The sequence below is a fragment of the Chlorocebus sabaeus genome, chromosome 9 (genome assembly GCF_047675955.1).
Source record: "Chlorocebus sabaeus isolate Y175 chromosome 9, mChlSab1.0.hap1, whole genome shotgun sequence".
NCBI classification, from domain to species: domain Eukaryota; kingdom Metazoa; phylum Chordata; class Mammalia; order Primates; family Cercopithecidae; genus Chlorocebus; species Chlorocebus sabaeus.
The window spans coordinates 51,613,015-51,833,936 of record NC_132912.1 but is presented as its reverse complement, the minus strand read 5'-3'; the positions used below and the strand labels follow the sequence as shown (position 1 = coordinate 51,833,936).

The window sequence follows — 220,922 nt, the reverse complement described above, 5'->3', positions numbered from 1 at the left end:
CATTGTTAATGTGCAATATTTAAGATTAAAATACATTAGCCTTTTTATATACTTTGAAATAGCAGGTTTGTTTTTGATGGCTTAGAGTCATGATTTCCAGCTTCCCAGCCTTTTTATCAGTCCCTTTTCTAATACAACAAGGTGCATTAATTTGATTAGACAAATTAGAGTTTTAAGACTATAACACCTCTTGAATTGTAGACAGGAAATACTGGATTCACAATTTCAGCAGAAATTTGAGAATGTGTTTATATTAATTTGACAATTAGCTGTATTTTCTGTAACGTAGATTATGTCACTTGCACTTTCACAGCAGACATGCTTTCAGAAGGTTCTCATATTTTATGCTTGATTGCTGATAAGCCATCTCTATTGATACAGATTTTGGTTAAGTAAGGAAAGCCAGGTGTCTGACTGTATCATTTGTTGTAAACGCCAGCTGCCACTTGCCAGCCATCACGTTGAGTTCAATTCAAAGAAAACAAACTCGTATTACTTAGTGTAAACTAAAATATTTAACAAATTATATCCTAAAAACAAGGTCTCTTTGTTAAATGTTGTGTGCCCTAGGTTTTAAATTACTACATCTAAATACAATTTTGCTCTTAAATTTGTTAAGCTAAATAGGTATTGGTTCTTTTTATTTTGGAATCCTTTAAGCATCTTAAACATTTCTTTTCCCAAGAGAAGTTACAAATAACATTTCTGTCAGGTAGTACTTGTGTGAAACCACCTTTCTTATTCTATAATTTTGAGTTTTCAATTTTATATACTTAATATACTCACTGTCTTACTATGAGAAAGTTATTTTGACCAAGATTTTTATTATCTTCACAGATTAAGAAAGAGATGCTAATTCTTTACCTGTGTCTTCCTGGTTACTATTCTCTTCCCTCTAATATATACTGGCCATTTGTAAAACCATTGTATTGTTGGGATCACTTAGTTATACTATACGCAAATAGAGCATCTCAGCTCTGTCATACTGCTTGCTGAACAGTTTTCAGTGTGTCATGCACCTTTGGCTGCTGGTTGTTCCTGACGTGCACTCTTCCAAGTTGGTAAAGGCACAGTGTGTTCATACCAGGTGTTCCTAAGAGAAACACCAGCCTGTTAAATGAGAAGCCTACACACAACCCCCTTAACAATCCAGAGAAGCTTGACTGTGTGCAAAGAAGCACTCTTTCCTGCCAGCCTTGTCATTGTTCTGTTCTATGCTAATCCTGCTGTGCTGTCTGAAAGATGGAGGGAAGAGGACATCAGTGTCTGATAGTGAAATCAGCAGCAGGAAAGTGAAGCTCTTTCCTTGGTTACAGATAAGATGGTTTACACTATTGGCCAGTATCTGCTACACATATGAAGACTTAACTATTCAGTGTTTGCCTAGGCACTAGCCTGCACAACATTTTGAGGTTAAAACATAGTGTATTTTCAAAAATATTATTGTAGTTTGTGAGTGTTGTTCATTAGTTACACATTAGCTATAGAGTGGATGCATGAAGCCCCATGACACCAGTAAACTCTTCTTACCAGTAGGTAAACCAAACACCACCATTCTGTCATTAGCAGCCCTTTTAAATGTTGCCTCTCCATATCCTGTTGCATTTTTTGTGTGCATTGTGTTTCTACTGATCTCTCTTAGGTTTTTCCGGAATCAAAGGAAACTAATTTTTCCTTAATAGCAAGAAAGATGAAGAGGTAAAGGGCATTGAAGCAGAAATGTATAGTTTGGGGTACAATTAGAAAACTCATAAGGAAAACAGAAATCCTAATTAATTTCGAACTGACTGCTCTTCGTTAAGTGCTCTTAAGGAGAGTCTAGTAAGAGTAACACTTTCTGGCCATTTCTAGTTTAGATTCTCTTCGTTACTGAAACTTTTGAGAAATATTACCTGTGGATTAATTTTGCACAATGTTCTATTCTCATAATGACTTACAAATTAAACTAGGCTTTTATTGAACTACCTCACACTAATTTTCTATGCTTTCCCAAGTAAGCTGTTGCCCTGTTAGATCTTTACTGAGTGAATTATAAATGTGTGTTAAATACTTTTTAGCCAATGTTGAAACAATATCAATAAGTATGTAAAGTATATACCTTACATCAGTAAGAGACACATGTAAAATCTTTCACTGTATATCTTGGAAAATTGTGTTAGATGTGCTCGTTGACATTATTACTGTTTTGTAAGTAGAAACCTGCTCGTGATATCAGTCCATTCTTTACATTTTACAAAAGGAGTAAATCTTAGTAAAATTTTACGAAGAAATAAATTACTTTTGTAGGCCCAATATTTGGTATATTTTTGAGAAGCTGTTAATCTTTTAGCTGAATAATGAAGTTAGACTGAATTACGTGTCTCCCTGGACTGTGACGTCTACTTTCTCATTACAGTTTATCCTGGCCAGCAGGGTGTCACACCTGGAAACCTGAGTATGATAACTGACATTTGCTTTTCTTCCTCTGCGATGTCATTCGTCCTCCATTCCTCTCCTTCCCTGTGTTCCGTTCCCTCTCCTTTCCTCTAGACAGAACAAAATGGGGCACTTTTTAGGGAATGCTGAGATCATTATTGTGATTTTTCATCATTCATGCCCTAGTCATTAAACATGCACCACTGGAATGTAAACAACGTTATCTAGTATGTCAATTGGTTACAATATTTTAAATAAAAAAAATGGTATGAAAATTATGAAATTAAGAGTTTTTTCATTGAAAACAAAATCTGTGGTAAAGTTTTTCTTGGCAATTTTAGGATTGCCTGTGGATTGAGAGAAAAGGGGTCTTGCTAAGGCCGGTTTCTTAGATTTGGATTTTATACAGATTGTAAAGAGCCTAAACTTTCACCCTGGTTATCTGGTTGATCTGGTCTTGGATTTCTTGTGTTTGAAATTTCTGGATAAACTTTATCTAACAAAGGAACTTTGCTTCAATGCCCTTAACCTAGTTCTTGGTAGACATATGAGAGAATAGCCATCATGACCACTTGGCAAAAATAAGTACTTAAAATTGGGGTCCGTTTCAAAACAAGAGATTTTAGCTTTGAATGTTTCCAACTTTTGCCATGCTTATTTGCTCTTTGCCTACATTGGGTGTGCTGCTGTGTGGGAATACAGGGTCCCTGCTGCATACCTTCCCAGCCGCTGTGATGACGCCACTCCATCTTGCACAGTTCCTGCTCCAAATGACCCTTGTACCGTGCTGTCTCTGCCCTCACCTGAACTCACACTGCCCTTCTCTGAGGAGCGGGGAGGAAGGGGCTGGTCTTTTAGCTGCCCGCTGCTGCTGAATCAGCTGCGTGGCTGCTGAGCTGTTTCATCACCGTCAGAGAGAGGCCTCCCAGGAGAAACCGGGTAGCAGAAGCAAGTATCAGAATGTTGAGAATAAACTTTCTACTTTTTTTCATTTTCACCAGTTGTAAAGTGGAATAATTCATCCTTGTTAATTGAGGTACTTTTTTTTTTCTTTTTTATTATTGTTCCCACAAAGGTCTATTGATCTAAGTGAAGATTGATTTGTGGTGATTTTGTGGTTTAAGAAAATTTTTTTTAGCTGTTACAGGTTGTATACCAGTATTTCTTTGGACTTCATTTGAAACCAAAAGATACTTCAAATATGCTGTGTAAATTTTAGGTTTCTAACATGTACTTAATTTCATCTATTAATGGAAGCATATAGGTGATATAGATGTGTGCCGGAAGCTGGGAGTAGGAAATAGAAAATGGATGACAGAGTCTTGAAATGGTGTATATGGAAGACCAAGGACCTGGCTACAGGGATTGATTAGAGGAAATGAGGAGTTTCACAAAGAAACTGTGTTTTGAGCCTTGGCATAAAGAAGGTTTGGAGAAGGGTATTCCAGGCTGAAGGAAAGGCAAGCAGATTTAAGTGAGTGCATAGGCAAGCAGTGAGGAACAGCCTGGCATGGGTGCGGGTACAGGGAGAAGGGAGAGAAGACTGACACGTTGGAATCTGGAATTGAAACAAGCTGAGGATCAGACCTGAAAATATCAGGAATTGCCTTTATTTTGTAGGTGATAGGAACCCATGGTAGTTTGTGAGGAGGAAAAGCAGTATTATGACCTGACGCTTGTTTTAGGATGGTCACTGCCAAGAGAAGCAAGTGCAGTTAGGCTGGAGGTGTGGAGATTGGTGACTGATGCTGAAGATACCCAGTTGAGAGAAGGGAAGAAAGGGACTCATTTAGATGTATTGCCATGGCATAGGTGAAGTCGCCAAGCTTAGCGTTTGAAGCTGGAGGAAGACTGTGAGCCCAGTGATTGGGTGGCACACAAGAGATGGTGCAAGGAAAATACATGCAGTGTGTTTTGCAATTTGTACATCTCGGTTTGAAGTGTCCATGACAGAATGCATGTCAGGTATGGCATCAACTCCAACTTACCGCTCCAGGAGTGGGAGGAAGGGAATGATTGGTTTGCTCCCTCACCTGCCTGTAGATCTCTGCTATCGTAGGTTCTTTCCTTGTGAGATCTGTGTCATTTGCTCACATGGCCCTTGCACTATTTTTGTTAGTATCATTTTGTGGACAGAGAAAGATAGTGGAAAGATTCCTGTTGGATATACCACATGTAAAACTTTAGAGTTACCTAGAGAAGTGCAAGTGGGGCCTAGTTCAAGTGAGTGGAGAAGCAGGTAGTGAAAAGGACTTGAAAACTTGGCTGGAAATGTAAAGAAATCATGACAGTGTCTTGAGAGTCAAGTGAGGGGTAGACTGAGGGATCAGAAGAGTTCAAAGGGAGAAACCAAAGGCATTTATTTTATTTTATTTATTTTGATATGGAGTCTTGCTCTGTTGCCCAGGCTGGAGTACAGTGGCACAATCTCTGCTCACTGCAAGCTCCACCTCCAAGGTTCACACCATTCTCCTGCCTCAGCCTCCCGAGTAGCGGGGACTACAGGTGCCCGCCACCACGCCTGGCTAATTTTTTTGTTTTTTTAGTAGAGACGGGGTTTCACTGTATTAGTCAGGCTGGTCTCGATTTCCTGACCTCGTGATCTGTCCACCTCGGCCTCCCAAAGTTCTGGGATTACAGGAGTGAGCCACCATGCCCGGCCAGGCACATGTGTTTTTATGAGACAAGGTCCTGGAAAGGTTGGGGTCTACTGGGTCCTGCGGGTCCAGGTAAGCTTAGTCAAGATGGAGAATTTAGATCACCTTGGACAAGTGTCAATCTGGCTGAGCCATGCCTCTTACTGTTACTTGACAGCATCCTGTGTTCTCATCTTCTCTTGATGCCTCACACTGGGATCCCCTGGATGGAAGAGCCTGTCCTACTGGAGATAATGCCTGGCAAGTAGGTGTTCCATAAATGGTGGGCTGAGTAAGCTAATGACTAGAACTTATCCTTTACACCATTTCTGTCCTCTGAAAATGCAACATTCATGGCCCTCAAAGTGTGACATAAGGACACTGCATGCAGCGCTGTGATTATAGTGATGTGAGCATGGGTTCCGGTGCCAAATACCCACATAGCATCATGACCTCACTGGCTGCCTCACTCCCTGCAAGTGCCTCCACTCGGGCTGTGCTCTGTCATCTGTCCTGTGGGAAGCCTAATGTCACCTGGCAGTGTTGCTGGGAGGATTTGGCGTGTGCATGCAGGGCAGGGGCTGGCCAGCACTCGGTGGGTGCTGGCTACCGCCATCATCCTGCCTGGCATCAGGGTCAGCTCCGCACCCTGACGTTCAGGTTCGTCAAGTCAAACATCTGTCCCTCATGTCTGTTTGAATGTGTCTCTAGGCAAACATACCCAGAAGAGTTTGATGTGAACTAAATGCTGTGTTTACTTCGATTTGATGTGTCACAAGGAAGAGAGATTCTAGAACCTGAAGCCCACCCCCCACCCGCCTCCAGTGTGCAGCTGAACCAATGAACTCACGTGCTGACCCCGAGGCTCCCCATCCGCATGGCCACGGCCACCACTAGACCTGGGCCTAGAGAAGTGAGCCCAGACTACTACTCAGTCCCCTGGGAACTGGGCCCAGACCCTGCCCCTTGTCTCCTTTTACCACAGTGGACAGACATTTATCAAAAGCTCACTGAAAGAAGGGAAAGAGGAAATAATTATAGAAAAACAGAAATTCTCTACCAGGAATTTTGGGTCAGCTGCTGCTGGTTTCCTAACCTGGTGAACTTTTTAACCAGCTGTGGGGTGAGTGCAGGGGCTTGGGATTTACGAAACCATCGGGTTAAGACCCAGTGCCCAGATAGCATAGAGATTTAGCTGTCTTGGAGTGGGGTCATCAAGCCAGCTTGTCACACGTGGCGGGGGCAGGATCTGCATCTGGGCAGGCGGGCTCCGGAGCCTTTGCTTGGAAACTGCTGTGTTCTGCTTGAGCAGCTTTATGGGAATAAAAACGTCCCCTGCACAAAAGCTTCTGGGGTATGCTATGTAAGGTAAGCATGTTTGGCATTTTTCAGGACTTCTCAAAGACCGCTGTGCATTCCTATGAACCTGCCTGCAACTCTCTCCCTGTCGTTGGGATCATGCTCAGCAGTGTACAGACATGCTCAGGAGTTCCCATCTTTCAAAAGCTCTCTCCCCTTCCACTATCAAAATGGAAGTCAATTCATGTGAGTTAATGTAAAGCTCTCAAATCCTTTCCTATCTCCCTTAGAAGAAAAACCTCTCACCATGGGCGATAGGCCCTCAGAGTATCTGGTCCCTGCTGGGCTTTTCATGACCCTGTCCTACCCTACCCCACTTCTTCACAGACTACAACACGTTGTGAGACCCCCGTGCTCAAGTGTTGCAGGGCTTGCTTTGGGAGACAGAAATAGTAGCAATGTGGCTGGTAGAAAAGGACAGCAATCCTGGCACAGGTGGGGGTTCTTGGTGGAGGCAGGAGTAAAGAGAGGCAGCAGCAGTGTGTGGCAATGTCACGGCTGCTTAGCTGGGAACTCAAGACACTCGTGAGATAATTACTTAGGATACTGGGAGGGCTCTGCAGGGGCCTGGGGTTCTGCATCCAAAGGAGAGGGAGAGAGTATGTGAAACGTTGTTACTGACTCCATTTTTACCCACAGACCAGGGAAACATGGATATATGGGTTCCATTCTGAAATTCCTTCAGGAATAAGCTGCATTCCTGGTCCATCACTCAAAAGCCAGTTGACAAGGAATCTTCCTTTTCTCTCTATTTCTGTTTCTCACACACACATACCCTTAAAATTGTATTTTAACTTTAAAGAACATGTACATTCATTTGTTATTCTTTTAACATAAGCCAACTCTTTGTTTTTTTTTTTTGGTATGAGACATTCACAATTTCCAGTATTTCTTTAAAGTCAAACACAAGTTTTACGACACTGTTGAAGTATTCTGAGAGCAGAACTCCAGATTCTTCCCATTTCTCGCTACTGCATGTTTCATTCAACCATACATTTAGCAATGTGCCTCTACTGAGTCTTTCTAAAGCATTCCAGGGTTTCGATGAATCAATTCCCTACTTTTCATGTTCATAATTCATGTAATTCATGAGTCTACTTCATATTAAATGATGTAATTACAGTAACAAGTACAATGGGAATCTGTCAGTTTGGGACCAGGTTCAGCAAACATAACTCAATTGAGAGAAGTGGGTAGTGGTGGGGATACTAGAGACCCCCCAACAGGTCAGCCTCATTCACTCAGTGTGCCTGACAGTTAAGTCAGGTGTTTTACAGATGAGATGCCCAGTGCTGGTTACATAGAGATTGGAGAACAGAACTGAATAATCACGCCAATTCATTTCGAGATAAGAATGGCATTTGCAGATCTTACTTGGCCAACAGGTGGCAGATGTGGCTCAGGCATTCATGAGCTCCTATCCCTACTGGGGACTGGGCAGGAGCCTAAGCCTTTGCCAGGATTAGTGGTTGAGACAGACAGACAAGCTTCCTTTCATCAAGGGAAACCCATTTCAGTCTCCTCTGCTCCTTCAATAGCCTGGGGGCATTTTCTCTCCAGGTAAAAATCAGCAGAATTCCATGGCTGTGGCGAGAGAACCCAACAGGGTCATCAGAACGTACTGCTGTTCCCACCCAATTTCTCCAAGCCTCAGTTTCTCCTCTGAATATGGAGAATAGGGCCAATTTTCTACTTCATTGGGTTGCTATGAGGACTCAAAGTCACCTCGTATTCTCTTCTCTCTCCTTGAATAGAGGGGAGGGCAGCATCTCAACCCCAGCGAAAAATCGCATCACCCAGACAGCTGGCTCGCCATGTCCGTGGCTGAGCAAAGACAGACGCCACTCTCCCCAGACCCTCCTGAGCTCCAGCATCCAGACCTTGATGCTGCTGAGGGCCCTGAGCAGGTGCCCGCCTCCTGGTGGACGAGCCCCTGGTAGCTGCCTGGAGACAATGGGTAGCTGGCCACAGTGTGGGAGCTGCCCTGCCTGCCTCACTCACCCTGCGGGCCTGCCTTCCTGGTAGGAAGCCGGCATTTCCTGGGAGGACTGAGCCCCTGGCATTTAAAGCATCAGGTGTGGGCACTGTTTATACCTGACTTTAGGTGGAGCTGGTTGGGCCTGAGTGACGTTTCTAGTGGCTGTGGTCAGAAACTGGGCGCTCTGGTGACCACTGCTCCCTGAACAAACCCCTGCAGGTGACTGCTCAGGGGCAGCGAGGGGTCAGTCACACATCAGGACGCCGTGAGGGGAACAGGTGAAGACAGCAGCGTGACACTGCTGGGCCCAGAGGCACTGCGTTGCTGCCTCCTGAAGCACAGCCAGGAGCTCCAGCCGGGCCTGGCCTGGGTGCCCTGTGGTTGGGAAAGGCTTTCTGGAGGGATTTGCCCTAAAGGAGCCTTCAGGTCTGTGGATGAGCCAGAGGAGGGGGGTGAACAGCAGGGAAGGAAGGACTGGAAGGGAGCTGGGCAAGGGCCCAGGGTGAGGCATGGGCACCTGAAATATGGCGAACAGACGCTTCCCATGGCCTTGGCTCAGCCCTCCTGTAGAGCGGCCACACTTGCCCACACCTCGCCCCAGCACAGCACCTGCGCTGGGTGCGCACTCAGTCTCTGGCCCTGGAGCAGAGCTGGGGCCATGGTGGAAGACCCAGGGGACCTCCCAAGACAGAACTAGCTGCAGAGGTCCAGATGGCTAGGGGGCAGGGGAGTAAAGAAAGGCATCCCACCTTGAGCACAGACAAGAGAGCTGAAAGCACAAGGCTGCTGCCCCTCGGGGGGCTTCACATCCCACTTCACAATGCCTGTGCTATTCCACCCAGGGGCATACCTCAGGGGGCTCCTAGCCCTTGGAGAAACAGGAGTGGTCACCTAAGAAGCCCTGTATCGCGCGGCATGAAAAATGAGCCAGGTAACAAGGCACCATGCTTTGTGAGCACATTTAATAAAGAAAGCTAACTGCTCCCAGTGGCTGCCTGGATCCTGTGGCAGAAATGGTGGGTGCCCTTCCTTTCTGTGGCCATGAAGGACATTTCCTGGGTAAGGGCTAAGCGCTACTCTTGGTACTGTCCCCTTCTGACCCTCACCAGGAGCTGCATGGTTGGAGCAGCATCTGATCCCACCTGGAGTGTGTGGGGTCCCAACAGTCCCCACAGAGGTATCAGGATCTCTCTCTCCAGCTGGTTCCAGAGCGCCTGGCTACTCCAGAGATACAGAGGCTTCTGACTCCGTGCATGGCTGGAGACCAGCAGACGTGGCACAGAAGTAAGCTCTGCCATTCCTTTTACTTTGGGGCCCTGGCACCTTTTGCCCCAACAGTCAAGCTTCCTAGGGTCGAAAAAAACTCTTCCATTTCCCTCTGCAACAGCTGGTTCCTCCTCTCCGCATCCTCCCGCGCCCGCTCAGAGTTCCGCAGCTTTATTTCCAGCATGATGTATTTTTTCTTTTCCTGGTCCAGTTCTTCTTCTAACCGAGACATTCGTTTTCTCAGGTCAGCACTCCCTTCTTCGATTCTGAAAGTCAAGGAGAGATGCTGTTGGAGACTCTGCGGGCAGGTTCACTGTCCCATGGGTGTACCCTGCTTGCACTCACTGTGGGTTGAAGGGTCAGGCCAGGCCATGGCAGCAGGAGGACACCCCGGCTCATCTGCTCCTCACAAGAACCCCAGTACTTCACCCGTGAGCAAACTGTCCCCTGCCATAGCTCCCCTCAGCATGCGATCCTGAAATGTCAACACAAGGATCCATGCCTTCCATGCCTCCCTGGGTCTGCATTTGCCCCTCCAGTGCAGGATGGGATTCCTGCCAGCTGGCAGGAACAGCACAGGCCCCTCCATAGGGAGGGTTGGGACTTGGACTGTCCCCTGGCCTTTGCTCCTGTGCTGTGGCCTCCCCTCCCACAGCTCCCCACACCGTCCCCACGATCCAGCCACACGTGGCGAACCACAGAAGATCCCGTGGGGTGGTCACTTCCATTCCTGCTTGTCTGTCATGTTCAGCTCAAGCGCCCCCAACATGACGCTGCTTCCTGTGATCCTCCCCAGCAGGTCCCAGTGGTGCTCCTCTGCGCCATCAGAGCCTATACCACATGCTTCCATGCAGGTTCATGCCGCAGTGTGCCAAGGTTGGCACGGCCGTCTTTTTGACCAGACGACCAGCTTCTGTCTGTTCGAAGGGACACACCTGAGCCCAGCCCCTGGGAACACATGCTGGATTTTCAGGCCAGCCTGGTGACCTGTGAGCCACATGGCTGTGGGCAGGACACAGGCCACACTGAAATGCAGAGGGTGACTGCTCCTCAGAGCAGTAACCATGGGCTGGAAGATGCCAGGGGCCCAGCACAGTGCCTGGTATGTGGTGCATGATGAACAAACACGGATTCCCCAACCCACCAAAATGAGGCCTCCATCTTCATCACTGAGTGTGCAGCATGGCCTGAGCCCTCCCCACCAGGAGCACAGGCAGCTGTCAGAGAGAAGCCACCTACCTCCCCACTGCTGCCCCTGGGCTTGGGCCTGGACCTCCCCTGTTCCTTCTCTGCCAGGCTCAAGACTCCAAGCCCCAACTACATGCTGATGACTCTGCACCATTTCATCAGCATCTCCGACTTAAAGGGTACTGACCCTCATCTGCAGACCACTCTTCCGCAGCCCTGGTGCACTCTCTTGGTGAATACCTTCCTTCAGCTGCTCAGCTGAACAATGATGTCCTCCCCTAAGTCCATTCCTTTTCTTGGTCCCATATCTGATCAGCTAGCAAAACCTTTTGGCTCTGCCTTCAAAATATGCTCAGCACCTGGCCGCTTCCTCCACCTCCACCTGCTGCCCCATAGGGCCACACCCCCCATAGGTCAGGCCTAGACCCCCACACCTCCTATCTGGCCTGTTCTGCCCTTGGCCCCTGGCAAGCTCTGCTCGGCATGGCACCTAGGTGTGCCTGTCCAAGTGCCCAATGTGCCAAGACCCTCCATCAGCTTCACACTTCATTCTCATCTCACTCTGCGAAAGACCAGAGCATTGTCCCCGCTCCACACATCTCCAGTCCCCAGCCCCTGACTCTCCCCACCTGTAGGGGTCCTGGGCTCAGTGCTGGCTACAGCTCTGGGGTCTCCTTCCCAGGGCCCTCCAACCTTCTACCCTGAGGCTCCGCTCCGCTCCCCTCCATGCTGCCCTATGTTCCCCTCCTTCATCTCCCTTCTAACACAGCGTGTATTTTTCAAAAGGTATCGTGCTTACGGTCTTTGTCTCCCTGCAACCCAAATAAGAATGCGGACAGAGATTTGGATCAGTTTTTGCCACAGCTGTGGCCACCTGCACAGCATCTGGTACTTCACAGGAAACAGGTTCTCTTTTGGGAATGCACAAAGGAAGGCTGACTCCCCAGCAGGGCCCTGGGGAGGGGCTCTGTCCAGAGTCCTGGGAGCCAGGACAAGGCCAGCCTCACCCCACCCCCCACCCGATGGCTCCATACTTCCAGAGAACAGGACACACATTCCCCAACCACCTGCTGGACGGGACAGGTGCTAATGCCCTCTCCTTCCTTCCTGTGCTCAGAGACCCTCCTCACTCTAGACCCTCCCTCTAACCAAGACAACAGCCCAGACCACTCTGCTAGTGAGGACAGGCCCTCCACAAGGGCTACCACTGCTGTCCCTTTCCCTCTGGGAACCTCATCTTACCTCCAGCCAGTAGGCAGGAGTTAACGCAAGCAGCAAAGGTTCCTGAGTGCTGCCATCCACTGTGAGTCACTTAACACTCAGGACAAATGGGTGAGGTCACTGGGGCCCAAAGATCCTGCCAGGGACAGTCAGCCAATCCCTGGTGGAGCTGGGGCTAGAATCCAGGTAGTCTGACCCGGAGTCCCACAGTCCTGCGTCTCCCTTGAGAAACCAGACCTCAGAGCAGACCAGAGGAGCTCCAGGGACTCAGCACACAACTGGCGAAGCTGGTCCAGTCCAGCCTTCTGCATGGTAAGAGTTCCCACATGCCCTGGAGTTTGGCCTGTGAGCGCATCTGCAGCAGATAGCGTCTTCTACTATATTTCTGGAGGCCCTTGGGTTCTACTGATGCTATTTCCTTTCTCGGCTCCATCCTATGGGTCCTTCCAGCCCTGGCTCAGGCACTGCCTGCTGCGACCTTCCCCATGGCAGGGGCCTCTGCCCTCAAGGTCCCCCCTCTCCTGTCTCTTCCTTTTGCAGACACGGTGCCTGCACATGCCTGGCACGCTCCAGCACCCAGAGAACAGCTGTCAGCAGAACAAAAGGGCAATGGCTGCCATTCCAGCTCCCAGTGGAAATCACAGGTTCAGAGTGGGCAACAGGAATGCCTTCCACCTCCATCCACTGCCTCTAATGGAAAAAGGAATTCCCTGCTAGTGGGTGGGACGCAGGTGAACAGGTCAGCCGACTAATGGAGACCTGCAGCGAGAGGGGCCAAGGAGTCTGCAATGCTAAGGGAAACCCCGTGCACTGGAGAACCCGGCCTCCAGGAGCTGAGGTTCCTCACTGCAGAGGGGAACCCCGGTCCTCATGGGAAGCTGGAACTCCGGCCCTCTGTTAGTGAGATTGCAAGTCTCAGAGTGCAGCACAACCATCCTGTCACAAGGGCGGGCACAAGGACTTGGTTCAGCAGGGAAACTGGATTCTGATCTCATCAAGGAAGGGGTCCTCACTTCTAGCCTGGCTGGTCTGGGGCCTGGGCACTTCCGGCGCCCAGCATCCGGGCTATGGGTCCCTGTACTGGGACAGGCCTGGGACCTGCAGGGTCCTGCCCCCTCCTCCCTGGCTGCAGACTGCACACAGACTCTGTTCCCACCTGTGTAGCAAAGGCCCCCGGTGAGCTGGGCGGGTACTCCCACTCACATGGAGTCAGCAGGCCTCTGCAGCACTGACTGCGTGCCAGACTGACTGCGTGCAAAGCCTGCCAGTCCCAGGGCTTTCCCAGAGCTAGGATTCCCCTCTCTGAGGCTGGCTTCCAGGGCCAGTGGCTGGGGAGTCAGAGGCCGACGCCCATGTGCCAAGAGCACAGCTTTCCTGCAGGCTCCACCCCGTTACAGGAGGCTCCATGGGGCAGCACGTTACCTTTTCACACTTCTCTCGTACTCAGTCCGCTGGCGGCACAACTCGGCCCTGAGCTCAGTGACCAGCCCCTGTAAGGCCTCGGAGCGGCGCGCGTGCTCCCGGGTGGGGCTGCCCGGCTCGCTTGGCTCGCTGTTGCTGGCACCCGTGCCCGCCTCGTCCAGGCTGTGGTCCAGGTCCAGGGACTTGGGGTCCTCGCTGCTGCTGGGGAGCGGGGAGGGCTCCAGGGCCCAGTCGGTGTGCAGGGAGCTGCGGGCGGACGAGTCGCTGGCGCGGCAGGCCGTGCAGCTGCTGAGCGAGCCCCCCACCGACGACTCGCTGGAGGAGGCCCCGGACCACACCATGCTGGCCACGCTGGGTATGCCGGGCACCAGGCCCGGCGCGGGCACATTGTCGTAAGTGGAGAGTCTCTGCACGGAGCCCGAGTCCTTGAGCCGGTCTCCCGATGAGGCCCGGCGGTGGCCACGCAGAGAGGACAACCCGTTCATGAACCAGTTCCCGCCGGAGGAGATGATGGGCACCTCCAGGGACGAGCCGCCCCCCTTCGGGCTTCCCGATCGGGATCCCGGCTGACGGAAGGAGGACTTCCAACTGGGCAGGGTCTGCACCTTCTTCCCAGGGCTGCACCGGCTCCCCGGTCCCGTGGGGGCTGTTCTGGAGAGCACCGCCACGGCCGCCCCGTCCAGGGAAGAGGTCCTGTGCGCGGGCAGGCCGGGGTCGCAGGGCTCTCCCTGGCTGTCTCTGGTGACCTCCTCGGAGCCCCACCCCACTGCACATTGCGGGCCCCTGCGCGGGGAGGTGGACCCTTCCGGGGCTGGTGCCGTGAAGAGCTGGCCGTGTTTGCGGATAAGGACAGTCATCAGGTGCTGGACGAGGGAAGTGCCTGCCGGAAAGAGAGGCGGAGAAGGGCCCTGCTGCCAGCCACCCGGCCCAGGGTCGCTCTGCCAGTCATGGGGACCCAGCTTCGTGGGAGCTGGCCCTGTAACCAGAGCCAGGCCGCCCCTCAAGGGAGCCTTCATCCGCCCAGAAGAAAGAACCACACACCCTTCAACTCCAGGCAGGACAGCAGGATGGGGCCGCAGAACCATCTTCCTCAGGCACAGAGCCACAAGTCGGGGAGGAAGCGCTGTGCCTGCGCTCACGGCCTCCAGCCGGGGTGGGGTGAGGAAGCAGGCACCAGGGCTGCAGGGTGAGCAGGTGGCAGGTTGGAACTGGAACCTAGGACCTGAGATGCCAGAACTCTCTCGGCTGCCCCATGTCACCCCTGTGCTGCTGACAATGGCCATGCCTGAATGTCCACACTCTGGGAGCACAGGGCTCTGGGACAGGGAATAGAGCCGTCTTTCCTGTGTGGGGGCACACACATACAATTGCACACACAGTGCACCCCGCCCACCCCTAAAATCCCCCCCACAATCACACATACAATGCACCCCATCCACCCCCAAAGTCTCACACACACATACAATTGGACAAACAATGCACCCACCCAGCCTCCCCAAATCTCCCAACACACAATTGCACATATAATGCCCACTCCCCAAAATCCCACCCACATAAATGACACACACAGTGCACTCTGCCCAGGTTCCCCAAAGCTCATACACACACAAGTGAGCATACAAATCCCCCACCCAGCCTCCCCAAATCCCCCCATACACAATCGCACAATGAACCCCACCCACTCCCCAAAATCGCCCCCACACAACTGCACACAGAATGCACCCTCCCCAAATTCCCCCATATACAATCACACACATAGTGCACCCTGCGCATCCCCCAGAATCCCACATACATATAATCTCACACACACACAATCCCCTGTCTCTAGGCCAAGGCCCCTGAGATGCAGCCCCAGTGCTGGGGACTCAGTTCCTAGGGTGGTGGGGTGGGGGCCCACAGCGGAGGTGGGCAGTGTAGGAAGGACCTTGGCATCTACCCAGTTGCCTCATTCCCTCCCACCACCCTCACCACAAAGGCCAGACGCTAGGAGGTCCCCGGGTGGGAGGGAGGGCTGAGTGCCGGGGTGGACTCTCCCACTGAAGTTGACTAGGAATCCTGGAAGAAGTCAAGGAGAGAATTCTGAGGCCAAGAACATAGGTGAGGCAGGAACTCCATGAAGCAGGCAGGGCAGGCCTCCACCTCAAGCATCTGTACCACCAGGCAGGTGGGAGCTTGTGTTTTCCTGGCCTCATGGGGCCCTGGGGTGGGAGACCAGCCAGGACAGACCAAAGTGGGGACTTCAGCAAAAGCACTCCGCCATGTCCCTCCACATGGGATAAGGGCAAGAACAACCTCAGCTGTGGGCTTCCTGTCTGAGCAGCACGCCTCTCACGCATACTCCACTGGGGACAGTGTTTCATGGGCCCTATGAGGTGGGCTCTCTCTTCTATGGCAGCCTACACCTGTGCCCTTTGCTAAGTCTGGCTAACTGGCCTCTGGTGAGTCCCCTCGCCTCTCCTGGCCTCAGTTTCCTCATCTGTAAAGAGGGGGCGATTACCACAGCACAGGCTGGTTGTAAAGCCTGAAATGAGGTGATACAAACAAGGCACTTAGTAGAAACTTACTGAAAGCAGCTGCTGTTGCTGCCTCTTTTTTTTTTTTTTTTTTTTTTTTTTTTTTTTTGAGATGGAGTCTTGCTCAGTCGCCCAGGCTGGAGTGCAGTGGCACGATCTCAGCTAACTGCAAGCTCCGCCTCCTGGGTTCATGCCATTCTCCTGCCTCAGCCTCCTGAGTAGCTGGGACTACAGGTGCCCGCCACTACGCCCGGCTAATTTTTTTTTGTATTTTTAGTAGAGACAGGGTTTCACCATGTTAGCCAGGATGGTCTCGATCTTCTGACCTCGTGATCCGCCCATCTCGGCCTCCCAAAGTGCTGGGATTACAGGCATGAGCCACCGTGCCCAGCCTGTTGCTGCTATTTTTAATCACTTATTGTTATTTATCATAAATCCTCCAGGGTTTGCAAAGCTGACATCCAGGAACCTATGACAATTGCTTAATTATAAAAGAAAAGTAAACATGTCTGTGTTCAAGGGCAAGAGTGCTGACCTCTCCCATCCCTCCAGCCTCTTCCATCCACAGAAACCACTGGCCATTCTAATTGCACCCAGTGACTTGCTGCTGCCCATCTCAGGGCAAAGTTCCTTTTTATCTTACAGCTGGACCTCATGGGGGTCGGCGGGGTGAGGTCTGCAGAAGTTCCTGCCAAGTCCCCCGAGATGGAGATGTGCCACCTGAGCCACCCCTCCTGCTGGCCTGGCCCTGGGCTGGGATAGTTCCGAGGACTTGCCCCGGACCAAGATGAGCCCAGACCCCGGCAGCACCCAGGGCCACCAGGTACACCTCCCACTTACCTTCCATGATGGTTACTGGGTCCTCTACCTGTGGCCGCAGAATGTTAGGTCCAAAAACGGTTGCCAGGTTCTGGACACTCATCTTGTTGACATTTGAGTATGCCTGAACTTCATCCAGAAACCTGCAAAGTAAGGAAGCAGCAGTCATCAAAGAAGCAAGTTCTGTCACCCAGTCTCCTGTGAGTGGCCTGGACGCCCTGCCGAGCCCTGCTGCCTATGGGCTTTTGCCCACTGGGTGCAGCCTGCCTCTGCCAGGCTCAATGAGGGCAGGCTTCCCTTGGGGCCCGAGAGGGCCATCAGAAGCAAAGCTCACTGGGACAAGGGCCCACCGCTATTTGTGTGAAAGGAGGACATGACGCTGCACATTGCAGTGTGCACAAATTCTGGGAAGTCCCAGACCTTAGTCAGCACTGCCCCTGCATGCTCCTTCTCAGTGTCTAGGATGGGGATACATGAAGGGTTGGGGGTCAAGGGGCAGATGCCTGGGGGGACAGGATGGCAAGAAGCACCCAGGAGGGACAGAGGGTATTATCTACCCAGGGCTGTTTAAAACCAGCTGCTCCCATGGGACTGTAAGCTTCATGAACTCAGGGTCTGCATTTTTCCACTCCCAGCTTCATCCATGCTGGGTGAGGTTGTGCAGGGTGGGGGAATGACCCGGGCACCCCTCTGGCAAGGAAGAGTTATGGGTCTCGCTGTGGGGCTGGGGAGTGTGGAGCCAGTGCAGGCAAGTGTAGTTCCCCTCCTGCCATGCCACTTACTTGCAGATGTATCTGAGCAGGTTGTAATTGGCCTGAGGAAGGTTGCTCACTTGTTTAGCCAACTCCAGAGTGCCCTTAGGAATGAATAACAGAATTTCAAACACCAGCAATGAGGCCCCTCGTCCTTCTCTGACTGCGAGGAGGGGTGGGCAAGGAGAAGCGAGGTGGGGGCTATGGTGGCCCAGCCCCAACAGACCAGAGGGCTCCACCACCTCCACCTCCCCTCAAGGAGTGGCCAGGGCCCAGCTGTGACCTCCTGGGAAGCTAACTTGCTTCTAAGGAGCTGGAGTGAGGGGTGAGCCTCTACGGGGCCGGTGGAGGAATGTCAGGGCCAGCACTCAGCTCACTTATCAAGACACAAATATTTGCCAGATAACGAGCCCTCAACTCCCACAGGGCCACAGGGGAGACAAACGGTCCTTCCCTGACCCTGAGCCACCTGGGGCTGCAAACCAGCACCTGCGTGGGTGGGAACGGGAGGGCTGGCTCATCGGTCCTGGGAGCCAGCTCAAATTCTTTTGGGAAGGAAGCAAGATATAAATAAAAGACCTCCCTGTTTCTGAGCCCATGACAGGCCCGAGTGGCCTGAGTCGGGTATGAGGAGTGTGAGCACCTACTGGTGTGGCAGCCAGAGCTGGGCACCCTGGACCCACCCCTCCCAGGGACCAAGGCTGCAGACAGGTATGGCTCCAGACAGACAGCAGGATGCCCCGGCCCCTCCCCGACCTGAGCAGGATGGCCTGGCCCCTCCACCAGCCGAGCAGGATGCTCCAGGCCTCCACCACACCCCCAACACAGAGCAGGCCTCCACAGGATCCATGTGCCATGAAAATTCATGAAAAGTCAGAGTCTGTGTCCGGAGTCTACAGGCCACCACCCAGCCAGCCCATCTCCCAGGAGCTATCCCAGGAGCCACTGACCTCCCCCTCGTCCTTGGTGAGCAGCTGGGCGCAGCTGAGGAAGTCCTCGTACCTGGCGAAGGGGACCACAGGCTCGGGGAGCTCCCGCAGGTAGAGCTTCAGCAGGGAGGCCACTGTGTGCACGTCTGTTGTGCTGGGGGCGGGAAGGGAAGAGGACAGGTGTGTGAGGTCTGGGATGCCAGGGGACTTCAGGGGTGACTGGTACCCCCTGATGCCAAGGGGCAGCCTCTGGTCTCAGATGCATGCTTGGGCGCACTGGGGGCTGCATCTGCGGCCAGCTGCCTTGGTCAAGGAAAGGCCAGTGCTGCTTCTGGGAGCAGTGGACAGGGCTGGGGCAGGGGCGACTAAGTATCCATGGCCAGGAGCTCCAGCTCAGGGACCACCCATCACGCCTAGGCACCTGCTCAGAACCCCTGAGTCTGTGTCAGTCCATTCAGGACCTGCTCCTGTCCTGGGTAGACTACGTAGGACTCCAGGGACTGCAAAGCCACAGGGCCCTGCAGGGCATAGCTGCTCCACCCTAGCAGCTGCCCTGGGCCGGAGGAATCAAGTGTGATGCAGGTCAGGTTGCACAGGGGAGGGCCCTGGGACATGGGCCAGGGAGCCCCTTCCACAGGCCTGGTGGCCATCCCAAGGTCCCCTGCAGGATGATGTGGGAGCTGCCTGCTCTGCAGTAGGAACAGCTATCCTGCAGGCCCTCCATAGGTGCTGCCAACCCCCAGCCTGAGCTTGCACTCTCCACTGCACTTGACCTTGGCTGGAGTGGGAGGAGCTGCATCAAAGGTGCCCACAGTGCAGGGCTGCTGGCTCCTTGTCGGGGAATCCCACTCCCCAGAATCCCAACGGCAGGAGCAGGTCGGAGGTCAGGTCCTTTCCTCTCTTCCTGTCCACCGTGGGGACACCTGGGCTTCTAAGCTCATCACCCCCTCTCCAGTGCCCCAGGAGTCCACTCCAGGCCTCAGTCTCCTGCTCTGGCTTGGAGCTGCCAACGCAGAAGTAGCCAGCTGTGGACGGTGGTGACAATGGGCCTGGTGCAGTCCTTCCCTGGGTCCTGTGTGGGGTTTGCAGTTCAGGTCCTAAACGAGAGCCTTGGCATCTCCTCTGAGCTTGCACTCCAAGCCGTATATGGGCCCCAGGTTTTTCATCTACTTGTCTAGGACCATGGACTTAAACCCTGGACTGCATTTCCCTCAAGAAAGATGAGCCCGGGGCCAGGAGACTGTGGCTGTGCCATTATGCTATCACCTGACCCCTGATGGATCCCAGGCTAGGCTCACTGAGATAAATACCTTCTGGCCCTGACACTTGGGATTCTGGGGTTCCATGTATCCATATGTACCCCAAATCCATATACCTGGGGCCCCTCCTTTCCTGAGGCTCAGTGACTCTCGGTTTGGCTGGGTCCAGTCAGCCCCCACCCTACCCTTCTTCCCTCTCCAGCAAGACATGTTGCTACCACACCCTACTCGGCCTTCTCCAGGGCCATGTTCCTGGCCAGCTGCCCTGGGGAAGGGGCAGGAGGCAGGGAAGTGTGGTTGGGAGCCAGCCCGCATGTCTTCCCCTTTCCTGCAGCTGGGGGACAGAGCGTTTCTGCCCTGGCTGAGTGGACACAGAGCCACCCCTTCTCTGCAGACCAGCCTGGCTGCATCCCTGCCCTGAAGGGTCCTGCTGCTTGGCCCTGTCTGACCCCCCCATCCGCTCGGCACCTGAGCTCTTACTTCCTTTCCTCGCCCCTCCCTCCCTTCCTCCTTCCCCACTGCAGTGCCTTTCCTCAACAGCTGTCGCCAGGCCTTTTCTTGAGACTTTTCCCTAAACTGCTGTCCCCTTCCTCCCTCCAACAAGACCCAAGGAGAATTCTATACAGCCTGCGGCCCTGTGTGTGCCTCCCTAGCCTGTGGGCCTCCCAGCGTGCGGTCACGTTAGTGCAGGCGGAGGTTGGAGGCAGGGGTGGGGCAGAGAGGGCAGCAGCTGGTCAGGGGATGGGGTGCCTGCCCTAGGGGCAAACCGGCCCTGGTGGTCAGTGCCACCCACAGCAAGGTGACCCTCCATCTGCAGGTTCCTCATCACCTCTCCGTACCCAGGGAACCCCCCTGCCCACACCAACACCAGCATCTATGCAGAACACGCCATGCCTCCAGCCTGGCCCCAACTTGCCTCACTCCCCTAGAGTCCATTTCTCATCACCCAGCCCCACTTCCTCGACCTGCCCCCAAGCCAGGCCGCCTGCTTAACCGCACCTGGGTGTCCACAGGGCTCCTCCCTGAGCAGCCCAGTCCTGCCATCTGCAGCACCCCGGCAGGTTCCCTACCAATAGGCCCAGGACTGGTGCCCCTGGTATTTACTTGTTATCTGTCAAGACCCACCCCCCTTAGAATTTCTAATGCATGTGGGTGCCCCTCCACCCCTAGGCCTCCCAGCAGTCCCTCACTCAAAGGATAGGAGCTGAGGGAGTAAGAAGAGCCATGCAGCCCTAGGCTCCAGCTCACAAGAGGCCATCCTCACAGCTCAGCAGCGGGGCGGCAGCCTGGGAGACAGACAGCCCAGTGCCCAGGGGACACCGTGCTGGGAAAGGGCAAGTATGGGCCAGCTCCAGGCACTGAGGCTTCCAGGCCTGATGAGGCTTTAGCAGAAGAGAAGCCCAGGACCTGGGGCTAAAGGGGACCTTCTTATAGAGATGAGCAGGAAGGTGAGGAGGGGCTTCGTGGGGAAGGGACCAGGCTAGCAGCCAACGCCCCGGGAGGCGGGCAGGCCATGGCCTTGAGGACAGAGCTCCATCCCGGGACTCTGTTGGAAGTGGGTGAGGAGGGGACCCTCTGTTGGGGGTGGGTAGGGAGGGGGGACCCTCTGCTGGGGTTGGGTGGGAAGGGGAGCCTCCATCGGGAGTGAGTGGGGAGGGCCCCTCCCTGGGTACCACTGCAGAGCCAGAGGAGCTGCCATGGAAATGGCGGAAAGTGGGAAGGATGGCCTCAGATACCCTAGGAGGAGTTTCCAAAGGGAGAGGAAACCAAAGCCCAGGGCCACCGTGGCAATATGGGGGCCACTGCTGAGATGGGGGTGGAGGGACAAGGCCAACATGCCCACCGTGGAGATGGCCCTCCAGACGCAATTCCAGAAGCAGGGTAGAAGCAGCCAGAGAGGGAGAAGGCAGACAGGAGAGGGCCCCCAAGACACAGGGAAGGTTGCCCAAGGCTGCTGGGACACAGAGAGTCAGGTCTGCATGGAACTCACCCTGGGGTGCCCAGTTGCCTCTCAAGGGAGCTTCAGCAGGCAGGCCAGGTGCAGAAAGGAGGCTGAGCATGCCAGGGATCCACCTTGGGAGAGCAGGTGGGCCCAGGTGGAGACCCGCCCAGCAGGATGGGAGAAGCTCGGCAGGGGAGGGGAGGTGCAGATGGCCTGCACCACTCCAGGGGGCCCCAGCAGAGTTTGAGTAGGGGAGTGGCAAGATCTGATCTGTGTCTTCAGAAGCCCCTCAGGTAGCATCAGGCACTAGGGCAGAGCATCTGATCCTGGGGAGCTTCCAAAAGTCCTGGTTCCCAGGCCTTACCCAGGTGACATTATTTGAAGCAATCTGCAACCCTAACGCTGAGACACGAGATGGAAGAGGCCTGGCTGGCTGAGGTTCAGAATGGACCACAAGCTCACTGAGCGTCTACACTAGGATGGAGCTTCACAAAGCTCCAGAGGAAGGGTCCCCCGTACCTCCCTGGGTGGAGTACTGCTAGGGAACATGGTCAATCCTGGACTCCACATCTAAGGAGAGGAACCGACACCCTCCCCTGGCTGCAGTGATGGGTCTGGGAAAGAGCTGAGGGGCTGAGTGTTCTGCCCCCAGAGGAGAAGCCCTGGGAGGCTAGGGCTGCCTGTGGGTCCTGGTGGGCCCATCCTGGGGCAGATCCAAGAAGAAAGGGCAGAAGCCCCATAGACAGTAGGTTTTCTTGATGTAAGAACTCTATGAAAAACTGCCCCATAATGGGTGGGGCACTGTCAGGGGAAACGGAGTCCCCAAACAGCCCTGGACTGGGGGTAGAGTTGGCTCCACCCAGGGGCATCCAGGGTCTGGGTAAGCCCCCATGATGGGTAGGATGGACATGGCCCCAGGACAGATGGAGGAGACTCGCTCTCCTGTCCCCAGAACCCAAAAGGAGGGGACCCGAGCTGCTGTGCCATCTTGCCATCGATAGAGCCTGGGGGTAGGTCACCGGAGGAAGCACGGCCAAGAGACAGACTCCACAGAAGGCCTGGGGTCCCGGATGCAGCTGCATGTCCTCACATGGCAGCCAGCAGAGGTCCTTTTCCTCTGGCCTGAGTCAGGTTTATTAGCATGTGCAGGGGAGGCAGGCTGTGTGGATGTGGCTGGCCTTGTGCATGGCAGGCATCCATCCTGAGAGGGGATCCCAGGCTGGCAGAGTGAGGGTGTGCCCTACACTCTGCCCACTAGGAGGGCTGGCCTACCATCCTGTTGCCAGCCCACCCCTGCCCACTGGAGCTGGTGTCCTGGGTAGGAGCCTGCAGGAGGAATAGACAAGTGGCTCCATCTTACCCCCAATCACAAGCTCACCTGTCAAACAGTGGCTTCTCCCCACAGTCGAAGGAATCCTGCAGGTCCCTCACCAGGTTGGCCTGGCCCGGCATGCGGAACAGCCCCTCCTCAGTGAGCCCGCGCTCCCGGATGAAGTCCACACACTGCTCCACCAGCAGGGGCGCCAGGCGGGGGCCATACTTCCGCTCGTGGTGGACTGTGTCCTCCAGGCGCTGCCCAAAGATCCCTGAGCACAGAGAGGAGCTAGTCACACCCTCCACCACCCAGCTCAGTGTTGGGTGCTCAGGACAATGGAGGGCAGGGGCACTGTTAGGGGCTAAAGGTAGCTCCTCTTCAGGAAGCAAATTACACACTGGGAGGATGCATACCAGGAGGCTGGGCCCTGGTCGCCTGGACACATGCTGGGAGGACACACACCAGGAGGCTGGGCCCTGGCCTGCCTGTGGACAGACAGCAGGAGGCAGTAGTGAGCTGGTGGTGTGACCTGGCCCGTGGAGCTTGCCCAAGCCAGGAGCAAATGGCCCTTGGGAGCATGTATTATGCATGTCATTGATTGGTTTTGCAGTCATTCCAAATAAGAAGCCATCCAATGCTCATCAACAGCAGATCTCCTGTGTTCTGTTCTTACCATGGAACATAGTGCAGCAAGGAGAATAAACGAGGCACAGCTCACTGGACAAGACAGATGACATAGTAATGCGAAAACCATAGTCATGACTCAGCATCAATCATCATCAGGAAAATGCAAATCCAAACCACTATCTGATACCACCTCACACCCACTAGGATGGCTACTGCCAAAAGATCAGATAGTAACAAGTGTTGGCGAAGATGTGGAGAAACTGGAACCCTTCCTCGTGCACTGCTGGCAGGATGACAAGATGGTGCAGTTGCTGTGGAAAACAGCACGGCAGTTGCTCAAAAAATTAAAACCAGAATTACCAGTAATCTCTCCCCTGGGTATATACCTAAAAGAATTAAAAGCAAGGTCTCAAAGAGATACTTGCACACCCATGTTCACAGCAGCATCATTCACAGTAGCTGAACCGCGGAAGCAAGCCATGTGTCCATCAACGAATGGAGAACCAAGATGTGGTATTTGCATACAGTAGAACTTGATTCAGCCTTAAAAAGGAGGGAAATTCAGACACGTGCTACAACATGGGTGAACCTGGAGAACATTATGTGAAGTAAAGCATTCACTGAAGTAAAGCATTCACAAAAGGACAAATACTGTGTGATTCCTCTTATATGAAGAACCTGGGGTAGTCAAATTCACAGAGACAGAAAGTAGAATGGCAGCTGCAAGGGGCTGGGGACAGGGGAGATGTCAAGTTAGAATTGCACGGGCACAGAGTCTCAGCTTTGCAAGATGGAAAGCGTTCTGGAGATGGATAGTGCTGATGGTTGCAAGACAATTCGAATGAATGTAATGCTGCTGAACTGTGTGCTTTAAAAATGATGAAGACAGGACATTTTATGCTAGGTGTATTTTATGAAATGTTTTAAAAATTAGAAAACAAAAACATCATCAGAAACAAAAGAAGCCTAAACCCCAGAGTGCACACTGCATGACTCCATTTATGTAAAGTTAAAGATAGGCCAAACCCATCTGTGCTGTTAGGCCGGGACATGGTTACCTTGGTAGGTCTGTGACTGGAAGGGATTCAAAGGCTTCTGGGGTTCTGGTAATGCTGTGACTCTCCCCTGGCACTGCTTACCCACTTATGTTCCTCTTGAGAAAATTCACTGAACTCTACACTTATGACTTGTATACTTTTCTGCATGCTACTCTTAAATAACATTAGCGAAAAGAAATCAGAGAGAGAATGATCTAAAAAAATACATGACAAGACATCAAATGAGGAATAGAGGGAGAGATGAAGGAGGCAGAGGAACTTCTGAGAAAATCTATGAAAACTAAATACATCACTAGGCATAGAGGTTCCTGGCAGCCCAGCCAAAGAAGGGAAGGAGTTGAGCTCCATAAAGCTGTCCACACCACGGCACAGTAACAGGAGAAACAGACTTCTGCCGGCCCCTAAGCTTTACAAGGTGAGTGCCTGACTCTTTGGAGTGCCTGACATTATTCACACCCACTGTGCAGAGACCTTCCCTTCAGGGTGGCTTGTGGGGTGTTCCAGGGGCAAGATGCCAAAACTCCAGGCTTGGGACTTCTCAGAGACCTGGGCACTGAGCCAGCTAAAAGTGGGGCTCTATGTGTCTTACTTAGCTCCCCACTCAGGGGCTATTTTGGAATAAGATACATCGGTCCCTGGTACAGTGCCTGGCACAGAGCAGGACACAGTAAATGCTCCTCCTCACCCTGCTTGACCCAAAAACAAAGTGTATAAAACCTGAAAGGTGAAGACTCTTCCTTTGAGAACACATGCCCATGTGGGCTGCACCTGCTGGATGCCAGCAATGCTTTAGGGAGAAGTGTGTATGCACATGTGTGCATGTACGGTGGGCTTGTGTGTGCATATGTGTGCACATGTGCTGGATGTGGGCTTGTAAATGTGTGTGCGTGTGTGTGCGTATGTGTGCATGTGGGGTGTGTGTGCATGGGCATGCACACATGGTGGGGACATGTGAGTGTGAGGAGAGTACTGAAGTAGCTACACACAGTGCTGTTCTGAGCATTTTACAAACATCAGCACATTTAATCCTACCCATCTTGATAACTTAGGGATTAGGGACTATCACTATCACTGTAACCATCATCATCATCCTGACTTTTGCCTGTTCAGTTTGCAGGATGTTTGAACTGATAGGCATGGGGTCTTAAGAATGTGCCCAAGTTCACTCAGCATGCATGAGAGGGACAAGGGTCCAACCCAGGCAGTCTGGCTCCAGGTATAGAGAATGTACTTGGCCACATGGTTGCTTGGCACCCACGTTGGTGTGGAGATACCTATGCGATGCCCCCAACCCAGCACCAGCAGTTCCTGAAAACGCGGGTCATGCGAACAGAAAACAGGCAGAGGTTGCAATACTAACACGAAGGGAAAGCTGCTCCCGCCTGGGATCTGGTGGGCAAGACCAGGCGCCCCTGCCCAGAAATGGGGCCCAAGGGGCCATTCATCAGCCTTGAGCACAGCGGGTGATCCTGCTGCAAGCTTGGCCTGCTAGCTGCCTGGGGCAGCTCTGAGAAGCCAGTCTGAGGAGGCTCCAGGGCCCACCACTGACAGTGTCCTGGACTTTCCACCACCTCAAGAGTGGCCTGGACTGGTCCAGGGACACTGAGCCCCTGCTCTCTCTCACCTCAGTCAGGGCTCAACATCTGATGCCTAACAATGAGCCACACCGGTCCACAGATGTGCCTGTTTAGCTCATATGATGTTTGAAACATTTTTAAATTAGTTATTTACAATCAAGAGATTTCACATATAAATCTGGATTCCCAGCTTCTCTTAAAAAATTCAGATGTGGTGACACCAGGCCTGAGTTCCAAAAAAAGCAACAATTGCAGAGCTCAGTGGCATCTGTGCCCTTTTGATAGGACACACACTTGCCATTTCTCTGCAGTCCCCACCGTCCCCTCTCACTTCCAACCTTGTCCATGCTCTGCTCATGTGGTTCCTGCCAGATACTCGTTCACCTCTTCTGCTTTGACCTCTGGGGCACAGACTTCCCCCAAGGACATTGGGGCCAGGGTAAGTAGGAAAGGTAGCAATGGGAAGCTCCACCTCTCGGGACCAGAGGCCTCTGCTAGGATCTCAAATGAGCAGGCAGTGGGTATCCAGGAGGAAGTGCCCATGGGCAGAGGGTCCCATAAGGGGAGGGGCTGACCTGGCAGTGCCCCTGGTGCCTGCCACCAGCCTCCTGCCTCCCTCCACAAGCACACATGTGTTGCCTTTCCTCCAGCTCTGCCCACTGCTTGAGTGGCATGAATCTGTCTGCCTTCATGGCCCTGTGAGTGGCTAGGGCCTTCTTCCTGGGTAGCGCTTTCCTCTTTGGTCTGGGCAAATTTCCTACTAGTCCTTGGAAGAAAGCTCACAAGTCCCTCCTACGTGAGCTGCCCCAAATCCTCCCTTCAGCTTTCCCTCCCCTGTCACAGCCCTGACTGCCACTACTCCAGACAGCTTGAGGACACTCCCCTCTGCTGGGTTGCTGGACTGCCCACAGCCACATGCTGGGCTTGCAGCAGAGGCCAAGGAGAGCCAGTGAAGGTGGGGACTGAGCTCTCCAGGGCCACCACCCATTCCAACTCACAGCGTTCAGCCCCACCCTCAGCTCACAGCTGACTGAAGGCCACAGTCAAGGAAGAGACACACAGGGAAAAAATTCCAAAATTCTCTCTGGAGGCCCATGGAGCATGGATAATTCCACCTAGCCATCTCTTGGCTCCAGCCCTGCCTGCTGTCCTATCTCCTACCCCTAAAACTCCTGCCGTCTGTCTGTCCATCCACCTTTCCATAACCCCTGTACTTTGTGCCTGGCCCCACTCTAGGAATTAGAGCGCTGCCCGGAAGGCTGTAAACATTATAAATCTCCCTGGGGCCTCCCCTGCTGCCTGTTCCCCCCCACACACCATCCTCAGGATAAAGCCTAAACTTGGCAGGCAGGCAAGGCCCTGCCCCACTCCCTCCACCAGCCCCTAGGGGTGCAGAGCCTGGGCCAGCCCACCGTTTGCACAGTGCCCGCACCTCCAGGCAGCTCCCAGCCCCAGCACAACCACTACCCCTCTGCTCCCCCATGGCACCTTCCTGACCACTTTCCCAGAACAAGGCTGGAAGAGTCAGGGAAGGGACATCAACAGGGTCCTGGGCACTTCTAGAGAGAAGTTCAGGGAGGAGGTGATGCTGAAACCAACATCTAAAGATGAGCAGTAGGTAGCCAGGTAGGCGGGGTGGGGTTGCAGGACATGACGGAGGACCATGGGGGTCGGAGGGCAGGGGCGAGGGAGCATGGTTGGCAGCACCCTGCCCTGGCATGGTGGGGCTGGGGTGGGGATACAGGCAAGTAGGTGATGTTCAAGGCCAAAGGTCACAGAGACAAAGATTCTGGGTCTACACCAGCACTGATCTGGTACACATCCTGGCTAACCCACTGAGGAGAGGTGTTGCCTCCCTTTCCTGGGGCTCAGTCTCTCCATCCATGAAATCTATAAAATGGGACGATCACACCTATCTTTAGGGGGTACTATGAGGGCCAGACTTCTCTGAGGCCCAGCCCCCAGGTACCACCAGGCCTCAGACTGGCTCCACATTCCCAGCTGGCCACTGGAACCCTCAGAGGGGAGCTGCCAGGAGCTGTTAGAAGGTCTCATTCCAGCTCAGCCTCCCAAGAGGCTTCCTTCCCCGCGACCCTCCTGTGGGAGGCACCTTGTGCTGGGGCTTCTGGGCTCGGCCTCCCTCATTAGGGGCCCCGCCAATCCCTCCCCTCATCAGGGTCTCTCAGGAGCCTGGCAGGGCCTGCCCCCTGCCTGGCTGAACTCCCTCAGCCCTCCTGGCACCCTTGGAGGGGAGCCTTGCCAAGAACTAGTTCCAGTAGGTTTGTCAGCTCCCTGGAAACCCAGCCATTGTGTGGGTTCCTCGAGGTCCCAGCCCATGCTCTTCACAGAGCACTGGCTCCGCCACCGCAGGGGAAACTGGCAGAGGCTGCCTCTCCTCTTGATGAACTTGCTGCCAGGCCTCTCCCGCCAGCATTTCCCTGGCAAAGCCATCCCTCACTTCCCTCCCTGGGAATACTACACAGGAGAGGAAGCCCAGGCAGAGCAGTCCGCTGGCTCGAATCCTCGTCCTCTGGTTCCAGTCCTCGTCCTCTATGACCCTGGGCACTGTCCTCAGCCTCTCTGAGCTGGGCTTGGCCACCTCCTGGGGTGTGAGCGTCCATGGGAGATCGACCACACGAGGCACCTGGGAGCAGGTGCTTTGAAATGTGGCTTTCTCCGAACCTTGCAGGGTCAATTCCTGGACAGGTTCTGCCTGCCCCTGAGTCCCACCCCCAAGGCCGCATCAGGGAAGGGAGACCTGGGATTCCCTCTTGGAGCTGATCCCGGAGCAGAATGGAGCTGTGCAGCAGGTCTGCTTCAGTCATATGCCTGCTTTTCACTCTTAGAGGAGCAGGCAATGCCACAGTCTGGGAAGAGGCACAATGAGGAAAGTAATTCTAAAATTCTCTCTAGAGACTCCCAAACTTTGGGTAATTCCACAGTTTCCCTCTTGGCTCCAGGCCTTCCTGCTCTCAGGACCCCTGTACCCCAACACCCGCCATCTTCCATGCAACCACCCCACCCTTTGTCAGTGCAGGGACTCACTAGCCGGCCAACTCTGTCACTTCCAGGCTCTGCGCTAAGTACTAGAGAGCTTCAGAATTGCCCTCAGGGCTGTAAGCGGTAAGTTCCACCAGCTAGCCGGCAAAGCTGAAAATTCTCCTGCTACCCACCCGTCCAAGCCTGCAGGAGCACAGCAGAGGCTAAGATCACCTGGAAGGGTCCTGCCCTGGGTAGTCCGCCTGAGGGCAGGAGTGATACCCTCATCCTGGGGGTGCCGGTCCCACACCCCTTCCTGTGGCCCAGGGAGGCTTGGGGTCAGAGCCCGAGGCTGGGATCTCCCTGGGTTCCCCCCCTGTAGCTGGGGTTGGGGAGGGATCCTTTGCAAGTCCCTGCGCCCCTCCCAGACTCTTAAGTCCTCATCTCTACAAGCGGGTCGCCCACACCCAGCAGGAGATTGGAGGACGCCTTCGGTCCCTGCCTTTTCCCTCGGACACTCACGACCCCCGCTCCCTGGGAACCGTCCCGCAACACCAGATCCGCGGTGACACCCAAACTCCCCCAGGCTCCCCGCCGACCCCCGCGAGACGCATGCGCGGCGCTCTCCCTCGCCCGCTGTGCGGGTCCCGGATTCGAGCGCCTCTCTGGCCCGGAGACGCCGTTTCTCTGGCGGACCCGGGGGTGCCCGCACCCCGTCCCGCCCCTACCTGGGGCGGCGGGCGCGCAGCAGGCGGGCAGGCGGCAGGGCGGCCGTGGGCAGGCGCGGCACCCGGAGTAGGCCCGCGCGGCCGGCATCAGGCCCATGGCGCGCCCAGGCGCGGCGGCGCGGCGGCGGCTGGAATGCCCGGCACGCGCGCAGGTAGCGTCTTGCCCGCCGCCCGCCCGCCCAGGCCAGCGCCGCCCCGGGCCCGGACCCTGAGGCGAAGGAGGGCCCAGGATCTGTGAGTTGCCTGGGATGCCACGCCCGAAGTCGGCTCCCGTGAGGGATCTCCGGTGTCAAACTTCACACCCTTTCCCCTAATGCCCCACGTTCCCGGGCACCGCAGGAATCCTTTCCCTCTTTGCCCAGGACCGGCTTTCGAGCGCCCGCTCAGCCCTTCGTTTGGGAGGCAGGTGTTCCAGGTGAGGCAAAGGAGGTCCAGGGAGGTTAGGTAACTGAGTCTGGGTCACCCAGCAAGGAGGAGAGTGCTGGCTTCACAGTGGGGGTCCAGGCTCCAGGTCCTCCTGGCCTCTTCCTGCCTGGGCACCCTAGTGCCAGAGATAATGGTTTGGACTTGATATACAGAATGCCCCTGAGCAGTCTGAGGGGTATTAGCTTCTCTGTATTACAGAGAATCAGAGAGGTTGTGTGATTTGCCTAAGGTCATACAGCTGGTGATGGACCTTCATTAACACCTACATGATCTTTCTGCAAAGTCCATGTTCTTCTGGCGTAAGTTTCTGAGACCAGCCCACAATCCCCATACTTCAAAGGGCAAGGGCTGGAATGGGTACACCAGGAAGGCAGGTGGACAGAGAGGCACGGCTAGGGGCAGTACAACGCCAGTAGCGGAGATGGGAGTCCCAAGGGTAGGAGGGCAGAATTCTTAAGGGAGGGATTTGCCGCCCTGGGGCTGGAAGAGGTTGGGGCCCTTCTTCAAGCTGGATGTGCAGAGCTGGGTCACGCCTCTTGCTCATTCTAGGCAGAGCCTGGCCTAGCGTGAAACAAGCCAGGCACTCACCACAGGGGCACAATTTAAGGGGCACCCAAAACTTCAGGAACTAGGATAAACACTTTATTGTAGTATTTTTAAGAATAAATATTAGGCAAAAAATCTTTGATGAACAAACGATGAAAGTTTTCAATACAGACAGGAGCAGCTACGCACTTGCACAGGCCTTGAGGGTGAGTGCCTCCCACCCCAATCCCGCCACACTCCTGCCTGTATTTCACATGTTCCCATTTGACCATGGATGTGGTTGGCTGAATAATGCCCTTCCCCACAAGATGTCCTGATCCCTGGAACCTATGACTGTGTTATCTTACACAGTACAAGAGACTTTGTAGATGTGATGAGAGCGGGAGAGGTTAACCTGGGTTATCTGAGGGGCCAGGTGCAATCATAGGGGTTCTTTTACAAGGAAGGCAGAAGGAAGTTTGACCACAGAGGAGGTGGTGGGGGCAGGACAGAGGCAGAGACTGCATGCTGAAGCCACAGCCAAGGCCTTGCCGTAGCCCCTGGAAGGTTAAAGACACAAGGAACTGCTTCTCCCTGTGTCCTACAAGAAACCAGCCCCGCTGACATCTGGATTTTAGCCTTAGAAGACTGGTTATGACTTCTGACCTACAGAACTACAAGAGAATCACGTTGTGTTGTTTTATGCTGCCACATTTCTGGCAGTTTGTTAGAGCTGCAATGGGGACCTAATATAAGGATATTTTTATATTAATGTTCATTTTTTAAAAGATTACAATAAAATATCTTGATTACTGAGTTTTTTGGCGCCCCCTTACATTTTGTGCCCCAGGCCAGTGAGGATCCCTAGTCCTGGCCCTGACACTAAGTATGGGGGCTAAGGTCCTCAAAGCCGTGGGAGTGAGGCCGCGGAGTTGTCTTCTTCCTCCCCAGAGCTCAGGTGAACATAAGGGTGCCAGGGCAGGTTGGTGCAGGGTGTCACAAACCAAGGAATGTCTGCCCTCCACCTACCAACAGAGCCTGGCATTCCCATGGCCCAGGGACCTGCCAGCTCTGTGCAGCCATGTCCATGTTAAAGAGCAGGGGCCAAGGGCTCAGCAGAAGCTCCCACCAACCAGGGACTGGCGGGCCTCTCTCAGGTGGGCAGGCAGGCTGTGGTGCTGACATGCTTTCTCTGCTCTGAGCCATGGTCTCCTCACCTGTGTGTTCACAGTCAGACTGGCCAGTTTCTGCAGAGTGCCCTCCACCCCTACCCAGGAGCCCCCCATGGCTAGAGGCCTGCAGGCGCCACCCATTAGAAGGCTCCAGGTAAAGCCCTGGCCCTGCCAATGCCCACCTCACCTCAGGGGTGCTTTTTAGCAGTGGCGCCTGTTGGGGATGGGTGTGCAGAGATAGTCATGAGACTGCCTTCTCGGGGCAGGGCTGGGAAGCTGACAACCTGAGTCTATCCTCTCACACAAGCAACCCAGTAACAGTTGGCCTCTTCACTTTGGATGGCCTTTGTCTCTGAGCTGTATGTACAACAGTTCCCTGGCTAGGGCTGAGATCCAGGACCTCAGGGACTGCCTCTTCCCTCAGTCTTAATTATGTCCCCCTCCCCCATCAAGACATCTCAGATCTAGTGGATAGAATGCACTGAGGCCTACCTGGCAAAGCATCCAGCGATGAGCTTACCCTGGAGGTGGGCTGTGCTGCCCCCAGTCCCACTGTGTGTTGTTAGGTAAGTTGCTGAACCTCTGAGTCTCTGCTGCCTCCAGATTGTACCAAACTCCTGGCAAGGGCAACCTATAGCCAGTTTGAGCTCCCTTCCTCTTCTCTCAGGGTGTGTGGGCTGAAGTCCTCCAGGGCCACTTGGAACAAGCTGAGAGACAAAGATCCCAACCCTAGGACACCCTGAGGCCTCCTGGCATCCTGCTCTCTACAGCAGGCAGCCAGCAACCCGGCTCTGCACTCCAGCAGACCTAGTCCAAATGCCAGCTTCCCGCTTACTTGTGGTCTGGACAAAATGCTGGAGCCTCCTTGATTCTGTCTCCTCACCAAAAGTGGGATATAATGGGACTGATTTCACAGGGCTATTGTCAGGCTCAGCAGGGACGCAGAGCCCAGTACAGAAAACGCTGGGGTCCCCAGGGGTACATCCCCATCTTAGCAATAATTGGGACAAACTCTTTTCTGGGTCTGTGATCTGAGGTCTGTTGAAACCAGACTGAAACCAAACTGGCCAAGCTGATGGGCATTTCTCATCAGAGCTGCTGAGAAGGAAGGGCTTAATGAACCAGCAAGGTGGTTAAAAGGGTGTTGAACGTTAGTGTCCTGACCTTTGCAGGAAGCAGTGGTGACAGCCCCCTGTAAATCACCCCAACTAGTTTGCCAGGCTCTCCCTAGATAAGGCAGCTGCTCTGGCCTTTTTTCTGGTAAATAGCTCTGTGGCTGTCCCATCAGTTGGGGGCAGGCAAGGGGGTGGGTGCTGTGGCTGGAGGTCATTTCCTCTGCCTTGGGGATCCAAGTTCTCAGGCTCCTGGGGCTCTGGCAACGGAGAAGGCTTGAGGGCTGCAGGGGAAGGAGGCCCAAGTGTGCTCTGAACACACCCTATACCCAGAAGAGGCCAGGTCTGCCCTCTATGAGCCTGGACAGGATCCAAGGCCCATAGGGACACCTTCTCCACTTGAGTACATGGACCCTCAGGGCCCACTAGAATGGACGGAGAGCACCAGAACTAGTCTCAAGTACCCCGTCTGCTGGCTTATGACCTGAGGCCTAGCCCAGGTCTGCAAGTCCTTTCTCTCCCCTTTTGGAAGGGTTGCCTGGGAAAGCCCAGGCCCACTGGCCAGGCGGGTTGACATTCACAGGAACTAGAAATAAGACTGTCTTCTTGAATCTCCCATTAGGGCTGGGGTATAGAGCAAGCAGTGCTGGGGAGAAGTGGTCCACTAGGACCTTAGGCTCTACCACTGGCAGCCTGGCCTGGGGGTAATCACCTTTCACTCTGAATCTGATTATGCCTCCAGGGCTTCCTTTTAGAGATGTCATTCCATCAAATGATGACCACTACCAGCTAACAAGGTTGCATTGTGTCCCACCAGGTTGTCCCAAGGTTGGATTTTTTTTCATGTCACGTGTCCTGCCCTAGGGCTTCAGGGAGCTGTTTCTCCCTTCTTTCTTTCACCCATGATTCCAGAGGAACCCAAGGGCAGGAGAGTTGACTCCTGGGGGTCTGAGAAAAGTCTCCAGAGGTCTGTGAGATTCCCATACAGCCAGGCCAGGGCAGTGCAGCTCCGATGACGACCACAGGCCTACTGCCTATCTCCGGGCCCTATGCCCTGCCCCAGCACCAAGCAGTCACTCTGGGCAGCGACACCTTTTCCCAGCTGGGCTCCTTGCCCCAGGACTGCCCTCTGCACTGCCACTGGTAAGGTTGGGACCAACAGCTTCAGGGCTTTGCTTGGCAGTGCCTGCTGGCCATAGTGGAACAGTTACCACAGTGCTAGTTAGCACCAGTGCCAGCCCCCAGACTTCTTAATCCAACTGCCTGCTCAGCATCTCCACTGGTTTAATGACTCATAGACACCTCAAACCTAAACGTGTCCAAACTGAGCTATGGTCTTGCCATAGCCTCCCAAACCAGCTCTGTGCTAAGTCTTCCCTTCTTAATTCATAACAACTCCAGCCTCCAGCTGCCCAACCAGACACCTTGCAGTCACCCTCCACTGCACCCTTCCTGTCATCCATAGCCAGGGGAGCTTATTGTCCTACTTGCAAAATAGATTTGGAATCTGATCACTTTCACTACCCTGACCACAGGGAGAGCACCCCCTTCTCTTGCCTGGATTATTGCAAATTAAATGATGTATTAGATCAAGACATTCCTTGGCTCAAAGCCCTCCAATGCTCCCTCCTCATTTCACTTAAGAATAACAGCAGCCAGGCCGGGCACAGTGGCTCACACCTGTAATCCCAGCACTTTGGGAGGCTGAGGCGGGTGGATCACAAGATCAGGAGTTCGAGACCAGCCCAGCCAAGATGGTGAAACCCTGTATCTACTAAAAATACAAAATTCACCGGGGATGGTGGTGGGTGCCTGTAATCCCAGCTACTTGGGAGGCTGAGGCAGGAGAATCACTTGAACTAGGGAGGCAGAGGTTGCAATGAGCCCAGATAGCCTCAAAAAAAGAAAAAAAGAAAAAAATAGAGTAACAGCGGCTGGGTGTGGTGGCTCATGCCTGTAATCCCAGCACTTTGGGAGGCCAAGGTAGGTGGATCATTTGAGGTCAGGAGTTCGAGACCAGCCTGGCCAACATGGTGAAATCCCTGCTCTACTCAAAATACAAAAATTAGCCGGGTATGGTGGTACACACCTGTAATCCCAGCTACTCGGGAGGCTGAGGCAGGAGAATTGCTTGAACCTAGGAGGCAGAGGTTGCACTGAGCCGAGATTGTGCCACTGCACTCCAGCCTGGGCAACACAGCAAGACTCCGTCTCAAAAATAAAATAAAATAAAATAAAACAAAACAATATAAAATAAAATAAAATAAAATAAAATAAAATAAAATAAAATAAAATAAAATAAAACAGCTAGAATACTGAAAGGGGCCCAGGAAGCCTCTACCTTCTGCCATCTGGCTCCCTTCCTCACTCCCTCCAGCCCATCTGCCTCTGTGCTGGTTCTAGACCACGTCAGATGTTCTGCTTTTGCCCAAGCTGTGGCCTCAGTCTAGCACACTTCCACTAGATGTCCCCTTGGCTCACTCTCTCACCTCTTTCAACACCTTATGAACAATGAGATACCACTTCATACCTGTTAGAATGGCTATTTAAAAAAAAAAAACAAAAAACAGAAAGCAAGTTCTGGTGAGGATGTGGAGGAACTAGAAACCTTGTGTACTGCCAGTGGGAATATAAAATGGGGCAGCCACTGTGGAAAATGGTCTGGAGGCTCCTCAAAATATTAAAAATAGAATTACCATATGATCTAGCAATCCCACTTCTGGGTATATACTCCAAATAATTGAAATCAGGGACTCAAAGAGATATTTGCACACTCATATTCACAGCAGCATTAGTCACAATAGTCAAAACACAGAAGCAACTCAAGTGTCTATCAATGGATGAATGGATAAACAAATGTGGTATATCCATACAATGGAATATTATTTGAGCTTAAAAAGGAGGGAAATTCCAATACATGCTACCACATAGATGAAACTTGAGAACATTATGCAAAGTGAAATAAGCCAGTCACAAAAAGACAAATACTACAGGATTCTACTTATACAACGTACTTAGAGCAGTCAAATTTATAAAGACAGAAAGTAGAATGGTGGTTGCCCAGGGCTGGAGGGAGGAAGCCAGAGTTTCAGTTTGGGAAGATGAAAAAGTTCTGGAGACGGATGGTGGTGATGGTTGTACAACAGGGTGAATACACTTAATGCCACGGAATTGTACACTGTACACTGCTTTCTTCCCTGCTGAGTCCTCTGCCTGCATGTGACAGGTATTAATAACTGCTTGATGAATGAATGAGGACTATTTGGTACTGAGAGAGTGCTGAGCACTTTATGTCCATTTTCTCTCTTAATTCTTATGACAATCCTGCAAAAAACATATTATTCTTCCTATTCTGCAAACAAGGACACAGAAGTACAGCAAGGATAAGAGGTGCCAGGTCATGCAGCAAGCAAGTGGCAGAGTCAGATCACACCTAGACCCAAGCCTGTTGCCAAAGCCTCACTCTGCCTCCTCTCACCCTTCAATGCAATGGACTTGGCTAAGTCCCTTCCTATGCGTATAAATTCCAAGCTTTAAGGGGGCTTGCAGACTCTCCAGATAACCAGGCAAGGGGCACACATGTTTAAGCACCCACCAGATGCTGAAGCAGTCCTGGGGACCCTGTGACTATTGTCTCCCTTCTCTCTCCTCTCAGAGAGAGCTGGCAAGGAGACAGCTGGCAAGGAGGTACTGCCCCATGCGTCTTTCTGGGGCTGTGTTCCCTGAACTGGGCGTGGAAGTTCAGAGATCAGTTGGAGGAGTATTGGCCTCTTAACAATATCACATATCTCATTCCTGAACATGGGATGTCTTTCTTCTTATTTAGATCTTTTTCAATTTCTTTCAACAATGCTTTGTTATTTTCAGAATATGTTTTATACTTTTTTGCTAAATTTATCCCTAAGTATTTTACTCTTTTGGATGCTCCTGTAGATGAAATTTTCTTCATTTCATTCTCAGTTTGCTCATGGCTACTGTACACAAATACAATTGATTTGTATATACTAATCTTGTATCCTTCAACCTTGCTGAATTTTTAATTAATTCTAATAGTTTCTTTTTTTGTACTTTCTGTATACAAGATCATGCCATCTGCAAACAGAGATACTTTAATGTCTTCCTTTTCAATCAAGCTTCATCTTATGTCATTTTCTTGCATAATAGTCCTGGCTAGAACCTCCAGTACAATGCTGAACAGAAGTGGTGAAGGCAAGAATCCTTGTCTTGCTCCTGATCTTGGAGGAAAAGTACCCAGTCTTCCTCGATTAAGTATGATATTATCAGTGGGCTTTTTGTAGATGCCCTTTATCATAGAAGTTCCCTTCTATTCCTAGGGATAGAGTAGAAGTTCCCTTCTATTCCTAGTTTCTGGAGTGTTTTAATCATTAAAGGGTGCTGGATTTTATAAAATGCTTTTTCTAGTCTACTAAGATGGTCATGTGTTCTTGTCCTTTATTCTGTTAATATATTACATTAATTGATTTTCAGGTGATTAAATCACCCTTCCATTCTTAGGATAAATCTCATTTGGTCATGGGGTATAATTCTTTGGATTCGGCATGTTAGTATTTGATGGATGATTTTTTATCTATATCCATAAGAAATATTGGTGTTACAGCAATAATTCTCTGTCCCTCCTGCACCATCAATGTTTTGCAATGATGCTTTGTCTTCCAGCTTAAAAAAATAAACAAACTTCCTCTTTACCTCACCTCCTCCTCCAGCTGCTGTCCACATTTCTCTCTTTCCCTTTCCTGCAAACTTTTTGAAAGAGTTGGTTATGCTGTCACTCCAATTCCCCTCCTATCATCCTTTCTCATTCCCATTATTATCAGGCACTCCACAAAAGCCCCTTTGCTCAAGTCACCAACGACTGCTCAGCTTTCACCCTCTGGCTGATTTATCAGCAGCACTTGCTGCAGCTGATCACTGCCCTTGTTCCTTCACTTGGCTCAGGGACCCTGGTGGCTTCTGACTCTCCTCCCTCTCGGGGCTTGCTCTCTTTCTCACCTTCTCTATTGTCCCTCCACCCGCTCTGTCTGTCTCATCCAGCCTCATGACTTCAAACCCCATCTATGGGCTGATGGCCCCCTAAATTCTCTCTCTAGCCCAGTCCTCTCTCCTGATTTCTAGGCTGAGATATTTACCTGCTACTTGACATCTGAACTTGAGCATCTTATAGGTATCTCAAACTAGGCCCATATCTTCCTTTCAAATAGCTGCAGTTCCTGTAGTCTATCTATCTCAGTTAATAGCTAACCCATTAGCTTCCCATTGCTTAGATCAAAACATCCCAGAATTACCCTTAACTTCTCTCCTTCATTCTCATATACCTCTCATCCATCTTAGCAGGGGAATACCACTGGCTTTACCTTCAAAATAAATCAATAATTCAATGACTTCTTATCGCCACCATCACTGGGCCAGGCCACCCTCACCTCTCACCTGCACTGTTGTATAAGGAGCTCCTAACTGGCTTTGGTCTCTTCTCAACATGACAGTCAGAAGGATCCTGGTAGAGGATGGGCCAGGCTCTGCCACTTCTCTGTTCCACGCCATGAGGTGCTAACAGCCCTACCATGATGACAAGGTCATTCATTCTGTGGTCTCTCTCCACCCCTTTGCCCACTCTGCTGTGGCCACACTGGCCTCCTTGCTGTTCTTCTGGGATGGATCCCCCACCTCTGCCTGTGCTGTCATCCACCCTTTCTTTCCTTCTACTCAAAAGTCACCAAACCCTAACCCTATCTCTTGTGTTCCCCTCCCTGCCTCTTCTGTCCCCACTGTGCCCACCACCATCTAACCTGCCACATGTCTGCTCAGCTGGTCACCCACCTCCTCTACTAGCACGTGAGCACCATGAGGCCAGTGCCTGTCCCTCCAGCTCACTGCTGTCTCCTCAGCCCCTAGAACATTTGCAAGTCCACGGCAGATTGGCTGAATGACCCAATGAATGCCCAAATGAGAGGCACTCCAGCTGGGGCCACAGCTTAGTGGGCTGGGCAGGCCACCAGCAGTGAGGCTCCCCTGACCAGTGGCCTGCTCCCACTTCTCAAGGGGATGGCTGGGCTGTGCCATCAGCAGTGGGCACGCTGCCCACTCCTGTCTGTCAGAGGTGGCCTGCCTGTGCCAGAATAAGCACCCCAGGAAGGGCTCAGGGGCTCTGTCACAAAACAGCCAAAGAAGGACGGATCCTCTAAGCCTCCTTCCCAGAGGATGCGGGCTAATAACAGCTCTGCCAGAAAACCTTCAGGGGCCGACTGAGCCCACCTGCCAGCACCATGCATGCCCAGACACGCCTAGCATCGCTGACTCCTGAGATTTCTGCATTTCCTCTGTACTCCCGGGGAAAAAGGAGATAAGCGCCTTTGATGGCAGTTCCTATTTTAATGGTTGTGAGTTCTTCAGCACACAGCCTGGGAAGGCAGATAAATGCCAGGCCTGGGGAAGGGGTCAGTCTAGGGTCTATGTGGGATTCTGCCAAAGGTCCCCAAATCTGAGCAAGCAGAGAGGGAGATGGACGTGTGGCTGGGGAGCCAGGCCTGCTGGGTGCAGGTCTTGGTGCAGCTCTTGGATGGGCTATTTGGGCCAGGACCAAGCACAGTCTTCGAGATCAGAACATCCACTTCCACTTCTCAGTTCTGCCCCCTAGCTGGCCGTGTCATCTTGGGCAAGTCATCTCACTCTTCGACCCCAAGTTTCTCCCTTTGTTTCATTTATTTTTTATATGCACACATCTAGAAAAGCTCTTAAAGCATAAATGTGCAGATAAACATGTCATTGTAAAAGGAACACCTGTGGAACTACCCAAGTCATGCTAGAGAACATTTCAGATATCTATGCCCCTCTCCCATCCCATCTTAACCTCTTCCCTCCTCCCTACTATCCTGACTTTCATGGCATTCATTGCTTTTCTTTATATTCTGTTACCTATCTATCTATAAATAACATAGTTTACTTGTGCCCTGTGTTCCAGCTTTATATAGATAGATAATACAACATGTTATGTTTTTGTTTGTTTGGGTTTAGTTCCACATTGTTTTTAAGATTCATGCATGTTTTTAGGTGGCACTGTAATAGAGTCATTCTCATTGTTGTGGAGTTTCCCACTGTAAGACTGAGTCATAGTTATTCATCCATTGTATTGTTGCTGGGCACTTGGGTTAGTGTCAGGCTATCATCAGTAAGGCTGCCATGCACATCCCATGTATCCAAGTCTCCTGGCCTCCCTGTGCACACATTTCTATGTGGGACATGCTCCATATGGAATTGCTGGGACACAGGTGTGCACAGCATCAACTTCAGCAGACACTGCTGATTTCCCTAGCAATATGTGCTAGTTTCTATAGCTTTCTATCCTCGTCACCACTTGAAACTGTCTTTTCCATTTAGTTATTTAGTCATTCTGGTGGGTGCACACAAGTATCCCATTGCGATTTAATTTGCATTTCCCTGATTACTGAAGAGGTTGTGCGCAGGAGCCTATGTTCACTGTCATGAGGATTTCTTCTTTTAGGAAATGCCTGTCCAAGTCTCTTGCCCATGCTTCTGCTGCCTTGTCTGTTTTTGCCTCATTCATTTGTAGGAGTGTGGGGAGTGAGTAATTTGATGACCATATGTGTTGCAAACACCTTCACCCAATCTATAGCTTATCTTTTCATTTTCTTAATCTACTTTTTACAAACAGATGCTCTTCATTTTATAAAATACAATTTATCAACAATTTCATAATAGATTAGTGATTTTTTTTGTACCTCATTTAAAAAATCTTTCTCTACCCCAAGATAATGATAATATTCATTCCCTGATGCTCAAAAGTGTCACCTGACATACATCAAAGTCCAACTATGTAAGATTCTGCTTCTGGGCTCTATCCTGTTCCACTGGTTCACTTTCAGCAACCTGGAACCAAAGGAAGCCATTGTGAAGCTGCAGAAATCCCTGGGTGGGCTTAGGCCTTTCCAGGCCATTAATCTGGGGCCATAAGTCAAATGTGCTGCAACCTTCAGGGATCAGGGGGACCAAGGCTGACAGAGTGATATCATTCATGAAGCCTGAGAGAACAACTTTTACTCTCAATATTGTATTGACTCTTCCTTGTAAGGGATTTATGATTCAATGAAAGGTAGTCAGGCAGACCATAGCCAGGGGTGGGAGACGATAGTGGGCAAACAGAGGAGCAAAAGAAGGGGCTCAGCCGGGGCTTGTGAAATCTGGAGATTGGCCCAGAGCCCTAAAAGGTGAGTCCCTGCCCAGACTGTGTGCTGATCAAACACCATAGGGAGAAAGAAGACGTCCATAGCTTGTGTGGTCAGAGTCCGGCCAGCTTTCAGACTCCCAGTCTCCACATTCAGCAGGGAGTTGGTGGCCCTGGCCCCAATGCCATGGTGATCCCATTATGAAACGTCTTTACATGACCACTTCATATGGACACCAACCTAGAGATAGCGACTGCATGGCTGGGAGTCACCTTTCATTTCTCTCATACCCCATGTCCAGACCATAGGCAAAGCCTGGCAGCTCCACCTTCAGGATACACCTGCAGCTGGCCACTTTGCACCGTCAGCTGCATGCCCACCCCATGGACTCTCCTGGCCTGCTGTGTCCACTCCTGTCCCTCTATGGTCCATTCCTCATGTGGTGGCCAGGGGGCCCTTTTCATAAATCCAGGTCCCGTGTGTCTCCTGTTCTGAGCCCTCCTGGTATCCCACTGTATATAGAACAAAATAAAAAATCCCCATCAGGACTCCAAGACCCTGGTGACCACTCTCACCTCAGGCCGTCCCACTCTCCTGGTCTTCACCACCTTGGAGCCCCAGCCTTCCTGGCATGGCTCGTGTTCCCATAGCTCGTCCCTACCTCGGGGCGCTTGCACATGTCCATGTCTCTGCCGTAATGCTCTTCCCCAGCATGCCCCTGGCTCCCCGTCGCTGCATTAAGTCTGCTGGGCCACTCCACCTAGCCACACCCCCGCCGCCCTCTCACTGAGCTTCACTGGCTTTGTGGCATGTCTCACCCCTGGACACCACGAGACACATGTCCTCGTCTACCATCCCTCCTGCAGAGAATGGAGTTGAGGTACAGTGGAGGTGTGGCTTATCCTCATGAATTCCTCACCCTTGGAATAGAATCCAGTACATTTAGACGTCTGATACACAGTTTTCAATAAAGGAGGAAGTGAGTACACGGCAATCGTTGGGTGACTCCCGAGGGCTGGCAGTGGAAGGGCCAGCTTGCTGTGAGAAGCACAGGATGCAGCCAGCAAGTCCCCAGTGAGCGGGGTCTTTGGGGGCTCAAGACAGGCAGGGGCCATTATTACCTGGAGGCAAGGGTTCTAGAGGGTGGGCATGCGATCTACGGGCAGTACCTCCGCCCAGCGGGGCCCAGATGACCCGGCGGATGGCCTGCACCCAGTCCTCCATGTCACGCTGGGAGCTGGCCATGAGCAGGAGCGCCTCGGGGTTGGCCGGCACCTTCTCCCGCTCCCCGGCACCACCTGCAAGACAGGGAGACACAGGCTTATGCAGGGTCCCTGTGCAATGCCGGGTCCCTGCCCGCAGCCCACTCTCCATCCCCAGCACTAGTCAGCGTTACTCCCTGTGGGATACTCTCAAAGTCCTTCCAGCAACAGCTGAGCTTTGCTTTTATCTCACAGTCCATCTCTTTCACACCTCACACCTCTTTATTTGGAGCCCTTTCCCATTTTCTCTTTTTTCCCTTAGTCTCACTTTGTTATTTTCCCATGCCAAAATAGAAATAATTTAAAGCACCCCAGGACACTATTAGAAAAAAAAAAGCATGCAGATGTTAGGCTAGCTCAGAGACTTTCAGTGCCCCAGGGTGGCCTCACTTTATGCTTTGTTACAAATCAATTTTGCCCACTCTAAGAACACAGCTGAACGTCACTATGTGCTTTTAACTTTGGCTCGGAGATTAGGGCCTCCCTTCCCCACCATGAAGACAAGAGTCTCTGTATATATGAAGGTCACAGGCTGGATGTTAAACCAGGATGCAGCACAGCGCCCCAGATTACTCCACCACACCCGTCTCATGGCTAGACAGTGGATCGGTACCTAAAGGCAGAAGGATGGGAAAACTCAAGACAGTTGCTTGTGAACTGACTTTCCCCTCTGGTTTTCAAGTTTTCATGTGTAAGCGAATTGATCTTCGGGAAATATAAAAAAACTATTTATACTGAACTTTACAGGTAATTTTAGGGTTTTCAAGAATGAGTTTGTCTTTATACACCCTACCCGCGACATCCCAGGACTATCTGCTAGTAGGGTGTGAGAGCCACAGACCTGTGTTCCCAGGGGGTGGGTAGGCCCAAGCCATGCTTTGCTGGAGCCTGTGACCCAGGGATGGAGAGCAGATAGGACCAGCGCTTACTGAGCAGCTAGTAAGTGCCTGTGACCCTTCTGGCAAGCACAGCTGCCACGCACATGCCCTCCTGGGGTTCTTTAACCTCTACAGTGACTCCGTGAGGAAGGTACTATTTCCAACCACATTTTACAGATGAGAAAACTGAAGCACAGAGGAATTAAGTAACCTGTTGAATGCACACAGCGAATGAGTGGCACAGCCAGAGATTCAAGTCCCGGCTCTGGGCTCTCAGCCATCCCACGTTCCCTCCTGCCATCTCTCCGCCAAGAACTGGGGAAACCAAGTAGGCTGCTCTGAGGGCTGAGGCAGAGGCAGAGGGCGGGGCTGTGTCCTGGCTGAGGGCACCACAGCGGGCCTGTGGGGAGGCAGGGGGAGAGGCCGTGGGGCCCAATGCTCAGGAGGGTGAGGAGCAGCCTACTTGGTTTGGCCTCTGCGATGCCCTCTGGAGCCCTTCACTACGCAGGCAAGCCCTGCTCGCCAGGGCTCAGACAGCCGCTGGGCAGCAGAGCTGTGGAGGTGGGTAGGAAGGGAGCTGGAGGCTGAGACAGCGGAGCCCAACCCCAGAGGCTGCTCGGTTGGCTGCTGTGGTCACTCACAAGAGTGTGGGCACTGCCACCTACCGAGGTTGCCACTTGGAAGCAGCTCTGCCTTGGGGACAGCAGTGCTGCACAGCATTTGCGCTACGAAGGCTGGAATGGCTGAGTGTGCGAGATGGGGAGGGGAAGCCAGATAGAAAAATATCTCAAGATAACTTGGAAAAAAAGAAAAATAAAAGAAACCTGGAGATCCACAGCTCCAGGAATTTGTGGTCACTTGGTTTTTCCTAAATATTCACTTCTGTACCTAATCTTGACTCATTTGAAAATTATTTTCCCTGCAGAGGGCCACCCAAGTCATACAAGCTTCAGGCCCCACAAAACTTGGATCTGCCCTGCCCAGAGGCTGGCAGATACCCTCATGCCCAGCTGTGCCCTGTCCTGGGTCCTGCTCCAAGGTGCTCTCAGCCTAACTTTTTAAGTATTTGTGTATATTTTTATATATGCATAACTGTTAAGGAAATGGCCACACACTGTTTTACAAAGGGACTGCTCCATTTTACTTTCCTGCCAGCTGTGTATGACAGTTCTGGGACCCCCACATCCACACCAACACTTGGTATGCTCGGTCCTTTTACTTTTAGCCATCCGAGTAGGTGTGCAGGTGTTTGAATTTGCATTTCCCAAATGACTGATGATGTTAGACATCTTTCATGTATTCAGTTGCTAACTGTGTGTCGTCTTCAGTGAAATATCTGTTCAAATCTTTTGCCCATTTTTAAAAAAGGTTATTTATTTTCCATTATTGGTGCTGACAGTTCTTGACATATTCTGGATATAAGGTCTTTACCAGATATTTGCTTTGCAAATATTTCTCCCAGTCCATGTCTGTCTCTTTTTTCATTCCATTAACAGTGTATTTTCAAGAGCAGAAGTTTTTAATTTTGCAAAGTCCAATTAATCATTTTTTTCTTTTATTGAGTGTGCTTCTGGTATTGTATCTAAGAAATCTTTACTTCACCTAAGGCCATAAAAGTTTTCTTCTAGGTTTTCTTTCAAAAGTTTCACAGCTTTAGGATTTACATGTAGGTCTATGAGTCACTTTTTGTATATGGGAGAAGGTGTAATTGAAGTTCATTCTTCTGCATATGCACGTTCCAGCCCCACTTGGTGAAAAGTCTATCCTTTACGGACACCAATGAACCTCCAGGTGCAATCGTGCTATGGGCAAATAGAGACAGTTTTACTTCTTCCTTTCCAACTGGGAATCATTTCTTTCTTCTTCTAATGACACTGAGAGAGCCTCAAATATCATATTGAATAGAAGTGGCAAGAGCAGACATTCTTGCTTGTTCCTGTATCTTATGGCCAAAGCACTTGGCTTTTCACTGTTAAGTCTATCTGCGTCGGCTTTTTGAAGATGTCCTTAATCAGGTTGAGAAAGTTCTATTTCTAATTTGCTGAGAGGTTTTTTTTTTATTGGTACATAACATTTGTACATATTTATGGAATACATGTAATATTTTCTTACATGCATAGAGTGTGTAATAATCAACTCTAGGAATCTGGGGTGTCCATCACTTCAAGTGTTTATTACTCCTATGTGTTGGGAACATTTCAAGTCCTCTCTTCTAGTTATTTTGAAATATGTAATACATTGTTGTTAACTATTTTCACTCTACCCTGCTATGGAACATTAGAATTTATTCTATTTAACTCTATGTTTGTACCCATTAACCAACCTCTCTTCATCCCCCTCTCCGCTTGACCCTTCTCAGGCTCTAGTAAACATCATTCTGCGCTCTGCCTCCATGAGACAAACTTCCTTTCAGCTCCTACATGTAAGTGAGAACATGCAATATTTGTTTTTCTGTGCCTAGCTTATTTCACTTAATATGCTGGTTCCATCCATTGCTGCAAATGACATGATTTCATTCCTTTTCTATGGCCGAATAGTATAACATTGTGTATATATACCCAGTTTCTTTATCCATTCATCCACTGATGGACACGTAGGTTGATTCCATATCTTTGCTATTGTGCATAGTGCTTCAATGAACATTGGGGTACATTAACCTATTTATGCCTAGTGTTCCATTATTGGAATGCTAAGCTTGTGGGAGTTATGCATATCCTACTGCTCAAGGTCACTGCCAAGGTCTGATTTTTCCCAAAAAAAATTTGCAACCTCCAGCATAAATGGGTTAATTCCTTTGATATACTGATTTCCTTTCCTTTGGATAAATACCAGTAGTGGAATTGCTGGATCACATGGTGGTTTTACTTTTAGGTTTTTTGAGAAATCTCCATACTGTTTTCCATAATGACTGTGTTAATTCACATTCCCACAAACAATGTATAAGAGTTTTCTTTTTTCAGTATCCTCTCCAGTGTCTATTATTTTTTGTGTTTTTATAATAGGCATTCAAACTGGGGTAAGATGATATCTCATTGTGGTTTCGTCTTGCATTTCTCTGCATTTTTTCATATACCTCTTCACCATTTGTATGTCTTCTTTTGTGAAATGTCTATGGTATCCTTTGCCTACTTTTTAATGGGTTGTTTCGCCAGTTGAGTTCCTTGTATATTCTGGATATTCGTTTCTTGTCAGATGAACAGTTTGCAAATATTTTTCTCCCATTCAACATGTTGTCTCTTCACTCTTTCAATTGTTTCCTTTGTTGTGCAGAAACTTTTTAGTTTAATATAGTCCCATTTAGCTATTTTTGTTTTTGTTGCCTGTGCTTTAGGAGCCTTAGTCATAAAGTCTTTGACTAGACCAACATCCTGGAGTCTTTCCCTCTATGTTTTCTTCCAGTAGTTTCATACTTTCATGTTTTATGTGTAAGCCTTTAACACATTTGTAGCTGGTTTCTGTACATGATGAGAGACGGGGTCTAGTCTCAGCCTTCTGCATATGGATATCCAGTTTTCCAGCACCACTTATTGAAGAGGGTGTCCTTTCCCCAATGTATGTTGTTGGTGGCTGTATTGAAAATTGGTTGGCTGCTGAGCCACGTTTTTATTGGGAATGGATGTTAGATTTTGTCAAATGTCTTTTCTGCATCTATTGTAATGACAATATAACTTTTTGGTGTGTTAATTGATGAATTACGCTAATAAATTTCCAAATGCTAAACCAATCTTACATTCCTGGGAGAAATCCCACTTGGTAATGATGTATTATCCCTTTTATATATTGTTGCATTGATTTGCTAAAATTTTGTTAAAAGTATTTTATGTATTTTCATGAGGGATATTGACCTGCAGTTTCCTTTACTTACAATGTCTTGGTCTGGTTTTGGTGGTCTCACAGAATAAGCTATTAAATATTCCCTCATTTTCCAACCTAGAAGTTTGTAGATAATTGCTATTATTTCTTCCTTAAATATTTGATATAATTCACCAATGCAGCCTTCTAGGCCTGGAGCTTACTTTGTGGAAAGGTTTGTAATAACAAATACAATTTCTTTAATATATACATCTATTTCTTCTTGAGTAAACTTTAGTAGTTTGTGTCTTTCAAATAATTTGTCAGTTTCATCTAAGTTATTGAATGAATTGGCATAAAGTTGTCCATAATGTTCCTTTATTATCCTTTTACTATCTGAAGAAGCTGTAGTGATATTACCATTGGTAATTTCTGTCTTTTTCCTTTTCTCCTTCAATCAGCCTTGCTGGAGGCTTACCAATTTTATTGATCTCAAAAAATCAGCTTTTTGCTTCATTGACTTTGTTGTTTTTGTGGTTAGCAAACTTGTTTTTAAAGGACTAGATAACAAACATTTTAGGTTTTTAGGCCATACAGTCTCTGTCACAACTACTTTACTCTGCCACTATAGTGCAAATGCAGCCAAAGACAATATGTGAACGAAAGGTCATGACTGTATCTGTGTAAACTTCATTTACAAAAACAAACAGCCAGGTTGCAGGTTGCCGACTTGGGTCATAGTTCATTGATTTCCACCGTGATCTGTATTTGTTTTTCTTCTGCTTACCTTGGGTTTAATTTGGTCTTTTTCTAGTTTCTTACAGAGTTCAGTGCTATAATTGTCCCCTGAACTACTACTTTAGAGGCAGCCCCCAGATTTTGATATGTTGTGTTTTCATTTTAATTCAGTTCAAAATACCTTCTAGTTTCCCTTTGGATTTCTTCTTTAATTTGTGAGTTATTTAGAATTGTGTTAGTTTCCAAATTTGGGGGAATTGTACTAGAATATGGTATATCTTGCTAAGTGTTCTGTGTGCACTGAGAAAAATTATTCTGCTGTGGTTGGGTGGAGTGTTCTATAAATACCAATTTGGTCTAGTTGAAAGTTTTGTTCAAATCTTCAATATCCATACTGATTTTTCTGTCTACTTCTTCTATCAATTATTGAGAGAAGGCTATTCAAATCTCCAATTATAATTTTAGATTTGTCTATTTTCTCCTTGTATTTCTATCAGTTTTTGCTTCAGGTAGTTTGAAGCTGTTATTAGGAGCATAAATATTTAGGATGTTACATCCTCTTGATGAACTGACCTCTTTATCATTATGAAATGACCATATTTATCCCTAGTCATATTTTTTACTCTGGTCTGAAATCCTTGATATAATATAGCCATCCAGTTTTCTTTTGATTAGTGTCAGTATGATGTTATCTTTTTCCATCCTTTTAACTTATTTGTGTCTTTACATTTTAAGTGCATTTTTTTGTCAGGCATATAGTTGGGTCCTGCTTTTTATCCAATCTGATAAGCTTTATTTATAATGTGATTATTGGGAAGCTTAGATTTAAGTCTGGCTTCTGTTTTCTATCTGTCCTTTTTCTCTTTTCTTGTCTTCTTTTGGATGGAGTTTTTGTTTTTTGTTTTTAATGATTTCATTCTATCTCCTTTGTTGGCTTTTTAGTAAAAATCTCACTCTCTTTCTCTTCATGATATAGGAATTGCTTTAGGGTTTATGGTATACATCTTTAACTTATTACAGTCTACATTAAGTGATATTATACCCCTTCATGTATAATATAAAGGTCTTACAAGATTATACTTCCATGTCTTCTTTCCTGACCTTTTCTGCCATGATTGTCTTACCTTTTACTGGTATACTTTGTTATACATCCCATAATATATTGTTGTTGTTATTATTATTATTATTATTTTGAGACAGGGTCTTGCTCTGTCACCCAGGCTGGAGTGGAGTGGTGCGATCTCGGCTCACTGCAATCTCCTCCGCCTCTTGGGTTCAAGCGATTCTCCTGTCTCAGCTTCTTGAGTAGCTGGGATTACAGGCATGCACCACCACGCCAGGCTAATTTTTGTATTTTTAGTAGAGACGGGGTTTCACCACATTGACCAGGCTGGTCTCGAACTCCTGACCTCAGATGATCCACCCGCCTTGGCCTCCCATGTTAGTTTTACTTTAAAACTTAACATCTTTTGAAAATATTTAAATTATAAGAGAAAAACATATATTTATCCATGTAGTTACCACAGTGCTTTTCATTTTGTTGTGCAGATTCAGATTCCCATATGGTATTATTTTACTGCTGCCTGGAGGTCTTCCTCTAACATTTCTTGGAGTATGCAGCTATTGGGTGATGAATTCTTTCAGCTGTTGAGTGTGGGAATCATTAATTCATCTTCATTTTTGAAAGATATTCTCACTGGATAAAGACTTCAAGGTTGGAAATGTTTTTCTTTCACAACTTTTAAGATGTTGCTCTACTTGCATTGTTTCTCATGAGAATTTTGCCATCATCCTCATTTTTTGATGTTTTGTGTCTTTTTACTCTTTCACTAGTTATGGGTAATTTGACTATGATGTGCCTCCGTGCAATTTTATTCAGGTTTCCTATACTTGGAACTCACTGAACTTCTTGGATTTGTGAACTTATAGTTTTCGTAACATTTGGAATATTTTGGCCATTGGTAGTTCAAATACGTGTTTCCATCCCCTGTCCCTGCTTAAGATTCCAGTTACATGGATATTACACAACTTGAGGTTATCCCACAGCTCACTGATGCTCTGTTTTTGTTAAATTATTTTTTTCTCTGTGTGTTTTATTTTTGTATAGTGTGGGAGCAGAATAACAGCCCCCAAAGACATCCACATCCCTGTCCCTGGAACCTGTGATTAGGTTAGATTACACAGCAAAGAATTAAGGTTGCAGATGGAATTAAAGTTGCTAATCAGCTGGCTTTAAACTAGGAAGATTATCTTAGATTATCCAAGTGAGCCCAAGGCAATCATAAGGATATTGAAAAGTAGAGGGGAAGACAGAAGACGAGTGTAAGAGAGAGATGTGACTACAGCAGAAGTGATAAAATGTGAGAAGAACCTGATCCATCATTTTTGGTCTTGAAGGTGGGGGAAGGAAGCCAGCTGATGAATGCAGGCAACCTCTAGAAACTGGAAAGCTCAAGAAAAATGGATTCACCCTCAGAACCTGCATAAAGGAATTCAGGCCTACTGACACCTTGATTTAAGCCCAGTGGAACCTGTGTCAGACTTCTGACCTACAGAACCATAAGGTAAATTTGCATTGTTTAAGCCACTAAGTTTGTGGTAACATGTCACAGGCCAGGCACCAGGCACAGGGGCTCATGCCAGTAATCCCAGCACTTTGGGAGGCTGAGGTGGGAGGATTGCTTGAGCCCCAGTTCAAGACCAGCCTGGGAAACATGGCAAGACCCCAACTCTATGAAAAATAATTTTAAAAAATTAGCCAGGCATGGCATGACCAAGGCTGCGCTTCCAGCTACTAAGGAGTCTGAGCCCAGGAGTTCCAATCGGCAATGAGCTATAATTATGCACTGCACTCCAGTCTGGGCCACAGAGCAAGATCCTGACTCAATAAACAAATAAATAGTAAACAATGTGTCACAACAGCAATAGAAAACTAATACAGCTAGTTGCTGTTGCTATGTCTTCACAAATCTTTTCATGTTAGTGTGTTTAATCTGCCATTAAGCATTAGCATTAGCATGCCATTAAGCATGCCACCCAGCATTAGTTTTCATCTCATACATAATAGGTTTGATCTCTAGAAGTTTAATTTAGGTCTTTTTTTTAAAAAAAAAAGTTTCATGTGTCTACTTTTTGATCATATAGAATACAGTTAGAAAAACTGTTTTAATGTCTTTGCTAATTCTAAAATCTGTGTCATTTCTGGGTTTGTCTCAATTGGTTGCTTTTTATTTTTCTCCTCATTATAGGCTACATTTTCCTGCTCCTTTGCATTCCTGATATTTCTAATTAGTTGCCGACACTGTGATTTTTATTTATTTTTTTGTATTTCTTTTTTTCATTTTTTATTATATTTTAAGTTCTAGGGTACATGTGCACGACATGCAGGTTTGTTACATATGTATACATGTGACATGTTGGTGTGCTGCACTCATTAACTCGTCATTTACATTAGGTATATCTCCTAATGCTATCCCTCCCCATCCTCCCACGCCACGACAGGCCCCAGTGTGTGATATTCCCCTTCCTGTGTCCAAGTGTTCTCATTGTTCACTTTCCACCTATGAGTGAGAACATTCGGTGTTTGGTTTTCTGTTCTTGTGATAGTTTGCTAAGAATAATGGTTACCAGCTGCATCCATGTCCCTACAAAGGACATGAACTCATCCTTTTTTATGGCTGCATAGTATTCCACGGTGTATATGTGCCACATTTTCTTAATTCAGTCTGTCACTGATGGACATTTGGGTTGGTTCCAACTCTTTGCTATTGTGAATAGTGTCACAATAAACATATGTGTGCATGTGTCTTTATAGCAGCATGATTTATAATCCTTTAGGTATATACCCAGTAATGGGATGGCTGGGTCAAATGGTATTTCTAGTTCTAGATCCTTGAGGAATCACCACACTGTCTTCCACAATGGTTGAACTAGTTTACAGTCCCACCAACAGTGTAAAAGTGTTCCTATTTCTCCACATCCTCTCCAGCACCTGTTGTTTCCTGACCTTTTAATGATCGCCATTCTAACTGGTGTGAGATGGTATCTCATTGTGGTTTTGATTTGCATTTCTCTGATGGTGAGTGATGATGAGCATTTTTTCATGTGTCTGTTGGCTGCATAAATGTCTTCTTTTGAGAAGTGTCTGTTCATATCCTTTGCCCACTTTTTGATGGGGTTGTTTTTTTCTTGTAAATTTGTTTGAGTTCTTTGTAGGTTCTGAATATTAGCTCTTTGTCAGATGAGTAGATTGCAAAAATGTTCTCCCATTCTGTAGGTTGCCTGTTCACTCTAATAGCAGTTTCTTTTGCTGTGCAGAAGCTCTTCAGTTTAATTAGATCCCATTTGTCAATTTTAGCTTTGTTACCATTGCTTTTGGTATTTTAGACATGAAGTCCTTGCCCATGCCTATGTCCTGAATGGTATTGCCTAGGTTTTCTTCTAAGGTTTTTATGGTTTTAGGTCTGAAATTTAAGTCTCTAATACATCTTGAATTAATTTTTGTATAAGGTGTAAGGAAGGGATCCAGTTTCAGCTTTCTACATAAGGCTAGCCAGTTTTCCCAGCACCGTTTATTAAATAGGGAATCCTTTCCCCATTTCTTGTTTCTCTCAGGTTTGTCAAAGATCAGATGGTTGTAGATGTGTGGTATTATTTCTGAGGGCTCTGTTCTGTTCCATTGGTCTATATCTCTTTTGGTAACAGTACCATCCTGTTTTGGTTACTGTAGCCTTGTAGTATAGTTTGAAGACAGGTAGCGTGATGCCTCCAGCTTTGTTCTTTTGGTTTAGGATTGTCTTGGAGATGCGGGCTCTTTTTTGGTTCCATATGAACTTTAAAGTAGTTTTTTCCAATTCTGTGAAGAAAATCATTGGTAGCTTAATGGGGATGGCATTGAATCTATAAATTACCTTGGGCAGTATGGCCATTTTTACGATATTGATTCTTCCTATCCATAAGCATAGAAAAACTGTTTTAATGTCTTTGCTAATTCTAAAATCTGTTTCATTTCTGGGTTTGTCTCAATTGATTGCTTTTTATTTTTCTACTCATTATGGGCTACATTTTCCTGCTTCTTTGCATTCCTGATATTTCTAATTAGTTGTCAGATACTGTGATTTTTAAATGGGTGGGTGATGAATGTTTCTGTATTTCCGTAAATATTCTTCAGTCTTTTTCTGGTATGAACTTAGATTCTTGGAAAGAGTTTGATCCTTACAGATTTTGCCTCTAAGATTTGTTAGGTGGATCCAGAGTGCTCAGTACAGAGCTAATTATTCCCCACTACTGAGGGAAAACCCTTCTGTGTATTCTGTCCTACGCCCCACAAGCCACTAGGCTTTGCGGTCTTGCAGGCGGGAACAGGTGCCATGTTTTGCCTGGTATTAGTGTGGGCACTGTTGCCTCTGATCCTTTCTGGTAGTTCTTTGCTCAACCTGGGGTAGTTTTCCTCACGTGCATATGGTGATGAGTGCACGGCTCAGTTCTCAAGGCATTTCCCTCTCTGTGCAGCTCTTTCCTCCTCAGCAGCTACCCTGCAGGATCTAGATGTTTTGGTCTCTCTGGACTTTTAGCTCTGTCTCTCCAACTCATGGAATCCAATGGGCTCCACCTGTGTCTCCCCTTCCTGCATACAGCCTGCAAACTTTCTCCAGGCAGTCAGCTGGGGCACATGTAGGTCACCTTGTTTCCCATCTCTTGGGGGTCACAGTCCTTCCCTAACGTCCAGTATCTTAAAAGCATTGTTTCAAATATTTTGTCCTTTTCTTTTCTTTCTTTTTTTTTTTTTTTTTGGTTGTTTCAGGAGGGAGGGTAAATAGGTCCCTGGTACTTTATCTTGTCCAGAAGTGAAAAACCTATTACCATGCCTAAGGTCCTACTCTATATGATAAACACCCTGCAAGGCGCTTAACAGGCACGGTCCCAGGCAGTCTTCATAGATGCCCTAGGAAGGAGCATTGATGACCCCATTTGACGGGTGGAAAAACCGAGGCTCAGAGAAGTTAAGCACTTTGCTCATGAACTGGCAAGTGGAGGTGCTGGGATTCAAACAGGTTTGTTCACCCATAAACTCATTCTGTTTTCTCAATATAAAATCTCCCTTATGGCAATGAAGGGGAGTGCGAGGAAAATGAAATGGGGGATTACAACAAACTTCGGGACTTTCTACAGTGTTCCATGGTTTATACTGACCTTCTTCTCTGTAACTTAGGAAACATTAATATTAGCTTTACTTAAATGAATAAGAATTACACTGGCAAATATTTCAGGAATAAATTCATTATGAAAGATGAAGGTCTATTATCACAGTTCCTGGTTTCTCCCTTTAACTGTCTGTGTGGCCACTGTTTCCACCTCATCCCATTACACATGGCAGACCTTTGAGGCTCTCTCTTTTTTTTTTTTTTTTTTTTTTTGAGACAGAGTCTCGCACTGTAGCCCAGGCTGGAGTGCAGTGGCGTGATCCTGGCTCACTGCAAGCTCCACTTCCCAGGTTCATACCATTCTCCTGCCTCAGCCTCCCAAATAACTGGGACTACAGGCGCCTGCCACCACACCCGGCTAATTTTTTGTATTTTTAGTAGAGATGGGGTTTTACTGTGTTAGCCAGGATGGTCTGGATCTCCTGATCTCGTGAACCACCCGCCTAGGCCTCCTAAAGTGCTGGGATTACAGGCCTAAGCCACTGTGCCCGGCGCTGAGGCTCTCTTAAACAGTGCTTAGGGTCCAACTTCTATGGGTCAAACCTCAGCTCCCTCAGTGTGGAGCACAGTAACTTAATTTCCCCAACTGTCAGACTCATGCACCCGTAGGGGGATGAAACCAAAGGCACCCATCTCATCAGGAGAATGAAATGGGACAGCCCCTTAGCTTAGCCCCTGGGAGCTAGCAAACACTCTCTAAGTGTTCTCTTTTATTATCATAATTAAATACAGGATAGAGGGGGACTTCTCGGCCTCAGCACTACTGACATGTTGGGTGAGATCATTTTTTGTGGGGTGTGGGGGCCTGTCCTGTGCAGAGCAGCATCCCTGGCCTCTGCCCACTCCCTCCCTCCCAGGATGTGACAGCCAACAGTGTCTCCACACATTGCCAAGTGCCCCTTGGGAGCCAAATGCCCCGGTTAAGAAACATTGATACAGAACAGCCAGATCTCTATTGCCTATGAATCTAAATGACTTACAATTCTATCGTCCTGTGACTTCCCACAGGCACAATGTGGCATGTCCAAAAATTCTAAGTGCCTCATCTATCAAACTAGCTCCTCCCGTGTTCCCACTTCGGTGGCCACAACTAGGTGCCCAAGTTGGGAGCCCCCTGGAGTCTTCCTCTCCCTCACCTTTACACTGACCCCAGTCTCCCTGGTGGACCCATCCGTTCTCAGGCTTTAAATGCTGTCCTCGTGCTGATGACATCCATATTCACTGCTCCCCTGATCTCCAGACTTGTGGGAAGTCCACCTCCCATCTGCCAACACCCTCCCCTTTTGGGTGAGGGCAACTCCATTTTCTGGTTACTCAAGTTGAAACCAGACACATCCTTGCTCCACTCTCTCACCTCTCCTATCCATTCCTCTCAGTAAACTCTATTAGCTTCTCCTTTAGAACATAGCTGCAATCTGGTCACTTCTCACTGCTCACCTGGTCTGGGCCACCATCACTCCTCATCTAGACTGCTGCACAGTCTCCAGGCTCCTTCCCTCACCCTGACAGTCTATTCTCAGTTGAGCAGCCATGGAGACCTAGTAGAGGCCTGAACCAGCTCCCCAACCCCTGTTCAACATCCCCCGGCAGGCCCATCTCGGCAAAGGCCTCGCAGTGAGTCTGAAGGCCCCTGACCCCTACTCCTGTGACGTCATCTCTGGCTCCCCTTCCCTTTGCTTTTGCTAGTTCTCAAGCACACCCGGCATGCTCCTGCTTCACGGTTTTTGCACCTGCTGTTCCCTTGCTCCTGCTGTAGCCCAGAAAGCTGTCCTTCCAGCACTGACCCCCTTCAGGTCTTTCCTCAGATGTTACCTTCTTGGGGAAGGTAACATCTTCTTCTGACCACCCTATTTAAGCCTCACCACGCATCACCCACCACACCCCATGCTCCTTCCTGGCCTGAATTTTTCCATAGCACTGATTGCAATCAATACACTCTGTATGTATTTTATGTGTTTACATGACATGCTTATTCATAATGTTTCTCGTTGGCCCACCCCGACTCTGTCTGTTTTATAGACAACTCCGGCACAGCCAGCAGAGCCTGGCATGGAGAGGACATGCGCTGAGCCTGAGATGAATGGGAGGTTAGTGAGGGCGGCAGCAGCAGAACAAAGGAGACAGGCACACGTGAAAACCTTGCGAAAGGCGAGCGTGACACTTACAGATTGATGAATGTGAGTAGTGGGAACACTTGTGGGATCCTGAGGGAAGCGATATCACTATTCCCATTTTAAAGAGAGGAAATTGAGCCCAGAAATGTTTAGAAACAGCCCAAGCTCTAACTATAAGCTGTGTGTGTGTATGTACCAGGGAACTATGACCCCAGGAAGTCTGGCTCCTATCCCGACCCCACTTTTCTGACTGCTTCTGCCCGTGGCTTGTTCAAGGGCACCAGCCCCAGGTGACCAGCCCTTTGTGATTCCAGCCAGGCCTTTTCCCCTCTGAGCTCCTGAACTTAAGGATTTCCTTTTGAGACCCAGGGAGACGGGGAGGCTCCAAAATGCAGGGGTCCCAGGACAAGAACTGGCTTTCAACTTTTCCATATAAACATTTTCGTAAGAAAAAGAAAAAAGAGTAACCGATATGTGTGAAAGCATTTTGTAAGCCGCTATAACCCCTGGGACTTATTCCATGATGTTCAGGTGAAAAAGTTGTCATTCTGATGTAATTGATCAAATTTTATATCTGCCTTAACCCCTCTTTACCAAGGTTTATTGAAAAATATTTTTAAAATCACCATTTAAAAGTGGCAGCAGCAATGTATGATTTGTCACAGGGCCCACTGTCACTCTCCTGGCTGCCTAGAGTGTAGAAACCCTCGGAGGGCCCTAGCAGCTGGGTGTCAGGGGTGAAGGCCAAGTGTCTAGATGCAGTCGTCTAGAACAGTGTGATCCTACAGAGATATAATGTGAGCTACATGTGCAACTTCAAATGTTTTAGCAGCTACACTAAAAAAGTAAAAAGGAACAGCTGTATTTATCTTTAATATATATAAAAATAAATTACTTTCCTTTGATTTTCGAGATGGAGTTTCACTCTTTTTGCTCCAACTGGAGTGTAGTGGCACAATCTTGGCTCACTGCAACCTCCGCTTCCCAGGTTCAAGTGATTCTCCTGTCTCAGCCTCCCGAATAGCTGGGATTATGGGTACCCACCACCACACCCAGCTAAATTTTGTATTTTTAGTAGAGATGGGGTTTCATCATGTTGACCAGGCTGGTCTCAAACTCCTGACCTCAGGTGATCCACGCACCTCGACTCCCAAAGTGCTGGGATTACAGGCCACCGCACTCAGCCAAAAATAAATTACTTTCAAGGGCAAAAACAGCAATTACCTTTGCACCAACCTAATATTTTGTTTATTCCAATATATCTACAATAGTAGCATTCATTTCAACATGTCAATTAACATTATTGAGATATCATACATATATTTGTACAAAGTCTTAAAAATCTTTAAGGCACTAACACGTATTTAGCACTAACAGCATATCTCAATTTGGACTAGCCACATTTCATATGCTTAGCAGCCACATGTGGCTGGTGGCTACAGTGAGGGAGAGTGTGGACTGGGGCCGGCGGTGTATGTTGCCTTTGGTGGGCCATTATTTTGCCAAGCACTCTCAGGCATCCTGAGACCTGCCTGTGTGTGTGGTGTCAGTCCCGGGCAATGAGCCAGCTGGATGCTCCTGCACAGGATCCCCAGTGTACCAGGCTGAACCTCCCTGCTGTCCTCCCAGTCTTCATTCATGTCTTTCAGTTCTCTTTACCTGGTTGCGGCCACCAAACACCACTTCCCTTTCAAGGGTTAATCGCCCTCCCCAGTCTCCTAGCCTGGTCCTCGCAGCCTCCCAGTGACTCCAGCTATCCACTTACCCCTGGGCAGATGCTCACTCCTCTTCAGATGCCTGATGGGCCAGAAGGGCATGGTGTGGAGCAGTGGGGCCTGCAGTGGGAGGAACAGTGGCCAGATGCACCTGTTGGGGTGCAGAAAACCACCAGGTGCACGAGGCACTCCTCCACTGCGGGACTGCGGCCACTCGGCTGCCTGTGCACTCTGCCTGTGGGCACCAGGCTGAGGCCTTTTGTCTCTCCTGGGGAACTTCTGCATTTATCAGTGCCCGAAGGCTGGGACTGTCTGGGGCGGGGCAAGGAGGACCTGCTGGGATCCCCGCCAGTGGGAGGTCAGTGTGGTTGTTCTGCATCCGCATCTGTGTCTGCCGCCCCATGCGCTTGTCCTTCTGTGTTCTTGACTCCCTGGGGGTGGGGGAGTCCTATTTATCTGGCATGTGGGAACCCCAGCTCAGTGCCACCAGCTTTATGCCTCAGGGTTCTCCTCTCCAGGTGGACCCACTCACCAGGTAGTGGAGATTAATGAATGCATGGGAGAAGCCTGATATAAGTGCTTAGTTGCCACATGGTCTTGAGCTAGTTACTTAATCTTTCTGTTTCCATTTTCTCATCAGCAAAACAAGGCCAATAACTAAACCCACCTCCCGGGACTGTGGTGAAGATGAAATGAGACCAAGAAGCCAGGGGCCGGGCACAGCACCTGCACGTGGTACTTGGTAAGCGCCCCCGTACCCTCTAAGGTAGGCATGTGGTCTGTGTCAAAGACAGAGAAGCTGACGCTCCGCGAGCTTTCAGTGGCCCAGGGCCATCACACTGGGAAATGGTACAGCCAGGATTTGAACTCAGCTGTTGTGGATTCTGTGCGCCAAGTCAGCTGCCACCCTTATGGTGCCCCCCTTGCCTCTGGGACAAAGGGAGCAGGAAGCAGCTCCCTCACTCAGCCTGGTCTCCTCTCCTCCAGCAATATTCACTCCTCCCAGGATGTGGTGTCAGGAGCCCATACTCAGGCAGCCCTGGAGGGCAGAGGCAGGCAATGGGCACCAAACTCTGCTCAGCAAGTACAGAGCAAGGGGCTGTGCCTGTGCCGAAGCCACCTGTTCATCTGCCCATCTCCCCAATTTCTCCATCCATCTGTCCACCTGTTCATCCGCCCATCTATCCATCTGCTCATTGGTCCATCCATCCATCCATCCATCCATCCACCCATCTATCCACCTCTCCAACAAGAAGCAGTCTCTTAAGGGCAAATCACAACTGCTGGAAACCCTTCAGAGGGCCTACTGTTCTTGGAATAAAACCCAACTCCGATGTGACTGTGGGCCTCCAGGTCCCTCGGACCACCTCTCCTCCCCCTGGCCCATGTCCTGCTGTCAGCCACTCCAGCACCCTCTCTCCCTCAAATTCACCTTCTTCCCACCAGAAACTTTGCATTCTCTCGGGTGCTCCAAATGCCCTCCCACCTCCTTGCATGGCTGACTCCCTCTTATTTTCCAGCCTCAGCTCAAATGTACATTACAGAATCCTTCCCTGGGTGATAGCCTTTGTCAAGGAGCTGCCCCCTCCCACCCAATTAGTCTTACACGGCTTTCTCTATAGGACTTATCCTGATTGGAAAGCAGCGTGTTTGTCTGCATATGTGTTTACTGCCTGTCTCTGTGAAAGGATTGTATGACTTATGAAGGAATGTATGACTGTTCTTCTTGGTGTCCCAGGGACTAGTCTAGTGTCTGGAAAAGGGTTGGGGTTCAGTGAATGGCAGCAGCCACTGGGTGGGGGGGATGTGGAGGGCTCTGGGAGGTAACAGGCAATCTCTCTTAAGTAAAATATCCAGCTTTGATTGAGTGTTCACCATATTGCTGGGCACCATCCTAACAGCTTTGCATGTTTTATCTCGATGTCCCACAACCACCTGATATGGTGTTACAATGATGATACCCAGTTGACAGACGAGAACACAGAGGCTACAGAAGGTTGAATACTTTGTCCAAGGTCACATGACTAGTAAGGTGTATCTTCCCAACTGCCCCCGGTCACCCAAGGGAAATTAGTTGCCAACTGGTGTCCTAAAGCACTGGCCCCTCACAGCCCACTCTTAATAGCTGAGGATCTGAATGCCCCAGGCAGTCTGGCTGCAGAGTGGGTGTTCCTGGCTTCATCCCTTGGTAGGCAGCCTCCGCAATGGCCCCCAGTGGACCTGCCTCCTGGTAGTCAGACTCTTGTGTAATTACTCCTCGTGAAGGTGGGCTGGACCCAGTAACTTGCTTTTAATGAACAGAATGTGGCAAAAATTGACAGGATGTCACTTCTGAGATTAGGTCACAAAGAGACAGTGGCTTCCGTCTCACATTCTCTCCCTTGTTCTCTGGCTTGCTGGCTGTGATGAGGCAGGCTGCCCTGTTGGGAGCTGCCCGAGGCGGGAGGCCCATGTGGTGAGAAACAGAGAAGTCTCTAGCAACAGCCAGCAAGGGACTGTGGTGGTCTGTCTAGCAGCCCTCAAGGGACTGTCCCTTACAAATAGCTGTGTGATTCAGCTTGAAGTGGATCTCCCATCAGTCAAGCCTTCAGATGAGGCCACAGTTGCAGCTAACACCGGGGTGAGCCTTTGAGAGCCCCCAAGCTACAGGATGCAGGCAAGCCACACCCAGATTCCCGACCCACAGAGCTGTGAGATAATAAATGTTTCTGTTTTAAGCCACTAGGTTTGGGGGGTAATCTATGATGCAGCAAAGGTGATGTATGCAATCCCCATTTTGTCAAAACACAGCCTGAAGCACAACCGTCCCCCTTGTGGTCTGCTGCCTTCAGAGACCTGGACAGTGGGGCACTGGTGGTATGAGGATATACAATCCTCACATCTCTTCCTGTACCGATAATGATGGGGACGGTAAGAACATTAAATAACAACAGCAGCCTACTGTGCGCCAGCCGTGTGCCACATACATGCAATCACATAGACTGTGGCATTTTATCCTCTCCATAGCTTGTGAGATAGGTGTCATGATTCTCATTTTACAGATAAAGAAACTGAGGTCGGAGAGATGGACTTTGTTGCTCATAGTCACATAGGTAAGAACTGGAAGGGCAAGAATTCTCAGCCCAGAGCTGCTGCCTCCAGGGCTGCCTGTTCTGGCTGCTCTCTTCACCTTAGCTGCTGGGACCTCCTTCTCTAGGGTCTTACCTAATCCTTGTCTCCAGGTGCCTGCTGAACAATCGCCTGGTGTCTGCCAGAGTATCTGCAGGAAGACAGCCGGTTACACTAGATAAGGAAGTCTGTGCTGCTGTGTGCCAGTTGCTACTTGATGGAGTCCCCCTCCTAGTTCAGTGCAGTAATGGAGTGGGGCTGCATCCTGCCCTAAGGAGTTCACAAGCCTGGTTGTGGAGGTGCTGCGTAGTACACCCCTGGGGAGTGGAGGGCAGGAACCAAGGTGCCCCATCTGCCACTGGACTGTGAGCTGTTCACACTCAGCTTTCTCAGGTCCTCAGAGTGAACCGGGTGCACTGGATTCCTTGGGGCTCTGTGCAGGGGGCCCAGGGCCCACTGCTCCATCCCCCAGGGCAGCACTGCAGTGGGCCCTGGGCACTGACTCTCCCAACTGCCCATGGCTGGTCAGGAGAAACTGCATGCTGCTGACCTCCTAGGGGTTGACACCTCCCACCTGCCCTTGGGGGGTGATCATGGGACCTGGACAATCTGCTACCTGCACATACAGGGCTAGGGCCTCCCACGGAAAAATTATCAGAACAGCAAGACGTGCTTGCTCAGCTGCAAAAGCAAAGCCCACTCCTGAAGGAGAGCAGGATCCTGACCTTGTCTCCTCAGGGTAGGCCTCAGGCCACAGCTTTGTCTCCTTGGCATGGGTGAAAAGTAGGTGGGGTTCTCCAAGGCAGCTGGGCTTTCTGCTGCCAGTCTCCCTGTCGGCACCACTCAGCCAGGGATAGGAGGAGGCCGACGACTCACTTCTGTTTCCAGAAAGTATTTTTATTGCCATAAATGCAGAGAGAAAAGGAGGCACAGAAGGCAGAGGGGAAGGAGGGAACAGGATGTTGAAGAAGGAGTGCTGGTGGTCAGCAGATGCTGTGTAAGGGGTCGGCTGTCTGAGGCCTTGCAATGTGCTGCAGTATAAGCTGAGCAAGCCGGGGAGGAAGGAGCCCCTTCAGGAAAACAGGTCTGGAAAGAAGAGGCAGGGCACTACTGGGGACACAGGAACAAAGCCAAGGAAACCTGGGGTCTCGCCATCCACCTGCCCCTCCTGCCAGGTCCACCTTGGCCACAATACCTCAGTCCCAGGTGCAGCTCCTGCCACTCACAGCAACTGCAAGGCCCAGGGGCTCAATAAACGGACCCCTCCCACTGTGCTTCATCCCCCAGGGCAGCACTGCAGTGGGCCCCGGGCCCTGACTCTGTTGTTGTCTGTCATGGGATAAGAGAAGGTGGCCATCCCGGGATCCTCCCAGTGGGGCTGAAGAGATGAAGGGCAGAATATCAGGAGGGGAGGCAATAGGCTGAGAGCAGCGGAAACTTCAGGTTTCCATGGTTCCTCTAGGGCTCCGCCTCTATCTATCCCTTAGAGGTGCTGTGTGTGCACTCCAGAGAAAGAGGATGCAGCGCCTCGGGCCAGTCCCCACCTTTCATAAGGCTCCCTACAGGTAACATCTACCTTGGCCTGTCATCACGAGCCCACACGCTGTATTTTCTGAGAAGGAAGATGGGATCCTGTGGTGAAAGGAGAAAGCTGGCCCGAGCAGGACAGGGCCCAGAAGAGTCCCCCATTACCCAGCCTCCCACCCCTGCAGGGACCACACCAGCCACACTGCATAGCTGCACCGGGGCACCTAGAAACCTGTTGAATCCCTCTCCTCCTTGGGATGCGCTGGCGAACAATGAAGGACCCTGAACAAAAATGCACTGGGCACCTGTTGGTCCTCAGAGCCTCCAGGTGCTCCACATCATGGCCCTTCTGGCCCCTTGCCCAAGCCAGGAGTCAGTGAAGTGAAGTCCCCCACATGTAGAGGAAGCCACCCCAACACCCCCCACCAGTCCCAGCACAAGGATTTAGAGCCCTCTGCATCCCCAAGCAGTGGCCCCGCTGCAGCCTCCCTCGCCCTGGCCCCCTGCCCTATCCTTTGTGGAGTTCTCGCACCCGCTCTGCACACAATAGCACGTCTTGATGTGCTAGAGCCAAAAGTGCAATCCTAGCTGGCCTAAGAAGGGCAGCAGCCACAGAGTCCATACGCAACATTTCAGAACCCAAAATGTCCAAACAAGCAGACAATGACAAAAGCCAATCCAATACCAGAAGCAACATCATGACCAAAGCAGAGGAATGGGACACCAGGGTACACAAAGGTGATGGAACGATGGACAGCCATTGAGAGAGGCGCATACCTATCACTCATTAAAGAAGATCTGTAAAGAAATGAAAAACAGATCTATTTCACAGGCTGCCCTAAGACTAGAGATGCAGCCACTGAGGCCCAAGGGGAACTTCTTGGAGGGACATCTGAGAAAGGCTCCCTCCTGTCTAAGAAGGACTCTACCAAGAGACCCCTCTCCATGGAAGGGGCGTGTCCTGCCTGTTGGTCACTTGGTGGTCATCTTGCAGCCACTCTGGCCAGCGAGCAGAGCCAATAGATCAAGGGGGTGAAGGGGCAGGGGGAGGCCATGTCCTTGTTGACGTTGCTGAGGCCCTGAGTCACTACCACGGGGCCGCCTACCTCTCCCTCTGGGTTTCTTGGTCTGTAAGAATAACATAGCTCCTTTGATTTTGGCAGGTTACATGGGCTTGCCTGTTTCCTGCAGCTGGAAGCAGGATGGTACTGACAGCATGAGAGCCACAGGCCGCCCACGTAGCTGCACCACCTCCTCCCCGAGCTGCCAGGCATGGGCAGGCCTCCCTGGCTTGCGGGTGCACACTGGCGGCCTGCAGTCCAGCAGTCTAAGGGGAAATTGGAAAAGACACTTGACAAAACTGAACATCCATTTTGATAAATATTCTTCGTTAAATGAGAACAGGTGGATCTTCACCTGGATATACTCAAAGCCAACACTGCATTCAGTGGAGAGACAATGGCAGCATTCCCATCAAAGCCAGGAAAAATACAGGCACGTCCACTGAAGCCCCTGGTATAGAGCATCTCCCTGGAAGGGTTCACCAACCAGACAAGAGAAAGAATGGAAAGCTATGAAAGCTGGAGAAGAGGGTGAGCTGTTATTACTCCTCCTGTTAAATTATTTTTCAGGGTACTTGTTTATATGTGTGGAAGTTCTAAGTCAATGAACTGAAAACCCATCATAATCAATAAAAGAATGTAGTAAATCAGCTGGGTGCAAAATTAATACATAAAAAGAACAACCTATTTGTAAATTAGGAGAAACAGAAATGCATACTATGTATATAAGTAGGAAAATATAGGGATGCCAGCAGCATAACAGAGATGCCAATTCTCTCTACCTTGGTCTATTAATTTAACACAATATGAATAGTATTTCTTTTTAAATGAGGTAAGTTGATTCTTAAGGTTCATAAGCAAAAATAGCAAGTGCACTTTTGAAAGAAAACATAGTGAACTCCGACCAGCCCAACCAATTATTAAAAGACAGTACAGAGGCTGGGCATGGTGGCTCACACCTGTAATCCTAATATTTTGAGAGGCCAAAGTTGGAAGATTGTTTGAGGCCAGAAGTTCCAGACCAGTCTGGGCAACATAGCAAGACCCCACCTCTATAGAAAATAATAATTAAAAAATTAGCCAAGTGTGGTGGCGTACACCTATAATCCCAGCTATGCAGGAGGCTGAGGTAGGAGAGTAACTGGAGCTCAGCAGAGCAGGAAGCTGAAATGAGCTGTGAGCTGAACTCCAAACTGGGCGAGAAAGCAAGACTCTGTCTCAAAACAAAACAAAAACTGAGTAGAGCTACTCAGTAATTAAAACAGCATCGCACTGGGTGGCATGACCAGAGAAAGACTCACACACATATGGGAGTTTGGAATGTTTAAGGAACTCTTTCAAAGGGGTGAGGACAGGATGGATTCTCTAATACATGGGATAGTATATCCCATAGTATTTCCTCACATGGGAGAGCCATGTGAGGAAAAATCAAGTTGAATCCTTATGTCACACCTTACAACCAAATAAAAATACACAATAGATTAAAGATTAAGGCCAGGCGCAATGGTTCACACCTGTAATCCCAGCACTTTGGGAGGCCGATGTGGGTGGATCACCTGAGGCCAGGAGTTTGAGACCAGCCTGGCTAACATGGTGAAAAAACCCTGTCTCTACTAAAAATACAAAAATTAGCTGGGCATGGCAGACCGCCCCTGTAGTCACAGCTACTCGGGAGGCTGAGGCAGGAGAATTCCTTGAACTCAGGAGGTGCAGGTTGCAGTGAGCCAAGACGGCGCCACTGCACTCCATCCTGGGTGACAGAGTGAGACTCCATCTCAAAAGAAAAAAAAAAAAAAGATTTAAAGATGAAAAATGAAACTATAAAAGTGTCAGGCTCAACCATGGGATAAATTTTGTATAAAATTTTGGAGAAGGCCTTTCTAAGTATGACTCAAAACAGGAGACCACAAAAGAAAATGTAACTACATAAAAGTTAAAAATAGTTGCATGGCAAAGAAAAGAAAGTGAAAAGACAAATGGCAGAAGGAGAGGGGCCACGTACATATCCATAAAATGGGATGCTTTGCAGGTCTTAAAAAATGAGGGTATACTTTATACCTAGATTTGTTTGAATGTGTACAAAGTATCTCTGGACAGAGAAAGAGAACAGTAGCGTTTTTGGAGACGAAGGTGGGTGACTGGAAGGCAGGGATACAAGGAGACTGGCTTTTGCCTTCTCATATTTGTACTATTTGTTACCTATTTTAAAAAACAAATGAAAATGAGATTTAATATAAAGTGACAGGTGAAATAAGCCTTCTTACACCACGTGTTCCAGGTGTGTGGGTGAGGCCAGTGCAGGGCCCCTGCAGCCTCCCCTTGGGAGGTGCTCTCAGCTGATTTACCCGCATCTCAAGGGAGGGATTGCAGCTGAAGGCACCCACCTGATGGGGATGGTGAGGAAAGTCGGCAGACCTTCGAGCTGTTGCTAGAAGTAGATTTTGATTTTGACAATCTCTTTGGAAGAATAATTTGAGATCTATCAAAATCATAAATGATCCAGCAATCTATTCCTAGAAATTTACTCTTCAGATACATTTGTACATGTGCATAAAAAGGTAGTAAAAATAACTGGGAATAACTTAACCCTTCATCAAATAAATAATGTATTGATTAAATTATGGGCATCAAAAAGAAAAAAAAAGAAAAGAAGGTGGTGAAACTGTGTGAAGTGATACGGGACGCTCCATTACTATGTGGAAAAAATAAATGGATGATACATACTCAGAGGTGCACAGATCTGCATGCCTATTTCTGGAAGGAGGAGCTGGATACTGGGCCCCAGGCTGGCTCCCAGAAGAGAAGGGAGGGGCTCAGGAGCAGGGGAGGAGCAGCTTCCTCTCAGGAGAGGCTCTGAAGTGCTGGCATGTGGATTCTCATGGGCACAGATGACTATCCTGAGTGAAGATTGTGCTTATTTTCATTGTTGAGAGAGGCAGGAGCTTGTGTTTGGTGCTGGAGAAGTTAAGCCAGCCCTGTGTCTTGAGTACTTTTAATTTAGGAAAATGCCCCAAATGTCCTCCAAGTGGTTTCAGCTCCAAGTTCCCCTTTTGCTAGCTTATAACCATAGCAGTTTCATTTCTTAAAACCAGCCTCTCCCTGAGAATCTTCCTTTGTGATTCTGGGGATGCTGGGGCTTTTAGGGGATCTGGGTGTGACCTTGCCCTGGGCAGTACCCCGTGGGAGAAGGAGGACTGTGATTTTTCTCCCAGGGACAATTGCAGAAGTGGAAGAGTGTGGGAACAGCTGGGGAATGCCCAGGCCCTGCCAACGGGTGGCCTCTGCAGTGCAGTCAGAACTTTCCCTTCTCCAGTGAGAATCTTACATCATGGCCTGACTCTGTTGTCTTCAGGACACATCTCAGTTTGCTGCTTCCCACTGGGCTCCTGCGTGATGAGCAGAAGCACCTTTCCAGCCCCAGTCAGTGCTCTCCATCTCACCGGACACTCCAGGTGCCCTGCCCACTTGCTTATTGCCAGGAAGCACCACATTCTTCATGCCTCCAGGTCTTTGCACATGCTGGTGCCTTTCCCACCTGGCCACCTGGCAAACTTCTACTCATTCATCAAGACCCAACTCAAATATCCCTACTTCTCCCTCACCTTTCCCAACTGTTTCCCCCTCACCCAATCCCAAGTTTCCACATCCCATTCTTCCTCCCATAAATATTTACTGATGGTCTACCATGTGCCAGACACTGTGCCATATACTGGCGACATGGCAGTGACAAAAGCAAGAGTCTCTGCCTTTCCGAGAGTGTGGCCTGGTAGTGGAGACAGGCGTCAACCAACATCATCAACAAACTCGAAGCAGCCAATGCTAGGAAGGATCCTGGGAACCTACTGGGATCAGGGATGAGGCCATAAATTCAGAACAGCATCCTCTCAGCTACCTTCACCCACAGCTTGGGCTCGCCTGGCTCTGGGGCTGACTGGATGAGGCCCCCTCGTCCCCTGACCTTGGAGAAGCCAGGACTTGTGGCCAGGCCTCAGCAGTAAGAACGCATGGCTGAGACTGGGAAACACCAAGGAACGTGGTGCCGGTGCTGACATCAAAATATTTGGAGGGAGAAGAAAATAAGTTAAAACAGTAGCATGGTAAATGGAATATGTTAACTGTCAGATGAAGACCATGTTCCGAAATGTTCAAGAGAGGGGTTGTGGGGACGAACAGGTGGCCTGGTGGTTAGACTGAAAAAAAATGTAACTGATGCTGAGTGACCTGGAGGGAATAACGGATGGTCAACTCATTATTCTAAGGAACAAAAAGGGAACTAACATTTATGAGGCACCTACTCAGGGCCAGCTTCCAGTGTCAACCTGTCCAGTGACTCTGTGGAGGGGAGGGGTATTTATTTCTACACTGGTACAAACGATGTCAGTCTCAGAGATTAACGAGGCCCCACACCTGCTGCTGCTGCTGCTGCCATCACTGGCACCACCACCCTGCTAACACCACATACATGCTTTGCGAAGCTGCTCTCCCAGCAACTCTAGAAAGTACAGGCCATTATCTTGCTGTCCTTCCCTATCATCTCATGGTGCCAGGAGAAGCCCAGGCCACTGGGTAAACCTCCCAAGCCCAGGGGGCTGGTCAGTGATGGAACTGCAATGTGCATCGATGTCCCCTCCTCAGCCCAAGTCCTGCTGGCATCTACCTGCAGTGCCCCTTCTGGGCCTCTTGGGGTATGAGTGGTGCCTGCACCTCCCCTAACTCCTGCTGGAGTGCTCTGCTATGAGTGGACACATCAACATTGGCTAAATGGGTAACTCTGAGCAATGTGGCCTAATAAGGGAGCAGATATGAACCCTGGCTGGCCTGTGCCTTTCTCTGCTTTGGGTTGCTATTGAGAATGTTTTCCCCCAACTCACAGTGTGTCTTAACCTGGGTTCCCTAAAATCAAAGCCTTAGGAAAAAGTTATTGTTCAGGAAGCTATCCCAGGGAGAAGTGCGGGATGGGGAAGGAGAGATGGGAAGGAGGGAGAGCCCCACAGGGAAGCTGGATAAGCTGCCTGCTGCCCTGGGGGCCTGGGGACTCCATCTTGCCTCATGAAATGTGTATCAGGACTGCCAGTCCTGGGACAAAAAGGGGAGGAGGGATCCCCTGGCTCCAGTCATCCACTGGCCAAGGGTGATCCCCGGAGTCTTAGCTCCTCCCTCTCCAGAGGGCTGGACCCATGCAGGAAACCTGAAGGGCAGGAAGACTGATTCTTCCAGTGAGACCACAGGTACTTCCCAAGACTCTGGTGTGCGCAGGACGCTGTGCTTGACATACAGGATGGGCTGGAGGGGGTGTGTGGGTGAACAAGGGAGACAAGGTCCCCGCTTTCCTAGAGAACCAGCCAAAGGACAGGGAGCCAACCAAGGTGGCAGGGAGAGGTCAGATGGATAGGATAACAGAGACGGGGTGGGTCAGCACAGGCCACTCTGGCGGGGGTGGGATCCTCTGGCTAAGAACTCAGGAACAGCAGCGGCTGGCTTTCTTACACAGATCTGGTCTGGGCACAAAAGGATGAACAGGGGAGGTGGCTGGCAGATAAGCAGGAGAATTGCAAAGGCCCCGAGGTAGGAAAAGTCCTGAGCTCTTCTGTAGGGCTCCGTGGGCTGAGGAGGGCAGGAGGGGGTCAGGAGGTTCCGGCAGGTGTCCAGGGGAGGGAAGCAGAGGCTGGGACCACACTGGCTGGGATGCAGGTGGTAACAGGCACCCAGGCTCAGTGCCTGTCTGGATCTGAGACTCACCAGAACTTGCTCATAAGTTGGGGGTAAGCTGAGAGAGGGGATGGGAAGAGTCCTGGTAGTGATGAATTGAGAGGAAATTTGAGAGCATGGGGTTCAAGCACCTGAGTGTGAGTAGAGCCTAGACAGGCAGAGGGCCCCAAGCAAGCGATGGGGAGAGGGGGTGCCCCAACTCCCACCACACCCTGCTTCCTCTGTCTCCAGAAACTGTACATTTTATTTTATTATTACTATTATTTTTAAAGACAAAGTTTTGCTCTATTGCCCAGGCTGGCATGCAGTGGTACAATGTCGGCTCACTGCAACCTCCGCCTCCTGGATTCAAGCGATCCTCCTGCCTCAGCCTCCTGAGTAGCTGGGATTATAGGTGCCTGCCCCCACGCCCAGCTAATTTTTGTATTTTTTAGTAGAGACGAGGTTTCACCATGTTGGCCAGGCTGGTCTCAAACTCCTGACTTCAGGTGATCTGCCCGCCTTAGGAAACTGTACGTTTTAGACTAAATATAATAAATAAATGAAAATCAGTCTGTAACTGTAAGGCATCAAACAAAATATGCTGGTGGCATCGCCCCATTCTCATCCCACTCCCCTAATCCATCTCCACCATGAGACCACGCTCAGCAGCTCCAAAAGCACAGATGGAGGAGCCCCGTGTGCGCCTGACCCTGGTCTCCTGGCTATCGGCCACTGAGCCCCATCCCCAGTACTGCATCACAAAACCTCCCAGAGCCAGGCTGGAGGTGGTTCTAGAACTCCTCCTTGTGGTTGGGGCAGGACCTGGCTGGCCATTCCCAGTTCCTTCCTGGAAACCTAGGGTGGGTGGATGGGGATCCCCTGGGAGGATTTTTGCCTCCCCAGAGGTGTGTTCGGACCGCTTCTCCTGGCTGGGATGGAGAGAGGGGTAGGCCAGCAGGGCTGCCTGGTGGAGGCATGCTGGAGATGTAGCTAAGGCCTGTAAGGAGCCTATAAGGGCTGGTTGGAGAAGCTGCAGCCCAGGGGAAAGTGGCTTGCCAAATGGCAGAGGCCGCCAGGGCCTGTGGCTCTCCACACCCCTGTTCTACCTGCCAATACCCTATACCCCAGTTCTGCCCCCTCTCTGGATGGTCACACAGACATTTGTTGAACCACAAAATCTATAATGGGCATGTGAGAAACCTCCTTAATTTGATTTGGCCACTATGTGTCTCTCACTGATGCTCCTTCCCTCTTCACGAGGGGCTCCTGTAAGATCAGGCAGCAGTGGGCCCTCCTCGGCAGCTGGGTGGGACCTCAGGGCCTCAGCTAATGTCCTTCCCACTCTTTTTCACTCAAGTTCTTTAGGTTCTTATAAAAACAACATATAGTCAGGCACCGCTTAGTGACAGGGGTACATTCTGAGAAATGTGTTATTAAGCAATTTTGCCACTATGCAAACCCTACTGAGTGTGCTCACACAAACCTAGACAGTGCAGGTACTGCACACCCAAGCTCTACAGTACAGCTCATTGCTCCTACACTACAAACCTGCACAGCATGAGCCTGTGTGGAATACTGCAGGCAATAATAACACGGTGGGAAGTATTCATGTATCTAAACACAGAGAAAAGGTACCGTGAAAATACAATACTATAATCTAATGAGATCACTGTCACATATGCAGTCTATTGACTTAAACATCATGATGTGGCACATGACTACTATTTTTATAAGCTGCCACCTTCCTGGAGGCCAGGTATAAGCAGCCAGACATGTAAGAAGTACTCTTGCTAGTGCTAGGATAGAAGTTTTACAAGTTCACTGTCATCCAGCATCATTCCCTAGCACAACACCAGGAGGCAGCCATTCACATGGTAGTCTAAGTGCATGTGTCCCCGACCAAGGCAGCCACTCTCACTGCAGTCTAAATCAATGGTGCCCTCTGGAGGCAACATGGTGCTCCCTAGAGTTACATGACATGAGGTCCTAGATATTCTCACATTCAAGCCTGTAGCCAACCTTCAGGAAGGTCTTATTTTTCCATTTTCTGCAGAAGGAAACTGCTCAAGCAAGAAGGCCAGAGCTAGGATTTTATGCTTTGTCTGCTAGACTCTTAGTTCAGCACTGTTCCCCTTGGCAAAGCTCACAGGGCTGGAGAGCAAAACCCGAACTCCTCCAGCCTCTCAGGACCTCCCACGCCCCCCACCAGACCCCCGGCAAGATAGGGTTCAGCACTAATTTTGGAAAACTCACTCAAAAATGACCTTGTTCCCAAGGGCCACCATCATCTTAGCCATCTTCATGTGAACTTGCAGAGCCAGAAAAGCTGCCAGACCCAGGGTGACACCTGTCCCTTCCATACACAGAGCATCACAGTAACACCTGGTTTATCTCGAAATCACCCATCTGTCAACCTCATCCATCTAGAGTCCAAGGACATGCAAAACAATGATTGGGAAAGGTCAAACAGGTAAAGGTCCCCTATGAGCCAAACAACTGACCTCCAAGGGCCTTACTTGGCGCTTGCTGACTCTTACTTTGCATACATTTCTAGCAAGTGCAGTTCACTGCTTCATGATATGCAGTGAATTAGAATAGGCAGTTAAAAAAGGATAGGGAGAGTGGATAGAGGCAGCCACACTGACATCAGGAGGTGATGGCTGATAGCAAGAGAAGAAACAGGAAATGCCAGGACTCAGAAAGGTTAGCCTTTTGGTGAAAGGGTGAGCAACATCAACATAAAAAAACAACTGTGCAGGCACACAAAGTGAAAAGTCAGTCTCCCTCCTGCCCCAGACCTCTGCATGTGGGGTCCTCTCCCACAAAGGGGCACCTGTGAGCAGTTTCACGCGTCCTCATGGGACAGTCATCCACCCATGTATCCATGTGCTGAGCACACCAGGATGACAAGCAGTCAATCCTGAACTCGGGGAGCTCACAACCTCAAATGGGGGTGGTCACAGGCTACAGAAATCACAAAACCTCCCATTTACTTTGTAATTCACTTAAGGATAGGATGCCACCAGTAACAGCCCCCACTCAGCAAGGCACAGTAATTACACCCTGGGCAACTGAGGCTCAGAAATGCTGGGGGGTGGGGGTGGGGGGGAATCTGAACGTAGGAATGCCAAGTCCCTTGCCTGAAGCCCTGCAGCTGCTGAGTCATGTGGACCTGCCTGTCTTGGAGGCCCCTGCTTCTCAGGGCCCTCCCTGCCTTCCACTGGGATGGTCAGACTCCAACTGTCAGGGCTCCAAGGCTGGGGTGGCCACTCTCCTTACTGAGGCGGGTTTTGTTCTTTACATGGTAATGCTTTGAGAATCTCAAAACCACCTGTGGGACTTCAACCTCTGGCCCGGCCCTCACCCCAGGCATATTTGCACTCCCAGGCAGAGCTTCCTCATCAAAGGTCACTTTTCCTGCTACAGTTGGGTGTAGCAGCCTCACCGCTGCTCAGGGAGTGGCCCTGTGTGCCTCGTGACCAGCTGTTACTGGGGACATGTTGGGGACCTGCTGACAACAAGTGGCTATACTTTCAGAAAACTCAAAACCCCTCTTCAGTGCGGCTGGCATGGCTGCCCAGGGAGGGCTGCTAGGTCCTGGCTGCCAAGCCTTTCCCACCTGGGAGGGGGTCCCATCAGCCACTCCCAGATCCCCTTGTCTTCAGGCACAGGCCAGGACCAGCAAAGTCACCTCCTTTTGGACGAATGTCTGGCTGCCTATGCAACTCATGGGTAGCTATCCATGGGAAAAGACAAAAAAATGGGAAGTCATCAAACCCTTTGCACAGATGGGCACACTGCCAGGAGCTGTAGCCACACCCGCATCCTGCAGGGCCAGGGAAGGCCAGAGCAGGCTGCCCAGCCAGGCAGCTGTGTGAGGAAGGGCCTGAGGGTAAATTGTATGGGAGGCACTGCCCAGGGCAGGGTACATTCACATAGCAAAGGCTCTGACAGGTCCAGAAGCTGGGAAAGCCCTCAAACTGCTCCACTTATCCCAGATACCACAAAATGCATTGCTAACTAACAGTGACACCTATCAACATGCCAGGAGCAAGCGTTCCTAAGGATGCCCTGTGGGTACCACTGGGGCGGGGGAGAGAGATGCAGTTGGCGAGGATGCCACTGTTATCTAACGGGAAACTGAGGTCTGCACACAGGGGAAGGCAGAGAATGCCCGCGGCTTTGAAACTGAATGCTAAAGGCTTTATTCTCCTGGGTCCCCCCTGTTATTCTTTGCTTGTTAGTACACCCAACTGTAGCTGAGCAGGCCCTGGGCTGAAGCCTGATGTCAGAGCTGGGGGTGTAGGGACAGCCATGAGAAGGGCAGCAGTTTCACTTGCAGAGTGCAGCACGCCATCCTGCACTCAGCTGGCGAGCCTGGCACAGGATGTGCTCCTGGCCAGCGTGGGGGACCAGAGTCTCTGCTGGACCCCATGGGGCCTCGCTCTGGAGCACCCAGGACAGGGAGGACACCAACATCCCCAGTCAGTGGGGCAGAGGGGACACCTCCAGCAGAGGCCAGAACGGGATGCCAGGCACAGCGGAGCTTTGTTCTGACGTCCGCCATCGATGGCTGTGCAGACGCTCCATGAATGACACTGTTGTGGTATTTTAAGAAGATTCTACAAATAGCACTAACTTGGAATGGGCCTCAGAGTCAGGCTCATGAATGCTCAAGTCGAGGGCGGGCCAGCCTGGGACCTCCAGCCAGGACAATGGGGCCTCACAGCAGAGGCAGGGCAGGATGCTGGGTGACCCTGGCCTCTTCCGGGGCTCCACAGCCTCATTTCCCCCAGACTCGCAGGGCCCTCCCCACACAGCCCCATCCTCCCCACCGTCAGTGCCTTCCCAGAAGGTTACTGGCAAGGAGAGGCTCTCTGAATAAAGGGAGGGGGCCGTGACATCCTTTCAGTGCCTGCTACTCCGGATTTCCAGAGACTTCCAGGCTCTGAAGACACCCGACGAGTCATGGAGGAGGGGGCACAGGAAGGAAGGATGTTCTCAGATTTTCATCAGAAATCACTTTATTAGGAGAAACTCAAAGACCTGTAGTCCCACATTCAAGAAGTACTAATGGAATGCTTTCCAGACAGTCCATTCTGGACACTTGGAAGACAGCCGAGGGAAGAGAAAAGAATATGAATTTTGGAGTTAGTCCGAGGTGGGTTCAAACATAGCTTGACCAGCCACATCCAGGTGGCCTGGGGCAAGTTATTTACATTTTGGAGCCTTGATATTTTCATCTCTTTAAAACCAAGGGCATCGCACCCCCTCATGGGGACAGCTGAGAACCCAGGGCACAGTGAGCCCTCAGCAAATGTTGGCCACTCTTCCTCCCTGAGTGAGAGACCACTGATTCAGCTCATGAGCATGCTCCATGCATAAAATGGTTCTGTGCTATGGCTGAAAAGCTCAGCAGGCATAGAAGGAACTCCTCTTGACCAAATGAATCTACAGACATCAGGGCAGGCAGCGGCAGCCTGGTGGGACAACAGAGAACACTGGGGCCTGCAGCAAAGTAGAGAGGCTTACATCTAAACCATTTTGTCCTGTCTGGTACTTGGAAAATGTCTTGAGACAACAGAGGAAAGATCATTTAAGAAAGGGGTGCCTGACCCCACCCCTGGCACATTCTGAACCAGGCTGCAGCCATGGAGTGGCTATGCCCTCCACCTGGCTCAGAGGTGGCATGGAAGGGTTCGGCTTCCTCCCCACACCCTCATCCCTGCCTTGAGTAACTCTTGTACGTACTGTCTCCACCTCCACCATTTCAAAGGAAGGAAGGGATAGTACTGCTTTGTAAGTGCTATTAGTGACCTTGCACAGTTTTGTGTGCAGAACTTGTGCTCAAGTCACACAGACTAAACTAAAATGAAGTGAGGCGGCCTTGCTCAGAGCCAAGAGCACAGGGATCCCCAGACTCAGGGCTTGTGGGTGGAATCCCAGCTGGCCTGCTGACATGCTGTGTGGCCTTAGTCAGGTCATTTAGTCTCTTTGGACTTAAAAAAAAAAAAAAGATCATCTGGAAAATGAGAAGGCTGAGCCAGGTGATCTCCATGGACCTCTCCTCCAACCCCTCCGAGGCTGTATGTTACATCTAAAAGTAAGCGCGATGCCATCATTAGCAAGAGGGGTTCAGGATTTGAACAGCAGATGCCCTCCTTGACTCTTCCCTGGGGGCTCTTCACTGGAATGGACCTTGCTTGTTTCTCAAACTGGACTGGAGCAGGATAGAGAGTGGCTGTTTGCAGGTGGGTGACTCCATGCATGGCATGACAGCCAGGACTTCACCAAGTTAGAAGGTGCTGGTGTCTACAAAGGACCTTGGTTGCCCTGGTCCTCATCAGGAAGATGGTGTGTGGTACTAGTGGACACATATCCTGCACAAGTCCTTCTCTCAGTGCCCTCATGGCACACAGCAGCCCTGAGATGCTGCTCACCCAGCTAGCATGAGACTGAGGCCCAGAGAGCTCAGGCACATACTCAGTGGCACAGCAATAGTCAGGATTTGAGCCCAGGGTGGCCTGACCCCAAGGCCATCCACACTGGCCCTCATTCTGCACCCTCAACTCCCAAGGAGTTGTTGCTTCCTCCACACAAGCCATGCGCCCCAGAGGGTGATGCAGGCCTCTCTCCATCTGACTCTCCCTATTGGTAAATGGAGGAAGCAGAAACAACCTAATCTCAAATATCTCTCCTTGCTCCAAGGTTCAGGGATTCTCTGCTTCCAGAAGTTGTTGATGCATACTGGGTGCTGCTGGAAATCCTCAACAATGGCTCCATAGGGCCCAGGACTCATCATAACAAAGTGGTGCGTAAGTCCCCAGCAGAGGATTGGTGCGTGCATGCTGGGCCAGGCATGAATGCACCAGATACTTGATAATGACATCATTGACTGTTCAAGTCATAATGACTAGACGAAAGCCAGGGTGGGGCTGCCTGCTCCTGCATGGCCCTGGTCTGTCAGGGTCAGCACTGAACTGGCTTGTCAAGGTGAGCACTGAGTTAAAAGTGCTCTCTGCCGCTACTGTGGGTTCCCAGGTGGATCTGACTGTGATAGACTGAAGCACAGCAGTCCCTAACCACCTCCCTCAATTAGCCCCCAGTCTCAACAACAGTCTCAGCAGACGTAGGAGGCAGGGAGGAGGTTGCTCCAGGGACAGGCTCTACCTCAAGAGGAACTCCAGTGGTGACCAGGCTCTATGCATGACTGATTTTCAGAGAGGAACCTGGCCAGGCTGAAGCCACAAAGGGGAAGTTTGTATCTGACCTTTAACTTCTTCCAAATTGGATAGACTAGGGGATGTCCCAGGCCTTTTTTTGCCAGTTTCATTGGCAAATGGCGTATGCTGCTTTTCTTATTGTCTTTTGGTGTTCTCCATTGCTATTTGTCAAAGTGCACACCGGCTTCTCAGTTGTGTAGTATGAACATGAAACAGACACAAGAGTGCAGGCTCTGGTGTCAGATAGCCCATGGGAATCCCAGCTCTGGGTGGCCTTGGGCAGGAAACTCTGCACCTCAATGTCCTCATCTCTAAAACAGGACAATTAATAACGTCCACTTGAGGATTAGTATGAGGATTAAATGAACTCTACATATAAAGTGCTTAAAACAGGCTTGACACATAATGTTTACGTGTTAAAAATGCTTTTATTTCAACAAAACAATACTGGTCTCATCACTTTTTAGTGTTTTAACCTAAGCCTCAAGCCAAATAATAATCATTTCCATTTTGGGACATTTTCTATGTGCTAACAGTCTTACACACAGAGGCCAATTTAATTCTTCCCTTAACACAACCTAGTGAGGCATCCCATTTTACAGACAAAGGTATTCCTCTTTGGCTCAGAGAAGCAATGCATCCAAAGGCTGCACAAACAGTAGGTGGCAGAGCCAGAATTCAGAACTGGGTCAGCCCAGCTCCAAACTTCCAGACCTTCCAACATTTCACACTGCTTCCTTGAGACCAAGCCCTCAGGTACCTTAACCCACCTCCATGTCACCACTTAGCATTTAGATAAAGATTAGGTAAGGGGGACAAGGCCCCATCTAGAGAAGCCTTGAGAACTTGCTCATATACCTTGATATGAATTCATTTCTCAAAGAGTCTCATTCCTAGAGCACTGTAAAAATTTGATCTGTTTTGCAACTTCATAAAAAAGCCACTTTTACAGAGCATTGCTTTTTCTCTCTTTCTCCCCCCTCCTCTTTTTTAATCCCCCATGCTTCCACAGACACTGAGAGAGCATTGTCATATTTGATCTGACTCAGAGCTCACTCTGCAGGAAAAGATCTAATTCCAGGGCATTTGTCAAAAACAGCAGCAATTCCTTAACATTATAGCTGCCTAAAGCTGTGATACCAATTGGGGCAAACAAGAGCTGGCCAAAACTTACAGATCTGGGGAAGGAGATATCCACTAGGGGCTTTGAAAACCTGTGATATAATCCTAGAGATCCAGAAAGCCATATGCATGTGCAGCGCTATGCCATTGTAGAGGAAAGACCTGAGAGGGCCTCTGTCTCCCATCTCTGACTGATTTTGAGTCCCTGCACAAGCAGGAAGGCAAGACTTTGGCAGAATCACAAACTTCCTAAGCAATGGAAGTATGCCCCAACACACACACATACATGTGCAAACACACTCTCATCAAAGGGTAGAAGACTTATTGCTTCAAGACACTTAAGTATATTTCTGACAAATCATTGGCTGACCAATAAACTAACCAAGAGACTTGGGTGACTGCATACAACAGGGAACACAGATTTAATTCAGGAAATTCACTAAACAAAATAGCTACAACAGCAACCTGAGGAGGAAGGGTAAATCTGATTTGCAGAGTTGCTACATTATATTATTTACAATGTTCAGGTTTCAACAAAAGATTATAAGATACCCAAGAAAAATAGGTAAGTATGGCTCATTCCCACACAAAATAACAGTCCATAGAAACTGTCCTTGACCTAGATGTTATACTTACTAGATAAAGTCTTCAAATCAGCTACTGTAAATATGTTCAAAGAACTAAAGGAAAGTATATCTAAATAATAAAACATAGTGTGACAATGATGTCCCACCAATTACAGAATGTCAATAAAGAAATAAAAATTATAAAAGAAACAAATATAAATTCTGGAGTTTAAAAGTACAATAACTGAAATACATAAATCACTATTCGGGCTTCAACAGCAGATTTGAGCTTATAGAAGAAAAAAAATATGTGAACTTGAAGATAGGTTAATTGAAAATAGCCAGTCTGAGGTGCAGAAACTAAAAAATAGTGAAGAAAAATGAACAGAACCTCAGAGATTGAAGGGACACCATAAAATGTACCAAAATACACAAAATGAGAGTCCTAGAAGGAGATGGGAGAGAAAAAAAGGTAGAAAGAATATGTAAAGGAATGATGGTTAAAACTTCCAAAATTTGTTGGAAAAAAAAGAGATTTACACCTAGACATATCATAGTCAAGCTGTCCAAAGACAAAGAATCTTGAAAAAAGCAAGAGAAAATACAAGAGATTCTCAATAAAACTAACAGCCGACTTCTCATTAGAAACCATGGAAACCAGAAGGCAATAGAACAACATTTTCAAAATACTGGAAGAGAAAAAAATGCCAGTCAACTAAGAATTCTACATCCAGCAAAACCATTATTCATAAATGGAGAAGACATTCTCAGAGAACTAAAAACCAAGAATATTCATTACTTTGTCCTAGCTGATCAGACCTACAAGAAATCCTAAAGGAAGCCCTTCAGGAAAAATAAAAGGGACGTTAGATGTTCATGGAAATCCTCATTAAGAAATGAAGAGCACATATATAATTAAACATAAAAGACAAAATAAATGTATTTTTATAGCTCTTCTATTTAAAAGACAACTGCATAAAACAATACTTACAAAACTCCAATAATTCATAAAGATGTAATTAGTATGACAATAATGGCACAAATGAGTCAGGCAGCAGGGAGCACAAAGTTATATTGGAACAAAGTTTCTGTAAACCAATAAAGTATTAATCTGAACTATATTTTTTTAAATTAAGAGGTTCATTGTAATCCCCAGAATAACCACTAAGAAAATAACTAAAAAAATACTGTGAAGAAACAATAAGGGAATTATATTGGCATGCTGGAAAATTTCTATTTAACACAAAAAGAAATCAGTAATGGAAAAATAGAACAAAAAAGATATAACATGTATAGAAAACAAATTCAAAGTGGCTAACATAAATCTGTATTATCAGTACTTACATTAAATATAAATGGAACAAATATTCCAACAAAAAGGCAAAGATTGGCCAATAAATTTTTAAAATAATCAAACCATGACTGCTTATAAGAGACATATTACATTTAAAAACACAAGTAGGTTGAAAGTAAAATGATGAGAAAAGATATACCATAAAAACAATACCCAAAAGAGATCTAGAGTTGGTATACAAATATCAGACAAAATTGACTTTAAAACAAAAATGTTACTGGACACAAAGAGGATGAATATTTTATAATGATAAAAGAGTAGTTGCAGAAAGAAGATAATACAATTATAAACATATATGCCCCTATAAACAGAACCCCATAATTCACACGACAAAAATAAACAGAACTGAGGAGATTTTAATAATTTTTGGAGACTTCGATATCCTACTTTCAAAAATAAAACTAGGCAGAACATCAACAAGGAAACAGAAGACTTGAACAACATAAGGAATCAAGCAGACCTAACATACAACTGTAGAATGCTCCACCTTATAACAGCAGCATGCACATTCTTCTCAAATGCACACAGAACATATTTGAGGATAGACCATTTACTGAATCATAAAGTAAGCCTTAAAAATTTTTAAGGATTAATCAAAACAAAGTTTGAAAGTCTATTCACTGACTACCAAGGAATGAAATTAGAAATCAATGAAAAAGGACATTTGAGAAATTCACAAATATGTGGAAACTGAACAACTCCCTTCTAAATACTCAAAGAAGCTGATCACAGTGGCATCTGTGCTAGCATCTTTGGGTACTTGGGGTGAGTTGGGACGTGTAGTCCTATTCAAGAGGCTGAAGCAGGAGGATCGCTTGAGCCCAGGAGTTAGATGCAGCAGTTAGCTATGCCACTGCATTCCAGCCTCCGTGACAGAGCAAGACCTTAACTCAAAAAAACAGAACAAAAAAACTAGAAAAATAGGAAAAATTAAAAAATCAATAAAAACAAAAGTTGGTTCTTTGAAAAAATTACCAAGTTTGACAAACTTTAGCTAGACTGACCAAGAAAAAAAGAAAATTATTAAGATCAGGAATGACATAGGGAACATCACTACCAAACTTACAGAATAAAAAAGATTGTAAGGGATAATATGAAAAAGAGTTTGTGGCCAGGTACCATGGCTCACACCTGTAATCCCAGCACTTTGGGAGGCCAAGACAGGAGGATTGCTTGAGGTTCGAAGTTTGAGACCAGCTTGGGCAACACAGTGAGATCCCATCTCTAAACTTTTTTAAATTAAAAATTAGCCAGGTGTGGTGGTATGTGCTTAACTCCCACCTACTTGGGAGGCTGAGGCAGGAGGATTGCTGGAGCCCAGAGGTTCGAAGCTACAGTAAGCCATGATCGTACCATTGGACTCCAGCCTGGGTGACAGAGCAAGACCCTGTCTCAAAAATGAATAAATAAATAAACAAAACCCATAACTGTTTGCCAACAAATTAGATGACTTAGATAAAGGAGACAAATTTCTAGAAAGGCACAAACTACCAAAATCAACTGAAAAAGAAATTTAAAATCTGTATTACTGAACATTTTAAGAATTAATACCAAATGTTCACAAACTCTTTCAAGAAACAGAAGAGAGGGAACAGTTCTCAATTCCTCCTATGCAGCCAGTAGTCCTCCGATATCAAAAACCAAGACCACAGACCAAAATCTCTTATAAATACAGACCGATGTCTTTTATAAATACAGATACAAGACTACAGACCAATATCTCTTATAAATACAGATGCAAAAATCCTCAAGAAAAACTAGCAAAATATAATCCAAATCTACTGATGAATGGATACACAAAATGTGGTATATTCATACTATGGAATATTAGTCTTAAAAAGGAATGAAGTAGCCATACATATATGAACCTTGAAAACATCATGCTAAGTGAAAGAAGTCAATCACAAAAATACAACATATTTATTATATGAAAATAGTTTCATGGTTGTCTAGGCTGCAGGGCTGGGGACAAGGGAATATGGAGAGGGTTGTCTCTGGAATGAGACGTGACTACTAATGGGCATGGGGTTTCTTTCCGGGGTGATGACGATGTTCTAAAATTAGATTTTGGTGATAGTTACATAACTCTGTGACTAGATTAAAAACTGCTGAATTGTATAAATTCAAATTCAATTCAATTGAACTAATTTCTATAATACACGAAATACACCTCAATACAGCTATTTAAAAGAGTCCAGTGATAGGATGTTTAGGAGAAGAGCCAGCAAAAGACAACTTAGGCAGGATGAGCATTAGCTACATAGCTGGCTGGGGGTGGGCGATAGGCAGAGATATTTTAGGGGTTCATTTCATTGAGATATTCCCCATTTTGGTTCCAGGATTCCTGAAGGAGGGTCCCCTACAGGTACAAGGACCACAGAGTAACAAGATGAGAAAACACACCTCCAAGCCTGTTCTTCCTCCTCCCTTCAGGAGTTCAGGCCTCTGAAGCTCTCCGGGAGGCTTGCTGCCCTAAGGGCCGAGGTCAGGGATTTAGGGCTTCCCCAGGATTGGTTCGTCTCTGGAGCCATAAGAGCCAACCCCCTAACCCTGGAGCCCAGCAGTGTTGACCCTGTTGAGCCCCCATCCTCCAGCTGAAAGGCCACAGGACTCATCTCCAAGCAGGTAGGAGGGGGCGCCAGGACTTCTCGTGTCCTGTTGCTCGGTGCATACAGCAGTTCTGGGTTTCCTTGGGGAAACATCAAGGTTCAAGCTACTAGGGACCTAGAGATCATCGAGTCACGCCTGTTTCCCTCTTTCCAGATAAAGAAACTAAAGAAACTGAGGTTGAGTGGCAGGGAGCTGGGACGACTGCTGGGCTTTCTGACAGTCTTGAGGCCTGCATGCCTGTCCCCATTACAGGTGGGAGGGCAGAGGCTCAGAGGGGTGAAGGGGAGGCCTGGCTAGGAAATGAAACCAAATTTCTCTGCTGGATGCTGGTTCCCTTTTTGAAAAACCCCCAGGGCTGCTGTGCAGGACACCAAGTGGAGAAGAAGTCACAAAGAGCGGCCCTTCTCAGAAATGGAGTGGGGCCAGAAGCCTTGAGGCTCAGTCTCCTGAGCATGGCCTGCAGGATGGCAAGGCTCGACCACATCCCAGCATGTGGTTCCAGGCCTCACATCTGTCCATGTCAGCCCACCACTGCCTTCAAAATCAAGTCAGACTTGAGGGCTGCCACTTCGCCTGGCCCCTGCCAGCCTTCCCAGCAGCAAGCATAAGACAGAGTCTGCCCTGGCCTTCAGGGAGCTTCTGACTCACTTAGTGAGGGAACAGATTGTGCAAAGTAATGACACATGTATATTTACACATTATGGTAAGTGTTTTAAAGGAAAAATACACAATGGCAAGTGAGCAAATAACAGGGGTCAGAAAAGGCCTCTCAGGAAATAGTGACACTTAGGCCCAGACAAACGAGGAGCAAGGTGACTTCAGGCAGAGAGAAATGAGGAAAGCAAAAGCAGGCCACGTGTGAGAGGAGGATGGGGATGTGGGGAGCTGGAGACCACAAGGCCGGCAGTGAATGGCACTGAGAATCAACTGTCACTGCTGCTGGAACCACTGAGCATGCATAAGTAGGGAGCAGTGAGACCCCGCAGGTGACCTGCACAGCCACAGTGGCTACTGGAGAAGGGACTAGAGTTGAGGAGGGTCCACGTGGGAGAGGCCACTGCAGCAGATGGGGCCGCAGGTGCTGGCACAGCATAGAGACAGCAGAAAGATTCAAGTGCACTTTGGAAATAGAACTGGCAGGACGTGGGGATGGCAAATTGGAGAAGGAAGAAATTGAGAGTTCAGTTTTAGCCTGATTAGCTTTGGCCAATCTGTAGCCCAGGAGACATCCAATGGAGGTGTCCAGGGGCCAGAGGCCTGAGCCAGGAAAATGACTGAAGATTCTGATGAGTTTGCCAGCCAGAGGGCCGAGCAAGCAAGCAAGGAACATCAGAATGTGCAGGCCCCTGGGGACAGGAGCAGAGACAGAATGGGAGAGCAGGAGGCAGCCACTGTGCTGGCCCGAGGACTGTGGTTCCCTGAATGCTGCAGCGGAACAGCAAAACTGGTCCTATCACCCAGTCAGTGACAGCCATGCCTCCTGCCCTCTTCCTCCAAGACAGAGCAGGGCACTCTGTCCACTCATCTTGCACCAGACCAGCAGCAGCATTCCTGCCCAGGCCCACTGGCCTCTGTACCCTGGCTACTGAGCACCCCAGTGAGCCCATGCCTGGCAGAGCCTATACTTTGTTCACTAGCAAAGGGCCACAGGGCCTGCAGGAACCCATGCCCAGAGCTCATCTATTACAATGCAGTGATAAACACAGTGAACTGCCACCGGGATCTGCCGGGTGTTGGGTGACCCAACAATAGGCTGGGTCGAGCCAGCAGGTGAGCTCGATGGCTTCCTGTCTCTGCCCATACTCTGCTCTTGCTAGTGTTCATAAGTACAGATTCTGTGCCAGTGTGGTGCCAGGCCACACAGGTGACAAGGTGATCACAAGCGGCAGACCCAGGCTCACCGCACCAAAGGGAATGAAATGAACTAGACCTGATGTCTGGGGCTCAGAGGTGGCAGAGGCCACCTGCCCAAGCTCGACTGCCCTCAGGCCCATTTGATGGCATCTTGAGAGGAAGCGGTGTGGTGTGGAGACCAGAGAGATCCAGGCTGCGTGGTCCGGGGAGCCTGGGAGGGGGAAGGGGGAACACAGTGCCACCAAGGCTGGGAAGCTGAGCCTTTTCTGCAGCCAGTGTGGGGCCAAAGTGGGGTTTGAGGAGGACCATAGTGTCACTAGAGCTGTGGATAGATGCTGGCTTGGGCAGTGGACTAGAAGGGGCAAGGGTGAACACAGGATGGCCAGCCAGAAGCAGTGCCATCAAGGTAATAAGTCGACGAGCGAATGCACAGGTGCTGCGGTGGCCTTGAAGGCAGGAGCACAGGAGCCAACAGCCTTTGGTTGTGAGAAATGAAGAAGAGGGCAGGGTCGAGAGCCAGGAAAGCAGGAGAAGCGGCAGTGGGAACGCAGGACTGCACCGGAGTCTGATGAGGGGCTCTGGATCTGTAGGCCACAGACAGGCTCTGCAGGGCATGGAGGGGGAATTTCGGGGACATTTGTTTAGAGGCAAGCACAGTCATCAGGGCCTCGAGGGAGACAGCTCAGAAGGTGAACAAATTGACAGCCAAAAGCCGGCAGGGCAGGGCTGCCTTCAGCCCTAGTTCTGCTGTTCCGCTGCATCATTTGGGGAGCCACAGTCCTCAGGCAGCCCTCCGCAGCCCAGGAGGGGCCTAAGGGGGAGTAGGCTCAAAGGTGCTCAGAGCGTCAGGACTGGTCACCTGGTCCAGTGCAGATGACCTCATTCAAGGCAGAGCCTGACAGCGGGGCCAGGATGAGTGGGAAGGAGGACAAAGGGGAGTCAGGGCTGGGCACGCTGTTCCCTGGTGCTGGGAATGGAGGGGAGGAACAATAGGCAGGGCTTATGGAGCATAGAAGGGGACAAGGAATTGGCCTTGTTGGTTTCATTTTTGAATTTTTGGATGACCAACTCAGACAGGTTTATGGGCTGACAGGAGTTGATGGGAGGGAGGGTGAGGATGTCGAAAAGAGCACAGGACCTCGTCATGGGCAAAATCCCGGAAGGCAAGGGACAGCTGCTACTGCTGAGAGCAGCGGGAACGATGAGGGGCGAAGAGCTCCAGAGGCAGCTGGAGATGAAGCGGTGGCAGAGAATGAGCGCGTGTCAGGATCTAAGGGCCTACCAGTCCGCTCCTGCCCCTCACCGCCCTGGAACAAAAGCTGACTCCATGTTGTGCTCCAGTACCACCTTCTTCCTCCAAATCTCCACCTTGGGTAACAATGCAAAGCTGAAGAAAATGAAATTTGCCACCAAACAGACCCATCACAGAGCTCTAAATACAGATGCATCTGGAAACATGCCCCAGAAACAATACCCTCAGAGTTCAGACAAGTACACGGGCCCTCTGCTTTTAGGGGAGGCTCATCCTCTACAAATCAGATCCTGCTCACTGACCTTTCAGCTTTTTGGGAGCACCTGGAACCCAGGAGTTCTCTATGTGTGACAACCTGTCTTGCATATGATATTAAGTGGGATTAACGCCACAGCATATCACACCCTCTCCCCCCTGAAAAAGGCACGCAACAATCCCTCCCCAGACCCACTGTGCCCACCTGCAGCTTTGCAGCCAGCAGGAGATCAAGGAGCTTCTGGATAAAGCCCAGGATTTGGGTTTTAAACACATGATAATGACACCTACTAATGTGGCTCTGGCTCTTGATATATTTTTGCTGCTCTCTTCGTGAGATTATAGAATATTTGAGCTTTTCTACTTCATCAAGTAGATTTTTACACAGGGACAAACATGCGAAAATGTTGTGTTGTAAGAGTTTGATTCAGAAACATCCAAGAATGAAATCAATAAGAACAATTGTCTTAGCTGTTGCTTTAATTGAAATGATATCAATGATTAATGGACTCTCTAAATGTACATACACATCTCTAGGCTAGAGAGTCAGATAGCTCCTTAGGTGGGTAGCAAGAGCTAAACACACACGGATACATACACAGACATACTGTGTTACTGCTATTACAACTGAACAGTTTAATGTCCAAAGCAGCGTTTCTCAAAGTGTGTCCACACATATGGGTGCCGTGAAATGTTCTATGAAAAGAAGGTTCCTCAGGCAAAGGTGTGGAGACCATACCTACAATCCACCTGACTTAGCGGGCACAACTGTGCCAGTGTGGCAAAGGCTCTGTTTGCTGTGAAAAATCCTCCAAACTTTCATAATTCCTGATGTCTAAGATTATTTGACCAAATAACCCCTCCCGTGTTTATTGCAGAACTAATTGTGAACAATGGTTCAGACTGTCCACCACCCAGCCAGCCTGGCCACAAGGGTTCAAATTTGTTAAGTGAGCCCGCAGCATTTAAACTCTTGGAGATTTTGTACACTAAGAGATCAAACATCTGTCTTCCTTGAACCACAGACTCTCCAACAATTGCATGGGTTCTCTCCTCCCTGCCAGGCAGTGGCTGGTCATCCACTCTGGCACCACAGTGCTCCCCACACACTTGGCCAGTTTGGCTAACTTCCATGGGCTGCAGAACCTTGTAGGCACTTCAGACTCAGTGCCTACTCCCAGGCTGCTGTGGCCAGCCGTCTCTCGGGTGGGTGGGAGGGTAGGGCCAAGCTAGGGAACACTCCTGGACCAGGCTTGTTCCTTACCTGGATTGGTGAAGCCAGCAGCTGGCCTTGGGGGTCCACAGCCCCAGAGGACAGACCTAAGCAAGAGGAGGTGCCCCTGGCTCTTTTCTGGGGCTGCTTAATGAGTCTATGTCCTCCCTAACCAAGGCTTTGTAAACCCACCCTTGCTTTTGGGACACCCTTTGCCATGTTTACTGAGGAGGGGTCAGGAGAGACTAAAGCTGCTTGTCCAGGCCCTGGCGGGGGTGAAATCCTGGGCTCTGACCTGCCCTCGGGGAGCATGCAGCAAGACCTTGCCCTCTGAATCCTACTGCAGCCCTAGCTATTGTCATAGTGAAGACACCACACACAGGGCTCTTGGCCCCTGCTTCCAAGAATGAAGCCTCATGTGCAAAATTCTTTTTCATTCTTTCTACAATCAGAAGTCGAGAAAACTGTTGCTCTGGGACAATGAGAACCTTGCAACTACAGCACTCATATTTTTCACTTGGTTTTGGTTGCAAAGAGGCTCAACCACAGATCCTACCTCATGGCCAGATTAACTAGGCTCCATTTTCCCTTGACCTGTCTACTTCCTGTGTAAATGTAGGGTCCTGTTTAGGTTTTTAAATAGTTAAGTATTATACATGTTATAAGCTACTTCAAACCCTTTGTGAAACCAGCCTGTACATTCTCACCCGGACAAGGTCGAAAGCTGTCTGACCTTTTCTGTATCTGGATGCAGAATACACTTATCGGAGGAAGGAAGACCTGGTGCTCATTCTGGCAGAGCCTGCCTTACCCTATATGGTTTACAGGCAAGGCTTCCCAGACTCACCTGGCCGTAGGAGTCACTTGGGGAACTCCTTAAACACACAGTTTCCGGAGACCTTCCCCAGAGCCTATCCAGCAGGCCAGGGTGGGGCCTGGGAATCTGCATGCTTAATAAGCGCGGCAGGTGAGTGTTAGGGTCAGGTGAGTTTAGGGAGCGCTGCCGGAAAGGCATGCACCACTATGTCCCCAATGATCAACAGGGATCATTTCAGTCAGTCAAGGGTTAAGTCGGCTGGGCCCCAGAGCCCCGGGAGGCCAGACCTCCGGCGGCCGCCAACGTCCTAAGCGCGTTTCTGGGCTTTGGGCCCTCTCCAAGACTGCTGCATTCCTCAAGCAGCTCTGCTCGCAGGTTCCGCCGCGACTTTTGGAAAACTCTGAGTCAGGGCCCCACCGTCCAAGTTTGTGACAGAGGCGGGCGAGAATGAATGGTTAGTCTCCCGGCGGTTAAGCCGCAGGGGCGGCGCAGGGCGCGGACCGGGCTCGCGGTGCAGAGACCTGCAGGCGGATCTGGGCGCCGGGGGTTCCTCCGCCCAGGCCGTGGACTTGGAGGACCTGCAGCCGGCGCCGCGGCCAGCCCCGGGCCCTGAAGGGCGGACCCTCCCCTCGGCTTTACCCATTCCCGCCCAGGGGCCGGACCCCACCCCCACTCCCAGATGGGGACCGAGGAGCCCCGGGATGCGCCTCCGCGCCCCGAGTCAGGGGGAGGCTCCCCTTCCAAAGTTAGGAGACTCAGCGGAGCAGCAGCCGCACCTAAGCCGTTTCCAAAGCTGAGGCAGGTGCGGGCGGCCCTGGACACCCGGTGGCGAGTCCCCGAGGCGGGGCTGGCAGCCTCTGGCGGCGGCCACAGGGAGCGAGGCGCACGTGCGCGCAAGAGTTACCTTTGGGCGCTCGCAGGTGTCCTCTCCAGTCCTTGCAGCAGCACAGCCCCATGGCAGCCGCCCGCAGCCCCGCCGCTGGGCTCCTCTCCCCGCCTGCCGCCTGCGCCCCTGGGCGGCGCGGCCGAGGTCCGGCCCACGGGCAGTGCCCAGCCGGGCGCAGGGTGCGCGGGGCCGCCGGCCCGCGGCTCCCGGGCCCTCACACTCCACCGCGGCCCCGCGCCGCGGGCATCCCGGCCTCCGGGCAGACCCTGCTAATCAATACGAGAACGCGCAGATCGCGCCCGCCGCGCCGCTGCCCGCTTTTATCTCCGCGCGCCGGGGCGGCCCCGCGCCGCTCCCTGCCCTCGCCGGCGCCCTCCCCGCGGCCCGTTACTCTCCCGGGGTGCCGGGCCGCGCGCTCGCCCAGGAGCCGCCAGGGGGCGCCACGGAGCCGGGGCTGCCTCCGTTTCCCTGGGAGCCAAGCAGGCGTTGGGGGCCACACCGGCCTGGCCTCCCCGCGCAGAATCGGAAGAAGGGGCGCCCTCGCTGTGCAAGGGAGACTCCCCCGCCAGCATCCTCTGGGCAGTCATCTCAAGGATGACTTGGTCGGGGGTGTTCAGGACCACTGAACTCTCAGTTTCCCAGCTCACCTGTACTGTGCAGTAGTAGGAAGAGGGAGTGTTTGCCCAGGCTACCCTCAAACCTGGCGGGCTACCTGTGAGCTGTGTGACTTTGGATAAATCATCTCCCCTCTGAAACTGTTTCCTCACCTGAAAAGTGAGGGAAATGATAGCGGTTCAGATGCCACTTAGCACAAATTAAGAATTAAGTTATTCAAACTCTTTCTGTGCCCAGTTTCCCCACCTATAAAACAGAGAAGATAACAGAAACTGCTTCATCGGATGGTCGTGGCAATTAAATGAGTTGATATATGCAAGGACTTAGAACCCAAGTGGCCTGTAGCTAAGTATTTTGCAAGTGTGAGCTATCGTCATTATCAAGTCTTGGCGAGGATTTGGGCACTTTTTCATGAGAGTGTGTTTGGTGCAATCACCTTGGAAGGTAACATGGAAGCTGCTTTATTAAAACTAAAAATGCTGATGCCCTGGGAGCAAGCTGTCTTATTTCTTCATATGTACCACATGGAAATGTGTGCCCACATGCCCAGGAAAGTCTATAGAAGGTTATTCACGGCAGCCTTGCTTGTGGTTGCAAACAGTTGGAACCACCAAAATGTTCATCAGTAAAAGAATTATTGACCAGGCCTGGTGGCTCCTGCTTACGATCCCAGTACTTTAGGAGGCCAAAGTAGGTGGATCACTTGAGCCCAGGAGTTTGAGACCAGCCTGGGCAACAGGGTGAAATCCCTTCTCTTCTAAAAATACAAAAATTAGCAGTGCATGGTAGCGCACACCTGTAATTGCAACTACTCAGGAGGCTGAGGCACGATAATCACTTGAACTCAGGAGGTGAAGGTTGCAGTGAGCCGAGACTGGGCCACTACACTCAAGCCTGGGTGACAGAGTGAGACTCTGTCTCAAAACAAACAAACAAATGAAAGAATTATCAAATAAGTTGAAATTTTCATAAGATGGTATATGATATAAAAGGAGAGTGCTATGGCTGAATGTGTGAGATGCATGGATTCATGGCACTTATGTAAAACACATACCCATACTCACAAAATATTACTATAGTGTTCACTCTATGCCATGCTCTGTTCTAGGCCCTTGGGCCTGGAAAAATATATGGGAGGAAAACAGGAAAACAGAAGTGGTCCCTTTGGGGAGAGGGTGGAACAAGAATGGAGTAAAGTGGGTGTCAAGAGACTTTGGCTTTTTTATAATGGCCTCATTCTGTAAAAGGAAAAAATAACCATGTATTATTGTGTAACTAAATAATCAATTTACTTTGACTGAAATAATTATATTTTTAAGTGTTTGGCACAGAGTAGGCTTCTTCATGTAAGGTTCTTTGTCACCCCCCAGTTCCTAGGATCTGTTCTTGACCCTGAAGCAGGGCTGTGGTCCAGCTCTGATGGCCTTGACTTGAGTGGAATTTTCTCCCTCCCTCCCTACCACAATTCCATTTGGGGAGAACAGAGGTGGTCTCAGAGGAGAATCTCAGTAAGGGCAGGCTGGAAAGCAGAGGCTGCCCAAGGCACGGAGCAGAAGAGTTAAATAATTGTGGGGGCAGGAAAGAATGACTTAGAGCAGGGAAGAGGTTTTCCCGGGAGTTAAGTCTTCATTCAAAGGAGAGATTAACAACAGCGGGGCAGATTTCTGCCTCCCTCCCTCTCCTTTAACTTCTCAGAAAGACCAGGGTGAGGCTTTGGGGAGAGAGAAGTTGTCCTGCATTAGATCCGGAAAGAAAGATGTTTTCACTTCATGACATGTAGGCGGGGGTTACAAAGAGAGAGTAACTGAGAAAAAACAGAGAGACCTGACTTCTGGTTGCTGCCAAGTCATTTTAAACAGTTTTAGCACCAGGCAAGATCACTTAGTCACAGCGGGCTTAATGAGGCCCCAGGAATTCCAAGCTAGAGCTCCCTGCATTCAGGGAGAGCATCTGCGGGGAGCGAGCCCCTCGGGTGATTGTCCAACGGCCAAGTCCTACATTTGGAAAGCAAGATTTAAAAGAAAACATCACAGCGGCCATTGTGGGCCGCTTGTTTATCTTTCTAAGAGGAAGTAGCAAAGCAGGATCGTTTCAAATGAGCCTATTATAAAGGGTCAACGTCCCTATTGAACAGTTTAAATATATTTTGGGATACTCGACTTTTCAAAGTGGCTTTAAATATCAACTCCCAAGGCAGTTCAGTAGACAAATAGGAAGGCAAGGGCTTCTTGTTTTATTGCCTTTGGTTTCACACATTTTAATTCCTAATTACACATTATCTTTTTATGGTTTTTTAGTTGTGTGTTCTTCCTCAAGGGGGAAGGAAAATAACATGCACTATATGTTTCCCACCATGTGCCAGGCAACTCACAAAGGTTATCTCCGTTAACCACAGGACAACCGCATGAAGCAGATGCCATGAGATTCAATTTACAAAGGAAGAAACTAATGTTCAGAAAGGTGAAGAGACTTGCCCGAGATGAATGAGGTAGTAAGTGGCAGAGCCAAGATGGATGGGTGGATGAATGGATGGGTGCATGGATGGATGGATGGGTGGATAGATGGGTAAATGGATGGATGGATGGATGGATGGATGGATGGATGGATGGATGGAGAAATTGATATTTGGATGGAGGTGTACGTAGGTGAATAGATGGATGGATGGGTGGATGGATGGATGGATGGATGGATGGGTGGATAGATGGGTAAATGGATGGATGGATGGATGGATGGATGGATGGATGGATGGAGAAATTGATATTTGGATGGAGGTGTAGGTAGGTGAATAGATGGATGGATGGGTGGATGGTTGGTTGAATGGAGGTGTGGACAGGTGAATAGATGAATGGATGGGTGGATAGATGGATGGTTGCGTGAAGGGGTGGATAGGTGAAGAGATGGATGGATGGGTGGATGGATGGTTGGATGGATGGAGGTGTGGATAGGTGAACAGATTGATGGAGGGGTGGAGGGATGGTTGAATGGATGTGTTCCATAGGTGAATAGAAGGATGGATGATGGATGGTTTAATGGTTAAATAAACAGAAGAATGGGTAGTATTTTCCTAGTTAGGCCTAAAGTCATGGGCTGCAACTGGCAAAGCACCCACTTAGCATAGACTTTGTCTGAAAAACCAAATTCCCTGAACATAGCTCTGCCACCCAAATTGATCATGACCCCAAACTAACGAGAATTGAGCCAAAACATCAAGATCATACATGCTGCAAGGCTCTAGCTGTGTTCAAGCTGCCTTGCTCCAGAAGAAGGGACAGAGGTGGGAGCCTCTAGGACATGTTTCCCAGCAGGAAGGCCAACCTCCAGCCCACCACCAGGCACAGGGCAGAAGAGCTAGAGCCAGGGGGTGGATATCCAGTGGGCACAGTGGGCTCTGGGAGGAGGCTGGATGCTAGCTTTGAGGACAAAGTTTCCATGGGATAAAGGCTGCCCAGAGCTCTACCTCCTGCCACTTTACTCTATTTTTCTGGGAGACCCACAGTTGGGTGGTGAGAATGTAGAGTTGCTTCTAGGGGGTGCTGCTACTGGGATCCTGAAGCCTGTGCAGCCTGAGCCCCTGGTCCCAGATATGCCCCAGGCCATTCAAGGATTTTCTTAGGAGACTCAGGACATGTCCTCTGTAGTTCCAATGCAGGAGTCTGGATTGCTCCTCCCCAGAATATCCAAGGCACCCTCACAGCACTATCTCAGGTGTGAGCTCAGCCTTGGGTAGCTCAGGGGAAGAGTATAAATGGGAGTGTACCATCTTAGCCACAAGCATAGCTTAGGGAGCCTATAATGATCATTCTTTCCTTCACTCATGTACAAATGATGATTGAACACAGCTGAATGCCTGACACAAAGCCAGTCCAGTGTGGGGCGGGGGATAGGAGGTTACCCTGGGAGCTGTAGGGGACAGAAAGCCAGTCTGCCGAGGGTAGTGAAGAAAACTCTGAGGAGGAGGATGCTTTGAGGTGGGACCTGGGCTGCAAGGAGGGGTCCAGCACCTTAGGGGATGGCACAGGAATGGTCACTGATATGGTGTAGACGTGTGTCCCTCCAAATCTCATGTTGAAATATGACCTCCAGTGTTGAAGGTGGGCCTAGTGGGAGGTGTTTGGGTCATGGGGCAGATGACATGAGAGCTGGTTGTTTAAAAGGGTATGAGACCTCCTCCTTTCTCTCTCTCTCTCTCTCTCTCTCTCTCTCTCTCTCTCTCTCTCTGTTGGTTTCTTGCCATGGGACATGTATGCTCCCCTTTGCCTCCTGCCACGATGGTAAACTTCCTGAGGTCTCCCCAGAAGCCAAGCAGATGTTAGTGCTATGCTTGTACAGCCTGCAGAACTGTGAGCCAAAATAAACCTCTTTTCCTTATAAATGACCCCGTCTCAGGTATTCCTTTATAGCAATTCACATGGACTACACAGTCCTCCAATGGGTGGAGTAGTATCCCATTAAGAACTTGCTCTTTACTCAGATGGGGGGAGTCACAACATGGCATTTAGGGTAGGAGATATGATGCAGCCTGTGATTCTGATTGGCTGGCCTGGTGGCTAGAGTGAGATAGGGACTGGAAGGGGGAGACTGGAGCAGAGAGAAAGCAAAGATGCAAAAGGCATAAGCCAGGTGAGAGATGTGGGCCAAACACAGGTTGGAGGAGATTGAGACCAGGCAGGGCAATGTGTTAGCTCGGGGGCCCCAGCCAACCACATCTTCCAGTTCTTGCATCTTATGTAACCCCCTCCCTCAAATCTAGGCTGCCCTATGAGCTGCTTTAATTGACAGAAGGTAGCAGAAGTGACTCTGGACCAATTTTAGGTCTAAGTCCTGAGAAAACTTGGCAGCTTCTGACTTTAGTGCTTTTCCCTGACTTTAGTGAAAGCACCCCCTTGTAAACAGTGGAACTTTCCTGAGACTATTGTGCTGCAAGAACCCCAATGTAGCAATGTGGAGAGGCCAAATGGAGAACTGAGGTCCAAGCCAGCAACCACATTGACTTCCAGCTCTGGGAATGAGGCTGTCCTGGAAGTGGATTCTCCAAGTGATACCATGTGGAGCAGAGAGAAGCTGTCCCCATCAAGCCATGGCCACACTGCAGAACAGTGAGCAAATAAAGAAAATGTGTTTTGTTTTTAGCATGGTACTGGTATAAAAATAGGCATATAGACCAATGGAACAGAATGGAGAATCCAAAAATAAAGCCAAATACTTACAGTCAATTGATCTTCAACAAAACAAACAAAACATAAAGTAGGGAAAGAACACCCTATTCAACAAATGGTGCTGGGATCATTGGTAAGCCACACATAGAAGAATGAAACTGGATCCTCATCTCTCACCTTATATAAAAATCAGCGTGGCTGGGCTCGGTGGCTCACTTCTGTAATCCCAGCACTTTGGGAGGCCAAGGCAGGCAGATTACCTGAGGTCAGAAGTTCGAGACCAGCTTTGCTAACATGGTGAAACCCCATCTCTACTAAATATACAAAAATTAGCCAGGCGTGGTGGTGGTCGTCTGTATTCCCAGCTACTTGGGAGGCTGAGGCAGAAGAATTGCTCGAACCCAGGAGGCAGAGGTTTCAGTGAGCCAAGATCGCACCACTGCACTCCAGGCTGAGAGGCAGAGCAAGACTCTCTCAAAAAAAACAAAAAAAAAACAAAACAAAACAAAAAAAATCAATTCAAGATGGATCAAAGACTTAAATTTAAGACCTGAAACTGTAAAAATTCTAGAAGATAACATTGGAAAAACCTTCTAGACATTGGCTTAGACAAAGACTTTGTGACCAAAAACCCAAAAGCAAATGCAACAAAAACAAAGATCAATAGATGGGACTTAATGAAACTAAAACGCTTCTGTATAGCAAGAGAAACAATCAGCAGAGTAAAAAGACAACCCACAGAGTGGGAGAAAATCTTTGTGATCTTTACATCTGACCAAAGACTAACATCCAGAATCTAAAAAGAACTCAAGCAAATCAACAAGAACAAAACAAACAATCCCATCAAAAAGTGGGCTAAGGACACAAACAGACAATTCTCAAAAGAAGATATACAAATGGCCAACAAGCAAATAGAAAAATGCTCAACATCACTAATGATCAGGGAAATGCAAATCAAAACCACAATGCAATACCGCCTTACTCTCGCAAGAATGGCCATAACAAAAAAAATATAAAAAAATAGATGTTGGTGTGGATGTGGTGAAAAGCAAACACTTCTACACTGCTGGTGGGAATGTAAACTAATACAACCGCTATGGAAAACAGTGTGGAGATTCCTTAAAGAACTAAAAGTAGAACTACCATTTGATTCAGCAATCCCACTACTGTCTATCTATCCAGAGGAAAGTAAGTCATTATATGAAAAAGATGCTTGCACACACATGTTTATAGCAGCGCAATTCACTATTGCAAAAATATAGATCCAGCCCAAATTCCCATAAATCAATGAGTGAATAAAGAAAATGTAGTATATAAATACCATGGAATACTTCTTAGCCATAAAAAGGAATGAAATAATGGCATTTGCAGCAATTTAGATGAAACTGGAGACCATTATTCTAAGTGAAGTAACTCAACAATGGAAAAGCAAAATCGTATGTTGTCACTCATAACTGGGAGCTAAGTTATGAGGATACAAAGGCATAAGAATGATATAATGGACTTTGGGGAATGGGGGAAAACGGGGGAGGAGGGGGAGGGATAAAAGACTGCACACTGGTACAGTGTGCACTGCTCAGGTGATGGGTGCACCAAAATCTCAGAAATCACCACTAAAGAACTTATTCATATAACCAAACACCACATGTTCCCCAACAATCTATTGAAATACATTTTTTTAAAAAGGAAAATGTGTGTTGTTTTAAGTCATTAAACTTTGGGGTAGTCTGTTATGCAGTTACAGATAGCTGAAACATAGGAAGTGATGCAAAATCCTCATGGCTAGTACTAGCTGGCCCTGACAATGTGCCAGGCTAAGAGCTTGACATAGGCACATTCACTTAGAATTCAGAGCAATCCTATGCATTCGATGTCATTATTATTTCCACTTTCAAGAGGAGGGCACTGAAGTACAGAGAAGTGAAGTCATTTGCACAAGGTCACACAGCTATTTAGTGGCTAAGCTCAGATCGGAACCCAGCCCATCTTGCTTTCTAGCCTGTGATCTTAACAATTCTATGATAAATATATTTTTGGGAAAAGGAACAGGACTCGGTGGTGAATAAGATGGCCTATGGGACGAAGGCACACATAACTGTAGTTGAGACTTCCAGTTAAAAAAGACAAGTCCTGTGGAGTGCTGGATTGAGACTGCAGGTCATCGTTCCTAGCTTTTCAGAATCATGTCCGTCTCCTGCCAGCCCCGGCCTCTGGTAGAGGGAGCTTGTTGAAGAAGGGCGTGATGAAGACACTTTGTAGACAGCTTATCACAAAACATACCTTTGATTGGCATTAGTAACTCATGGGCATTATTTTGTTTAATTTTCACAATAGCCCATAAGGGTGATATGTCATCAGATCCAATCTATAGGTAAGGATATGGACACCCGCTCAGGTTATGCAAGCTCTCAAGATCACACAGCTGGTAGGTAGAGGGTAGAGCCTGTCCTACAATCTGGGCAGTCTGAACGCCACTGGTCACCTTCTTAACAACCACTCACTGCCTCCTGCCTCTTGGAGGTAAGGGTCTCATCTGGGCCTGCCTCCCTGCCCCCATCCCCTTCTCCCATCATATTTCTGATCTGTATTAAGAGTTTGGGCCGGGCGCGGTGGCTCAAGCCTGTAATCCCAGCACTTTGGGAGGCTGAGACAGGCGGATCACGAGGTCAGGAGATCGAGACCATCCTAGCTAACACAGTGAAACCCTGTCTCTACTAAAAAATACAAAAAAAATAGCCGGGCGAGGTGGCGGGCGCCTGTAGTCCCAGCTACTCGGGAGGCTGAGGCAGGAGAATGGCGAAAACCCGGGAGGCGGAGCTTGCAGTGAGCTGAGATCCGGCCACTGCACTCCAGCCTGGGTGACAGAGCGAGACTCCGTCTCCAAAAAAAAAAAAAAAAAAAAGAGTTTGGCGGAAATTCAGTGCGCACACACACTGTATGTCCACATACCACAGACCCACGGACATTGGAATTGGAAGGTTCTCTTTTAACACAACCTCCTCATTTTTCACAGGCAATTTCTTAAGGGTCTACTTTGTGCCAGGCACTGTAAGGTGAGTTAGTGACAAGTTGGGGCTGTCCTTAGTTAACTCCAGTTTTTGCTCTGAAACAAATAGATCTACAGAAATGATAAGCAGAAATGAGGCTTCTTACGCCCTACCTCTCAAAATGTTTTATGCACTTTTAGCACAGTGCATGGAAGTCAACTGCTTTGCCTTTAGATATCTAGCTCAATCTCTGGTCAGACATATTAACAAGAACCCCTGTCCCTGTACTGACCCTCAGCAACAGCATTGCAGTTGCTATTCATTTTGCAGACTCATTGCTCTGCTTTTTTGTGTTTGTTTGTTTTGTTTTGTTTTGTTTTTAACTAAGTATATGATTATGGGGAAAGTGGGTATTATTCTTTTTCTGTTTGAAGCAAGTCCCATACATCTTTGTGCTAGAAAAAGCTCTAGATCCCATAAGGACTTGTATTCTTTTTTCTTTCTTTTAATGAGACTTGTCTCATTTCTCTTTTTCCTTTGGCTTCCAGGAAGCTCAAGAAAAATTTAAAGCCTGGCTTTGGCAAATATGTGGGTCCTAACAGTCTTCATATTTTTGTTGTGGTTCATGATTTTGCATTGCTTTTTTTTTTTTTTTTTTTTTGGAGACAGAGTCTCACTCTGTCGCCTAGGCTGGAGTGCATTTGATCTCGGCTCACTGCAAGCTCCGCCTCCCAGGTTTCATTCTCCTGCCTCAACCTCCTGAGTAGCTGGGACTACAGGTGCCCACCACCTTGCCCGGCTAGTTTTTTTGTATTTTTCAGTAGAGATGGGGTTTCACCGTGTTAGCCAGGATGGTCTTGATCTGCTGACCTCGTGATCCACCCGTCTCGGCCTCCCAAAGTGCTGGGATTATAGGCTTGAGCCACCACGCCCGGCCTGTGTTGCTATTTTTATTTGCATTTTCTCAGGCTCTCAATTATTTTGAACTATTGTGTAACCACTATTTTATTCTAAGTCTTCTCAATAGAGGCCATTTCAAATCTTTTGTGGAATAACAAAGGAGTAAACCAGAAGTCAGTAAACTTTCTCTAAGGGGAAGATAGTAAACATATTTAAGCTTTGAGGACCATACAGTCTCTGTAGCAACAGAGAACTCAACTACTCAACTCTGCCATTGTGGCGTGAAATCAACCACTGACAATATGTAAATGAATGGGTATGGCTGTGTTCCAATAAAACTTTGTGTACAATAGCAGGTGGCAATCCAGGTTTGGCCTGTGGACTGTACTTTACAGTATTTTAAAAGAATTTTAGAGCATCTGGGAAGTAATTTCCTCTTAAGTCGAGAAGTGCTTAGCTTAGAAAAAAAAGTGAATGGATGGGAATTCTCTCCAAGATGTCTAGTCTCCACTTCTGGGTGACAGATTGTGGAAAAGCAGCTGTGAAAGCTGTCTGGGCAGTTTGGCTCAGGAGAGGAGCCGGCCGTGCCCAGGAGAGGTCAGTCCCTGACAGAGCAAGCTGTGAGGTCTGCCAGCGAGAGTGCATTCTCTGGCACACTGGCAGTGCCCACTCCTTGACAGGGGGTGGGAGGGGGCAATAGGGGCAGAGCTCTAGAAGTGCCCGGCCAGCCAGGTTCCCCAGCTCAGGCAAATGGGCCTTCAGCTACTGTTCATGGAAGGAATGTGTCTGCAGCTCCAAATTCCCACAGAGAAAGACAAGGGGAATCGTTGGGGAGAAATTCCTGGGCCACATTTTTCTTGCTGTTCATGTGGCCTGAAGCCATTGAACTTGGCCAGCCTGCCCAGGGAGGGATTTACAAAGCCCATTGTCCTTTCCCTGAAGCCTCACCCCCACCCTGCCCCCACCTGCTTTTTCCGACTTTCTTTCCTCCGCCATCCCCAGGAGAAATGCAGCATGGGAAAGAGCAGGAGGCCATGGGGCCAAGAGGGCTCTCTCTCCTTGCCATGTGGACAAACACAGCAGCAGCTCCCAAAGGGGACAGGTACTTCCCAGCGGTTGTGATGACATCAGACCCTACCATGCACTCAGGGTAGGAGGCAGTCTCAGTTGCCTGAGCAAGAGTCATTTAGTGGCATACATGCCACTTACTGTATGCCAAGCACTGTTCTGAACATTCTGCATAAATTAACTCATTTATCCGTGCAAGAACCCTATGACAATCTCCATTTTACAGAAAGGGAAACTGAGGCTTGAAGTGGTTAAGTGATTTATGTGGGTTCCAACTAGTAAGTGGAAAAGTCAGAATTAGAACTGAGGTGTCCGCCTCCAGGGTGATCCTTACTTTCCTACTTCTCACTTTTACTATGTATGACCCCTCAGCTTAGCATTCTATTTACAGATATCACCTTAATGGTCTGCAGTTATAGGAAAAATTCATTTTACAAAGCATTCGCAGTCAGTCCTGCACACCTTTTAAGGCTCCCAGAACCTCCATGCTATAGAACATGAGACCCTGTATATGAACTAGGCCCATCTGGTGTCTGGTCCACTCAGCTGGGGGCATAGTACTGTGCACACTCGGAGTTAACTAGTGCTCCTTGCACTGTTGCTGCTGCGGCTGCTGCTGGTGCTTTAAGGAGGGACCTCAGTTACCTGGAATGTGTCAGATCCTGGGTTTGTGTTTTCACTGCATCATAAGTCATTGACAAAACAACCCTGAGACTGGTGTTGATAACCTCCTTTTACAGATAAGGAAACTAGGCACATCAATCAGGTAATTCATGCTTGCTGCTCTAACAATTCCCAAATCTCAGCAGCTTAATCCCTTAAAGACTCTTCTTGCTTAGGTCACTGGCTCCTGCAGGTCAGCATGAAAAGGGAGGAGGGAGTGGGCTGCTCCATGTGGTCACTCAGGGACCCAGGCTCCTTCTAGGACCTCAGTGTCCTCGTCTGAATCCTCTGCTGTGAGATGCAGGGAGAGGGGGCAGGGAATTTATCAGGGGATTTTAGGAGCTGGTGCTGACAGGAGCTACAGAAGCCTCTGAGGTCACTTGCCTCTCCTACCCATGTTTCCTTGACCAGGGCTTAGTCATGTGACCCTGTCTTACTACAGGGAGGATGGGAGGTGGAGTCAATCTTCGCGGCTGCAAGAGGAGCAGAGGCTTTGGCTGCCACACAGATCCAGAGGGGTGAGGTGCTGTAAGGGACAGTCAGGACTTTTGGCACCCAAGCTGGTGCTTTGCCACCACACTGCCTTGACTAAAACTGACTCCAAAGCTGTCTGAATTGAATTCCAACTTCTACCATCTTGAAGACTCTCACCTCATGTGGACAACGAAAGGGGTGGAAGGCGCTGAGGGTTGTCAGTATTGGCTGTGACACGAAGAAAAGAGAATGGCACATTGCAAGTGCCCGACACCCTTCCTTTTCTCAGTGAAGCAAGCTGTGGCCAGGGGTGCTCATAGGTGGAGGGGAGGGAATTGGCAGAGTTTCTGCCCTGAGGAAAGGGGGGCATGGGCGCTTGCTGCTGGCACCTAGCTGTGGAAGGAGAAAGGCGCAGGATGGGGCCTGGCAGAGGCTGGCCTGGGCCCTGTCCAAAGCGTAGATAGATGTTGGGGTGGGGAAGGTCCCTTGTTCCTCGGGGTTTTGCTGCAGAAACTGCAACTCTTTGAGAGTGTTCTGCCTTCTGAGAACACCTCCGCACTCTGCTTAATCTGGTGGTGAGGTCTCTGCCAGACGAGGGCACTGGGCTGCCCCAGGGTGGTGGGCACAGAGCCGGTATCTTCCAAGCTGGCCTTGGTGTTGCCAGTGAGATGACAGCTATATAGAAATAGGGGGTTGAGCCTGTGGAGCTGTCCCCAGGGGAAGGAAAGGGCTGCCAAGTCTCTGCAGGGTCAGGCAGGGGACCTTCATGCTAGAGGACAAAGTTTGCAAGCTCTTGTGCCCTCGCCACTATTTTCCAGGGTGAGTTGGCCTCAGATGGCCAGGTCAGACCCAGCTCTACTGTTGCATAGCTCCAGAAGACCACTGTCCCCCCACCTGCTAGTTACTCACTACCAGGTTGACTCACTCAACCTCCAGTGCCTCTGTTTCCCCACTTCCTACAGCCAGGCCTCAATCCACCCAACAGACCTCCTGTAAACCAAATCTCAAAAAACATTTTTCAGACTGTGGACACCAGTTCATTAGAGGGGTCATGAAATCAATTCTGTGGGCTTTGTCTGGAATTTTTACGAAAGAGATAGACTCACATAGAACAGAACATTCCAGAAGACGCAGACTATAGGAATAGCAGTGTTTGCTGAAGCCTCAGCTTCCGTTGCCCTGGGCTCCCAGGGGGCAATGTAATGTCTATTTCTTATCAAAAAAAAGTGTGAAAACACTGTGTTGGTGTATTTGTCTCATTCCTTTCAGAAAACCTGGGCTCTTTGTGCAAATTAGTCCACAAATTTCTTTTCCTCCCCCAGCTCTCTCAACCAATCACCCCTCTTCTACAGACCAAAGAAGGGCACCATCGTTGCCAGGCCACTCAATAAAAAATAAAACCCATCACCAAGGGCTGCAAAGATTTCGCTGATACAGGAATCCTAGGAGGCCAGCTGCTTTCTGGCCTTGCATTTGCATATCTAAGAGGGCCACTTAAGTGACCCTTCACAGGACAAAGAAGGTTAGCTTCTCTTAATTTTTAAAAAAATGAAAGGAAAGAAATCCTTCTGGTTTTCACATTCCTTCAGGGCAGCCTTTGCGGGGTGACTGGTCTTGCAACTCTGCTCTGTTGCGTCAGCCAGAGGGTCCTCTGCTTCTCCAGCATTATTCCTGCAACCAGTATTCATGGAGCCCTGCTCTGTGCCAGACATGGAAGATTATGGACCAGACCCCCTACCTAGAGCCCTCTCCTCATCCTCCAGCTATGTACATGTGATAAGGACAGGTGGCTCACATCCCTATCCAGCCTCGCTAGGGATGTGTTGCTCCTGTCCCCACATGCTCCAGCTCTGCCCCCAAGTCCATCAGAGGAGGCCTGGTTCTCCAGGATACTGGAATTCTCAGTCTTTCCTGTGCTGACTTGATGGGAGGTTCTCATGTTTATTGAGCATCTGCTGTGTGCCAGGCACTGCTGTATTCCAAAATCTCTGCCAAGGGCCTGCAAAGGTCATTACTGTCACCATCCAGTGAGACTCAGGGAGATGAGGTGACTTTCCAAGGTGGCACACACGGGGGGGGTGGGGAAGCAGCAGGTCCCCTTCTGGGTCTCTTGGATGCCTGCAGCTCTGTTCTTCCCACCTGACCATAGGCCTCTGGGAGCAGCACGGGAAGTCCCAGGGGCTGTGCCTCAGGCCAAGCAAATGATACAGCATGGCTGGAGCAGCATGCTGCATGGATGGAGGTGCTAGGCAGAGAGAGGGTGCAGGAAGATGGGGGACCAGCCAGGAGTGGACAGCAGGAACAGGAGCTTGGTCTTCTGGCCCCTGAGAGTGTGGACTGGATTTCAAGGTTAGTGAGCATGGGCCCTGCTGCGGAGGGCCAGTGGCCCTGGCAGTGTCACTCCCAATGCCACAATGGTATGAGTTTTCCATAGGGATGCCATAACTAACTCCCACAAACTGGGTGGCTTAAAACAACAGAAATTTCTTTGGTTAGAGTTCCGGGGGCCAGAAGTCCAGTATCGCGGTGGAGCTCTAAAGGCTCGAGGGAGTAATCCTTCCTTGCCTCTTCCAGCTGCTGGTGACTTCCAGGTTCCCTAGCAACCCTTGGCTTGTAGACACATCCCCCAACTTCTGCTTCTGTCTTCACATGACCTTCTTCCTTCTGTGTCTTTATGCATCCTGTCTGTCCTCACCTCTGTTTATAAGGACACCAACCATCGGATTTGGGGCCACCCTAATTCAAGATTACCTCATCTTAGCTCATTTCATCCGCAAATACCCTATTTCCAAATAAGATCACATCTGAGGTTACCAGTGGGCATGAATTCTGGGGGACACTATTCAACTCGAGGCAACAACTTCCCTTCTTTCCCAGCCTTGGCCTTCCAAACTCTGTCCCCTCAGTCTCAAGTCAACACTAAGTTCTTGGAACCCACAAAGGCAACTGACTTGCAAAAGACTCTCCAGACCTGGTGTTTTTCAGTAATTGTAATTTCAGTTTTTGGGATTCTGGTATTCCAGAATAATGTGCTTTTGAGAAATGCTGAACTATTAGTATTTTTGTGATATGTTTTTTAAAAAATTAGAACTATTTACACTACAGTAGGCGTTTGGATCCAGTAAAGGAAAGCTTGTTTAGAAAGCAGTTTTCTAATCTTCTACAACCCAGGAGGAGGGGAACTACGCTGCCTCCATCACGATACAAATCTTTATTCTGCTTCAGAGACTTTCTAGCCTGGAATTTGCCCCAGGTGACCACTGGCATCTCCACCTACCCACGTTAACACTGGAGAAGATGACCACAAACCAGGAACACTTTCTCTGACATGAAACTAAAGCTCATGATCAAATAAACAAATGTAGTTCCTGCCAACAAAAAAAGAAGGGAGTTTAAAATAAAAGATATCTTCTAAAGTGTAGAAGAAGAAATGGAATTACTTGAAGATGAAAAACTCAAAGGATAATACTGGAAATTAGTTTGAAATTTAGCTTGGAACATCTCACCATTGCCTTGACCAGCCTAGAGTGAAAGAAAAGGTTTCAGTGGCTGGAAAAAATGGGCACAAAAATGTGCTCATGATTCATGTAACATCAAATAGTAGACTTTCATTCCAAATATTATCAGTAGTTCCTTTACCCTATAGGGTTTAGTTCATTACTTTTGAGTAGTATTTTATTCATGTCATCTGCTAACAATTAGTATGAGAAAGGTAACATTTTTAACATTTATATTTCATAGATTTTTGTTTTCACTTAATGCTTCTAATATTTACTTTTTATTTGAAATGTCTAATATTTTAGCTGGATTTTAAAATGTTAGGTATTCTGAACACCTTTTCATAGAAAATATTGATAATCAGTGTTGGTGTTTTAGCAATGCAGGGAATAAATACTTAATTCTTTCGTGTTGTTTTGCTCTGGTACTGCAATTGTAATGCTGTACTAATCAGCTATTGGTAAAGAGCTGTAAAATAATTTAAATACATTGACTTATAATAAAATGTTTTATTTAAATTAATTTAGAGCCCTTACCAATAACTAACAATGTGCCAAGCAACACGTTTAACATCCTATATGGAACTACTTTTGTCACAGCCATTTTTCAGATGAGGAGCCTGAAGTTTACAGGGTTCGGTGATTTGCCCTGGGCCTCAGATCTGGGAAGAGGCTGAGCCGTGATTGAAACTCAGACAGTATGACTGAGCACCTCGCCCTTAACCATGACCCCACAGTACAAATAATAAAGGGTGTCAAATAAGTCAGCCAATACATAATAACCATCATTTTCTAGCCATCTTTGCATTTGAGTTTATTATGTGCACTAGTACACACAGACTCTAACCCCATAGAGATCAGGCAGGTAAGATGAACTGAAAAAGCAGCTTTTGCTCTTGTTGCTCAGGTTGGAGTGCAGTGGCACAATCTCGGCTCACTGCAACCTCTGCCTCCCGGGTTCAAGCGATTCTCCTGCCTCAGCCTCCCAAGTAGCTGGGATTACAGGCATGCACCACTGTGCCCGGCTAATTTTGTATTTTTAGTAGAGATGGGGTTTCTCTATGTTGTTCAGGCTGGTCTCGAACTCCTGACCTAGGTGATCTGCCTGCCTTGGCCTCCCAAAGTCCTGGGATTACAGACGTGAGCCACCGCGCTCAGTCAGCTCCTATCAATTCTTTATATGGTGAAAGCAGGCCCAAATTTACCCTATAGAAATCTATATATTTTTAGTGGGTAAAATCCTGTGCATTGAAAAATATTGCATGAGCCAAACAAAATATGTCTATGAGCCAGAATCAGCCCATGGGTAGTCAGCCCTGGTTTGCAGCTCAGCTTTCAGCCTGAGAACTAGACCCCATTTCTTGTTATTGTTGCCTCTCCCAACCATGACTTTCAGCATTCTTTCTGCTTTTGGATGATTGCTCCTTCATTGGTTTAATTTATTAAGCACCTTTAAAGAACCATGCACCTTAAAAGCAGCACTTTGGAGCAAAACAACATCAAGGCTACCCAACCCTGGACTAGGAGTTCTTGAGGGAGGGGATCACATCTCAGGAGCTCCTAGTCCAGAGTTGGGTGGCTTGATGTTGTTTTGCTTGAAAGTGCTGCTTCTCCAATTTTAAGATGCACACAGAGCACCCAGCACATACTGCAAGAACAGATTCTGTTTGAGGTGGCGTGGGTGAGGCCCTAGGGTCTGTATTTCCAACAAGCTCCTAGGTGATACTGATGCAGCTGGCCCATGGACCACACGCTGCATAGGAACGACCTACTCTGAGGAACAGCCTGGGTCTCAGAGGGTTCCTGAGCTGATGGTTAGAGGAGCCTCTGTACTTGGGCTTGGTTTCTCAGAGGTGACCTGGGTCATTCAACCCCCACCTACTAATCCCCTTCCACATTCCTCCCCACATCCTAATTTATCTAGGGATTTAGTCTAGCTGAGATCACTCGTAAAGAATTTTATCTACATCTTTGTTCTGCGCTGGCACCAAGCATACTTCCTCCTGCGCATCACCCCTTCCTGTCCGGTGAGCTATCACCATCTGAGGGATTTCTGTGCACATCCTTCTGTGTCTCAGTGTCACAGAACCGTGGTGCCCAGCACCAGCCTGATCTTCTGTGAGCCTCCTGCTAAGAGTGTGGCCCTGCTGAGAGTCAACCTGGAGTCTAGAACCACGCAGCTAGCCCACTGCAGGGTAGGATGCACCCCTAAAGGTCATGGAAGTGTCCCCCTGTGTAGAACAGCCTGTGGGGTCAGGCAGGCAGAGTGTCACACTGAAGAAGAGAGGCTGGGCCAGTGCACTGGAGTATAGACCATGTTATGCACCCAGGAAGCCAGGCTGGTCCAGGTGGGCTGTCCTATTGGTGAGACACTAAAGGCGCCTTCCGGTTGGCATCATTCAAGAGATGTGGCTGCAGTTTAATCACCTAATTGAGACCCCGGCCTTGATCTGCAAGGATGAAGGTGCAGGCCACCCTCCAGGGGTGACATTCCCTATTGCGTTTCATGGGGGAAGTTCGGTTAAAGGCTCCTTTGCCGTATTGAGTCTGGAAGAGCCACCTGTGCAGTGTGTGCTGGAGCCTTGCTATCAGCAGGTTGGACAGAAGGCTGTAGGGCAGGGGCCGGGTGCTGGAGGGAAGAGCACGGCACAAGAATGTGGTGGGAGCTGTGCATGCCCGGCCCTTGGAGAGGCCACTTTCCCTCTCTGGATGTCAAGTTTATGAATGAGATGAGGACCATGATAAGATGTCCACCGAACTCAGGACTTGAGCTCTGAGGGCCAGTGCATTTGCAGGAAGAGACCAGCAAGGAATGTTCGAAGGTTGTACCCGCAGGATGGAGCCCAGCAGGACGGAACAGAGGGCCACGTCCTGCATTTAAATTCAGAAGCTCATGGTCAGGGCCAGTTTCATGGCCTTCAACTAGGGCGTGTGCTCAGTGATAACCCTGCCTCTTGAAGGGCCCTGCATTTAGAATTGAATGCTCTGTGGTTGCTGTCTTGAAATTCTTAATCATTCAATCTTTAAATCCGTGTTTTTTAAGTGATGTCGAATGGGCCAGTGGAACGTATGCTGAGGGCTGGGGCCCTTCTGCAGTCCTGTCTCCTGCTGCCTCCGCCTCCTGTAAGTGGGTTTTCCTGGCTCCTTCCAGCCTCCTGGTTCCCAAGCCACTGCCCCATCTCTCCTGGCCCTGCCCAGCAGCTGTTGTTGTCCTCCCCTTATGCCCAGCGGAGGCCCGAGCACAGGCATGAGGAGGCCTGGGGTTGGGGGCAGGCACCCCAGAGAGTTTTGGGGTGGAGTACGCTTAGGGTTGGCAGTGCCAGTGCCACAGGGTGGGTGCCTTTGTGGGGATGGGTCTGTCGCTCACCCCCAATCCAGGTGTCTAGTGCCTGGCAGAGTGGAGGATGAACACCCTTGGGGGTGGCCCGTCCACTGCAGGCTAGGGGTAGCAGGCTGTGGGAAGAGGAGCTGCCTGGCTGGACTTCCTTGCCCAGGATGGTGTCTGCATGTAGAAAGGAAGGTTCCAGAGGAGAGCTGGGGAGGCTGAGCCCAGGAGTCATCTCCCTATTGGTGCCCATTTTCAGTACGCCCTCAGCTGAGCACCCCGATCCCAGTGACTGGTGGGAGAGGTACCTGGCTGCTGGTGGGCATGTGTGGAGCCACTTGGGGGCCCCTGGGTGTCTGTAAGGGTCTGTTCTCACTCCTTGAGTATCCATGTGCCCAAGGGGACACACCAGCTAAATAATCAACTAAAAATCCTGGTACAGGGGCTACCCCTAGGCCCACATAGGGATGTGCAGCCCTTCACACCCATTTGTGTGGCCATTCAGCCCTGCAGAGTCCTCCTTCCATCACAGTGGAGGAGCTCAGAGTTGCAGGGAAGCAGGGTGGCCTCCAGGCTCTTCACTGCCTTGGGGACAGCCCTCCTGAGCACAGTGCCCAGAATCAAACACAGTGCAGGGGCATCGCTCTGCATCCCAGGCTCACACCACCCTGAGTGCAGCCTCAGGGCCCCCGCCTCTGGGGTGGCTCACCCACTCTGCTCAGGACCAGCTAGAGAATTTTTGGGGACTCAGGGCAAAAATTAAAATGCCCTGTGTTATAAAAGGAAAAAAAGTGCCATTAAAGGGATTAAATATAAAGTTTGTTTCATTTTTTTCTGCTGTCTCTTGACCTGTCAGTAAGTAGCTCTCAGACCAGCAGCACCAGTATTGTCCAGAGTTCATTAGAAATGTAGATTATTTGACCCACCACAGGCCTCTGGAGCCAGGGAAGGGCCAGCAGCCTGGGGGATTCTGACATGCCGGGAAATTTGAGAAGCACAGCTGTAAAGCGATAATTATTAAGTTTTTTGTTTGTTTTAAAGCAACACAACTAAAATATTAAAATCTCATTGGAAGCGTGTTTGTCTATGACAGATAAAAGAAGAACTGGGGAAAAAAAAAGAGAGAGAGGCTGGGCGCAGTGGCTCATGCTGGTAATCCCAGCACTCTTGGGAGGCCGCGGTGGGCTGATTGCCTGAGATCAGGAGTTTGAGACCAGTCTGGCCAACATGGTGAAAACCCATCTCTACTAAAAATACAAAGAAATTAGCCAGATGTGGTGGTATGCGCCTGTAATCCCAGCTACCTGGGAGGCTTAGGCAGGGGAATTGCTTGAACCAGGGAGGTGGATGTTGCAGTGAGCCAAGATCGTGCCACTGCACTCCAGCCTGGGCAACAGACCGAGACTCTGTCTTAAAAAAAAAAGAAAGAGAAAGGACTGTGTGGCGCCAGGGGAGAAACCGTCTGCACTTCTGCGTATTGTACTTCACATGATGGTCACAGCCATCTTGCCAAGTAGGCAGTTTCCCTTCTATGATCAGATGATGAAAATGAAGCTCATGGGATTTAAGTTATTGGTCCAGGTTCTTTTAATGAGTGAGTGGCAGAGCTCAAATGTGAATCTGGCTCTGTCTTACTCCAAGACCGAGGCTCCCACACCCTCCCCATCCCTGCTGTTCTTTCTTTGTTCATCCTTCCTTCTTTCTCTTTCTCACTTCTCTTCTTTCATCTTTGCCTGTAGAGTGCCTGTTCTATGCTGGTGTTTTCCTCTAGGCCCATACTGTCCGATACGTTGCCACCACACATGTGGGTCCTGAGCACTTGAATGAAGCAGGTGTGCCTGAGCAACGGAATTGTCAATTTAATTTAATTTACATTAGTTTAAAAACTGACATTCAGTTCCATTGCTGAAAAACCTTTAAGTATGTTTGGAATAACTTGGGTATGTGACTCTACTTTTCAATCATACATTTTATGAAATCTAAATGACGATCAAAGATGGCTACAGTTAATTAATATATTACATCATTTCAAATAGCTAGAAGGAGGACAGTGAATGCTCCCAACACAAAGAAATGGTAAATGCTTGAGATGGTGGATATGCTAATCACCCTAATCTGATCACTGTACAATATATCTATCAAAACATCACTATGTACCCCATGAATATGTGCAATTATTATGTGTCCATTTAAAAAATTAAAATAAATAAATATAGATCAAGTACTTTCAGTGAAAATTTAGTGTCTGCATGGAAATATGCTTTAAGCGTAAATACCAATTTAGACTTGGAAGCAAAAAAGAATGTGGAATATTTCACTAATGTTTATTTTGATTACATATTGAAATGATAGTATTTTGGAGCCAGTAGTTTAAATAAAATACATTATTAAGAATAATTTCACTAATTTTCTTTCCTTTTAGTTTTAAAAAAATTTAAATTTTTAGTCTTTGTGAGTATGTAGTAGGTATACATATTTATGTAGATGTTTTTACATGTGTACTCACTAGAAAATTTACAACCGCAATACATTTCTATAGAAGAGCGCTGCTCTAGGACACGATTTTGGCCAAAGAAATGATCCTGCTGAAGGGGCCTCTTTCCAGGGAGCCTGCAGGAGTTTCCCACACCTGGTCCTGTGGTAAGTTGAGAGAAGTGAGGCTAAGACAGGAAAACCCCACTGCAAGGCCAGGAAGTGTAAGAGACACTCCCACCTCAGGGGTGGGGATCACTCACAAACTTCTCATCTAATTTCATTTCTGTCATTACCCATCATCTGGCGCTCTGCAGACAACCTCAGCAGGGGCTGTTCGAGGTCAGGCCAAGACTCAGGCTGGCTGGTACCAGGTGCCGAGACAGGCCGGTATCAGCATCCTCCCCACTCAGGCGGCGGCTAATGTGATCAGGGATGCTCTGGGCATGTCAGACGCACGGTATCAGTCTCCTCTGCGGAGTAATCTGTGCACACTGGCTCCCCTTCAAGGTCAGGCCTTCCTTCAGAACAGCAGGCAGCAGTCTTCTATCTGCTCCAAGGGCAGGCTGGATAAGGCCAGACAGCTACAAGCTCCATGCCTGAGGGCAACTTCAATGACCTTGTGTAGCCATAAGAAAGGCAGGAACTGGCTCCCTCTGGGCAAACTTGGCTATAGAATGCCTGCTGGTGCCATTCTACTAGGTCAAGCAGACACCTCAGAGGTCACTGGGCCAGCCCTCTCATCTTACACCTGGGGAAACTGAGATTTAGAGAAGAGAAGAAACCTAATCTGGTTGCCCTTGAGAGCTAGGGTCTGAGCTGAGTCTGGAAGCCACTTAAACAGGCCCCGAGGCAGAGATGTTGTTAGTGACCAGGACTCCCTGGCTTGATCCTGGAGAACTTGGCACATTCACTTGTAAATTCACTCGGGGCTCTGCTTTAAGCAGCCTGGCTTCTGCGCTGCCTCCCACAGGGGTCGCTGTTACTCCTGTGGCAGTGTGGTCTTTTCTGTCAACACTGCCAGGGTGGGGGTGGGGGCATAGAATAGACATTGGTGGAGATGAGCATCAGACATTACAGTCCTTTGTAAGCCCCTCAGTTGCTCTACCCTGAGTGATCTTTCTAACACATAGTTTTGGTTTTATTTTTAAGGATTCAAATATACTTTACTTCTTTATAATGCCATATTTTAATGGGTACATGGAGCTTTTACTTGACATCAATTATGATTTGGGTTATAAACAATTCAGTATGACACCAACTGGGATGATTACTGATCTTTCCATTCTGTTAGGGGCGACCCTGGCAACAGGGCACAGATTCCATCCTATTCCAATTTGTGTTGCAACATAGGTCCATCCGGGCAGTAGAGAAAGAGGCTCCCCTAGCTAACATGGCATTACCATATCTGTCATGAAAATCATGTGTACATTTCTGGCTGCTCTACCTTTCCATTGTTTGCTGAATACTTTGAACTCGGAGGTTACTTACTGTGCTGTTGGCCAAGGGAAATCATGAAGCTGAAGATGAAAGTATAGCAATGCAGCTGCTGCTTTGGTGCAAATTCACTTCAAGTACCTTGCAAATATCTCTGAAAAGGCCCAGTTTGGGTTTTAGCCATCCCTCCTGTCAGTTGAACATGGTCAGTGACTAAAGTTCAAACCTCTTTGTCCAGCATCCAAGGCCCTTTGTGACCTGGTCCTGTTCAACTTTCTACCCGCATCATCCGCTCCCTGAGCCTCCTGTACTGAAGAGCTCTCCAGCCTCTGTGTCTTGCATACTCCAGCCCTGACTCTGGGAAGGCCCCTCTCCTCTCTGCCCATCTGGATAATGTTTGCTTTTGTGTCAAGCCTCAGCTTGAGTGAAACTATCCCCAACCACTCTCTGGGGAAAACAAATCCTACCGGCTGCTCTGGGCTCTCAGTCAGGGACACCTCTATCAGAGCACTCATCACACGGCATTGTGATGAGATTGGGTTGCTGTTATTAATCATAACAATTAATGATTAGAGAGCATGCAGGGAGGAGGGGAGCTTATCTAGACCAGATACCTACTATGAGCCCAGATCTGGGTTCTCACTGAATCCTCACCACAACCCACGGTGCTTGCAATATTCCCACCCCACTGAGGCACAGAGCCCTCTGTGACTTGTCAAAACCCACTCAGTCCCTGAGTGGCATGGCTATGCTTCCATCCAGCTCTCCCTGACTCTGACTTGGAGAGATAGGTGGTCTGGAACAGCACTGACTAGACACTGTGAGGTCCTTGGTGTCTGTTGAGAGTGCATGGAAAATGGGCACAAACAGGAAGATGGCTCCCGGACTCGCCTCCCCAGCTCTTCCTTTCTACATGCAGACACCAGCTTGCCCAGGCAACATCTGCATCCATGTGTGGTGTGTCTGGGGACAATCAACCCCATGACTCTGATTCCCATAAGACACAATGCTAGCTTTGCTACTACTGTGGTCTCTGAAGACTGGTTGGAGCTAAAAACCCAAGACCTCAAAGTCATCCCTGTCCAGGCCTCCTATTGCCTGCAGGATGCCCATCCTGTGTTTGGGGAGTTGGAGGGAGGTCCCAAGGAGCCCAGTGGGAGGGAAGGAGTGTGGACCTCTGTGGGAGAGCAGGGAGTTTGCCAGGCCTCTGAATGGTGCAGCTGGTGCCTGAGTCTCCTGACCCTGATCTTGAGAAATATGGGGCTCCCAGCCCAAAGCAGACAGGTGCTCCAGGATGGGGACTAGATCCAGGCCTCAGAGCAGCTGTGGTACCCTTCGCATCCTTCTGCACCAGGAAACAGAGCACTCTTCTCCTCCTCCTTTTCCTCAGATCCAGGGGGGCCATTCACATCTTCTTCGGGCTAATCCTCAGCACTGCACACTTAGGTCCTTCCCCACAAGTAGGAATTGCTCCTGAGTGTGGGGGGCCATTGGTTCAGTGCAATGTTGTTGAAAAGGCACCCTGTCCTGGCCCCTTGTCTGGCACTTGGAAAGGGCAAGGCCAATGATGTTTCACTCAGTCCTGCAGAAATATACTCATGGACCATCTGGAGCAGTGAACATTTGACAGAGCCTGGCTGTTTGTCACCTACTCTCCCCTCTGGAAGGCACCCAAGTTCCTTCGGAGTCTCCTTGCCCCCACTAGGTGAAGCCTTGGGAGGGCTGGTCCAGATGCCAGAGTGGACAGGCCCTTCCTCACCATCCCAGTGTAGTCAGGGGTGGTCATGTAGCCTAAGCACAGATACCGTGGTCTCTAAAGACTGCTTGGAGCTGAAAACCCAAGACTTGGGGCTTTCAGCAAGTGAGCCATGCCGGGATTGCAGAGCCAGACGAGATTCAACCTTCCCAGCACAGAGCACCACCCGCTTGCCACCCCAGCTCCTGACCCCGTGATAGCCCAGTCGCCTGTCCCGTCCACAAGTCTCACTCCCATCTCATCCCTGATTTCTGGTGAATTTCCCCTTTGCTAGAGTTAGCCAGAGTTGGCTTCTGCAAACTGTTCCCTCCAGGACTCTTAATCTCCACTCCCCTGGCCCCACCCCATTTACAGTTACTCACTGGAAGAACTCATGGCTCTAGTCTCAAGCCTGCAGCCAACCCACTTGGTTCCCTTTGATAGCACCAACCCACTTGGTTCCCTTCAATAGCATTGTGCTAATTCCAGAAGATGGATTTTAGCAACGAGTTACAAAGCTTAACAGATGACCTAATTCGTCTCACCAAACACGACCGTCTTTTGGGGACAGGTCTTCTCTGGGATCTTAGCAAATCTTTTTGCCCAGAGTGCCAGAGCAGGTGTCTCCACTCCCCACCCCTTCCTTGTGGATTTAAAGCCTGGGGCTGGATGCCAACATCAGCAAAAAGCCCAAGTCTGGGAGGCCCCCAGGATCAAGTCTGCAAGGGGTAGACAGCTTTCAAAGGGCTGGGAGGGGCAGGGTTTGCCAGGCAGCTGCCCTGGCAAGAGAGAAGTACCAGGTGGGCAGGACCTGGGGATCCTTGAGTCTCAGTCCCTTTGTGGGGCCTGGCTCTTTCATGCCTGCCCCAGGGGAGCCAGCCTCAGCATGCTGAGGAAGAGCAGGGCTCTGGGGTTAGAGCTGGCTCAAGCTGCAGTTTCACTGCTCACCAGCCCTCAAATCCCAGCAAGTTACTTAGCTTGTCAGAGTCCCAGGAGCATTGCCTGTTAGATGGGTTAGTAGATGTTAGTCCCAGGAGTGTGGTGAGGATAAACGTGGTGTGCTCAGCCTCATTCCTTAGAAGGAACTCAGTGAATGTTTAGCCCACTAGCACTCATACACACCTTGGTCTACAACCTCAGGCACTCAACAAATACGATATTTATTAGAAAGAATCATGTTAATTCTATCTCCAAGACCTATGCTCCCAGGCTGGAAGGGAGTTTAGTCCCAGCTACTATTGAGATGGAGGGAAGGGGTCCTCTTTGCTGTAGTCAGGTTTACATGGGGTCTGGAAAAGGAGGATGGGCTGTTCTCGATCCCTCCTGGTCACCTGATGTCTTTACCTGCAGTCACTTGGGGCTGGAAGCTGGGTAGCTCCCCTGCCTTTCTTGACCATGGTATGTCTGTCTGAGGTGGGACCCTGGTGCCTGGAGCCAATTTTCCTAGTGGCACCTTGCCTGTCACCTTCCTGGGCCATTGCTGGGGGCAGGGTGACCAGTCTAGGGGAATGCTTCCCTTCTGACCCCGTCCACATCAATTATCTGGGGTGGGAGAGCAGGGGATTTCTCCTTTCTGCTCCAGGGACCTCACCTTCCCCCAAGGCAAGTGGCCTAGGGAGAAAAAAGGGCCAGGAGATCAAAGCACAAACCAGCATCTTACACATTATATGGTCCTCCTCCTCCTGGAATAATAATTATTAGAATTAAAACGTGGTTATAGCTTTTCCTGCCCCCAGTTAACTCAAACTTCCTCTCACTCACTTCCCCTGTGAGGCCCATCTCATTCACCCTTCCAGAACTCTAAGTGCCCCACTGTCTCTACACCAGGGGCGGCCTCTTCACCTTGGACCGTGAGCCCGCTCAGCAGTGTTGTTTGCAAGCCCTCCAGATGAGGCAGATGCTCGCTAAAGCTTGAGAACCACTGCCCGATGCCATTCTCCTGCCACAGAGGACAATTTTTCATTCTGGCAGAAAGCTTAACCTCCTATTGCTTCCAATCCTTACATTTAATTCAGTTACCTATATGCTGAGCACCTTGAAACTAAGGTGTGAAGGAGACACACAGCCCCTGTGCCCACTGTGCTTGCCCATTGCTGCTTCTGCCCAGCTGCGCTCCCTGATTCTTCACCTGGCTGACCCTCACTTAACCCTCAAAGAACAGGGTCGTTGTCACTTTATCCTGGAAGTCCCATGTACTCCCTGCGCGCATTAGCGTCCCCTCCTCTGGGCTCACACAATTGCCTTTTTACCCTTCTTCTAGCCCTTCTCATCCTGTGAGTCAATGTCTGCCTTCCTGCCTGTCTCCCTGACCTTGTTAATTCTGTGAGGGGAGGAAGGTGTCTTTCTTACTCCAAGGTAACAGATCATTATGCAGAATGGCAGGACTACTGACTGTTCACCAAACCAGGCTTGCCTTCCTCCTGGAAAGAGCTGGACTCCATTTCCCAGACTCTCTTGCTCCTAGGTGTAGCCATCTGACTGCATTCTGGCCAATGGGCTGTGATGGGATGATGGGGCCACTTCCAGACCTGGACCAACACACCTCCCAGGCATGATGGCCTCCTAGCATGGAAACAACTAGGATGCTTTTGCAAGTCACAGGTTTCAGGTGGTGAAACCAAGAAACAGGAAGATTCTGGGAGACCAACTGCCTGCCAATCACAAGTGTTCTTTTTTGACTTTATATGAAAGACAAATACATTCTTGTGTCAAGATCCTGAGATTTGGGGGTTATTCCAGCAGTTCACTTACCCTAATACAAAAAGCTAAGCTCACTGGAGAATAAACATGAAAGTGATTTCCCCAATAACTATGCCTATCACTTCCCACCTTCCCTTTGAGTAGCTGCTGGCTTGGTGATTTTCCCAGGGTCCAGAGTGTGTGCCACTCTTAGTTATTCTAACAGTCTCACTAAGGATGTCTCCAATCCTTAATTCTGTTCCCTCACATCTGGATCAAAGCTCTTTCGTGCTGCTCCCCTAGCACTGTGGCCCTCGGGGATTGGGGTGTGCTGGCGTAGATGGGGGTTGCTTCTCCTAGACTCTTCCCTGAACTGCATCCTGGGCACTGGGGTGGGAAGGAGGCAGAGGGGAAATGCAGACATTTCTTTGCTTGCCAGGCAAGGTTGCAGTTCCCTCCCTGGTGAATGGTGTTGTGAACTGGAGCAGGGGCACCCTCCCAACCAGCTCCTCTGGCTACTGGTGATCTGTTGTGAGTTCTGACCTCAAATCTCAGCTCACTTCTTGCAGGTGGCATCTTGCCTGTCTGCCCTGCACTATGAGAATTCTAGAAAGTGTGATGGTCCATGTCACCCTCTTTTCTCCATCAGTGCCCAGGCCTGTGGGCCCACAGAGGCTTCACATTCTGCTCCTCTTGAGAACTGGAGCTTATGGCAGGTGTGGCTGGCCCCACTCTCTGCTTGGCAGAACCCCATTTGCCATCAGTCCTCAATTAGATTTTCCTTGCCTAGTAACCATGAAAAGCAAATCTTGTGTGTAAGCAACTGTCCAAGCAAGACACAAACGCCAGTCACCCTTTCTCTCAGCCTCCCTTAAACTTTACAAGTGGTTTTCCTGCATGTTCCCACAGCTTCAGGGAGGAGACCCTCACCTCTGCCCAAAGCAATTGCTCCCACCTCTCAGTACGCTTTATATACTGACCATGTCGGGGAAGGAGTGGTAGGCCACAGCCACAAGACAACAGAAGTCCCACTGGCACAAAAGCCCCCTTATGACAGTGTTTTCTCTGTGTCTTGCTCAGCGGCTGGATGTGCAGGTTCTCAGATGCTTTTGGAACCAGAGGTGTATGCTGTATCAAATTCCAAGACTTCCCAGCTCAGAGGGGAAAAATGCTAGAATCTGTAGGAAGCCCCAGATGGCCAGATGCCTGTGTTGGAGGGCAATTTTAGTGTGTGGCTTTGGAAGCCAGATGGCCTGGTCTCAAGCTCCATTCCTATCTAGCTGTGCTGGCTGAAAGGCTGGGGGTGGGCAACAGGGCCTGCACTTTCTGGCCCAGAACTGGCAGATCTCTCCACTAGATGGCACTCACAGTATAATGTTTCCTCATTTTAATTCTACTTTGAAAATATTGTCATTTTTTATACCGTTGAAGAGCACAAATAGAACTATGGCTGAAAACTTACGTAGCTGATTCTACGCGTGACCATCCTTGGAATTCTGCCCCATTTCCAAGAGTTGCCAAGTTTTCTCTCCTCTTGGGGGTGCTGGCTGGAGAGTGAGGGACCATTGTGGTGTGACTGGTGCCACAGGCCAGCACACGCATAGCCTGGAAATGACCCCGGGTTTGTCCTCCTTCCTCATATCCTGCCCTGATTTTCCAGCCGAGGCCCAGATCCCAGGCGGGGCTGTTAGGCTCCTTCCCACGCCTGTTAGTTCACTGCTCTCAGAGCCTGCCACCCAGCAACCTCGGAACTGTAGGAGAAGCCCTTGTCCCCCCAGCTGCACTCGCCGCCCCTCACCCACCCAGCCTGAATTTCCTCTTGGTCTTTGCACATTTCCCCTGGGGGCTGTGCTTGGTGCACACTGGCATGGCCCACTTGGTGCTACTTCCTGCTCCTGCCCCCAGGTAACTGTGCTCAGCATCGTGAGGATAAGTCCTTATTGTGCCTTGAGCTCAGGAGGAAAATGTCCCCAGACTCCTTAAGGGCAGAAATTGACCCCTGCTCATCTCAGTGCCCCGCAAGGCTGGCTCAAAGCTGAGGTCACACTACAGGTTTGCTGAGTTGGACGTGAATGGGTTTCTTGGCCTTCCTGTGACTGCATGTTGCTGTGGTTTAAGGTGGGTTCATCCAATCTTCTTCTTATTCATTTTTAGCCCCAACATGGCATACAGCTGAAGCCTCAGTCAGAAACTGCTGTAACAGGAAGCCCACCCTTCTGGGGTCAGGCTGACCTGGGAGGGTCCAGGCTCCCCTACCTCCCAGCTGTTTGGCCTCGAAAGATTCACCTTACCCCTCTGGCCTGACACCTTCATGGGCTACGAAGGACGGGGAGCTTTGCCAGCTGCAGCCAGAACCAAGCATGAGCTTCGAGTGCAGCCTCCCAGGTCCCATCTGAGCAGGTTGATAGGAAGCACCCCAAGTCCGGAGCCCCCAGTGGGAGGGGAGCAGAGGGGACCACTCTTGGGCCCCGGGCAGCACTGGCATTGTGCTCTGCTCTGCAGATAGCCGCATCGCACTCCGCAAAGGCTGACTAGACCGCTCACCGCCCACCACCCATCCTGCTCTCCCTGAGCTGCTCAGCAGCTGCACGAAGGCTGGAGGGCAGAGATGGGCAGCTCTGGGGATCTGTAGGAACCTGATGAGCAGGCAGGCTACTGTTGCTGTGCTTGAGACAAAGGAGTTCAGGAACTTTCCTTCCTGTAACAAAGTCCTTAGACGTCCCCAGCCCAGGTAGGGAAAATGCTAGAATCTGTAGGGGTCCTCAGATGGCCAGGTGCCTGCGTTAGAGGGCAAGGGAAGTGTGTAGCTAAAAGCCAGAATGTCTGGGCTCAAGCCCCAACTCCACCACTAGCTGTGTGTCTCGCTGGGGATTCTTTCTAATCCCCATGGTCTGTTTTTGTGCAATAGGTGCGACGACATTCCCTATCTTAGAGGGATGCTGGGAGTATTGTGGGAGGCAGAATAATGGTCCTCAAAGACATCCATCTTCTAATTTCTGGAAGCTTGTGACTATGTTACCTTATATGGCAAAGGGTCTTCTCCTACTGCCCCCCATACCCCCAACACCACTGGCAAGAGTCAAATAAATTCTTGTAAATAGCTCTGACCCAGATAATGAACTTACACACAGGTGATGTCCCTTATCTGGTCTATGGGGCACACACTCAGTGCCTTTCTGAATTGATGACTGGAGTGTGTTGACCTCTACCTTCTAGTTCTGGCCTTGACTCATTACCCCTCTCCCTGGGGCCAGGGGCCGCACCCCTGCCCTAGATGGTAGGGCCCTGCCTACCTCACTATTTGCATTTCTTCTCTATCTTAACAGCTGAGACCTTTTCTCCTGGTTCCACAGTCAACCTCTGCTTTCTACTCCATACCCCGGGATCCCTTTGTTACCACCTTCTGATGTGCAGTTTTACTACAACGATTCTTGCATTAGATGAAAAGGAATACCCAAGTGAAACCACAGGTACTTGAATTTTGCACAGGGGCATACAGTTGGAAAGGGTGTTTCTGCCCTTCAACTTCAGCCTGTGCCCCTGGGAACTCTAGTATGGATAGGACAAAGGTAGACATGCCCCTTTCCCAGGCAGGATCTACTCATACCTGTTCCCAAAGAGCCTCTGCTCGTGCCCTGAGCCTAGGGTGCTACCTCAGTGGACAGCCAATAGATCATTTCTCAGGATGGCTGGGCTGGCTTTACTGCTTTGCGACCAGTCATAGACTTACTTAGTTCACAGGGCCCCAGTGAGGCCCTAGCACTCTCAGTTCATAACCACCGCTTCTCAGGATGTCTAAATTCAGCTGACACTCTTGGTGCCCTACTCAGATCCCTCAGCACACACTGTTCCCATCACGCTGCAGTGGTCTGCTTCCTCAAGCACCTGCAACTGTCCCTGGAGGCTGTCTCTGTCTGCAGAGTTTGGTCCATGTGAGAGGGTAGGCCAGAAATGTCAGTTACTCCCCAGAAAGCAGGTCTCAAGGACTGGGTGGTCGGAGTGGGTGGGTAGAGCCCCAGCCTCACTTCTTGGATGAGACCCCTCTGAGGCCTGTTCTGCACTGTGTCCAGAAGCCCCTGCGGGAACTGAGCCAGGGTGCCTGCAGCAGCAGTCCACTCACTAGCACGCCCTGGCTGGCTTTCCTCCCTTCTTTGACTCCCTTCGTCATGCCAGATCCTTGTCTCAGGCTCTGCTTCTGGGGGAGCCCAAGCTAAAGAAAACACTGGCTGACAGCAGAGCTGGCCCTGCCATGTACGTTGGCTTCTCTGCAAGGCACTTTTACTTAGTTTGTTAGCAACGACATTGTCAACTTGGAAGTTTAAAATATTGTTTTGTAACTGCTAACGTGACAGTAGAGCAGTTCTTTAGGAAAATTATTCCCCTTCCTCCTGCCACATCCCAATTCTCTGCCTTGAAATTTACAATCATCCATACTTAAATATTCTCAATCTGTGCTAGTGTTTTTCCCTGGCTTTATTTCCAGGCATTGTGTTTAGACTTTCACCCTGAGATGTTCCCATTGACTAGTTTCTTTCCTTGCATTTATCGTGAATTTAGAAATCCTTATTTCACATTACCCAAAAGCTCATTGTCCAGATAATTGATGGGACTTTCTAATTTCTTGCCCATGTGAGTATCCTGTCGATTTGGCCCACATTTCCGAGTCATGCCTGGAGACTGTGCTGTGGCTCCTGTGGGAGGAGCGTCATGAAGGTCCGCCCTTCCCAGGCCAGGGGCATGGAGACACCCCCACCAGGGCAGCAGAGCTGGAAGGTGCTCAGGCCTACCTGGACTGATCTCAAAGAGGTGCTTCCCTGGGTCCTCGGGGCCAGGAGGAAGTTCGGTCACCTGTGTCCCTTGTAGAGAAATAAATCCCTAAAAAGGAGGCAAACACAAACACAAGGAGCATGAGATGATGGGGAGGGGACTGCTGTCATCAGGGTCCCCAGAGAGGAGAGGTTAGGACCTGGGGCCTTCCAGGCCCTGGCTGGGAAGGCTGGGCCTCAGCGAGGGGCACACACCTCCTCTCCCAGGCAGAAATGAGGCCTACTCAGGGTCCCAGGTGGATTAAGGTGGGCACTGTTGTCTGCATACATGCTTGGAGGAGCCCACAGGCAGGGGGAGCTCTGGAGCAGGGAGGGAGGCTGCCACCACTGGGAGTGCCTGATCCAGTGTGCCACCTGTGGCCTTTCTGGGCCAGCAGAGTTTTAGGCTGGAAAGGGGTCAGGGAGAAGCCTGGTGCTGTGGCTACTGAGGCAACATGGGGGAAAGGATCAACAGATCTGTGTGCATCCAGTCCTGCCACCTCTTGGCTAGGTGAGATTTCATTTATTTACCTATGAGGTAGGAGTCAGCTACCATGCGTACGGTACCCCGCTACAGAGAGTGCCAGGTGCCTGGGATGCATGTGTATGCATGACAAAGGGCGGCTCCACCTGCTCTCTAGTGCTGAGGTCTGGCAGCTGGGCTGAAAGATGTAGAAAAAGAGCATGGGCTGTGGGGATCGGGAGGCTGGCTTTGAGTCCCAGCCTTGCACTTCCAGGTTGTGTGATCTCAGGCAACCCGCTCAATGTCTCTGAACCTGTTTCCATGTCTGCACAATGGGACACTAAGTCACACGTCTCAGGAGGGTTGAGATGCCAGATTCCCGTGTGGTAAGTCCTACTCAAGAGAATGAGGTGTTACAACCGCTGTGACTGACCCTTCCCCAACCTCCAGGTTAGGCAGGGCCTCCTTTATCCTCCTTCTGTATGTCAGTGACTGTGAGCTCTGCTGAGGTCTTTATTTCATTCTGCTTGGTTTTGCTCAACTCAGACTTGGTATGGCTTGACTACACATTTTTGGTCCTCTCAGTGGGAAACCCATTTTGAATTCCATTGCTGCGACCAACTGCCTGGGTTCAAATCGTGGCTCAGCTACAGAAACATTGTTCAACCTGTCTGTGCCCCAGTTTCCTTATCTGTGAAACAGGAATAATAAAGTACTTTGTGGGGATGTTTGGAGCATCAAATGAATTAGTACTTGGAAGTTCTTAGAGCAGTGCCTGGTACACAGTTCTCACTGTGTAAGTGTTTGCTCAATAAATGCCTGCTATTATTGTATGTCAGGGCTCCACACCTAGTGGGTCACTGTATCCCTGTGTCTGCATTTACCCAGGTGAGGGGCAAAGTCACCTGCTGCATCCAGGTCGCCTCCTGCCCCAACCCCCATGTAAACTCACAGAGTACACCCCCCCCCAGTATTTTCCAGGCAAATCCTGGCTTTCACAGGGTGATGGGAGCCTCCCACCTGCTGCTAGAATCTTGTGCCGCAAGGACACATGGAAATGCCTCTTCTCATTTAAGCAATGTTAATGCGGAAAGGCAGAACGTCGTCCTTACCCGCAGATGCTTGCTTTAGAGGAATTACAGCAATAAACCAGAGAACCAGCTGGTAATCTTTGTAACTGAATTAACGGTTACTTTCTTGCTAGAGAACTTGGAGCTACTGGAAATAAATTAGGATCTCAGCCCCAGGATGGAGAAATGTGCTCATAAAAGGGCATGGGTGAGATCCATCACTAGCTAATGGGATGCTTCTTGGGCGTTTGCTGTTTCAGTAACAGAGTCCCTGTGTCATTCTGGATACTTTGCTGTTTTTTTTCTGTGTCCTAAAATCTGTCATCCATACAAGGAGAGTAACAATACTGACATTGACATTGCTTTCTACTACAGCTAAATGGAAACGCAGTAATAGCTTCTGCTTATGAAGACTGTACTATATTCCTGGCTCTTTGCCTAAATTATTGGATTTAATGTAGAGGCCCCAGGGGGTAGGTACTACCATTCCTGTCTTCCCAGAAAAGCAGATGGAAGTCAGGAAGGTGATGCAACCAGCCTTGTGCCCACCGCCCACAAGGGTGTGCTGGAGACATCGGCTCAGGTGTGCCCAATGCTGGAGCCGCAGGCTTTACTCTTTGCTTCCCTACCTTTATCATGGCAGCCACCAACTGACTTTGTTTGCAAGAAGCCACAGTGGAGAGCCAGGCTCTGACTGTGGGATCCACTGCTCACTTCTCAGGGGAATCTCAATGTGCTCCCCACCACTGCAGGGGCCCTAGCACTGTCCCTCGGCTGCCCAGATTCCTCTGCCTCCCACAGGTCAAGAATGTGGCTCCGGGACTGGGTGGGGGCTGGGTGCCTGGGGAGCAGAGGCTGTCTGCTCTCCAGGCCCTGGTATGACGTTTGCTAAGACTGTGATGAAAAGACGTGAATGGAGTCAGAATATAGCATTAGCTGAGACACTCAGGGTAGATCTCAACATTGAACATGCTTTGGAGTCACCCCAGGGCTTGTTAAAACACAAGCCTGGTGTTTTGGTGGTGTCTAATAATGGGGTCTCTGAAAACTATAAAGTACCCTGATTTGGAGTGTTTGCTAACTTCAGTGATATAAATACCCTCCCCCTCCATGGCCCATTTTATGACGTCATTGCATGTGGAACTGAGAAGAGATGTGCCATAGTGTTTGTACCACATGGATGCAATGCACATCAGTAACCTCCAGAGCTTAAGATATAGTACATGAAGTCATAGTATATTAAGTTAGGAAATGATATATTTTGAGTACTTTTTAACCTTTGTTTTTACTATAACTCATTTATTGGTAGTTTTTTGTGATTTAATTTTTTTTGTTGTTGTTTTGTTTGTTTTGTTTTGCTTTTTTGGGTATTGCTCTGTAGCCCAGGCTGGAATGCAGTGTTGCGATCATGGCTCACTGCAGCCTCGACCTATTGGGCTCCAGTGATCCTCCTACCTCAACCTCTAATTGGGACCATAGGTGTATGCCACCATGCCCAGCTACTTTTTGCTATTTTTTAATTTTCAGTAGAAATGGGGTCTCCCTATCTTGCCCATGCTGGTCTCGAACTCTGGGCTCAAGCAATCTCCTTGCCTCGGCCTCCCAAAGTGTTGGGATTACAGGCGTGAGTCACACCACCCAGCCTGATTTAATTTCTAATAGTGTAAGTGTTCAATCAGAATAGTGCTGGACCCCACTCTCGAGTTTCTGACCCTATAGGTCTGGGGAAAGTAGGACCATTTGCATTTCCAACCATTTTTCTGATGCTGCGAGCCCTGGGGAATACACTTTGAGAACCACTAGTCTAGGGACTCTAAGGGAAGGTGGCCAGAGGATGATGCCTTTTTCATGAACTCACTCAGCACCTTGGTTTTCTCACCTGGAAAATGAGGACAATAATAGTATCTGCTTCATGAGGCTGTTGTGAGGATTAAATGATTCGATATCTGGCCCCAGTGGCCTTTGAGAGCCTGGTTTTTGCCAAGATTCTGTGCTTTAGACACATGTAGGTTACAAGAACCAGTACCTGCTTCTAGCACCACAGACAGTGCCCTCAACTATGAGGGTCCTGGGAATTCTTTGAGGAGCACAAAGTGAGTGTCAGCACTTTGCCAGCTGACCTTCCTACTATAGTGCCAGGTCAGGGCTTAACTATTTGTATCTGGGAAGGAACCAGGCACACAGTTTGCACCTAGAACTGCACAGTTTGCAGACAGACACCTGGCTACAGAAACAGTGTGCAAACTCCAGGCACATGATAGATTTCCACAAATGTTGGGCCCTTTCCCCCTTCCCCATGTGTCCGAGCTCATGTTAATTTCTCTCTTAGGGCATTGCTCAGCCTATGTATCTAAGTTCCTCCTGAGAGGCTGCAGCTGACTTAATGCATCTCTAGCTCCATACAAATGCAGCCCATTGGTGTAAGTAGCTAATGGACAAAGTATGTGCCATTCTGTCTGCATCTAGGAGGGCTCAGTGTTTGCAAGTTTTAGACATTGCAAAATTGCTTTCAAAAAGTCTTTATCAAATTATGTTCCATCAAAAGTATATGAGAATGCCGATTTCTGTATGCTCTTCCCATTGCATGGTCATTAAGTACTGACTGTCCTTTTAAATGGAATCTTATAATATATTTATTGACCATTTGTATTTCTTCTATTAATTCCTTGTTAACATCCCTTACCCACTTTTCTATTGGGTTGTCTTTTATTTTAACAATATATTTTATTTAACATATTTATCTGTATTGGATAACCCAATATGTCAAAAAAATCAGCATTTCAACAAGTAATCAATATAAAATTGTTAGTGAAATATTTTACATCTTTTATAGTAAATCTTTGGGATCTACTTACAGCATATCAGATTTACATTCCAAGGTTTTATCAAATATATGTGATCTATATTTCCATCTTATCAAATTTGAAGTAGATTCTTGTACCAAAATTGTTTCAGATATACTGTAGTAGGTAGAATAATGGCTCCCCAAAAGATATGCTTGTCCTAATCTCTGGAACATGTGAATATGTTATATTACATGATAAGCATTTAATTAAGGTTGCAGATAGAATTAAGGTTGCTAACCATCTGACCTTAAATCTAGTAGTATTAGAACTCCAACTTAATTATTTTATTTCAAAATTGTCTGACTATTCTAGGCCCTTTAAATTTGTATATGAATTTTAGAATCAGTTGGTCAATTTCTATTAATAGAAAAATGCCTACTGGGATTGTGATTGGGATTGCATAGATAAATTTGGGGAGAATTGACATCCTAACAATAATAAGTCTTCTGACCAATGAACATAGTATAACTCCTCATTTATTTAGAGCTTTCATTTTCCCCAACAATAATAACTCATTTTTTAGTTCTAGTAGCTTTTTGCAGGCTTCATCAGATTTTTGACATAAACAATTATGTTGGGTATGGATACAGTTTTACTTCTTCCTTTCCAATCTGAACAACTTTCATTTCTTTTTCTTGCCTTCTTATACCAGGCAGGACTCCATGAAAGTGTTTTATGGAAGTGGCGAGAATAAATATCATTATCTTTATCCTGATCATAGGGAAACAGCTTTTAGTCTTTTACCATAAAGTATGATATTAGCTTTCAGTTTTCCATAGATGGCTTTTCACAGGTTTAAAGAAACTCCCTTCTATCCCTGGTTTTTTGAGAATTTTTATCAGGAATCAGTATTGAATTTTGTCAGGTGCTTTTTCTGAATCCATCAGATGATTTTTTTTTCTTTCTTCATTTATTAATATGATGAATTACATTAATAGTTTTCCAACATTAAATCAACCTTGGATTTTTGGGATAAACCCCACTTGGTCATTATGTATTTTCTTTTTTATGTATTGTTGGATTCAATATTCTAAAATTTGGTTGAAAATTTTTTCAACTGTGTTCACAAAGAATATTGATCTATAGTGTCTTTGTCTTGTAATGTCTTTGGCTAGGTTTATATAGGGGTAATGCTAACCTCATAAAATGCATTGGAAACTGTGTTCATTTTTGCCACTGCTCTCCAGGCTGGGTGACAGAGTGAGATTCCATCTCAAAAAAAAAAAGAAAAAAAAAGGAAAAGAAAAAAGGAAAGTATGCTCATTTTGAAATAAAACAATCAAATTGAAGTTCTAATACTACTTGATTTCAAGACATTGTAAAGCTGCAGTAATCAAAACAATGAGATATTAGCATTAAAAGAGACTGATTAATAAAACAGAATAGTAAGGTCAGAATAGACTCATATATACCTCCATATCTATTTATCTGTCTGTGTATCTATCTATCTATCTATCTATCTATCTATCTATCTATCTATCTATCTCCATATATGGATAATTGATTTTGACGAAAGTGTAAATACAATTCATTGGAGAAAGGATAGTGTTTCAACAAATGACAGTGGAGCAACTGCACATTTGTGTGCAAAAAAATGAATCTCAATTCATACCTCACACCATATATAAAAATATACTTGAATGAATGATATACCTAAACGCAAAATCTGAGACTATAATATTTCTAGGAGAAAACCTTTATGACTTTGGATGAGATAAAGAGTTCTTGGATATGACATCAGAAGCTTGACTCAAAAAGAACTAATTGGTAAATATGACTCATTTAAATTAAAGAAACTGCTTTTCAAACACATTAAGAGAGTGAAAAGACAAATTACATACTGGGAGAAATATTTGAATATCATGTATCTGATAAATGACTTGTACACAAAATATATAAAATACCATCAAAATTCTATAAGAGAACAATCCAATTTAAATAAATAGGCAAAAGATTTAAACAGATAATTACTATAGAAGATATAGGATTGGAAGATAAGCTCATGAGATGATCTTCAACATCATTAGTAGTTAGGAAAATGCAAATTAAACCCATAATCAGATACCACTACGTATCTATTAAAGTAAAAAGACTGACCAGACTAAGCGTTGGTGTGGGTGCAGAGGACTGAGAATTCTTGTACACTGTTGGTGGTAATGTTAAATGACAATCACTTTGGAAAATAGTTCAGCAGACTCTTAAAGAGTTAAACATACGGCCGGGGGCAGTGGCTCACACCTGTAATCCCAGCACTTTGGGAGGCCGAGGTGGGCAGATCATGAGGTCAGAAGTTCGAGACCAGCTTGACCAATATGGTGAAACCCTGTCTGTCCTAAAAAATACAAAAATTAGTGGGGCATGTTGGCATGCACCTGTAGTCCCAGCTACTCAGGAGGCTGAGGCAGGAGAATCTCTGGAACCCAGGAGTTGGTGGTTGCAGTGAGCCAAGATTGAGCCACTGCATTCCAGCCTGAGCAACAGAGCGAGACTCCGTCTCAAAAAAAGAAAAGAAAAAAAAAAAAGAGTTAAATATACACCTGGGATATGACCCAGCCATTCCCCTCCTACATATTTACCCAAGGGAAATGGAAGCATATTTCCATACAGAGATTTGTATGCAAATCATTGCAGTTTTATTTCTAATATCCAAAAATTGGCTATAACGCAAATGGCCATCACCAGGTAAATGGATAAGCAAGTTGAGGTAGCTGCATGCAGTGCAATACTACTCAGCAATACGAATGAATGAACTCTTAATGCATGCTGCAACATGGATGCTTCTCTAAATAATTATGCCAAGGGAAAGAAGACAGACAACAAGCCAGAGTACTTACTGTGTGATTCCATTTCTATAAAACCGTTGAAAATGAGAACTAAGTGGACCAGTCTGGGGTCAGGGGTCAGGAGAGGCAAAGGGAGTGGGAGGAGGGATTCTAACAGAATACAAGGAAGCTTTTGGCAGTGATGGATATGTTCGCTGCCTTGATTGTGGTGATAGTGTCACAGATGTGCATCTATATTAAGACTTACCAAACTGTGCCCATGAAATATGTGCAGTTCACTGTATGTCAATTATACCTCAATGAAACTGTTAAGAAAAATTGGTATTTGATTCAGTTATCAAAAATCTTTTAGAAATATGTATTTGTTTCCTAGCAGATCACTAAAAAGGTAGTGGCTCAAAATGACAAAAATTTATTTTCTTACAGTTCTGGAGGTCAGAAGTGTGCAATGGGCCTTACTGGGCTACAGTCAATAGCTGGCACAACTGTTCCTTCTGGAGCTCTAGGGGAGGATCTGTTTCTCACTTTTCCAGCTTTTAAAGGCCTCCCGCACCCTTCTACCATCTTCAGAGCCAGCAGCCTCACATCCTCAAATCACTCTGACTCTGACCTCTTCATCTGCCTCCCTTTTCACTATAAAGAACCCTTGTGATTATATTAGATCCACTTGGATAATCCAGGATAATTTCTTTAAGGTCAGATGGTTAGTAACCTTAATTCTATCTGCAACCTTAAATAAATGCTTGTCATGTAACATAACATATTCGCATGTTCCAGCGATTGGGACAGGCATATTTTTTGGAGAGCCATTATTCTACCTTATACTATAGTATACTACAGTATATCTGAAACAAGTTGGGTACATGAATCTACCTCAAATGTAAATTTGATAAGATCTAAATACAGATCACATATATTTGATAAAAACTTGGAATGTAAATCTGATATGCTATAAGTGGATTCCAAAGATTTGATATAAAAGATGTAAACTATTTCATTAATAATTTTATATTGATTACTTGTTGAAACGCTGATTTTTGGACATATTGGGTTATCCAATATAAATAAATAAAATATGTTGTTAAAATAAAAGACAACCCAATAGAAAAATGGGTAAAGGGTTTCAACAAGGAATTAATAGAAGAAATATAAATGGTCAATAAATATGTCATAAGATTCTCAATTTATAAAGGACAGTCAGTACTTAATGACCATGCAATGGGAAGAGCATACAGAAATGGGCACTCTCATACACTTTTGATGAAACATAATTCAACAAAGACTTTTTGAAAGCAATTTCACCATGTCTGAAACAATTTTAAAATAAAATGTCCTGTAACCTTACACTCTGGGAGCGAGTGGTGGGAATGGTGAAGGAGCTTTCATGTTTTGCCCTGTGATGTTTGCATCAATATAAAATTTAAATAATGTTAAAGTTGAAAAGGAACGTGGTCAGCTAATTCATGCAGCACTGCCCATGCCTGACTCACGGGCTGCTGCCATCTGACTACCATCATACTCTCCGACCTCATGTTTTGGGGCCAGGCCAGCCTGCACAGCGTTTCTGCAGCCTGGAATGCCCATCCATCATTTTCAGGAAACAAAGAGTGATTTTCTCTCTCTCTTCCGCAAGGATTTAGGGTGACAGTCCCCTCAAGTTTCCTCGGACTGAAATAAAGTGGCAAGCACTTTCCAGGTCCTCTGATCAGGGTCTGCACACATCCCTGCCTGCAGAGAGCCCCTGCCCACATCAGGAGACTGCCATAGCTCATTTTGCAAAGAACGATCCGTCTTGGGAACAGCTGCCAGAACACCGGATGGTCTGGAAGCCTCAGCTAGGTCCAGAGGAATAAATGAGATTAACAAAGCAACAGCGACAATGATTTCTACAATGTCTCTAGTCAGATGTCTCACACCCAGAACTCACCCAAATCGTAAAAAGATAAGCATCCATTACATAATAAATCCGAGATCCTGTAAGACCGTCATGGAAACCTCGCAGGTTTTAGCATTAGACAGATTTAGTTTCAATCCTGACACCACTGCTTAGTGATAGTAAACTTCAGGACAAGTTTAGCCTCAGTTTCTCTCTCTGTTAAATGGTGTAGTGGCATCTCCCTCACAGATCTCTGAGAATTAAGCGGCATCAAGTGAGCAGAGGGTGTGGAATGGAGCTGGGTTGTAGCAGGTACCCAGGATGGCAGCACCCTAATAAAGGGCGGTGCTGCAGAGGTTTTGTGTGAGCTCATGACTGGGGGTCAGGGTCAGACAGATCCTCCACCACCAACACCTGTACAACCCGGGTGAACCTCCATTTCCGCCTCTGCAATGTGGAGGTGTTTTGAGGATTTCCCCAGGTTTAGTGCCCAGTGAGAGTACGTGCTGTTGCTGTGATCATGCATTATTATAGGGCCAAAGAGTAGACTCTGTGCATGAACATTTTATAGGAGTAGAAATAGATAGAAACCTTAGAATTATTATAGGGTTTGTAATTGCTATGACATTGCGACTTAGGTAGAACACAGACAGGTGTGTTCCAGCCTGTTCCACCAGGCTGTGGCCTGGTTTCTTTATCTGTAAAAATGAAAATATTTGTTTCAGATTTGTCACTGGGCCATCTGAGATAGTGCTGTATATGCACTAAGGGCCTATATAAATATGAATTATTATCATAATTATGACTTCAAAACTCATTTTGGTCACTGTATCATCTGTTTGGTCTGTTTGTAGAAACAATCTCCCCTACCCTAATAGTACCATTGCTTGTGCCATGAAATAAGGTGTGAAACAGACTTCAGGAGTCCCAGCATGGTGAAGGCAGGGCCCTGCTTCCTGGTGTGTGATGACAGTCCGCGGGGACCTCCTGCAGGTCGCGGATGTCTGTAATCCTCCTATTGGCCTACCTTTGGAGTTTGCGATAGTTTGAGGTCTTTGCAGTCTGAATTCAGCTATTTTCAACCTGATCAAACACTGGCTCTCTGGGAAGCCTTCATTTTTCACCTTGTCTAGGAGACTGCCTGAAGAAACAACTTCTGCAGTGCTTCTTACCGAGTCTCCTGATAAAATCCTCCACAGGCAGCATCTTGGAAAACTGCAGGCATGTTTTAGAAAGCAATCGCTCAGGGTTCCTTATCTCTGCTAACTCTGATTGGGGCCTCAGATCAATCTTAAAAACCTTTATCCACCTGACACCCAAGGAACTGAACCTCTCTGAGTTGTACATAAATAATGCAGATCAGAATGAAGTTCGGTGCCAAGGAGGGAAGCATCCTCCCTGCTTCCTTATCACACAAGCCTGTAGCCATGCCCCATGACTGTCCAGAATACAGATTTAAAAAGGATTGTAAAAATTGGAGACAAATGAGTGCTTGGTAGAGGAACGTTCCCTCCCTAAGGAGTTGAGGTACATCATTTGTCCAGCTTCTTTCCTTGCTGATGACTTTGTCTTGAAGCTTCTTCCAACAGATTCCACAGTGACGCTGCCACCTGTGAATGCGTGAACTCCAAATGCTCTTGTTATGATCCACAGGTTTGCAGTCAGCAGATCGGCCCTGGGAATGCCCTGCTTCTTCACTGTGTCCTGAGGCTATCTGTGGTCCTCTTCAGCACATGCGGTGTGCCACAGGGACAGTGTGTTGAGGGCAGCACCATGTTCTGCAGAGAACAGGGGCTTTGAAGTCAGAACACCGGCTCCCTGCACCTTCCCGATCCTTTCCAACTGGCCACAGCCCCTAAAGCCCTTACTCCCAGGGCTGCACAGCCCAGGCCCTGAACCTGTGGAAGTCCACCTGGGAGCCATGAATGAGCCCAGGGTCTGGGGCCTGAGTCCTGGGATAGACTTGGAGCCTAAGCTGGAAACCCTGGTGGAGCCTTCAAGAACCTTCAGGTCTCAAAGTTCACAGCCTCTTCCAAACCCCAGGGAGTGCCCTTTTCAAGGTGAGTGGGTCCTCTTTGAAAATTCCTGGTTGCTCTGTGGCTAGTTCCATGGTAAGTCAGGACCTTGCACTAGACTCCGTGCCAAACAGCGTGCCCCTGACTTGCCCTGAGTCACTCCTGGGGTCTACCCCTTCAGGTAGCCTCATCTCACTGGATTCCTGAGCCCTGCAGAAGACCCTGCGGTTGAGGCTGCACTACTGGTCCTCACCCAGTGGCCTTGGGCTCTGCCTCTCTCAGTCCTGTCATTCATGTGAACATTCTAATGCCTGAGACCATGCTCGTGGGAATGAGATGCCATGCCACGTTGGGAAGAGTCACTAGTACTAGTGTCCCGGCCTTAGTGGCAGCCCGGGGCTGGGTGCTGAGTAGTGCCACAGGGATGCAGCAGGATTAATGTGGAAGTGACCAGTGAACAGAATGCTTACCCAAGGGAGCTCCTGAATCCTCTAGTGTTTAGCTTGCCCCGGGAGAAGGGAGGAGAGGCCAAGGTGCACGTGATTTTACAACACATTTGGGACAGACCGTTAGTGTCACCACATCTCCACAGGCTGCTCTCTGAGTGTCCTTTGTGCTTAGGTTGGGGGCATGTGATGGGGTTCTGGCCAGTGGGATTGGGCAGGAGAGACAGCATCTGCTTCCAGGCCTGGTCCTTTAAAAACTGCCAGTGACCTCCAGTCCTCTCTCCTACCTCTCCCGCTAAGTCAACCTTGGTGACCACAGAGACAGACGAGGTCAACATCTGGCCCCACCAGGGACATTACTGCAGCAAGAGGTAATCTTTTATTGTGTTTAGCTGCTGGGATCTCGAGGACATTTAACATTGTTCATTTTACTAATTAGATGTTATTTTGAGAAAATAAGTGTTAGAGAATTTTGTCCTGAGCTGATCACCTAGCCACATGAACAAAGAAGTTATAAAATCATAGCACTAATTAAACATATTTCCATGCTGGTAAATCAGTTTAACTAATAATGATGATTTCCTTGCTCCTTGGATTGGATGTTGGGAAGGAAAAAGACAGGAGAGGTCAGGCTCATCTACTTTTACTCTGGGGGCCTTGGGCTGATGGGAACTGTCTTACTCTGATGGTTAGAAGCACTGAGCATGGCATGTCTAGGTTCTGGCTCAAGCTGTGATGGCCGTGTAATACTTGCTTCCTGCCTCACCTTTTGGACTGGGGCATTGGAGGGAGCCCAGAAAAGACTGATCTAGGTCACTGTCCAAGAGGGGTTGTGGACCCCAAGCCCTGGGCAGCATGAGATCCTGGGAGTGTGCAAATGACCCTGTTTCCTCCTTGGCTTGCTGGACCATAAGGTAGGCCTCTTTGCCCCCTGAAATACCTGGTGTTCCATATGGAGGGGCTAAGGGGGAAACTCAGATGAGCTGAATCCCTCTGGCTGCCCATGGCGTTTGGTGGCTGCATCAGACACTGCAGTCGAGGCAGGTGTGTTCACAGAGAACCAGCCCTCAGAGGGCACGTGCTCTCAGCCTCTCCAGAAGGGAGTGACCATCCACTTTTTAGTATTTTCTCTGATCTGGGACTCAGGTGGATATGGGTGTTGACTGTTGCACCACTGTGATGCTCACCCTCCCCCGTGCTCTTTAGAGCCTGCCGGCTGGCTGTGAAACAGCCTCTCCTGTTCCTCCAGAATTGGGAGCTCTTGGTAGGTGCTGCCTGGCCCCTGCCCCAACCAGGAGGAGCCCATGGGGACACAGGGCCTCTCCACTGCCTGGGTTGGCAGCACTGAACCACCGGCCTGCTCTTCCATGCCATGGTCCCTGCCATGTTTTCCAGGGTTGCACAGTGTTTCTGGCCTTCTCTGTCCACAATGAACAGACCCAGCTGCTCAGACTGGGAGCACTGGTCCTGTCCCAAGTATTGTCCCGAGCCTAAGAGCACACTCTTGGAAGATTTTTTTTCTGCTCAAAATATACCTTTGGGACATGTTGATGCTGGGGCCAGGGCCCCTCCTTGGAGTGGGTGGGGCCCTCCTTTGGCTGAAAATGGTTTGATTCTGTCTTATTTCTGGGAGACCCTGAAACTAGTGCCATGCTCTGGGGTATATGGTGTCTCTGTGAGAGAGGCTGCCATGCTGCTTAGTTGAGCAGGTTAGTCTGAGTAACATGGTATAGACACTTTTGCATTGACCTGCCCTGGCTGTGCCAGGCTGATCTGAGCCAACTACTGTCAAGGGGCACTGGCTGCATTTTGCTGAGGAAGGCACACCTCATTCCCGTCTTTAGCAAAGGCCACAGTCCATTTGTGAAATGTACCCATTGTCCTCGGCAGCCCTTCCAAACCACCTCCATTATTCTGATCAGCTGGAACTCAGTATTCCACCAGTGCATTAAGGAGCTAGAATCCTCCAAACACAATGAAACGTAAGTTATGCTCTTCTGAACAATGAATAAAATATGTTTCCCACGCTGCCTCAATGTTACTTGATTCATTTTTCTGCCTTGCAATTGATAAAACTCATAATTTAACTATCAGTTTTCTATCTATTACTGTAAATTAACTGGGTTGCAATGAAAGCCAAAGGATTGCTCTGTTATAACTGGGAGACCTTTAAGTGCTGTAAACTAATATCTGTGCTGACTTAAATTAGCAGACCCTGAGAGAAGCTCATTACTACCGGCAACACTGGAGGAAACACAAAAGTCATTTTCAGAAGGTGAAGATTTGTCTTGTAGGCAATATAGCTCTGGGCGCAAAACAATTTGGGGGCAACCAAGACACTGTCAGTTGTGATTTATTTGGTCTTGAGGTGTCATCAGGCTTCTTCTAACTTGATTTCCTTTTCCTAGAATAGTGGCAGAATTTCACTATCCATACATTAGTCCCCAGATAATGCTGATACTGTTATTTCAGGGGCCTGTTCTCAGAACCCTGCAGGATGGTATAAAATAAACCTTAGAATGTATTTTTGTATGATTACTTAAATCTTGTGTTTTTCTTTGACATGCAGAAAAAATGGTTTTAACTAAATATTGTTTGAAATTTGTTTAAGACACAGCTGCTACTGCCAATTTCAATTTAGTAAATAAATTTATATTTGATTTAAAATGACTTGAATAGAATTTTCATTTTGATATGTTTAATAGTGGGGAATTACAGTTCTAAAATAGCTACAAAAATACAGCATCCCTTTAAAGAAGCCACAAAGTCTCACTGTTGAACCTAAATAAATGATACCCCTCTCTCTTTTTATGACTCCAATGAGTAAATCTTCACAGAAGAAGCATTTCAAATTGTCCCCCAGGACATTTTAAAAAAGGAAATATTTGTTGTTTAATTTTTCTTCTGCAGCACTAATGGGAGTGGAAAGCTCAGTTCCTAATTAACTCAGGGTGCTCTCTAACGTGCTGCGGAAGACACTTTTCAATAATCGCTGGCTTATCCTGGGGCAGACAGGGGCTGTGGGATGCATCAGAGCCTGTCTTTTATGCCCAGGTTTGTTTTTTCTGAGAGCAGATAGATAGACTGAAATTTGCTGTGGCAAGATCTACGGGAGCAGCTTGGGAGGTAATTAGTTGCTTGTTCTTTTGTGGACAGAGGAGGTAGGAAGTAGGGAGGAGGGAGTGAAGTCAGACTCTTCAGGGCTTCTCAGAAGATCAGGGGCAAATTCACCAAGAGCAATGAGATCCATGAGTGACCCTATCTTCAGGGCCCCTGGCATCAAGGTCTACATCTGTCAGCTCTCTTACCACCAACTGTGTATCCCCAGAGACCTTCACCTGGCTCAACAGTGGAGTCAGGGTTCCAAATGCTGTGCACAAAATGGCCACTGAGGACTGCCAGGGGCGCCCACAGCAGGACTTCTGGGAAACTGCCCTGCTCGGGCCAGACCCCCAGAGCATGCCTGCTTCTTTGGCCTCATTTTTGACTCACCTAGGGTGGAACTTCTGAAAACTGCTAGGGTTTGGCTGAATGTAGTTCTTGTTCCTCCATTCCTCTTTGCCTTAGAAGGTCTCGGATGAACTTTGAATTTTGGAGTTGAGAGGGCTCTTGGAGATCATCTCTGGCCAACTTGCTACCCAGGGGTCAGCTCTTCTCCAAGCCACTTAGCCTAGTGATAGTCTGGCCTCTACTTGTCCAGAACCAGGGACTGGAGCCTGCTACCACCCAGTAGACCACTCCAGAATGAAGTGTGGAATGGAGTGTAGAAGACAAATAGGGGAGTCTGTCCATTTGTCTTCTGGTCTTGTTCATATGAGGATTCAGACCTTTATATACTGCCCCTTGGCAAGATTTCTTTTCTCCAGATGACTTATTCAGTTATTCCTCGTATGGACAAGAGTTTGGACTCTTCTCCAGCCTTGCTGCCCTGTTCTTGAAAATATAGTGACTTGAGGGGACCATCACTCTCCAGAAGTGACCTGGTCTGACCATGGAAAAGTTCGGTGGGGCTTCCCCTTCCTTGTTCTAATTTCTATGTATCAAAGCCACCTCCTGGACGTGGTGGCTCACGCCTGTAATCCCAGCACTTTGGGAGGCCGATGCGGGCGGATCATGAGGTTAGGAGATCAAGACCATCCTGGCTAACACGGTGAAACCCCGTCTCTACCAAAAAATACAAAAAAAAAAATTAGTCGGGCATGTTGGCTGGTGCCTGTAGTCCCAGCTCCTCGGAAGGCTGAGGCAGGAGAATGGTGTGAACCCAGGAGGTGGAGCTTGCAGTGAGCCGAGGGAGCCACTGCACTCCAGCCTGGGCGACAGAGCAAAACTCTGTCTCAAAAAAAAAAAAAAAGAAAAGAAAATTGCCTAACCTCTTTGTGCCTCAGTTTCCTTATTGGGACAGTGGTGATAGTACTCATTCCTAAATTATTTCAATAATCTGCTGCTGTGTAAGAAAACTTCCAAGCTTATTGCCTACAAAACATTGATCCATTATTTGTCATGATACCGTGAAAGGAATCAGTGGGTGGTTCTTCTGCTCCATATAGCATGGTCCAGAGTCACTGACACAGTTGCATTCGGCAGCTGATCTGGGTTAGAAAGTCCAGGAAGGAAGGCCTCACTCATTCATCTAAGCTGTGTGTTTTTTTCTTGTCCACGCTTCCTCATCATTCTGTGGTCCATTCAAGCATTCTTACAGCATGGTGGCAGCTTTTCAGAGCAAAGCAGAAACTTGCTTGGCTTCTTAGGGATGAGAACTAGAATTAAATCCTAAGGCCCCCATCTGACCGAATAAATACACTCTTGGCCAAGGGGAACCTAGAGAAACCTTAAAAACTGAGTTCCTGGCCATGATAGGAGGTCAAACATGCCTTGCTACATCCTTCTTCAGTTTAGACACAATATCTGACCAGCAGTAATGTTACAGTAGTGATCATATGACTGAATTCATGGCAATAAGATACCAAGTTATAAATAAGACCCAAGGCCATTCCAACCAAAAGTTAAGTCACATACCCCTACACTTAAAGAATAAACGATGTTCTAAGTGTCACAGGTTTTTCTTTTTCTCTAGCAGTTCAACAGGCACTGGCCCCAAGAAACAAGTGCTAAAACAATTGTAGTTCACCATTAGACCTTGACTAACTGATCCCCAACCCCTGGTCCACAAGTTGCAACTGCAGCTTTGATTGGATGAGAGATGGATGTCAGTAATTTTCTCCTGATAAAAGACCACCAACCATGGGCTGGCTCTGACCAGTTAACAGGAGGCTGCACACGGAGTGCCTTCATGTCCCTGCTTCACCTATTGCTGTATAGGGCCTACCTGCAATGCATTTAAATGTTAAATCTCTGCTCCAGAGTGAATATGGGTCACATGTAGTATGGGTGTTCAGTAGGCATGCATCAGGACCCTCTTTGTGAATATTCATAGCTCCTCTTGTAACCCTGCTTAGCTAATCTGTTCAGCATAAATTCCTGCCTTACCATCTATTCCCTCAAAATGTCTGCCTTTCGGGGTCTACCAGAGGCTATGCTTCCTCGCCTGCAGATGGTCAGCCTGCAGCTTGCAACCTTTTATGAAAAATAAGATCTCCTTTCCAAATTCATAAATTGTGTGATTTTTAAGTTAACAGAGACCAAACCTGGAAATGGCACAGCATCACTTCTGTCTTATTCTGTTTGTCCAATAGTCACAAAGACAGCTCAGATTCAAGGGGAAGGGAAATAGACTCTGCTTGTTGGGAGAAGGGGCAGGAATGAGTGGTAACAATCTTTGGGATTCTCTACCATGTGTCTTGCAGGGTTGCTGTGAGAATTAAAGCAAGTTAATACATGCAAAACACTTACAACAAAGCCTGGTTCATCAGATATATAAAAGTTAGCTTTTATTTAGATTCAAACTGTTGATCAAACTCATAAAGTAAGGCAGAGACGAGGTTGGAGCCATGTTGCCTGCCCCTAGACTTCACTGTTTGATTGTGTTGAATGATTTGCTAAACCTTCACTGGGTAAAGTTCCACCCAGGGGAGAAGGCCACCACTAGGGTATTTCCTGATGGTTGAGCTTACTCTTATCGTAGTCCTATAAGGTAGGTGTGGTTATTCTCAACTTACGAGGAGGAAACTGAGGCTCAGAGAGTGAAATATATTTTCTAGTTACCAGCTAGAACCATCCTGGTTACTCACCAGAAATCTGCCATTTTTCTCTATCATGCAAGATCTTGTAATATGACATGCTAAAATTTAGACACCAGGTATTCGTGGCAGACCTACCACCACTAGTCTGGACTCCTAATCCAGAAAGGGAGTGAGGACTCTCTGAGGGGCTGGTCTCAGGGAGCCCTGCATGCTCAGGCAATCATTGTTTTCTAGGTCTGCAACTTCCTTTTTATATTTCATATTAGATGCCTTGCATGCTTCTTGAAGGTATTTCATTTCAGAACCCATTCTAAGAATTATAACAGTCTTATCTCGGAGCGTTTAGGCAGCATTGACAACACTATCAACCACAGCAACTTCCATTTGTCCAATGCTTAGTGAAACCACAGCCTCAAAGGACCACACCAAAAGTAGGAATAAAAGGGCTTCAATGATCTTCCCAAATCTATAGCTAGTAGGTGGTATAAGTGGGACTTGAAGCCAGGTATTCTGGTTCCAAATATTATGGTTTTTTTTTTTTTTTTTTTTTTTGACATAGAGTTTGGCTCTGTAGCCCAGGCTGGAGTGCAGTGGCACGATCTCGGCTCACTGCAAGCTCCGCCTCCCGGGTTCACGCCATTCTTCTGCCTCAGCCTCCCGAGTAGCTGGGACTACAGGAGCACACCACCACGCCTGGCCAATTTTTTGTATTTTTTAGTAGAGACGGGGTTTCACCGTGTTAGCCTGGATGGTCTCGATCTCCTGACCTCGTGATCCGCCTGCCTCGGCCTCCCAAAGTGCTGGGATTACAGGGGTGAGCCACCGTGCCCAGCCGTATTATGGTTTTTTCCATTATAGTATAAAAGCTTTCATTCTACCTTCTTGAGCCCTACATTCTTCAGCAGTACAGTGGAAATTGATTGTGCCTGGCCTTGTAGAGATGCTATGTGAATGTTTATTGAACAAGTGGTTATTGAGCTTTTACTATGTGTCAGGCATTGTTCTGGATACTGAGACACAGAAATAAACAAGATAGACAAAAACTTGACCTTGGGCTTACAATCTAATAGGGAAGGCAGTCAATAAGCTCTTTGCCAATCCTCAGGCACTTTACAAAAACAATAAAGTATTTTTCCATTGAGGATCTAATACAAATCTGGGCCACACTATGCACTCATTCATTTCATTTATTTTCCTTCCTTCCTTCATTCATTCATTCATTCAATTATTCATGTAAGCATCCCATATTACTGGGTACCAATTATGTGTCAAGTACTGCTAGGTGATGGGAAAAGAGAAATAAAAAGACAGATTGAAACCCTGCCTGAATGAGGTTTATGATCTAGAATGGAGAACAGACATTAAATTGAGGAAGAGTTATAAATAACAAGAGCAATATCAAAGCAGTAATATAATAATAGTAATGACATCCTCTTGGCTGGTTGAGTAACAATTTAAAACTTAAGAAGGATGCACAGTTAGGGTTTGCTAAATCAACTTGAGCTGGGTGGAAGTTATGAGGTCTAGAAGTGAAGGGCATCTGATACAGGGGCAGTCCTGTGAGCTGTGAGCACAAGATGAGCTCTGACACCTGATGGCATCTTCATTACACCCCCAGGTGGTGCTGAGATGAGGGCCGTGGAAGACAGAGCCTGCTAAAGGTGTGAGGTTTTCTGGGCAGACATTAATGGCACAGCAGGGGGTTGTCCTAGCAGTCTCACTGAACTTGTGTCAGCCTTCAGGCGCTATCTGAGAGTGAGTACCTATTAGTCTTGGCCTGATGTCAGCCCTTCAGTTCTGTCATTTGAGAAATGGAGACAACCCAGGCATCTACTCCAGGTCAAGGACTCAGGAAGGAGTTTGGCTCTGTGACTCCACCCAAATCTCATGTTGAATTGTAATCCCCAGTGTTGAAGGTGGGGCCTGGCGGGAGGTGATTGGATCATGGGAGCGGTTTCTCTAGTGGTTTAGCACCATCTTCTCAGTGCTGTCCTCAAAATAGAGAGTGAGTTCTCTTGAGATCTGGTGGTTTAAAAGTGTGTGTGGCACCTCCCTGCTCTCTCTTTTGCTCCTGCTCTGGCCATGTTACATGACTCCCTGTTCGCCTTCTGCCATGATTGTAAGTTTCCTGAGGCCTCCTCAGAAGCGGAGTAGAGGTCAGCATCAGGCTTCCTGTACAGCCTGCAGAACTATCAGCCAATTAAACCTCTTAAAAAAAAATCATACAGTCTCAGGTATTTCTTTATAGCAATGGGAGAATGGACTAACACAGAGTTCATGAAAGCAACATTTTGTTTTTTGTTTTTGTTTTTGACGTACAAGTTTGCTAAACAATGGGCTAGGAAATGAGAAGATTTCCTGCAGGCTGAAATATTCCTGTGATCTTCAAGCTATGGGATAGGATGACCTCTCTTTCTTCCCCTGAGGTTTCCTCTTTCTTAAAGATTTCTGGTTTCTGACTGTTCAATATTAATGTTCCACTCCTAGAAGTGCATGTGCTTTGCCATCCATCTTGTCTTCCTCTCCCCTAGTCCCAAGCTTTTACTCAATTACATCAAACTTTAAATCAATCTCCTATGGCTCCTTATTGCTGAGCTTCCCTCAATTATTCTCCTGGAAAAAAAAAACCCAGCATACAACAGAAATCTAGCCTACTCTCAAAGTGATTTTTAAATTGCCTTTTCTAGAATATAATGTTGCATCAACCATGGCAGATGGGTGGGCGGGGGAAGTGTGGATTCCAAACTCCGCCTGCCATGCTCCCTCCCCTGCTTCTTCCAAGGCCCCTCGCCCTTGTTCCAGCATGGTGAGGATTTTCTTGGCCTCAGCTGATATTAGAACATGAGCCCCATCTAAGTGGCCTTTCTGCTTCCAGCCTGGTCCTGGCCAGCCCCTATCTGTGCTGCTGCAGGATGACTCTCCTCTTGGGGCTCTGATGGCCAAGTCTTAGCAACCCACAACCTTCACCGACCCCCATCGTAGCCCATGGAGTGACGACCTAGATCCTGGGTGTGGCAGTGAAGCCCCTCTACAGGTGTCCTCTGGTCCCACATCTGCGTTTTGTGTTCCCACCTGTAGGATGAGCATCCTATGCCGTACGCTTCAGAGACTATGGGCTCCCCACTGGGAGTGGGCTGCCAGACACACAGCATCATGAACCTTCCACCCCATCCCTAGGTTCATTCTGAACACATCTTCCAAGATCCTCCAATATGCCAGGGCCTCTTCAGAGGCCAGTGTGGGGCTCAGTGGCCCTTTCTAGAAGAGGAAGCCCTTGACCTGGCCTCCCCCTTCTCCTCCTGGTCATCCAAAGAACCCTCTAGGGCTGTGACCCTGCTGCATTTCTTTCTTTTTTTGGTTTTAGTTTTTCCTTTCTTGTTTAAATTTTTAAAATACTTTAAAATATGGACTTACATGAAGATAATCTCAACATGAGAAATTACAATAACACAGAAAAAAATGCAAGCTGACCCTGTCACCAGCTCACTCCCCTGCCCTACATCCCTGCCCCGTGGCTCTGCTTTGTCTTATTCGTATTCTCAAAATCTCAAAAATAAATTATTTCCGTCTTATTTCACTTTTTTATTTTTTTTTACAATGAAAGTTATACTTGCACATAGTTTGAAGAATCAAGAGTTCTACACAGCTTATCATGAGGCAGCAAATTCTTCCTCTGCCATTGCCTGAATCTGTCACCATGTTCTGTGCTCTCAGATGAGGTTTCTTACCATTTTTTTAAAGATATTTATTTCTAATTAGTATGCTTATGTTACTCCTTTTTGATTTTACATTTTAGTCATTGTCTATGGATTTCCTAGCATGTGTGGTGAGACTTTGTTTTCTGCCCCTTCTCCACCCACATCACCCCCACACCCACCACCACCCGACCACACGCCTTCCCAAACCTCTACGGTAATTTTGGTTATCTCAGTTAGTATTTAGTGTTTATACTCCCATCCTGGGGAATTTATTTCAAGCATTTCTCTAAAGACTCCTTTCCCTTCATTTCTCTCTTCTCTCTTTCTAAAACTCCTTCTATTCGGACGTTGGGTTGTCTCCCTTATTGTCCTCTTCTTCCTAGGAGTGTCAAGTTTTCATCAGACCTTCTTTGGAGTTTTTTATTCATGATATCTTATTTCTGACTTCTGGGGATGGGTTCTACCTCTGACTCTTCCGTATTTACAGATTCTCTCTTAGGATATTATAGTAGTTTTGTATAACAATTTTCCTCCCCCTGCACACTATCTGCTGCCTGCAACTTGCTTTTTGTTTTCTTCCTGTTTTTGTCTCGGTTCCTCAAATGAGAGTCTTTCCTCGAATGTCTGCTGCACCAGACCTATCACTCCCACTTGGGAATGGTTCTCTATGGAGCTGACTGTGTGGTGTCTGAGGACAGGCAGGGCATACACAGGGAGGTCCAACTTAGCCATTTTACTGGAGAACCTCTGGAGAAAGTTACTGGAGAAAATTCATCAGTTTCCTTCCTGGGGGCTACTACTGACTGCTGGGGCTTGGGAACCAAATGTGGATGGAGACTGGGGGCTAAGCAACTGGTCGGCACATTGATGTTCACCCAACCTTCCTGTTCTCTAAGATACTCCACCAAGAACAGAGCCAGAGTCCCCAGTCTGAAGGACTCCCTCTTATGCTCAGAGAATACAACTCCAGCCTTACAGCTGAGTGGGGGCAGGCAGTCACCTCCTGGCACTGGATTGTTCAGAAAATCTGAGATATAACTGCTTTTTTTTTGGTATTTCTTTTTGGAGACGGAGTCTTGCTCTATTGCCCAGACTGAAGTGCAGTGGTCCAATCTCGTGTCAACCTCCACCTCCCAGGTTCAAGCAATTCTCCTGCCTCAGCCTCCTGAGTAACTATGATTACAGGCATGTGCCAGCACGCCCAGCTAATTTTTGTGTTTTTAGTAGAAACAGGGTTTCACCATATTGGTCAGGCTGGTCTCGAACTCCTGACCTCAAGTGATCTGCCTGCCTTGGCCTCCCAAAGTGCTGGGATTAGAGGCATGAGCCACTGCGCCCGGCCCTAACTGCTTTTTTCTAAGTTAACCTTCACCCAGTGCTCCTGTCCTAAGCTCCTTTTTTGCCCTCATTTCCAGAGATATCTAGTCCTACCAAGCCCCAAGTCTTTGAGGAGTTTTGTTTTGCAAACCAGACAGCTTCCGTGCCCTCCTTTGTGCTGGCTTGGGATTTAGCTGTCTTGGATCAGCTGAATAGATCAGCAGCCTCTCCCTCATCTGTTTTCCTGCATCCAGAACGCTGTCTCCCCTCATGTTCTTTCCATCTAGTTGTGCTCGTGCCTTTAAAAACATCACTTTCGTGCTGTATCTTGAAGTCTTGTGATGCAGAGAAGCCAGATGTGACTTTTAAATGTCACCCTTAACTGGAAGTTTGAATTTGAGCTTTGGTTTTCTCATTAACTGCAGAGGTATTACGCAGTATGTATGTGTGTGTGTATGTGTGTGTGTGTGTGTGTTTGATCCTTGCTCTCTCATACCTGCACACTCTCCTCAATGTCATTTTGTTATTAACTTGTCTTTTTTGCTTTAGCATTATTGACAGTGAATGGGTCTCTGATTTCATTTTTTTGAAAAAGTTTTTTTTTTTTTTAAAGGGAAAACAATGAGTGTTCTTTGTTTATGTCTTCCTCAAAGCTGTGTCATTAGGAGCAGTAAAGTTCACAGCTGCTCTCTTTTCTCAGTAGGTTATCTATATTGGGAACTATATCTCTCTGTTCCCCTTTTTTCTTAGCATGTTGAATTCTACTTTATTTGATGTTACTAAATGTGCTTTCTTTTTGCTCACATTTACTTTCTTACCTTTTTTTTTTTTTGTTCTTTTGCTTTTTAATCTTTTTGTTTATTCCTCTCTCTTTATTAGACCCAGTTCACACTTTCTATTTTAAGGGATAGATGAATCTAACCTATTCACATTTATTAGGAGAAACAAAATGTTTGTACCTTCTTTTACTCTCTTATTTGTTTTTTACTTGTCTTTCTTTTGTTTTTTTTTTTTTTTTCCTTTTCCCCATTTTGTCCCATTTGCTCAACTGATCACATTTGATTTTTTACTTTTTTTTTGGTCTTAGGTTTTGGGAGTTATACTTTCCATGTCTATTCTGTTCCATTTCTATTCAAAGCCAAGAAACCCACAACAAATAAAGGACCAAGATAACTAGACTTAAAGTGAGTTCCCAACAGTGGAAATAGACCAGGCTGATCAACAAAGAATGTGGCAGGAGTTTTCATGACTCAACATTCCAAGCACAAGCTAAAATCACTAAGGTTTAAAAAACCTGGAAGCCTTTACTTGTGAAACTGTGGGATCTGTCTGCTGGAAACCCTCAGGGACAGGTGCTGGGAAAAGCTGGAGGAACAAGGGCGCATTTTCAGGCTCTGCTGTGACATGCCTTTGCCTGATCTTTCCATCTGAGCTTGCACAAGCTGCTTCCTCTTTCTCCGTCTTGAACTGTCTTGTCTCTATGCTCTCTGTCCTCTGCTGACCCTCCTGCCAGCAAGATGGGGAGAGGGGAAGAGATAGGGCTTTGGAGAGAGAACAAGGAATGTGGGCTGGGAGTGATTCTCCTCCTGTGTTGTGAGCTCTGCGCAGCATCAAGTGTGGCTGGATATCCCTCCTCCCGACAGTTACATCTGCTGGTGCAGCCCGTCCTACAGGAGCATGCTGACCGCCTGGGCCCCCTGTCACTGAGAACAGTGAGCAGAGCATATTTTTCCAGGAACCAGATATTGAGAATTAGTCTATTACATGCAGTTCATGCAATTAAACAGAAATTTGTGAGGCTATTTTGCCGGCAGCTGTGCAAGTTTGAGATCATACTGATAAGCTGAATGAATCAAAATTGACCGACATTTGCCTTGAGATTGGGAACCTGGGCAGTGGGGTGCCATAGAAGCCAGGCTTTGTTGGGGGAAATGGGGAGAAGTTTTAATGTCCCAAGAGGCATTGGGAGTGAGTACCAGCCAGACCCAGAAAGGCCACAAGAGCTCTGGGGGCAAATGCTGGCATCTGCTGGAAGACACTGACCCCTCTCATGATCCAACGTGCTCCCTGACAATAAATGCCCTGGTCCATTTTGGATTGGGCTTGAGGGCTGCTCTTCTGTGCAGGCTGTTGACTGTGGATGTCTACGCCTCCGTTTTATTAGTTGCTTCCACCAGAGGATGCGGAGGTCTGGAAAACGTGGCAGGGAAGGGAGAGGAGTGTCTGGCTCAGAAATTTCAGGAGAGAGAGGTTCCTTATGGAGCTAGTTGATGGGTGAGGGCTCCCAGGGCCACCTCAAGGCTCACTATAAGGAATACGTGGGGACGCCTGTGGCAGAGGAGGCTCTGTCCAGGTGTGGCCTGTGTGGCCTCAGGGTCATGAAAACCCAGGCTCTCCCAGCATCACAAAGTCCTGCTCCCAGGAGGCAGTGCTGTGGGCTTGGCCAGGAGGAGGGTGACAGTAAGGGTCCAGGCAGGGCTCTGAAAGGCTGGGGGCAATTCTGGCAACTCTGTTCACAGTAATCAGAGTGACAGGTCACCAACAGGTCAGCCAGGAAAGCCAAGACACTATTGAAGGGCCAAGGCTGGTCTACAAAACTGGGAGGCCAGAAGGAAATGACTGTGGGGAACCAGAAGCATGGTGCCCAGCCTAGGGGTGAGCCTGGGAGGCAGTTGGGGGCCAGGTGAGGGCAGGGCTGGGTGGGCTTGTGGGCTCAGATCTGAGTATCCAGTGTGTTAGGATTTGTACCCAGTTATGTGTACGTTATACAATTTAACCCCAGTTCATTCCTGTGATGGAGGTAATATTGTCTCCATTTTACAATTGATACAATCTAAAGTAAAAATAAATAAATAAATAAAGGACTCCTCCCAAGCCATTGTAAACAAATGTGAACCTGAAACAGCCAGTCCTTCAAGATAAGTCCCCAGGGGCTAACTGGGCCTAAATTTAAAATAGGGCCAAGTGGACATTGGATGACCACGGATCACACATGTACTCTGCCTTCCCCTAAAGACCAGACTCCTGTTTAACTTTGGGACTTTCAGAGCTCACCTGAACCAGCCAATCAGAGTTCACCTGAACCAACCAATCAGAACTCACCTTCCCGTGCTCGGCTGTATCAATTCTCAGAACTAAATGAGTCTGAATCCTTCATTTGCATAAACAGACCTGATTGGGAACCTAGGCTGGCACGTTTGCTATAAAACCCTCACTTATGTTTTCTGGAACACACCTTCACCTTTTACAGGGAAGCTGCGTGTCCCCAGTTTGCAAACTGTTCACTGGAATAAAGTCTCTTTCCTCCATGTTCCATTTCAGAAAACTTTTGTTCGCACTGCACAGCTGGCATGCTAGGTCTCGTTCAGATCTAGCTGATTCCAGAGTTCCTATCCGGCTCACTTAACTGCTCAGAGTTCTCCTTTCTCATACACTCAAGGAGGCTGGACAATATAGGGGTTTTCTGAATCCACCTTCATGATTTTTGTCATACTCACGTTTCATCTGTGCTATTATTTGTGTAAAAGTTTTCCTGAAGCAGTCGTCTAATTAATTTATTTTTATTGTGGTAATGTATGTGTAACACAAAGTCTACTATTTGAACCACTTTTAAGTGTATAGGTAAGTGCCATTAAGCGCATTCACGTTGCTGTGAAACAGTTTTTGGTTTTAATGTCAATACACAATATTTTAGAAAGGAAAACTGATACCTCTACCACAAGTGGGAACCAGAATTACTTTCCATAGAGGTAGCTATTGGAATGAACAGAATGAAGGCAGAAAGTTATTCATGAGCAGCCAGTGCCTGTTGCACTGAAGGCTCTAAGTAAGATGAGGCCTGTTCCCCTTTCACCCCCACGCCCCCATATTTTGTTTAAAAGGAGGATCCAAGTGTTTGAGAAGTGTCAAAGGTAGGCTCACAGGGTTGACACTTCATCCTTGACGTGCTCAGAAGAACTGAAAGAGGGGAGAAAGGGACATTTTCTCATGCCCAGCTCCCCCTTCACTCCTTGCCCATCCCAGAGCCCCTCTCTGCCCCCACACTGTGGGGATGGCTGGGATGTGAACCAGGCCCCTTCCCATCAAGATTCTGTGACCTGTGACCCCAAACAAGGGGATCTGCCCACTCTGACTTGGACCCGTGACTAGGAGCAGCTTTTGGGACAAGTCCTTTAAGGTCCATTCCCATTTTCTGCCCAAGAGATACCCTTTCTCTCTCTGAAATCCATCACAGGGACTGGATTGCCCAAGTGCTTCTGGCTCAGGTGTCTTGGATGGCAGCACACAGAGTATCTTATTACGACGTTTGCATGGGCTGCTGTGTGAGGAGGCTACACTGTGGTGGGTGGGGCTACTAGCTGCTCTGAGGGAGTAAACTTAGTGCAATTTGGATAGAAAGGCAGACATTTAAAGCACCTGCTTAAAATGTGGGTCTCATAGTTCTGGACACAGAAACCCTATGTGGGATAGGCACAAGGGCTTCAGAGTGAGCCAGGTTTCAGTTTGAGGCTAGATATGTCTGGTGATCCATTTTCCTGCAAGACAGAAGTAATGAAACGTGTGCATGTACATTTTCTTGGAAGCATGAAGGGGCCAAAAAGACATGGAAGGGTTGTTTTCTTAAGTTGGGCAGGGACGTTCTCTATCAGCATTTTAAGGAAACATTTTCATTGCAGAAGTTGTGGACATGTTCCAGTAAAACAGCCTGTGATACCAAGAACATGGGGGATAAGAATGAAAATTACTTTGGAAATCCTGGCAAAATATCACTGTGATGGAGTCAGTGACTCTGTGCCTTCCTCCCTTCTCCTGGGCATGGTCTTCCCTCTTGTGGAGCCCTGCTGTGATGCCCGTGGCAGACCGCACATGCACTTCTCACCTGGGGCTTGATCTCATCTTTGTCCTTGTAGTAGAAAAGCTGATCCCCACGCAGCACAAACCAGCGCTGCTGCCAGTTCTTCATGATGCTCCTCTGCTTCTTCAGCCAGCCCGCCTTCAGCACGGGGCCCAGCCTGTGAGGGCATGGCGTCTGCCCGGGGCTCCGGCTCTGCTCCCCCATCACCAGGCTCTTGGAACGGGCTGCAAGCCAAGGACACACACAGTGAGCATGAAGGCAGCATGCCTGCTATCAGTCCTGCCCCCATCCCAGTGTCCTAGCTGCCTCGTGACTGAGGCATGGGAGCCCAGGTCAGCAGGATGTGAGCAGCTGGGCCTACTTCCCCTTGGCATTGAAGGGGCATGGGTTGGAGCATCTGTGCAGCAGCCTGCAGTGATCCCCCTGGGGTAGGGGTACAGCCTGCCCACCTGGTTAGTTTCTGCTCTGTCCCTGGGATCCTGGGTTCTTCATTCCTCCAGGTTTGTTCATCCATGCATCCATGTATCCATCCATGCATCCATCCGTGTATCCATCCATGCATCCATCCATGAATCCATGGATTCATCCATCCATCCGTTCATTTGTTCAATGATTAATTTATTCATTCAGCCATTGTTTATTGATTTCTTACTATGTGCACAGAACTGTTCCAGTTTTCCAGGGGACAAAGTAGTGAAATAAAAAACAGATAAACATCTGTATCCTCCTGGAGCTCACAGTCTAGCAGGATTCTTGTTGCTCAGGTCCAGAGGGAGCTGGCCCCACCCAGATCTGGCTTCTGCTTAGTCCCTCTCCTGTGGAGGCATCAGACCCCCCAAAGCCTTTGTATTTGTTCTCTGGGATCATCCCAAAGTGGGGCCTCTGCTTCAGCTGTTTGCTGTGGCTTGTTGGTGGCTGACTGGGAGGGCAGAAGGGCCAGCACTCCTACCCCAGAGCTTCTGAGCGCCCGTGAGCCCTGCAGGTCCTTCTGGTTGATGGTGCTGAGCTGCACCCTGCCAAGGTTGGTGCTGCCCTTCGCAGGGACGACTGAATTCTTGTCCCCTCTGCCCCTACCCCTTCCCCTTCTGTCCCCCTCCTTCACTCTCCCCTGTCCCCAGGGAAGCTCCTCTCCTCTCTCTGGCCAGTATCAAGGCCATTGCCACAGTGATCAGTGGGAGGGGCCATCTTGAACTCTGGAGAAATAATTCTGACTTCAAATGTAATCACACCTGTAATTCTTAGACCATGGATCCTAACTTGTGATTGGAAAGCACAGTACCTGTGACCTACAATTCTTGCACTGTATCTGTGATTCTGTGTATGTGTGTGTGTAAGCTCTTCCCACTACACTAGTGACTGCAGTTCTCTAAGCCTGGCCTACTTCTGCCCACATGTTCCCACTAGCCTGGACTTTTCTTCCATCCCTCTCCCATCCATACCCTGGCATTAGTTGCATGGTGAGCTCCTACACATCCTTCAAGAGCCAACTCAAAGGACACATCCTCCATGGAGCCTTCCTTCTGAATCTCCTCCAAATAGTCACTCCCTCCCCTACCAGGACAGGTGACCCATGGCTAGTGATTATCTGTGTGATTGCTTTTCTGCCACTCTGAACTGAAGGGGGGGGACTGGAGGAGATGATGTCTTACCCAGTTCTACATGCATGTCCTCATCACTGTGGGGGGCAGGGAATAGACATAAGTCATGGTGGTCAAATATCACTGGATACTTAGGGTCATCCTTATTGTTAGGTATTTTTTGTATCTTAACATTACATTAAATATTACATAGCACTCAGGCAGTGTCTGAGGACACATTATAGCCTGGTGTGTTGGGAGAAAAGCTGAGTGTTGGGAGAGAAGCTGAGGCAGGGCTTGGAACATGTCCAGGGTCCAGGGTCTAAAACCCCTTGTGGCCTTTGCAATGTGTCCAGACTTGCTGGCTCCTTGCTTCTAGCACTCCCATTATCTCAAGTAGCCATATGTTTCAAAGAAAATGCTAAACCATCACAGTTGTAGCTCATTCACTTGACATACTGCTTCATTTCAACCCCCAACTCCTTACCACCTGTTTCTTTGTTTGATCAGCGATAAATAGTGTGGGCTCCCAGAGTTCCGGGCCTTCACAGCCTCCATACTAGCATTGGCCCCCTGGTCCCACTTTCTCTCTCAACTTGTCTTTTCTCATTCCTTTGACTCTGCCGGACTTCGTAGCCCCCACGGCCTGGTGTTGAGTCCAATCACCCCAGCAGTGGTGTTCACACCTTCACCTCAAGTGTCATACAGCCTGGGGTATAATACTGAATCCATCACTTTTACACAGGCCCCTGCTCTGGAAGGGGTTGGCTCATGGACAACAGCAGCATTCACAGGAGGCCTCATCTCTTCTCTCTGGCACCCAAGTAGCTGTGATAGATCTATGGGTACCACTAGCCACTGTCTACGTCCTCACCCACTCTGCCTTGATTCCCTGTTGCCATCCCTCTGCTGCTGGAGAGGTTAGGGTTGAATGCTCTAGCCTTGCCTCGGCTGTGTTTTGGCCCAGAGAGGAAGTGGGTTGTTTGCATGCTTGCTCCTGCCCACTGAAGCTGGATTGGTGATTCCTCAGGACAGTGGTTTTTTTCCAGAGACTAAAGGGAAGGCAATGCAGGGAGCTGAATGTGGATCACATGGCCCAGGCCTTTCAAGGAAAACAGCCCCCTCTGAAGCCCAACAGTGCCCTGAACCTGGGCTTGAGCTTCACCTTATCTGTGTTTCAGAATGATCGGCACTTTTGTTCCCTCCCCTCTGTGGGGTTGATCCCCACGCTTGTTCATGTGGATTTAGAGTGTGCTTCCCTCCTTTATTTCTATGACTGGTTACTATCCCTGCAAATGGACACACCATACATTGCCTTTAGATTTTCACATTGATGGGTATTGGCATTCTCCTCAATGTGAGGTATTTAATTAAAAAGATGTTGGGACCCAACTGGAGAAATACAGGCTTTGGACTAAGGCTTGGTTTGCATCACCGCCAGCTCTGTGAACTCTCTGTGCCTCAGTTTTCCAGTCAGAAAACTGGGCCCATATGAGATGATAACATCTCACCCAGCAGGGCAAGCTGGCAAAGGGGAGATACCTTAACTGCAGAGTGCTTAGATGTACGGGTGCCTAGCAATGGGTTACTATGGTGATGAGGATTAGGATAATGGAGATGGTGCAGTGGATGTCTCCATGCAGAATTTGTGTCCTAAAGCTGGGCTCCAAGCAGCGAGGTCACAGAGCAGAGAATGGACCGCTCTCTGGCCCCTGGCCCTTTAAATGCCACTACACACTGCCTTCTAGAGATGGCGTGTGGCTATATTCCACCACACAATTATGCCAGTGTGCCACTTTCCCCATCACCACCAACATGAAATAGTATAATTTGAGCATTCCTACTCCATAATTTAGTAGGTATAAAATGACACATAGTTATTATCTTAGCTGTTCTGATTAATCAGCTGGAACATCTTTGCATCGGCTTTTACTAATTGTATGAGACATCTGCTCACTCTCTTTGCCTATTTAGCTGATTGCCCACAGCAGGAGGAGCACCAAGTCAAACTCAGTGGCATAAAAACCCGGAGTCCTGGAGGCCCAGAGCTACCGGGCCCCCTTTTTCTCTCCACAGGAGCCCCAGTCCTTTCCTGCAAGTCTTCCTACAACCTGGAATTTCCAGACACCTGTATTTCCAGACACCTGTAGCACCCTATCCCGCATCTGTGCTGCACAGCCCTGGCTGCTCTGCAACCTCAGCAGCCCTGTGTGGAGGACAAAGACTTGGAAGAAACCACCCTGCCCAGACGAGGGTGAGCTGAGCCTCTGATGAGACAGGTGGGGTTGTGCCAGAAGTGCCAGAACAGCATCAGAAGGGGCCATCCTGCTCCAGGGCTGCCCCCTCCCCTTCTCCATCTCAAGCCAGTGAAGGGCTGAGCAGGGCTGGATTCAGCAGCACTCGCCAGTCCGTTTCCAGGGTGGGGGCTGCATCAGGCCCTGTGAGGTGGAGCTGACAAGGATTATCAGGACTGCTGGGCTCGAGTGGAGCCTGGCCAGGGGACTGAGGAGGACAGGGACAGATGTGCCCCTTTGGTTACTGAGTTTTCTTATCTGGGTCTCAACTTGCTCATCTCTAAAATTCCTTTAATGAGTTGAGAATTGCTGGCCAAATTAGGTCACTAGTGCCTGGGCTTTTGTTGTTTAATTACGTGAGATTTCTACCATGAGACTCGACAGATGTTGTTTCCCCTGGCGGTGAGGAGTCTCTGGAGCAGGTGGGTTGGCTCAGCCTCCACTGTCTATTCGTGAATTTTCCTTTATGTCTTATCACAGAATCTTCAAGGGCTATGGAGAACCTTTTGTCCTTCCACAGATGTTTGCAGAGCACTCTTTGGGGTCTTCAGGAGGGACTGAAGTCATGGAATGTGATTCTGATACAGAATCAGATACATCCCTGATTCTGTCTCTTGTCTTCTACTATGACAGGGCCTGAAGCTGGCTCATTAAATGTACCTGCTCTTCCTTCCGCATCCCCCATAGCATCCTGTGCAGGGCTGATGCACGTTAGGAGCTCAAAAAAAACTCGGTGACTTATCAGCACAGTCCGACTCCTCTGAGCACTGCTGCACCCTCTGTCCCGGCAGTGGACAATGTCTGTGAGGTGCTCTCTGTCCAGCCATGCCTACCCCAAGAATAGGACCATGGATGTGCATAGGACCATGGATGCTGAGCCTGGCCAAGAGCAGGATCTTGTGCTATCAATATGTGGCTGACTGCAGGACTGGCCTGTAGTCAATGTGGCAAGACAAAGAAGGTGGGCACATTCTGTGCCCTGATGCCCAAGGCCCAGGCATCAGACATCCTGAGAGCTTCAGGTAAGGAGGGAGCAGGTACAGGGAGCCATGTTCACTGGGGCAAGGGAGCCAGTAGGCAGTAAGCTCTGGGTGGTCTCTATTTCAGCAGATGCAGGCATCCTCGAGGGTCCCACCTGCCCCACCCTGGAGGAGAGGAAAGGCTGGCTCCAGCTCCTCCGACAGGGAGGCACTTCCTGCAGATGCTACTGAAGTTGCCAAACCAGCCTAGGATTTTCCCCAGCTGATCAATCATATTAGGCTGATGGAGCTTCTTGAAAGGAAAATAATCATTGCTATGATTTATTAATAACCACTGTTCCTGTCATCAGCACTTCCTTTAATCAATTTATTTGGTCCTGTTAATATTTAAACCAGGCCTCAAGTCGAACAGCTCTGGCATTCTAAGTCTCCAGAATGGATCCAAGTTTCTGGAGGGGCCCCAGGAGCAGGCCCCAGGCAAGCTCAGGACCCAGGAAGGAGGAGGGTGCCCTTCAGTCTCCAACCTCCCCAAAGGTGGCTCTTCCACTCACACGAAGGACCATCCATTCACTCATCCATTTATTCCAAATCTATGGAGCTCCTCCAGGTACAGAGCCCAATTGACCTGATGGTGTTCCCTGTGGGGTCCCCCAGTCTGGCAGGGGAAGTAAATCACAACCACCACATAGGGATGAAAGAGCACAGGCCTGTGGGGCAGGAAAAGGCTGTGGATGCTGACCCTGAGGTGCCCACCCTTCTGCTGTAGACCTCTGCTGAGGTCCCTCCACCCCCGCAGAGGGAGCCCCCAGGCCGGGCCTCGAAGGATACTAGAGTGTGGGATGACCTCAGGGGAGGTGGGGCTCAGGCTTGGGAGGAAGAAACTAGCCTGGCACTTGCAATCTCTTGGCTCACATGAGTGCATGTACCGAGGGGCCGCTGTCACCTCCTCTTGCTGACAGGCACATCTTGAGAGGGTGGCCCACGCACCCGCCTCTCCTTCCTCACCTGGCAGTCCCCACCAACTCCTTGCATTTGGAGATTTTGGCTTCTCCTGATATTGCTCTGACCAAATCCAACCTGAGTTGGATCTCAGGGTCTCATTCTCCAGTGCCCTGTGGTGGCTCAGACACTGTTAATCACGCTCTGCTTCTGGAAGCTCTTCCTTCCTCCCTCTCTGCAGAGCCCAAATACCAGCGTTTTTGCCCAAGTTTCTTTCCGCCTCCCCAGCCTGCTTCTGGCCTCAACTTCCTCCATCCTCCCAAATCCTGCTGTTGCCCAGGGTTGTCCCAGCTGTCTCTATTTCGTTATGAACCCCAGGGCGTTATTTCTGCCCGGATCTTACTCAGGAGCTTCAGATTCATGTGTCAAACCATCTGCAGGACACTCCAGAGAAATGTCTCATGGTTATCTGGGCCTATGTCCAAATTCAACATGTCTCTCCCCAGCCCACTCCTCCTCCCCATTCTCATCCAGGGCTCCACGACCAACCAGACTTAACAGCTTGGACATGTTCAGACAAATCCCTCCTCGTCAAGCCCTAGAGTCCCTTAGTTTCCAAATCTGAAGATTTTCTCTGTGCATTCTGCCTTCTTTTCATCTCCCCTTTACTGAACCGATTTGTATATAACCATCCCTTGCCTGGGCTACTTCCTGACTCTTAGCTCCTGCCTTCCACAATATTCTCCAAAATAGATATGCAGCTACTAAGGGAGCTACACACAGATCTTCCTACACAGAGTTCTAAAAAATCTTACTCTTCACAGAAGTAGTTATGGTATTTACTACGCACAGAGGAAAATCCAGCCCCAGCCTGACAATCGCCACCCTTCCGCAGCACAGGATTTTCCTCTGTGTAGCTCCCTCCATGCTGCACCCCACAGGCATGTACAATATTATGTGTCAATTATAAACAAAATTTTCAAAAGCAGGTAAACCACGCCAAGGGAAGAGAGTTAAGGTCGCAGTGTCTTGGGTGGAGAGGTGAGGGTACACAAGGGCCACTTTACGGGGAGAGGGTAGGGATGACAGGAGGGGGAGTACAGCAAAGGAGCCCAGAGAACTCTTTCAGGAATGTTCCCTGCAAGCAGGAGAGAAGCGGGGAGTGTGCTGGAGGGGAAGGTGGCATGGAGGGGCAGGGTGCCCCTTGCTAGAATGGGAGGGACCTGAGCCGGTTTAAGTGCATTTGGACTGGCAGAGGTGGAGGCTGTGGGTGAGGGTCGGGTGGGGTGATGAGTCAAGAGGGAGCTTCCTGGGAGGTGATAGGACATGGAGCCTGAGCTCAGGTGGTTGGAGGTTAGCATGAGATGGCAAGACACTCTCCTCGACTGTGGCAGGGGGCAAGGAGGTGCTCTGTTGCAGGAATGAGGCCTTCCTCTGCTCCGAAGCACCCCACCAGCTGTGGCCCTACCTGCTGGGATTAGAGAGCCTACCTGTTCACCATAACCCTCCTTGTGCTAATTCTGACAATGTCCCCATCCCATGCCTCTATATGGCTGCTGCCCTGACCTGCATCTGTGCCAGGGTGCCCATAAACCCTTGGGTGGCCTGGTCCAGACTGTGCAGGTCGCGCTGAGCCCCGCCATCTGGCCTGTGAGGGAGGAAGTGGGCTGCATGCCTTCCCAGTCACTGAGGATGGTAGACTTTGCGCTTGCTGCACGACTCTGGCCTGGCCGTCCTGGTAACGCTGGAGGTGGACATGGGGGTATGGCTTCCTCTTGGGGTGAGATGAGAGAAAGAAGAAACTCAGGCATTGGGCAGGGTGGGGCTGGGGTGGGTGGGCAACGGAAGGGATGGACTTGCACAAGAGCCTGTGACGGCCAGAGCTAGGGCCAGGTGGGTGACTTGAATAATTTCACTTATTTCTCAGAGTGTAAGAGAAATAATCTCAGCCAGTGAATACCCCATCCTCAGACCTTCCTTGCTCCCAGTTGCTTTGTTTCTCACCTGAGTTACTGCTGCAGCCTCTTCAAAACAGGGCAGGCAGCAAGAGTTCTTAAGCGTGGGACTTAGATCATGTTGCTCCCTATGAAAACCCTGCAGGCTTCTGAGCTCGCTCAGAGCAACAGTCAGATCCGACACTCTGGCCTATGAGGGTCCTGGGGACCGGCCACATGGCCTCTCAGCCTCCTCTGTCCTCTCCTGTCCTGGCCGCACTATCCCCTGCTGTTCCTGCAGACATGCGCCCAGCATCTGGCTCTACACCTGCCATATGCCCTCTGCTCGCTGGGCCCTCCTGGATGCCCTAGGGTTCCTCTCTCAGCCCCTTCACTCTTTACTGAAACATCACTTTTTCAACGACGCCTCTCTTACCACTCTTTAGAAACTATCCCCCACTGCTCCATTTCTCCTTCCTGCTTTACCTCAGCATTTACTTCAATTACATTACAGAAATGGAAGAAAGTAAGTTGCAGAACAACATGCAAAATACAAAACTACAATAGTCTCCCCTTATCCAAGGGGGGATATGTTCTTAGACCCCCAGTAGATGTTCCAGACCCCCCAGGGATGCCTGGAACTGCAGGTAGTACTGAACCCTGTATACAGTTTTTCCTGTACATACATATCTATGACAAAATTTAATTAATAAATTGGCACCACACTCTTGTGCTCTGGAACCATTATTAAGTAAGGGTTACTGGAAGACAAGCACTGTGATACAGCAACAGTGCATCTGATAGCTGAGATGGCTACTAAGCGACCACAGGCAGGTAGCTTAGACAGTACGGAGACGCTGGACAAAGGGAGGATTCATGTGCTGGGCAAGACAGAGTGGGACAGCGGGAGAGTCCACCATGCTACTCAGAACAGCATACAATTTAAAACTTTTGAATTGTTTATTTCTGGACTGTGGGTGTCCATGGGTAACTGAAACTACAAACATGATACTGTGGATATGGAGGAACCACTTTAAATAAAAAGGAAAGAAAAACAAAAATCCTAAACAAAAGACATTGCAATGTATTCTCAGTGGGTGCTGGTGATCGTACACAGTTAGGTCTGGAAGGAACACATCCCGCCTAGAACGGTGATAATGTTCCTAAAGGGAAGCCCGGAGCTGTTATATTGTACATTTCATGAAGGGAATGAATTTTTTGATTATATAAATTACAATGAAAAGTTTTAAATGAAAGAACTCTTTTGGAGTGGAGCTGGATCCCCTTACAGGACATCTAAAATAGCAATTAAAGGATCATTATTTGATACATGCTTATGAGCATTTTTCTGAGACAAGCATCACACTAGGCTCTGGACCACAACAAGCAAGAAGGACAGAGCCTCTGCCTGCATGGAGCTCCCGAGTTAGTGGGAGAGACTAACACTGATCAGCTCACAACAAACAGGCCAGGATGCTGGTGGAAGCCTGGACCGAGCCCATCTGTGGTCCTTCCATGGGACCACCGTCAGGGAACTGTGAGTGAGCACGCTGTTCCCTCCCTGCAGGTGAGCTGCTTGGGTGAGCCTGGGACTCCAGCCTGCCTCCTCCATCCTGTCTCTCTCTTGCCAACCGGGGGCTCAGTGAGGGTGTGTGGATCACTCATGGGCCCAGCCCTGCACTGACAGAGCACCTGGCAGCTGCCAAAGCTCAAACATTGCTCTCTGAGATCACATGGATCATGACGGAGCTCTGCCCAAATTCTCTTGGATCCCTTTTCCTGTGTCTATTCCCCTCCCCACCCCCAACTGCGCTGTCCTTCCAACAGTCTTCCCAGGGGTGGGTGGTGGTTTCTCAGGATTGCTGGCAGGTTTTGGAAGACTGGCCTTGGGCTACTGGAGCCTGTTTTGTCCATGTACTGGGAGGGCTGGGAGTGCCTAGGAGTTTATATCATCCAACGCCCCCACCCCCAACCTAGGAGCTTGAAAAGCCCTAATCAACTTTATTTCTAGCTAGGTACAGGAGTGTACTTCACACTTCAGTTGGGGGCTTGGGCTGAGACCTCCCTTTCCTGTTACACCTGAAAGGGTAACAGGACCTCGCTCATGTCCTGCTTTCGGATCCCCTCCCCCACCCCCCAACTGTGTCCCCTGAGGGTCTCGTTAATAGATTACTGCATGTCAATCACTATCTCGGGGTCTGCTTTGGTTTGGAGATCCCCACTGAACATATTCGATTGTTTTCAGGGCCTTTTGAATAAACCGTGGCAGGCTTTGTGTGCCTTTGGGCAGCTGCTGGGCTCTCGGCTCTGGAGATGCTCCCTGGGGTGAGGCGCCCTGCAGCAAGCCAGGGATGTTTCCTATCTGCAGCTCTGTGAGTGCAGCCCCTAGAGCATGGAGAATTGGCTGCAGGACAGGAGAGCTAAAACACAATTGATTTATAAAAGTCAATGACATTTTAAAGCCGGACTGGGAAAAGAGCAAGATGGATCTCAGAGCTGAATTGATTTAAAGGGTAAGTATTGAGGCCAACAGACTGATTGAGGAGCGAGAGATGAGGTATTGGAAGAGGCACTCTGGAGGGGTGGGAAGAGATGGTTTCATAAAGTTAATGCGATTTGCCGCCAAGGCCAAAGGGGACCTCCTTCAGGGTCCCACACTGTCCTGGGAATTCTGCATGAGCATCAGACGATTTATTACCTAATGGTTCTTGAGTGCCCCTACTTTTAAAAACTTGTTTATATATATATATATGTATGTATAATTTTATTTATTTATTTATTTTTGAGATAGGGTCTTGCTGTGTCACCCAGGCTGAAGTGAAGTGGCACGATCATAGCTCACTGCTGGCTCAAACTCCTAGGTTCAGATGATTCTCCTACCTCAGCCTTCTGAGTAGGTGAGATTACAGGTGTGTATGACCATGCCTGGCTAATTTTTTTTTTTTTTGGTAGAGATGGGGTCTTGCTATGTTGCCCAGGTTGCTCTCGAACTCCTGGCCTTCAGCAATCCTCTGCCTCGGCTTCCCAAAGTGCTGGAATTACAGGCATGAGCCACTACACCCAGCTTAATTTGTGACTTGCATTCTGCCTAGCTCTAATTGGCCACCTGTTTGTTCCTAGGTCTCCATCTAAGAGGTCTAGAGAATGAGCCAGGCCCTCCTAATGAGCCTCACCTGGGCGTGAAGAACTAAAACCAGTAAAGTGCACAGCCTATCCATTCCTGCCCCCAGGAGTGAAAATATTAATTTTTAAGTAGTGATTAGGTAGATTAGAGAGTTTGGAGTTTTTCTCATAGTGAATACCTCAGGGAGTCAAAAATCAATATAAAAGATTGCATTCTTGAAAGTTATTTTAATCAGTGCTTCCTGGGTCTGCCTCCTGGCTCAGCTGAGGCTGGTCTTCAGCAAGGGTGGTGGGAAGCCAGGAGACACCCGAGTGTTTGCTCTTTACTTCCATGCAGGATGCAGCCCTACATTCAAGTGGATCTGGTGTTCATTTATCCATTCTTGAGATTATGGGGCCTCCTGTATGCCCACCTGCGAGAGCCACTGCATATGGAGATACAAGACACACACCTGCCCTGGCAGAGCTCACGGGGGACGGATGCCCCAACACCAGATCTTGCTGTCACATATAAAGGGAGAGGGGAGTGTGAAGGCAGCAGCAGCGAGGCAGTTGGGCTTGGGGTGGGGCTGGCTGGAGGGGGCAGGGAGCCTGGGTGAGGTGAGGAGGGACAAATGAATGCGATGAGCCTCACTGAGGGGTGGAGTGTGCCCAGCAGGGGAACAGGAAGAGGCAGAGAGTGAGAGGGTGAGTCCAGACCAGGAAGTCTGGCTCCACTCCCAGGCTTTCCACCCTGACTCTCATAGGACCCACGTTCCTGCCTTAGGAGAGACTATATCCTAAGCCCCTGCCAGACTAATGAAAACCCACCCTCTGAGAAAGAGCAGCCTGTTGGACCTCTTCCAACTTCTGCCTTCAACCCATTCTGGGATCTTTCTTGCTGTGGCTCCTTGAAAGAGACCGTGCCCCCTTTTTAGGGTGTAGACAGTTTTCGCTACAGCCTTAGACATCAGAGACATGGGTCTGATGTGGCTGTGATGTGGAGGGCCTGTGTGAGCCGGTGCCCAGCTTCCTCCCTCTCACACCGCACACCTGGGTCTCTCCAAGCTGACAGGTCCCGCACGGACCATTGTGCCACACCTCCACCCCCGTATGTCTGCCTTTCCCTTTCCCTGGACTCATGACTCTGCTGGTGAATCCTGACTCACTTTTGAAGCATCAGTGTCAGTACAGTTACTTCCTAAGGTATGAAGACCCTTCTGGTAGGCTCTCAATGCCGAATGATTGACTTCCATCCCTTATGCTGCCCCTAGGACCTTGCTGACACCTCTGGCTGGACATGCACCTCTCCTTCATAAACATGTGTCTCATGTCTGTGAATGTGAGGCAGGAATCCTCAAGTCTGAAGAGGATGAGAACTCATCAAATCCAAGAGACTTTGTGCCTCTGTAGATGATCCGCTTGGGTTGGGAGAAATCTGCCAACAGGATTCTCCTACCCACGGCCTGTTTCCACACATGAAAAACTAAAGGGCATGAGATTACTGATTCTCAGTCCATAATCAGAGAAGCAGCAAGCAGGAAAATGGAAAAGCGAAACCGTAGCTTAGCAGTGGGTATGGAGAGGCAGTGGGAGGTCATGGAAGATGCACAGGATTCCGAGTCCTGAGGCCCTTTACCCTCTTAGAGCCTCAGGTTTCTATCTATAAATGGGGGCCAGATACGGATCCTGCTGCTTCCTAGACAGTGGTGAGGATGGAATGAATGAGCAATTTTCTTTGAGAGCAGTGAAGTGCTGAGTGAACAGTGTTGGCCCTGCTTCTTGCTCCCGTGGGCTGTGCCCCTTGGAAGGCTCTCTCCTCTCTTCTGGACTTTGTTCAGGGGCTGATGGCCCAGGACCCCAGGTGCCTGCTGTTTCTGCTCTGTTCAGACAAGCAGGCCATTCACCAAGAGCCTGGGATCGGTAAAATCAATATAATTGCATGTCGATTATAAATTTCATTTTCTGCCTGCCTATGAGCCATTAGCTTAGATCAATACATTCTCTACCCTTGGTTAAGTAATCACGGGGGCTGGTGAGGATTTCAGCAGAATCAGGGCAGGGTCCAGACTGCCTTGCTGCCTTGGACAGTGGAGTTCAAGGTGGCCTCTTGGCCCATGCCTAACTCAGTTCAGGCCTGTCTTGCAAATAAATCACTTATCCCTATCTTTAAACAGTAAGGTCATGGCTAGTTCTCCAGCTGTCTGGGGCTACAAGGCCAGCTTGGAGCTCCTCCAGCCCAGCACCGAGCAGCATTGTGTGTTCTGAGTGTCTAAGAGCACTGGTCAGGTCGGGGCACTTATGGATGTCTAACATCTTCCATGGGAAGAGAAATTCTCTTTTCCCATCAGTTGGTCGGAGTTGTCTGGGAAGAAGGAGAACATGAGGGTTGGTGGGGGAAGAGGCTTGAGTTCACAGTTCCCCTCTTCTGGGTACAAACAGCCACCTTCATCTCCTAGCATGAAACTCAGGCAGCAGCAGATGGACTGGTGGCCTAAGGGCTGTTGGAGGGTGGTGGCTGGGAGTGTTTGTTCTCAGCTTGTGGTGTTGAAACACTCTGGTACTTACAAACTCTGTAGGGTGGGGCGGTGTCAGCTGCTGCCCAGCGCACAGCTGGCACTGGGGGAAGAGTGTCTGGAAGCAGAGGAACCCAGCTCTCCATAGATCTGCTTCAACAAAGTCCCCTGTGTCTCCCTCTCCTTCTCTGCAGGTGGCAGATGGGAAACACCATTGCTTTCACTAGCATTTACCCTCTCTCCTTGCCCTCAGGGCCACTCCCTGTGCACCTGCTGCCCCCACTGCAGCCTGCATAAGGCCTGTCTAAGGCTCCGGCCAGGCACACCACTCCATTGTCTAAAACCCTACCTGGACGTGGGACAGGCTCATTCCCTTACATCACGTTGTCCTCCCCCTGCCTTCCTGCATTGCAGCCACCATAGGGGCACACTGCTTGCCCCAGGTTGCCACCTCTGGGCCTTAGCACAGAGGCTTTCACAACCTGGGATGGCTCTTCTCCCTTGCTGCCTGGATCTGAGCCTGGCATGTAAATATGAAGGCATGCACTATATGTTCAGAAGCCTTTGGGTTCTGGATCCCAGCAGAGCGCCTTCCTGGTTGGGTACCCTTCCTGGCTGGCAAGTTCTTTATCCTTTCTGGGACTCAATTTCCTTATCTGAAAATCCTTATCTGAAAAATGGGGCAACAGTGGTCTTTTTCTCAATGGGAATCTTTTGAGGATGAAGGGAGATAATGCATGTGCCTGCACATGACAGGTGCAACAGGACTTCAAACAGGAAGTTCCAACAGGGCTCCAAGCAACACAGGATGTGACATTCTAAAGTGAGGGACAAACCAGGAAGTATGCTTTCAGAGAGATAGGTCACAGCCAGCTACCATGGACCTAGAAATGTTGACCTGGTCTTCTATGTTGCAAACAAAATTGACCTAGGGCACCTCTATCCAGGTATGCCCAGAGTTAACCCAGGGCCTGCCAGGTGGGGACATTGGAGGACACAAATAAAGTCATTTCATGTGCTGTGCTTGCTTGGCAGCGTGTCCCATGAGCTCAACAGGCATTAGTGTGGTTGCTGCGATTTTAAGCACTTGGTAAGCACGTGAAGAGTTAAATCAGGGAGAAGAAGCTATCTGAGGCTGCAGCATTTGGAATAGCCAATCTTTTTTTCCCAGAAATATGGGAGTTGAAGTAAAATAGCAGCCAAATCTGGGATTCCTCAACATCACTAGGTGGCAGGGGCCAAGCCCATCTGAGCTCACCACACGCCTTTGCCACCATGGCTAACACCTGGCACCCCTGGTGAGGGCTAACTCCACAGGATGCCCACTGCTCTGTGTCCCATAAAATCCCAATTCCCCTCCCCTTTCCCACTAGCCTGCTGCTGGGCCAGGCTGACTTTCAGGGGAACAAATCTGGGACAGGCCAGGACAGAGTGGGTGGCCTGTCTCCACTTTCATTTTGGCCCCCGCACCTAGTGATAGCATTGTGTGTGCCTGCCATGGAGACAGGTGCTTGTGAGGGTTGGACAGGATTTGACAGCTTTGTATTGCTGGCATCGCTGGGGGCATGAGCTGCTCAGTGACACATCAGCCTCCATCTGCCGCTGTGCAGCACTAGATTTGGGAGGGAGGCTTCTCAGACCTCAGAGTCTTGTGTTTAAGCTGCTTCTGCTCTTATTAGTGGTGCAGTTTTGAGCATTTTACTTATATTATTCTGCCTCTATTTTCTCCCTTGTCTCACAGAGTTGGTGTAAAGATTAAAATAGGACATTTACATGTAACACAAGGTCCAGCTTGCATCCGGCACATTCTAAACACTCATTAGAGATTCTCTCACTTTCCTTCCTTCCTTAAAGAGGAAAGTGAAAGGACAGTTTGTGGCCTTTAATGTATTAATAGTGGAAAGTCATATCCTTGATTGCATTTATATAAAATTGAAGAATAGGTAAGATCACTGTAGGGTGCTAGAAATCAGAAAGGTGTCGCTCTGGTTGGGAGAAGGATCGGGGTGACTGGGAAGACACAGGAGAAAACCTCCTAGACTTAAGGAAACTGCTTTATATCTTGATCTTCAGGCTGGTCACTGAGAGAACACTTAAGATTTGTGCATTTTACTCTGTAAATTATGCCTCAATAAGAAAATCTTAAAATTTTTAGACATAAACAATGAAAATCCTAGAAGAGTTTTCAAAAAAAAAAAAAAAAATCAGGCTGCAATGTGATTTGAGGCCACTCTTGTTCAAAAATCCCCAAACTGGAAACTTTTATTTCCTCTAATCAGGTTCCCCTGGATTTGTCCTGGACCCTTTGCTGATCTGAGGGCCTCGGTAACTTCATTTCACTTCTGAGCAAATTTTTAGAAGGGACTGACAAGAGACAGCTTGGTCTCCTCCATGGGGTGGAACACCTGGCTAGTGGCAGAGGATGTCCAGGCTTGGGCACCTCTGCTGTCACAGAACGTGTCAGCTACAAACAGCGGTGCCAGGGCCTGGCCTGGAAGTAGAGACTGCTGGGTGAGTTCCCTTTGGCCCTTCTTCTCCAGAGCAGGCTCCTCTGAGGCCTCCTGTCCCTGGCTAAGCTCTAGCCCACAACCTGGATGCACCCCTCCATGAGCAGTTCTAATATGCCCCTTCCTCAGCATACCTTACTGACCACTCTGCTAGACCTCTGTCCTGTCTCTGAATTAGGCAAAGTCAGATGCTGTGTCACCTAATTAGGTGACTGTTCCTTAGCTGCTTCACTCTCAGGGCCATGAAGGCGGTGAGGGCTCTCATAGGGAGCCTTCATGGTACCTGACAAGCCTGGGCAGGGGCATCATGGCATGGCCAAAGGCATATCCCGGAAGCCACAACATTCATAACTAAACAATCTGAGGAGGACTGCTAACCCTTTGAGTGTCCCTAAAGGGCAGAATCTTCCAGGGCTCTGAAGGATCCCCCAGTCTGAGCACGTATGAGGTCAGTTGACCTCTGGGCTGTCATTCCCTAACCACTTTTCAAGTAGTCCTACAGTCTTGGGGCAAAACCCAGCAGTGTCCTATCCCTTTACTTCCATTCCCCACCTCACAGAGGCAGCCACTTTCAACCTTTGTCATTGGTTCTTTTGGTATCACTTCTATGTTTCCAGATAGTATTTATTTATTGCCACTTCTTGATTTTTTCCTTTTAAGTGTTATTTATTAACTTCTTACTATAAAAGATGAAGATTTTGTTTCTTTTACTCCCTTTTCCCCACCATCCGTAAGCACCCACTCCACCCTCCCAATATAGTTATATTATCATTTTGGTTAGATTAACAACAGAATTTCCATTATTAGCACCATTTAATTGCTAGTCCCACTTGAGGTATGTCATATATGATAATAATTTTTCTTTCATGAATCACTTTTGTTTTCCCTGGAGTTCATAATTGCCTTGCTTTTTTATTTGCTTAGTTTTCTGCTAGGTATCAATAATCCAACCTTAAACATTCTATCAGTTGTCTAAATCTAATCTCCATGTGTTTAGATGCACCTTCTTAAAAATATCATTGCATTTTATCACTGAAAGAACCTATAGCTGTCATGGAGATGTACAGGGCCAGGTGCAGTGGTCTTCAGATAGTGTTGGGTTAGGGAGAAGGCAGAGGCCTTAGCATTGGACAGACAAATTTACATCCCACATGTATTGGCTGGGCAACCATGATTCTTCTACATCTATCAAAATGGTAACAATGATATCACATTAGAGTGTAGTCATGAGAATTAAATGAGGTACAACAAAAGTGCCTGGAGCATGGGTACACCATAAATGTTAGTTTACTTTCTTGTGGGACAATCACATGAATAAGGCCATTGAAGTTACTTCATCACACTAATAGAGCTTTCTCTCCCCACCCCCAAAGTATTGACCAGGCTCTGAACATTCATCAAGACTCCTAAGACATTGACACTCCTGCTACGGGAGATGGTGAGAGCTCCTGTAACTTTGCCCATCAGTCTGATGATTTCCTTTAAAAGAAGGAGCCTCCTTAATAGCAACATCAATTTTATTTTGAAACACTGCAAACAAAGACAGAAATTCTGAAAGGAAAATGTATACAAGTTAAAAACATGTAAATCTAGAAAAAAACCCCACTCTAATATAAAAATAAAGGGCAAGCAACAAATTAGGAAAATATTTGCAACATATGAGTCAGTGAAAGGCGAGGTCAAATTTCCTAAGTACCAGGCCAGCTAGGGTAGAGACAGTGCTCCAGCCACCCAGGCAAATGCTTTCTCCTCTATCCAGCTATTCATCCATTCAAAAAACACAGGTTGAGTGTCCACCTGGTACCTGGCATTGGGGGCATAATGATGCCCCCAAACAGAAATGGTTCCTGCTCTCACGGAGCTCATGGAGCATGCAAGTGACAGTTATTCACCAAACAGTCACACTCAGGAGTATACAACTGCAACCTATGGTAAATACCATAAAGAAAAGGAGAGCTGGTGCAGAGGATCCAGCCTAGACTGGGGTGTGTGGGAAGACTTCCTTGACTGGCAACACTTGAATTATACTATAACTGGAGAGTGAATAGGAATTAAGGGGTGTGTGTGTGTGTATGTTTGCATGCATGAATGCATGTGCACATACATACATGCTTGCATGTGTGCAAATGTGAATGTAGGAGGCATTCCAGGGGAAAGAAGGATGTGCAAAAGCCCCAGGGTGGAAGGTTCATAGAACACTGAGAACTGGAAGAGGGCCATATGGCTGGCCTATATGCACTAGATGCCAGTAGCACCCCTCAGTTGGAATAACCAAAAATACTCCAAACAATGCCAAATGTTCCCTAGGGGGTGCAAATTGCTCCCGGTTGAGAACTATTGACTTAAAACAAACATTTATGAGAAACCTTGGATTTCAAAGACAGGCTGCCTGTAAGCCCCTTTGCTGAAGCACTGGTCTCTTACCAGCACTGTCCAATAGAAATATAAAAAATACAATATGAGTCACATATGTACTTGTAAATGTTCTAGTAGCTATAGTAAAAGAATGTAAAACAGGTAAAATTAATTTTAATAATGGATTTTATTTAACCCAATATATCCAAAATGTTGTCATTTCAGTAAAATAATTATTAATGAGATATTGTACATTTTTTTTTGTACTAAGTCATCAAAATTTGGTATGTCTTTCTCTCAGTTTGGTCTAGTGACATGCCAAGTGCTTAGTAGCCACATGTAGCCAGTGGCCAGCTCATTACACAGGAGTGGGAGGGTGGAACTAAGCTCTCACAGAGGCTTCTGGCCTGTCCTATCCCTTGGGTCATCACCAGACTTGCCCCCTCCTCAGCAGAGCCATGCAAGGTCCTCCTTTGCCCACTGGGGTACACAGGTTTCAGCCCATCCAAAAGCACCCCACAGAGGGGTTCTGATGGCTGTGGAACACACTGGAAGGCCGGTCCCATCCAGGAAAATCATTCAAGTGCTTGCAAGGTGCTAATAAGATGGGTGTGTTCCCTGTGAATCCACAGAAGGCTGGAGGCTCCCAGCTGCAAACACCTGGTGAGACACAAACTGTTTCCAAGCTCCCAGGCAAATACTCCATCCACCTCCAAAGACCCATCCTCCACTTCATTATTTACAAAAGGAGCTCAGGTCTCCCAGATACTGGCCACCTGAAAAGACACATTCTATTTTTTGTAAAAGACAGATGTTCTCATTCAAAATGACACTTTCCGTGGCCAAGAAGTTGTTGTCCATGGAGATGCTGTCTCTAGCCCCATACAGTGGCCAAGTCTTCAGGTCACTGTGCTGGGTCGCTGGCTGGACACAAGCTGACTAGCCCAGTCCTGGACTCTCCTGACTCCCATCTCTTGCTGGTCTGAGTCTGCTCCCTCATCCACCTGTCCTGCCCCAGGCCCTGCAGCTCTCTGGGTGTTCTCCTGGCAGGAAAGCCTGCCTGCTCCCGGCCTGCTTGAGGAAATGCTGCCTGCAGAAGAGCAGGGATGAAGACTCTCGCTTGTGCCCAGCTGTCTCTAGAAGCCAGGGCATTGCCTTCCCTGGTAAGTGGTGCTTCTGTGTTGGCCACAGGGCAAATCTTGGGCATTTCCTTCTCAGTAAAGAAGCAAAGTTTCCTTAAAGTTGCCACCAGGTCACCTGGAGCGACTGAGGGCCTCTGCAAAATGTGGAATGTGGGGCGAAGTGTGTATACCCACTGGACACTAAGCCGGCCACCGCCCTTTTGCAACTTCAGGTCGGGTCCCCACGCAGCCCAGGAGTTTCAGGAGGAAGGGCACTTCCTTAGGAGGATGCTCACTGTTCAGCGGCAATGGTCCCAGAACACCCGCCCCATGTGACACACGGCGTGACAGCTGGCCAAGTGTCCGCGCACATTTGCCAAGAGGCATGTGCGGTGCCCAGAAAAACCCCAGAAAGTTGGACTTACCCCTCCTGGCCTGCCTGATCTTTGGGCTCAGCATGTTCTTGCAGCCGTCCGGCCAGCCCCGCGGGGCCGATCATGCTGTCATCCACTTGCTTTTGCTCATCCGCGCGCCCAGTCGCCCCTCATGCCCTGCTCACTCGGGGCCCCGTGGCCGCTGGCGTCACCCGTCAGGTTCCCTTGGCTACCTCTCCCGGCTCCGGACGGACGGCTCGCCTTGGACTACATAAACCTCGATGCATTATTTATCCATCCCAGAATTAATTCCCATCCAAGCGGACCATTAAAGCCTCAGTAATCACTGCTGATCAATCACTGGACCAGGGCGGGGCAGTTCCTCTGCCTGGCCTGGGCGCACGCGTGGCTGTCCAAGCTGAGCGCGGGGGCGGGGCGGGGCCGAGAGGGGTGGGGCCAGCCGGAGACGCCCGGCGCGGTCCTGGCCCGGGAGAGGGTACTGGGGTTCCTGGCCCTTCTCTGCTGAGGCTGGAGGAAATGCGCCTTTCTGTCGCCGCCTAGGAGCCGCACTCCCTGCCGAGCACGGGTGGGAGAGCGCTTTGGTGAGAGAGTAGCCGAGACCCCCACGCAGGGCCCAGCCCACGGGGACCCGCTTATGAGCTCACTGTTTTAAGTGTTGGAAGTCGGGTATGTCTGGGAAGGAGCAAGCAGCCTGGCAATGTAAACTCCTCAGGAGACTCCCAGCAGGAAGATGCCTGTTAAGGATACTATTTATGCCTCCTTAGTAAGGTGACAGTAATAAGAGGCCAGGAAGCACTTAACTCAGGGCTCTTCACATAGGAATATCTGAATTGAATAGTGAATCTCTGCTAATTGCTATGTTTCTGTTTGATACTGGCATAATTTTAAAGGGTGCATACGGGGGCTTTGTGAGGAGGGGAATCCAGCCTCAAGATGCTAAAAATTACCCAAGGAATGCAATCATAACAATAGCTATCATTTATTAGGCACCTACTATGTGTCAGGCACTGAGGCTGGTGCTTTACATTCAATATCTCATTTAACTCTCAAACTCCTGAGGCAGGTGTTATATATATAGCATTTCAAATCTGGAAAACAAGGCACAGCAAGGTTGAATCACCTGCCCAAAGTCATACAGTACCGAGCGGCAGGGCGGGCACCGGAGCCCAGGGCTGTGTCTACTTCTCCTGCTGCTCTGTGATGCCAGCCTCTCCACCCTATTCCCATCACTGCATGGTAACAGCTCCTGGCTTGAGCCCCCAATGAACTTGCTGAACGGTGACCTGCCTCTGTGCCCCTGGATAATCACTCCGTGTATCTTCTTAGGCATCTGAGTGTGGGTCTGGCCATTTGGGCCTGAGGATTGTGTGACCCTTTCAGTAGCTGGCAAAGAGGGATTTGAACAATGCCCTCCCCTGCTCAGATAGCCATGCCCTCCATCTGACCCTCCCCACTCCCTCGAGTGCCCCATGTCCACAGATCCCCAAGGGTCCTATTGGTGTGTAATCAACTTTAGCAGCTGGAGAGGGAGAGGGCCCACCAGGAGATCACTGTGGCAATCCTCCCTAGGGAAGAGTGTGCCCTGTGGAGAGGGGAGGACTGCAGAGTAAGGAGGAAGACTCACCAGGATGTGGTTAGCCGCATGGCCGAGCTGGTGGGAGAAGGTGGAGTCCCTGGAGACAAAGCTGTCTTACTCAGCATCAAGTCACTTGTTCTGGTCTTCAGCTGCTCCTCAGAGGGATGAATGAGTACCTTGGCATAACATTCCAGGTTCTTTCATGGTAGCATCCATGGCCTCCTCTCTGACCTATCTCTTGCTGATGTGCTATACAACCATATGCACATACAGCGCCTGCTCCTGTGCGCCCCATTGACTTTGCACATGCCCTGCTCCTGTGTATTCCTGTTCTTGCATGTGCAGCCCCTGCTCTTCTGTGACTCCGTGTCTTTGCACGTGTAGCTCCCTCTTTCCGGAATGCCCTTCCTCACATTGCCTTGTCCTTCTTTGGGCAATTCCCCAATGAAATTCTCCTGATTCCACCAGCAGAATGAGCCGCTAAGCACTTCCGCTGGGTCCTTATCTGTGTCCCTGGACTGCCCCTCTTGTATGCCCTCCCTGAGCCCCAGGCTGACTCAGGCCAGAAGCCTCACAGGAAATTCTGGCTTGATGGGCAGATCCAAGAAACACCACTGAATGACAGAACTGACCTCCTTTTCCTTTAAGGCCAGGTACAAGCCACGGTTGGGACACGGACCACCCAGGAGGAGTAGGGAGAATATCAGGCTAGAAAATCTCATGTCGACACCAGGGTCACAGGGCAAGTCCTGTGGCCTGTGACAATGTCTTGAGCAATCAGGAAGCCATTTGTGAGTAATGCAGCCTGGACCACTTTATCCAAGTCAGAGGCAAGGAAATGCCCTGAGACTTAGTCTGGGTCCACTCACGCTTGTTTTGGTTAAGAAACCACCCCCAGGCGCTTTTCCTGTGCAGCTGTTTTCCCTGATGATATTAAGTCACTGTGTTCACTCGCCTGCTTTTCTGGGGATCAGAGCTGGAAGTGGACAAAACCACAGGCTCTGGGCTCACACCCAGAAGTCAGGCTGGGAAAAGGGCAGGAGCTGATCTGGATTCTGCATCTGAGAAGGCTGGGGGAATGGGGCAGGTGGGCAAAGTAGCTCATTTCTCCTCTCCACCCTCAGACTGTGCTCTCAGTACTTCCTGAGATGAAGGGTCCATAGAGGCAGGAATTGGAGCCCCTCCATCCTGAAGTTTACCAGCCCTGATCCGCAGGGCCCTGGGAGCCTCCCACTTCCTCTTGGGTGGCTTGTGGGAGGATGGAGTGGGGACAAGGGCAGGGCAAAGGGATCTGTTGAACATGCGACATCCTATAAGCTTTTATTTGAAGAACCAGCCCTACGCTTCTCAATTATAAGTGGGACACCAAAACCAAGGAGTGGGAGACACAGGTCTAGCTTAGCAGTGGCGACAGAGAGATGCCTCCCTCTCCACTGCCCTGTGACTGCCTAAACGGTGCTGCCCCTTAACAGCAGTGGTCCTGGGTCTGCCTTCACCTGGTTTCCTGCCTTGAATCATTCAGTATTTTCTAAGGGCTGTTCAGGGACAGGAGCTGAAGGATATGTGGAGAGCGCTGAACGGACAGAACTCCCCAGAAGGCATCTATTGAAATGCACACCTGTTGGTGGGATGGCTGCCAATCAGCATCAACTGGCCCGGAGCCAGGATGCCTTCAAAACAGTAGTTCCTAACCTTGGCTACATATGAGGGAGCTCTGACAGTGAATTCCCATGTCCCACCATCAGTGGCTCTGATTTAACTAGTCTGGAGGGTTTATTGTCATTGGGAGCTATAAAAGCTCCTCTAGGGATTCAGCCAGGGTTGAGAACCACGGCTTTAGAAGACTACTGCATTTGGGGTGTTTGCCAGCTGCCATCCTGAGGGAGATTCTTCTCAGGGAGAGGCACATCCGCCAATAAATCTCCTGGTCGGAAAGTGGAAAGGGCATCTGTCCGAAGCCCCACCTTGAGACAACTCTATGCAGAGGCACAGGTGCTGTTGGATAGTCTGTGCACTGTTCAAAGGTGTCCAGTAGAGGGAGGTAAGGAGGCTGAATTTGGGCTCCATTGGCAAAGCCATGTGTTCCAGCACGGGGAGGTGGGGAGCTGTGCAGCTGGAAGAGGGAGCTTTCCTCTAATTTGCACAAAGGCGACGTATAGATAGCAGAGCCCTGCTTCCCCTGTTCCAGAAGCTGCATGGAGGACCAGAGTAAGCCCTTCTGGAGGCAGAGGAGAGAAACAATGCTACTCTGGCTTTGTGATGCCTGCGCAGGGGTCACCAGCACCTGGGTCCCCAGCCTGCCTGCTTAGCACGCTCTCTGTTCCTGCTGCCAGGAGGCTGATGCCGCAGCTCCCTTGTGTGTCACTCCAGGTCTTCATGGGCAGCTCCCACCCTCATGCTTTGGTTTCTCCTTCTGTCTATCCCAGTAGTGGGCTGGACCAGCTAGAGAGTACCAATGATATAACTGATTGTTACATTTTCAGGAGTTTTGTAAGCCAGTTGTTTAGCAAGAGTGTCATTAGAAATTAACATATATAAACTTATAATTAAATAAACTATTTAAGACAAAGATAACAAGCACTAAAAACTTGTAATTTCCAAATCATTTTACTACATTTTATTATTCTTAAGGTAATTGACATCTATTGTTTCTACATGGTGGATAATATATATTGGGTTGCTGCCATGCACCTCTTTTCAACTCTAATGTTCAGTGACATCATGCTGGTAGTTTGAAATTGAATGTTGTGGGAGTATTTACACCAAGAAAACCAGCAAATGCAGTAAATCAGAGCTTAAATGTTTTGTTTTGTTTTGTTTTTCTTCTACAGAGCTGGTTGTTAAGCATTTGTCAGCACACCTGTGGCCCGTTTCCACCACATTCACTCTGTCTCCCCCAGTCACTGTAGACTCCCTGTTCTAGGCAAAGGATACCAACTCTCCACCTGAATCTGTTCTCCCCTTCGTTCTGGGAACACACAGATGTTCTACATTTCCAGCATCCTTGCCGTTAGGTGTGACTGCATCCTGGCCATTATACATGAGCAGAAGTGATGTGGTTACTTCTAGGCCTGGCTTCCAGGACTCCTCTTGCCACCCTTCTAAGCTCATTTCTCTTTCCTGGTTGACTGGGATAGGATCACTTTGAAATTCCTATGTAGAATATGGTAGAATCCCTGCCATCAGGGGCCCTGAATGACTGCATGGAGCCAAGCCCTCACTGTCAACCCAGAAACATCTTGAGAGAAAGAGAAATTAACTTATACTGTATCGAGTCATTTCATAGTTGGTCCTCTTCATTACTATAGCCAACATTCTCACTGGATACACACTCCACTCTGCCTGCCCTTTTTTGCCTTCTGAACTTTGATGCATCCCTCTAGACCTTGTTCCAGCACCACCTCCTCGCTCAGTGCTCTATGGTTAGAGTTCGGCACCTTTAACATTTCCCATATCACCCATGCCCAAGGCCATGGGGACCTTCTACAAGGCCTGTTGTGAGATCTTTAGAGGAGTATGAGTTTTTCCTGCCCCCTCACCCATAATTTGAATGTCATCTACATATAAAACCTATCATATGCTGAATTAAAAAATATTCTTCCTAGATATTTAAATTGGGAAACTGTGTGGGATTCATCAAAGTTGAACTTTTGCACCACTTTGGTGGCCTTGCCCTGCTTGTATTGTAAGCCTGTCCTTGGTCATCTTGCCGTTGGGCACTTGGGCACTGCAGGCTGCTCTGTCATAGAGGTAATGGCCTTTCTCTCCACCCACTGTTCCTGGCTTCAGCTCTGCTGCCTTGGGCCTAAAGTCTGTCTCTGCCCTTTGGCTCCACCATCTCTGTCCCCTTGCCTTGGCTTTTAGTTTCAGTTTTGCCCATACCCTGCATCCATGGCATACCCTCCCTTTGACAGCCCAGGACCCCAGAAGGGGTGTAAAACCTGGACTTCTACCTATCTGGGGTCTTTGTTGTCTTGGGATCCTGGATAGAAGGACAGACACAGAATTAGGCACTAGGAAACCACCCAGATATACGGAGCAAGAGAATTCAGACTGGAGCAGAGAGGCTTTGCTTGGAAAGCCCCTGGATTGCAACCTGTACCTTGGGCATGATTTCTAGAGTTGTTCAGCCCTGGTCTGTGAGAAAGGTGGCTTAAGGGCACTGCATTGGCTCAGACACCATAACCATAACCTTTTGTTCCAACCACTGTTGTAGCATTTGTCACACATTACCTTTAACTTTGCAACAGCTAAATCAGAGGATGCATAGTGTGTGCTGAATAGATGAATGAGTGGTGCCTCAACTGGGTTCCAGTGGCAGATGCTGAGATAAGAGTTTTTTTAGGGATTAATATTTTGCCCAGGAAAGGAGGGAAGCAGAGACAGGGAGGAAGGTATCAGAGCACACTGCACACCTGACAGTATTGCTGCCAGCCCAACTGGCACTCCGAGCACATGACCCACTGGAGGGGCCTGGCTTTGGGCAGAGGTGGCCAGGACTTGTGCAGTCATTGGCTTGGAGCCACCCAGGAAGAGAGTGAAGTTGGCTGGAAAGCTAAGCCTCACCCTAAAAGAGCTAACAGCTAGCAGCTGTCAGCTGACTTCACTCCTGCAGTTGGGCAGTGAGTCCTTTTCGGAAGCAGGTTCAGAGCAGCTTAGTTCCATGCCTACCACACTTGGGCTTTAGAGCTTGCAGACTCAATTTTAAGCCTCTGTAAGTGTTGGATTCAGGGAAATACTACTCACCTAGGACTCTTTGATCCACTTGGACAACTATCTGGGCTCCCCATTGAATTGAGCAACTTTCAGATAAAGAATTTATTCAGCTGTAAAGTCTGTGGGTTTCTCACAAGGGGAAGCTTCTATTAGAGTGATAGTAGCACAGGCCCTGCCTGTGAGTGCTGGGTTCTCACAGCGTACCTTGGGAAGCGGCTTCGGGAGGACCCTAGCTTACCAGGCCTGACACCCTGGGCTAGGCAGGGTCCCTGCTTCCAGGAGTCAGAGGCTGAGATGAAAGAGTGAAACGTGTCCTCACTATATGGCAGTTCTGTTTCTGGGTCCTGGGAACATGACGCACTGAGATTCCCAAAAGCCACCTCCCTTCCTAGAAAAGAAGGGGGGCGGTCACTGCATCAGCTGCCCAGGCTCCAAAGGCAACCCCTGCCCTTCCACAATGGTACCAACAAGGAAGCGGGTCTGAAATGATTCCCTTCCCTGAAACTTAGGTAAAGAGTCAGATTTTAGAAAACGATAAATCACCATTGTGATTAGCTTTGCATTATTGCAAAACTGTTAAGGCAGGGATTGGAACAGATGGAAAGAGTGGAAATTTCCCAGGCGCCTTCTCTCATTGCTCACACCTCTCACCACAGTCAAATTCCTCCCTGCCCCTCTCTTCTGCACAGATGCCACACCCTTGATCCCTCCTGTAACTTCCTCCTGCTTTCTTTTCTTTTCTTTTTCCTTTTTTTCCTTTCCTTTCCTTTCCTTTTTTCTTTTTTTTTGAGATGGCGTCTCGCTCTGTCACCCAGGCTGGAGTACAATGGTGCGGTCTCAGCTCACTGCAACCTTCGCCTCCTGGGTTCAAGCAATTCTTCTGCCTCAGCCTCCTCAGTAGCTGGGACTACAGGTGCGTGCCACCACACACAGCTAATTTTTGTATTTTTAGTAGAGACAGCGTTTTACTATGTTAGCCAGGCTGGCCTTGAACTCCTGACCTCATGATCTGCCCGCCTTGGCCTCCCAAAATGCCAGGATTACAGGCCTGAGCCACCGCGCCCAGTCAACTTCCTCCTGCTTTTCTATCCATTTCCCCTCCTTTTGCATCTTTAATCTCTCCCTCATTGGTGCTTTTTTCCAAGTTGACAAACTCCCTCAAGTCTTTCCTGCTCTCAAGATTACGCCTCCTCTTCACCTCATCTGTTATAGTGGAATGGAACTTGTTTTTTTGCTGTACCATATCTAGGCCCTCCCTGTTTTGGAGGAATTCCTCATCTCCCTCTTCAGAAGCTACAAGAATGGATCTGTTCTATCTCTGGCAGGCAGTTGGATATGGTCATGTGGCTGAGGCTCAGCTGAGCAGATGACCCTGCCTGGGTTTTGAATCTCATCTTGAGCGTGACCCAGAGATGGACAGAGTCGACTTCTCAGCACTGGTGGCAGTGATGACACCCGCTGTGATGATGAGGCTTTTCCACAAGTGACACTCTGCAGGGGTGTCCTCCCCAGGCTCTTCCTGCAAGAAGACTATACTTGTGCTTCTTGCTTTTAGGTTCTCTGGAGCCACTACCATTCTGTCCATTTTCCAACCTGGTCCTCCAGCTTCCAAAGGATTTTTCCAATAAATTCTCTTTTCTGGCTTTAGCTAGTTTGGATTTCCTTTCTGTGACTCACAACCCACAGAATTCTAACTGATGCCCACATTATGCCTCTCTGCCATGTTCCCCATTCCTGTTCTCCTCTCTCACTTCCTAATCCTTTTAAATCGGCACAGATGGTGCAGTTCCCCACTTGTCCATTCTCTCACTGATGGCATTTCCTTCCCTATTTCCCCAGTTATACTGTCAGCCTCATCACTGTATGTCTCAGGCTGGAAACCACAGGCCACCCTTCGAAACCCTGGACTTTTGGTTAGGACTGATAGTAATCTCAGTTCACCAGAAGGTGCTGCTGGATGACGCCCTCCTACCTCTGACCAACACTTCTTTTCTCCCAACCTTTATTTTGTCCTCATCTGTTTCAAAATCCAGCTCCCATCTCCGTGTACACCTTTGGCCTTTGTGGAACCTTGTGCACATGTGCTGCCTTGCTTTAGTGAAGCCTCAGTGACTCTTCTTTTAAGGCACTCTTGCCCATCACAGGCTTCTTAATGGAGCAGTTTATACTTGTCATCATGATATGGGCTCAGTAATCACTACCACTGTCATGTGACAGAAACTGTTTTCTTGGAGGTCACTGATGAGCATCTAGTTGCCAAATACCCTCAGTACTAATCTATCCTGGTTAAAAAAAGATAAGGGCTTTATAGTTTAGTAGGAAGATGGTACATTTGAAGAACCCTTGGTTTGAATTTCTTAAACTAAGCATTCATTGTATCAGTTGATCTTCTTAATTTCTGGACCATTATTGGAACCAGATAGAAGGAAACTTAAGCCAAACCCAAGTTTCCAGTCTTGCTAGTTCTTAGACCTAGGCCAGACTTCATGGTGCCATGCCCTTGTGGTATTGACAGAAGTACATCTAAGTGGAGAAGTTTAGAAGAGAATTGGATGTAAGACTATACTGTTTACAGGAGAGTTTTGGCTAGGAATATAACTTTTATAGACCACTGAGAAGAATGTAAAAAAAAAAAAAAAAAACAAGAAAAGAAAAATAGAGAGGCTAGGACCAAACTATGAGAATCGCCAACATCTAGGGATTATTAGAAGGAGGATGAAAGTTTATTTAAGGAAGTGCTGTGGTTTGAATGTCCCCTCCAAAACTCATGCTGAAATTTAATTGCCATTTTGATGTTATTAAGATGTGTCTTTAAAGAGGTGATCAGGCCATGAGGACTCTGCCCTCATAAATGAATTAATGTCATTATTGTGAGATTGGATTGTTATAAAAGCAGGGTTTGCTTGCATGCTCTCTCTTGCCCTAACTTGCCCTTTTGTCTTCACCTGGGGCTGACATAGCATGAAGGCCCTCACCAGATGCTGGTGCCATGCCCTCGGGCTTCCCATCCTCCAGACTGTGAGCCAAATACATTTATGTTCACTATAAATAACTCAGTCTGTGGTATTCTGTTATAGCAGCATAAAATGGACTAAGATAGGGAGCTAACCAAATATGGGCAGAGAGATGGGAGAAAACCCTGGGGAATATGGTATCATAAAAGCCAAAACAGGTTTAGTGTTTTCACAAGGTAGTGTCTCACTCTGTCAAATGCTGATGAGAGGGTTAGACAGTTGAGAAGAGGTCAGTATTTACTGGATTTGGCAAAGGAGAGTTGTTTATAACCTTAACAAGAATAGATTCATTGTAAGAGTGGAGTAGGATGCCAAACTGAAGTGGAGTGAAAATGATTGGTGAATTCCAGTTCCAGGAACATTATGGATTACATGCTCCCCAAATCCCCTTATGAAAAAAACCCCAGTCAGGCACAGTGGCTCACGCCTGTAATCCCAGCACTTTGGGAGGCCAACGTGGGCGGATCACGAGGTCAGGAGATCAAGACCATGATGGCTAACATGGTGAAACCCGTCTCTACTAAAAATACAAAAAATTAGCCGGATGTGGTGGAGGGCGCCTGTAGTCCCAGCTACTCGGGAGGCTGAGGCAGGAGAATGGTGTGAACCCGGGAGGCGGAGCTTGCAGTGAGCTGAGATCACGCCACTGCACTCCAGCCTGGGTGACAAGTGAGACTTCATCTCAAAAAAAAAAAAAAAACCAAAAAAAAAAAAAAAATAAACAAACAAACCAAAAAAACCCATACTCAGCCTACTAAATATAATACAGAACACTCATTTTTAAAATAAATAGCTGAGGAAAATGGCGTCAGTTAAAATGGCAGAGTAAGACATTTCAAAATTCTGTCTCCTGTAGCAGCAGCAGCAACGACAACAAAAAAGTGACAAATCAGTGTTTTGGAACTTTAGAAACTAACCAACAGCTTGCATCAGTCAGGGGAATGCTTTATCAGGAAAACCCAGCTGAGTCTCAGTAAGAACAGCAAGGTTGCATTTTAACTTACCCTAGTTCCATTCCAACTCTCTAATTAGCAAGAGTCTTGCAAATGACAACCCTGGTAGCAGTTTCATTACTGTAGGAAGCACAATGGACTTCATTTGCAAATAGCTAAAATTATTTGTTTTGACCTATTTGGTAGTTACCCAAAAGCTGGTTCAAAGGCTTGCCTTCATGTCACCTAACCCAGAACTCTTCCAGTGCTAAAGTAGATATCTGTGGAATTTTGTCAGAAACATTTAGAGAAAAATATTTTACTCACTACTGTCTCAGGCAATGGATAATATTTGGAGCAAAAAATAGACTAACCTAAAGCTCTGGAGAAAAGACTGGTAAACAAGATGCTTTGAAGAGTAAGGATTTGAAAAGCTCTAACATATACATACACATGCCAGGGTTGTGTGCATGATTAAGAAAGACCCAAAAAGACCTGAAACTTTAACCTAAGGCCAACTTCTAGACTCTGATCAAGCAGCAAGTGAAAACTAAGACACAGTTGTAAACTTCTGGGCTGAGTCTTCAACACAACCCCACAGCAAAGATATGGGAGCAGCCCTTGCCCCCAGGTGTTTAAAGAAATCTCTGTCAAATTGCTAACTGACCATTAAGCTAATGGAACAAAGACTTCAATGGACACACATGATAAAGAATACATAACTCACAAAAATTATTTCAGAAAAGTTATTAAACAATAAATGATGGAAACTACAACAAGCAGCAACAACAAATCCTGGAAAGAAGAGAAAATCTGATTTCCAGAATTGCCATATTATATAATTCAAAGTGCCCAGTTTTCAACAAGAAATTATGAAGCATGAAAAGAAACAAAAAATATTGTCCAGAAACAAAGCTACACAAAGTACAGCTTTTTTTAATGGGAAAAGTCGATCAATAGAACTGTCCATAATGGAGTTCAGATACTGGACTTACTAGACAAAGACTTTAAATCAGCTATTTAAAATATATTTAAAGATTTAAGGAAACCATGTACAAAGATCTAAAGGTAATTGGGAGAATGATGTATCATCAAATACTGAACATCAATACAGAGAAATTATATAAAAAGACCAAACAGAAATTCAAGAGTTGGGAAAGTACAATAACTGAAATTAAAAAATTCACTAGAGAGACTCAAGAACAGATTTGAGCTAGCAAAAGAAAAAATTAGTAAATGTGAAGAAGGTCAAATGAAATTATTCAGTCTGAGGAACAGAAAAAAGAAGAATGAAGAAGATGAACAAAGCCTAAGATGCCTGTAGGATATTGTCAAGTACAAGAATATCCTGTTTTATCGAGCTCTGCTTTATTGTGCTTTACTTTATTCCACTTGGCAGATATTGCATTTTTTACAAATTAAATATCTGTGGCAATGCTGTGTCAAATGAGTCTATCAGTGCCAATTTTCCAGTAGTATGTGCTCACTTAGTGTCATGGTGTCAACAGTTTTTGGCAATAAAGCATTTTTAAATTTATTTATATACATTTTATGCTTAATGGACTACAATATAGTGAAAATATAACTTCCATTTGCACTGGGAAACCAAACATATATGTGGCTTTCTTTTTGTGACATTTACTTTATTGTGATGGTCTGGAATTGAACCTGCAATGTCTCCTTGATATGCCTACATATGCATAGAAGAAGTCCAAGAAAGAAAAGAGAAAAAGGAATAATGGTCACTTTCAAGGAATAATGTTCACTTTCAAAATCTGATGAAAGACATGACTCTACATATCACAACCTCAGTGAATCCCACATAGAATAAACTCAGAGATCTGTACTAAGTCACATTATAATCAAACTGTCAAAAGCCAGTGTCAGGGAGAGAATCCCAAAAGCAGATAAATGACTTGTCATACACATTAATAGGCCTACAATGTATACAGATGTAACTGGTGATAGTAACATAAATTTGGCAGGTGGGAACAGAGATATATAGAAAAAAAAGTTTTTGTAATACTATTGATATTAAGTTGGCATTAGTCCAAACTAAAGTGTCCTAAATTAAGATATAATCACCTATGCACCCAACACTGGACCACTCAGATATACAAAGCAAATATTATTAAAGCTAAATAGAGACATAGACCCTAAATACAATGATAATTGTGAACTTCAATACTTCAGTCTCAGTACTAGACAGATAATTTAGACAGAAAATTAACAAAGAGACATTGAACTTAAACTGCACTTTAGAACAAATGGACCTAACAAACATTTACAGAACACTTCATCGTACAGCTGCAGAATATACATTCTTTTCATCAGCATGTGGAATATTGTCCAGGATATACCACATTGTAGGATGTAAAACAAGTCTCAACAATGTAAAATAATTGAAATGTTTCAAGTATCTTTTCTGATCACATTAGAATAAAACTAGAAATCGATTACAAGAGGAGCTTTCAAAATCATGCAAACGCATGAAAATTAAACAACATGCTCTTGACCAACCAATGGATTGATAAAGACATTTAAAAACCTTTCTTATAACAAATGAAAACAGAAGCACAACATATAAAAATCTTTGTGACACAGCAAAAACAATATTGAGAGAAAATTTACAGCAAAAAATGCTACATCAAAAAAGTAGAAAGATTTCAAATAAGCCTAGTAATGCATCTCAAGAATCTGGAAAAGCAAGAACAAACCAAACCCAAAGTTAGTAGAAGAAAATAAATAATAAATATCAGAGCAGATTTAAGTGTAACTGAGGCTAAAAATACAAAATATCAACAAAATGAAAAGTTGGTTTTTTGAAAAAATAAACAAAATTGACAAACCATTAGCTAGACCAAGTATGAGAACAAGAAAAAAGACTCAAATAAATACAATCAGAAACAAAAGAGGAGACATTACAACTGAAACTACCTAAATACAAATGATCATTAGAGATTAATGTGTACAACTATATGCCAACAAATGAAAATAAATAAATTATTTTCAAATCTAATGGAAATAAGTAAATTTCTGGACACATACAACCTACCAAGATTTAACTAAGAAGAAATGGAATACCTGAACAGACCAATTATGAGTAATGAAATTGAATCTGTAATTAAATGTCTCCCATCAAAGAAAAGCCCAGGACCTAATGCGGAATTATGCCAAACATTTAAAGAAGAAATAGTACAATGTTTTTTCTTAAACTCTTCCAGAAAATTCAAGAGGAGGGAATACTCCCAAATTCATTCTATGAGCCCAGCTATACCCTGATGCCCAAACCAGATAAGGACACAATAATAACAACAACAACAAAACTACAGGTCACTATCTCTGATGAAAATAGATGCAAAAATTCTCAACAAAATACTAGCAAACCAAATCCATTTACCATGATCAAGTGGGATTTATCCCAGGGATGCAAGTGTGGTTCCACATATACAAATCAATAAATTTGATACATTAGATCAACATAATGAGGGACAAAAGCCATGTGATCATCTCAATAAATGTATAAAAAGCATTCAATAAAATTCAACATCGCTTCATGATAAAAAATTCTTAACAAGTTAGGTACAAAAGGAATGTACCTCAATACAATGAAGGTCATATATGACAAACCACAGCCTACATCATACTGAATAGGGAAAACCTGAAAACTTTTCCTCTAGGATTTGGAAGAAGACAAGGATGCTCACTCTCACCACTGTTATTTAACATAATACTGGAAGACCTAGCCTGAGCAATTAGGAATAAATTGAGAAAGATGTAAAGAACATCCAGGTTGCAAAGGAGAAAGTCAAATTGTTCTTCTTTGCAAATAACATGATCTTATATCTAGAAGACCCTAAAAGCCCCATCAACAACTCTTAGAACTAATAAACAAGTTCAGTAAAGTTGTAGGATACAAAATCAACATACAAAAGCCTATAGCGTTTGTATACACCAACAATGAACTAGTGGAAAAAGATATGAAGAAAGCAATCCTGTTTACAACAGCTACAGAAAAAATACTCAGGAATAAGTTTAACCAAGGTGGTGAAGGATATCTACAAGGAAAACTATGAAACGCTGATGAAATAAATTGAAAAGAACACACAAAAATAGAAAGGCATCATATATTCATGAATTGAAATAATTAATATTGTGAAAATGACAATCTTACCGAAAGCTCTCTGCAGATTCAGTGCAATCTCTGTAAAATACCAACAACATTCTTCATAGAAATGGAAAAAATGAGCCCAACATTGTATGGAATCACAAAAGACCCCAAGTAGTCAAAGGAATACTGAGCATGATGAATAAAGCTGGAGGCATCACACTACTGAACTTAAAAATAAACTCAAAGAGTTGGAAACCAAACAGCATGATACTGGCATAAAAACAGACACATAGACCAATGGCAGAGAATAGAGAGCACAGAAATAAATCCACATATTTACAGCCAACTGATTTTTGACAAAGGCACAAGAGCATACATTGGGGGAAGGACAGTCTCTTAAATAAATGATGTTGGGGGAAACTGGATATCTATGTGATCTATGTGCAGATAAATGAAACTAGACTTCTCTCTCACACTATCTACTAAAATCAACACAAAATGGATTAAAGACTTAAATGTAAGACCTAAAATTTAAAAACTACTAAAATCAGGAAAATACTTCAGGACATTGGTCTGAGTAAAGATTTTATGAAGAAGACCTCAAACACAAAGGCAGCAGAAGAAAAAATAGACAAATAAGATTACATCAAACTAAAAAACTTCTGCAAAGCAAAGGAGACAACCAAAAGAATGAATAGACAAGTTGCAGTATGGAAAAAAATATTTGCAAACTATTTATCTGACAAGGGATTAATATCCATTATATACAAGGAACTCAAATACTTCAAAGACAAAAGAACACCAAATAATTTGATTTGCAAACAAACTGGAAAGCTAACGAGCAAACTATTTTAAGTGTGATACACTTAAGTGTATTACCTTTGATCAGTAAGAAAATAGATTTACTTCAAGATATGAAAATACAGCTTTCTGGGCCAAAGTGTTGGGAAAGAAAGAATCAATACGGTTCCTCATAGAGTTTATTGGGTTGGAGCACAGTTGATTCTTGCTCATCCTAAGCAATGGAGCAGTGTGTTTATACACATGCTTGTGCATTTTTTTTTTAAGTTTTGACAGTTTCTGAAGTGTTTTTCATACACTGTCCTCCTATCTTATCGTTGCCCATCTCAGATAGGTAGGGCAGACATTATCATATCTATTGGTCAGATGGAGAAGCAGGTTCAGAGATGTTGAGGGACTTTCTTGAGTCACTCAGATCAAAAGTGACGGAGCCAGGAGTCACACTCATATATTCTGGCTCTTTATCTTCATGGATTCCCACTGTGCAGTGGCACAGGGTTGTTTTCACCCGACTATGGAAATCATTTCCATTTTGCTTCAGTTGGGGCCTTGATCATTCCTTGCCTAGACTACCCAACTCTTCTGCTCAGTTTCCAGCCTCCCAAAGCTCTGACTATGCCATTTTGTACTGCTCAGGAGCCATGCTAGGGTCTGAGCTGGAATCCAGCATGGGGAGAGGAACTAGCCCATAGGCTGTGGGTGGAGAGAGGGAATGTTAGTTCTCTCACAGAGGTAGTGAACAAAGTACGTAGGGTGCATAATAGGGAGCCACCCCTCTGCCCATAGACAGACATTTAGGTTGGAGTTTCACATTAATTTCAACATCCATGACAAGACGTCTCCCTACTCTCTGGTCAAATTCACCAGTGCACTGGGGCTTGAGGCCCAGGCTCCACGGACTTGCTGCTTTGCCTTCTCAGAGGGAGGAGTTCAGGCTGCCAATCACAAACACCATGGCCTTCACTGTCACTTCACAAAAGTGGGGGTCCCACATCAAGAGGTGAAGAACAGGATGTGCAGAGCACTCTAGTAAGCTTGGTGTGTTACTTGCAACTGATGACCGCTATTTCAAGAAAACCCAATACATGACTGCCTTTGCACAGCCATCCAGGCTATTCCTACATACCTTTGTTTAAGACTCTTTCATTGTATATGAAAGTACATTATACTTGCATTAAGTACATTATACTTGCATTTTTAGTAAGTTATCTTTTTAAAGGTATGTACATCTCCATTACAGCTTTATATTTCTCTATTTTTTTTGCAATAAGTTGTCCTTATTTTTGCATTTTTGCCTCATTTATTTTGGTTGGTTTAAACTTGCCTCATGTAAACATGTTGTCATCTCTGTCATTTTGATAATAATACTTTTCAGATCATTTAAAATCTCATATACTCAGCTTCCTATGCAATTCATATTTGAACAATATTTATTCAATTACACACTGAATACCTTAAGTTGGATTCTTATTCAGAAAATAATTTAAGTAAATGGTAACTATTGTGTACTCCAAATGGTGGAGGATTTAGATATGCCAGATTTGTTAAAAGTATAAATCACACTATTGTTTATCCTAGCATCCTCCATAGAAAATCTGGCATAGTACATTTACATAGTACATAGAAAATCTAGATACTACATTTGGTCCTGGGTGACCTCAGCCTTCAAACTCAGGGCATGTTGGGGCATGGAGTGGTGACTGTAGAAAAAAGGTTTAGTTGATTTATAATGTTGTTGAAGTCTTATTTCATTGCTGGCCTTTCGACTAGTTATTCTATTATTGGAATTGAGATACTGAAGTTTTCAGTTATTATTGTTGCACCATTTCTTTCTCTCTCAGTCTTTCTGGTTTTGCTTCATGGACTTTGGTGCTCTAGCTAGGTGAATATATGTTTATATTGTTATATCTTCTGGAAAGATTAATGCTTTTACTAATATATATTATCCTTCTTTCTCTTTTGTAATAATTTCTGTCCTAAAGTCTATTTTGTTTAATTTTAGTGTAGCCACTCCCCCTCTCCTTTGGTTATTCTTTTCACAGAGTATTTTTTTCTGTCACATTCAACCTATTGGTACCATTGAATCTAAAGTCTTCCTAGACAGCATATTGTTAGATCATGTGGCTTTTAAAAAATCCATCTTGCAAAGATGGTCGAATAGGAACAGCTCCAGCCTCCAGCTCCCAGCGTGAGTGACACAGAAGATGGGTGATTTCTGCATTTTCAACTTAGGTGCAGACTGACATCTCACACCTCACACGGCTGGGTACACCTCTGAGACGAAGCTTCCAGAGCAAGAATCAGACAGCAACTCTTACTGTTCAGCAATATTCTACCTTCTGCAGCCTCTGCTGCTGATACCCAGGCAAACAGGGTCTGGAGTGGACCTCAAGAAAACTCAAACAGACCTGCAGCTGAGGGTCCTGACTGTTAGAAGGAAAACTAACAAACAGAAACGACACCCATACCAAAACCACATCAGTACGTCACCATCTTCAAAGACCAAAGGCAGATAAAACCACAAAGATGGGGAAAAAGCAGTGCAGAAAAACTGGAAATTCAAAACATCAGAGTGCATCTCCCCCTCCAAAGGAACGCAACTCATCACCAGCAATGGAACAAGGCTGGATGGAGAATGACTTTGATGAGCTGAGAGAAGAAGACTTCAGTTGATCAAACTTTTCAGAGCTAAAGGAGGAACTACATACCCAGCGCAAAGAAACTAAAAATCTTGAAAAAAGAATGGAAAAATGGATAACTAGAATAACCAATGCAGAGAAGTCCATAAACAAACTGATAGAGATGAAAACCATGACACGAGAACTACGTGACAAATGCACAAGCTTCAGTAACCAAATTGATCAACTGGAAGAAAGAGTATCAGTGATTGACGATCAAATGAATGAAATGAAGCGAGAAGAGAAGTTTAGAGAAAAAAAGAGTAAAAAGAAATGAACAAAGCCTCAAAGAAATATGGGATTATGTGAAAAGACCAAATCTACGTCTGACTGGTGTGCCTGAAAGTGAGGGGGAAAATGGAACCAAACTGGAAAACACACAGAATATCATCCAGGAGAACTTCCCCAACCTAGTAGGGCAGGCCAACATTCAAATTCAGGAAACACAAAGAACGCCACAAAGATACTCCTCAAGAAGAGCAACTCCAAGACACGTAATTGTCAGATTCACCAAAGTTGAAATGAAGGAAAAAATATTAAGGGCAGCCAGAGAGAAAGGTCGGGTTACCCACAAAGGGAAGCCCATCAGACTAACAGCAGATCTCTCGGCAGAAACTCTACAAGCCAGAAGAGAGTGGGGGCCAATATTCAACATTCTTAAAAAAAAGAATTTTCAACCCAGAATTTCATATCCAGCCAAACTAAGCTTCATAAGTGAAGGAGAAATAAAATCCTTTACAGAGAAGCAAATGCTTAGAGATTTTGTCACCACCAGGCCTGCCCTACAAGAGATCCTGAAGGAAGCACTAAACATGGAAAGGAACAACCGGTACCAGCCATTGCAAAAACATGCCAAATTGTAAAGACCATCGATGCTAGGAAGAAACAGCATCAACTAACAAGCAAAATAACCAGCTAATATCACAATGACAGGATCAAGTTCGCACATAACAATATTAACCTTAAATGTAAATGGACTAAATGGTCCAATTAAAAGACACAGACTGGCAAATTGGATAGAGTCAAGACTCATCCATTTGCTGTATTCAGGAGACCCATCTCATATGCAGAGACACACATAGGCTCAAAATAAAGGGATGGAGGAAGATCTACCAAGCAAAAGGAGAACAACAAAAAAAAGCAGGGGTTGCAATCCTAGTCTCTGATAAAACAGACTTTAAACCAACAAAGATCAAAAGAGACAAAGAAGGCCATTATATAATGGTAAAGTGATCAATTCAACAAGAAGAGCTAACTATCCTACATATATATTCGCCCAATACAGGAGCACGCAGATTCATAAAGCAAGTCCTTAGAGACTTACAAAGAGACTTAGACTCCCATACAATCATAACGGGAGACTTCAACAGCCCACTGTCAACATTAGACAGATCAATGAGACAGAAAGTTAACAAGGATATCCAGGAATTCAACTCAACACAGCAGCAAGTGGACCTAATAGACATCTACAGAACTCTCCACCCCAAATCAACAGAATATACATTATTCTCAGCACCACATCGCACTTCTTCCAAAATTGACCACATAGTTGGAAGTAAAGCACTCCTCAGTAAATGTAAAAGAACAGAAATTATAATAAACTGCCTCTCAGACCACAGTGCAATCAAACTAGAACTCGGGACTAAGAAAATCAATCAAAACTGCTGAACTGTATGGAAACTGAACAACCTGCTCCTGAATGACTACTGGGTACATAATGAAATGAAGGCAGAAATAAAGACATTCTTTGAAACCAATAAGAACAAAGATACAACATACCAGAATCTCTGGGACACGTTTAAAGCAGTGCGTAGAGGGAAATTTATAGCACTAAATGCCCACAAGAGAAAGCAGAAATGGTCTAAAATTGACACCCTAACATCGCAATTAAAAGATTAAAAGAACTAGAGAAGCAAGAACAAACACACTCAAAAGCTAGGAGAAGGCAAGAAATAACTAAGATCAGAGCAGAATTGAAGGAGATAGAGACACCAAAAATGCTCCAAAAAATCAATGAATCCAGGAGCTGGTTTTTTGAAAAGATCAACAAAACTGATAGACCACTAGCAAGACTAATGAAGAAGAAAAGACAGAAGAATCAAATAGATGCAATAAAAAATGATAAAGGGGATATCACCACCGACCCCACAGAAATACAAAGTACCATCAGAGAATACTATAAACACCTCTACGTAAATAAACTAGAAAACCTAGAAGAAATGGATAAATTCCTGGACACTTACACTCTCCCAAGACTAAACCAGGAAGAAGTTGAATCCCTGAATAGACCAATAGCAGGCTCTGAAATTGAGGCAATAATTAATAGCCTACCAACTAAAAAAAGTCCACGACCAGACAGATTCACAGCTGAATTCTACTGGAGGTACAAGGAGGAGCTGGTACCATTCCTTCTGAAACTATTCCAATCAATAGAAAAAGAGGAAATCCTCCCTAACTCATTTTATGAGGCCAACATCATCCTGATACCAAAGCCTGGCAGAGACACAACAAAAAAAGAGAATTTTAGACCAATATCCCTGATGATGCAAATCCTCATATTTTTGCATCCAATATCGATGCAAAAATCCTCAATAAAATACTGGCAAACCGAATCCAGCAGCACATCAAAAAGCTTATCCACCATGATCAAGTGGGCTTCATCCCTGGGATGCAAGGCTGGTTCAACATACACAAATCAATAAATGTAATCCAGCATATAAACAGAACCAAAGACAAAAACCACATGATTATCTCAATAGATGCAGAAAAGGCCTTTGACAAAATTCAACAGCCCTTCATGCTAAAAACTCTCAATAAATTCGGTATTGATGGAACGTATCTCAAAATAATAAGAGCTATTTATGACAAACCCACAGCCAATATCATACTGAATGGGCAAAAACTGGAAGCATTCCCTTTGAAAACTGGCACAAGACAGGGATGCCCTCTCTCACCACTCCTATTCAACATAGTGTTGGAGGTTCTGGCTAGGGCAATCAGGCAACAGAAAGAAATAAAGAGTATTCAGTTAAGAAAAGAAGAAGTCAAGTTGTCCCTGTTTGCAGATGACATGATTGTATATTTAGAAAACCCCATCATCTCAGCCCCAAATCTCCTTAAGCTGATAAGCAACTTCAGCAAAGTCTCAGGATACAAAATTAATGTGCAAAAATCACAAGCATTCTTATACACCAGTAACAGACAAACAGAGAGCCAAATCATGAATGAACTCCCATTCACAATTGCTTCAAAGAGAATAAAATACCTAGGAATCCAACTTACAAGGGATGTGAAGGACCTCTTCAAGGAGAACTAGAAACCACTGCTCAGTGAAATAAAAGAGGACACAAACAAATGGAAGAACATACCATGCTCATGGATAGGAAGAATCAATATCGTGAAAATGGCCATACTGCCCAAGGTAATTTATAGATTCAATGCCATTCCCAGCAAACTACCAATGACTCTTCACAGAATTGGAAAAAACTGCTTTAAAGTTCATATGGAACCACAAAAGAGCCCACATTGCCAAGACAATCCTAAGTCAAAAGAACAAAGCTGGAGGCATCATGCTACCTGACTGCAAACTATACTACAACGCAACAGTAACCAAAACAGCATAGTACTGGTGCCAAAACAGAGATATAGACCAATGGAACAGAACAGAGTCCTCAGAAATAATACCACACATGTACAGCCATCTGATCTTTGACAAACCTGACAAAAACAAGAAATGGGGAAAGGATTCCCTATTTAATAAATGGTGCAAGAACAGAAAACCAAACACCACATGTTCTCACTCAAAGGTGGGAATTGAACAATGAGATCACTTGGACTCTGGAAGGGGGACATCACACACCGGGGCCTATTATGGGGAGAGGGGAGCGGGGAGGGATGGCATTGGGAGTTATACCTGATGTAAATGATGAGTTGATGGGTGCTGACAAGTTGATGGGTGCAGCACACCAACATGGCACAAGTATACATATGTAACAAACCTGCACATTGTGCACATGTACCGTAGAACTTAAAGTATAATAAAAATAAAAAAACCCAAAAAACATGTGCTTGATATTTGCAATACACTCAAGTTAAGAGCCATGCCTTCCCGTGCTATTATTTTGCATTTTCACCCTGAAGCACTTCTCTTCTGTTTAAGGATGTCTGATTCTAGCAGGAACTAGACAGACAGTGCTCACGTTGCACCTTTTTGCAAAGGAGGGGCCTTCCTGCAACGTACACACACACACACACACACACACACACACACACCTGCTTTGCTGGGCTTTTCTTCTGGCTCAGATCAAACTCAGAGGAGGGAAGATCTGAATGTGCCTCAGCTTCCAGGCTTCCAGGGATGATCTCTGCTCCATACCTATCCACACCCAGCCATCCTGGGACCCAAGCAAAGGAGTGTGTTTACATGTGCACAGCATGTACCCCTATGACACCATTGTCACCTAGAACAGAAACTGCTTCCCCAAATGCTCAGCTCACTACCAGCATTTCTAGTCCCAGGAGAGACCTGGGCAAATGAGTTTCCAGTTCTCAAAAGTAGCCATGTCCCTCCTTTGGTAGATTGACTGTAAAAGTCTCCATGAGAGACATGTGGTCCCATCAATCCCATTTTTGGCCCAGCAACGTGGATACTAGCATACTATTTGACGTCCTGATACTATGCTGGTTTCTTACACTGCAATAGCTAACCCTATCCCCCGCTAAATCAGATCCAATTATAAGAGAGACTCACCTAGGCAGGAGGCTTTCTTGGTTTTGTCTTTTTCTTTTCCTGATTCCAGACCAGGAGCCCAGCATGGAAACTGGAGGGGTGTTGTCAACAAACAGGCTGAGTGTGAATTCTGATGCCCCCAGGGTCTCAATCTTGGGGACCCCATCAGGACCAAGGACATCTACCCCTCAGTGTCTTTGTGAAAACCTGTGAAAAACAGATGGAGCTTCTAGATGGTTCTGAAATCCAGTAGGCTATTAATGGTGGCTGCTAGGAGGTGCTACATTGATATTTGTTAAGCATTTGCCTTCAGAATTGAAGCCCTGGCCGCTGTTCCAAACCCATGGCACGTTCGGAACTTCCTGAATATCCTGGCATATACTCAACCCTTTCCCTCAATGCACATTTGCTGACAACCAACGCTGCATGAAGCCCAATATCCAGCCCTGTGGAAGGTGCCCTCTCAAGAGACAGAGCCGCCCGTCCCCAGGACACTCACGTGGAGGGTGTGGTACGATGGGAAATAGATATTTGATATTTGTACCAGGCACAGAGCTCCTAAAACCCTGGGAGTTTCCTGAGTGACAGAAGTGAGGGGAGCATTTTTGATAATTCAGAGCAAGCCCCTTTCAAAGGCACCTAAGGCAAGGTTAAGGAGGTGACTGGGAGAGTGGGAGCTGGTTGGGCATGGTGGGGAGCCAGCCATGTGATTAGAGGGCTACAAGTTTCAGTCCTATCCTTGACCTCCAGGAAGGAGAGAGGAGCTGGAGATTGAGTCCAATCACCAATGACCAATGATTTGATTAATCATGCCTACATAATGAAGCCTTCATAAAAACCCCTAAATGGTGGGGTTCAGGGAGCTTCCGGGTTGGTGAACACATGGAGATTCTGGGAGCAGGGTGTGCAGGAAGAGTGGAAGCTCCATGCCCCTCCCTCTTGCCTGGCTCAATGCATTTCCTGCAGCAGGCTGTCCTGAGTTGCATTCATTATCATTAACCTGCGAATGTCAGTAAAGTGTTTTCCTGAGTTTTGTGAGTCATTCTAGTGAATTATCAAACCTGAGGAGGGGTTGCGGGAATCTATTAATGCACAGCCAAGTAGGACGGAGTGTGGATGGCCTGGGCACCTATTTGCGTCTGAAGTGGGGGAGGTCCTGTGGGACGGAGCCCTAACCAGTGTGGTCTGCACTAGCTCTGGAGAGCTAATGTCAGACTTGAATTGAATTGAATTGAATTGAATTGAATTGAATTGAATTGAATTGAATTGAATTGAACTGTTGGACACCCAGCTGCTATTGGAGAATCAAAGAGGGCAAGACAGGTGTCCGAGGATGTCTGTCCTCACTCTAGGTCCAAGGCATGGCAGGCAGGGCCTGTCCCATTCCCATCTGGGCTAGCAGCCAGGACAGGGTTTGGGAGAGAGCTAGTACTCCACGCTGAGTGGGGACACAGGGTTGCCCAGGGCAGGTCACTGGGAAGCTTGGGCTCATGCCCACAGCATCTTGCTCCTCTGGTCAAGTTTTTAATTTTGAATTTCAGTCTCCTCTGATATTCCAAGGGCGTTATGAAAGATCCCAACTGATAATGTGAAGCATGCATTGTAAAGGGCCCTGGGTGAGGGGCACTTTGGGCCCGGCCTCCGATGTGGCTGGCTGAGGTACGTGGGCACTTCATTCAGGCCACCAGGTGCTCTACTGGACACGCTATGGGGTCTGGTGTGAGGCTGGCTCAGCCCAGAGGAAGAGGCATCTTTGTCATTTGTAGAAAGTTACTGTCTATACTTCGGTTCCTTACCCTGCACAAGAGTTGCTTGAAGAATCAGTCCCAAGTAAAACGTATTAATACAATTCTCTGGGACTCAAAGAAAGGAGGGCAATGGCCAAGCTGGCATCACAGGGACAGACATCTGGCCTCCTTCTCTTCCTTGCAGTGGGTGAGTGAGTCTATCTTGGGAGTCCTCAGGGTGCCTGACTGGCCACCCTCTGTTCAAGACGGCCCTGCCTTCCAGTTCTGCACTCACGCAGTCTCAGAACCAGCCCTGATGTGGCCAGGAGCATGCTGTGCCCGGTGGCAGGTCTACCATTAGTACAGGTGTTACAGTCCTTGTTTTAGCAGTTACCATTTGCTGAGCATCTACCACACCCCAGGCCCCAATATCTTGATTTACACACATGGCCACCCAAAGATGTCTTGCTAATTCTTGTTTTAAGAGAAAAGTGAGACTTAGAGCCACTGTGTGCAAGGTCATTGGCTAGCAGATGGCTAAGCCTGCTGGGTTGAGTAACACCAGGTGGCCCCTGTCTGTTTCCATAGCAAGGATGTGGGCACAGATGTCCACCATATGGTACTTGCATGATGGAGTTGACTCCCTATTCTGTTGGCTTTGGCTCTACCCTACCACCTTGAGGCCCCAAACCACTCCATAGGTCCAGAAGTCTGCTTTCAAGGCATTTGATTCTGTCTGGTGACTCCTGTTAGCAAATTTAAAGCATATGAACTTTTTGAAAGTTATTGAGTCATGCCCTTGACAATATAGTCAAAGTATATTAAAGCAATAGGATTTCATCACAAAATGGATGTAAACCTCTTCCCATTCCCCAGGTGGCCCCTTGGAGTCATCAAATTCAGTGCAGATAGGACATGGGGCCACAGTGACATATCTTGCAGTAAGGGGAGCAAAGCTTGCCTTCCCATCCACCAACCTGGGGAGTCCGAGCTGAGACAGGCCACCACCCTCAAGATCCAGTGGTGGCCACAGCCATGACTAAGGGAGGAACACAGTGCACACCCCTGATCCATGTGTCTGCTCCTTGGAGTTTATCTTGCAGGGAAAGGTGTATTCACAGCACTACATGTAACAGTAAAAATCTAGAGATACCTGGAATGGGCTCTGTTGTGCTACCCAGATGTCCCAGGACTAGCTCCCAGCAGCTAACACCCAGCCGTTTCAGCCTTTGCCTCCACTGGGAATTTCTCAGAGACATACTCCCTTACCAGGGCCAGCCGCCACCACTGGCTGGTCATTTTGGGGGTATAGAGGCCTGGCCTTCTTGCCCCAACGTAGGACAGCCCGAAAAGCCCAGCTGACCCTCAGAGCTAAGTATGGAGTCCACTGAGGCTGCTGTTGTGCCTGCATTGCAGTTTGATTTCGCCTTTTGCTCATTCCTGCTTCCTGCCCTCTCCATGGGTGTCAATCACAAGGTCATCTAGATTTTCTCCTGTTTTCTTCTAGAAACTTCATATTTTGTATATTTGTATTTAGGTCTACCATCCATTTCGAGTTGATTTTTGTAAAAGGTGTAAGGCCTATCCTTTCTCCACTGAATTACCTTGACTTCTTATCAAAGGTCAGTTAGCTACAATTGTGTGGGTCTATTCCTGTTTCTCTATTTGATTCCATTCTTTCATGTGTCTATCCTTTTGCTCATATCACCCTGTTTTTTTTACTGTAATTTTAGAGTAAGTCTTGAATTTAGGCTGTGTGATTCCTTCATTTCTGTGTTGGTTATTCTAGATTTTTTGCCTTTCCATATAAATTTTAGAATCAGTGTGCCAATGCTTGCTAGGATTTTGATTGAGAATTCACTGAATCTATATAGATCAATTTGGGAATAATTGACATTTAAATAATATGGAGTCTTCCAATCCACAAACACAGAATAGCTCTCTATTTCAATCTCTGATTTTTTTTCCATCAATGTTTTCTGGTTTTCTGCAATAGATCCTACGCCTGTTTTGTTAGTTTTATAAGTAAATATTTCATTCTTTTGGTGCTATTTTAAATGACAGATTAAAAAAATTGATTTCAACTTTCAATTGTTCACTGCTGGTGTATGGAAAAGCACCAAATAGCTTGCTAGGAGTTTGATTGGGATTGTACTGAGTCTATATACCAAGTTAGAAAGAAGTTACTTTTTTTTTTTTTTTTGACGGAGTCTTGCTCTGTCACTAGGCTGGAGTGCTGTGGCACAATCTCAGCTCACTGCAACCTCCGCCTCCCAGGTTCAAGTAATTCTCCTGCCTCAGCCTCCTGAGTAGCTGGGACTACAGGTGCCTGCCACCACGCTCAGCTAATTTTTGTATTTTTAATAGAGATGGGGTTTCACCATGTTGGCCAGGATGGTCTCGATCTCTTGACCTCGTGATCCACCTACCTCGGCCTCCCAAAGTATTGGGATTACAGGCGTGAGCCACCGTGCCCAGCCTGGAAGTGACATCTTAACAATACTGAATCTTCCAATCCATGAAAGTGGAACGTCTCTCCATTTATTTTGATTTTCTTAGATTTCATTAATCAGAGTTTTATACTTTTCTGCATAGAGGTCATGTACATATTTTGTTAGATTTATAGGTATTTCATTTTTATGCTAATGTAAATGGTATCGTGCTTTTATTTTCAAATTCCAGCTGTTCATTGTTGGTATAAAAAAGGCATTGATTTTGGATATTAACCTTATATCCTGTGACTTGCTATAATCACTTACAAGTTGCAAGACTTTTTTTCCATCAATTTTGTGGAATTTTCTGCATAGACAATCCTGTCTTCTGTGAAAAAAGGCAATTTTATTTCTTCCTGCATTCTGTATATGTATGGTTTCCTTCTCTTGTCTTACTGCATTTGCTAGGACTTCCAGTACAACGTTGAATAAGAGCGGTGAAAGGGGACATCCTTGCCTTGTTCCGAACATAGAGGGAGAACATCTGGTTTCTCACAATTAAGTATAAATTTTGCTGTACAGTTTTTGTGGATGTTCTTTAGCAAGTTGAGGAAGTTCCCTCTATTTCTAGTTTGCTGAAAGTTTTTATCATGAATGAGTGTTAGATTTTGTCAAATGTTTTTTCTGCATTAATTCATATGATCATGTGATCTTTCCTCTTTAGCCTGTTGATGTGGTGGGTTACCACATTGTTTATCACATATTAACTACCACATGATAGTTTTTTGAGTATTCAATCAGTCTTCCATATCTGGAATCAACTCCACTTGGTTGTGGTATATAATTCTTTTTGTACATTATTGGATTCAATTTGCCAATATTTCACTAAGGACTTTTACATCTATAGTCATAAAAGACACTGATGTAGCTTTTCTTTCTTGTCTTTATCTGGTTTGGGTACTCGGGTGCTGTTAGCCTGACAGAATGAGTTAGAAAGTGTTCCCTCCACTTTTATATTCTGGAAGATACTGTGGAGAATTTATCTAATTTCTTCCTTAAGTGTTTGGTAGAATACACCAGTCAAACCACTTGAGAACTAGTGCTTACTTTGTTGGAAAATTATTATTTATTTAACTTCTTTAATAGTTATAATCCAATTAAAATGATATATTTCTCCTTGGGATATCAATTATACTTCTTAAAAATATTTTCTTGTTGCCCTAGATTTTGCAATATATATTTACAGCTAATCTGAGTCCATTCTTAAATAACACAACTGCTTAAAAAATAGTACAGGTTCCTTCTATCAGTATTCCCAGTTCCTCCCTCCTGTTCCTTATAATATTACTGATGTTCGCTTTGGTTATCTACCTGTTATAATCACCCAACACATTGTTGCTATTGTTACTTGGACAAACAGTTACCTATTAGATCAATTAAGAATGAGAAAAATGAAGACTTTGTTTTACTTTCATTTATTCCTTCTCTGATGCTCTTTCTTTATGTAGATCTGAGTTTCTCACCCATCATTTTCTTTCTTTTAACGTTTCTTGTAGGACAAGCAATGAATACCCTTGGCTTTTGTTTGTCTGGGAAAGTATTTAGTCTCACTTCTTTTTTACAATGAAAATTATTTTTCTATTTCAATAGTTTTGGGGTACAGGTGGTTTTGGTTACATGGATGAATTCTATAGTGATGAATTCTGAGATTTTAGTGCACCTATCACTCGAGCAGTGTACACTGTACCCAATATGTACTCTTTTGTCCCTCAGACTCCTCCCAACCTTCCCCATGAAGCCTCAGAGTCCATTATATAATTCTTATGCCTTTGCGTCCTCATAACTTAGCTCCTACTTACAAGTGAGAACATATGATATTTGCTTTTCCATTCCTGAGTTACTTCACTTAAAATAACGGCCTCCAGCTCCATCCAAGTTGCTGCAAAAGACATTATTTCATTCCTTTCTATTAACCTTCACTTTTGAAGAAAAATTTCAGTGGGTATGCAATCCTATATTGGTGGGGAGTTTTATTGCAACTTTTAATACACGAACTATTCAACATATTTTTATTTCAACAGTTGAAATATTTCACTTCACTCTTTCCTTGCTTGCGTGGCTTCTGTTGTGAAGTCTGATGTAATTCCTAGCCTTGTTCCTCTAAAGGAAAGGTGGTCCCCATACCCCTAGCTTCTTTCAAGATTTTCTCTTTTGTTTTCTGCATTTTGAATGTGATATGCCTAAAATATGTACATTTTTTGTTTTTATCCTACTTAGGTCGGTGATTTGTTGTCTGTCACTGCCTGGAGCTGGCCAACTCCAAGTTTAGAGGGCACACAGTCCTTCACAAGACCAGCCTCACTTCCAACACCAACTGCAAATTGGGGGGTGTTCCCAAAACCACCCTGGCTAGGAGCTGTGCTGTCTTTAATATTTGCTGTGTCTTCAGATGCCAGAGCCAAATCATTGATTTTAAGTTTGCTCAGCTTTTTCCTTGTTGTAAGAATGAGAGTGAAAATGTCTAAGTTTTCTCATGTCAGAGATGAAACCAGAAGCCAGAGTCTTTCCATTTTCATTACTGCTGCACAATGCTGACTATTCTTTTCCTTCATCTACCCCTGGAAGATCCTGAGTCACCTGCTAGAGGCCCATGACCCACATGGAACACATCAGTGGACACTTCCCTCAGGCCTTTCCATTGGATGATATGAGCATGAGCTCTGGAAGGTAAGGGTTTTTGCCAATTGTGTTGCCTGCTGTATTCCAGTGCCCAGAGCAGTGCCTGGCACAACTCATGTTTGCTGGGTGACTGAATAAACTATCAACCCTTAGGAAACTTTTGAGATCATTTCCCAGGCTTGTCCACCTTTAATGGCCCCAGTCAGCTCTCATTTCTGCAGATAGTCTACCTTCTTCTGAGACTCCCAGGTCTGAGGTTTGCACTGACTGCATGCTAGAGAAGTAAAACTGGGAGAAAGTTTCAAATATAGGGTCTCTGTGTCCAGTCTCCATCATACGACTTGGTTTTCAAAAAATTCCCAAAAGAAACAATTCTCAGCCAGAGATTAACGGTGGCATCTGATTGTTTGTCTGGAAGGGAGTTCCCTCTTATTCAGGGTTTACCCTGTGCCTTTCCTTGAACTCTCTGCTTTTAATTAGACGTGTAATCCTTATTACAGTATTGTGAGATATGGCCTATTGTGGTCTCACTTTTACAATGAGGAACTGAAGCAGAGAGATTATATCACTTGAGTAAGGGCACAGAGTAAGCAGATGGTAGAACCTGGATCCACACCCAGGCCTGGCTTTCTCTAGACTGTTTTTACATTTTGTGGGAAAATGATGCCAGCAGCAGGGAGGGAGGGCTGGTTTTCCCTGTGGACTTTCCACAAGAAAATCTCTGTTCATATCCATCTGCAGTAGGAGATGGGCACATTAATAGGGACAGGGTCATTCCACAGGGCTAAGAGGAGGAGGGAGCCGAGGACTGGCATGGGAGGAGGGAGAGCCTTTCCCAACTCATTACTGGGCCAAGCTGGCTGCAGGATGCCCTGACTCCTGGAAGTCTCCAGGGCAAGTGTCAGAGTTGACACCATGGGCATCTATGCCCTATGTTCTCCCTCATCTTCTTCCTGGCCACCAGGATGCTGCTTCCTCCCATGCTTGTTTCTATGGTAACTGATAGGAGGTGTTACCTGCCAGCCAGCTCACCTGTTGAGAGAAGCCAGTTTGCACCAGTAGTTCAGTAGTATCATGGGTAGCTGAATGGGTACATTCAGATTTGGGTGGCGGATTTGATGGCAGCAGCCAAAAGCTGCCATCAGTGTCCCTAAAAGCAGAGGTTCTGCTATGAATGAGCACTAAAGGTGGGTCAGCTCAGATCTGGGTTAAGTCCTGTCTGCCACTAACTAGCTGTGAGCCTTTGGCAAGTCAGTAAACTTCAGATCTTCCGCTTCCTGATCTAGCCAACAGGGAAAAGTTCTCTGCCCTCACAGAGCTGGGCCATAGGACAGGATAAGCTGCTGGGTGCAGGGGGCGGTGAGCCTGCACTGTGGTTTGCCCATTTCACAACTATTCCTAGAGTCAAATCATTTCTCCCAGATGTGCAGAAACAGAAAACATTGTAGGAAACTGGGTCTCTAAGAAGAGCCGCTGACTCAGCCCTTATTTGGTTCTGTGACTGGGGGTGGGTGAGCCTGGGCTTCCGCTTGGCTCCCTGGAGGGCAGTGTGGCTGGCAGAGCATCTGTCTAGACACTCTCTGAGGCTCTGCCCAGCCTATTCCTTGGAATAGACTCTCCTCTGCTTCTCAGGGCTGACAGTTCTGAGCCCAGGAAAGCAAGAGGGCTGAATCGTGTCCCCGCCACCCCAGTTCATGCTGAAGCTTAACCCCCACTGCCCCATACAGAAAGTGGCTGTATTTGGAGATAGGGCCTTTAAAGATCAAAGTTAAAATGAGTGATTAAGTTAAAATGAGGCCATTAGGGTGGGCCCTAGTCCAATATGATTGGAGTTCTTATAAGCAGAGGAGATAAGGACACAGACCCTGACTATGTGAAAACAGAGGGAGAAGGTGATATTTACAAGCCAAGGAGAGAGGAGAAAGAAGCTTGCTGACACATTGATCTTAGACTTCCAGCCTCCAAAATGGGGAGAAATACATGTGTGTTGTGAAAGCCTCGTGGCCCGAGGTACTTTGTCATGGAAGCCCAAGCAGACTCATGTACCTGCCCTCCCTCTTCCTCAGTGTGAACAAGGGAATTCCAGGACCCATGGGAGGCTCTTGGAGGCAGGACTCCTACTAGGTCCACCATGAATGAAGCACTTCACCTTGTTTCTGGGCCTCTCTGTCTCTTGTTGCCCCCACCCCCATTTCCGCACTGGGCCTTGTGTTTCCCTGGACCCCAACTCCCTGTCTCCCCAGGCATGACTAGTTTCATACTCCTCCAAGGTTGGCAAGAGAAAAATGCCTGGGGTTTAGGTCATAACTTGCGGCACAGCTTTGGGTGCCCCGTAACTTATCCCAGTCCCTTGGCCAGCTCTAAGTTCAGCCACGGCTGTGGTGAAACATCCCCTCTTGGGTGAGCCCACTGATGGCTTCCCACTCCAGGCTCTCAGGCCTGGACTTTCTCTGAAGCCACAGGGACCTTGGATCCCTGGACAAACAAATGCAGTCCAGAAGTGCTGGGTGTCCACACCCCTGGGGTGGCCCTCAGCCAAGGGAGAAAGGGGGCTGGGTAAGCCCTACCCTCTCACCTTCCAGGCTCACGGCAGGTGAGTCTGCACTCTTCCCAGAGTCCCTGTGGAAGTGAGTCTTGGGACAGCAGCAACCTTCATTATGCCGCTCACACTGGCCTCCCCTCCTTCCTGGTGTCACTCTTTGCCCCATCAGTCCTGCTTCCTGGCATCACCTCCCAAATGAACCACCTGCATCCAAACCCTTGTCTTAGGCTCTCCTATTGGACAACATAAACTTAAACCACTTCCTGGCTGGGGAAGCAAGATGGAAGGACTGCACTTTTGAACTTCAGTTTTCTCCTGTGTAAAATGGAAACATTAATATCTTGCAAGCTGTCTACAGGAATTAAATGACATCACCCTTGTGGATATTGAAGAGAGTTGTAAACTGTGCAAGGTGATCTCAATGCTGTTATTTATTATTATTTTTAGTCTGGTGGTAGCATCAGGTCCTTACTCTATCTCTTTTTATTAAAGAAAGAAGAAGGAAAATCTACATCTTCAGACTCATTTCCCAGGGGTCCTGTGCTGTCAGGTGCAGGTGAGCATCCTGGAGAGGCATGGGGGCTAAGGGGTTAATGACACAGCTGCTCCCTCTTCCTCTGCCCTGCACAGCTTTAGTATTTCTCCAGTGGCTGTCAATAAAGGCATGTTAGCTGTGGGGACACTGCATAAAGGAGACATTTGGGATGTCTGGGTCTTTCCAGCCCAGCCCTGTGTCCATGCTGTCTGTGTGCCTGTGTCCCATGCTTGGTGCTTGTGCAAGGAGACTGGGGTGAGCAGAATGGAGCCCTTAGAGCTTGTGGCATGGCTCTGGTCCTCTTCCAGGAATGTCTGCTTGATTCTGCCCACTGGGCTGCTCCTGCCCAGGCTCCAAGAGCCAACAGGGATTCTCCCTGCTCTGGGACCCTGCCTTGAACCCCTGGGTTGCATCAGGATCCTCCTGTTTCTGGCTGCTTCTTGTATCCCCTGCACCAGAGCCCTGCCCTTTTGGGGACCAAGATCTCCTAGAAAGAAGGGGCTATATCTCTACACGTGTTATGTGTGTCCAAGCTTTAGAGCCATGACTGCTGGCAAACAGTACCAGCTCAAGACCCATTGCTGTAGTCATCACTGGTAGGACAGTGGGAGACCAGTGAGGAGTTCTCACTTGAAGTAACCACAAAGAGGCCACAAAGTGGGCAGGCAAAGCCCAGACGTTGACTGGCATGCAAAACCCAGAGTGCTAGGAGGGAAGTCAGAAGGGACAGGACAAAGGGTCCAGGAAGCAGAGCCACTTGTAGAATCAGGATATGAAAGTAAAAGGTAACAAGTTGGAATAGTACACTGGGGTGGGCAGAAGACATATCAGGGAGGGCTGAAGTCTGAGAGGCTTCCTCGTGATGGCCAGGACTTTAGCTTCATTCTGAGAGCTCCAGTGTGAAGGGCCAGAGTGGGTTGTTGGAACAATCAGAAAAGCTACCTGCATACACATTGCTGCTATCTCTGCCAGGCCAGTCTCTGAGAAGCTGATCTCCCCAGAAACCAACCAGACCTTTAGATAAATGCCACTGAGAGTTTACTGCCCTGGGCATCCACAGTTCTGAAGCTGCAGATGGAGACAGGCTCCAACTATTGTGTTGAAGTGGGGGACAAGGGGTAGAAAGGATCTGTGAATTATTGCTTGTGTGAGGCCATGCAATAGGTGTCATTCGTCACTCACAGAGCTGTTGTCCAGAGACAGCTGACAGGGGACACACGTATACAGATGGATGGATGGATGGTGAATGAATGAGTGGCGAATGAATAGCAAATGGATGAATGGTGAATGCGTGGGTGGATGGGTGGGTGAATGGGTGGATTTTTAGGTAGATGGATGGATGGTAGATGGGTGGCTAGATGGATGGATGGTAAAGAGATGGGTAGATGAATGACTGGTGGATGTATAAATGGATGGATGAATGGGTAAATGGATGGATAGATGGGTAGATGGATGGATAAATGGTGGATGGGTGGGTGAATGGATGGATGGCAAATGGGTGAATAGATGGATAGATAGATGGATAGATGGATGGTGGATGAGTAGATGGGTGGATGGATGAATGGTGGATGAATGGGTGAATGGATGGTGCTGGAGTCAGTGAGACGGGATGAAAAGAAGAGAGAAGCTGCTGGAAAGGTCAATAAGAAAAGGCACAAAGTATCCTCACTTCACCTATCCCTTCACCTACATTCCCCTCCCAACAAGATGTCTCCATCCTCCTCACTGCCAAAGCCAGTAGACTGGCCTCAACTTACCTTCTTTCTCCCCCTTTTCCACATGCTGCCAGCCACTTGTGCATTCCATCTTCTTAGACTCTGTTATGTTTCTACTACCACTCTTTTGGCCTATATTCTCATAAGCTTTCCTTGGACTGCTTAAGTAGTCTCCTGACTAGTTGCTCTCCCTGCTCTGGTCTCTTCTCCCTCTGCCCATCCACTACCCCTCCTAGAGCCATTCCCTTAGAATCTTAGAATGGCTTTCAATCTTCCATTGTTTTCCCGTAATAGAAACTGCAGAATGAGGTCTTGTAGCTGCTTCGTAATGCAACTTGGTTATGCTGAATTACACTTCCCAGGATTCCCTTTTGTGTATCTTTCCTATAAGTCTGTGCCACAGGGAGATTCCTGGGGGGATTTGGGGGACATACATTGCTGCCGATCAGTGAATTCACCTCATCAGTGTGAAGCAGCAGCTGGGCCTGCCATTGTTCCACCTTCCCATGAAGCCTTGGGCAACTTCTTCAACTCCTGGACCAGGGGTGTGTGTGTGTGTGTGTTTGTGTGTGTGTGTGTGTGTGTGTGTTTAGCTTAATGATGAAGGGCCCTGGCTTCTGCAGGACTACCTTGTACCACCAAAACTAATCATCCCATTACCCAGCTAGAAACCCCAGACACCTGAGTGTACTGTCCAGTACTGTCCAGTACTGACAGTACTCCCCTGCCCAGTACTGTCAAGTGTTATCCATTTTTCTTCCCAGTATCTCTTGAACCTCCTTTTCCCTGTATATTCTTACTTACTCAAGCCCTCAGGAAGGTCACCTGACCACCATTAGTCCCACTTCCATGCTATTTATTCATTCTATGAATAATATTTATTCGCAAACAACTATTAAACATATATTATGTGCCAGTCATAATCCTAGGCACTGTGCAAAAAAGCTCTAACTTTAACCTTCCCCTTCCCCTCCTAATTCTAGTGGTGCTTAAATAATGAGCAAAGGGATAGTGGCAATAATGCCTGCAAGATCGTGCCTATATCCTAATAAGAAAGGGGGTATGGGAAACTTGAAATAAAAAAGTAAAAGGCAGGACTTCCAGCTATGGCTAAATGATGAAGTCAGCAAATTTTCTCCCCAAAACACAACTATAAAGCTTGAAAAAACTGATAAAAACAACCATTTCTGTACTCTGGAAATTGACCAAAGACATGCAACAATCAGAAAAGCGCTTATGCTTGAAAAACTGCTAAACTTTGAGTAAGAACAGAACAAGTCTGCTTTGCACTGTTGTACTGTTTGTTAGGGCAATTCCTATCCCACTTTTCTAAGCTCAGTCCTCACAGAGGTTCTGTCAGAGTGGGGCATTGTCATAGGGAGTAGCAATTTTGCTGATGCAGTCCAAAGTTGCTTATTCAATTATGATTGTCAGTAGAACTGACAATATTGGCAGCTAGTGAATGGGGAGGACCAATGCTCAATTAGTCTGAGGTTGCAGTCAAGGTTGGGGCAAATATATTCCTGGCTTGGACTGTATGCATGTGCAGTGGAGACCAAAGATGGCTCAAAGTATCCACACATTCTTGCCAACTCTAAGGCCGAGGGCATGTGCAGAGGTGACATGAAAGGTCCAACAAAAAGTAAAAACCAAGGCAGTCTTGAAAACAACCTAAAATTCCATTAAGCTGAATGGAATTTCACTATGCAGTAACTTGAATCTATAGGAATAAATGAAAAACGTGGGTTGATAAGAAGTTCCGATAAATATATTTTTCCTTTTAACATCTTTTAAAGACATAGCATGTATAAAGCTATAACAGTATATTTTCAGGCTTATCATATATAAATAAGTGTTATAAATGTTATATATGAACTTTGAGAATATTTCCTTACCCATGCACAGATCTGTTGGCAGAAAATAGAGGGTTTACTGGCTTATGGTTTGTATATGACATCTGTCTCATCATTGGCTGATTACTAAATTACACAGAAACAAGAGTGACCCCTAGGAAGGCAGGTTTAAAGGTACAAGCAAGAATAAAGGCAAATATAACAGATATTAGTTGCTATGTTCTGTGAGGGAGACAGATTTCACAGATTTAGGCCAGGCAAGTTATTAAACAAATGAACAATTTAACAACAACATTAATCATGTGAGAAAATCAGAATTCAGCGTTCTTAAAATATGTTATCTAAAATGCCCGATTTCTAACAACCAAAAAACGAAAGAGAAGTACAAAGGAAAAGTGTGACTCATATGTAAAAAAAAAAAAAGTCTGTTGAAACTACCTCTTTGAGTATTGCCAGATTTTGGATTTAGCAGACTTTGAAATAGCTACTGTAAATATGTTTTAAAAAAACTTAAAGAAACATGATTAAAGAATTACGGGGACATAGGACAATAATAAATCAATACACAGAGAATTTCAATGAGACAGGAAATGTTTAAAACCAAATGGAAATTCTTGAATTGAACATTCAATAACTAAAATAAAAATTTGCTGAAGGAGCTCATCAGAAGATTTGAGGCAGGAGAAGAAAGAACAGGTGAATGTAAAGACAGAGCTATAGAAATTAGCGAACTTGAAGAACACAAAACAGTTTAAAAAATTGAAGCACAAAGAAAATACTTTCAGAGACCTGTAAAGCAACATAAAGCATGCCAACATACGTGTAATGCAAGTCCCACACAGAAGGAGACAAAGGAGAAAAAGACAGGAAAACTATTTGAAAAGGATAATTACTGATAACTTCCTAAATTTGATGAAAAACATTATTTTCATGTATAATTATCTCAAAGAATCCCAAGTAGGATAAATACAAGAGATCTACACCACAGCACATTAGGACAAACTCTTGAAAGTCAAAGAGAAAATCTTGAAGCAGCAAAAGAAAAATGTCTTGTTGCATGAAAGGGAGTACTGACACAATTAACAGTTGCCTTCTCATCTGAAACGGTGAAGGCCAGAAGTGGGAGGACATATTCAAAGTGCTGAAAGAAAAATACAAACTGTTAACTAAAAATTCTATATCAAAAAATACATCCTTCAAAATGAAGGCGAAATAAAGATATTTCCAGAAAAACAAAGACAGAGAGTTCCTTGCTAGTTGATCTATGTTATAAGACATTAAAGGAAATTTTTTAAGCTGAGAGGAGTTTCACTATGCAGTAACTTGAATCTATAGGAATAAATGAAAAACATGTGGGTTAATCTGAAGGTCCCATAAATTTATTTTTCCTTTTAACATCTTTTAAAGACATAGTATGTATAAAGCCATAGTTATAACAGTGTATTTTTGGGCTTATCATATATAAATGTGTTATAAATATTATATATGATAAGCCCAAAACAATAATAGCACAAAGGAAAATGGATAAAATGGAGCTGTCTTGGAGCAAAAGTTTCTACATTTTACTGGAATTATTAATCTGAAGTTGATTAAGGTAAAATGCATATTGTAATCTCTATAGCAAACACTAAGACGACACAAAAATACAGTAAAAAATAGAAAAATTAAAATGGTATACTAGAAAATATCTATCTCACACAAAAGATGGTAAAAGAAAAACAGGAACAAAAAAGAGAAGACATACAGAAAACAGATTATAAAATGGCAAATGTAAATTCAAACGTATCAATAATTATATTAAATGTGAATGGTCTAAATACCTCAATCAAAATACAAAGACCATCTTTGTATGTTGTCTATAAGAGACACATTACAGATTCAAAGACACAAAGTGGTTAAAAGAAAAAGAACAGAAAAATACATGCCACACAGCAGGAATCATAAGACACCTGGAACTGGTCATGTTAATATATGATAAAATAAACATTAAGAAAAGAAACATTCTAGGCCAGGTGTGGTGGCTCATGCCTGTAATTCCAGCACTTTGGGAGGCTGAGGCGGGTGAATCACCTGAGGTCAGGAGTTGGAGACCAGCTTCAACAACATGGAGAAGCCCCGTCTCTACTAAAAATACAAAATTAGCTGAGTGTGGTGGCACATGCCTATAATCCCAGCTACATGGGAGGCTGAAGCAGAAGAATCACTTGAACCTGGGAGGCAGAGGTTGTGGTGAGCCGAGATCATGCCATTGCACTCCAGCCTGGGCAACAAGAGCAAAACTCTGTCTCAAAAAATAAATAAGTAAATAAAAAGAAAAAGAAACAGAAACATTCTGAAAAAGAGGAACATTTAACAATGAAAAATAGTAACGGTATTAGGAAGCTATAACAATTATAAATGTATGGAGATAACATGAGAGCCCCAAAATGCATGAAGCAAAAACAGACAGTATTGAAAGAGAAACAAAGGACTAATTACAGTTGGAGATTTCCAGATCCCAATCTCAATAACTGATAGAACAACTAGACTGAATATCAGCAACTATATAGAAGTCTTGAACAACAGTATCAACTAATTTGACCCAGTCAACATACATAGGGCACTGCTCACAATGACTACAGAATATACATTATTTTCAAGTACATTTAGAATATTATCTGGGAGAGACCTATGGTAGGCCATAAAACAAGTCCTGATCAATTTAAAAACTTAAATCATACAAAGTACATTGTCTATCTTGGAATTAAATCAGAAATAACAACAGAAAGAAATTTTGGAAACCCTCAAATATTTGGAATTTGAACAACACACTACTAAATCACCCACATGTCACACAGGAAATCAGAAGGGAAGTTGGAACATATTTTGAATGGAATGAAAATGAAAATCAACATGCCAATATTTATGGTATACAGCAAAATCACTATAAGGAAATCTATAGCTTTAAACACCTATATCAGAATATAAAGGCTCAAATCAATAAGCTAAGCTTTCACGTCAAGAAACTAGAAAAATTAGAAACTAAATATAAATCAAGCAGAAAAAGAAATCATAAACAGAAATAAAATGAAATAAAAAATCAATGAACTAGAAAACAGTAAAACATTAGAGAAAATCCATGAAACCAAAAGTTAGCTTGTTGAAAAGATTAATAAAATGGAAAAGCTTTTATCTGGACTGACCAAGAATAAAAAATCAGTAATGAAAAAGGGGACATAATATCAACCCAACTGAAATTAAAAAGACTTATCGGCCGGGCGCGGTGGCTCAAGCCTGTAATCCCTGCACTTTGGGAGGCCGAAACGGGCGGATCACGAGGTCAGGAGATCGAGACCATCCTGGCTAACATGGTGAAACCCCGTCTCTACTAAAAAATACAAAAACTAGCCGGGCGCGGTAGCGGGCGCCTGTAGTCCCGGCTACTCAGGAGGCTGAGGCAGGAGAATGGTGTAAACCTGGGAGGCGGAGCTTGCAGTGAGCCGAGATAGTGCCACTGCACTCCAGCCTGGGCGACAGAGCGAGACTCCGTCTCAAAAAAAAAAAAAAAAAAAAAAAAAAAAAAAGACTTATCAAAGAATACTATGAACAACCTTATGTCAACAAAGACAGAAATAATCATACATATACGTGCACGTGCCCCCACCTCCCGCTACAGACATATAAATAGATATAACATCAATGCTTCACAATATCTTTCAGAAAATGAGGAGAGAACACTTCCCAACTCATTCTATGAGGCCAGTATTACCTTGATATTAAAGCTAGACGAAGACCTCCTACAAAAAGAAAACTACAATGCTAATATCCCTCATTAACATATATAAAAATGCTCAAGAAAATATTGGCAAAGTAAATTCAGCAAGATATAAAAAGGATTACACACCATGACTCAATGGGATTTATCCCAGGAATGCAACATTAGATTGACACCTGAAAAAATCAATTAATGTTGTACATCTATTATACATCTATATATTTTACTAATACAAATAGAATAAAGGACAAAACCCATATAATCATCTAATGGATGCAGAAAAGCATCTGACAAAATCCAATAGCCATTCATGATTTTAAAGAAACAACAACTCTCAACAAACTAGGAGTAGAAGGGAAATTAGTTAATGTGTTAAACGGTATCTGTGACAAACCCAGAGACCAATATCATATGTAACCATGAAAATACTGAATGCTTTCCCCTTAAAATAAGGACAAAAGTAGAGATAGCCACTTTCTCCACTTCTAGTCAACAATATACTGTATTATTCCATCCAGTACAATAGACAATGAGAGAAAAAGGGGGAAAAGAGGGTCAGGAGAGGGAAGGAGAGAAAGAGAGACAGAGATAAATTTGAAGCCAGATTGGAAAGGAAGAAGGAAATCTGTCTTTATCTGCAGAGGATATGATACTGTATTTGGAAAATTATCACAAGAACTAATTTAAAAAACTGCTAGAACTAATAAGTTTTTCAAAGTCTCAGGATACAAGATGGACATAACAAAAACCAATTGTATACCTACCCACACATCAGCAACAAAAACTCCATAAATGAAATTAAGAAAACAACACCATTCACAATAGTATCAAAAAGAATAAACTATTTAGAAATAAATTTAACAATGATGTGAAGACATGCATAAAACACTTCTGAGAGAAGATAAAGAAGATATAAATAATTAGAAGTACATTTCTTTCTTCATGAAGTTAAAGAATCAATATTGCAGGATGGCAATTATCTTCCAATGAATCTACAAATTCAATATGATTCCTATCAAAATCTCAGAAAGCTTTTATGGGGTGGAGAAATTGGCATGCTAATTTAAAATTTTATATAAAAACACAAAGGGCCCAGAATAGGCAACATAATTTTGTAAAAGGATAAAGTTACAGACTACCTATTTTTACATTTTCTCCAAAGTTACAGTAATCAAGATAGTATGGTATAGGCACAAAGATAGGCTACAGGTCAATAGAATATGATTGAGAATCCAGAAGTAAACCCCAATATTTGTGGCTAGTTGATAGGTCAAAAAGGAGGTTGGGCAATTCAGTGGGGAAAGGAAAATCTTTTAACAAATGGTGTTGGGACAATTGACTATCCATAAGCAAAACTGCAGCAGCAATAACAACAACTAAAACCCTTCGAACAAACAAGCAACAGAACAACCCTTTGACTTTACCTCATACTATATACAAAAATTAACTCAAAATGGATCTTAGCACTAAATGTAGATGCTAAAACTATACAACTTCTAGAAACAAACACAGGAGAAAGTGTTTGCGATGTTAGGTTAGGCGGACTCTTAGATACCATATCAAAAGCATGATTCATAAAAGAAAAGATAGAAAAACTGAACTTCAACAAAATTAAGATATTTTGCACTTTAAAATTTAAGTACACCATTAAGAAAATTAAAAGTCAAGCCACAGACTAGGAGAAAATATAGGCAAATTATATATCTGATAATAGATTTGTATCTAGAACATGTAAACATTCTTACAACTCTAATAAGACAGACAAGCTGATTTAAAAATGGGCAAAAAATTTAAATAGGCATGTTACCAAAGAAGACATACAAACAGGCCGGGTGTGGGGGTTTATACTTGTAATCCCAACACTTTGGGAGGTCGAGGGGGATGGATCACCTGAGGTCAGGAGTTTGAGACCAGCCTGGCCAACATGGTAGAACCCCATCTCTACTAAAAATACTGTAACTAGCCGTGCATGGTGATGGGCGCCTGTAATCCCAGCTACTCGGGAGGCTGAGGTAGAAGAATTGCTTGAACCTGGAGGCAGAGGTTGCAGTGAGCCAAGATCACGCCATTGCACTCCACTCTGGGCGACAGGAACAAAACTCAGTATCAAAAAAAAAAAAAAAGAAAGAAATAAAAAGACATATAAATGGTTAATAAGCACAGGAAAGTACATTCAACATCATTAATGGTTAAGCAAATGCAAATCAAATCCCCAATAAAATGCCACTTTATACCCACTAGGATGACTGTGATAAAACAATAGCAAATGTTGGTGAGGATGTGGAAACATTGGGACCCTTATGTGTGAGGTGGGATTGTAAGATGGTGGGAGTGTAAAATGGTACAGATATTTCAGAAAACATTTTGACAGTTTCTTAAAAATTAAACATAAACCTACCATATGACCCAGCAAGAGAAATGAAAGCATGAGTTCACAGAAACACATGCATGGGAGTGCTAATAGCAGCATCATTCATAATAAACCCAATCCAAAAACAACCCAAAAGTTCGTCAATGGGTGAGTGGAGAAACAAAATGTGTATCCCTACAAGGGAGTATTACTCAGCCACAAAGGAACACACTGATTACTGATTCACATGAGAACATGAATGACCCTCAAAACCTTATGGTACATAAAAGAAGCCCAATGCAACACACTACACAGCTTATGCTTCCATTTATAGAAAATGCCCAGAACAGGCACATTTATGAAGACAAAAAGCAGATCAATGGTTTCTTGGGCTGGGGTTGGGAGGATTAGTTGAAGATGGGCTTGAGGGAATTTCTTGAGGTGTTGGAAATGCCCTAAAACTGGATTGTGATGATGGTTTTACAACTCTATGAATGTAGTTAAATAATTTAGCTGTGAACCTCGAATGGGTGAATTTCATTGCATGTAACTTACATATCAACAAAGCTGTTAAAATACATAGAATATGATAATAACCAATGCTATGAAGAAAAATACTGGGAAAGGAGTATGGGAAGGCAGGGTGGGGTTTCAAGTAGTGTGGTCATTAAAACCTCCAGGCCCCCAGGATGTGGTGGGACTGCTCTTCCTGGGCCCCTTGCAGGTGATTGGGGCAGTGATTAGCATGGGACAGTTGTGAGCAGAGTGTGATGTGTGTCCCTTCCAGACTGAGGATTTAACTGCTGACGTGAGACCATTCATGAGCTCACTATTTCTCGGGCCTCTGGTCTGGCAGCGTCAGCCTGGGTCTTTGAGTCACTATGATTGACAGGGCAGGATCCACCCCTCATCTCACCCAGGTGACCTGTGACCCGGTGGTTGTGTAACTCATCCCATTCAGACTCACCCAGGTGGTCAGAGAAAGCCTTAATAAAAGCTTTGGGTAAAAATCTGAAGGAGGTGAGTCTGTAGGCCAGGCGGTTGTCCTGGGGAACAATGGTCCAGAGAGTGGGCAGAGCATGCAAACACCAGAGCAGCAGGGAGGCTGGCACTGCTGGTGCAGAGCAGGGGCAGCGGGGTGGGGGAGTGTGGGGCGCTTGGCAGGAGATCCTTCAATGGGCAAGGCGGGTGCCCGGGGAGGGCAGGCAGCCCACAGAGGTGCAGTAAGTGGCCTGGACATCTGTGTGAATGTGTTGAGCAACATGGATGCCCATAGATGTGACAGTGCTGATTGGATTTAGGTTCAAAGAGTCTTGCTCGGTGCAGTATGGAGAGATGGAAGGGCCAAGGGTGGGAAGAAGAAGAGCAATAGGGAGGATCCTTTGCAAAGATCCAGGTGACAGCTGACCTCTCGCCGCGCTGCCATGTGATTATTCCTATTGATTATTCCTATGAACATTCTCATCAGATCAGTCCTGTGCTTATAACCATCAATAGCTCCCTATGGCTCACAAGAACAAGTACAAGTTTCTCAATACAGCATCCACCTACCATTCCTCCCTTATTACCCCATTCCAACCACTTCAGTGCCCCTCTCTCTGAGTCTCCTATTCTCCCAGGACACAGTCATGCCCCCCTACCTGGGTTCTCACAGTCCCCTTACATCCCTGCCAGCAGTGGGGGAGAGAGTCTTCTCTGGGAAAGGCCAAGGTGAGGACAGCCACAGAGTCAGGGAGGCATGGGAGAGGGTTTCGAAGGAGCCTCCCTACCCCAGGCTGCTCCCAGCCTTGGTCCTGACGTTAGCGTGCAGGTCAGGGATTTGGGGACTTGCAGGAGTGGTTGGATTCAGAGACGCCTTCTCCTTCTCTTTGGACACTCTGGCTGGGTATGGGCAGAGGCCACTGTCTTTCTCTCCACTGTGATCCCGAGGCACAGTGGCTCCTTGGGGTGGGGAGTGCCAGGAGGGTCAGACAGGGAGAAGCCAGCAGTCCTGGGAGACAACCAGGCAGACCAGTGGTCTGAAGCTTGGGAGCTGAAGAGAAAAGAGGCTGCAGCTGGTCCTGCTGGCAGGAGAGTTCCCTAGGAGGAACTGAGGCCCACAGTGATGGAGCTGAGCGTGCTGCTCACTGCTGGGTGAGACCTTTAGCATAGAACTCACCAAGTGAGAGGTCAAGAGGCTCACCACGGCTCCTGCTGGAGGGAAAGTGCTGGTAGGTTCTCGATGTGGCAAGATTGTGGACAAAGTGAAGAAATGAAGCATAGCAGTACAATTTAATCCGTAAGAACCTTTCATTTGCCCTCAATCCCTGAAAATGTCAGTTAAAAGCAAACTTAAGTTTCTCCATAATCTCCATTAGCTGAGAAAGACGCAGGGAGGAAGGGAGGAAGGGAGGGAGGAAGGGAGGGAGGGAGGGAGAGAGGGAGGGAGGGAGGGGGGGGAGAGAGAGAGAGAGACTGGGAGGTGGCAGGTGGAGGGAAGAAAGAGAAACACACAGAGGTGCTAACTGAGAGACCAAGGATGGGGAGGAGAAGCCCCCTCCCCCTGTGCTGGAGACTTTTTTTTTTTTTTTTTCTGGAGCCTGTCATGAAATGCCATTGCCAGTCCATTTTTACAGAGTTGTCAAAGTGTTCGAGGTTAGGTAATCATTTACAAATTAATCCAGTGTCAAAAGGAATGAATGTGGATGAACCTTGGAAAAATTACACTAAGTGAAAGAAGCCAGACACAAGGCTTCATAAAAGGATACATATTGCATGAGTCCATTTACATAACAAATCCAGAATTGGAAAATCCATGGAGGCGGAACACAGATAAGTGTTTGCCTGGGGTGGAGAAGAGGGAGCAACCTCTTAATAGGTACAAGGTGATGGAAAAATTTTGGAATTAAATGGAGCTGGTGGTTGCACAACATTGTGAGTGTATGAATTGCCACTGACTTTTACACTTCAAAATGGTTAATTTCGTGTTATATACATTTCATCTTGATAAAGACATTAATTCAGTCAAATTCATTAAGTTCAGGTATGTCATGCAATATGTCCTCTGTCCCTTTCTCAAAGGATTTGTACCTATGCTATGAATCCGGGGAAGAATTTATTTCATCATAGAAATCTGATGGCTGGAAGCTCCTGCAAAAGCAAGTGACTGTTCCTTCCAAGTCGTATAATGCAATACACCCAGCGTAGGGAAAATAATAACTGGAGATACTAGGTATCAGGCTTGAACAGAGTTAAAGGCTAATCTCAGCTGCTCCCCCATCCCCTATTTTCTCCTGTGGAAAGCGAGATCTAGGGAAGTTGACAGTGTGAGAAGTGTCTGCAGCACGAGGCCAGCCCAGGGGTCCTGGCTTCTAGCCCACTCCGTTCTTCATGAACACAGAGCTTTACTCCTCACCCCATGAATATCTACTCAGACCACAGCAAAGGGGCTCTGTGGAATCTGAGCCCACCCTGGGCTTGGTCTGCTGGATCCTGAACCTGGTAGCACATTACATGACATCACCTGGGACTTTTAAAATATGCTGATATGTTGGATTCATCCAAGACCAATTAAACCTGCACCTCTGGAGGTGGAGCCTGGGGATTTTTAAATGCACCTTGGGTGATTTTAATGTGGAGGTTGAGGTCCATGACTGCATTTCACCCACTAGCTTCTAGAATTTCCAATCTTTACCAGTCCTGGAGGGGCTCAGGCAACATCTCATAACTGAGCCCATCAGGTCATGCTTGTGATCTGACTAGCAACTGCCAACCATCACCTACACAGCCCATGTAGCCAGCACCTGCACAACCCACCCAATCATCACCTGCATAGTCCACCCAGCCAGCACCTGTATAGCCCACCCAATCCTCACCTGAATAGTCCACCCAACCAGCACCTGCACAACCCACCCAGTCAGCACCTGCATAGCCCACCCAACCAGCACCTGCACAATCCAGCCAATCATCATCTGCACAACCCACCCAATCCTCACCTGAATAGCCCACCCAGTCAGCACCTGCACAACCCACCCAGTCAGCACCTGCACAACCCACCCAACCAGCACCTGCACAACCCACCCAACCAGCACCTGCACAATCCAGCCAATCATCACCTGCATAGTCCACCCAGCCAGCACCTGCAGAGCCCACCCAACCAGCACCTGCAGAGCCCACCCAACCAGCACCTGCACAACCCACCCAGCCAGCACCTGCACAACCCACCCAGCCAGCACCTGCACAGCCCACCCAACCAGCACCTGCACAACCCACCCAGCCAGCACCTGCACAACCCACCCAGTCAGCACCTGCACAACCCAGCCAATCATCACCTGCATAGTCCACCCAGCCAGCACCTGCACAACCCACCCAACCAGCACCTGCACAACCCACCCAGTCAGCACCTGCACAAGCCACTGAATCCTCACCTGCATGGCTCGCCCAGTCAGTGCCTGCACAATCCATCAATTCATCACCTGCATAGTCCATCCAGCCAGCACCTGCACAACCCACCCAGCCAGCACCTGCCTGTGACCCATATGCATAACCTAGCCAATCCTCACCTGCACAGCCCACCAAAACAGCACTGCCTGTGATCCAAACAATCATCCCACTTGGTCTAACAGTTATCTCCCAGGCACTTCACTGAGGGACACAAACAGACAGTCATCCCATTTGGTATAATAGTTACTTCCCAGACACTTTACTGAGGATTACTGCGGTGTCCTCACTATTTCTCTACTAGCCCCTTGGCTGGATCCTTTCTAAGCAGGGACACAGAATAGCCTTCAGCTGCACACAGCTTTCCCCTGTGAAGGACTTGCCGACTGCCCCAGCGGTCCTTGGACATAGGGGTCCTTACATACTCTGAATGCAATCAGAGCCCTGAGTCATTAGAGCCCAGGACCCTGAAGCCTCTGTTTTTCAGACAGACACAGAGTAGCTGCATTAGTTCAGGGGTGGGGGTTGTGCCATCAGCCATTGCCAGGAGCTGAAGGAGGTCAGAACCCTGACCACAGATGCTGCCTGGTGCTCTCAGCCACAAGACCAAGACAGCCTCCAGGGACCCCATCCTCAAGCAAGAAGTCAAATGCAAAGGTAATCATTTCCCACATAGAACATAATAAAATTCTTACTGAAATATCTGGCTGCAAACGTCTTCCTTTTGCTGGAAGCTGTCGGCAGCATAATGAAGCTGGCAGTCTGTGCAAATTTCTTCTGTATCCTTTTTATAAAGAACCAACCACATCCTCAAGCAGACAAGCTAATTCCTGTTTTCCAGTAACAGGAGATCCACATCTATAGAAAAGAAATATATTTAGAATGCCCTTTATCTGGTATTTTCTTGGATTTTAAACAAGAAGCCTTGCTGTGAGGAATTAATTCATTAAGCATAAGTGCATCTAGGGATCTTGGAATGGCCTTGAGCAAGTCACGGGTCTTGGGGTATCCGTTCCTCAAATCTGTAAAATGGGAACGATAGTGACAACCACTTCTCAGAACAGAGGATTGAGAAGTGGAAAGAAGGGGCTTTGTGAGCAAAGCCCTCAGCACACATCAGATGCTATATTTGGTTTTTTTCCATGAGCTGACCTGGATTTAAGGGGAGCTGGGTTTCCAGAAAGCCTTAGAAATAAGTACAAAGGACACTGCAAATTTGCAGCATGACTTCCAGGATGCATTTATGGTCTTCGTCTGGTGGGCACAGCAGTCGTGTTAGTGGGGAGAGCAAGTCCCACAGAGGGACAGTCAAGGTCCAGGAACACCCCATGTGAGACCCTCACCAGGCACACAGGCTGCTCATGGTGTGGCTTCTCCACTCCATTTCTGGAAATTTAGCATCATGACAGCATAATTTACAGTTGTGGAGAATCAAAAAGAAAAATCCCGATTATGAAACAGCCAAGCGATGTTTACACAGCCATCAACATCATTGACATAGTGGTCCTGGCAGTCCAAGGCAAAGGCAGGCTCCAAGGTGGTGAATACAATGTTATCTAAATGAGGGCAGCATTGATTCAGATGGAGCAGTGACTCCTGGGAGGGCATGCACCTGAATTTTCTTCCCAGCACCCTCCTTGTCTCCTCTGCTCTATTGAGTTTGCATCACGTTTATTGACAGTGACCTGAAACACCTTTCAATTGCAGAGAGCATGAAAGCAGTTAAAACTCAATCACTGCTTTAAAGATAAAACAAGCATAGTTAGTGCTCAGTGGCTCAGTGCAGGGTAGATCCTTCCTACACCCGGGCTTGGGGGTGCAGGAATTGGGGCTGTCACCACTGCAGGAGGGTAGAACCTGGGCTGCCGGACAGTGCTCAGTGGGCTGTGTTGGGGGAATGTCATCTTGGCCCATGCCTTGGGGGTCTGTGGACAGTTCCTGCTGCTAATGTTCTCAGAAGGGAGCATTGGAACAGCACAAAGAAGGGGGCCAACCTGAGCCTCTGGGGAGTGACCAGCGACAGTTAGGAGTGGAAGGAGGCAGCAGGCAAGCACTCAACTGCTTGAAGAGAGCAGCAAGGGCCAAAACCCAAGGTGCCAGCATGTCCTTGCCACAAAGTAAGCAGTAATTTGGGTTGCAAAGGCCGGAGTGCAAGGCTGATAAGAGCCCACAGGTACACAGGCAGAGAGGAGTGAGAGCGAGACGCCCATCCCATGACCTGGTGTGCAGGGGGCTTTGGAACTAAGAACTCTAGGACCAAGTCCAGGTTTTCCTTTTTCGAGTGCTGGGAATTTAAACATGGGCTAGATTGAGCAAAAAAAGGTATAGGATGCCCAGTTAGTTTTGCAGTGTAACTGCTATAAATATTGCATGGGACATAATGCCTGGTAAAAAGGTATGCATAGTTGACCTGAAACACTATTCAGATTTAACTGGGTGTCCTGTATTTTATCTGGCAACCTTGTACCTTCTAAATATCCATTTTCTCTTTGATCAAAAAAGAAAATACCACCAGGTAAGAAACTTTCAACTGCAGACAACAAGAAAGCCAGTTAAAAAGAGGGGATTTATTGGTTCCTTGAGTAGGAAAGCCCTCATAATATGGACTTCAGACATGGCTGGATCCAGCAGCTTGACAATGTTAACCAAATATGTTTTTTTTTCCAGTTCTCCTGTTTGCTTCTGGAATGCCTGCTTCATTCTCAACAAAATCCCCTCATTATTAAAAAATGCTGGACACCAGCTCGCTTCAGGAACTAATACTCTTTCTTTCACGACCAACACAAAGAAAGAGCCTATCTTCCAGTGTCTCTCTCAGAAGTGCTGGGAAACTGCCCCTCCCTACTCGCCCAAGCATCTCTTCTGGCCTCATGGCCTTGGTTGGGCCACTCACCCATCCCTGAACCACCCAAACCAATGTAATGTGCTGATTGGCTAAAGCCAAACTGGTCTTATACTAGGAATAGGGTGGGTTAGCTTCATAAAAGCCACCTCGGCTGGTATGGAAAAGAGGTGGATGCTAGAGTGGATGCCAGCCACTGCAACCAAGGGTGGGGAGAAGGGCTCCAAAATACAGTGCCCACAGTGAGGTTGCCCTAAGGATAAGATACATGAGACCACCTAGCTGGCGTGGTGTGTGTGTGAGTGTGTGCTGTGTGAGAGGAGAGAGAGGGAGAGAGAGACAGAGGAAGAGGGGGAATGTTAGTTCCTCTCCTTGGACATGCTGATTTCCCTTCCTTCCTTCCTTCCTTCCTCCCTCCCTCCCTCCCTCCCTCCTCTCTCTCTCTCTCTCTCTCTCTCTCTCTCTCTCTCTTTCTTTCTTTCTTTCTTTCTTTCTTTCTTTCTTTCTTTCTTTCTTTCTTTCTTTCTTTCTTTCTTTCTTTCTTTCTTTCTTTCTTTCCTTTCTTTCCTTCCTTCCTTCCTTTTTCTCTCCTTCCTTCCTTCCTTCCTTCCTTCCTTCCTTCCTTCCTCTCCCTTTTCTTTTCTTTCTCTCCTCCCTTTCTTCCTCTCTTTCTTTCTTTCCTCTTGGCCAGGTCGGTGATCCAATCTCCTTCCTGGTCTCAGGCCCCTACCCCAAGAAGCAGTGAACTGGGCCGTGTGTGCCCGGACAGGTCCCTGCTCCTCAGTGACCTCCACCTACACCATAGAGACTGGATGTGTGTGTGTGTTGCGGGGGACGCTGCATCAGGAGACCTCTGGTTAGGGAAGTTTTATTAGGAACCACCTCTGTGACCTTTACCAACCTCAGCCAATAGTGGTGACAAGGTCCTACAGCGTGGGCCTCTCCTTTGGAAGGCTTGGGGACAGAGCTCTGCCCACCAGCTGGACAGTGACCTCAGGGGGAGAAGGGACAGGAGACTGCTCTCCAGACCCTCACCCCAGCCCTCGCCTTTCCCTCACCCACCTTTCTTTGCAGCAAGTTCAAATGCAGGTCATGCACCAGCTAAGCGGGCACAGCTGGGCACAGTTCCCGGGGCCTGCCGGGCAGCGCTGGGAAGGGCGGCAGAGAGCGCGAGCTGGACGCTTGTCTCCGAATGACTCAGCCAAGAGCAGCCGCCGCTCGCATGGGCCACGCAGCAAACGGGCGCCCCGTGGGGGCTGGAGAGGCCAGTCTTCTGGAAGGTCTTCTGGAACCAGGCCAGCGCACCCTGCCCGGGCGTCACCCCACCACGGACATTCGCAATGACAGTCAGCACTTCTCAGCACACTGGATCACACGCGTTAGCCTGGCACCTGGCTGCGCCCCAAGGTGGGCATCACAGTGGGACTGGGAGGCACTCAAGTCACAGGGTTCACCAGGGCCGAAGTGGCGACGAAAACCCGTCTCTCGGGCGTGGCAGTGGCCTGGCCACGTGCGCCCCAGGGCTTGCACCCACATCTCCCGCCGGCGGTGAGCGGGGCCTCCAGCAGAGCGGGCGGGGCTGCTCACCTGGAACCGGGGTCTGGCGTCTCCTCCCCTGCCTCGGCCGCCCGGGGCCTGCCTGGGGCTCCTTTCTCGCCGCCCAGCGGCAGCTCCTGAGCTCTCGGCCCGCTCCTTTAGCCCCGCAGTCTCCCTGGCCGTGACCCTGCCCCCGGCCTCCGTGTGATGACCGGGCGAGCAGGGCCGGGGGTATGCAGCCCAGGCCACGCATCCTCAGGCAGGACCAGGCTCCCGTCTATTCGGCGCCTCTGGGGGATGCGGTGCGGCGGGCGGTCCCCGCGGGTCGAGAGCCTGAAGCAGCTGGGTCGGGGATGGCCGGACGAGGCTGACCCCTGCCGGGCAGCGCGGGTGGCGCCGCGGGCGGAGGCGACCTTTCTGGGCCCTAGTGCACGGCGCCCCCTGGCGGGCATCGGGGACGCAGCCTCCTGAGCTCCCGGACCGCTCGCCGCGCCTTCCCTCCTGGCTTCTGGTTACTCAAGCTCATCTCGCCCCAGCCTCATCTGTAGCTCACCGTCCTGTGCGCCCCGTGCTGTTGGCAGGGCGTGTGGGATTTCGAGGGTTTTCTATACTGAGTCTTCCTCGGAGCAGGTGAATTCTGCATAGCTGGTCCAATTCTGTGTCTTAAGTATGGGGAGATAGTGGGGGCTGGAGAAATCGCTAGCAGGGGAGGAGCCCTGAGGTTGCCGAGGGGGATCGGAGCCACTTCCCAAGGCTCCCAATCTCCCCTACTTCATAGACTGGGAAACTACGGTCACAAAGCGTCTGTGCATTCCCCAAGGTCCCAGAGCCACACGCAGCATGGCTGGCATTTGAAAGTCAAAGCAGAGGAAGCAGGCAGATGGCTCTTGAACTGGCTTTCGGAGTCTGTGTTGGGCAGAGAGATCCTTCCCCAAAAGTGGAGTGGCCTCCTACTCACTTGGGTTCAGCGTCCAGGTTCACCTGGACTCATCTGCAGTCTTGTCCTTGACAAAGGCAGGGTGATTGGCCATGCGCTGATGGCCTTGGAGGGCCTGATTCAGTCTTTGGGCAGAGCTGGGTCAGTTCAGCCTCAGGGTCATCACTCACCCTAAGCATTGTGGTAACCTCTGGCCTGCCCCTGGAGACCCCAGGTGTGGGGCAGGTTGACCATGGTGGAGAGTGGGAGCTGGCACAGGTAAGGCCTGCCACAACACTAGAGCTCAGGGCATCTGAGAAGCAAGGTCATAGCATCCTGTTCTTGGACCCCGTCAGTCTCCACAGCTATAGGGGGCTCCATTGAAAACACTGTGCCAGGCCTTCTCTGTGTGTGCCCTGGTGAGGGCTCACTCACTCTCCAGGCTTGCTGGAGGAGGCGGCATGAACTTCGGTGGAAAGAACAGAACTGGGGAGCCAGAGAGTCGAGTTTGACTCCTGCCTCGGACACTTCTTAGCCGCGTCTCTAGGGGGCTCAGCCTCTCTGAGTCCCCTTCCTCATGTATGAAGTGAGTTTAGTAATACTGCTGAGTCCCTGGGTCTGTTAGAGGATGAAGCGAGGAAAGTCAGGCAGGACATTTAGCTAAGTGTCCAGCTCGCATTAAGTACACCATGCTCATGCCCTTGGCCAGGACGGTGTGTTCCAGCTGCAACCTTTATGAGGGGCCCTGGAAGTGCTTGTGTCTTCTGCTTTGTCCATCATCATCATCGGCAGAAGCTAAGGCAGTTTTTGCTTCTCACACCAAGTTTCTCACATATTGAAAGATATTCTGCATTTAAATTTACATGATAAATTAAAATATAAGCCACAGAACCACACTGTAGACCATGTTTAGAGTTCTTAGGATACTTTTGCTTTTATATAGCGACGTTGTTTGGTTTTTCTAGTTGTCGTAAGCATTGCAGGGCTATCCATTGTTTCACGTGCTTAAATATTTAAGTCAGTCGATGCCAGAACCTAGGGATTGTTTGCACCTTTTTGAAAAGGGTCACATTACTGGAAGAAGAAACCTGGAGCTGATTCGTATTAGCCACGAGGTGGCGCCCTCAGCACACTACTTGAACTATTGGGTTTTCCAACAGCACTGACCAGCACAGGGACAGAGGATGTCCTGAAGAGGGGCTCTGTCCGCTTCAGGAAGTCCAGGAGAGTCACCTGGGTAACACTCACAGGAAATACATGCTTCTGTGGGTACACAGCTGGGAACGGGGTGAAGCAAGTGAGTTATCTTGGATGCAAATTTTAAGGGGCAATGAGCGTCCCTCTCCCCTCACACTGGTCCCGGCCC

The 220,922-nt window shown here is 47.5% G+C and overlaps 1 protein-coding gene across 12 annotated transcripts; it reads right to left on the bottom strand.

The window, feature by feature from the left end:
* Nucleotides 1–7,255: 7,255 nt before the first annotated feature.
* On the bottom strand, nucleotides 7,256–218,943 carry ARHGAP22 (Rho GTPase activating protein 22). Of its 12 annotated transcripts, none has more exons than XM_007962613.3 (11): nucleotides 218,167–218,920; nucleotides 214,958–215,120; nucleotides 148,004–148,203; nucleotides 120,453–120,540; nucleotides 42,538–42,714; nucleotides 23,078–23,285; nucleotides 18,520–18,652; nucleotides 17,600–17,673; nucleotides 16,839–16,960; nucleotides 13,486–14,365; nucleotides 7,256–9,920 (listed from the first exon to the last, which is right to left on the bottom strand). In XM_007962613.3, the coding sequence occupies exons 2-11, from the start codon at nucleotides 215,007–215,009 to the stop codon at nucleotides 9,692–9,694; spliced, it is 2,163 nt and encodes a 720-aa protein (XP_007960804.1). In that variant the 5' UTR covers nucleotides 215,010–215,120; nucleotides 218,167–218,920; the 3' UTR covers nucleotides 7,256–9,691. The 12 variants fall into 12 exon arrangements, with proteins under 12 accessions (XP_007960804.1, XP_007960806.1, XP_007960811.1 ...); XM_007962615.3 differs by having other exon boundaries at nucleotides 42,586–42,714; XM_007962620.3 differs by lacking the exon at nucleotides 42,538–42,714.
* Between the last annotated feature and the right edge of the window lie 1,979 nt (nucleotides 218,944–220,922).

What these genes read in the sequence shown, in the direction of transcription:
- ARHGAP22 (XM_007962613.3), bottom strand. Translation starts at nt 215,009, where the DNA reads ATGCTGCCGACAGCTTCCAGCAAAAGGAAGACGTTTGCAGCCAGATAT. An exon ending in GAGAAGCCACTGTTTGACAG is followed by an intron (nt 18,653 to 23,077) that starts GTGAGCTTGTGA and finishes TCCCGCCCCCAG; the next exon opens with CACAACAGACGTGCACACAG. An exon ending in CCCAGTAACCATCATGGAAG is followed by an intron (nt 14,366 to 16,838) that starts GTAAGTGGGAGG and finishes TCTTTCCGGCAG; the next exon opens with GCACTTCCCTCGTCCAGCAC.